Consider the following 288,358-nt stretch of genomic DNA (forward strand, 5'->3'; position numbering starts at 1 on the left):
TTTTTCACTTCTCATCTCAGAAATGCAGGAATTAGAAAAGGGAAAATTATTAATCTAAGTTTTAAAAGATTAAAAACTTTAATAAAAACATCACTTTATAAAGTTTTAGCCTGATCCCAGGCCACATTGATGGCAGGGATATTTCTGAGCAGTTAGTCATTCTGCATGTCAGTCAGTGGCAGATTAAGGCTCACTGGTGCCCTAAGCACTGAGAAATCTTGGTGCCGCCACTCCTTTGTACATACTGTACAAACGAAGCCATATTCTCAACTTTGTGGTACCCCCTTTGGGCCTGGTGCCCTAAGCATGTGTTTAGTCTGCTTAATGGTTAATACACCACTGATGTCAGTCCTAGGGGGAACTGGAAAACAGTGGTCCCCAACTTTTTGGGAACCAAGCTCCAGTTTTGTGGAATATAATTTTTTCACCTTGGGGAGAGGGGGGTGGAAGAAGAGCACACACAACCTAGATATCTTGCATGCACATGCTCACTTGCCTGCTGCTTATCTCCAGTGGGCGGCCTGGTCCCAGTACCGGTCCATGGCCCAGAAGTTGGGGGCCCTTGCAGTAAAATATAGATAGTTGTTTGAACAGTGCCACAATCACAGTAAATATCATTATTCACAGTAAATAGTTCTTCTCATATTAATTCTTTATTAACCTTAACAATGGCAGTGGTAGGGTGTTCACTGTTTTTTGCCCTGGTTTTTCACTCGTAGCATCTTGAGATGAACTTCAGATCTTTGCTCCTTCATCTTTCCCCAGGCTTGAAGTTAAGTCAGAGTGAAAGTTGGCCTTGGGAGTTTTGTATTCCAGTCAGCCCTGATGGGGTCAGAGAGTTAAGTGCCTGTGGATAGTTTTAAAAGGATGGATAATTTTATGGCTGAGACAATAATTTTATGAGCTTTTGCTTCTTCAGATGAACTAATTAGAATTGGTATTTCGGAACGTCAGCAGAGCACTGGCAAAACTGGGCATAAAGTTTGGTAAATATATTTTATCTTTGGGAGTGACAGCACGATTTGCTTAGCATTCAGTCCTCTCCTACAGCATCTCATTGGCTTTCTGAAAGTTTGTGCATTCATCCATTTTAGTCATCATGATACTACCAAACTACTCAGGCTAAAGCTGTAGTTGGGATACTATTATTTTTAAAAACCCAGTAGAAATCATGATAACTCCATTTTCAGTACTCATCCACCACTATAAATAAAAAATGCCATCATTCCATAAAACAGAAAGCCTGTGTGTAAGATAAGCTACACAAGCATTACACATGTGCATATACACATTATTATCAGGGAGCAGATTGCTGAAGCATAGAAATTAGAATTCATTGCTTGTTTATTTCCAGTATTTCTGCACCGCCACAATTACGCATCTTTAGATGGTCCACAAATCAAATGGTAAAAATAATAAATGACATCAATCTCACAAAACATCAGTAAAATTTGCTTCTTGTCCACTGCCATTTGGATGGGAAGCAAAATGTTCAAGTCTGTCAGAAATGCCATGCTTTTATCCTTAAGAAGACTAAAGTAGCTAATGTGGATAGCAACAGAAAAACGGGCCTTATGGGTATTGGTTCCTTTCACTGCCTAACCTGAAGGAGCATCTCTTCCCAAGCAGAATGGATAAGTCAGGTGCAGTCAACCTGGAAGAAATGGTCTGATAAGTAATGTAGTAAAAGGTAAAAAATGTAAAGGTAAATCCCTGTGGATTTTATTTTTCTGGTCGTTGCTGACTCTATGGGGCAGTGCTCGTCTCTGTTTCAAGGCCATTGAGCTAGCACTGTCAGAAGATATTTCTGTGGTCATGTGGCCAGTACAATGTCATGGAGCACTGTTATCTTCTCACCAAAGTGGTACCTATTTACCTACTCGCATTTGCATGCTTTCTGTGATGACCCAGGGTGGGATACAAAACAAACACAGTCACAGAAAACAGGTGAAGCCCCTTTTATTCCTTCACTTTCAAGCTCCGAATATCTTTGATGGAAGACAAAAAAACTCCCACACAAACAGTTACACGAAGAAGGAAAAAAGCAACACAAACCAGGCAAGATAAGGGCTGGAGGATGTCCACAGATAACACACACTGGGAAGGATGCAGGCATGATATTCCCCTCTGAAAAAAAAATCGGGGCCGGCCAAAAGAGACCCCCCACCGCGCGCCAAGAAATCGCCTGCCGCGCGTGCCGCTGCCCGCCCGCCGCCGCCCCTCGCCCGCCCGCCGCTCGCCCGCCGCTCGCCCACCTGCTCCTCGCACCGCCCGCCCGCCCGCTCGCACCGCCCGCCGCGCGTGCCCGCTGCTCGCCTGCCCGCCGCGCGTGCCCGCCGCTCGCCTGCCCGCCCGCCCACCCCGCCCGCCGCGCCCGCCCGGGCTCCGCTCGCACCGCCCGGGCGATTCCCCAAAAAATCGGAATTCCGATTTTAATCGGAAAAATATCATGCCTGGAAGGATGCCAAACTCAGAGAGGAACTATAAACTAGAGATATTTACACGCTTTGTTTCCAGCGTTTGCCAGTACGCAGGTCTAAACTCTTATTCAGTTGTCACAGCTGCAGCCCATGAAGAGGATCAAGACCCTCTCCTCCCGAGGAGACTACGTCTCTCCCTTATCCTCTCCTCCCTGCGTGCCCTAGGATGGATAGGGGATGGGCCTGGGTTCTCCTCTGACTGCTCAGCTGCCCTCTGCCCTACCACAGCCTCCTCCACAACCTCTGGAGCCACACTTCGACTCCCTGTCAACTGTTCCTCCTCTCCCTCAGAGTCAGTCTCCACCAGGGGCATGACACTTTTAAACTGCTAGATTGGCGAGGATGGGAGCTTACTCTGTCACGTGGTGCTCAGGCCTTGAACCTGGGCTGCTGGTTTTCCAACTGACAAGCCCAGCACCTTAACCACTGAGCCACCACATCAGACAAATAACAAGGACTCTTACTGAAAAGGGCTTTATTTGCCACTGTGGTGCAGTGGATAGAATGCAGGCTACTTCTGCTGACTGCTAGCTGCCAGCAGTTTGGCAGTTCGATTCTCACTGGTTCGAGATTGACTCAGCCTTCCCTTCTTCCAAGGTCAGTAAAATGAGGACCCAGATTGTTGGGGTTAATATGCTGACTCTAAACTGCTTAGAGAGAGCTGTAAAGCACTGTGAAGTGGTATATAAATCTAACTGCTATTGCTATTGCTTGTAATATATTCCATAGGCTCAAATCCCTGCACAATGTCTAATAAAAATAATAATAAATGTGGTCACAAATTGGAAAAAAAATAGCAAACAGGTCATATTGGAAGATCTGCAAGAAATACCATTTGCCTGCAAGCAAGAACTGATGGGATCACAAAAATAGATAAATAGAAAATGAAGAAGCTAAAATGCTTCCAGATAACACCCCAGACTTAACAATTGTTGATAAGATAAAAGTCTAGATAGTAGATATGTTAGTGCCTGGAGACAGCAGAATAGAAGATGCTGGGGTCAGGGACATAGGTACACAGGAGGAATTTCATGTTTTAAAAAATGGTGCTGGTTGCCGTTTTTAAAAATTGACCATATTGGGTGCACCGAGAAGAAAATTCCTGATGCCGGGATCTGGGATGTGAGTGGCAGAAGTTTTTCACATGAATGCAAGGACAAGATTCAGGGTGGAATTTATGGTCCTGGTTTCTATTTATAAAAATTGTCCCTATGGAGTGCTTGTGGAAGAAAATTTTTGATGCTGGGGTCAGGGACACAGGAAGCTGGGAGGCCAAAATTTTTTTCAACCAGAATGCACAAACCAATGATGGGACACAATTCAGAGTGGAATTTCTTGCTTAAATATGGTGCTGGTTGCTGTTTTTTAAAAATAATGCTATTGGGTTCCTGGGGAAGAACATTCCTGATGCTGGTGTCAGGGATGCAGGAGACCAGGAGGCCAAATTTTAAAAAAAAACCAAATGCAGAAAACGGATGCCGTGTCGAGATTCAAAGACCAGCAAATAAAAGTAGAATGAGTGTGGCAAAAGAAATCAAAGATAATACCAATAGGGACAGGTGCTTTGGGTGCAATTTGAAAATATCTGGAGCCATTGACCCTGACCCCCATAAACACTGACCGTCTAGTGCAGGGGTGTCAAACTTGCATTGTCATGGTGGCATCACATGAGGTATCGGGACTTTTCCCCCCTTTGCTAAACCGGGCAGGGGCGGGGCCAGTGCATGATGCTTTCGGCCCATGGTCCGCAAGTTTATCAGCCCTGGTCAAGTGCAAAAGGTGGCTTTACTTGGAATAGCTTACATCCTGACACAATACCTTTAATACCATCACAGAACATTTTTCAAAAATGTCAAATCTATTCTAAATATCTAATTATATGATTATATGAATAAAGAGTAAAGATTTAGTTTTCTGTAGGTTTGCCTACCAAGTTTTCAGAATTACCAGAATTATATATCTCTCTCTTATCTTGCTGATGGCCACAAACTGGAGAATCAAAGATAAACTATAGAGACCTCTAACTAACTGGAATAAGGGAGAGAACCACCACTGAATGGAAGAGAACTACTGTAGAAACATGCAGCTTCCTGTGTTGTGTGCCTGGTTTTTGTATCCTTAATTACCTAACTGTGCAAAGCATGGTTAAAATTTAACCACCATTATATCAGCCTAGCCAATTACAGGGTACAACAAACCTCAGGTAAATAAGCTAATACTTAGGTAGTACTCAAATGCAGTCTATAGTTTGTTCAAGATACCATATTCAATCAAAAGTTAAGAGGAATCTGGTGGAACCTTTCCAGATTAACAAACTGCATTGGAAGGGACAGATTTGAAAAGATGCTCCCAGATTCCTTCTGATTTTGGGCTATTATAAACTTTCCTACATCAAGCAGGTTAAGATAAAGCATGAATCAACCAATCTGTAATGATATGTAGGAACAATCTTCAGAGATGGGGAAGAGCCATAGCCAGGGGAATGGTTGGATAAGAGGTTGCTTAGCCCTACAGCAGAAAGGTGGGTGTGGCAAACATCTCAGAAGAGAGCTTCCCTAGTTTCTTGGAGGGTAAAGGAAAAGTGGGGGAAAGTGTACTTGCAAACTTGCTCTAGAGTAGAATTGGATGGTGTGATGGCTCAGCAGGTAAGACACTGGGCTTGTCAGCTGGAAGGCTGGCAGCCCAGGTTCAAGACCTGAACATTGTACGATGGGTGAACATTCGTCTTCACCTAGCTCCTGCCCACCCAGCAGTTCAAAGCATGTAAATGTGGGTAGATAAATAGGTACCACTTCTGCAGTGAGGAAACAGCACTTTGCAAAATCATCCTGTTCACATGACTATGGAAATATCTTTGGATAGTGCTGGCTCACAGTCTTGAAACAGAGATGAGCGCCATCCCCTAGAATTGGCAAAGACTAGCAGAGTAAAATCTAGCAAGACTAGCAAGAATTTCCTTTCCTTTCTTCTCCTCCCCTTCCCTCCTTTCCACTCCTTCTTCCCTCCCTTCCTTTCTTTTAAAATCAGTTTATCTGGATGCGCTTCTTGCCTTGATTACCTTATAGGGCTAACATCATCCCTTCCTACCACTTCAGTAAATTTGGATCAAGATGTGGCCAACCGTTTTCTAGAAACAGGAAATGAAAGCTTTTGGAAAGAGAGTCAATGCAAGTATCTATACCAGTTGGATTTGCCCTCCTGGGCTTTATTCCACTTTTCCAAATCCCTCCTACCTTTGCTTATAGGAGGAAACGCACTTTGGGCAAACACTGGAAGAGGAGCTCTTAACAGCGGCTTCCTGGTATAGTTGAGATTCAAAGTCATATAAGGCAAAGCTCTACGTGGCCTTTCACCAGGCATCCTACATGGCTCGGCTACATTTGTGGCCCCTTCTGGTTTAATCAGGGAACTCCAGGGGGGGTTTCCTGTCAAAGAGGGGTTAAGTAAACATAGACAGCTGCTAAGCAGGGAGCCTGGAAACCCAAACCTTTTGTGTTTGTTAAGTGTGGCTGAGGCCCCATTTCCTTCAACATATTACATAAACATCCCTTCCATCTCGGAACCGAAGCCTCATATGGTCTGCAGTGATGAGTTTAGCATCTGCAGGCAGGAAGATCTATGAGCTCAGGAGATTTGACTGCAACTTTGGGAACAGCTGCCGTAAAAGTAGATGAAGTCACTGACTTCTTTTGTTGAATCAGCTCAGTGGAGTCAGAAGCTGGTTGGGCTGGAGACTTGGCCCAGCCCAGGTTGGCAGGACAATTGGATATTGTGTCTCTGGCTGGTACCCGGCATGATTTATACGAATGGCTGATTGCAGTGAAGTGACAAGGGACTCCCATGAGTCCCATTGTATTTATGTATATTCTGAACGCATATATTTGGAAGAATGGGGATTGAGCAGCCAATGAGAAGGAGAAGCTGATGGTCAGAGTATTTTTACTTGCATGGATAAATGGATAAACACTTTCTATTAGGAATGAGCACAATCCCTATGTCTATCCTGTTCGTGAACATTCCTAGTGTGGCACATTGTGTTCTGGATGGTTAAAGACACTGAGCTTGTCAGCTGGAAAACTGACAATCTGGGTTTGAGTTCTGAGTGCTGTGTGATGGTTGCTCGCCCCAGCTCCTGCCCAGGTAGCAATTTTAAATCATGCAAATGCAAGTAGACAAATAGGTACCACTTCAGTGGGAAGATAACTGTTCTTTGTGCCTTTGGCATACAGCTGTGCTGGCCACATGGCCATGGAAAATGTCTTCATACAATGCTGGTTCCTCAGCTAAGAAACAGAGATGAGAACTGCGCAACAAAACTAGACAGGGGAAATATTTATTTTTATTCTGGAATTCTGGAAATAAGAGTAAGTACTGTTTGTGACCCTCCATTTGGTTTTGTTTTTTTTGTTTTTTTGAGGTTTGGACGTTCACCTTCAAGGTCCCTTCCAACTCTGTTAATCTCATCTCATCTCATCTCATCCCATCTCATACCTAATTCCCACAGGACTGTCTTACGTCTAAGTATATTACCCACGTGGTATGGCTGTATTATTTTCCTTCTCATCTTCTCTACTACCTTCTTTTATTTGCATTATATTATTATTGTTATTGTTACTATTGTTGTTGTTGTTATCTCTTTTATTCATTAAACATGAAACTCGGTCAACTGAACATTTAAAAATGTATCACAAATGTCAGTGCTTGGCACTGATGATTGATACTGGTTGCTACCAGAATTCTAGGTGGCATCACCATCACCATTATATTTTGCATGCACATCGAAAGCTTCTGCACCAGAAACAAATTCCTTGTGCACTTGGAAAAATAAAAATATTATTCTATTCTGTCCTGTCCTGTCCTTGTTCCTATTCCAAATCCAAACTACATTGCTTTAATTGAATTGCAGGTTTATTTTGTTTCCAAATGGTGCCTGTTCTTCATCTGGGCTGCCCTTCCCCTGTGATGTTGTTATACTGAGGCTCTTCCTGTCTCCCGAAGCTCATTAGAGGGAGCCTTGATGCAAAGGAAACAAACTCATAAATCCTACTGAATGAGCTTGTCTTCCACTCCTGCTTTACGGCCCAGTTGCAATAGACTCCTTTGAAGGCATGCCAGAATAACTTGAAGAGGAGTGGATTGCAGGGAAGAAGTTCAAGGCTCAATTTGATTCCCCACCACCCAAAATGAAAGAGGCGATCATTGTTTATTTACCCCTAGGTAGATATGTATTCTGAAAGAGTGTGCTGGAAATTGTTTTGTGGTGCTGTTGGCAAATGAACCCCACCTTTTCAGACCATAAACCACATCTTCCTGGGAAAGTAGTCAGACAGTTTCTTGAACAACATTTCTCCTTGATTTACAGACTATAAGCTCATTCATCACTAAGAGCAGAAGGATGAGGTGGGTGGGTGTGGTCATGTATTCCCACCAGGATGATAAATTGAAAATATTACTTCCCTGAACAAATAATTCCCAACTTTTTTTTTTTAGCCCAGCTCTCTGGCATCTTGCACACCAATTTGCATGTGCTGACTCTGATATACGCCTGGGAAAGATAGAGTGGAATAATGGGTATTGCAATTTACACTAATATCTCACTATAGTGGGCAATAAAAAGACCATGACCAAGATACCTGCTCAGTTTGCCACCCAAGGATGTTAATTGACAATTTCAAATCTTTTTAATTGATCACATCCTTTCAAAGGAAACAGAAATGGAACACAGGCTTAGGGTGCCTATGGGGATCCAAAGTTATGAGGATGCCAATCAATTGGAATAAAGCTGGAAGGGACCTTGGAGGTCTTCTAGTCCAGCCCCCTGCTCAAGCAGGAGACCCTATACCATTTCAGATAGGAGGCTGTCCAGTCTCTTCTTAAAAGCCTCCAGTGATGAAGCATCCACAACTTCTGGTGGCAAGCTGTCATTTTTCTCACGGTTAGGAACTTTCTCCTTAATTCCAAGTTGCTTCTCTCCTTGATTAGTTTCCATCCATTGTTTCTTATCTTGCTTTCTGGTGCTTTGGAAATTAAGTTGGACACCCCTGCCTTCAGAGCAGGGATGTCCAACTTGGCAACTTTAAGACCTGTGGATTTCAACACTAAGAATTCCCCAGCCAGCATGTTAAAGTTAACGTTGCCAAGGTGGGAGACCTTTACTTTAGGGTAAAATAAAGAACCCCGTTTGTAAACAGTCTTGCACAGCTTTATTTCCCTAACTCTAGAACCCTCTTGGGGTCTCTCAGATTTTGCTGCTTGGTTGACTCTGGGCACTGATTTTATTTACTAATGTGCTATCTTCAATTTGGTTCAACTAGGAAGCACTTTTGGCCAGCTAAACTACAGAAATGGTCTCGTGTCGAGGCAGCTGTTTATGACCACAAGGAGCTGATGTGTTTTGTTCAGCCATCAGGCAATAGGCTTGGTTTGGGCTTAGTGCATTGTTTGACCTCAGCCTGTTGTGAGGTTCATAAACCACAGCTTACAGCTTCATGATGTAGCCTAGCCAAGCCAAGCTTGACCTCATCCTTCTGTTTCACATTTCTGGCCCTCAGAAAGTTGCCGCAGCTTTGTGCAATTCAATAAAGTAAAAACAATGCAGTTTCTGGCAATTTCCTTTTCGAAAGGGAGGTGAAACAGGCAAACTACCTGCGATACAGTATCCATGAGGATGCATCACCAGGAAAAAGAAAAGCACAGATTATTCAGCAAGAACTCAGGTTAACAAATAGCTTTATTGGCCATTTTACAAAAGGATTCATTAGCTACCAAAGAAATCCCCACTGAACCCTGCTTTATGGCAGGCAGGGCGAAGCACCTGGGCAGCATCTGATTATGTGCTTGATGTGATGGGCTCTTTCAGGGCCCAACATGAACTGAATGTCTGCAGATCCACTTCATTTCCTGCCTCATCTCCCACTTCTTACCCACCACTGCTAGTGGCGCCAATTTCCCCATCTCGAAAAATGCCCAGCCTCTTCCCAAACAGGCCCACCGAGGCTTAAGGCTTGAACGTCTCTTTGTCTCCATTTATAAATACAGTTTCCTTGCCTCTCAGGGACCGTCAACCTCCAGGAAAACAAACCTATTTACATGGAGCCAGGCCATACTGCTCCTTTGGAAGGATCATAAATTAGATGCACAGAAAACCACCAGGCCCCAAGTCTGCAGGTTTCAAATTCGTAACCTTGCTTTGCTCATGCCAATGGCGTTTGGTTTCATCTTTTCTCCTGAAAACGCAAGAAGAGAACACATCAGTATGCTTGTTCCTGTCGCTTGCTTGCCTTTCTGCATTGCATCATCCAGGTTATGCTGCTTAGAACCCAGACGGGCCACCTGTAGATCACACATCTGGACCCCTGCCCACTTTTCTCACTGCCTGGTTGAGCCATTATCTTGGCTAGCTGCCAGTAACTGACCTTGTCTGGTATTTCCTAGAAGTTTATGGGGAGGCACTTTGATTATTGGCATCTCAAAGCTACGAGCAACAGAAACCTAGTAGCCATCAGTGATTTCTGAGGAAGGAAGAAGTAACTGAGGGAGAGGGAAGAGGCTCTGGTCTATTTTGATGTGCATGAATGCACATTATTACCAACCTGTAAATGTTTTGGCTCACACATATCACAAGATTTTAATTGTTACTTCATATTTTTTTCAATTGATTTGCCAATTCCCTGCTTAACTTACCTAATTTTTCTCTAAACTGGCTTTGATTATTGTCTCTAAAAGTCTCCTTGGACTCCCTCGTGCAACTACTAAAAATTTTAGGGCAGATCTGGATTGGGGTTAAAATTGTGCCTGGACAAAGCTCCCCTAAATGCAACGACCTAGAAATCTTATGAGGAACATTATTTAGGTAGTTTAAGACCTGACAAGCTTGCTCACTAATGCAAAGTCGAAGTGATGAGTCATGGTTTACAAACCCTGCTAATTTGTTTAATACAACACTCTAAAATATAATACTTTGTTTTATCTTAAACATGGCATACAGTTTAGCAGGTTGTATAATGCAGGCACTGTGAGCTAATCTAATACTTGGTTTGTCTGCTCCATATTAAATGAGCAATCCAGAAGAGTCAGGGTAGAACAAAGAGTTACTACTCTTCCCACATTCTGTGGTTCTAATACACGTCAGGATACACACCCTTTTCAGTTGTTCTTGAGACCTTAATGGCTCTATCAGCTCTGTATGACAGCCAGTCAACCCTTCTCAGCCCAAGCGAGGGTCTTGAACCCCTCATTCAATCATGCAAAAGAAAAGGGGAAATGTGGCGGTAGGGAGCCCTGTGCAGTCACCTCATTGCGATCCCCTGTTGTCCGGCTGCGTCCTGATCCGTGGCCTCTGGATGCTGTGGAACCCCTGGAGGAAGAGCTTCCTGTTGTAGAGCAATTGCTTGACATCTGACTCCGGGAGAGAAAGGTGGGCTTGTTGTAGGGAACAATTTCTTCTTCTGCCAAGAGACACCCAACAAGGGAGTTTAAAACAAACCAGAAAAAGCAACAGTTTCTCTCGCAATGCACACCACAGCCATTTTGCAGCATGTGCAGTTGTGGAAGCAAGGGTGGGATAAAAATAAGAATAATCACCAACTCTTGCATCGGATATCCTTTTCTAAGTAAGTAGGTATTGTGAGCACACTCAAAATCATGAAATAACAGTTGTTGATTCATTTCAAGTCCTTGAATGAACATCATCCATACCTGTGATCATTTCAAATTGCCTCTAATTCCTGCTCTTAAGAAAACCAACTTAAGAAGCAACTTCCAAGCATCTTATCTTGGCAAAAATTCAGTCCAGAGGACAAGAAAATTCTGGCCTCAATACAAGGAACAAGGCTAGCGATCCTACACCATGCAATGGTCCTTGTCAACTGCATAGTTCAACAAAGTTGCATTACAAATAAAAGTTGTGGGTCTTGAAAGAGATCCCCTAATCTCCCTAATTAGGTCTTGTGGAAGTGCCAAAAAGTAAAAGGGGGTTAGAGATGAGAAGAGTGAGTCACTGTAGAAACGTCTGCTTGTAATTGTCACCTACATGATCTAGAACAGGGGTGTAAAACACAAGACCCTGTGGGCCAAATCTGGCCCACAATGTGGTTGGATCCGGCCCATGATGTGGTCAGATCCAGCCTGTGGGGCCATCCTGGAAAATGGAAGGGGCCAGCCTGCGTGGCTTCGGCCTGGTCTACTCAATGCAACATTGGGCCAGCATGGCTTCAGCCAGGTCTACCCAGTGCGAAGAGGACACATGCCAGCAGTTTGGGGAGTGGCGTCACACCCACCCAGTTGGCCTCACCCACCTAGTTGGCCCACACCTACCCAGTCAAGGTCAACCACAGCCCTGATGTGGTCCACAATGAAATTGAGTTTGACACCCTTGATCTAGAATTCCCCCAGGAATTCTTCACTAGCTTGGATCATAAGCTGAACCAACACACCTCCTTCTCTCCAAGGACCTCAGAAACAGCAATTGAGGCAGTAGGAACTCTGGGAACTGTGGCTTCATTTGGGGACCTGAATTCTTAATGTCTGTACAAACTAGGTATCTTAGAAATTATTTCTCAGGGTTCCTGCATTCTGATTAATATTTTTTTTTAGAAAGGGGGAAGATTTCATTATAGGCATTCACATTTTGTCATACTGCCAAAGCAAAACAAAAACAGTCAGGCTGCCCATTGCCCAAAGGACCAAGAGCAGTCTGGTTTACTGTATATGTCTTTATGATAAGAAGTCCTCAACTTACAACGACAGCTGGAACCAGATTTTCCATTATTAAGCAAGGTGGTTATTTCAGTGAGTCACACCCAATTTCATGACCTTTTTTGCCACATTGTTAAGCGAATTGCTGCAGTTACTAAGTGAATCACATGGTCATTACACGAATCCAACTTCTCCCATTTGACTTTTTAGAAGACAGTTCGGAAGATCACAAATGACATTCGATCCTGGGAGGCTGCAACCATCATAAATACATCTTGGTTGCCAAGCACCTGAATTTCTACCATGGGACTGTGGGGATGCTGCTACGATTGGTTGTAACTCACTTTTTCAGTGTTATGGTAACTTCAAATGGTCACTAAATGAATTCTTGTAAGGAGAGGACTACCTATATTGAAATCTACTGCAAACTGCTTTTGAGACTCGATCTGTTGGATGGTGAAACATACATCAAATGAGCAGAAGCACTCAAGTTTTCCAAGTGGAAAAAGCAAGTGGATTTCAATTATTTTATATAACAATTCAGTTTGCCAAGCCCCATGTCAGGGTTCCAGTTAACACACCTAACGGAATTACTCAAAGTGTAGATTTATTAGGCATGTCATACTGGCACATCTGGGGAAAACCCAACTCTGAAGGACCGGAGGTTTTCTCCATCCAAAGTTCTTTCCCTCAGGCCACACGTCCATCACATGGTCCAACCAGGTTGCAGCCACCATCCTGGCTGGCTTTGGTCCACGCCTCTCCAACACCTGGTGGAGTGTGCTTGGTTCCCATGGGAAAGAATGTTGTTATGGCTACACATCCCCAGCTATCTCTATCTCTCCCCACTTAGGTTCTCAGAGCTCCAAACCAGCCTGGCTGTGGCAGCCCTGAAGATGCTTCCAAAATGGCTCCAGCTTAAAAAATGGCTTCAGGGCTGACACCCCATGCTTGACCTTTCTATGGTAACTGTGGCAGAAAAGAACATTTCCAAAATGAATCAACAGGCCATCCTCCTTGAATTTTCAAGGAGTTCCAAAGCTCCAAATCTTTCTTGGAAAGAAGAAAGCCCTAGAGAGGGATGAGAATTCATACTGCTGGCCCGTGACTCCACATCAATATGCAATCTCACAATCAATCCATAGTATGAGAAATGCTTCCTATGACTAACATTACCATCTCGGTGCTGTTGGTAGAGCTGGCCAGCCACTGTGCGGTGGGCAACTTTCCTCTCCATGGCTGAGAAACCATTGAGGTCTTTCTCTAAAGAAGGGTCACTGTCTAGACGTGGGGTGCCATCTGGAGCACAGCTGCTGAGATCTTCTGCAGGTGGTGGCAAAGGTGGTGGTGGCAAATCTGCAAGCAGAACTGATGATAAAGCATCCACTCTTGCTTTCTAGGAAGCCCCTGAAATTTCTTCAGACGGTCCTCCAATGCATATTCATCTTAGAGCAAGGGCTCTCCAAACTTAACAACTTTAAGACTTGTGGACTTCAACTCCTAGAATTCCTCAGCCAGGCACACTGGATGAGGAATTCTGGGAGTTGAAGTCCACAAGTCTTCTAGTTGAAGTAGAGAGTTGAAGTCCACAAATCTTAAAATTGCCAAGTTTGGAGATCCCTGTCTTAGAGCATTCATACTGGCAGCCTTAGGAATCGGAAAATCTCAGAATGGTATGTGCTGTACTCTGAATGGTGGAGCTTGGAGAATCGGGTGGATCGTGATAGTACTTCATTTGTAGTTACTAAAAGAGAAAAACTGCTTGCCGTTATTTGCAAGAACCAGAAGGAAGTGGGAGAATCAGGACCCATATCAGCAAAAGCAGAGTTTGTCATTGGCGAGTTGTCATTGCTGACCCAGGACCTGGAGTGTCTAGAGCAGGGGTGTCAAACTTGCATCGTCACGGCATTGTCCCATGATGTATCAGGACTTTTTCCCCCTTTGCTAAATTGGGCAGGGGCAGGGCCATCACGTGACACATCTGGACTGCCGGCCGTGAGTTTGACACCCCTGGTCTAGACAACCAGAAAGTAGCACAGACTTGGAGCAAACCAAAATGACTCCTTCCCCCACAGATAGCCCTGGATGCTTGCATATGAAAAATTTAATATCTATAAAGGAGAATATTTGTAGCTCAGGGTTGATATGAGGGGTTCTTGGCGCTGTCTGAGCTTGGTTGTTTCATTATTCAAACTAGGTAGAATCATCAGTGCTAAGACTAACACTACCAGTGATGTAATCTAGTTTGGGCAAAGAAACATCTACAAGAAAACAACCAAGCTCAGAGATTACCAAGGACCTCCTCACTTTAATAATAAGTAGGATTTGACATTATTTTGGGGCCATGGGAATCATGATGTGGCCAAATGCAATGGCCTGAATGCCCAATAAACACATCAAACCAAAACGGAAATCCCATGCGAGCACTGTGAGAACATCTTGCAATTGTGACAAGGACATTACATGCATGGATACACATTTTAAACATCACAAAACAAAACCAGGATTGTTCTTGAGGATTTCGCAGGCACGCTACCATCCTGGGGTTCTATGTTCCTCTCTCCAGGTCTAAATGGTGGCTTATTAGCCTTTTAAATAAGTAGCTATTTTGCTTAGTAAATTGCTTCATTGGTCCCCAATGGCTAAGTCCCAATTTGATACTTGCAATGTGTGGCTTGCTTAAGATATGAGAAAGGAAAAGTTAAATGTGTTCCTGAAAACAATTGTGTGAGCAAGTTTCTATAAAAGGAGGCAGAAAGCAGATGCTTTCCAGATGTGAGTGGCTGCTTCTTGGTACACTTAAAACACACACACACACAACACACACACACACACGGAGGAACTAACCCGATTAGGTAATGGAATTAAGAGGATGCTATAATTAAATGCATCAAGCCAGTTTGGTATAGTGGTTAAAGATCTGAGGCTAAACAAACAGGAGACTGAATTTGAATCCTTCCTTAGGCATGGAGCCAACTGGGTGACTTTGGGCCAGCCATTCTCTCTCAGCCCTAGGAAGGAGGAGACAAAGGCAAACCACTTCTGAACGCATTGCCAAGAAGACTACTGCATATAGGCTTGTTCATGCACTCATCAGGAATCAAGAGAACAGAAGAGGATTTAACGCTGTATAGCACAAACTTGGGATTTACCTCCTTGTTTCTTCTCTCGACGATAGTGGCTGGACTTGGATTTCTTTTTGCCTTTTCCTTTCTGACCCAGGGGAAGCAAAACATCACCAAGGCTGGAATGTGTCTTGCCTGCCAGTAAAAGCCCAACATCAGTAATAATGTAGCCTTCCCCACCAACATATTGGCAAAGTTCAGAATTGCTCACCTGTGCTAAATGGATTAAAAACATGGGCAAAATATGTACATTATGCTAAGCTGTTCTGCAGTATGTTGGATTTTGGTTTAGGGTGTTGGGTGAACTCCATCATAATGGCTCCTCCCAAAAATACTTAGGACCAGGTTTCAAAGTTTTGACAGCCAGGCCCCCATCTCAGTCATGCGACCACATTTCCAGCTCTTGGCAACTGGCCTGCATTTATGGCTATTTCCCATGGTCACATGACCACAATTGATTGTTCGTAAGCCTCACAGAGTCACTGAGAGTGAGTGGGCAGCCATATAAATCCTCTAAATAGATAGATGATAGATAGATAGATAAATGATTCTGCTGAAAACTAGTATTTCCTTCTGTTTTTAGGAGAAAAGTCCCATAGCAAACAATGGGTTTACTCAACAAACATGACATTTGCTTAACAATTATGGTATTCACTTAACAGTCAATCAAAAAGAGTAATAAATCAGGTCCACATGTGGATGATCCACTTTACACTTGTCAGAACTGTAAAAGGCACTATTACAGTCATAAATCAGAACTACCTGTCACTACAAATGTTTTGCCTTTCCTGTAACAGGAAGCTAGTTATAAGGAGAATTTCCTGACATTCTCTTCAAAGAGGATGCCACAGCCATCCCTATTCCTGTGATGCTATGGGACACCTGGGAAGAGGGATTTAGAAAACAAACTCACCTTGACCTGGAGAGTCCACATTCTCTGCACTATGCGCTGGTGTTTGGCTCAGGTTACGCCGGTGACTTTGCCTGGGAAGCATGGCTTCTGACCTCTCTTCGGGCAGGTTTAGATTGGGATTAGACTGAGTCAAGGGAGGACTTGAGGGCCTTGGCAAGGGACCTGACCCATTGGGTAGCCGCCTGGGAAGAGAATTAGAGAATTAGAGAAGAACTTTATTGTCATTTTACAAGCACAACGAAACTGTGGATGCACCCCAGCAACTGTTCGCAATACAATAAAACCAAAGCACTTAAAAATGAAGATAAGAAAAATAGAGTACCCACGTCTCCATTTGCAATTTGAGAGTACAATATCTACGAATATACACAAAATATACATCCAACACTGACTGTAACGCTTAGCTGAGTATAATACACATGTGTTATTATACATCTGAATGGGGTATTGAGATTTCACATCTTTTCACATCTTAATAAGGTAGTGACTTCGTGTTTATGTTCGGATGGCCCAGGGAAAGAAAATATTTGTTAGTCGAGTGGTGTGGGATTTTATTGACCTAAAACGCCATCCAGACGGCAGCAGGTCAAAAAGATAATTGCCAGGGTATTGAGGGGTCTTCTATAATGGCCTTGATTCTGCTTTGGCAGCGGGACCTGGCTAAGTCTTCCAGGGAGGGCAGAGGGCAACCAATGATCTTTTGAGCTGTGTTTATCACCCTCTGTACAGTTTTCCAGTCATCAGCTGTGGAGCCTGCATACCACACACCCAGACAATATGTCAGAGTGCTCTCCACAAAGGCTTTATAGAAAGCCAGCAACAGCAAAGGAGTATCAGATTAAAAGGACGGGTTTTTGGGGATGTTTTAATTTTCTTATCACTTAAATGTAGAACATTATCAGAGGTTTTCAGAGAATAGGCATCGCTTTAGCCTTCAAATAGTATGCTTGAACACCATCAAGATGACAGGCCCTGTCTGCTTTCACTTTCCATTGTACCAAACACTGGGCGGGGAGGGGGGGGGGAGAGAGAAGGGTGTCTTGGGGGGTTATTTCCTTACTTAATAGATCTTCCTCCTTTTTTCCAATACATCAAAAGAGCTAATGGCCCACATTGATAAGAGAAAGATGTATTTATTGAATATGATCCAATATGGTCAAGTCTATACTAGCACTCAAACTGCAGCGGATTAACATCTGCCTGAAATGACCCTTCTTTTGCCCAGTCTCAGGCCACTTCCCATAGCAAAGAGAGACAACAGAGACTGAACGTAAAGGTTCTGCAGATCATTAGGAGGACTGGAATCTGTGAGGGCCACACTAAAGGTGACATTATAAGCCGAGACTGCAGACTTGGGGAGCTCATACCTGGGCAGATGTGGAATCTCAAACTGGTGCAGCCTGGGAATGTCCTCTGAAGCTCTCTTCTCTTCCCGTGGCGAGGGAGTCAGAGTGGCCGTGGACTGCTGTCCATAGGAATTTGCAGGAGAAGAGGCATCGTTGCGAGGTGGGGGAAGAGGACATTCTTCTTCCTGGATGTTCTCCATTAAGTAGGTCCTCTCTGGCAGAGGTGGACACCATTCCTCCACCCCTGACCTATTAATACATTGTCCTATTGATACACTGTCCTAAGTCATGACTTATTTTAACAATGATTTATTAAATACATGCTCTTTCATATGTAATATACAGCCATTACAACTCTGACCTACACTTATTCATACATCATGCAACATACCAAACAAGGCACGCTGTGGATTCATTGATGCCTAAAGTAAGCCATCTAGCAATCTATATGGCTGTCAGTGGACTAAAACATGCTTAATGCAGTTACTAAATTAATTCATTTGGGCTCACACTGACATTAAGCCATCCACTGCTACAAACTACAAGTAAAGCAAGACAACGTGAAACCAAGCTTAGTACATTTCCTAGGTTTTCAATGAATGAACTCAGGCAATGAACTGGCCAGGAAGACTAGGCTCCCAACATTTAACTAGTATCCTAATTGAACACATGTATGCTCCTTGTAGCGTCAATAGGGAGAAGATAAGGGAGAAAAAAGTCATAAATGCCCTGTGGAGGGGCATTTAAGGGTTCTGAAGGTTGAAACTTGATTTTTGGGTCAGTTGAGGATATCCAGCATGGAACTATTGACTTCAAAACTGGCAATACTGATTATAATTATTTTGCCTCTCATACGCATTGCTCTGTTCATAAGCAGGACATTAGGGAAGTTTGTACTACAGGAAAATGCATTACTCCTGGAAAAAGCTGGTCAAAATTCAAGTGCAAACTCAGCCTTAATACGAACATGAAACCCATACTTCAGTGCCAGCTCTTTCAGCGAAGAAAACACAGTAAAATACTGCAATTTCCCAGTCCTCCAGTAGCCCTTACGTGAGTTCTAGTTCTTCTTCCTCTTCTTCTTCTTCTTCTTCCTCCTCCTCCACATATTGGCTCAGCTCATTGGCAGATGGTGGTGGGGGCAGCACTTCTGTCCAATTGAGGGATGGTGTTTTTACTGGCTTCCCCATCGATTTCTGTTTCCCAGGTTTAGCAACTATGGAAACAGAGAAGTTAGACCTTCCATTACGGTAAAAGACTTCGGTTATAAGCCTAGTCCTATCTGCAAAGAACAACTCTTATTAAAATTAATGAACCTGTATGTTCTCTTAAAGCGGCCACCTAATTCTCTGTATGCTAAGCTTTATAGTTCTCCTAATCTTCCTGCAGCAATTTGTGCTCCCCTGGAACAAGATGTTATGCATTTTTATGGTACACATATTGTATTGCATTGTCATCAAGTGATGAATTATCCTTTTCTGGGAAATGCCAGGCCCATTCTTCTGAAGACAAGATGACCACATTGCAAGTTGAGACTAGGTACATGATATACTTGGTGGGGATGGGAAGGGCAGAGGAAGATGTCTAGTGTAGGCTACAATTTCCATCGTCTCTAACTTGGCTACACTAGACACATCTTAATTAGACTTGCACTATCAAACATTTGAGTACGTCCACGGTCTAGCTTCTTGTAGGCTTATGGTCCCTACCACTCTCCACCCTGCCCCGGTCGGGCTGGGCATACTGGATGGTAGAGATGCCAGGCTCGTTGTTCCATTGGCCTTCCTCTTCATCAGGTGAGTGTAGATGGGTCGCACCATATGGTACCACAGGGGTTGTGGCATATGGGGTGGTGTGCTGGGAAAATGCCCCATTGAAAGTCCTCATGTCATCACTGGCTGGGTCAATGGTGCTGTATATGGGGCCATCGGACACCCCCGTCCCAAACTTCTCTGTCTGAGCAATGTAATTAGAAATCCCAGCATCTGTAAACAAGGAGAGAGGTTGTGTGAGCCTTACCAGGTTTTCGGGTTGAGCTGAAGCAGATTCTGGCTGCCTCAATTCCACTCTCTAACACCTGTAGGTTTTTCAGACTATCTTTTATTTGCACTTACCAAGAGAGAGCGAAAAGGGGGTCCTTATGGTACTTTCAAAACCCTGTTTCGGTTTTTCTCTTGGGTGGGAATGTCTCTCAGCTACTTCCTCTAAAAGATCAAGCTTCTTACTGGAGCCTACCCACCCTGTTCTCCCACAGATGCAGATGTGTTATTCAGCAGGTTCTGACTAGTTCTGGTGTACTGGTATCAAAAATTTTGACTGGTTCAGAGAACCGGCAAATACCTCTGGCTGGTTCCGCCCACCTGCACCCACCATTATCTCTCCTACCTGTCAAATATTCTGTGGTTTATTAGCTCAGCTGATTCGCATGGCAGAGCGGATTGCCGCGCCTCAGCTGAGCTAAAAAACAGCACAGCTCACCATTGTCGATAAAGAGGGTGGTCTCTGAGCCCTTTTCACGCATGCGCAAAAGGTGCGTTTGGCATGCATGTGCATTAGGCACAGCTCACCAACGTTGATACAGAGGGCTGTGTTTGAGCCCTGCGTATGCGCAAAGTAAGCTTTCCGAACCGGTAGGAAATTTTTTTGAAACCCACCACTGCACTGATCAGCTAGCTGGCTACAGATTTTTATTTATTTATTTATTTATAAAATTAGACCCCGCCCATCTCACTTACAGAGGGAGTCTAGGCAATGCATGTTGCCTTTTGCTAGCCAGTGCTAGACCTTCTGTGCTCCTGAGAGACCCAACTGAAGCTATGGAGCTCTTACCATTGTAGTATCTTTCGGTGACGTTATGGTTTCCTGTACAACAGGCCATTCCAGGATCTTTTGTCTTCCCATTCCGCAGCAGATTTGGGGCTGGCCAGGAGTCTGCCAGCCATGGGTAGCTGGAAGCACTGGTAGCCATGGCCAGCATGCCAGGGCGGCTAAAAGAGAGACAGAAAATTATTTATTTGGTGACTAATATGGCAGGCATTTAAAAATAAATTGTGCATGCTTCAATTAATTAATTGATTAAAATCGTTTCAATTTAATACATGTTTTTTTAATTAAATTCAATTATGAGGTGAAGAAAACACTTTCAATTATCAGGGGTATCCAACTTAGGAAAACTTTAAGACTAGTGGACTTCAACTCCCAGAATGGGAGGCTAGGGGAATTCTGGGAGTTGATGGCCACAAGTCTTAAAGGTTCCTAAGGTTGGAAATCCATCTTTTGGATATGCACAAGGTTGCAACAAAGAAGGCATTAAAGGAAGTATTGGTTCAGAAATGCATAACTTTAAATTTTGCCTTATACCACATTTTTAACTTTGCTGCTAATGTTCAAATACCCAAATTGGTGTCCTGGGGAGCTGAGAATTATAGTCTAACATAACAGGAAAACACTTGACTGAAAACAGCTGGAGTTATTTATTTGTTTGCTTGATTTCTTAATTAATAAATAATTGCATTATTGTAATGTTCAACATCAACCCTTCATATATTTCTTGGTATTTGAGGGATTAATGTATTCCAACATGCTGTTCTGTTTTGTGATTCATTTTTTAATCTTCTCTTTGGATGAAGTGTTTAGAATGATCCTGAAACAGACACAGGAAATTTGGCATATAATGAAACAAGCTACTCTGGAGAGATCTCCTGAAATTTTAACTATTTCACTGAAAAATATTGAAAGGGTTGAAATAAAGATTAACTGACAGCTGGCCAAAAAAGAGGTAAAAGTCTATGATGGATTATCAACATGCTTTCATCACTTCCTTCAATATCAAGATAAAAAGGGACGGAGGAACTTTGTCTTTTCAGAACGTGCTTGCCTATTGCAATGTTTATTGCTCCTTAGAAATGCCTTGATTAGAAGGATTTAATTGACCAAAGGCATTTAATTGATCCAAATCCAAATCAATTAACTGATTAAATGTTGCAGTAGCTACAACTTCTAAGATTTTGCCCCGATCAAGCAGAAACATGGGTTGTGCTACAGAGACCCAATAAAGCTTATGAGAGAGAATCCTTCCTATTACCTGAAGCCCCTGCACTCACCTGCTGCTGCCAACACGAGCTGGTCCATCCGTATGGGGGAAAGAAACTACAAAGGAGAACAGAGCAGATTCTCAGGGATGCTCCTTTCAACAACAAAAGAAGGGGAAAATTGGTGGTATGGAGGACAAAGCAATACGATGGGAAGGGGGCATGAAGCCTTACCTGCTGGCGTGTATGCAAAGGAAGCTGAAAAGAGAAGCAAGCAAAGAGTGAGGCAGCTCAAAGAAATCACTGCTGGGGTCAGCATGGATGGGCAGGGAGTCTAAGTTAAAATGATGGGGCACAGCAGATGCATTGCATGCAGAATGGCATATAGTCCAAATCCCAATTAAAGGGAACTCACCAAAAGGAGAAGGAACCCCAAAATGGGTGTGGTGTCCCATTCACAAAAACTACATTTTCCTCCAGTACTCAAATATGTATTTGGCCCATTAACACAGTACAGAATAGCAGGGGAAGCTGGAGGCAACTAACACGAAGCCTGCCTTCCCCTTCTCCAAGAACGGAAGATGTTTAGGAGGGGTGGTCCAGCCTCCAGGGTAGGGTTCAACTTCATCTTTGGAGCAAGTGATTCAGTTGGAGCTCTCCATGGTGCTGAGACGCTCCATTTGGCTTAGTAGGCTTCTAATCTAAGACAGGCCAAAGGACCTAGTATAAGACAGCCCACCTACACCCTCCCTTAAGATTGCTAGAGTGGAGAGCTGGTAGTAAATAAGAGCTTATCTTGCCTGTATAATGGCTCATCTCCTTTCTCTTCTTTCGGCGACAATAGATCCACACACTGAAGCACATGAGAATGACCCAGCAGGCTCCTCCGATGCCAGCAATAAAAGCTGGTTGCTTCACTACACCCGTGATCTGTTCAGCAAGGCTCACACTATCCCCATTATCCACAGGTGCAGTATCCTGGTCTGGCAGGGGTTCTGCAGCAAACATGGAAGGCAAAGGCATTTGCAGTCAGAAGAGGTACAAGGCTTGAGCAAGGTTAATTATGCGGTGAGGACAGTAACCAGGTTGAAGATTGCAGTTTTTCTACAAATAGAATTAGCATATCAAGGAAAGAGCCTGGTTTCTTACTAATTTTCTTTCTGGTAGGAACAGGGCTTGCATGGAAGAACACTCAATAATGTGAGTCTCTACTTTCACTGTTCTAAAATAGCAAACTGCTGTTTATTGTCTTGACAATGTGGCAAGTGTGTCTCACACTTTCTTATTCCTATTGCATTTTATCACTTTTCTTACCTCTGGTATCAGCTGTCTCCTGTTTCAGAACTAAAGTTATGGAACATTTGCCAGAGGGACATTGCAAGAGGGTTTATTTTTGAATAAACATATTTAAGAAAGAAGACCTTGAATACAATTCAACCACCTAAAAGCATAATAGTAATAGCAATGGATGTAATTTTAATCATTGTCCTCTTCATTATCAATCAATTTCTCACAGGCCATCTCTGAAAAGACCATCTCTTGTTCATATGATAGCTGTACCTTTGAAGATGCTAGGGATGTGCTATAGAGCTTCTGCAGGTGATTCACCTGGTTGGGCAGGACTGTATGGAAATAGATCCTCTTTTTTCCAACTGTGGACATATGAAGGAGTACTGAATACTCACTGATCTGTATGATGACCGGGGCGCTCCTTACTCCGATGCCAGCACTAGTAGCAGCAGCAACCTCTGTGCGGTAGATCATTCCAGGGATTAGCCCCATCAAAACTGTGGAACGTATTGTGCCATCTACTGTCTTATTAATATGATAGCGAGACTCATTTCCCAGACACCAAACCTGTCCAGAAGAAGGAGAAAACCATAGTAACTAATGGCTGAAGAAGACATTACCCTGCAAAAAAAAAAAAAACACGAGCTGCACATCACTGGATTGCAGTATCTACTAGAGTAAAGAATTTATGCATTGGCCAGGGAGTTGGACAAGACAGTCTACAATGCACATCCCAACTCTATGACAATATACTCTAGCTTCTGTGACCACTGGAAGTCCAAAGGACTTCAGATCCATCCTTTTTGGCATGTCTCTCATTGCAAAAGTTGTCATCTTACCCGGTAATCTTGGATGATTCCATTTTGTTCTGCAAGTGGAGGTGGCTCCCAGGATATGCTTATACTAGTACTGTTGCTGGTTCCCACAGTCACTACAGAAACTCCTTGTGGAGGAGCGCTAGGAGCTGAGGAAGAGGAAAGAAGAGGGATTTCTTGCTCAGATTAGTCTGATAAAGATCATAACCATTGCAGCTTCTACTCCAAGTTGTGAACGCACAGCAAGATATTGTCAGGACAGGCTGGCAGGGTTTTTATACAACATTAAATTTAGATACAGATTTTGATACTGGTTTTTGCTAAACAGAAAACTGAAGAGCATCTGGTCTTTATTGCAAACAAGAAATTCACAACAGAAATGGAGAAGCTATTGTTATGAATAAAAGGGGGTCGAAGTCACTGCTTGGCTACAACATCAAAATGCTAAGTTTAAGGCAAGTCACTTAACGTTTCAGTGATCCAAGTCTTATTTTCCAACCCCAGATACAGCTCTATAGCATATTGCAACACTTAAAAAAAAACATTGTGGGAGACTGGAATCCTAAAATTGGAACTAAATAATATCTGCAATAATGGGACAATTTGACTTCAGTATACAAACTAAAGCAGGAGACAGACAAATAGAGATTTGCTAAGAAAATTCAATGTTTACAGAAAATACCTTCTTCCAACAGCCTGAAAGATTACTTTACACATGGACATTAGTCAATGGACAAGTCCAAAATCAAATTTACTCTATACTCTGCAAGCCGAGATGGAGAAGATGTATTCAATCAGCAAAAACAAGATTTGGTATTGCCTGTGGCTAGCATATGAACTTCTCCTTGCAACTTAATTCATCAGGCAGACAAGATATTATCTCAGCAATATTCAATATGATTATACAGCGAAGGTAAAGCATATATTTAGTGGATTAGAATTGATAAATAGAGTGCTTGAAGAACTCTGGATGAAACCTTGTGACATCACCAAAGATAAAGCCAGAGAAATATATTGAAATGCAGAAAGCAAAAGAGGGTGAAATTGCTGCCTGCTAATATATTGAAAATAGCCAAAGAAACAAAAGGCAACAGAGGCAGAAAGAAATTGGTGTAACTAAATGCTACATTCTAGATAATGGTACAAAGAGACAATGAGTTATATCTACACTGGCATGCAAAGAAGTTGAGAATAACAATAAATGAAAAGGACAAGAAATTTGAGAAAATTATAGAAATTGAGTGGTCATAATAAAAGACAAAGCTCTAAAGAAGTTAAAAAGAAGAGATGGCACAAATATATCAAAAAACTACATGGAAAAAGAGTTGCACATGTACAAGATGGGTTTGGAAGAGTCAAAGGCACCTGAGATCACACAGGTAACATCCTGTGGAAAATGAAAAAAGAGTAGAGAGTCTTTTTTCCATTTATTTATGTATTTATTTATTTGTCACATTTAAAATAAAAAGTGACTCTGGGCAATGTATTAGCTGCAATAAATTGTGAATAACTCCTTAAAGACATTGGTGCACTCTAAGCTTCCTCTTATTCTGCCTTCGATTGAATTTTTATCATGACTGGGAATCAAGAATGAGAATTGAGTGTGAGGCAACTGAAGCGTTTAAAATTGGGAAAAGCGCCAGGGCTGTATACTGTCACTGTACTCAATATTTATTTATTGATTGATTGATTGATTGATTCACATTTAGAGGTGGCCCATCTCACTCACAGAGTGATTCTGAATTGTGTACAATTAAAACATAAAAAACATATAAAATATTATATTTCAATAAAAGGAGGCAGTTAAAACAAGGCTGGCAATTAAAGTTTGCAAGGCAGGCGAGACCCCTCATGGATGTTGACTGTACCGAGAAAAATGTCAGATTAGGAGAGACAGAAACTGGAATTACAATTGCTGTGACAAATGTCAACAACCTGAGATGTTCTGATGATACCACTTGATGCTTGGAAGCGGAGAAGACTTAAGTGAAGTCTTTTTGAAGGTGAAGGAAGAACGTGCTGGTATGCTGCTCAATATTAAAAACAACAAACAAACAAAAAATTATGTCAACAGGCAGTGCCAACCCAATGCAAAGAAACAGGGAAACTGAAGTGGCCAACAGATTTTATCTTCCTAGGCTCAAAAATGGTGTACATACTGTGGAGGTGTCATGCCTGCAACTAAATTATATATTGTCAAAATCATTATTTTCCCAGTTATAACATATCGTGTAAAAAGGTAGACGATCAGAAAAGCTGAATGAAAAATGCATGCTTCTGAATTGTGGCGCTGAAGAACATTGTTGGGGAAATAAATAATTTATTTTTCTTGGATTGCAAAAAGAAGAAATCATTCAAGGAGAGGTGAAACAAAACCAGAGTGCACATGGAAATACTAACAACGAAACCAATGCTTATATATTTCAGACAAGCAAGCAAACCACAGACAAGATTTATTTTAAAAAAGGCTGGGATGCCTGGAAAAATCAAACTCAATTGAAAAAAAGCCAATAAAAGAGCAAGTGGCATAAGAACTATGAGGCATAAGAACTAAAAAAAATGCAGTTCTTCAGTGATAATTCTGGTAGAATGATATCCTTTGGGAACCTGAAGTGACTGAATGACTGAACAATTTCAACATACTCTGTGAAGCCAGCCCTTGTGGTTTATCAGTTGTGATTTATTTAGTGTATTGTGTTAACCTGACCAGTTTCAATCTGTTAAAACAACTCTCATTCTTATGCAGGGTTCTCCTCTCTCCTGTTGATGGGCTTTCTGTAGAAATCACCAGGGGATCGACCAAGCAGAAGACCCTATTAGGCAGAAGACACAGCCGCTTCATCAATGCATGTTAAGTTTATAAATCAAGACCATGTACTTTGGTTCTATAAATCAAGACCATATTACTTTGGTTGCCTATAAAGAAAATTTGTTGGGATTAAAGCCGGAAGTAATTAAATAACAACATTTTATTTATGTTTTTAAAAGGAAGACAATTTGGGTGGGAGATGAAAAGGAGCATATGGAAAGGGATCATTTTAATGTCTTATAAACCACCCGGAAGATAATTAAACAAAGGGCAATGGCAACATTTGATCAATCATTTTTTCAATCGGGTAGGAAGCAAATGTTTGGTTATTAATAATAGATGAAGTGGCCATGAGAATCCTAATTCTGTAAGATATACTGCATTTTACAAAAGAAAGCTCAGAGATCTCCTAATCCATTCCACCAAGGTTAACAATTAGCAGTCATGAATAGTTCACTGGGAAATTATTTCTTCCCTTATTTCTATCTAACAATCAATATAGCATTCAGAATTCATGTCTCTATAGGAAAGAAGCCTATAATTCTGGGTGCCAAACCTGATTTTATTGCAATAGGGTTGTCTTTGACCTCAGAGTGGGGCAGTGGGCAGTGGTGGCATTCAGCAGGTTCGCATTGGTTCGGGTGAGCCAGAGGGTTGCAGGAGGCTATCGCAGCCAAAAACAGAGCTCAGGAGCCCATTTTCACTGGCAGAGGCACCGTGAGCCCGTCCTTCCAGCTCCCCACGGGCTGAATCTGGCCTCAGGGCCTTGAATTTGACACCCCTGCGATAATGTGCTGAGTTAGACACAAAAAAATGACGATGACAGCAAGATGTAGTACACTAAAAGAGAATAACTATATTAAACTTAAGCAGCAGATAGAGCTAGATTTGGCGAAATGGGAAAATTTACAACTGTCACTAATAGGGAGAATATCAACAATCAAGATGAATATATTACCCAGAATTTTATATTTGTTCCAAACAATTCCAATTAGGCTTGGAAAAGACTATTTTACAGATTTAAATAAAATTGTATGGCAAGGTAAGAAAGCGAGAATAAAATTAAAACTTTTGCAAGATGCTAGAATAAGAGGAGGATTTGGTTTGCCTAATTGGGAGTTGAACTACCAAACTACAAATCTGATGTGGGTCAAGGAATGGATAACATTAAGAAATGCTAAATTGTTGACACTAGAAAGACATGATCTATTGTTGGGGTGGCATACTTTTTTATGGTATAAAGGAACTAAACCACAGGGATATTTTAGAAGACATTATATACGGGAGTCTCTGTGGTTAAACTGGGAGAAGACTAAAAGGCAATGTTATTTGAAAATTACGGTCTGGCTATTGAAGCGTTTTTGTATCCTATAATATACAAAAAGGAACAAAGAGTTAGATATGGTGAAATATTGAATGAAAAGGGTGAATTTAAATCTATGCAAAAATTAGAGGAACAAGGTATAAAGATGAATTGGTTTTCATATGCGCAAATACATTGAAGGTATGATAAAGATTCTAAAACAGAAGGCTTCTATGATAAATTGACTGATTTAGGTAAGATTTTGACAGGTACTGATGAAAAGATGATTAAAAAACTGTATGAATATTTATTAGAAACCAAACTAGAAAAAGAACAAGTTAAAGAAATAATGATTGCTTGGGGGAAGAATTTTGGATATGGGATTGATTTAGAGAAATGGCAAAAATTGTGGTCTCAAAATTATAAAATGACAATGTCAACAGCATATAAAGAAAATTTGTATAAGATGTTTTACAGGTGGCATTTTCCCCCGACAAGAATAGCAAGAATGTTCAAGAACAAGTCTGAAAAATGTTGGAAATGTCATCAGATACCTGGCTCATATTACCATATGTGGTGGACGTGCGCGGATGCCAAAAAATATTGGACTAAAATCCACACATGGTTGGAAAAAATGACAAAAAGGCATATAGACTTGAAACCAGAGATATTTTTATTGGGAATTTTACCTGAAATATATGGTAAAGAATTGAAATATTTGATTGTAAATGTATTAACAGCGGCCAGGATGTATTTGCTAAAAACTGGAAAAATGAGAAAATACCAACACAGGAGGAAGTTATTAAGAAAATAATGGAATGTGCTGAAATGAGTAGATTGACATTTGAAATCAGAGAACAAGAAGATAAACAATTTTATAAAATTTGGGATCTATTCTATCAATAAAATGGTAATGAAATATGTAAATTTTTAGAACATAATGAATATATAAAGATGTATTTTTTATTATGTCTACAAAATGATTATAGGATAGATTTGAGATTGAAATATGAATTGTCATAAAATAAATTAAGTGAAATATGATTATTTCATAAAACATGAATGAATAATAGTATAGTCAAATGACTGATTAATAATGATATTAATGTATTCAGGAATAGTTAATTGACAATATGAGAACATATACAATGTAATTCTAATTGAAGACTACGAAATGGAAGCACAAAACAATTTGTAAACCAACCGACACACTGTATGTACTGTTGTGACTCGGAGGTTTGAGCCTGCTCTGTTAGAAGACACAGACTTGAGCCATGAGGAAGAGGAGGATTTGGCTCTGAGGTTTGAGCCTGCTTTGCTGGAGGATTTGGAATTGCCTTCCTCCCCAGGACCTTCCTCCCTGGTTGTGCCTCAGGTGTCGGCAGATAATCAGGAGAGCATAGCGGAGCCTCTGGCTGAGGATCAAACTGAGGAATGTTGGTTTGATGCGAGGCAAAGACGCAGGCATAGGCGTGAGATGCAAGGCAGAGGGAAAGGACAAATCAGGGACTGAGATGAGACTGACACGCCCCTCAGGGAATAAAAGGGGCGTGTTAGCTCTGGATTCTCGTTCGGGACAACTTGTTAATTTGGGATAGAAGCTTCGACAATTTCTGTGTGTGGCGTTTGCCTGTGATTTATGTTCTTGTTTTATTATCGGACTTGGCAGTCAGCTCATGGGAGACTGCCAAGGACTTCTCCAGCCAAAGGAATTTAACCCTGTCGTTACTGGTCTTGTCTGCTTGTTTATATTCTTTTGGAAACTTGGACTTTCACCTCGTGGGCACAGGTGAGACATAACAATGTACATATAAGGAAGATGGTTTGATGTTTTTATGTTGTGTTTGTTTATGTATGTCTTAAAAAAGCAATAAAACTTTTTTTTAAAAAAAAAATGATGATGATACAGGACACAGCCAGAAATAGCAAAATATCAAAATGTTGATGTAAAGAGGAAACCTCAATATGCATGTGACCATTGAAACCAAGAAATTTGGTTATGGGAAGGCTTAAAAATAGCAGCTTCCATTTCCTACAAACCTTCTTCTGGGGTGCGCACCAGGAGCACCTCACTATCCATGCCTTGGAACTCATCAAAATATGGCCGGATCTTGACTTCATATTCTTGGCCTTTGCGCAGATCTACTAAGACAGTGTTCCGTTCAGCAGGTGACTTCACATCCTGCACCAGCCAAGCGCTGTTCTTCAGCCGATACATTACCCGATAACCTTGGATGAATTGAGCCTGGCGATCCACCTGAATGAAATGAAGAGATAGCATTGACTGTATGGGTATGGAACCTATTGCCTGGATCAATGCATTTCCTATCTAGGATCCCATTTCTTCCTCTTACTATTGGTTCTGATGATGTTGCTTCAAGAAAAAAAAAAGAGTTTATTAGCACTCACAGTCCAGGTCACTTGGATGGTGGTGGAAGTGAGGACAATGGGTTCCTGGAGCTGAACTACCACATCCCCAAGTTCCCGTTGCACCTGCCGATGGTCAACTCCTTGTCTGGTGGGACTCACATCTATCAAAAAAGCCACAAATCCCATACCAGATGATACTCTTTGCAACAAGACCAACATAAAATATCCAAAACAGAAAACAGAACAAATTTTCACCAAGCTGTAGAGATGCATATGCCCATGAAGTTTGTTTCTAGGTTTTACTGAATACTTAGTACCTTCAAGAGTTAGAAATATGTTTTTGTTAGAAGAGTTCAATCTGTACTAGGCCAACTGAATTTTCTATGGAAGGATTGTAGAGCTACAGATGTACAACTGGAGATTATAAACTATGAACTCTTCTTAACTATGGTTCCTAGAGGTTTTCTCAAAAAGTATTCTGAAAGGCATAAGAGGGCTGATAACTAAAGTAGAAGGGACCATATATCATTTGAGTAGATTTGTTGACTTCTCTACAATTACTTGGAGGACTGCAGAATGAAGAAAGGGGTTCTACATATGCGATCATCCACTGCATTTGCACAGCTTCTAATTCCTTATAACCACCATGAAATAAATCTTTTATTTCTCTGTTTTACATGTGGAGTAAAACCTATCACAACAGCAGTAGAATTCAAAATGGGGCCTTGATCCATCTTTTAATCCCTTTCAAAAACTCCCATCAGTGTTACTATCTAGGTCCCTTCACACATACATCAAGCCAGGGTTAGCTTTAGCCCTAATTTTCTAAATCCCCTCATAGTTACATGGATTCACACAACATGCATGCTAACACAAAACCTCACGGTTGGATCTCCTTCCCATGCTAAACCCAAATCAAATAAATGACATTATGGCTTTAATACACTGCATCAACCAAGCTCGTGTCAGATCAAACCCTCATTCAACGTAGTACCTCATAGGAAACTCACCTTGTGTACGAACTGGCTCTGAGACCGGGCTAGGATCACTGAGACCATAGGAGTTGACAGCTCGTACAAGGAAGAGGTAAATGGTGTTTGGATTCAAGCCACTGACTGTGTGCTTTTCAAGCCTGACATCATCTGCCACGGTTTGCCAAGTACTGCCTGAAGACTGACTGCAATAGGACAGAGTTCAAAAAGGAAGAAAGAGACAGCACAGTCTTCATCTGTGCCCTTGGCCTCTGATTTAGCTGCTTTAGCAACAGTCTGATTTAACAGCAGCCTGATTTAGCAAAATTCAGAGGCAGAGGTCCACTAGTAGAGCTTGATGTATGTACTTACAATGTCCCACGGTTTACTTTAGGATCAACTACCCAGTTTCCCTGAAAACAACACTTATCCCAAAAATAAGCCCTAACATGTTTTACATGTGCCTAATATAAACCCTACCCCCCAAAATAAGACCTACTTAAGAGCCTGTACAGCTGCCTCCACCCCCCAAAATTTGGCTTGGTTGCTCGCAGTGCCGCAGCCACGAGGTGAGATGGGGTAGTGGTGGAGTTTCCCCATGCATCAGCTTACCTCGGGGCCCCCACAAACAGGCCATCTGCACCCGGATAGCTGCCTCACGGTGGCAGCACTAGTACCCATGTGCAGCAGGAGCCCATGTGACCACCGGCCCACTTCTTGCTTGCGGCTGCTATGGAGGCTGAGTTGTGTCTGGTGCCACAGCCATGAAGGAAGGCAGGTGTAGGGAAGTGGACTGCCTGGCTGCAGGGCCCTGAGGTAAGCCAGTACAGGGTGTGTGGGGGGCAGCTCCACCCACCCTACCTCACCTCATGGCTGCAGCACTGGCATGTTGCTCAGTCTCCTCTGTGGTGGCTGCGAGCAAGCAGAAGAAGTGGGCTGGTGGCCACTCGGGGCCCTCTGAATGGGGCTGTTGGAGCCACCACTGTGAAGTGAGGCAGGTGTCAGGGCCTGGCTGCAGGGCCCTCAGGTAAACTGATATAGGGCACATGGGGCAGCTCCACACACCCCACGTTGTGGCAGTGGCACTAGTGTACTGCATGGCCTCCTGCCCCACCACAAGCAAGTGGCCCTCCCATCCATGAAAAAAAGACACTTCCCTGAAAATAAGCCCTGGTGCTTATTTTGGGGTTCAAAAGAAAATAAGACCCAGTCTTATTTTCAGGGAAATACGGGTAGCTATAGAAATTTAGTTTAATTTAATTTCACTAATTTTTATTCACTCTATTTAGGTATCACTGACTCCAAACAACTCTAGGTAGCTCACTGTATAACAACAAAGTTAGCACAAGTCAAAAACATAACCAACCGAACCAAAATAAGTAAAAACAGATTACAAATGTAACAATAATGGGTAGAACTTTGGATGTCCACCAACAATTAGTCCACATTTTTCTTATCATGAAATGCAGAAAATTAGTGGTTTCATTAAGACAAGACTATTGACAGCTTCTGACATTCTTGGACAACTATTTGGGCTCATGCAACCTCCAAACCTAATGAAGATCATTTTTTCTCTGGCTGTTGGGTTGCCCCATTAGGTCCCCAAGGACCTGGGTTACCCCCTGGCATTTTAGATTCCCCAAACTCTACCAAAAAAGCATGGTTGTACTGTCCAGCCAGTTATAGTTAATGGGAATTGGTATAGTTACTTAGTAATTGGGAGCTATCCCGTTAAGGGAATGCATCATGGTAAATGTAGTTAAGGTTTCCTGGGAAATGTAGTCCATGTCATGTGGTCACATCTGTAATCCTGATTGGTCACTGAATTGACCCTTGATGGGTTGGGGGAGGTTTCTTCACTCTTGCCTTAACACAGCCTCAGGGTAGCACTTCTACTCCCTGCTTCTACTACTATGGGATGAAATATGGGATAGAAAGATTACCATCATTTTACACTACAATTTCAACTATGCAAAGAATTGGACATTAGATGCACCTCGACATAACTGTGAGTTACCTTGAGGATACCTAATATAATCCCATAAAAGGAACTTTGTATGGAAGAATTTGTAGAGTTATCTATCTGTCTTCGTATTCAGCAAGTGAACCAAAAGACCGAATGATGGTACAAAGCATTCTGGGAAATTTGAAAGGGCAGGTGGATTTCAGCTACTTGCTACGAACATGACACTCTTCCCCAATGAGGGACCATGATGGATGGCATTAGAAAGAGACCAGTTTTTCCAAACAGTCTCCCTGACAGCCTTAAAAGATCTCAGCAGCTGCAGAATGACTTTGCAGTTATAAGCATAGACGTTGCAGTTATAACAGGCATGATATTCCCCTCTGGAAAAAAAATCGGGGCCGGCAAAAGAGACCCCGCGCCGCGCACCAAGAAATCACACACACAACACTAATGCTACACACCCTTCCTTTCCAGCCGGTCAGGTGTGGATCAGCTCTGGAACTGGGCAGCCGTTTCCCTGGTGGCGGGGCTGAGGCCGCCGCCCGGGGAGCGCCCGCTGCTTTCCCTCGCCAGGGCCGGGCGGTGGCGTGTTGCCCTGCGCCGCCTGGCAGCGCGCTTCCTGGCACGAGGCAGCTGGGTTGCCCAAGGAGCCCAGCCGGCCAGGCGAGGGGAAGGTAGCGAGGGCCCTGCCGGGTTGAGGCGGAAAACCCGCTTGGCAAGGGGCTGGGGAAGCCTGCGGGTGGAGGACCAAGCACCCTGGGAGGCAGAGATTTGGCCAAGGCCGTCAGACGGAGAGACGGCTGGTCTGTGGCTGCCCAGCTCCCTTTTCCTGCCGCTCAGCGGCCTCCGCTCACACTGCCCGGGCTCCGCTCAGAAACCCGGGAGCCGCTGCGCCTGAGCCTCCGGTCCTGCTGCTGCCGTTGCAAAGCGCCGCCACGGCTCTTCCTTTTTGCCTTTCCCTTCCCGAGGCAACGTGGGACTGGAGCCGCGCCGGCGGTAGCAACTCCTGACTCAGGGGGCCTCTGAGGGGAGGGGAAGGAGGAGAAGAAGGTGGGGGGAAAGGGTGGGGGGGGCGATTCCCCCAAAAATTGGAATTCCAATTTTAATCGGAAGAATATCATGTCTGTTATAAGCACATCCTTCTGTAGACACAAAGGAGCTGTAGACAAGATTCCCAGTGCCTTAACCACTGAATTTTAAGGTTCACAAAATTGTTGTAGAATTACTGCCCACCTTGAGTTTTCAAGGTTCAGAATTCAATGGACCTCTGATTGACAGGCTTTTGGCTCAGGTAAAGAGCCAAAGGTAAACAGAGACTTGGCCCTTAGCCCAACCTATTCTCCCTGCAATCAGAAAATCTATTTTTGAGCCTTTTGACTCTGCTTCAAAGAGATGCAATTTTTTGTAGCCTTTTTAAATGGGATGCGGAAACAATGGAGTAATACGTTCCATGCTGGAAGCTAGAAAGAGCTGAAACTGAATGCAGCTCCAGGACATTTTCACGGCTTAGACTAGGATAGCTCAGAATTCAGACCAGCTCTGAATTCTAAGCTAAACACACAAGCCCATGTTAAAGAGGATTTGTAGCAGATGCCAGGCTGCCCCTAGTCTTGTGTTTCCATGTCCCTTCGTGCATGTTCCCATACAAGTCTGGATTAGTTTGCTCAATGATTTATGAAGTAGCAGGGCTACCTCCCTGTTTGCCAAACCACTCAGTATAAGTGACTTGCTCAGCCACCTGCTCTTCCCCCCCCAAAAAAACTCCCTGTCCAGAACAGATGGCTCTGTTAGGTAAGGTGTGCAAACCACAGGAAAAAGAAGAGCTTTCCTTGATGCACGCATCCCTTGATAGCTCAGCTGCAGGGAGGCTGAATCCAAACAGGGCATGTGGTGGTGGTGGTGATGTGTGTGTCATGGGCAGGAATCACAAACAGAAGCTTAATATGGATTTAGCAGAGGAGGGAACGGATGGTCTTGGAATGTACCAACAGCAAAAAATTTACACAGCTGCCTGGATCTGCTCTCTTGCCCTCTGAAAAACCAGCTCCAGACACAGCTGATAGATTGGGGGAGGGGGGAGAGAAGAAATAAAACAGCTCAGATCTTTAGAAAGCTAAGTCTTCCTTATCAGGTGAAAGGTGGAAGTTGCCATTCTCGGATAATAGAACAGGGACCCCACCAGCCTGACTTGTGTTGTGCTTCTTCTAAACTTGTGAGTAACATTCAGGGCTGAATATTGCATTTGGAATACTTTGCCAGTATGCTGGATGGAGTGAGCAGAGCTAAGAGAAGCCTAAATTAAATTTACAGTTCAGCAAGGTTCAACTTTTTGCAATGAGAATTCTAATTCTGGCCCGTAGCCATACATGATAATAAAAAAAAACCTAAGGAAAGCACTAGTTTCTTCCCATTGTCCCATCTGTGCAGCACAATCTCATCGTTCTTTTGCTGACTGGAACAAAACAAAATCCTGACTCTGTTTCACCACCTCTGTCAAGGGGCAGCCAGCCCAACAGGAGGCATAAGATTGCTTGACCCATGGGCTAAAGGGAGGCTGAGAACTATTTTATTGCCCAAGATCCCATTACATGGCTGAAAGCAGCAGAGCAAAGCTAAAAATGGGTGTGTGTGTGTGTGTGTGTGGTTTCCTCCCATCTTCCTTCTCTCTTCTCATCCAGCAAGCTGCTAGGAATAGATTGTTCTTAGAGGAGATCATTAGTAGATAATTGGTGAAATCGCAGATGACATGCCATTAGGCCAAGGGCTGTAGATTGCCTAGCCTTGAACAGATGGATTAACTCTTTTATTTATTAGATTTTTATCCCACCTTTATTATGATCCTTTCTCCAACAACCACCCGGTGAGGTGGGTTGGGCTGAAAGAGAGTGACTGGCCCAAAGCCACCCAGCCAACTTTCATGCCTAAGGTGGGACTAGAATTCACAGTCTCCTGGTGATTAGTGCAAAGTCTCCAAGCCCACTTTTATGCCTTTCAATGCCTAAAATGGGACTAGAACTCCTGGTTTCTAGACCAGCACCTTAACCACTATACCAAATTAATTCTCCAGTTGTTTTTTTTTTTTTCATTCTGAAGTTGCCCAACTGTCTGCTTCATGCCCAACAGCATTTGGAGAAACAACTCCCAAGAAACCTGTGAGTTACCTGAATGCTTCAATAATATATGAGCTGATAGGAGGACCCCCATTCCCAGGGTTTGGCTTCCAGATCAGAGCAACACTGTTCTTGGTGACATCAGTGACCAGGGGAGCTGAAGGTGGACCTGGAAGCAGGTTTGGCTCTGGAAGCTGCATCTGGAGATCTACCCCATTCTCTGGAAAACCAAATGTAGAGGATGAAGAGAACATTAGCCAGGAGGCCTTCAGGGAACACTGATCAAATCAGCTACAGAGGGTCTTTGTAGATGGTGGGCTGACTTTAGTCTTGTGCACCTTGTGGTTTCCCAATGCATTTTACATTTGCAAAGCAAAACATACACAACCTGGAACCTCGATCTTCCTTTGATGAAGGTATAACGGTCTGTGCAAGGAAGTATGGACTTTCTTCATCCTGGAAATGAGGGCCCCCTACTAGCCAGGATGATATCTTAATAGAATTTACTGTCATGAGATGTGACAACAGCCATAAACTTTTATGATCTTTTTCCCACTCCAAGAAATTAGGCAAGTGGTGGTTTAAGGAGACAAGAAGCCAAACATTCAAGTCTGGCAGGTTTCACATTCTTTCCAAAGATGTAGAAAGGCTGGGCATTGTTAGATTTGCTGGTTGCAAAAAAGCCATTCAGAACTGGTCCCTGGGGCTACCTTTGTTTATCTAATTGTGGGCAGGATCTTTCTCTGGGACACACTAGGAGAAATGGTGTTCTGCAAACTAGGTCTGCTTGAAAGATTAAAACAGGTGTGACCAACTGTGGCAACTTTAAGACTTGTGGACTTCAACTCCCAGAATTTAGCAGCCAGCATGTCCACAAGTCTTAAATTTGCCACTGTTGGACAACTCTGGATTAACGTCAAACTAGACCTGCATTTAATACAGAATTTTTTAAAAATTGAAAAGGCTCTTCATTATTGGGAGCAACCATTAGGACAACCTCATTCTATCTCAACTATGGACTGAATAACCAAATTCTGTCTTTGTTTTTATGGCACACCTGGCACCTGCATTCCCCTCCTTGGCCCTATGTGCTTATTTTTAGAAGAAATCCAATAATCTCAATTGGGTTTAAGCCTATTTCTCAATGCTTCTGAAGTTACCCGCCCTTCCATACTCCGGCATCTCAGAACAAGCATAGCAAATATGAAGTCCCAAGTAAACCACATTCTCCCACCCATCTCCACTCAAGGGGTCCTGCAAATGACTCACCTTGCACTGCCAGAAAGCCACTCCACCTGGTTTCACCGGTTGAGCTTGTAGCAATGCAAACATACAGCCCAGAGTCGGAGGTCTGAAACATGCCAAGGAGAGAAGCTGTTACTCCTTTCTGCTCACTGCAGTTGTAGTATGGACTTTGGAGGTTTTTTTTTTTTCCTTCAGGGAGTATGTATACTATAGCCCCTTAGATGTATACTAATAAGTGCTCATCCACAGGAGATATTTCATATTTCCTCCTATGGCTTTGAGGAAAGAATAGGCTTGATGGAAGCTGGATGGCATGAGACCAGCCCAGATGTCCTGGTACAGGGACTCGTTGACTTACAACTATTTATTTAGTCACCGTTCAAACCGAAAAGTGACTTACAACCAGTCTTTGCACTTACCACTGTTGCAGCATCTCCATGGTCATGTGATCAAAATCCAGGCAGTTGGCAATGGGTATGTATTTATGGCCCTTGCAGTGGCCCAGGATCATGGGATTGACATTTGTGACTGTCCCAGGGGACTTCCAAGGATCAAAGTCAAAGGATTCGCCTTACGACCCTGGGAATCCCTTAAACTGTTTGCTTAACAGCTGTAGTTTAAAAAGAGTCATAAAATCGGAAGTAATTCACTTAACAACTATGTTATTAGCCAAAGAAATTCTGGTCCCAATTGTGGTCGTAAGTTGAGGAATACCTCTGCATCTCCCCGACCCCTTCTGCAGGTTGTGTTAGCTCTCTGAAATGCAGTTGCGGAGCACAGGAATAAATATAATAGTTTGGGTGTCATAAAAATATGCCGGCAAAGGATTCTAGCGCTATATTTTTACAGACAAAGGGGAGCTGGACTCACTGTTCCCCAGGCACATTTATCCACATTGGAATTTTAACATTCGAATGCTCAGATAATCTGAAAAGCAGCAGAGAACCTGTGGCTATGTGCTAAAATCTGCAAGATGGAAATGTGTGTTGCCATGGCTGGCATCCCACCCCTTTTGAAGGGGCAGGTTTTTCAGTTGTGACACCACAACTGCCACCTTGCAGATTTTGACCACTCTCTAGAACTGCCAACAATAGGAACAACTATTATTTTGGCCTCGTTCTATCGATAGGCAACACAGAGGTACTTCTATTAATTACCTGCCTGTTATCTTTCATATTTTCCCCTCCGTCTCCCTTCTGCAGTATGGTAATTCTTAGCTCACTTGCCAGACTATTTATTTATATTTAAAACATCAGATCCTTCAGGTATGAATACAGCTGGAGGAGCTAACATACAATAATGACAACAACAATAACAATGGTTTGGTACTAAATTAAAAATGTAAGTCAAAATAAAATTAAAGTGGAACAGTTGACGAAGCCCATAAATGAAAAATAAAGTGACAGATGGAAAGAAAAGAAAGAAGCCTAACTTTGACAAAAGCTCAGGAAAAAGAAAAAGTGTCTGCCTAGCACATAAAAGCAGAAGAAAGGCACTTCTACAAGAATAGAACAGAACAGAATAGAATAACAGAGTTGGAAGGGACCTTAGAGGTCTTCTAGTCCAACCCCCTGCTTAGGTAGGAAGACCCTATACTATTTCAGACAAATGGTTGTCCAATCTCTTCTTTAAAACCTCCAGTGTTGGAGCATTTACAACCTCTGGACACAAGTCGTTCCACTGATTAATTGTTCTAACTGTCATGAAATTTCTCCTTAGTTCTAGGTTGCTTCTCTCCTTTATTAGTTTCCATCTATTGCTTCTTGTCCTGCCCTCAGATGCTTTGGAGAATAGCTTGACTCCCTCTTCTTTGTGGCAGCCCCTGAGATATCGGAACACTGCTATCATACACTTCTTTTCATTAAACTAGACATACCCAATTCCAGCAACTGTTCTTTGTACATTTTAACCTCCAGTCCCCTAATCATGTCTGTTGCTCTTGTCTGCACTCTTTCTAGAGTCTCAACATCCACTTTTACATCATGGCAACCAAAACTGGATGTTGGATCTCTCACCTGAACCCTTGCTGATATTGAGATGCCTTCATCGGGGTCTATGACAATTCACCACAGTCAACTCACCACAACCAACTTGTCATGGCCAACTTGCTGCAGGACAAGAATTACACTAGTATCAAAGAAATAGTGGAATAGAATAATTAAAGGACGGATGCAAAAGGAGGGAGAAAATGAAATGTGAATGAGAAAAATTAAAAATATGTTTTATATATTTAAGATAATTAGACTGAATTGTTAAATTGTCCCGTGGTAAGTTGGCTGTGGCGAATTGTCCCACAGCGAGTTGGCCATGGTGAGTTAGCCACATTGAGTTGGCTGTGTTGTGTTGTCCCATTCTCCTTCATCAACCTGATACTTTTTGACAACATTAAGATTGCTGTTGCCCAAACTGATGAACACAAACACAACAGAGGAGCCCGCCTGACACTAAATGAAACTCCTGCTCCTGCTTCCCTCACTCTAATTGGCAGCATTCTCCAGGATCTTTCTCTCTCTCTCTCTCTTGTACTTCACCTTCATACTTGGAGCTTCAGAGTCAGAAGCCGGACTCTTCTGTGTACAGGTAGTCCTCGACTTACAACAATTCATTTAGTTTGAAATTGTAATAGCACCGAAAAAAGTGACTAAGGACTGTTTTTCACATTTACAAACTGTTTGTAGCATCCCCCGTGGTCACATGATCAGAATTCAGATGATTGGCAACTGACTCATATTTATGACTGTTGCCATGCTCCGTGTCATGTGATCTACTTTTATGACCTTCTGACAAGCAAAGTCAGTAGGGAAGCCAGATTCACTTAACAACCGTGTTGCTAACTTAACAATTGCAGGGATTCACTTAACAAATGTGGCAAGAAAGGTTGTAAAATGGAACAAAACTCACATAACAACTATCTCACTTAGCCACAGAAATTTGGGGCTCAATGTGGTCGTATGTCAAGGACTACCTGTATAAAGCATATATTTTACCACTAAGCTATGGTTCCTCCCAACCTTACAATGAGCAAAAGCCAAGAACTAGAGTTTGTGAGCAAGTGGTTGCTAGTTGTGTTGATGATCATAGAGACAAAAGGAAGGGGTTCTTTTCATGGGCTCTGTGATTTGAAGGCCACTGACTTGCTTTCCCCTATGTATCAGAAGGGCCTGATGAAGACAACTCATCCTGGGGGGACCATTAATTCATGTTAGTCTTCTGAACCACCTGACAGTTCTAATTTTTTCCTGGGCAAAGCGCCACAACTGCTATCAAACAATGCTATTAGGTGCTCTGGGATCCAGTTGATGCATTAACCTCCTGACTCTGACACAATGAAAGCACAAAACTAACGTGAAATATTTCACTCCCTGCTGCCTGCTGGCATTAATTTTTAAACAAATGTTTAGCATTTGGTCTGTGTTTTGATAAGTAATTCATGAATAACTTTCACATTACCCTGTCAAATGTATTTGACTCTAGTGCATGAAAAAGCAGATTGGACTCGCCCAGTTTGGAATTGTTATAAGGAAATGCAATGCGTAATGCTATGAGCTCTAAAATGTTTAGCTAGGATCTTGTAATGTGGGAGGGATTGTCCCCTTGTCTCTGGGCTTTTACACTACATCTGCCTCAATTCAAGATTCAAATTATGCAACAGGAAAATCAGATGCTCAGAGCCACAGCTCGATGGCAGAATCCTTGCTCTAAAAGCAGAAGGTTGCAGGTTCCATTTCTAGAATCATTGACTAAAGAAGAATCAAAATCTTTGTTGCTGCCCTTGTTGAGAGTTGTATCAGTGCAACTCTTCCTAGCAGCATTTGCATGATGGGTGGAGCCATTCCCATTGTGAATTGGACTTTTTAAAACTGGAAGCATCTGCAATTGATGGAAAATTGCCTTGACCTTTAGCTTTGCAAAGCTACTTCGACTTATAGAATATATAACAAATGGCTTAAGCCAAATCTAACTGATATGTGTTTATGAGCAGGCTGGAGTCAGGGATATTAGGTGGGTGAAAATGACACGTCCTCATGCCATAATAAGTGTGTTCCTTTTCAAAAAGCAACAAAAGTCTTTGTTGGTTTTCCTACCTGAATGAATGTCCTGGATGTATCTTCTTCATATGTGGGATCTGGCTCTAGAGGGCCATCAGAACAGCATGAAAGCAAACGCTTTGTGATCCTCATGCCTGCCTTTACGCAGAGAATGATTTTTTGCCCAACTATCAATCTGTTCAAAGCTATCAAATTATGTTGATGCATTATATCCACTGCAATGCATTTATAACAGCAGGGTGGTTTACAGCCCCCATCTCCCAATGGAATGAGCATCTCTTGGCATCTTCGCATCTACAAAACACACATGCACACACCTCCTTCTTCTGCAGTATTGTAAATATTCATAAATTAACTTATACTGAGGGTGATTATGCGAAAGTGCTGAGAGACTTTAGACTCACTGAATCAGTGGGAAATTGAAACCGTTAACCAAGTGTGATTGTAATGTATCAAAATATATACAATGCTTCACTGGGGAAATAGTTAATTTCTGAAAAGAGGTAAACAAGCAAGACACAAACATTTGTCTTGTCAACTGTTAAGATGCTTTTCAACTGGAAGGCCCTCCTATAGAAATATTGTGAGACCCCTGGCTTTATCGCAGCTTTCCACATGTGTTAGAACTGTATCTACAAGATTTAGCAACTAACACTTCCAACACCACATCAGGCAGCATGTTGGTGAAGGTATATATAGATGACAGGGTGTTGACACTGGTTAATGAACATTCTCTTTTGCACAGGACAGGAAAAAATATATAATGAAGACTAATTAGAAGACAGGTCCACCACAATGGTTACTATTAATAAGAGGTTTTGCTTCTATCTTTTTGAAGGTCTAGGTCTCATTGTTTAATTTCCAGAATGGCTCTCCAAGGTCCTGACATCATCAGCATTTGGGTTAATTGGCCCCAATAATTCAGTTCCAAGATTATGCTTTCCTTCCAAGAACTGCATTTATCAGTTGGGACTAGTGGGTGAAAGTACTATCAAAGGAAGTTTACTTTAGCCAATACTTGATTCAACAAGGTAACCAAAGTTGAGTCCCTACCAAAACGCATTAAACCCACAATCAAAACTATCTAAGGAGACTTCATGGACAAAAGTAGACAAGAACCAGATTGAATTCCTCTTTGAAAAACTATTAAATCTAGAATCCAGAATGTCAGCCCTGTTATACCAAGTAGAGCCATGTTCAGATATTGATTATTACACTGTGGCTCTTCTGATGTTCTGCTGATTGGGCCTAAAATGTCACAGAAGCTGGATTCATGTGTTGCATAAAAACATAGCTGGAGAAAAACAGAATAGCTTGCTTCACTCAGCACAGGAAGCCATAAAACATGGGTTTATAAACTGCATTATATACTAAAAAAACCAGTTAATATCTAGGATTGGGTGATCATGCCCATGGATATAGGAGGTTTTGTTAAAGATTCCAGAGCTTCTTAAGTATTTATTACTGGAATTCAGTAACCAAAGTATAGTTTTTTCCAATGGGATCTTTAACACTTAAAATAAGCAAATTAAATCTCTAGAAATATCTTAAAGAATATATTTAGTTGTTTTTTTTAAAAAAGCCACATCCCCAAATATCATTCCAGGAAGCAAAATAATGTCCCTCTCTGAACTAAGATATTCCTGGTTTAGAAATTCAGCTTTGAACATGAGCCACAAACAGTAGTATAATTGACTTGATTCTATCATTGCACTGAGACAATTATGGTTTTCTGAAAAGATTAAAGTGACTGGACGGTAAATAACTTTGGCTAGAGAACCCTGGTTAAAAAGACTTAATTACAATTGAGTTCTTGGCAGAAAGTTATGTTATAACTTTGCTCATAATGGCATTTGCCACAAAATGGTTTTCAGATTCAGCTGCATTGCAAAGGGATTGATTTGGCAGGCGTTGTTCTTTGTTAACTGATATTTACTTTGTTAAGGATAAGAAAATTGCATTCAGCTGTTTTTAGCCAGTAAAACAAAGGAATTGCTTATTGCCTGTTAACAACATTAATTTCTTAATAAGTACACAGTAGCTTATGGGCCCATTCTCTATGTTAGCTTTCAGGAGTATTTAAGAATTCTTTTTCAACTTCTGAACCATGCAATTACAGTCTCTCTTTTATTGAGTAATTTCATTACTGAGCTATTTAGCACAGTTATGAAAGCAAGCAATTTAATCCCTAGCTAGGTTGTGGCATTCAATTACTAGCTGGCTAGTTCACCAGAGAGATTGAATTTTCCCAGATACAAGGAGTCATGAGCTGGGAGGAAGATCAGAGGGTTCACAAAATTCAAAAATACTACAACTGGGAGAAGGAAGGGAAGGAGCATAATCTCATATTGACTTGATTGCATAAAAATAGTCATGTCAAATGGTTCACTGGGAAGGTAATGGGTTGAATCCAGTGGAAATTCTACCAAGAATATCTGTAAGGCAATTGGTCTACATGATTCCTAAGATGTACCTTATTTGGTTTGAATTTGGCTTAGCACGTTGGGTGAACTAGAATGGGCATTTGGAGACCTGGTGGTGCAGTATTGCAGGCAAATGCAGTATTGCAGGCAAACTTTGCCCACAGCATGGAGTTTGATCTTGATGGGGCTCAAGGTTGACTCGCCTTTCATCCTTCTGAGGTTGCTAAAATGAGGAACCAGATTGTTGGGGGCAATACGCAAATAATGCTTTTATATTGTAAACAGCCCAGAGTGTCCATTAAAGCACTATGGGGTCGTATATAATTCTAAGTGCTATTGCTACTAATGAGTTTTCCAGTCAATTCTGCTTTATCCTGCAAATCATGGTAAAGCAAATTATGACAGCATAATGAATGAATCTTAACAGGTAGTCCACCACTGGTGAGGTAAAAGTGGAGAAAGTACAGGAGAAGTGAAGGCAAAGCAAGAGACAAAGGAAAGCCAGAAGAAGGGGGAGTTAATGGGAGCAAAAACAACCAGGTTGGGCATTGGCCAGTAGCTTTTGACCCATGATTCTGGTGCCTTGGAAATCATGACAGAGGTCCTTCTACTTACAATGTCTATTGGGATATACAGTATAGAAGCAACTTATAAGACTCTCAGAAAAAAATGTATTTAAAGTTACCCAATACCTTATAGATATGAGTTCATACATAACAGTTGCAAAGTATTTTTTATATTGCTATTGTGTTGTGGTTGTAACTCTACAGATTGCATCAGGCTAATCTTATTATCTGATTTTGCTGAGAGTTTTGTTGCATTGGAGGATTGGCCAATGGCCTTAATAAAATATATTGCTGCTGTTGCAGGTACCGTGGGAAAGGAGAGTAGAAGTGGAGAGAAAATGCTCTGAAGAAAGCATTTGGCTGAAGAATTGGGAAAGGATTGGTCTGAAGGCAGATTTGAAATGAGGGCTGGAAGGAGCTGGTGGACCCCAAGGGGAATGAAGAAGTTCAAGTCAGAGACATTAAATCTTAGTTTTTGAAGAAATGTTGCAGCATCTAAGACCCTTCCTTACACAATTTCCTTTTGCTCTCGTAACCATGTAAAAAATGGTGTTACCGTTTGCTCTACTTTTACACATGCAAACTATCAGAAGAAGAAGAAAAAATATGATTGTAGCTATGGTTTTCAAAAGAAAAAGCAAGCAGCTATACAATATTTGTGAATGTCCTTGTACATTACTTAAAGAGACAGATTTCACCCTGACAATTTCATCTCACTGCAAAGAAATAAATACCGTATTTGCCGGCGTATAAGACGACTTTTTTGCCCTGAAAACATGCCTCCAAGTGGGGGGATTCGTCTTATACGCCGGTATATTCTTCGCCTTGTTGGTGAGGAGGCTCGCTTCTCCCTCTCCTTGAGGTCATAGCAGGCGCTGGCGAATTGCAAAGGGTTCCTCGTAAATTAGCTGCAGATCTCAGAGCGGGGACTTTGCATTCAGTTGTAGCCTTGAGCGTCGGGTTACCCGTAGCTCTGCCAGGGGAGGGATTACGCCCGCAATCCGGCCGGCTCCCTCTCGCTGAGGTGGGGCGGAGGTGGGATGTGGGTCCCTACTACCGCTAAGGCTCAGCTAGAGGTAGCGCAGCTCTTGACCCGGCTTGCTCGGTTTCTTCCTTCCGTTTGTTTTGCTTCGCTGGCGATTTCACCTTTGTGGAGCTGGGCGAAGGGACTGATCGGACCCCGCCTCTGGGGCTTAGACGTTACCCAGAATCAACCTGGTTTTCAGGCGCGTCCTTGGATGGACTCGGGAAAGGCAGGTGGAGAGGCTAGAAAGAAAAAGGATCTGGAACTCCTTCTTTCCTGCCAGATCCCTGGCAAGCAGCGTTGGGTAAGACCAGGCGGGGCCTGGCGTTTTCCGAAAGGACTTGCCTGTTGAGTGACATCAGCTTCTGAACTAAAGCCCACTATGTCAGATACAATAAAGCAGAATGGGTGTCTTTTTCTCTTTAAAGACGAAACAGAGGTTGGGGGTGGGAAGAGAAGAAGGGGAGCGATCATGTTAAAATGACAACTTTCTAGATCCAGTCCTGAAGGGGGAAAGGAAAAAAAACCACAAACGCCTAATTTCCTTAATTTCACTGCAATTTCTCCTCTTCTCACATCCCACATTGTCTTCTCTTGCTGCGGGAGCAATGTCACCTTTTTACTCTGGTATCGATGGAAAAGCAGGTTTGGCAGCGGTATCAAGTAAAAGACAAGTGAAAGGCTGAGGAGGATTGACATCAAGATCAACTTATCTTCATTATGGGCAGCTTTGCAGGGTAGTTCATATTTCAGTTCATATTTTAGCAAGCATAATTTAATGATAGTGGCTGGCAAGTCAAATCTTAGATGCATTGCTAAAATGGGATCTGCGAATGTGGGGTTTTCAGAAAGCTAAAGGAAGGGAGTGTGGGTGTGAAAATTTGGATATAATTAATCATGGCTAGTTTAAATGCAACATTGCCACAATTAATATCAGAGTGAAAATTATGCTTCTGCAGGCCCTATTTGTGTCTTTCCGGCTTAGCTGAAATAGAATTCTTTTAATAAAGTTGCCTGTCCATGACAAGTCATGGTAAATGGGTAATTTGAAATTTAGGCACACACACACATTTTATAAAACTATGAACTATACCTGCTCTGAATCGGAAAATTACTTATGTTCTATTATTTGGCATACTTTCACAGCCTTGTGAGTTTTCCTGCATGTCATAAGCATTTGAATATAAATTAACATGTTGAAATCAAATCTGATGTTCTTTTACCTTTTATTTGGTATGTGGAAGTGTGCGGAAGAGGGGGTAGTCTTATACGGCAGTATATAACAAACTCTATATTTTGAGTGGAAATGTTGGGGGTCGTCTTATACGCCCAGTCGTCTTATACGCCGGCAAATACGGTAGGCTATTATCCTATACCTTCATCAGAACATCTCTACCTATCCAAAGCCCAATTAAAAGTGCCTGGAAAAGGTAACCTGGACATTCTCCCTTTCCTGATTTGTTGCCACTGTGCAAAGGCGAATCTTCTCAACTCAAACACCCCTGAGATAAGAAAGCAAATGCAACAGGCACAGCAAGGTCCTTCCATCGGTCATGTTACATGCATGGCTGGGAAACTGTGGGAAAACCCCAAAAACATTCTGGTGGGTCTACTCCAAGGGAGAAGGAAGAACGTTGCTTATTTTAGAAACGATAGAAACCATTTGTAGCTTGGGTGGTAGATGGTGGTGGTGGTTATCTTCTACAAGGTTACTGTTTAGCTTCCAAACATTTCCTCACCAGGCTGGTGTCATCCTCAGCGGGATCTCACACATAGCATGACCAGCCAGTCAAATGACCCACCAACCATATGACCACATGAGATCAATGTAAGCGGTGAAGAACTGCAACAAGATGCTCCAACCGAAGGCCCACTGAGGATGTTACGTACCTAGCTTGGTGACGAAATGTTCAGAAGAGAACAAACCATCACCAACATTACTTATTTTGAGGGTTATTTTGAGGGTTATCGTACCTGCAGATTTGTAATCTGTAGTGTTCCATTGTCCAACAGGCTCATTCTTGGATCACTGCCCACAATCCGCTGTCCATCTTTTAGCCACTGGATGCTGGGGAGGGGGTTCCCAGTCACGTGACACTGTAGCAGCGCTGTAGATTCTATGGCAAGGGTTTGATTCACGGGGCCCCGGCGAATAATTGGTGGAATGCGATCAGTTGTTACTTCATGCAAGACAAAACCAAGACAGCGCATCATTAGGTACAGAGACTCTTACCAATACACTTGTTTCTGGGTTTTTTTATGCACTTCTTATGTGATATTTTTAAGTGGAGTGAACGGGGGACTGATCTTTCCTGCATTTCGAAAGCCTTCTTGACAGATCCTTACCAGCATCTGAGCTACATTCAAATCTACCAGCTTGTTTAGTAACATGTAATTAAGCAGTCAATTAAGGGCAAGGCACTAATTGATTACCTGGAGTTGTACTGCTGGAAAGTGACAAAAAGCAATGAAGGTGTCGATGTACACCTTTGATGTAACCCATCACCTGTCTGATCTGAGAGAGGCAAGAAGAGTTTCTAATGAAAAGCAGAAGCTTTTCTCTTGTAGCTTGTTACGGGTAGTCCTCAACTTACAATAGTTCATTTAGTGACCGTTCAAAGTTACAACGGCACTGAAAAAGGTGGTTTTCATGTTTCCCTTGCAGCGCCCCACTGGTCATGTGATCCAAATTCAAATGCTTGGCCATTGGCTCATGTTTATGAAGGTTGCCGTGTCCCTGGGGTCACATGATCACCTTTTTCGACCTTCTGACAAGCCAAGTCAACGGGGAAGCCAGAATCACTTCACAACCGGCTTAGTGACTTAACAACTGCAATGATTCATTTAACAGCTGTGGCAAGAAAGGTTGCAAAATGGGGCAAAACTCAGAAATTTGGGGCTCAATTGTGGTTGTAAGTTGAGGAATACCTGTACTGTATTTTATTTTAGTACCAACCTCTTCCCAAATTGAGCGAAGACACAGACATTTCTTTGAACAGCAGGTTAGAAGATAACTGGAAGAATCACAGGACCGCTGTGCATGACTGGCAGACTGGGACCAATTAAAGCAGGCACCAAGAATCCCAAAACGCTGAAATAATATTTATTGTAGAAAAGGGACAAACCCATTATGAAAGAATTCCACAATTGCTGTGCACTGAATATGAGGTGCATTTATATTGCAACCGCAGTTCAAATTCTTAATTCTCACGCCCTTTTCTCCTGCCTGCTGTACATAAAGGACTAGATGTGGCTCTGTAGATTCAATTTTCATCTGTGCCTTGCTGGACAGTTTCTACTTAATCTGATTTGCCTCTCCACATTCACCTTATTTTGATCAGGTGGACAAAAGGACTTCAGATCTAAGTTGTTAGCAATGCAGCTTCTGTTGGGTGCTCTCCAAGTTAGTGGGTCCTCACTCTTGGCAGTACATCATTGAAATGTTTCCTGGGATGTTCAGTTCTTCCCTTTTCAAAATGTCTCTGATGGTCACCAGGAGCATTATGGGTAATTTAAATCAGTGGGGGTCCAGGGGAGGAGTGAACAACAGCAAGACCATCCCGATCTATACTGACTGTTTCCTAGTATGATTTGATTGCTTATTGTACCCTATGACTATTATTAAGTGTTGTACCTTATGATTCTCGACTCCTGATGAATGTATCTTTTCTTTTATGTACACTGAGAACATTTGCACCAAGACAAATTCCTTGTGTGTCCAATCACACTTGGCCAATAAAGAATTCTAGTCTAGTCTAGTCTATCATCTGGTAGAGTTAAGCAGCAGTGAGAGTTACCGGCGCCTTTTCCTTTGATGTTTTCTAGGCACACATTTCCTTCTCTTAGAAGACAGAACTGTGTGTGAACTACATAAAATATTTTGAATCTCCTCAACAAGCTGTGGCTATCAGATGGGATGATGGCTCCTCTCCCATGCCAACAAGGAAACAAGATCTAACTGCCTTCTTGACTTCTACTCAGATGGTGAAGTGTTCTTTGCAAGCACAAACTTGGCCACGGCCCTTGTTCAAGAGTGCCACAGTGATGCAAGATTCACGATGTCTCCTTCACACATGCTGTTAGCACAAAATGTTAAATCTGCATGTGTGAATCATGTCTGTGGGATGCAAAGTTGCAGAGAAGGGGAGACAATAGTTAGAGATGATTTAGCACTGTAAGCGGAGTGAACACAATGGAAGTGCCTTGCTTTCCTTTCCTTGCTGTCCCCTCAGTCATCAAAACGGAGCCATTATTTCTTTTTACACATAAATTGTTTGCTATAGAAGAAGAAAACGCATTAAACCATTTCTTGTGCAGAGACTAGGACCAAGGTAGAATTAACATTGCAGAAATACATACTTCTTTTCTTCACCCCAGCCTTGCAAGCCCTCTAGAATTTGCCTCCTATTGGAACATGGTTAAAGAAATATGCAATCAGCCAATGACACAAAACATTCAGCCGAGATCTAATAGGGAGAAATCAGTTTGACTGCTGTTAAATAATTTTTCTCAATACGTTGCTTATGTTAGAAGTATTTGCCTAACATCTGCACAGACATTGAAAAAGATGAGAGATATGTAGAACCATATACAGTACTCTAATTTCCAAGACCTGTGTAAAATATATAAATATATATGTAAATGTATATATGAAAGAAAACTCGTGTTCTTTGATTTTACATGCCAATGTGTGCAACACTCCTAGCTGTTTAATCATGTGCTGTGATGTGCTGAAAAAGGATCGAACGGAAGAATCAAACTTGCCTTCTGATTGAATGATCATTCAATCTAGTCACTGCCAAATTAAAGCATTTCTAAAGTCCCCTTCATAGTTCATTCTGCAAGGATTCCAGACTTCATGATAACCTGCACTATATAGTCCTCAATTTATGAACACAATTGAGCCCAAAATTTCTGTTGTTAAGTGAGCCATTTGTTAAATGAGTTTTGCCCCCATTTTAAGACCTTTCTTGCCATAGCCGTTAAGTGAATCACTGCAGTTGATCAGTCAGTAAGCCGGTTGTTAAGTGAATCTGGCTTCTCCGTTGACTTTGCTTGTCAGAAGGTCACAAGAAGTGATCACATGACTTTATGAACCAATTTCTAAGCACCTGAACTTTGATCACATGGTCACGGGGAAGTTACAAACTGTGAAAAACATTCATAAGTCACATTTTTCAGTGCCGTTGTAGCTTTGAATGGTCACTAAATGAATGGTTGTAAATGGAGGTCTATATGTAGAAAATCTCTTTTCTTTCAATGAAGGGCGACCATTTGGGAACCGTGCTGGAAAGGACTAGAACAAGCTATGAGTCCTGCTAGAGGCAACACGGGTAGTGATGGTGGGGAACCAACTTCTCGTTAATGCTGCCTCTATCAGTTGTTCTCTTTCCCAAGATGCACAAGAGCAATAAAAATTAAAAATATCATAATTCAGATTATATCATCTTCTGCATTATGACACTTGCATTTCACCTTCCCTGATAATCAAAATGAGATGATGATTTCTGGAGACATCTCCCCAAAATAACCCAGGGAGATGATTCATACTGAGAAATAGCAACGGGCCCAAAGTCACCTGGCACACTTCATGATGGAGTGGGGATCTACTTGGTCCCAATCAAAAACCTTAACCACTGTGATGACCCGGGGCATGACGCAAAAATAGCAAAGTCACAAAAGTAGAATAAATTCCCTTTAACACCTCCAACTTGGACCCAATGTCCAATTATCCTTGGCTGGATAACAAATTCTTCAAAAAACAGTCTACGAAGGGCAGAAATGCAGTCCGAATCCAAAGTAAAGATAATTAGAAATAAAAAAAACAACACAAACCACACTGAAGTAATTAACATGGTGGGCCAAGATGATAACTTGCAGACTTTCAAAGGATAACTCAGCACCCACAGTTGGGAGGATGCTAAAACCCAGATAAGCCTTGACCAAGATAATGCACACTTTGCTTCCAGCAAGGAGCCCCACATATCCTGTTCTCCCAGCTGCAACTAATGAAAGGGATCAGGGCCTTCTTCTCTCTCATAAACCACGTTGCTCCCTTATCCATTCGTCCCTGTATGTCTCAGGGGTGGGCAAACATTTTGGCTCGGGGCCGCATTGACTTTTAAAATTTGACAGACGGGCCGGGTCAGCACAAGATTTTTGGAATCGCCCCCACTCTTCCCCCTTTTCCTCCTTCCACTCCCCTCGGAGGCCCCTGAGTCAGGAGTTGCTACCGCCGGTGTGGCTCAGCGCGGCTCCAGTCCCGTTGCCTCGGGAAGGGAAAGGCAAAAAGGAAGAGCCGCGGCGGTGCTTTGCAACGGGAGCAGCGGCACCGGAGGCTCAGGCTCAGCGGCTCCTGGTTTTGCCTTTTCCTTCCCAAGGCAACGCGGACTGGAGCCGCATGGAGCTGCGCCGGCGGTAGCAACTCCTCACAGCCCCAGCCAGACACCTGAGCGGAGCCGGGCGAAACTGCCTGTTGCTGCTGCCGGAGCACCGCCGGGTCGCCTCCTCCAAGCAGCCCGCCCGCCCGCCGGGCTTCCTCTGCCCGCCGGCTCGGGGCCAGGCGCGAGCGCCCGCGAGTTAAAGGAAGCCGAAAGTTGCTGGGAAGTTGCTCGGGTGCTGGGAGCAGGCTTTTAAAGTGCTGCCCGAGCAAAGTTTAAGCCTGGAAGCCCGGAATCGAGCAACTTCCCAGCAACTTTCGGCTTCGTTTTAACTCGCGGCGCTCGCGCCGCCCTGAGCCGCACGGCGTAGGGAAGCCCGGAGCGCCGCTGGGTCGCCTCCTCCAAGCAGCCCGCCTGCCTGCCTGCCCGCCGGGCTTCCCTCCGCCGCACGGCTCGGGGCCAGGCCTGAGCGCCCAGGCATGATATTCTTCCGATTAAAATCGAATTCCGATTTTTGGGAATCGCCCCTCCTTTCCCCCACCCCTTCTTCTCCTCCTTCCTCCCCTCGGAGGCCCCAAGTCAGGAGTTGCTGGCGCGCGCTCGGCGCTCCAGTCCGCGTTGCCTCAGGAAGGAAAGGCAAAAGGAAGAGCCGCGGCGGTGCTTTGCAACGGCAGCAGCGGCTCCTGGTTTTGCCTTTCCTTCCCGAGGCAACGCGGGACTGGAGCCGCGTGGAGCTGCGCTGGCGGTAGCAACTCCTGACAGCCCCAGCTGGAAACCTGAGTGGAGCCCGGGCGGTGCGAGCGGAGGCCGCTGAGCGGCAGGAAAGGGAGCTGGGCCAGCCACAGACCAGCCTCCGTGCAACACGCCGCCGCCCGGCCCCAGCGAGGAAAGCAGCGGGCATTCCCGGCGCGCAGCGGGGGTCTCTTTTGGCCGCCCCAATTTTTTTTTTCAGAGCGGAATATCATGCCTGGCGCCCGCGAGTTAAAACGAAGCTGAAAGTTGCTGGGAAGTTGCTCGGGTGCTGGGAGCAGGCTTTTAAAGTGCCGCGCGAGCAGGACCACCGAGCCGGGAACGGGCACCAAGGCAGGGCAAGGCTCCACCAGCAGCGGCCTAGCTTTAGGTGGCTCCAAGCAGCCCGCCCCGCCCGCCAGGTGGAACCTTTCCCGCTCCTCGGCGGGAAGACGCTCCAGCCTGCAAGCTTTGCCTTTGCAAAGTTTAAGCCTGGAAGCCCCGGAAAAAAAGGGGATCGGCGGGGACTCACCTTCGGAGAGGTCGCACTCGAAGGTGATTTCGAACTCCCAGCCAAGGCCTTTGCAAAGTTCTTTTCTTTCCTACTCCCGAGAGCGCTCCGCACTGTTTTGCAGCTTTGGGGGCCATGCGGCACAGGGCAATACGCCACACCCAGCGATTTTTTTTCAGGGGCAGGCCGGATTGGACAGACCAATGGCAGTGATTTTTTTCAGGGGCGGGCCGCATTGGACAGACCAATGGGCCGGATGTGGCCCCCGGGCCGTAGTTTGCCCACCCCTGCCCTAGGATGAAGAGGGGATGGGCCTGGGTCTTCCTCTGAATGCCCAGCAGGACTGTTCCCTTCCCCCGTTTCTTCCACAGCCACCGGAGCCACACTCCCACTCCCTGTCAGCTCCTCAATCTCTCCCTCAGAATCAGACTTCAACAAGGGCATAACAACCACTACATTATGCTATTATCTTCAATGGATGATACACAATCTGCTATCATCCACAACTCAGCTCTTCTAGTGCTATAAGTAAATTAATACCCCTCGTTAGTCATCTTCAGATCTGTGTTTGGGGGGTGGGAATAGCTTGGTGGAAGAGCACGTTTTGCACGCAAACAAAATTGTACTTTCAATGTATTGCATCTCCAGGTAAGACTGAGAAAGGTTCTGCTTGAGGTCTAGGAGTTAAGTTGTGTCTAATGGTGCTGGTCTCTATGTCTAAAGTCAGGATAATCCTGTGATTACCCATATCTGTTAGGTTTGCTCTTTCCTTTAACCACGGTCCTTTCTTGGTGTCAGGGAAGCTTGTCCTCACAAGCTCTCAGATAAAGTATTCTAGACCACAGCTATGTGCTGCTCATTGTTTAAATGGGAAGAAGCTATTAGTCATGATCATGCTTTTTCTTCTCTGCCCACTCTCTCCACGGAATTTCTTCATTTATTAACTAGGTTCACACCAGTGGTGGGATTCCAAATTTCTTACTACCGGTTCTGTGGGCGTGGCTTGGTGGGCATGGCATGGCTTGGTGGGAAGGATACTGTAAAATCTCCATTCCCTCCCCACCCCACTAACCTGCTTTCCAGCTCCGTTCTCCTGTGCAGGGCAACAAAAGAAGACCCAGCCAATCAGCTGGGACTTGGGAGGCAGAGAATAGATGGGCATGGAGCCAGTCAGATGTGGTATTGGCTAGTTCTCCGAACTACTCAAAATGTCTGCTACCGGTGGTCCTCCAGAACTGGTCAGAACCTGCTGAATACCACTTCTGGTTCACACCTTATGTCAAGTCATAGCTTTGGCTTAGTATGTTCTCAGCCACTGTGGATCATAAACCATGGTTTATAGCTCAGGATGATGTGTGAACCTCCCACTACAGTTTGTTCAATATGGCATGATTAAAACAGGTCATGACTTCGCTTGAGGTATTAACCCAACCACTGACAGAGGTCATCACCAATTGAATTGGTGTCAATGGCAGAACTGATCCAGCACGGTTTCATTATTCTAGCCATTGTCTATCCACTGCAAGACGAAGGCCTTTCTCGCATATATCCAACCAATACAGTTCCAACCAATTTCGTCAAATACATATTTAGAAACAAAAGAATTTTTTTATAAGGTGTAAAATAAGCCAGCAACTGGGCTATCCAAATCAGCAACCCATGCCTTAGTTGAGAAGTCTTTCGTTCTTCTCCAAGCACTCGGTGTCAGTGCCAATTTTATGGTGGATCAATCTGATTGATCAGTTGCGCTGGAGGGCGCTTGCTCTGACAGTATGAGCAATGACACTAAATAACTACCTTATTGAACTCAAAACTGAAGCGTATGAGCAGAGGGAGAAGAGGGGAAAGAGAACTGTGGGTGGGCAGGAAGGGGTTACTTGAAGGATTATAAGAGCACCTCTGTCCTCAGAGAAACAGCCATTAATCGAAGCTGAAATATTATCCCACTTCTTTCGGTCAGCATACTGACACAAACATTTGCTGGAAGTAAAAGGAAGCGATGGGGTTTTCTAAAGAGAGCTGGACTGCAGGAGTGGAGAAGCAAAAGGCAATGGGATCAAGAAATAAAAGGCAGCCATGTGGAAAGAACACATTTAGACTTTCATCCACCCATCCACAATACAATGTTCCGTATCAACCCTTCCTGACTTCCCATTCCCGCCCCCTCAAGCGTGTTTTCTATGGCTGCTAAGCACATTCAGCTCCTACTGAGATACCCTAGGATTCCTTTCCCAGCTCCATCTCAGATTTTTTCTCCATCCCCCGTTAAACTGCCAGGTTTGGGGCTTCTCCCAGCCTGCTGATAATGCTCTTTTAGTGCGCTGGTGGTGTCCTGCTTGCTTTATCCTAATGCTAATGGGAAATTTTGGAGAAGCAGAGGACAATCTGTTCTCTCCTCCATCTTCTAGAAATCTGACTAGTCCAGGATTTCGTGTGCCTTTGGGTTAATGCTCTTGGAATTCCTTATGTTGTTTTAAGTTTCCCTTTATAAAAGCACCATGTCTACCTAAAAAGTAGCAGAAAAATAAATGCTATTACATTTGGTGCCCTAAAGTTTTAGAAGCAGTGTTTCAGAAGCGTTTCTAAGGGAATGGCTCTTTTTAATTTTACTCATATTTTTCAGGGTGATTTGAAAAATGTGTATTGGTCTGTATAGGAAGCTTTTTTTTAAAAAAAAAATGATCAACTAGTCAAGGAACGCCTAGAGTTTTCAGATCAGCAGACAGCCTGCAAACCCAGATCATATCATAATTAGTTATTCTCTGTACTTAAAAATCATCTATTGCTCCCTAAAGGATCGCTAAGGTGGCTTACAAAATGCATGAAACTGGATATCATTCGCCTTTGGATCTGAGCCAAATATTTCCTGGACAGATAAAGTGATTCTCATTCAGGCCCACTTTCATTCCACTGTGGGCTGGAAAGTAATTTTGTGAAGGGGAAAGTTCAAAAGCAAATGCCCCCTTTTGATGTGGCTGTCCTCATACTTGGCTGTCACTGTGATTAATGCCCACAATTAAGAGGTAGGCTTAGCTTTGATTTCCTGCCACTAAAGAAAACATAAAAAGACTAGATTAAGCAGGTTTTGCCCCCACATATCTGGTGATTTCTTAAATTGCAAAGATGAGTAAATATTTATACGTCTGAAGTCTTAATTTTGACTGAAGTAGGACAACATCCTTCTACTTGGTGTTAGGTTGCACACTGTATTCTAAAATTCCCCACAGCATTTCCCTCAAAAATAATTGAAAAGCTGAAATCTTCTGAGATTGTTGAGTCTTAGGTGATTATGACTTTCTTACATGAGATCTGGAGGACAATGATTTTAATCATGCAAATTCTGGCAAGCATATTATTATTTATTTGTATCTTACCTTTCTTATTTTTACAAATAACTCAAGGTGGCAACAACCACTCTGTGAGGTGAGTACAGCTGAGAGAGAATGATTGGCTACAAGTCACCTATCTAGCTTTCATGCTTAAGGCAGGGCTAGAACTCGCTGTCTCCTGGTGATTGGCCCCAAATCACCCAGCTGTCTTTCATACCTAAGGTAGAACTAGAACTCACAGACCCACGCTTCCTGGTGTCTTAACCACTAACCACACTGACTCTTGTGAGATTTCAGCTAAGTTGGGGGAGAAACCAACTGCATGATGGTACCTGGAGCTTGAAAATATCACCAACCTCTGCTCCTATACATAAACAGCTTGCTTGATCTACTGCCCTTCTTAGCAGCAAATTGTCAGAGGCAAAAAAAAAAAAAAAAGCATCAGTGTTAGGTTATCGTGCCAGTTTCCTGAAAGAGGCATCTTTCTATTCCCCAGATGCTCAACCAAAGAAGTGGCCAAACTCCATCAGCCCAGCGAGCTACCTGCTCTGCCCATTATTTACAGCCCTAATTACTCTCCATCGACTGGGAAATAGCAAACAGACAAAGGGCAATGAAAAGTTCACACACAATTGAATTTCCCAGTAACAGTCAGCAGTGAAAGTGTGCACAAGGCGAAGAAGGAAGGGGGCCGAAAAATCAATCATGGCAAAGGAGCTGGCTTCAGACGGACACATCTGTTGCACCTGCCAAGCTTTGAGCATGAGGGACATGCACCCGTTGTGCATGAAGGGGGTTGATCGTTGGTTCTTCCTCCCTCTCCACCCCAGCTGCCCTGCCAAATCTCCCACGCAGGAGAGAAACTGTGTGATGTCTTTAGTGACATGCATGGGTGCAATCAGCAAGACGTTGCAGGAGCCCAGATTCTGAAGCCTTGAGCTCCACACGCTAGAGGTAGAGGAAGGTACGGGAGCCAATTGGCTCTTAGGCTCAGCTGACTCGCTAATGCCTCCCTAGTAGACTCTGGGCACTCAACTCTTCTTCTTCTTCTTCTTTTTTAAAAAAAGAAAGTATTGCTTTGTGTAATTTTTTTTTTAAACAAGTGACACAAAAGAGCCCCATCTCCTGCCCAGTGTGCTAGAGCAGTTTAGGAAGAATATGCCTCTTTCTGTTGCCTTAGAAACCCAGCTGGTGATTCTGCAACTAAATGAGGATTTCAGGTTACAAACTCCTTTGTCTTCTTAATCTCTTCCAATTGTCCACCACCAATGGGTCAGGTGTTGCCATTTAAAAAAAAAAGGGGGCGGGGGCAGAGGAGGCCTCTAATCAGGGTAAAGAATGGGTATAGAGAGGAAAGCCCTAGAGAAGAGTGCAAAACCTTTGATTTCCAGATCATTAGTTCTACAAGGTAATAACTCAGCCAAGCTTGTTTGCAGCTGGAATGGATAAAGTGGGTATTAGCTGGAGCAACAGAGTCTTGGGGCCATGATACAATGCCTAACATCCTCCTGCAAGAGCCAGAGCCAGATGTTCTAGAAACAGCATTGTGAGCTTCTGGAATTCTCAAGATTGACAATGGCTGGGATGGAATCTAATGATACCTTGAAGCTTTGTTGCCTAGCCTTCATATGATTTAGACCAGTGTTTCTGAACTTTACTGTAGGAATAGAGCAAGCTAAGTTGGAAGGTAGGGTTAAATGTGTCATCAGTTTGGAATCATTACATTGCCACAAGAGTCCAAAGTCCAGCCTCACACACACCCCCACCCCCGAATTCTGTTGACCCTTATCTAGCACCAATTTAGCTTTGACCATTAGTTGACTAGATTCTTGTGTATAGGTATCAATAATAAATTCTTCTGTGCTTTGAACTCTATAAATATTCCTGGTTATTTGCAGCTGACACTTATTAACTTTAAGCTAACAGAATAACAGAGTTGGAAGAAGACCTTGGAGGTTTTCAAGTCCAATCCACTGCTCAAGCAGGAAACCTTACACATTTCAGACAAATAGCTGTCCAAGGTCTTCTTAAAAAACCTTCAGTGATGGAGAATCCACAACTTCTGGAAGCAAGCTGTTCCACTGGTTAATTGTTCTCACTGTCAGGAAAGTTCTCCTTAATTCTAGGTGGTCCTTGATTAGTTTCTATCCTTCTATTGTCCTTGTCCTGCCTTCTAGTGCTTTGGAGAATAGGCTGACTCCTCTTCTGGGTCTCAGCACCTCAAATATTGGAGCACTACTAGTCCTTCTCTTCATTAAACTAGCCATGCCCAGTTCCTGCAACCACCATATGTTTTAGCCTCCAGTCTCCTAATCAGCTTTGTTGCTCTTCTCTACACTCTTTCTAGAGTCTCAATGTTTTTTTAAATATCCTGCTGACTGGGGAATTCTGGGAGTTGAATTCTCTTTAAATCACTAAAGTTGAGAAACACTGATTTAGACTGTTGTTTCTGAACACTTGGTGCTACTTGCAAACATAACTATGGAGGTGCCTCTCTTCCTCCTCTATGAAGAAGGCTTGTAATTTGATATTTTACTAGTGACTCCTTTGGCTTAGACAATGTGCAACCTGCTATAAGGTGGGCAGCCAAAATAGGGTTATGAGAGCAGCTCTGGAAAAAAAAACCCAGCAATTTTCAGAGGCAGCAATGAGAGAAAGAAACCTGCCTATTCAGCTCTTATCTCTCTCTTCCCCCTCCCCTTCTTTCTTTCCGGTAGTTTTATTTCTAGCAATAAAAGTGAGAGGTTCTCTGATCCAGACCAGCTTGTTTTTTCTGGCATCCGAACATTGCCAAGGAAACCCTCCCCATATAAAATTAACTGCAGAAAGCCGAAGGAGGGAGGCGGAAGAAAAATCCTTCTGGGGTTTGGGGAGAAAACATTAACAATTCCCTGCTGCCCATGAAAATGAAATGCCACCAGGAAGAAGCTGCAAGACCAGAGAAAGATCTGCTAGCTTTCCCCCCCCTCCCCATTGGACAGAAAATGCCCACCGTCTAGTTTCTTCCTGACCTGGAGTTCTTCAGACATGGTTGAAATTACATGCTCTTGGCCATGGTGGGAAATAAATTGAAAACATCTGGAGGGCATCAGTTTCTCATTTGTCATTTGAGGGGATCATTTACAAAGTATCTGTGATATTTATGGTTTATCCATCAGCCCCTCTCCTGATCTCACAGACACATGCACAAAACTCTTTAGGATGGTGGGTGGGTGGGAGGAACTCTTTTCCTGCCTGCTGAAAGTTAAAAGAAATGGGATCAAAGCATTGCTAAATTACTTGGGTTTTTGGTAGATGTGGTTGACTAAATCTCCTGCTCCTCTGGGTTAAGGGACGTATCCCCCTACACCAATAGTGCCTGATTGCAAACCACTTAGTTTGGAAAGCAGCTGTTCTCTGACTACTGCCAGCTGTTGCAAAGGGCAATCAAGGAAAAAATGTCCCTTCCTCTCTACCCACCCACTCCTATGAAGGGGGCATATAAAGGAGACAGGGGCAGAATACCCAAAGAATTCCCATTTTCACAGCTTCATCGTTCCTGTCAGGTGCGAAAGACCAGATCCACACATGAAGGTCTAATTAAACTGATGTATTGCTAAATAGCCTATAGACAGAAATCCTCTCAACTGCTTGAAGTTAGATTAGGGTCCACAGAATTCAAGAGAGGGGTGGGGTGGTTAGTCTGCTTGTGGTTGTATTCCAGGCTGATCCCTTTTTAACCCCCAAGTTCTGTCACTTTCTCCTATGGTTCTTATTTTACAAGCAGGTGGGGAACATCGAACAGCTTCTTCTTCTTCTTCTTCTTCTTCTTCTTCTTCTTCTTCTTCTTCTTCTTCTTCTTCTTCTTCTTCTTCTTCTTCTTCTTCTTCTTCTTCCTTCTTCTTCTCCTTCTTCTTCTTCTTCTTCTTCTTCTTCTTCTTCTTCTCCTCTTCTTCTTCTTCTTCTCTTCTTCTTCTTCTTCTTCTTCTTCTTCTTCTTCTTCTTCTTCTCCTCCTCCTCCTCCTCCTCCTCCTCCTCCTCCTCCTCCTCCTCCTCCTCCTTTATTGGGTTTTCCTTCTCTTAATAAACAGTACTGTGACATTTTTTATACCTTTATGTATCCTATCCAATACTTTCTATACATACTACTTCCATACCATCTGTATCTATTATATACATTATTTACATTTTATTTTCTTATTTCTATTGTCAATCCAGATATACCATGTTTCCCATATTGCATAGTATTCTGTATCTATTTTCCTTTTTAATTCCATGGTTAATTTATCAATTTCTGCACATTCGAATATTTTTTTAATTATTAAACCTTCAGGTGATGTGGAGTTTTTCCTTCCAATACTGCACATAGGAAATTCTTGCTGCTGTTAATACATGTAACATAAGATATTTTATCTTTCTATTATATATATATATTTATTATTCCTAAAAGGAATAATTCCGGGACAAAATCAATGTTGCTTCCAATTAACTCCCCTAACCACATTTGTATCACTTTCCAGTATTTTTTCGCTTAGGGGCATGACCACCAAGAATGAAAGAACGTACCTTGTTGTTGTCCACATTTCCAGCAATATGGTTTTAAGTTTGGATAAATCTTAGCCAATCTTGAAGGTGCCATATACCAATGGTAGAACATTTTATGTTGATTTGCCCCCAGCTTCAGTAAACAGTTTATGAAATATGGTTGACCAGAGAAAGTAACTTTAGCCTGAAACTCCTCTGGATGTGCCAAAACTATTCCCTTCATGATTAGTTGCTAGAATTGAGTTGGGGTGTTCACACAATACATTGATCTCCTGCAGAGCTTATTGTGTGAACTGGGCCACCAAACTTTAACAAGAGACTTTTGGAAATAATCTAACCCCAGTTCCTCGAGATTGCTCCTTCTATCCTTAATATGGAGTATAGAGAAATTTCTAAGAATTGCTGCCCTCTCCACTTCTGTTATGAGGACCTTTTCTGTGGCTTCTCTGGGACTGGAACAATATGTACATTGTCCCTCCTTTTTGGCAGAAAAGAAAGCAATACAACTTTACACTTACCATCTTCCACTTCCAGAAGAGCTTTGGCAAGGATGCTTCCTGCCACGCTAATGGCCTGGCACATGTAGTAGCCTGAATCCGAGGTTTGCACATCCATAATTGTCATCTCGCCACTTGGAGCTACAGAAAAGCGGCCAGTAGCTTGAGGGGGCTGGCTGGGAAAAAGAAGAACCTGTACAAAGAAGCAGAAAGAGGAAGACATCATATGAGGGAATGGAGCGATCACAGAATTCCAATATAACTTTCTTTTAACATCCTTCATATGCTAATCCACCCTCTACTGAAACCATTATGGGACCCACAAGAAATGAGAAGACCATCTCTAGAAGTACTGAAGAAATTGCATTTTAACTGGTTTTTGACAATGGACACCCCTGTCTGAGACCTGTTCTTATTTGGGAATTATAGGAGGCTGCTGCAAATTGAATTCCTACAGCAACGTTTTCCTCTCTCCGCAATAGACCATAATTATCACTTTTAAATAAACCATAGACACACAGCAAACTGTACTGTGTTCCAAAAGTAGTTTTAGAACAAATCTAAAACTATTGGACGATCTTCACTTGCTCTCATTGCTTCTCAGTTTCTTGAGAATGGAAGCTACAGGGAGGTATAGATTGTTTCAAACTGGAACGGGAATGTTTTACAACTTCTTTGCAGACATAAAGACTGAGACAAGAGTTCTTGAGGTTAAGACTCACTGTGCCTCATTCCTGAGGTAGGGAATCATGGCTCCCTAATATGTCTCAAGTGCTCTACAACAGGGATCCCCAACCTTTTCGACGCCACGGCCCGGTTCCGACATCAGCTGGGCGCGCCCGGTAGTGCAGCGTCAACTGGGCGCCGCCATCTTTTATGACGAAAAGGCGCTTCGGTGGCGTCACGGAGCTGTTCAGTCATAAAAGATGGCGCGCATAGCGCTTCTGGTGAGCTTTTTCGGTAGAAATGGCTTTCTACCCGGAAAAGCTCACCGAGCGCTGGCGCCGCCATCTTTTATGACGAAACAGCGCCCGTGAGCTTTCTACCCGGAAAAGCTCACCAGAAGCGCTTTTTAACCAAAAAAGATGGCGGCGCCAGCAACCAGCGGCCCGGTAAGGCTTGTTCCGCGGCCCGGTACCGGTCCGCGGACCGGCGGTTGGGGACCCCTGCTCTACAATGCTTAGGCATGCGACACAGTCTTTATTATTCTCCTCCACTCACTGTTGCCTACCCAGAGCAAACAGTCCTAAACATGCCAAGTTAGACAATATTCCAGACAAATGACCTGCCTTCAGAGGCTTTCCATTAATGACCCCACTACCAAACCACCTGATTTTGACCTGCCTCGCTCTGCCTGGATGAAATTTAAGATAATTAGGTGTGATGCTGGAAAAAGTGCCTCTGTCCTGTATCAATGGGGATGGAAAGATTCCCCTTGTTGTGATTGTGGTGCCATATGCAAACTAGTAAACATTGTGCAAGATTGCCCATGATGTGCATTCTCTAGTTCCCTAGAATGGTCTCCACAAAACAACGCCAGAGGCGATCACCTGGATAGCTGAATTGGACATCCGGTTATGAGCTGTACCCCCATTAGAAGTTTTTGTACACAATTACACAGATTGTGTGTGTGTGTTTGCTTCTCTCCTGTCATGTTCTGATCGTATGCTGAAGAGTAAATAATGAGGCTTCCCAACTGTGTTTGCTCCCATTACTTAGAGAAGATCTAAGCCCCACCCATTCTTCATATGGGGCAGACAAAGCGTCCATGGGATCAGTTTTCTGTCAGGATTCTAACTCTGAACTCACCGAATGATCCCCACATGCTAAAATGCTATGATTCTGTGAATTTGACACCTACTTCACTGAATGAAGTTCAGCCCTTGCTTTAGAGCAAATGATTCCCCTCGGGCGCTTCGCCTTCCCCCTTCCTTTCTATCACTGATCCTCTTAGGATGCAAGTAATTGACACGGTAATAGCTCAGTGCTATTTAAAGGCATCTTAAAAACTCCAATTGTTCATTCCAAGAGACTGCGTCTCCCAAGAGGTGTCTCATCCCATACATCTGGATGACACAAGCAGCTTTGGCTTGTAAGGCAAAATCTTAGCTCCTGTTGGCAGCTCAACAGAAGAAACAATGCCATTCTAGGAATTATTAAGGATTTCTTCTCAAATCCTCTCCTTTGGTTATTTTACCTAAAATCTGGGAGGTATCAATCCACACAAAAGTCTCTGAATTAAGAACACCGTGACCCCACCTTTTTACCAAAATAAAAAGGCTGCAGTAACAATTATGATGTCATTTAAGCTCCTATAGCTAAACAATATATATTTTGAAAAGCTGAATTATCATTTTGCCCTGTTTTCTAATGCAGTACATAGCTTGATGACCTGCGAATCAGTAAACAAATTCATGAGGAAAACACCTGCATAAGACAGTGCTGTTTACATCTCTGAATTATTATTGTCAACAATCTGGATGCCAAAAGAAAGACATTCAAATCCGTTTAAAAAAAGAATAAGTACAAGATCGTAGACTAGAAGACAGCTGGTTGCGACATGGTCTATTGACATGAGTTTGCGATTCCCAATGTTTAATACAGCAAGTACAATTAAAAGCATCCACTGCAGATGTAATTTCTGTTAGTGAACTATACATGTTAAGTACAACTGTGATGTAATGTATTGCCTAATCTGGTCCTGGGGTAAAGGCTGGTTTCTGTAACTTATTTTATAGGATGTCCCGAAATATGGTTCAAGATATACTGGAGGTAAATAGTTTTGGCCCAAACCATCCCACCTTCCCCTATTTTACACTAGTGACAGTTGAGATTCTAGACCACAAAGATCCTATAACGTAGAGTAGGTACTTTTGCTGTGAGAATTCCTTTTTTTTTCAGCCTACAAAACACTTCTATAATCCATAGGTCAAGGGTCCCACCCCCAGGCTGCAGCCTGTTCAAAACCATTGGAGCAGAGGTGGGATTCAATTTTTTTACTATCAGTTCTGTGGGCGTGGAGTGGCTTGGTGAGCGTGGCAGGGGAAGGTTACTGCAAAATCTCCATTACCTCCCCACCCCACTAACCTGCTTTCCAGCTCCATTCTCCTGTGCAGGGCAACCAAAGAAGACCCAGCCAATCAGCTGGGACTCGGGAGGCAGAGAATAGATGGGGGTAGGGCCAGTCAGAGGTGGTATTTGCCAGTTCTACAAACTACTCAAAACGTCCGCTACCGGTTCTCCAGAACTGGTCAGAACCTGCTGAATACCACCTCTGCATGGAAGAGATGGGCAAGCACGTATGCGTGAAGCTCCATTCGCACAAGTGGAGGGCACTTGCATGTGAAGCTCCATTCGTGCAAGTGGAGCTTCGAGCATGGATACAAGCACCCGCAGGTCACACAAGTGGAGCTTCACACGCAAGCACAGGCACCCTGTGCTCGGACACGAAGCTCCATTTTTGCGAGTGGAGGGTGCGCCTGCACCCGCTGCTCACACAACTCGAACTAGAGCATGTGTGTCTGCCACTCACATGCCCCCCCCCCACATTAGGCCGCCAAGCTGGAAAGGTTGGGGACAGCTGTCATAGGTCATGTAAAAACCATCTTCAATGTCTGCACTTCCATAAAGATGCAAACCCCAGCTAATGCTACTACCCAAGCTCTTCCCGTAATGGAAAATTACTGCTGACTTTAGAGTCAAGACAAGAAATCGTTTTTTGCTTAAGGACTGTCTTCCTCAGGAACATCCTCTCACACATTGATGCTGGCCAAGAGTAGAGTGAGAGACGAAATCTGATCAGTTTGCTACCCTGCAGGAATTCATAACACTTTCACATCCTCTCTTTCTCTCTCAGACACTCCATCTCTGTTGGTAGCATGAGATTGGGGCAAATATGAAATTAAGCCAAGAACTGACTCTAGTACTTTTCCCCCTGTACTGTGTCTTAATTCTGTACAAAAGTCTATCCTTGGCCATGGAAGTTCATTGGATAACTTTAGGCTAGTCGTTATTTATCAGTCCAGTTTTCCCAATAGAGGAATTGTGAACTGAGATAATTGATTGCTAACTTGAGCCACAGGGAGAAATGTGAGGAATACATCTAATAAGCCCTACAACCGGGAGGTTCTGGGTGGCTAAGTGGTGGCCACAGTTTTAGTCATCCCAGCTGCCATAAGAGCAACTGCAAGAATGTCATTTCCCACTCTATTTTCTGCCTTTTTCTTCTTCTTCCTCCAGTTGTACTTCAGGATCAGCACTCCCACAGATAAGGTTAGAAGATTATATGAACCTTTATTGCACCCCATGTAATCACAGGGGGATTAAAGCTGAAAAACAACAGGAATCCATTGTCTACAGAGACCCATTTTCATAAACCCTTCCTAGAATTTCAACTTGATCACAGGCATTAGAAGGGGCATTTAACCTTCAGATAGTTTGCACTACCCTGGAAGCAGAGTTAGTTAACTGGGAGATTTAATTCATTCCCCCCACCCCAAATATCCAGTTGGGTCAATTAAACTGCATTTTGAAGCTTGCACAACTCCGTGTGTCCCCCCCCCCCCCATGATCCTGTGGAATATGATGTGAGGATGGGGTCAAAATACAAGCTGCATGCACACTCCCTCACGCCCGTCTACCCGTGAACTTACCTGGCTCCCTTCCTTCTGCCAGAACACGGCTGGTGGTGGGTTTCCTTTGGTCTCACACTGGAAGGTCACAGTGCGGCCTTGGGTCACAATCTGGTCCCGTGGACGGGTCACTAACTGAGGTGGGACTATGGGCAAAAGAGAGGTGGGAAAAAAAGACTGTAAAATGGGCCAGTTAGACCAGCAGCATTTTAGCAACGTTTGCATTTAAAGGCCAATCAGGTTTAAAAACAAAAAACAAAAAACTGAGGGATGGGTTGGGGGGATAAAGGAGAGAGGGAGCCTTATTTTGTTTAAAAACATTGAAAGCTCCTTTATGTCAAATCCAACCACTGGATCATCGCTGACCTACATGGATTTCCTCGATGTAGTCAACATTCACCAAAAGTCCTCCAGATGTGCTGGAAGGACAACTCCAGGATTCTTCCAGGGCTCTAGTCCCAATACAGCCCAAACCAGGCTATGGTCTTATCCAGTTCTATCAAGAAAGGCTGAGAATTGAGCCTGGACTTCATTTTTGCGACCCCCTTGGCTTTACCTCCTTTCCCATGGGAACTCAGTAATCTGAGAATGTGTCCTGGCTAATCCCTCTCTCCATTCTGCCCATTCCTGGCAATCCTAAAGGAGAAGGATCAATGCCTTGGCAGTTCCCAAAGTATCGGTAGCAGCTTCACAGTTTGGACATCTCAGAAGAGCAGCTCAAGGCATTTACAAGGAAAGAAAAGGGGGGTGATTCAAAGCATTGGGAGGTGCCAAAGACAGTTTAAAGGGTGGGGGGGAGACACCAAACAAAGGCGGAACAGTTTTTCAGAGAGCCCTGAGATTTTCTTTTTACAAAAAGCACCCGATACATGCATGCAAAGAATATCAATTTGCAATGGAAGAAGGCATTTAAGGAGTCTGAGGGAGGCCGCGAAAGGAACAAGTCAGCTAAATCAACCACCCAACCATGAATAATGTCTCGGATGTAAATTCCTCTCTTTCTGAGCACTCCTGGCTCTTTGAAAACCTTCCCCCATCTCAGCTCTCAATGCAAGACAAATGACAGTCAGGTTTTACAAATGCTAATCGCTTGCCTTATCACCTCTCCTCCCTCCCCTCTATTATTCTATCAAGAAAAAGAAGAAGGCGGAATGTTCCTAGCCCCTCTTGCAGTACTGCGAAGCGTTCATAGAGCACTAGGCACCGTTAAAAACAACAGCCCCAACACATCCAGGTGTGCCACTGTAAGGAGCCTTGTCAGCCTCTCCTTAATGAAAGACTGCTAGGTTACCCACATGCTAATCAGGAGAGGTGTGTGAGCCTAAGAGCAACGGTGCGCTTGCTTGCTCCCCTCCTTGTCCACAGCCATCTTCCCTTGGATAACTTCCATAGAAAGAAAAGAGGGGTGGGTTGGGGGAAACCCTACTGATTGTTAATAGTTATTGATTGACAGGAGACACGTTTGGTTGGGAGGCACAATGGAATGCATACAGATAGAATTGAAATGGGAAGTTGGTCCTGAAGGGCTAGATTCAGGGGTGGGATTCTACCAGTTCACACCTATTCTCTAGAACTGGTTGTTAACATTCTAAGCAGTTCGGAGAACCGGTTGTTAGAAGAAATTACTGGCCTAATCCTGTAAGGAAGGCAGGAAGGAAACATTCTGGTGTTGCTTACAGAAACTGCCTCTCCGTTGACCTTTATTACAGTCTTGGCAGGACTGGACTTCCTGTCTCAGGAACATCTCTGGGGTTTTTTTCCCCTCCTTTGCTGGTACTTTGCTCGTGTGGAGTGACCATTCAAAGTTACAATGGCACTGAAAAAAGTGACTTATGACCATTTTTCACACTTGCGACTGTTGCAGCATCCCCAGTCATGAGAGGCCAGACGAGGAGATGTGTGCCTCGATGTGAATGATATTGAGTTGGTCACGCCCAGCCAATAACATGACCACCAAGCCACACCCACCAACTAAGCCACATCCACAGAACCGGTTGTTAAAAAACTTGAATCCCACCCCTGGATAGATTGCTTTCATTTCTTACACTGGGGTCCCTTAAACTTTGTGTTGGGGTTGATACTAGGCAAGAGAAGAGAAGGGAAATTACTACATGGCAGAAGGAAAGATGTAAGTGGCGGTAGGGATCAAAAGGCTGCCCAATCAAAGAAATGAGTATCTGAAGAGGTCAACTCATCCTACACTGAAATAATGTAGTGCCGTGATGGCGAACCTAGGCCATGCGTGCCAGAAGTGGCACGCAGAGCCATTTCCCCCGGCATGGGAGAGCTCGCCTGGAAGAGCCCCATTGTCTTCTGGGTGCTGGCACGTGAGTGTGAGTGCACACGCAATTATCGGCAAGGGAGCCAAAAAAGGTTGCCACCACTGATCTAGTGCAATTCTCTTTTAGAACATGTGTTGCCAATGTAGCCAGGTGGTTAGCAGAGATTTGGCCCTTGGGGTGACGGCGTCCTGCTTTAAGCATCCTCTCCAAGAAAGCTGCCCTAATTACTTATTTTGTTATTGTTACAGCCAAAGTAGGACTAGTTTTATGTTCTCATTCCCTGATAGCCCCCATCAACATGGCCAATGGAAAGAATTCTAATTTAGCATCGACAGAGGAGAACACTTTGCTTACTGTGTATTAGAGAACTGGATAGCCATGCTTCGCTACGAAACTATGTGGTTGGGCTTAGTTTTTTGGGGGGGAAATAAGGGGGGGGGAAATTCTGCCACTGCCTACCAGCATCCATCGGCATTCATCTGGTTAGCGTCCTGTCAGTGTGTGAGAGTTGAGGGCTGTTTGGAAAATGAAAGAATATTTGCTGTGTGAGCAAGGAGACAGCAAGGAGCCTGGGCGTGGTTTAGCTCAACTGTTCTGTATTAAAGCTGGTTGCTGCTGTGAAACTGAAATTCCTCTGCTTATGTTTTGCATGAGAGAGAGAGAGAGAGAGAGAGAGAGAGACCCCCTTAATATTGACCCTGATGGGATGGCTGCAGATAGTTCCCCTACTGTGTTTTCTGGAAATTAAAAAAACAACAATAGGGGAAGTCACAACTTCTCAGTTTGCTTTGTGGTGACCAGGACATCATCAAAAAGGCTTCAAAGTGGTGGGATTCAAAAAAATTTATGACCATAGTCGATAGTGTAAAATCCCCATGACCTCCTGACCCCACTAACCTGCTTTCCAGCTCCGTTCTCCTGTGCAGGGCAACCAGAGAAGACCCAGCCGATCAGCTGGGACTTGGGAGGCCGAGAATAGATGGGGGTAGGGCCAGTCAGAGGTGGTATTTGCCAATTCTCCAAACTACTCAAAATTTCCACTACCGCTTCTCCAGAACTAGTCAGAACCAGTGGTGGGATTCAATTTTTTTTACTACCAGTTCTGTGGGCATGGCTTGGTGGGCGTATACTGTAAGATCTCCAGTCAGAAGTGGTATATGCCGGTTCTCCAAACTACTCAAAATTTCTGCTACCGGTTCTCCAGAACTGATCAGAACCTGTTGAATGCCACCTCTTCTGCTTCCCATTGGACAAAAGGGATGGCAATTCACTGGATCAGCCATGTTGTCTAAACACAGCCATAAAAATGTCCTTCTTCCCAATATATTTAATAATAGTCTCTGTCAGACTTAGAGTGAAGATTTAAGAGCAACTTTCTTGTGCTAGCATCATGTTCATGCATTGGAGGTGTCCATTTGACTCTGGGGCACCTGTAAACCCATGCTGTTTGAGGATCAGGGGTCCTCAAACTTGGCAACTTTAAGACTTGTGGACTTCAACTCCCAGAATTCCTCAGCCAGCATAGCTGGGAGTTGAAGCCCACAAGTCTTAAAGCTGTCAAGTTTGAAGACTCCTGCCCTAGATGTAGCAAAACAGGAAGAAATATGGTAGGGAATATTACAAAAGCTCTTCGGGTTCAGTGGTAATGAAGCTCACAACACACCAATCACATTTGTCTTTTACTATCACCTGCTCTTTTAAAAAAAAACATTAAAAATGCAATATTCCTCACTAATTGCCTTTTGTTTTGACATCTTACTTCACAAAAGTGAGGTAGGAAAAATTATAGTTCCTTAAGATTTTATGTGCGCCTGGGGGAACTTGGGTGTTTGGGATATTTCCTGTCTTGATTTTATCATCCTGATATCTGAATGCATGGAGGGATCATGGCAGGTAACCCAATCATCCTTCAACCATCAAAAGGCTGGGGCCAAATCCCACTGATGCAACAGTCTACAGTTTTATAACTTGAGCCTCTGGGTTATATTTTGCTCCTCGGAGCATGGAGAAGCAGCCTCTTGTCTTGAGGATCGTAAATCTTGGCGGACAGGCTGGGTGGTAACACAAAGAACACTCCAGCATTTCGTTGAAGGTCAGCCTTTGTCCCCACAATCAATGTTGAAGCAATCAGTGGGTAAGGATGTATTTGTGGAACGAGACGGACCCTTTCTATGGGTAGCTCAAGTCCTTCTGTTGGCACAGCAGAAATCAGCAGTTTCAGGATGTTGCACCCAGGGGTGGGTGACTGGTCAAGGGCCATTTGCTCCAACATGTGCCTGGATGAAAGTTAAGGGACCTTTGACCTTTCAGAGCAAGAACTGGCTGGAGCCACCTGCTCTATAATCAAATAAAAATGCAAATGGGAGGGAAGCAGGGGCAGCTTTTGTTAATTTGTCTCTTTGGTTAATAATTGCTGGGAAAGCCCCTTCCCAAATTATAAATGCAGCCAGACGCAGCCGCCGCCCCAGTTACTTCAAAGACCAGTCAAAGCTGGATGATGGAAAGGATCTGGTGATCTCAGGAAATTCATCGCTGCCCCCCAGCAATGCTCTGCCTTTTCTTTTCTTTTCTTTTTTGATACTTCCTTGCTTCAAAGGGGAAAGATAAAACAAGGGCAAGATTGACCTGGTATGCCTGAGGAAACGTTCCTGTTGCCCACAAATCCAGCATGGAGATAAGAGATGGTGGCAAAACAAGACACACAACCCCTCCCACCTCTTCCTGCTCTCTCCATCCCCAAGGCAGGAAATTGACCTGCCTTGCTGGATACAGAGCCAAGGATGAAGAAGGGGAGGGGTAGTGCGCTCTTCTAGCATTTCTTGTTCACCTTTGGGCTCCTTATCTGCACAGCTACAAGGACTCCTGCTCTTTGTTGCAGGCTGATTTATTAGCACCAAACAATAGGTACCTGATGAGGAAGCTTGCCAACTGGCCTCCAAAGCCATCAGAAGCAACAGAGGAGCCTGTTTTTAACTTAGCCTGTTAGGGATCTGCAAGCCCAAGATACAACGGAGGCTGCCTGGTAGGCCGGTCTTAAGCCCAAGTGCAACCATTTCATTTGCAAGCAAACACATCTTTCCTTGTGCAAATTCACACACAATTTTTTTTTTTCACAGGCTCATAGGAACCTTTTTTGGCTAAGTGTACGGATTCTGAGGAAAATCGAATTGTGCAATAAAAGCAACTGTTTTTACAAGGCTGTCTGTAAGCAAGTTCCTGTCTTGAGGGATTTACAATCTAATATTCAACCCAGAAGAAACAGGGAGGAGAAAAGAGGGAAGGGAGGAATGTGTTACTCGGTCTGTATTTTAGGAACAACCTTGTTCTCTTGACCTCCTCATTGATATTTTCTGCCTTCTCCAAAGCCTCAAATCATGAAATGAAAGGCTGATCCATAATTCAGGATGGAATATCCATCTGTGGAAACTCACCCATGCTATATTGAAAAGTCACTGAAATGGATAAGTTAACTTCTTTTTCTTTTAGCTACGTACTGGGAGAACCTTTTGTTGAAATCCAATCTATAAACTTTCTAAATAAATACGCTTCATGAAAATACCTTGGAGGAAAGAACTGAGCAAGAGAGACAGTGTGTTGTTCAGTTCCAGACATAAGTGGGTAGCTGCAATATGTAACTGGAAGATTTCATGAGAAGACAGCTAAATTTGCATACTGTATTGAATTCCCTGTATGCATATTAATCTTTTAAGCTGCTTGCAGAACACGCTAAACCATAGGCTGTTGAATGAATGGATGCATATTACCTTATAAGCCCTGTCAATGATGTGTTGATCTTTAGTCAAAGTCATTGGCTTATGCTGAAACTTAGAGCAGTCACTATTCCCAAAACTATTACTTGTTGCTCATAATAAACGCTACCTTCTGTTCATCCCAAATGCTGGTTGATCTTGGCTTGCTGACATGTTAGGTCTACTTAAAGGGCATATCATGAGAGAATATATGTTTGCTTCTTTACATGAATCTCCTTGTCTAACTTATTTAAAAGAGCTTGCAATGCAAAAACAACAGCAACAACACAGGCTAGATTAGTGCTTTTTAGATTTTGCAACTTTATATTGTGTGCACCGGGAGTTGAAGTCCACACATCTCAAAGCATGCTAGCTGGGAAATTCTGAGTGCTGAAGTCTATGCATATTAAATCAAGCTGAGTTGGGAATTGTGGGAATTGAAGTTCACACATCTTAAGAGTTACCAAATTTGAAAAACATCAGAAGAGAAAGTTTGGTTTATATGTTAAGACTTCTCCTCCAAAGGAATGGTTGAAACGTGGATGTTAGCATTGCAGGAAATTGAGAGAAGGACATGTAGTAGGAAAAGTATAATAAAGGAGAACCTTGTCATGAATCTTGTTACACTGAAGAACAAACATATAAACTGGAAATTTCCCTTGGCTCTTACTCTCTTAAATCCATTGCCCTGACATATTCTTATCAACTGCACCTTGTTGTCCTAACTGCTTTCTAGTTTTCATTTAACAACCACAATAACCCAAACAAACTTAGAATGGTTTGTCCAGTTTTTTTCAAAGTTTTCTAAGTCTTTATCTGAGTTTACCTGACCATTCAGATAAAAGTGAGATGGTGGGAGATAGCAGTCACCATCCTTCAATCTTTGCCTATTCAAACCCAACCCAACACATCCCTGTTAATACCAACAGGACTTAGCAAATGATGTGGTCGACATCATATACAGCCTTGGTGATTACCTATTTCAAATCAGTCCCAACCTGCTGGATATGGAAATATTTAAGAAGATTTTCAGGGAAGATTGAGTGTTATTAATGTTTGTGTTTGATCAGCATATGATTATTTAGCAATGCAGTTTTTGCTTGCTTTGGAAGCAAATTTGTTTTGTGAATTCTATTTCTCTGCTTTTTCTCTGAAGAGAAACATCTGACTCCACTCTTTTGCTTCTTTGTAAGCTAGGATTTTAACTATCATAAATACTTGTATCGTTGCTAGATACTGACAGTACCTAGCATCTCTTTGTTCCATCATCCATAAGAAGAAACCATTCCATGTTCTTTATTTTTAAACCCCCAAACCACAAACTTTAAGAATAGAATGATGAAAATAAGATCCAGTTAAGATTAGAAATCTTGCATTCCAAGGAAATTAAGAAACTGCAATTGCAATAGGATACTCGCTTACTTGAATGAAATCGTGAGACTACTCAGTGAGTAGACATATAATTGATTGCATGATCAGGGTATGATTTTGTGTGTCATTACCTGTATGACACATAAAATGAGACTATGCCTCCTGTATGTTTAGAACACAGACTTTTGAAAAAATATGTCCTAGATTGTACCCACAATATTATACTTTCTAATTTGCTTCAAAGATTATGACTCATTTAGTTCATTGTCACAGTAGGAAAAATGATTTAGCGTCTACCCCGCCCTTTATAAAAATCAATCCATTCCCACTGTGGCTTGAAAGAAAGAAAAAAAAAGCATGCAAAAACCTGATTCATGTACCCTAACCCACACCAGCATGCAGCAATGATATGTGATGAAATGAATACTTACAGAATGGGCCAACTGGACCAAAGAGAACATATGAGAAAAACAAAAATAAAAAAGTATGAGATGCGTTTGATTAAATAAGGCTGACGTGAATGCTTAGAGAATTGGAGAATAAAGGTATTAAGAGGCCAAAACGTGCAGTCATCCAGTTGCCAGATCAATATAAAATCCCTGATTCAGTTCACCTACAAAGCCCTTTAGAACTTGGGTCTTCTCTACCTTCAGGACAACTTGCTCCAGGGAGGAATCTGTTCGTCCAATACCATCTAACTGAGAAAGGTAGGGTGGGAATCCCACCCATGAGATATTAAGGGACAGGTGGGCCTTTCCCTTCTTTGTGGAATACTTTGGCCACCAAAATCAAGATGGAACCCATTTGGTTATTTAAGAATGGGGCAAAAACAATCCCTTTCTGCATGGCCTCTGGACCTCAGTAGTTATGGTGGAATCTGGTGTGGAGATAGAGGAGGGAGAGGCTCTTTCCCAAGGAGCTAAGAAGCAGATCAGCCTTAATTCCTTGGTTGCAGAAAGCATTGATCTGATCATTTTGCAAAGAGTACTTTAGTCTGGCAAGATTCCTGTCTATGGGCGAACAGCAATAAAGAACCCCCCCCCCCCCAAGTAATGCATCCTGTTGTTTTTGGTCCCTTGTGCTGCACGTTAATCACACCAGACCAAAACACACTCTGCATAACTATCAGATCAATGTGTGATTTAAGGAGGATCTCTTCTGGGCCTCTTTCTGCAAAACAGTGGACTTGAGGGTCGTCTGCCTCGTAGCTCCTTGGGAAAAAGCTCGCCCCGCCTCCATCTCAGCATCAGATTCTACCACAGTAGTTGTCCCTAGCAGAGCAAGCTGCATATGCATTTTTTAAATTATGCACTACATGTTTTGATATTGCAAACTAAGCATACAAATTGTTGCAATGAATAAGAAAGTACAGATGAGCTCAGAGCATTTTAAGGTCAAGGTATCCCTTCTTCTATGCAGACTCAGAGACTAATATTACAATCTCTATTTGTTTAGGGTGAGTTTTAGAGGTTGGACGTCTTTCTAAGAAAAAGAGCTGACTTTTTAGATTCAATTTCAACCTTTAGCAACTGGCCAGGAATTTTATTCAAAGGTTGCATTTGGTTTTTTTTAAATAAAATGTTGGCTTGTTTCTATTAAATAGAAACCATGGTGGCACAGTGGTTAGAATGTGGTACTGCAGGCTACTTCTGCTGACTGCCAGCTGCCAGTAGTTTGAAAGTTCAATTCTCACCAGCTCAAGGTTGACTCAGCCTTCCCTTCCTTCTTTCCATGGTGGTAAAATGAGGACCCAGATTGTTGGGGGCAATATGCTGACTCTCTAAACTGCTTAGAGAGGGCTGCAAAGCACTCTGTAAGCGTGTATCTAAGTGTAAGCACTATTGCTAAATAAGTACTGCAAACAGTGTGACTGAAAGCAATTTTCTAAGTAGCTGCAATTTTATTTAAACAAGATATAGAAGCTCTTTTTATAACTGGGCAGCTCTATGGATGTGTTTTCCCAGCTGCTCTGCTCCAGGTGATGTTTTTGGAGGAGAAAAGCCCAGGATATTCAATTCCTTTCCCCAATTTTTTTTATAAAGCAAAATTTATTTTGTGTTCATCAGAAGCTAAACGCAACTGTTTCATTTTTTTAAAAAAAATCTGGAAACTTCTAACCTTGTTATTTTGCAGTTTGTTATCAATTTATAGGAGCATAATCATAAAGTAGCTCCAAGGTTTGCAAAAAAAAAACCAACGAGAGAGAGAGAGAGAGAGAGAGAGAGAGAGAGAGAGAGAGAGAGAGAGAGAGAGAGAGAGAGCACTGAGAGCAAAAGCAATACAGAATCCTCAACTTACAATCATAATTGAGCCTGCAATTTTGGTCGTAATTTGTGATAGTTGTAAAATGGATCACTGTGTGACTGTGACTGATTTTACAACCTTTTTTGTGATAGTCATTAAGTGAACACCACAGTTATTAAGTGAACCCATTGTTTGCTATGGGGCATTTTTAATGGCCAGCTGGAAGCAAACACTGGCTTCTGTCAAAGACATAAATCATGGTCATATGATTATTGGACACTGTAAATGTACATGAATTTGGGCTGGTTGCTGAGCATCCAAAACTTGAGCACATCAGAGCTTCCAATCTGGGTCACAACAAGTAGCTTTTTCAGTCGTAACTTTGAATGGTTGCTAAGCGACCAGCCATAAATTAAGGACTATCTGCATATAATTTATATCAAAAGAAGGGGGAGAAGGCTGTACAAGAAACATATACAACATGTTCCTTGATCTCCTTCTGGAACTGTCACAAATTGGGTGCTTTCTGGATGTTTGGATTACAAACATCCATTTGTCCTGATCCTAGTTTGGAAGCTCTAGTCCCAGAAAGCTGGGGTGCATATGAATACTTATCCCTGGCTTTACTAACTTTCTGTTCCAATCAACCCTTAAGATCTGCCTTGATTGATCAGAACTGCTGGCTCTCAAGCAAACAAAGCTGTTTTAGCTACAGTTACACCAAGGGCAACATGACCCACATCCGAGTTGGACTTCTTTGATTGTAGCTCTTCAGCAGCCCAACTCATACATACTTACCATGTACACTGAGGGATCCCGAAGCCTCAGATTTTCCCACACTGTTCTCTGCCACACAAGTATAGGTCCCCTCATCCTCTGCATTCACTCGGCTGATGCGCAAGGAATTGTCATTCTGGATCTCTGATCTTGGTTTTGAAGGGAAAAAACGGATGTCAATGACAGTGTTAAGCTGTGGTTAATTTCTGGAAGAAGCCACCGTGAGCTGGATTCACACAACGCCCTGAACCCTGAACCTGTATTTAGAAATCTTAACACCTTGGTTCGTGTGACGTTCTTTCAAAGAAAAATTGAATAAATAAATAAGTAATCAAGCAAAATTCACCAATCTGCATTGTAATTCAGTATGAAGCCTGAATTTATCTCCATAGTATCAAATTGCTGCATTCTAGACCATATGTACAATGGAATATCCACAATGGAGGAATGGTAGGTGAAGATGATAGAATTTGCAAAATTGCTGTGCTTAATAAGATAATTGTCAAGCACAAGGAAATCAGGAGATTCAGGCAGTTCAAACGAGTATAATGATTTATTGCAAGCTTAAGCTCTCTACAAGAATGTGTGCTACTATCAGTCGAGGGAAATGAACGGGAGTTAAGAAAGGAATTCAAGGTGGGCTGGACTTAGATCTTTTGTAGATGAACAGGGACTCATGACTTATGACATGTTTGACCCCCCCCTTCCCGATTACTGGTCTAGTCATCTCCTACAATAACTAGACAGTAGCTATATGTGCAAATGACTGGAAACCCTGTAAAGAATTTTTGCTGAAAATGGGGAAAATGTATTTGTGATTTATGGATTTGATGATTAGAAAGTGTAGATTATGCTATGATATAATTCGAGAGAGGATAACATTAAAATGCATTTATAACTGCTGTAAATCAATCTGAAGCTATTTCTTTATATTTTGCCTTTCTTTTTTCTATTTCTCTTTCCTTCATTCTTTTCTTAATACTTTTCTTTGACTTTGCTTTATTTTTTTTTCCTTTACATGTTTTTGTTCTGTAATTTTTTCAATAAAAATATTTTTTTTTAAAAAAATGGATAGCAGGCTGGACTAGGAGCAAGTTATCCCTCAAACCACTCTTAAATGTTGGGCTTCAGCATGTAGTAGTAGTAGACTAGTAGTAGGGCTTGTAGCACAGGCAATGCTATATATTTTTATACATATATGGATGGTCCCAGAGCAGCTCCCATTACAATAGTATCAAATTCATTTCTCAGCATAATGTAACAAACATTTCATTTCCATTACACTCACATTTTAAACTCATTACAAAAGTGACTGCATCAGTCAATATAACACAGTATCATTTAGGAGGTTGACTCTCTGCATGTCTTCCCCACCAATACCACAGAAAAACCACAAAGGTCTCCTGAGCATCTGAGACGAGGCCTCAAGAGCTCTAGATTTAAAAATCAAAGCACTGGTTCTCTCTGCCAAGTAGTTCTTTTTTTTCCATGAGCAAAATATTCTCTCAGCAGTAGAACAAACCTTTATTATTGGAATTGTTCTGGAACTGATCTTCCCCTGAGGAAACTGCTTGCAGAAAAGACAAGTAAATCTTCCCAGATTGACAGAAGTAGAGCACTGAACCTATTTGATGTTTGGAGAAGAAGATGTTTGTATTTTGGATAATGAACTTCTCTCATCTTTTTGTACATGAGAAATCTTTCTCTGGGACCATCTATAGCAGAGGTCTCCAAACTTGGCAACTTTAAGACTTGTGGACTTCAACTCCCAGAATTGGGAGTTGAAGTCCACAAGTCTTAAAGTTGCCAAGTTTGGGGACCCCTGATCTATAGCTTTTAAAAACCATGGTTTGCATTTAGAGTCACCACAGTTATCAACTTTTCTTATGGTTCTTAGAAAGATTGTCACTGACTGGACTGATTCCTCAAGTTCTCAGCCCAGTTCATTCCTAAAACTCAAGTTATCGAAGATCATTTGAAGTAAATATCAGACATTGAATCGTGGACTTTATTAATGTAAAACCCAACTCTACACCGTTTCTTCCAAGCTATAGCTCTGCAGGTCAGTTCTGGTAGACTAGCTCCATGCCAGGTCTGGTACGTACAAAGGATGGCCTCTTCTACTGAGCAATTGGATTTGCTTCTACTGGAAGAAGCACGTTCTACCAGAAGTGCTTCTTCTTATACATGTGAGCTACATGCTCCACTGCTGCCAGGAGTAATGAAAAAAAAATAAAAAATAAAACTAGAGACCAAATTTTGCACAATTATTCTTATTAACTATATGTCCTTCTGGATCATCATTCCCCCAGAGATTAGACTGGCCCCAACTCTGATTCTCTTCCAGAAGGTGCTGAAGACCTGGTTCTGCCAGCGGGACTGGGGAACCCAGAGCGGGATGGAGCCCATTAAATGTCTCGTGTAATCTGCTGTCGCTGGTGGGGAGGGAGTGGGGGGTGATTTTACTATATTAATTTATTTGATTTTATTAGTTTTATTGTTTTTAAATTGTGGTTTTATATGTCGTAAGCTGCCTTAAAGTTGCCATGGTGAATAGGTGGCAATACAAATCCAATAAATAAATAAAATAAATAAACTATCATCTTCCTTTGAATTCTTGGCTGCATGAAAAATCATATTGTGTTATCTGGTTTAATCATGTTCAGTGACTTTCTGTGTCCCCATATACGGAACCTATTCTCCCTTCTCATCGTTAAACTTATTCTCCATCCCCAGTCTTCAAAAATGTGTTCCGTCTTCTCATTAGTGCATTCAGAAGGGGAGAAAAATAGAAGCCTTTAACCATACAGCAACTAGTGCAACTGCCTGTAATGATATTTACTGTCAGCTCTGTTGTGCCTCATGCATGATTATCCAGGGGATTAAGCTCTTTGTCACCCTGGAATCAAGACAAGGATATCTGAACAATGGTCCCATTTCAACACTCACACTTTGACAGTAATCGACTGACCTTTAGAGCCTCTACAGCATGGCAAAAGAAGCCTTCTTTCGAATCAGCAAAGGGTTGTCAGCCATTATTGCTACTGCTTGTCGTTTCTTGCACTTGTCATTTTTAACATGCAAAGGAGCTGATGGCTCTCCTTTTACAACTGGGGAAACGAAGGATGCCAAAGCTATTTGATAAGGGCTAAGGGGGAAAAGCCAGCTACTGCAATCCTTACAAGTTCTCCGGCATTTTTTTCCTATCACTTCCTATTCAGTTTGATGAATTGTTTGCTTCTGATTTTTTAAAGAAGAAAGAACTGAATAATTTTAGTTGAGTTTGATTCTGACCAGCTTAAAGTTGACTCAGCCTTCCATCCTTCTGATGTTGGTAAAATGAGGATCCAAATTGTTGGGGGCAACATGCTGATTCTGTAAACTGCTTAGAGAGGGCTGTAAAAGCACTGTGAAGCCAGTGGGGGATGCAAATATTTTTACTACCAGTTCTGTGGGCGTGGCTAGGTGGGCGTGGCCATGTGACTGGGTGGGTGTGGCTTCTTCTTTATTTGCACTCCCCCGGCACTCTGTTTTTGGCCTCCTGAGCCTCAGGGAAGCTTCCTGGGAGTCATTTTTGCTCCCAGGAGGCTTCCTGAGGCCCAGGAAGGCAAAAAACAGAGCGCTGGGGGCACAGCTCCCCACCACCCACGAGCCCCCTTTTTATTCCTGGGCCTCAGGGAAGCATCCTGGGCAAAGCAGTAAGACAGCGAGGGGATCCCGGCACAGCTGATCGTTGGAAGGGGGGGAAGAAATACCTTAAGGAGTGACTGAGAATGCAGTCAGCAATGTCGGGCATGTGCGCAATTGGGTGGAGAGGGGTGGGGGGCCAGCCGATTTGCCAGTTCTCTGAACTACGCAGAATTGTAACAACCGGTTCTATCGAACCAGTCTGAACCAGTAGAATCCCACCCCTGTGTGAAGCAGTATATAAGTCTACATGCTATTGCTATTGAAGGTGTTCCTCAAGCACTATAGGGAAGTATAGGTAAGTGCTATTGCTACTACTATTTGTAAATGCTATCTTGACTGTCATGTTACTATAACAGAATCTTGCAAATCTGAGTGCAATTCTCTCTTATTTTAATTTTACTTTTTGGGAAATAGGATGGGTTCCTTTTCAAGATGCTTCTCACAGCCCCTTTATCTATCTGGGCTGAGATACCTTTACATGGCAGTCATCTAGTTTGCAGTTCTTTCTTCTGTTTCCCATAATCATTCCCACATAACATTACATCCATCCAAGGAAGCTTTGAGTGACAGAAATTTTTGAGTGATAACAAAGCAAAATAAACAGCACAAGACCCACCCCCTACTCCCAATGATCAGCTCTGCTCAAAAAGCCATCAGTAGAAAACAGAAATCAGAAAAGTTTAAAACAGTGGTACAATACGGTAGAAAAACAGTAAGCTCTTTTGTAGGGGAGGAAAATTACAAGACAGATTTTAGCACAGGAAGAGAAAAACAACATTTACACACCATTCAAGAGACAATTGAAAAGCTGAAAAGGAAACAAAAAGATCCAAACACATTCTCACCAATAATCAACACCCACATAAGAAGAGATTGACATCAGGATTAATACCAGACCAACAATCCAGCAGTAAACAACACCCCAATCAAGGAATTACCAAGAAGAAAACAACACTCCTACCAATACTAACAGGAGAAGTCATTGTATACAAACAGAGAGCAAACCCCACTCCCTTCTAGCACTGAAGATATTACCCGCTTGAGTAATGAAATGTCTGCAAGGAAACCACAAGCTCATAGAGACTAAGGACTCCACAGTTTAATATAGAGGAAGAACCTTAAAGATGAACTTGCAGCTGCCACTTACCTCCCCCGAGGAAGTTCTCCTTCCTCTTTTCGCCACCGGGATGTTGGCACTGGATCTCCTTGCACCTCACAGTGGAAATTCACAGTGTCTTCGGCCAGGACCACCTGGTTGATGGGCCTCTTGATGAAAGTGGGCCGTTCTGTCAGGATCATAAAGTGTTTCAAAAGCAAAGAACAAGGACAGGATATAGAGACACATATTATTTTGGATCTAGTGTTGAGATCTCAGTTTGGCCTTCTCTGTCATAATGAAAGGAGATGCGATTGAGACTAGGGGAAAGAAACAGGGATGACTAAAGCATGTTTTCAGTCCTGGGAAAAAGAATTTGAGTAGGAGAGAGTGAATGACTAATGGGCCTGGGGCTACTTTAATTTCCGAATCCTCATGCAAGCAATCCATAGGGGTATGTGAATCACCCAAGACTGGTTTTCAAATCGTTAATGCAATGGGATGAGTTGAGTCAATTCAATTCAAACCATCCCTTCAAGGCACTGAATCAAATTGATTTCAGTCATTAATTCAATTTGAGGGGAAGAAAAGATGGACTTGGACTTGCACAAATGTGTATCCAAACGATCTCAAAGAACCCGATTCAACTGATCAACCAGATTTGCCGATTTGATCAAGAAGGCGATTTGAGTGAATCTCTGCATAATCCCAGTAATCTTGTAAATCTGACTCCACTCCTGTGGCCCAATAGATAAAAAAAAGGGAATCCAGGAAAAAAAGAAATTTGAAAAAAGATTGAAAAAAATGGCCCAACCCAATTTTAGTGATAGCCCCATCAATTAATCTTACACATGTAAAAAGAATTATCCTCCTTCATTTCCCTCATTTCAATTCCTACAACTTCTAAACTTCTTTTTAAATATAATTTTCCATGGTCTCATCTAGTTGAACCCAAGGAAATTCACTTTCTTCCACTTCTCCAGTAGAGTCCACCAGAACCCTGCTTCTACGTACCAAACACCACCAGTTCTGCAGGTTCGCTATCCCGTTCGCCTACCATATTGGTGGCCACACAGATGTACATTCCAGCATCACTCTTTCTGGTGTTGGACATCATCAGCTTCCCACCTCGGATCTAAGAAGAAGGTCAAGAAAAGGCTCTAAGATCTCCAACCACAGACTGTTTCTAGGCCTGTAGGTTGATGGAAAATGGCACTCTGGCCTTGCTTCCATGTCATGAGTGACCTAGTCAATCCTTCTGCTAGTGATCAGACTTATCTTTTGATGCCATAGTCACATAACCTTGGGCAATTTATTTATATATTCTGGGTGACCTACAGAGATGAAAACAAAACCCACAACATGAAACACCCAAGGTTAAAACAGTTAATTCCCCTCAAAAAGAAAACATTACTGATTCAAATGCTAGGGATACAGCCAGGTCTTTGAAGTGCTTCGAAAGCCCAACAGTATTGGGGTCACCGGGATTTCCTCTTCTAGAGGGCAGGCACTGCCACCAAGAAGCCACAACTCTGGTATCCAATAAGATGGCACTGCTTGATGGAAAGGACCAGAGCATGCTAACTGGGAAAGAGGTAGTCATTTTGTGGGCTCCCAGTTGCCACAAAGCAGACTGGAAAGTAGTGACTTCCTTTCCATGTTTATTATTTTTCCACCTAAAGGGCAGAAGAACTTGGCACAACTAGGATGGCACAACTTGGATTAATACATCCAGAGACAAGTTGAGGCTTCATCTTCCCCATACCTGTCCCTTTATTCCTCATTTACCCTTCCCTGTGAGGAAAAGAGGACGAAAGATAACATAGCAAGAGCCTAGAAAAACATTGTCTTCATGGGACCCGTTTCTTCATCCCATATGAAGGGGGGAAAACTATTAATCCTCCAGTGAGCAGTTTACATACCACTGTGGTGGGAATTTAATTGATTAGGAAGAATGATAGCTCAGGTATGGTGTCCTGGACCAGAAGATGAACATGTCAACTTGGCCTATTGACTAGAAGCTGTTTATCCTTGCCTAGAAGTTCCAGCCCAAGGCATTTTCTAAGTTATTCAATCCTGACATGCAATGTATGCACAAAAAGTAGAGATGCTCAATCTCACCGTGATGCGCTCCTCCTTATCACTGATGCGGATGCTGTTCTTCTTCCAGGATATGGTGGGCTCTGGGTGGCCTCTTGGTGGGATGCACTCCATCACTGCTGGCTCACCAGCTGCTACTACCACATCACTGGGGGCCTGCCGGAAGTCATCTCTTAAGACTGTAAGAAAAAGGAAGGCTGTGAATGCCCTTCAGAAGTATCTATGGAGATTCTCAGTCATCCAGGTCATGATTGTCCCAAAGGTGCTTTTTCAAAAGGCAACTGGCAACTGGACTTTTCTTTGTTTGTTTTTTCTCTTGGAGACGTTTCACTTCTCATCCAAGAGGCATTCCCCACCATTCAATCAGAACTTAAGGTGCTTCTTGGATAAGAAGCAAAACGTCTTCAAGAGAAAAAACATGGAAAGTCTAGTTGCCTTTTGAAAAAGCACCTTTGGATCCCTTATCAGAAGGGATAAGACTAGCAGCAGAGAGACTGGGAGCCAAGGAAACACGTGAAGATAATCCTCCTTTGCGTCCTTCAAAAAAGTTCTTTTTTTCCAATAACACAGAATGAAGCATCCTTTAAAAAGTACTGCATGGTGGTGGTGGGGATCTATAGGCATCTCCAATAATCCCCAAAGCCAGAAAATTATAAATTTTGAGAAAGCAAGATGTGGATCTCCTTGAAAGACCTATTTTCCAAACCTCCTCACCAAAACAGGCCTTCCTGTCTTATTGCAAAGAGCTGGTGATCCCAATGCTTTCCATCGCTATGGTGTTTCATACCACCCTCCACCTCATTTCCTCACTGCCTTCCGGACTCAGCTTTAAGGGCATCAGGAACTAACAACTCCCACGCCGGAAACAACACTCGACTTAACAGCTGCTCCCTCTGCTATCTGCTGTATGCCCCAATAGGGCCAGCTTTGCCATATGGCCTAAAGGGATGCAAAAAGAGTTTGCAAGCAAAATACATCTCACCTTTGCCAAGTGCAATATGGCAATTTTCCTAAGCAAGCGTAATCTCTTTGGACCTTTTTTCCAAAGCAAAAGCGGTTTGCAAAAAAACTGAAGAGAGCCCGACAATTGCCTTCCCCAGGGCAAACATGCCTGAGGCAAGGAGCTGTACTTGGGAGCTTTTTGGCATGTGAAGCATCAAAGAAGCAGTAGAGTTCCAAACTTTAATTGCTGCCCAGTAGGTACATGGGAAAGAGAGAAGGAAATATCTGCATTGGTTATAACTCAATGAACTCAAGGCACACATTTCATTATGGAAAGAAAAGTAAGGAGGGATATGGGATTAAATGGTCCTCATGGACTACAATGATCATTTAGAGGTGGGAGTAATGTAATCTACTGGATTCCTTGCATGGGTTGCCCCCCTGTGACTATGGAGGAGAGATGGGGAGGTTAACTACCAGATTATAAGAACATGAGCAAATGGTTAGGCATGGAGACCTGAACTCATTGTAAGCTTCACATGCAATGAACAAGGATGTGCATTCAATTTCACAGCTACCAAGATTGTTGGATGAGCAGAGACAAAAATAGCCAGATAAATGACTAAAGTCTGGGAAACAGGTCCCTTGTCAGTCAACAGGAGGGCTGATTTACCACCAGCTTACCAAGTACTTAGGAGCCAAGGGCGCAGCAGCACAAGGAAACAACAACTAATGACTTAATAGCTGGACATCAACACCCTAATTAACAACTAAAAGCCACACAAAATCAGGCACCATATAAATACCATGTGTAGAACAGCCCAGTGCTGGAGAGAGAATATTCCTGATGATGGGCTCCCACATGAGCCAAAAAGCTTGGAAGAATAAATCTTTGGTCCCAGTGACCGACTCAAATTAGATCCTACAATCCAATGGTCTATTTGAGAATATGCTTAGGCTCCAAACATGATCCTTTCAACCCTGCCTTCTAATGATGTCAAACAATTCAAGAAGAGAAAGCAATTCTTTCCTGATTGCCAAACTCTTTGGAAGCAGAGATAAGGACATCTACACCCCTTCTCAATCTCTAGTCTAGTTTCATCAGACTGATTTCATCAGAAGCCCATCTTAATCTCTTTTAGTCTGTTTCAATCTTATCAGTGGCCATTCTCCTTCTTATTTAAGGAGCGTGCATCTTACCCTAGCAACATTTCACACTTGAAGTTGCAAATACCATCACTTTGGAACACACTATGTTTGGCAGTCCACAGAGGAAGGGGTTGAAAAATCACATATTACAAAAGGGATAATAGTACCAGTGGGCCCAATCAGAATGTATATTTCAAGAATGGGACAGTGAATACATGGTTGGAATATAGTCCCCATGCAGATTAATTTTATTATTAATGCAATGTTTATAAAATAGTGGTGTCTAAATTAAGGGCAAGAATACTAGATTGGTGGTTCTTAGACCAAAGGAATGGGAGTCCCAAAGGTGCTTTTTCAAGAGACAACTGGACTTTCTGGTTTTTCTTTGGAGATGTTTTGCTTCTCATGCAAGAAGCTTCTTCAGCTAAAAGGATATGGGAGATGCTGTGTTATTTTCTCCCAAATATTAAAAAACAATCTCCATTCTTATTTTTTGTTCCTTAGCTGGTGTGTGCGTGCGTGCGTGTGTGTGTGTGTAGATGGGAGAGATCTGCAAAGCAAGAGAAGTTTCCTCACTGTTTTGCAGAAAGGCTTCATTTGAAGGTTTCTCATGCATGCGTGTGTGTGTGCACAGTCATGCATGCGTGAGCACATACACAATTGTTGGTTGGATAAAAAGCACGTATGGTTGTAAGAGTCTTAGCTCCCTAGCAGTGGTGAGAGATGAAAAAATGTGTGTGTGGGGGAGGGGGGGTTTCCTTTTGACATGGTCACCAAGCTTCTTCATAAATTGAGGATGTGGGGCCAGCATCTTTGCTCTAAATCAGAGGTGGGCATTCAGCAGGTTCTGACCAGTTCTGGAGAACCGGTAGCCGAAATTTTGAGTAGTTCCGAGAAACGGGAAATCCCACCTCTGACTGGAGATTTTGCAGAATCCTTCCCCTGCCAGAACCAGTAGTAAACAAAAAATTGAATCCCACCACTGCTCTAAATCTTTTCCCAAAACAGAATCTCAAAACTGTATTGTGAATGGGTTAATTTGGAAGGCAATGAAATAAATATGGAAGACATTAAAAAGGGACGCACCATCATCAAGATTTAGAAGGACCAACATCTCATGACAACCTCCGGATGAAACAAAAGGCAGGCTTTTCACAGATGAAGTCTGGGCCTTTTTCCTCAGTCTCTTTCTGCTTCGTCTGAATTATTAAGCACCCCACAAATTCACTGCCCCTTAGGCTGCCTCATGTATTTACCACTGCACAACTAATTATTCCTTCTCTGAGTTGTTTCTTAATCAGCCGCTGCTTGCCAAAATAATTCAGCATTTTATAACCATTACAGGGAAATGTCAAGGCTTTATTGCACAACTGCCTGTCAGAGGCTATTTATGGCGTTGCAGAGATTTCCTGGACTTGTAAAACACACCAGAGGAGCTGCAGCCAGCAAAAGAGCAATGGCAAAAACAACATTTCATTTCGCCTGACTTTATGATTCTGGAGGGCTTGCCTTGTGCTTTGGACACGCACATGACTATTCATCCTTGTACTGATCCCAAGCCACCGGGGAAATGATCCCCTGAAAATAGGAACCGAGAGGAGGCCAAGCCACTTGGCTGGAATTAGCAGCAAGTGTCTAAAGCAATCTTTTTCAACCTCAGCACCTTTACGCTGTGTGGACTCCCAGAATTTCCCAGCCAGCTTGCTCAAGTTGAGAAAAAGAATGGACTCAATAACAACAGAGGTGAGTCCACCATTGGAAGATATGAAGAATCAGGGTAAGGGACAGGATCCTCTTTGGGAAACTCTTGCCATATGGTTGCTAAGAGTTGACACCAAACTTGATGTTACACAATCAAACAAATTGCCTAAAGCAGGGGTGTCCAACCTTGGTAACGTTAAGCCTGGAGGACTTCAACTCCCAGCTGGCTGGGGAATTCTAGGAGTTGAAGTCCTCCAGGCTTAACATTAGCAAGGTTGGACACCCCTGGCCTAAAGAGTCAATAACCAATTAGAAAACTGAAATGTGAAAGATTCCATTGTACCAGGCAGTTGAAGCATACTCTCGCCTTAACTATCAGATGCAAAGAAGAGGACTACTTATTTTTAAAGACCCTCCTGAGCTTTGTTATTATTTACCCCTCTCTGAAACTGTTATTGGGTGCTATTTACAACTCCTTTTTCCCATACTGACATTTGACCTGAGATATTATTACATTGCAACATTTCCTTGGCTAAATAATGTGGTAGGAACACCAAGCTGATAAGCTGAGCATTGCAGAGCTAGGCTAACACAAAAGGCAGGGATGCAGCTAATAATATTTTTCCCTGGTTCACAAAAAAAAAAAAAAGATGAGGCAAGAAAGGTTTCAGGAAAAGGCAGAAGAAATTTTCCTCTTGGAGTTTGGGAAGTTTGTCTGTAATCTCAACAAACAAAACCTCAATTGATCTGAAGACAACTTCTAATATTTGGGTTTGTAGATCACCCAAGGAATGGTAGGCTGAAGATTTAGAATCAATGAAAGAAAGCATATTTTAAGCCTTTCTCTGCAACAAGATGTGTGGTGGGATTCATACTTTAGACAAAGAGAGCTAAATAAATTTATTGAGGATTTATTGTTGTTCAGTCATTAAGTCTTGTCCAACTCTTCACAATCCCATGGATCAGCCCCCCAACCTCATTTTAGATTAGATTAGAGTCAACTTTATTGTCATTGCCACAGGCAACAAAATACAGTTAGCATCTAACCAGAAGTGCAAAACAGCAATAAAGTATAGATAGATAGATAGATAGATAGATAGATAGATAGATAGATAGATAGATAGCTATACAATAAAACTGTAACTATATATGGATATACAGAACATCTATGAATATGCAGAATATATATATATATATATATATATATATATATATATATATATATATATATATATATATATATATATATATATATATATATATATATATATATATATATATATATATATATATATATATATATGACCGTACAGAGTGTTTATGAACATATTAAATGTAAGTATAATGCTCAAAAGTTTATACAAGCTATGTTATATATTATCAGGGAAAGTATCAGTGTGTGTATGGGAATAGACGAGTTGAGGAGTTCAATAAGAAACCCGCTGTATGGTAGAAGATGATCCTTAGCCTGCTGGTCTTAGACTACAGGCACCTGAACATCTTCCCTGATGGAAGAAGGGTAAACAATTTATGGGCTGGATGGGAGAAGTCCTTAACGATGACCTGTAGGCTCAGATTCTCAGCCAGCAAGCTGGCTGAGGAATTCTGGGAGTTGAAGTCCACAACAAGGTTGGACACCCTGCTGTAGGCTTTTCACAGACATTTCCTCTGAATGTCCACAATGGCAGGAAGTGGGATCCCTATAATGCGTTGGGCAGTTTTCACCACCCTCAGTAATGCTTTCCTTTCTTTAATGGTACAATTTCCATACCAGATTGAAATACAGCTGGTTAGGATGTTCTCAACTGCACAATGGTAGAATTTGATCAGAATAGTCGGGGAAAGGTGGTTCTTCCTCAGTAATCTCAGAAAGAAGAGGTGCTGGTGAGCTTTCTTGATCAGGCTGGTGGTGTTGATCTGCCAAGACAGATCCTCAGAGAGGTGGATCCCCAGGAACTTGAAGCTGGTGACACGTTCTCCCATTCTCCCATTGATGTATATAGGAGAATGTGTGTAAGCATTTTTCTTCCTGAAATCCACAATGAGCTCTTTGGTCTTGTTAGTGTTGAGTAATAAGTTATTGTCAGCACACCATGTAACTAGGCTCTGCACCTCCTTCCTTTACTCTGAGTCATCATTATCATTGATGAGTCCAATCACCATGGTGTCGTCTGCAAACTTGATAATGATGTTAGAGCCATGCACAGGCCTGCAGTCATAGGTGAAAAGAGAGAACAGGAAGGGACTCAGCACACAGCCTTGGGGAACGCCAGTACTTAGTGTGATGGTGGATGAAGTAGAGTTATTCAACTTGACCTGTTGTGGTCTGTTTGTCAAGAAGTCCAGTATCCAATTGCAGAGAGTAGTATTGATGCCAAGGTCGCCAAGTTTGGTGATCAACCTGGAGGGAACGACTGTATTGAATGCTGAACTGAAGTCAACAAACAGCATTTTTGCATAGGTGTTCTTATTGTCCAGGTGTGTTAGAGTGCTATGTAATGCTATGGAAACAGCATCCTCAGTGCTCCTGATCTTGCTGTAGGGAAATTGATAGGGGTCCAGTGTGACTGGGAGACAAGTTTTGAGCCGTGCCAGGACTAACCGCTCAAAGCACTTCATGATTGTAGATGTAAGTGCTATAGGGCGGTAGTCATTCAAACACTCTGGCTTGGAGTGTTTAGGCACCGGCACGATGGAAGTGGTCTTGAAACAAGTTGGTACAGCTGCTTGGGAAAGATACAGATTAAAGATGTCAGTCAAAACCACAGACAGTCTGGTCTTGGTGGCTGTTTCCTGGTTGTATCGTTCAAAACAAGCATAAAAAACATTCAGCTCATCGAGAAATGAGACATTAACGGATGAGGGAGTAAGGTGGGCAGGCTTGTAGTCGGTGATATTCTGAATGCCCTGCCACATACGCCGGGGATTGGAATTAGCAAAGTGATCCTCAATACTTAATTTGTAGCTACACATCGCTTTCTTGACGCCCTTTCTCAAATCAGCCCTGGATGCACTGTAGGCCTGTCTGTCACCAGATGTAAAGGCAGCATCTCGGGCCCTGAGCAGGAGACAGACCTCCCGATTCATCCCTGGCTTCTGATTGGGGTATATGGTAATCTGTTTTTCAATCGTGACACTGTTAATCGTGAAGTTAATATGATCCAAAATGGAGGAGGTATATTTATCAATGTCTGTGTGAGAGTCAGAGGTAGCTTGAGAGGCAAATATACTCCAGTCCGTGTGCTGAAATCGGTCCTGCAGTATATTATCTGATTCTTCCGGTCAAACTTTGATTGTAGTCACAGAGGGTTTCACATGTTGGATGAGCGGTGTGTATTTAGGGAGTAGGAACAATGGGAGGTGATCAGACTGTCCCAAGTGGGGGAGAGAGAAAACTCTGTATGCATCTTCAACATTAGTGTAGACCTGATCCAATGTTTTATTCCCTCTTGTATGACATAAAATATTCTGATGAAATTTAGGGAGTACTGTTCTCAAGTTAGAGTGGTTAAAGTCACCCCCAACAATGAAAGCTGCCTCAGGATGCAATGCTAATTGTTTGCTAATGGCTGCATATACACTGCTCAAAAAAATAAAGGGAACACAAAAATAAGACATCCTAGATCTGAATGAATGAAATATTCTTATTAAATACTTTGTTCATTACATAGTTGAATGTGCTGACAACAAAATCACACAAAAATTATCAATGGAAATCAAATTTAGCAACCCATGGAGGTCTGGATTTGGAGGTACACTCAAAATTAAAGTGGAAAAAAACACTACAGGCTGATCCAACTTTGATGTAATGTCCTTAAAACAAGTCAAAATGAGGCTCAGTAGTGTGTGTGGCCTCCACGTGCCTCTATGACCTCCCTACAACACCTGGGCATGCTCCTGATGAGGTGGCGGATGGTCTCCTGAGGGATCTCCTCCCACACCTGGACTAAAGCATCCCCCAACTCCTGGACAGTCTGTGGTGCAATGTGGCATCGGTGGATGGAACAAGACATGATGTCCCAGATGTGCTCAATTGGATTCAGGTCAGGGGAATGGGAGGGCCAGTCCATAGCATCAATGCCTTCGTCTTGCAGGAACTGCTGACACACTCCAGCCACATGAGGTCTAGCATTGTCTTGCATTAGGAGGAACCCAGGGCCAACCGCACCAGCATATGGTCTCACAAGGGGTCTGAGGGTCTCATCTCTGTACCTAATGGCAGTCAGGTTACCTCTGGCAAGCACATGGAGGGCTGTGCGGCCCCCTAAAGAAATGCCACCCCACACCATTACTGACCCACTGCCAAACTGGTCATGCTGGAGGATGTTGCAGGCAGCAGAACGTTCTCCATGGCATCTCCAGACTCTGTCACGTCTGTCACATGTGCTCATCTGTGAAGAGCACAGGATGCAAGTGGCAAATTTGCCAATCTTGGTGTTCTCTGGCAAATGCCAAACTTCCTGCATGGTGTTGGGCTGTAAGCACAACCCCCACCTGTGGACGTCGGGCCTCATGCTACCCTCATGGAGTCTGTTTCTGACCATTTGAGCAGCCATATGCACATTTGTGGCCTGCTGGAGGTCATTTTGCAGGGCTCTGGCAGTGCTCCTCTTGTCCCTCCTTGCACAAAGGTGGAGGTAGCGGTCCTGATACTGGGTTGTTGCCCTCCTATGGCCTCCTCCACGTCTCCTGATGTACTGGCCTGTCTCCTGGTAGTGCCTCCATGCTCTGGACACTACGCTGACAGACACAGCAAAACTTCTTGCCACAGCTCGCATTGATGTGCCATCCTGCTGCACTACCTGAGCCACTTGTGTGGGTTGTAGACTCCGTCTCATGCTACCACTAGAGTGAAAGCACCGCCAGCATTCAAAAGTGACCAAACCATCAGCCAGAAAGCATAGGAACTGAGAAGTGGTCTGTGGTCACCACCTGCAGAACCACTCCTTTATTGGGGATGTCTTGCTAACTGCCTATGCTTTCCACCTGTTGTCTATTCCATTTGCACAACAGCATGTGGAATTGATTGTCAATCAGTGTACCTACCTAAGTGGACAGTTTGATTTCACAGAAGCGTGATTGACTTGGAGTTATACTGTGTTGTTTAAGTGTTCCCTTTATTTTTTTGAGCAGTGTAGTTCTTTCATTGCTAGCTTAGCATTAGCGTCCGGTGGAATGTATGCAGCGGTTATTATCAAAGAATTTAACTCCTTCGATAGATAAAAAGGTCTACACTTGATCATGAGGAATTCTCCACTGTTTCACAGGTCTGTGTGGAGAGACCTAGCAACAACTGTTAGCCAAATAAATAGATGAAACTTCCATATTCAATGCCACTGTGCCAACAAATACCGGTTTGTTTCCATGAAGTCCTTGGTTTTCAGGCTACAATGATAGATTTTCTGGAAGCCTTGGATTTAGTTAGTTTGAGAAGCAAATTTTTGGCCTCTCTTTGTAACTTTTGGAATATCAACTTGCCTTCTATTCAACACCATTGTGGCTGAAAAAGATACACAAAAAGACACAGTCATGTCTGCTCACAGTAACCTGGGCTGTTTAACCTGAACATTTGAGAAAAATCTCTTTCAGCTAAATCAGGGGTCCCCAACCGCGGTCCACGGACGTACCGGTCCGTGGAACAAGTCTTACCGGGCCGCTTTTCCGGTAGAAAGCTCACTGGAAGCACTTTTTCATCAAAAAGATGGCGACGCCAGCACTTCGGTGAGCTTTTCCGGAGAAAGCCATTTCTACCGAAAAAGCTCACCGGAGCGCTGGCGCCGCCATCTTTGGCGAAAAAATGCTTCCGTGAGGTCACCGGAAGCACTTTTTCGTCAAAAAGATGGCGGCGCCCAGTTGATGCCGGTACCGGGCCGCGGCGCCCAGCTGATGCCGGTACCGGGCAGCGGCGTCAAAAGGTTGGGGATCACTGAGCTAAATGCCCTGTATTGACCTTTGCTTCATTCCTACTCTTCAACCAGAGAGGGAGAAAGAGAGAAAAGTATTAGGATTTTGTCTACTTTTTGAAATATTTGTTTCGTCCTTCAACACTTTAGAAGAAGGGAGAAGGAAGGGAGGAAGGAGGAGGAGGAAAAAGAGTATGCTTACTAGGCATTAATAGAGTGTCAATAAGCCATTTAACTTTGCGCCGAGTAATACACCATAAATATTCATACCTAAGTGTAATATACTGAAATAATCTTGCTGGTAATGAGCAATAAAATACAGATATATTGCTTGTTAAATATTTATGCCTACAACCCAAGAGCTTTGTCAAAATGGACGCCTTTGGAGGGAACTGGACGCAGCACCGTAGTAAAATGCTTACAATATTAGTTAAGCAACACGTCCCTTGAGATCACGGTTCCCAGATCTTGCACAGCAGCACAAGCACCATGTGCCAGCCATCAGTTATTACTTACATTGCCAACATGACCACTAAGTGGTCTTTAGAATAGGAATGGTCCAATCATCGGTCAACTCTCTTTCCTAGCAGAAAATGGTGCTGGAAAACTGTTCAGAAGGGGAAAAGTGCAGATTCTCCGTGAAGTCAAAACTGACACGAAGTACTAGAGATGAACTTAAGAATTCAGCCAAGATGCTGAACTGACCAACTATACTACACTCAATCAGATTTACACCTTTTTTTCTCCAGGATACGGAACTCAGTGCTTTCCTAAAAATTTCAGAACTGAAGTTCACAAAGCCCTGGCCATGCTGACCAGGACTGATGTCTATTAACCTCCTGTAATATGTCAGGTGCTTGCTAATGATTTACTTTAACTGGCAAAAAACTCCTTCAAGGTCTTTCCTGCCACTTTTGATCCTTTTAATCAGAGAGATAACTGACGGGATCAATCACGCTCTGAATGCAATACACACGTGCTGTAGCGTTCTGTTAGGGATAACATTGTTTTACCCTAACTGTTTTGGGTAAAGATAATAAAATGATGAATCATGGTTTGTCAGATAAAGTGTATGTGACTTTAAGCTAAAGGAATGTAATTAAGGGTGCAGCTGTAAAAGTACTATATAAGCAGCAAGGCACTCTCTGGCTCTTACTGGCTGGCTTATTGAAGACTGCGTTCTTGCTGGATCGGGGAGGAGAAGAAGTGTTGGATTACTTTGAAGATATTTCTCAACGGAGAGAAGATAAGTTTTGGACAGATTTATTATATGTGTACTGACACTGGCTATTCGACACGGACTTTGCAATTAGAGTATCCTTGACAAGACTTGACTGAATTTGGTATATGACTAATGGACTGTTTATAATGACTATGCTATAATTCTTAAATGGAATAAATTATAATTTTGATAGCACAAGCGTATCTGTATTTTTACTGCGTGTTAACGAGAAGGCTTATCTCACACATTTACCTGTCTTCCTATCTGACTTCGCTGCACATTCTGTTTAGTTTGTTTTCCTTAACACCCGTTGGGGAATCCAGGCTTAACACGTTCCACTCCCTTTCATATGACAGACCAGAAAACTAATTTCCATTCTGGTTGACAAAACTGAGTTAGAAGGAGACGCACTGCAGTCTGTCCGATGAACTGCAGGTATTATCGTGATTTTCAGAAGGAAGGGATGCTGCCAAAGGAATGATCAGATAAGATCAGTGTAGCCTGCAGGATGGGTGGGGGAGCAAGAGAATCAGAAAGGATCCTCCTAGTTTCTTGGGCTGCAAAGGAGATGCAAAGAGAATTGTGCAAAAGGTGCTTTTTCAAAAGGCAACTGGACTTTCTGTGTTTTTCCTTGAAGACGTTTCGCTTCTCATCCGAGAAGCTTCTTCAGTTCAACAAGTTGTTCCTTTGGAACAACCATGATCTGGATGCCTGAGAATCTCCACAGACAAGGAGAATTGTACTTACAATTTTCAGATTTGAAGGATTGTGTTAATTTTGCTTTACAATAAAGCAGAATTAGATAATCTGCTTATTTTTCTTGTCTGGTCTACCTGGTAAGGCTGACACCAGTTTAGATGACCTCTGTCTCTCCTCCCATATCGGAGTGAGATTAAAGAAAGAAGAGGAGGAGATGTGGCTTTCGTGAACCTTATCACAGATTGTTGTAGTTAGCCGGCAGCAGGTGCGGACGGTGGAGGAGAGCAAGGACTCAGATGAGGGGCCAGAACCATTAGGGAGTGGACTGCTGCCTTCAGAGATTGTGGAGGCTGGCAGCAGTGATGAGGAGGTTTCTGAGGAGCCTATGCCAAGTGTGCATGCACGCAGGATTGCTCGTAGGAGAGAGCAGTTACAGCAGCACGGGCGACTCAGGAGTAAGGCTACAAGGTAATGGCCTCTCCCTCAAGAGGATAAAAGCCAGATTTGAAGAAGTGTTCTTTGCAGAAGGCAAAGACGCTCGGAAACTTAGCCTCGTGGACATTATACTTAGTCTTTGAAAACTCTTGTAAACTATTTCTTATTGTGGGTTTTTGACAGCCTTGAAAAACAACTTGGCAAGGCTCTTTCTTGTCGGAGCTAATTAGTTGGAAGCAGCCTTTTATCTGTGAAGAAACAGAATTCGTAGATGAAACCTTAAAAGGTGGGGGCTGCTGCCTTTGTCTTGTGTTTGCTCTCTTGGAACCAGGTTGGGTCAGAACACAGACAGAGGAATTATCGTCAGAAGTGGAAGCCACGACTGTTCTAGGTGTGTCCAGCCTATGGTCACAAGTTCTCCCAATTAGAATGACCATTCCAATTATTTCTCTGAGGGGCATACATTGGGCAGGGAAATTTAATAAGAAGGGTGGCATAAAACACACATCTAATATAATATACAGGTAATCCTCAACTTACAGCAGTTTGTTTAGCGTCTATTCAAAGTTGCAATGGCACTGAAAAAAGTGACTAATGACTGTTTTTCACACTTACGACTGTTGCAGGACCCCAGTGATCATGTGATCAAAATTTGGATGCTTGGCAACTGACTCATATTTATGATGGTTACAGTGCCCTGGGGTCATGGGATTACCTTATGCAAACTTCTGACAAGCAAAATTAATGGGGAAGCCAGATTCACTTCACAACCGTGTTGCTAACTTAACAACTACAGTGATTCACTTAACAACTGAGGCAAGCAAGGTCATTAAAAGGGGCAAAATTCCCTTAACCAATGTTTCACTTAGAGACAGAAATAGCAATAGCACATAGACTTATATACCACATTCACAGTGCTTCACAGCCCCCTCTAAGCAGTTTACAGAGTCAGCTTCTTGCCCCCAACAATCTGGGTCCTCATTTTACCAACCTTAGAAGGATGGAAGGATGGGTCAACCTTGAGCCTGGTGAGATTTGAGCTGCCGGCAGTTGGCCGTCAGCAGAAGTAGCCTGGTGTACTGCATTCTAACCACTGCATTACTATGGCTCCAATGTTGGACTCAACTGTGGTTATAAGTTGAGGACTACCTGTAATATAATAGCCATAAAGTACACATCTCATCAAATCACAGCACCTGGATGACCTTTTCTAAATTTGAAGCTAAGCGAGGTTGGACCTGATCAGGATTTGGATAGAATTCAACCAGCAATTTCCAGGGCTGCGGGCTAGATGGGACAATTAAAATGTATTCTGGAAGAAAGAATGGCAAATTATTTACATATTGAAGCTATAAAAAATTACATTGATGTATTCATGGGGTGAGAATGAGTTGAGTCTGACTTGGAGGCATTATCTATTTACGGCAGCTAACATTCCCTCCCTCCTTCCCTATTTGGCTTTACTTAAGCACAGAGAAATAAAACATGTTTATTTGATACTAGAAATTAACTTCTTTTTCAAAAATGTCAGATTCTGAATAATAAGTTCATGAAAGTTATACAACTGGAAGCTCACCAATTTCTTGCTTCTTGTCCTTCCGTTTCTCTCACAGCCTGCTTTCTCTTTTATGAGATGGACAGCTTTAAGCCTTAGTTTCAGAGAAGAATTCTAATTTTAAAGAGAGATGATTTAACTTCCTTGGTTTTCACATCTTTTTATTCTGGTCATACCACCTTTTCTTTAGAAGCCTTTTACAGGAAACCTGTAAGATTTAGGGGACCTCAACACAGAAGCAAAAGGTTGCCTGGATTTTCCTAGAGCTCATAGATAAGCAAATGAAATGGCTTTGATTCTTCTCCGAAAATCTTCCAGCAGATTCTCTTCTTTTCATTGCTCAGCCCCTGATTTAGACCTTCATCCACATTCTGAAGAGCAGGGTGTCCAACCTTGCAACTTTAAGACTTGTGGACTTCAACTCCCAGAATTCCTCAGCCAGCTTAGCTGGCTGAGGAATTCTGGGAGTTGAAGTCCACAAGTCTTAAAGTTGCCAAGGTTGGACACCCCTGCTGTAGAGCTTCTGTTGGAGGGGGGAGGGGCTGGATCACATCAATTTTAGATTGGTTCCTGTGATACCTAAATGTTAAACCTTGAGACAGTAGTAAATGGTGGAACAACCGCTTAGTCCTAACTGATTCAAACATTTCAAGAGATTGAGAATCGGGATGTAGTAAATTGCTTATAGGTTTTTCCCCCCCCCCAATGTCTGAATAGGAAACTTCATAATGGAACAGTTGCAATGCACAAGGCTACTTCTGAAAAGTTTTCAAAAACTCCCAGGTGACTGAAAATACAACAGTCAAACTATGGATTAGGGCAGATTTTAGGAGACTAGTCAGTCTACTTGTTAGAGAAAAGAAGGACTAGGGGTGACATGATAGCAGTATCCCAGTATTTGAGAGGTGGCCACAAAGCGCAGTTGGGGGGGAGGTTGCCAACTTGTTTACCAAAGCACCAGAAGGCATGACAAGAAACAATGGGTGGAAACTAAATAAGGAAAGAAGCAACCTGGAACTAAGGAGAAACTTCCTAACAGTGAGGACAATTAACCAGTGGAACAGCTTGCCTCCAGAAGTTGTAGGTGCTTCATCACTGGAGGTTTTTAAGAAGAGACTGGACAGTCACTTGTCTGAAATGGTATAGAGTCTTTCTGGTTGAGCAGAGGGTTGGACTAGAAGATCTCCAAGGTTCCTTCCAGCTCTATTCTGACCGATTGATTGACATAATTCAAAGTGCTAGTTAGGACTGTCAATGCAGGATGACCTTTGATGACAAAGGCTTTCCTTCCTTCCTTCCTTCCTTCCTTCCTTCCTTCCTTCCTTCCTTCCTTCCTTCCTCAATGCAGGAAGATCACTGTGGTACAATGATACCTTCAGAATAAGCATGGAAAATGTTTCAGAATTGGGATTGCATTTCTTTTGTATTTTAAGGTTTGATATGTGGGGGAGGCATTTAATATATTGAGATTTCCTGCCAATTTTTCTGTTGTTTTGTTTTCTATTAAACAACAGCAAAAAAAATAATGCAACTATTTGTCAGTAGCTTATTGCTATGCTTTCTTGAACAGCAAATGAGAGCCACTTTAGAGTAGTGGTTAAGGTACCAGGATAGAAAGTGGGAGACTGTGAATTCTAGTCCTGTCTAGTTACAAAGCTAGTTGGGTGACTTTGGGCCAATCGCTCCCTCTCAGATCTAGGAAGAGGAAGAGGAGGGGAAAAAATCACTTCCAAAATCTTGTCAAAACCAACTGCAGTGACTTGTCCAGGAAATTGCCACCTGTCTACACTGACTAAATGGCACAAGCACCAACACAAAAGTGGAGTTTTCTTAATGGTTAACTCTTGTTTAAAAGAAAAAAAAATCTCTAGTGGTTAATCCAACACCAATAACTACTTTGTTCCATAATTAGATCCCCATGGGAGATTTTTCTAAATATAGCAGCCAGTCACGGAGCACCTCTCTCTGGCTCTCCAAATATAATTAATAAGTATAGGAAGATGCAATTAACTGGCAGTAACCCTGATAATCTAGATCAATGGCTGGCAAATTCTTAATGAAGTGTTAAATTGGGTCTGTCTCCCTGTAGCACCCGTCTCCTGAAGGCTCTTTGGTGATAGATTTAGTCCCAGACTGGGATAAGATTATTCAGGGAGATGAGCCTGGCGTAGAAGCAGCCAGAAGGAAGACGGATGAATGGACCATCTGGGCTAGAGGAAGACCCCTATTCAAAATGGGATCCCCTTTCGCGCATCAGCCCAGGAGCAAACAAAGTCACCCGGGATTTCCCCCCCCTCCATCCATTTCTATTTATATATTCAATTTCTAAGGCCATCGGCTTGCTAAATGATCCTGGGCAGCTTACAGAGAGTTCAAAACAAGAGATAGTGACAAATAGAAATATCACAACAGTAAAAATAAGTCACCCCGGGGAAAGAGACAGAGTCCAAATACACAACACAGAGCAGGTTCACACATCATCTCAGCCTAGTGCCTAAGGCAGCATTTCTCAACCTCGACAACTTTAAAATGCGGGAATATGGGTGGCTGGGGAATTCTGGGAGTTGAAGTCCATGCATCTTCAAGCTGTCAGGGTTGAGAAGCATTAGCCTAAGGGACGAACAAGACTCTCCTAAAGACAGCAGGACCGGAGCCCTAGGGATCTTGCTGTACCAAAAGGCATACACATTCACTGGGAAGACAGGCTGCATATTCCCTCCGCTCAGGAATACACAATGCAAAATATTTTCTGTGTTCAATGCAAGGACGCAGCATCAATTACTTCTCTGTAAACAGGAGCACAAAGAACTTTTAACTATTCTGATATGGTCTCTTTTGCATTTCAAGCCCGGTGCCAGCCTTCGGGACAAGCCTCAGGATTATTGTTTTCCATTGTTATCAATGTTTCACAAAAGTGGAGATTATAAAATTCCTCAAGGAAGGGATAGAGATGAAGAAACACCACCCTGAAATATAAATTCAAAAGAGTTTTAAAAGATTGCTCAATGCATCCCTGTTATGTTCAGTTATACTCTACTTGATTAAACAAGGAGATTGTGATTTCATCATTGCTAATGAAATAAGTTGCATCTGTTCCTGGAGTGTAAGTTGATTCAGAACAGACCAAAGAGATTAGTTTTAAGCAAAAATGCACACAGTTCTGGTGTAGGACTGTTGGGAACCAGAGATTTAGCAAGCCAAGTTCGGTTTTTGATGATGGGTCTTCCAATATAATGTATACATACATAGACTCTAGTATTTGTAGTGCCACAAACAAGCCTAGATATGTTTGTGAAATAGAAAAGCAAATTTTGTTCAATAAAGTTGCTACTAAGGTGTTGTTCTCCCATGAAGCCAACATCTTGGGACTACTTCACTGAACAAAAGTAGGAATGTTTGCTTATGAAATATTTATTCAGGCTTTGATGTTAAGAACCAAATAATTTGATTTTGGTGAGCCCCGTCAGAATTAATGGACAAATAAATCCCATACAGGATACTAGATTATTCTAGTATAAAATATGTTTGATTTCTTGCCGTGACCATGAAGAAGAATGCAACAACTCTTCTCCATGCTAATGTACAGATTGGTAAGGAAATACCCATAGATTTGAGGGTGCCAGAGACCATCTAGAAGGCATTTCAATATCTTCCAAATGAAATTCTAAAAAGTTACAAGGTGGAAATCTCAAAATCCTGCAAATCTGATGCAATTTCAGGCAAGACAACCTGAGATCTCAAGGCCAAAATGTGATAGAAATTGGGGATTTTTTGGATGTTCATTCATACTTTCATTCTTGAAGCTTGAAAATGTTTACAATCTCTTCTTTGCTTTTTTCCATAAGTGAATGATTCAAAGTACACACAACTTCCAAGATATTCCTTTAAAACAAACTGTGTTTGGCTTCAACTTGTTTGAAGTCTTGACTTTGACAGAAAACCATGTAGCAACTTCCAAACAACAAAGGGAAAGAAGAAATTGTCCTTGGTTAGATGAATCTCTATGTCCAGCACCCATCTCTTGTATAAAATGAGCTAACCCAGCTCTTATAAACTGCTCTAATGTCACCAGCCTGCATAGGGGAGAAAATTCAGAACTACATTTTTTCTTGAATACATCCCTGGGTGCTTTAGCAAGTGGATAGCATTAGAGAAGTGACCCCTGTGAATCTTACAAACTACAATAGGACCAGAGGTGGTATTCAGCAGGTACTGACCAGCTCTGGAGAACCGCTAGCAGAAATTTTGAGTAGCTCAAAATTTTTTGAGAACCAGCAAATTCCACCTCTGACTGGAGATTGTACAGTATCCTTTCCCCTGCCGTGCCCACCAAGCCACATCCACAGAACCAGTAGTAAAAAAAATTGAATCCCACCACTGAATAGGACGCAAAGGAGGAACAGATCTATTAACGAGGTGTGGGAAGGAAATCCAAGTCCTTCTACCATGCAGTCTTTCCGTAAGCAGGAAAAAAGCTTCAAAATCATATATTAGAATAGGTTCTAGAGGAAAGGTGTCAAACCTTGGCAACTTTATTTTTATTTATTTTATATTGCTGCCTACTTGCACATGGCGACTCAAGGTGGCTTACACCAGGGGTGGGATTCTACCAGTTCGCACCTATTCTCTAGAACCGGTTGTTAACATTCTAAGCAGTTTGGAGAACCAGTTGTTAGAAGAAATTACTGGCCTAATCATGTAAGGAAGGCAGGAAGGAAACATTCTGGTGTTGCTTACAGAAACTGCCTCTCCGTTAACCCTTATTACATTCTTTGCAGGACTGTCTCAGGAACGTCTCTGGAGTTTTTTTCCCCTCCTTTGCTGGTATTTTGCTTGTGTGGAGGGACCATTCAAAGTTACAATGGCACTGAAAAAAGTGACTTATGACCATTTATTCACACTTACGAGTGTTGCAGCATCCCCACAGTCATGAAAGGCCAGGCGAGGAGATGCATGCCTCGATGTGAATCATATTGAGTTGGCCACACCCAGCCAGTCACATGACCACCAAGCTGTGCCCACCCAGTAACATGACCACCAAGCCACACCCACTACCTAAGTCATGCCCGCAGAACCAGTTGTTAAAAATTTTGAATCCCACCCCTGGCTTACACGGATATAAAACCATATACAAGAAATGAAAAGAATAAAAAGGAGAATAAAATAATAAATTAGTAAAATAATAACTGCAACCACACACATTCATACAAACCATTTAATGGGCTCCACCCCGCTCCGGGTTCCCCAGGCCCACTGGCAGAACCAGGTCTTCAGCACCTTCCGAAAGAGAGTTAGAGTGGGGCCAATCTAATCTCTGGGGGGATGATGTTCCAGAGAGAGGGAGCCACCACGGAGAAGTCCCACCAGATGTCAGTGATGGCTAACCTTTTTGGCACCGAGTGCCCACAGCATGCACATGTGAATGCGTGTGCACAACCCCGCCAAAGTGCAATGCGTGTGTGTCCCCTGTTCATGTGCCCCATCCCTGCGCATGCAAGCACACACATCCCCCTGCATGCATGCCACTCCCACACATGCATGTGCATCCCCCGCATGCACCTCACCCCTCCCATGCATGCACGGCAGAGACCCGAAGACCAGCTGGCCGATAGGAGGCGTGCGCACATGTGTGGCGGAGCTGAGCTGGGGCGACGGCTCGCAGGCCCGCAGAGAAGGCTCTGCATGCCACCTCTGGCACACGTGCCATAGGTTCACCATCACGGCTCTAGGGGATGTCTGGGGGATTCTGGGAGTTGAAATCCAAAATTCTACATTGTTTTCCTTGAAAGTCAACACTTCAAACAAGTCAAAGCCAAACACAATTTCCTTTAAGGGAGCATCATGGAGTTTGTGTGAAGTTTGAATCATTCAGTTATGGAAAATAGCTGGGGAATTCTGGGAGTTGAAACCCACAAATCTTTAGGTTGCCAAAGTTGGACAACCTTTCTCTAAACATGGATGGGAATGCAACAGGCAACTCCACCATAATTGGGGATCTATTCCTCCCAGTTTGAGCTTAATCTAAGATCCCTTTCAGCAAATAAGAAAAAAGGTCCTTTCTACCATTTCAATCGATCAATTCTAAAAACTAAAAAGTGAAAAAGTGCAACTCAGCAGGTTGCCTGTCTGCAGAGGGCTGCCTTTTGCAACATCAGCTAAGTGGAATGCCCAAGTCACTTGCTTCCATGCGCTTGGGAGGAACAAAAGAACGGTTTCCCTACATAAAAGACTTTGGGAGCAGGGCTGAGTGTGGCCACCTCTGACAGTTGACTCTGTATGAGCTCTCGGAAATAAATCTCACCTTTGGTTCCAGCAACTCCCTGCATATTTTATTCCCGGCTCGGAACAAACTAGGTAAAATTTCTTTCTAACAGAAGGCAAGCCCATAACACCACCTCACCGCACTAGCAATGGTTTTAATTTAGTGCATGAAACCTATGTTAGATTTAGAACATCCTTTGCATTAAGGAGAGGGAGGGAGAGGGAGAAAGAGAGGGAGGGAAGAAGAGAGAGAGCCAAAAAATTGGCATTTTTTCCCCCTGATCAAACAGCCTTGTCTTTTTTTCATTGCATCTTAACTATCCCATCCTTAAAAACTATTTTTCTCTGCATAAATTGTGTTAGTTTATTTTCTTGAGGCATTCTTTCAAACAACAACTAATTCATACAAAAACCTCACCTCACCACTGGGATATCAAAACTGAAATCCTAAACTGCATTCAGCAATCTGAAGATAAGTCGGTATATCTCTAAACTAAATCCTAAACTGAAGACCACCCCTGACAGATCTAGAGACATTAAGGACCACAGTGAGAGAATAATGTGGGAGAGGAATTTGTGTGGTTTCCCTAAGTTTTGTGGAGAAGTGTGAGTTGCCTTTGTTTCTTTCAACTATGGCAAGCCTCTCTGAGGACTTACATTAATGTTGTGTCTCTTTTAACCCCACCATTGATAGGAAACCTGCCCCTGATCTTCATCAATGTCAAGAAGTTGCTGTGATTGTGTAGTTGAAGCCCATCCCTTCTTGTGTGACACACGTAAGAAGGGGATGGGGCTCTACAAGGCTACCAGGGTGACTTTTTTCTTAAACTTCCCCTGTGGACACCCATGGAAGTAGAGGCCCTAAAAAGGCCACTGGGACTTGGGGCCCTCAAGTTATTGACCTCTGTGGCAAACCCTTCTGCCATTGCTGCTTCTGTGTCGCTTTATTAGCAGTGCAACTGATTAGCCAATGAATTAGATTTTGCATATCCAAGCCTGAAGCAAACTGGCTTCTTATGCACACTTCCCCAGTTTACCTCCCTCCCTCCTTCTGAATATATTAGATTAGGACTTCCGTAATCCCCAGGTACCACAGGTTTTCAATTCAAACCCACTGAAGGATGCCAGGCAGGGGAAGACCGATCTAACACCTTAATAGCAGTGATGGCAAAAGCTTCTTTTACTTTGCTTGCATCTGCCCCGCTGAATTTCTTTGAAAGCTCCGTTTTCAAAAGAGAAAATGAGGGGCTCCCTTGGGGAACAGAACAGTCTTTCAAAACCGGCCAATTTGGCTACTAACAAACTTAATGTGACCACCAGGTTATATATTCGTCATTAAGCAAAGGAAGACGATATGCTACCCACGAAGCCACCAGGTAATCCTTCTTAACACGCATCACACATTTGCATCCATTTATCTCTTTTTTTGTTTCAGTTTGAAAGCGCATTTTTTTCCCCTTGGATAATTAAAACTTTTAAACTATGGTTCCTAAGCAGCTAGACTTCGGAAGGTTTCTCAACCGCCCATCAGCATGCACAAAAACTGCATTTTGAAATTATTTTAATATTAGTGAAATAAAATTGCCTTTAACACGTCTGATTATATGTTAAGGCGAAGAGCTAAATCCAGAGGTAGTAATTAAGGAAAAAGCTTTTGTGCCAGCAGCAATTCTAAAAGCTTTTGACAGTTGGGAAGAAAGAAGTGAATGCTAACATTCAAATTCATGGTGAAAAAGGGAGGAAATTAAAGCAGAAATTGCACAGCTGAATCTTTCACTCACTGTCATCAATAACCCCTTGCCAATTTCCCTGAAGAGCTGTAGAGTCACTGATACTTGGAGAGGCAATCAAATGCAGAGTGACCCAGGCATTTATTTTATTTTACCACCAGATTTACATCTCACCTTGTAAAGTACAATCCTCTCTTCAAGACTGTAAATTTTTTTAGAAAATGCCACTGCACTAATGAAATGAACAATGCGCAATGAAAACCATCTTAAAAGCATACCTTTTATATGTAAAAGGTATAAAGGAGTCCCTGTGGATTTTACTCTGCTAGTCATTGCCGACTCTAGGGGGCAGCACTCATCTCCATTTCAAGGCCATAGAGCCAGCGCTGTCCAGAGACGTTTCCTCAGTCATGGGGCCAGCATGACGTCACGGAGCGCTGTTCCCCTCCCACCAAAGTGGTACCTATTTATCCATTCGCATTTGCATGCTTTCGAACTGCTAGGTTGGCAGAAACCGGGACAACAATGGGAGCTCACCCCATCACGTGTATACACAGACACACACACAGTGTTAAGAAATTGGACTTGTTGGTTGGAAAGCCAGCAGCCCAGGTTCAAGACTGAGATATGAGCATCATGCAATGGGGCTCCCATTTTCGTTCCAGCACCTGCCAAACGGTTCAAAAGTTTGTGTGTGTATGTGTGTGTGTGTGTGTGTGTATGTTTATGTATACACACACACACATTGTCACTTTAAAAAAGTGTAACATTTTCACAGAGGAGAATGTCACTAGTTTATTTTACATAATTATTAACAGAAGACTGCAGGATGATGATCTAGATAATAGATTATGATGTTTTGGGAAAAACAGGGGGAGCAGCTAGTCTAGTAGACTCCAAAGAGGTGTGAGAAAGCCATGGGCTACAATACAGATGTTTTATTGCCTCTGGCTTCCTCCCAATGATGTTGCTCTGTAGCACAGGAAGGAAGGATCACCCGGCAGATGGGAGTGATGTGAACTGCACCTGGACTTCTGTGTGAGAGCAATATCCACATGGATAGGAATGTGTGTGGAAATGCATAGGCAGACTCTTTGCTGGCTCTCACAGTGGAAAAGATTGCCCCCATTACCACCAGGAGAACATGATGAACCTTTTCTGTCCTCTCTACCTTTTCTATTGCTGAATTAAATTCAATTCCATCTTCTGGGCTGGCATTTCCCAACCTTGGCCACTTTAAGATGTGTGTATGTCAATTCCCAGAATTCCTCAACCACAAGGCTGCTAGCTGGGGTATTCTGAGAATTGAAATCCAGACATCTTAAAGTAGCAAAGATTGAGAAACACTGTTCCATGAAAACAACGTAGATGGTCCATGAACAATCAATGTAGTTCATACCAGCACATTTCCTCTGCATTAACACATTACAAATGCACCACTACTCAAGTGAGATTCTCCAACTAGATACCACCAAGAGCAAGTTCCCTTCCAAGTTTCCCTTATCTACATTTTGCACAACCTTCTTTCTGCAGCAGTAAGCAAATTTCCCCAAAGCAACAGGGTGTGATTAAGCCATTGGATGCCTTTTGCCATAGATCAGCCATCATCTCCTGTCGCAGTCCCAGACTTCTGCCTACCTTTTAGCCTGTCAAAATTGATTGCTGGCATTTAGAAGGCAAAACCCTGTAGGGCAAACGTGCTATTATATCAGTCAGTAAAGCAATGTGAAGCTACATAAATAACGTGCCCGTTATTTAAGGCCTGCGTGCTTAGAGGAAAGTGTGAAAAAATATCAAGGCGAATTATCCAAATAACCTCCATATTTATGAGACAATCCATTCAACTGTTGCACTTATGCTGCCCAAGTCTTCAGCTTCTGCTTCAGGTGGGGATTCTGCAAACTTAAGATCCTGGAATTTATTGCATAGGTATAAATCTGAGCATTTGTTGTAGACATTTATATAAATCTCAGCAAGAGTTCAATAACCATCTGTTGCTGTGTTCTCTAGTACTTTGCCATGGGCACCATGCTTTGGGGAAAATCTGAAAGCATCCCCTGTCCAGTTTGCCTCTTTGCCCTATTTCTACCCATGGGTACAATATTGACAGAGGCAGGCAGACAGACAGGAAGACAACAGTAAGGAAAGACAAATTCCTCCCTTTTTTTTAAAGCAACAGAAGCTTGTGCTACTGGTTTAGGGCTCCTCCAAGCTATTAGACCTGCTGCATAGGGAATGGGCTTTGAGGTCAGCTTGAAGGCTGTCTAGATGAGGGCAGAATGGGAAATGGAACACAACCTGTCCATTCCTCTTTTATTGTGGCTGTCGTATGTATCAAGAAAACGAGGCGCTCCTCCAAAAGGGAAGGTTTCTTTGCAATTCAGTTGATCCAACTTTCTTTTTTGCAAAGCTCAAATAGTCTTTGCTCCAAACTTTATAACTTAACCGGGAAGGTCAAGCAATCAAAGCTTGAGCAGGGCTCTGAATTCAGAACACAGTCTCCATTTTTCTTGAGATACGGGTACGTTCCAAGATACGGCTTTTCATTCCGCAGAGCTACTATAATCAGTTTTCTCAAAACCCTCTGAAAAGGCTCATCCCCCCCCACCCCACTCTTTTTGTAGTAATGTCCTCCTCCAGTGCAAGCCAGCCATGCATATTCCTCCCTTCCTTCCTTTCTCTGTTCTTTGGCTGCCCCTCGCCCTCACCTCTTCCTCACCCCTTACCGCCTGTTCACCCTTCATCTTACATTGAAAGAAATCAGGCATGTTTTGTCAGGCATACAGCTTTTTGAATTCTACCGCACATGGAAAATTCACAGTTTAGAAGTGCTGACAAGTTAATGATGAGATCCAGAGTGTTGCAGTGGAGAAGGAGTGGGTGACACTTGGGAGCAATTAATTGCCTGCATTTCAACTCGTATTTTGACTTTGCATTTTTTTTTTTTTTAAAAAAAAGCAGATTGAGCTCTTTGGAAAGCATGGCGGCTGAATGGCTTGGATCTCCGCCTCCATCTCCATGGGCTATTTTACAGCTTCTCCTTCTCCGCAGAGGTTAGGGGCCTCATGTGGACCTTGCGACATCTGCCATAGGCTACTAGAGGTGAGTCTTTGTTCTACACTGGGGACTGACCTCAGTAAATAGGCGCCATTAGCCTTTTTTTCCCAAACAACTGCTTTGCATGGAGTACAAAAGGATCCACTTGCCACCCAGGGAGGGATTCTGGGTGAAGGGGTAATTACCGCAATTGATTGTACTGAAGACCCCTGGATGAAAGGGATGATGAGGGAAACCAACCATTGGTATTCCTACTATAATGGTAACAGACGAGGCACTAAAGGGCTTGATTGTACAGATTCAGGCTGCAGGTGGGCATCCCCTCCTCCCCACTCCATGACACGATAAGATTAATTGCACATGGAAAAAAATGGAATTGGGCTGAAGCCTGGCCTAGTATCCATGTCCCTCTGTACACGTGGGACAGGTGTACTGCGTATGGTCGGAAAAACTTCGGTCCCACTGAATCATATCTGCAATCCAGGAAAGATGGGGGCTGAACCAGGTATAGTACTGGCCAGCTATTTGGGAGAAAGTGGTGATGAAACCTTTCCTTAAAACAAAAAAGCAGGCTAAGCAGTGGGTACACAATCCTTTTAGGCTAAAGGTTACATTCCAACAAATAGGTGGTGGCAGAACAAAATATAAAAATGAGAGCCGGCTTGATCTGGTGGTTAAGGAACCAGGCTTGGAACCAAGAGGCTACGTGTTCAAGGCCCGCCTTAGCCATGGAAGTCAGCTGGGTGACTTTGGACCAAATTCTCTCTCCCTTAGCCTGACTCACTTCGCAGAGTTGTTATTGTGGGGAAAATAGGAGGAGGTTTAGATACTTAAGTTATTTGTAAAAATAATAAAGGCAGAGATGATTGATAAATAGATATAGATGGATACCGTAGATCAATGGTCCCCAACCACCGGGCCCCGGACTGGTACCGGTCCGTGGATCATTTTGTACCGGGCCTCCGGTTTGCTTGGGTGCCACCATCTTGTTTTTCGACAGCCGCTTGAGAAAGTGCTTCCGGGTGAGCTTGTCGGTCGTCAAACTTGTTGGAAGCGCGTTTGGGTGCTGAAGGAAGTCCTCGCGCCTTAGTTTCCGTCGAAAGGGTAGTGGGTGGCTTCGAGACGAAGAAGCCGTCCTGATAGGCAGTGGAGTCTCGCATTACTCAGGAGGAGATTAAGAAAAGAGCGAAAAGCACAAAAGGCCAAAAGGAGGAGTTGAAGGTGGGCGGGGAGAAGCGGGGACGGCTGGCTGGCCGGTCGCTCGGCTTTGCCTTGGTCATGCGTGCTGATGCGGTACCGGTTCGTGGATCATTTTGTGATGCCGGTGCCGGGCGTGGTACAAAAAAAAAAGGTTGGGGCCACTGCCGTGAATGAGTTAAAGATAGATAGGTTGATAGATAGATGGATGGATAGATGGATGGATGGATGGATATACAGACAGACCAAATGTGACATTCATGGACAATATCTATGTGGTTGCTAAGAATAAAAAATGACTTAATGACACATAAACCATCACCAATCAATCAAGTGTGATCTAATTAATAAAATAGATTTGGAGAACTATAATACTCTTTGTTTTTTTGTTTTTTTAAATGTTCTGTCACATTGATTTGTGTCAATTTGGTGGTGACTTTTGGAGGGCCTTGGGGAGCATAGTCAAGGATTTGAGTATGGCTTATGGTCATGAGGTCATGAGCTAAGCATCCATGATATAAACTTTTTATCTTTCTGCCTCATAGCCTTTGAATTATCCTACCTGTGGTATATGTGGTTCTGTTGTAGCAGGCCTTCTATATTTCAGTTCTCTAAGAGATCCTATTTGGAATTGGACAATTATTTTGTATGACACATTAAAATCCGCAAAAGTTTTTTCTTTGAAGAAGCAGGCTATGAAGTGTATTGATACTTTGAAGTTTGTTATTGGAAACTTGAAAATATTGTGGACAGCCATGAAAACAAACCAATGGATCATTGACCAAACCAACCCAGAGCTCTCATCCGAGGCACAAATGAAAGCTCAAATGAGGCCTAGCTCTCTAAAGGAGCCTCTAATGCTGGGATAAAAGAGGAGGATAACCATCAGAAAGCTGAATGGATTAAGTTACAGTGGACTATATGAGTGAACTGTTGTAAGACCAGGTTAGAGATAGGTTGTCATGGAGAAAATCTACCTATGTGATCTCTAAGAGTTGAAAATGACTTGATGGCACCTATCAACCAACCAACCAAACTAGGTAGATACCAGTTGGAGTCAGAAGATGTCTATGGAAATTCTCAGTCATCCAGGTCATGGCTGTTCCAAAGGTACTTTTTCAAAAAGCAACTGGACTTTCTTTGTTTTGTTTGAAGATGTTTCACTTCTCATTCAAGAAGTTTCTTCAGAAGTATTGAAGAAGTTTCTTGGATGAGATGCAAAACATCTTTAAGCAAAACAAAGAATGTCCAAAGAATGTCCAAAGGTACTTTTTCAAAAAGCAACTGGACTTTCTTTGTTTTGTTTGAAGATGTTTCACTTCTCATCCAAGAAGTTTCTTTAGAAGTATTGAAGAAGTTTCTTGGAAGAGATGCAAAACATATTTAAGCAAAACAAAAAATGTCCAGTTGCCGTTTAAGCACCTTTGGTACTAGAACTGGAAAAGGCAATTTAGGCCTTGAGTTAAAGTCAATGCAGATACTTTCAGGTAGCCTAAATCCAGGTGACAAAACCTTTCGACACTATTGTCTCTACTGTACTGTGTTCTAGTAGATGACATGACTTTTCACACTTTCTACAAAAGGATTTTTTTTTTCTTCTTTTCAATATCTTACATTCAGGAAAAATGATTTGGAATGGAAATTACACCAATGGCTTTTCTGGAAACTACATCTTAGTTTAAATTTAGGCAAATGACAGCTGATCCTATTATTCTGAAATAACCCTTCTGGATTATGCACAGAAGCACTGACATTGCTTGAAAGTCTCCAGTGGTCATAATCAGCAGCTCGGATTTCATCAAGAGAGTTCTTCTCCAGTTAATCAAGAATCAGCACAGCAGCATAGGTGTCAACATAGATTTACAAATTAGCAAACACATATATGATGGTGTGAGTGCATGGGCTGCAGGCTTTGTTAATGATGAGAGTCTTCTTGGGTGAAGACTCGATATTTGGGGGGGGGGGGTTTGCCCATTCAGAATTATGAGGGATGCATCTAACTCCATCTGCTCATGATCAGCATTTGCCAATTACATTCAAGGCAGGAAGAATGAAGATTGATGGTGCTGCAGTGTCCTCCACAAAGGGCAGTCATCCATAGAAGGTTTGATTCATGAATCCACTCCCCCCCCCTCCAGAATGGCCCCACTGGTGGCAGGGGAAGTCATCTACATACTACTAAAACACTTGTGCCTGTAGCCTTTAGTTAGGCGAAACGGTACTTCATAAAGAACAACTTTTTGAACCAAGGTACCTCTACCTTGTAGAATGCATCCAAAATCTGGAACGCATGACACCCACAGAATTAAAATTTGGCAAATTTTATAAAACATTTTATGGCATAAAAATTAGCATTACACGTTTTATGACATAATATAAAATGTCATAAAACATTTCCTCCGGCCAGCTGCTAGTGTTTGATTGTGCTATGAAGTTCAACATGGACTGCTTTCAAGGCAGATACAATTCTGAATATCTCTCTAAATGTTTAATAACTTTTGCAGTACATTAGAAACTCTGCCATGATTAAAAGCATTGAGGAAGCTAGTAAGGAGGCATCTCTAAAAGAAGGACAGATTTTTCTACTCAGTACAAAAAATCTCATTTTAACTTGGATCTGCTCAGAGCAAATATCATTCCCAATTCTACAGATTTGATCCCATATAACAGGCTAGGCTGATGGACCATATGCAACACTCAGGTCCTTTTATTGTCCCTCCAAATAACACAACTAATGTTTAGTAACTGATGAAGAGGATGAAGAAAAGATGTGTCCTTGAGTCCACTAAACATATCCACATGTTTTCAGCTGCAGTTCCATAATGCCTTGACTGGAGCTGATAAGATTAGCAATCTAAAACATCTGGTAGATTCCACATGGACAGAAAGATAATGTAGTGCAGGGGTGTCAAACTCACATTGTCACAGCAGCATCATGTAACGTATCAGGACTTTCCCCCATTCGCTAAACCGGGCATGAGCATGGCCAACACGTGACACATCCAGCCCTTGGGCTGTGAGTTTGACAGCCCTGATGTACTGCATCATCCTACAGTGTGTAAGGGCCACAAAGAGGCTTCCAAAAAGAACATGAAGAGTGCAAGAAAGTCATAGCTATCCTGTGCTGTCACTATTCTGTCACATGTTCTATTGCATTTCATAGGATAGAATTCCTAACTGATCTCCATGAAATTGCTCTACAGATCAGTGGTTTAAAAATTGAAAGTCACTGTAAGTGCACCATAAAATAGGGTTTCTATGTAACCATCCTGGATAATATCCACTTAACAGATTTCAAATTTATATAATTCTTGGTGGATTAATGATGCAAGACAAATCTATTTTTCATGCTACTAGAATGTGTAAATTTTTCTATTACCAAAGACCAGGCTAGTGATTGATTGATTGATTGATTGATTGTAGTGGTTGCAATACTCAGAGACACCTTCTAGTTACTATTTCTCTGACTGAGGCCTTTTTAGGCAACCTTGGCCCATCAGAAATCTTGAGTTTGGGACAAACATCTCAATTTGCTTGCATTTAGGATTGTATTGCCAAGTATTTTGTTCTGAAATGTTTTTCCGAAATTCCAAAGTCCACAAACGCTCTTGGCAACTCGCCATGGCCGATACACATTTTTTAAACCACTGATCTGTGGAGCAATTTCATGAAGATCAGTTAGGAATTCTATCCTGTGAAATGCAATAGAACATAATTTTAGGTAAGGTGTATACAAATGCAGGCTTCCACTATTTTCCTTGTGAGTGGCATAATACAAAGTTCTTCTTTATTTATGGATTTACACCCTCAGCTTTTTGTAGAATGGCAATTACCTTAGCATTATAATATCAACTTTTGCAAATGACAGAATCTGCCTAGGATACATGCAAGAGAATAAAACATGATCTCCATCATCCAACAAGGATTATGAAGTTCTGAAAAGCAGAGATTCACACCTTTACACTTTGAATATTAAAGGTCAACATTTCTGGCCTATTAAAAATTAATGCCCATGCTACTTTGAAATAATGATAAAAAATGAATCTGTGAGTGACCTCTCTAACAATAGTACATTGTTCTAGCTTCGGTCTAATTAAATTACATTTTGCTGGTAGATCCCCAAACTGCTGCCTGCACATTTTGTTCCTATCTTTGAAACAAGATAAGCTGAAGTAGGAAATATACAGTATGCTCCTTGATCTTCTGATATAGGCACTGGTTCAGACTGCTACAAATGAATAAGCAGTAAAGTAACTCCAGAATCTTCCCATTAACCTGTGATTACTAACAGGAGAATGAGAATTTTGAAAAAGATCCATCCCTTTGTCATGTGCATGGACCCTTGTTTGACTTCCTTGAACATCCCACTAAATTGCCATTCCATCTAGCTTTGTGGCGAACTAGAATGACAGTAGTATTATTCAAAATGTGAGCAATCCATACAGTTACCCTATGACAGTTAAATCTTCCCTGTCAAATTATAATGGTTCATTATCTCAAATTATCAATGATCTCAAGGGCTAGCATCACTTCAATGTCACTGCAAAAAGCAAGACCTTTCCACCGTGATTAATGCTCATTTAGTTTCTGCTGAATGAATCAAAAGACTCCTGAGAACACTGTAGAATAGGATGTGGAGCGATATATATCGAGAGATGGTGTGTGTTACATTTATTTTCCTGCCCGTTGGTCTACCATGATTTGACTGTGAGGCTTGATTGAAAGCTGAATTAAGATTCAAAGGAAAAATCAGCAACCTGAATCCAAAGATAAACTCTTCCAAAACAAGGTGTCATATGACTGTAAGGGATCGGTCTTCTACTCCAACGCCTGGATCAGACAAAAAATATCCCTGCTTCATAAGGATTCCTGGATTAGGGACAATTTGGATGTGAAGTGACTTGATCCATACCCCCAACTCCAACCCCACCATGGACCAGAAGATTAGAAGACTGTGGGGTTATTGCCCTTTCAAAAATTTCATAAAGCAGTTGTGTCACCAACATTTCATGAATGTGGGCATGTGTGATATACATATATACATATACATAGGACACACACACATATCTACACACAAATACACATTTAGGTAAAATACATTTATGAATGCTTATGAACAAGCTAACTACCACATTTACGCAACTGCTAAAAATTATATGCTGATGAAGAAACAGGGCAGGCAAAATAGATGTGGGAAGGAACACAGCTGACCTGGCTAGAGAGAGATAAGCCCATTAGATACCTACACTAAATGCCGAATCATGTCATAGAACTAGTAATATTTCCTTCCCTAAAATTCTGCTTTATAATCTGGAAGTCCTATTTTACAATCGTGCCAGATAAATCATTATAGAGTATGCTGCCAGATTTTAGCCCACTTCGGGTATTTTGGCGAATACTTGATGGTTCTAAATAAGGGACAGACCCCCACTTACACATTAGCTAGGGTGTGTGAGGGAAAAGGCTAGGGAAAGTTTACAGAAGAGCCTCTTGTCTTTTAAGGGATTCAAGATCACTGCATTGCACCATTGCAGTTTCTCATATTCCTTTCCCTTCTGTTTTTAAATTACTCAAGCTTGTCACCACTACTAAGCCTTGAGAACAAGATTTTAATTATAACTTTAATGAGAAATAATCTCATAAGCAACAGAGGAAAACTAGGAAGGAAGGAAGGAAGGAAGGAAGGAAGGAAGGAAGGAAGGAAGGAAGGAAGGAAGGAAGGAAAGAAGGAAGGAAGGGTTCCTAAGGTTGACTGTCCAGTACAATTTTAAAAAGTGTTATTTGGTCTATGTCAGAAGGTGCTTCTAAAGAATTTGGGGGGAATAATTCTTCTTTGAAACTAGTGAAGCCCAATACTATAGAAAAGCAGTTAAGCAGTTAGAGATACCCACATTCTTTTGAGACAATCACCTGGAGGTTTATTTCTCCTTGTAATTTTCCCCAGACAGTTCAACTATTATGGGACATACTCTAGTCTGAAAGGAGAGGATACAGAGTAGGACAAAAGAAATTAAATAGTCAATTTAGCATGTATTTATTGTTGTCAAACTTTCTGATGCTTTATACCAGGGGTCTTCAAACTTGACAGCTTTAATACCTGTGGACTTCAACTCCCAGAATTCTTCCTCCAGTCATGTTAGCTCAGAAATTCTGGGAGTTGAAGTCTACAAGTCTTAAAGCTGTCAAGTTTGAAGACCTTTGCTTTATATGTTTCCTTTTCTTGCAAGCTGCCCAATAATCTTCTAAGTTTTATGATGATCACCCCAATTCAGAAGTGCAGTGTGAGATTGGGAAGTGAGGTTGAGAGATTAGAAAAACAGATCAAAGTTACCTAATGAATTCACGGCAATCAAGAGATTAAACCTGAGAAACAAGATGTGTTGCTCCATTGGCTAAATTAATCTAGGGCCTTGGCTTGGCTTTGGCCTTAGAAGGATGTGGAAATCCTATCACTACAGCTCATAAACCATGATTTATGGTTCAGCATTATTGGACCTATAGCTTATTCAACATATATTATTTTAGCACACTACTCAAAACACAGCCACTGTCTCTCAGACTAGCTGACCCGACAGGGTGGATATCAGAGCAAAATCACAGCAGAGAAGGTTTTAAATGTTTAAACTTCTCAGAGAAAGAGTCAGGAAAGCGTACAATATCATGATCTATGTTTGCAATATGCTAGGCTCAAGCTTTCTCCAGAGGTATTTTGTTATGAAATTACTTACTTTTCCAGATATAGACTTTAAGACATGAAGATTCAACATATCTGTTTCCCACCTCCCCCTCTCAATCTGATGAATCAGGATGCTATTGTTCAGAGATCTGACTGGCAGTGATAAGCAGAAAAAAAATCTTACACAAAGCTGCTATCCCCTTAATGAGAGGGTATATGAAAGGAAGTACTTTTCTTCATTTGTAATAGGGTCAATTATGTGAAGTACTAATCAAATTTCCTAACAAGGCACCCCAAGTGATTAGCACAAGCTTGCTAATTGGCTGTTGAAATAGACGCTGCTCTAAATCAATGGGATGATCTAATGGGGGTGGGTGGGAGTTGATGATTGGGGGTCTCATGGCATTTGCAATATGCCCAAGCTTTGCTATGAGCCCAACTTGCAACTAGGAAGTGAATTGTGCAGAGAAAGCAACATTTAGCTAACTGATTGTTGTGGTCTTCAGAACTCTACCTGCACACTTGGTTGCTGAAAGGACAAGAGAACCTCAAAAGGCAAAACAGGTGTCCACATGTGTGTATGCACCCTACTAACTGAAAAGGTTAAACTAATAAAACTTGTCTCCTTTACATGTCATATTCAATATATGATTAAAGGAATTTACTGAACTTCATTACTGATCTAGCACTCAAGGTCACATGGTTTTCCCTGGGCCATCTTTAAGTGTTATCATTCTCCCCCTACAGACATCAATAACTAAGATTTATTTTTGAGGTCCAACTTTCTAAGAGATTGGAAGCCAAGCTGACATTGCTCCCTAGTTTCTTTAATGAACTTTCTATTGCCTATTAATCGTCTGCTATGTTGATCTCTGGTCACAAATTTGCAGCATTAGCAAGTCACCCATAAGTCATAAATGCAGCTGCCCTAATAAAACACTTTGCTGAAATTTAAGTGTGTCTGTGACTGGATATCCAATCTATACTGCTCTGAATTCTCATCATGAAAAAACAGCAAGATAAAAATGCATGAAATGAATGGGTCAATGAAGGGTACAAAAGAGATGGTGGTTTTTAAATGACAAGTGTCTAGGTGCTCTTCCCTAGTCGTCAAGAAGATTCCAATCTTAAAGAAACAAAATGTTCAGAGTATTGCAGCGTAAATTCAGCACCAGAAAAGTAAACATAGATGGCTGAGGAACTTCTTTATAAACACAAGTAAACTTTACAATACCAGTTGTAGATTTCTTCAACATGGAGCAAACTCAAACAGAAGCAGACATGTTACAGGTTCAGAGCTTAGCAGCAACTCAGGAGCCCAGAAACAGACATCAGTTTCAGTTTAGTTCAGCAGGCAGGCAAGCAAGTTAGTTTCTCTTTCACTTTAGAGCTGAGTACACAACAGAGATAAGCCATGCTCAGATTCTCTCTTTAAGTTTCAGCTCTCAATTGAGCTCTCATTGGCTGACCTTGTTACTAAGCTCTATTCCAGTTCATGAATATACTCTGACACAAAACAGTTCTTCTAGGAGTCCATGTACAGGGGCTGCTCAGGAACACACTGATTATAGGAGAGAACAAGTGTTAGAAAGATGGAGGAGAACATGTTACGCAAGAGCAACCCAATAGGCCTACACAGACTCACTCGGTGTCTATATTGGGGCAAAGGGGGAATTGAATTGGCATGGCATTGTTGGCATGCTTAGTCCATGTTACCAAGCTCTTCAAGCATGCACAAAAGCTCTTCAAAGCGAAGATGTCAGAGATACAGGAGAGTCACAGCATGGATCCCTGTGCTGTAGTAAAATGCATGTAAAATATCGATTAGCCTTGTTGGGCTTTGTGGTAATGACATCCTTCGTTTCATTTCATTTTGTTTTGCTTGTTTTAGAGAAGGGGAAAATGCTTCTTGGCTCTTGTAATCAAGCTCATTCAGAGTCTCTTTTCAGAAAGTGATTGGCCAGCTGGCCTTTCAGGGAAGGGGTGATTTTTGTTGCTCATGTTTTTTTTGATGACAGAATGCTCAGGAGAGGGGAATGGGAGTAGAAGGAGGAGGGGAGGAGTACATTGGCACCTTCTAGGAACCAAAACAAACTCTAATTTTTTTGAAAAAAGAACAAGAAGAGGATGCTCTCAATCACAGTGGATATGAATCCAGGCTGGACAATCCATGGTGTCAGGATTGAGGTTGCCCAACTCCCTTTTTGTTGCCCTTGGAGTCTCCTCCAATCATGAGTACTGAAGACAATATAAAATCAAAGCATCACAGAGTTGGAAGGGAATGTTGAGATTACAGAGTCCAGCTCCTTACCTACCTAATTTAAAGCATCCCTAATTGATGAATCTGAAGTTCTACTTGAATAATCCGATCTAGAAAAACTCATAATTTCTTTCAATTTTGAATTTCTGTATCAACTTGCTCCCATAACTAGGGAGTTTTTGGTAACTTTTAACCAGAATCTATCTGTAATCATGATTAGAATAGGACCAATGTAGGGCAAAAAAGACCACTATTCCTTGTCCTACACTGTGGGACACGAGAGATAGATCCCCCGTTAAAAGTACTTTCTTAAACATTGACTGATATGTTTTCCTCAAGACGTAGTTCCTTCAATGTCTCCTTATAGGATACAGTTTTTAGTTTCTGGAAAAATTCTGGGATGATAAGATGGCTGCCTTCTTGCAGCTACTAGGTATTGAGTGCAGTGGGAGAGCATCTTTACCTATTAAATTTCCTTCTCTTAATTTTGCTCACCCATCAAGTTCATTCTGAATTTTGTACAATTTTCTGCAGTGGTAGGTGCCAACTTTGTCTCATCTCCAAATCTGATAAGCATTTCCTCCACCCCCTCCATCTAAGACATTCATGAAAATGTTGGAAAATGCTGGACCCAGGATCAAATTCTGAGATGCCCCACTTGATATTTTATTCTATTTTTGAGAACCAATGGATAAACACTCTGAGTATAGCTCTTAATACCATTCTGAGATGGAGAAACTGATGGAACTATACACTAAGTCCTAACATATATTAAATAGAAGAGAACTCCCCAATTCTCCCCCCAAACCAGCCAACTCACTCACATTGCCATTCTCAGTCGCCACCATCTCAAGTGCAACTCTTAATGCAGAAAGTTTCCCTGTCTATGCTGGCTGGGGAACTCTGGGAGTTGAAGTCCACATGTTTTAAAGTTGCCAGGGGTGGACACCCCTACTCAGCCATAAAAACATGTCTGCAAAGATTTGGTTCATATATGTTGTATAAATCAAAACCAATCCACATTAGGGTTTATTTCCAGCATCTAAAAGTAATTCCTGCATGGAACTTTAGAAATGGATTCAAATGGCAATTTCAAAGGATAATAAATAATAATAAAGCTTATTATCACAGTAAACATGCTGAAGACTGTCTTATAAACCAGTGGCTGCTGGGAGAAAAGTTGTCCCTCCAACCATCTCCAGTGTATTCTACATAATTCACAATACATAGTATGTGCTGTCCCAGCCAGTCTATGGGAATTGGATAGTTACTTAGGAATTATGAGCTGTCCCCTTAAGGGAATGCATCATGGTAAATGTAGTTAAAGGTATCTTGGGAAATGTAGTTCATGTCATGTGGCCACATCTGTAATCCTGATTGGTCACTAAACTGACCCTCGAGGGGTTGGAAGAGGTTTCCCTCCATTCTTGCCTAGACTCATGAACTGATAGTAGCTTTTTCTACCGCTACGAGATGGGTTAGGAGATAACCATCTTTTACCTGCAAAGCTGATATACAAAGGATTGGTCATTATAGAAGAACTTCATCACAAATGTGAGTTATGAAGATACCTGATGTACCAATAAATGTACTTTGTTATGGATGTTTTGTGGAATTTATCTATCTGCATCTGCACAGCTACAAATCCACCTCTGTGCAAGAGACAGAAAATAGCACTTTGAATGTTGGGTTTTGCCTAGTCTGCAGGAAATGCATCAGGCAGGAGAGATCACTTCCTTCAGTATCACCTTTGCTCTTCCCATTAAAAATGCATTTACCCTTGTTCCTAATTGAGCTCAGCTAATTATCCACAAGGCCTTGCTACTCTGGGTGCATTCAGGTGATTCTAACCACTCATGACACGGATCCTGCTAAATACAAAAATAGAAAAAGGGGAGGTAGTTAAACACATGGGGTCCCTTGGTAAACAGGTCAGAGGAGCCAGAGGAGGAAGGGTTACACGGAGAATGTATTTCTTTGCATCGCTAAAGTTTTATGGAGATTCTCAGTCATCCATGGTTGTCTCGAAGGTGCTTTTTCGAAAGGCAGCCAGATTTTGTTTTTCCTTGAAGATGTTTCGCTTCTCATCAGAACTGAAGGAGCTTTTTGGATGAGAGCCTTTCAAAAAAGCACCTTTGGGATACTTCTGTGCGTTGTTTCTCTAGCCCTTTACCAGATCCATGCCAGCATTATGGCCAGTGGCAGAGCTGGCATTTTGCTAAGACTTCCACTAGGTTTTTGGGGCTGGGGGATGGACCTGGAGGGTTTGTTTACTTTGGGGAAAATGCACTACTGATTTTCGACAATAACACAGCTTAATTTTTGACTACAGGTAAGTCCTCAACTTGCAACCACAATTGGGACATGAACTTATTATTTGTGATGACCCAAAGGGGCGTGGCACAAAGGCAACACAGTCAGATAATCAATAAGAGTCTCTTTATTATCTCCAACTTACCCCCCAATGTCCAGGTTACCTTCTGGCTGGAGAAAAACTCTCTCAGGAACAGCCTTTGACTGCAGAAAATTACATCCAAAACATGGTCAACACAAACTGTAACTTAAAATCCAAACAAGCCAAACTGAAGTAATTCGTTTGGCAGGGCAAGAGCAAGAATGTCAGACTTGAAGGCACGGCAAAACTCACACAGTTGGGAAGGTGCCAGGAACACAGATAAGACAAGACAACACAGGATAAAGTCATGTTTGCTCCCAGCAGCCTGGCGCATGCAGCCTGCCTTTCTTATCAACTGTCTTCCCAGCTGTGGCCCTTTCCTCCCCCATAAGCCATGCCACCCATGTTGCTCTCTTCTCCGTTCTTCCCTGTGTGCCTTAGGATGAAGAGGGGGGTGGGCCTGGGTCTTCCTCTGATTTCCCTCTCCCTTGTTCTACCTCTCCCCTGCTCTGCCCAGCCGGACTTTGCCCTTCCCCAGTTTCTTCCACAGCCAACGGAGCCACACTCCCACTCCCTGTCAGCTGTCCGGCTTCCTCCTCGGATTCAGACTCCGACAGGGGCATGACATTATTGCTGAATCATGTGGTTGGTAAGTGAGTCATCCCCAATTTTATGAGTTGTTTTTTTTTTTTTTTTGCCATGGTCATTAAGCAAATCACCCTAAATGCAAATATGGCTTCCCACATTGACTTTGCTAGTCAAAGCCCCTCCGAACGGTTATAAATGACCATCATGTGGCCCTGAGAGACTGCAATAAATACATGAATTTTCCTTATGTTACTATATGAATATTTCACGAGGACTGGTCATGAGCCACTTTTTTTCAGCACCACTGTAATTTCAAACAGTAATTAAACAAATGGTTGTAAGTCAAGGACGACCTGTACGTTTTAGAGTTTAGGAGCTCCAAATTACCCACCATTAATACAGCCAATGACTGACAGCAGCATTCCAGGATCCCTGACCTTCCACACCCAGCATGGTTAGACAGATCCTGAGACCAACTGGGGTTGAACCCAGGACTGAACTTCTACATACAATTTAAGGACCAAGACCTCTGAGAAGAAGCTCTTACATAGAGTGGCTACAGCTACCATCACGACTCCCCTTCCTAAATATATTGTCCCAAGGTAGCAACCGAGAACACAGAGACAGAAGATAGCATCTGCGATCAACCCTTTTTCCCTTTTGCAGTGACCATTATTTTTTCACCGAAGACATCTGGTGTCCTTTGGTTGTTGTTTAGAAGATCTGATTCAGCTGGGCTACACCAAGAATAGGTGTACATGTAAACCCCCACTCCTCAGAAAAACTCAGTACAAATTCTTTTGGGAACAAAGTAAGGGAATGGTTGACAACTTCTTCATATATTGAATAAGAATTTAGACCAGTATATCAACAGATTCCTGGCACAGCTCATAAACTGAATGGATTTCCCTTCTATCTTTCTTGAAAGTCTGACTGCATTCTTGCAAGTCTCTCTCTCTCTCTCTTTTCCTCCCTCCCTCCAACAATTATTTTCTCTTAAATGAGTCTCTATGACCTTCCTTGCTTCCCTCCCCCACTGTGGAGGATATGACCCCAGTGCTAATGATTTCCAGTTTCACCTTTGATGTTTCACAAAGTGATCCCTGTGGACAGACATGTCGACAAATGTCTATCTCTAGCTATCGTGGCAGGCCGGCTTCACTCAGCAGGTTTCCTCTGCCTCGTAGTTCCATTTAATCGCTTCAAACCTGACTGAGTGCCAGGTGTCTTCCTCAATGGACACTAGCTTTCAATTATGGGATGCACCACTGAACTGATTGCAGAAAAAGGAAAGCCACTGGCACACTCTAGGGGAGTGGAATGGAGCAGAGGAAGGAGATGGCTAACCCTACTCTTCCTGATGTTTTTCTAAAGATTTACAACAAATGGGGGTCACCAGAAGTATAAGCTAAATGAGGTAGAGCAATTTCCATGAGTATCTAACAAGCACAGCTGGAGAACTAATGAAAAATAATGAACATTTCTTTATTTGTATTCAACATCCTGCCCAAGACTTAGCAGACTGCAGCCAAGACTTGGTCCCTATACTGTATCTATAAAGCTGCTGATGAATCAGGAGAATAAATAAGGCAGAGATGGCTTCTCTTGAAGGTCCATCATTTGGGGAGAGAAGAGGGTAAGTGGAGCAACTCTGGAACTTTCTTGTACCATCAATATGCTGGAGAATTGAGGGCAAAATTGTGCCTCATTTAGCCCCCGATTCAGCAACAGTTTCAATATCAGAGAAGGATTTTCTGTCTTCTCTAATATTGTAGAAATCTGTCAACTCCACGCCAACAATTATTGGTTCTGATCCAGATGCAGATTATTCTTGACTTGGATTCAGAATTATATCTGAGAAACACAAGTAAACTAGGATCATTGGTTATCTCAGCACTAAACTGGATAAATAACTGCCAGTTTCAAGATTTGCTGGGCACTCCATATTTCATAAAACTGCCACTTCCCCCCACACCCCCAAATCATGAGTCCTTTGGAAATATGTGGAGAGTTTCTCAGAGGTGCTTTTCCAAAAGGCAACTGGACTTGGGGTTTTTTCCCCCCTTGAATATGTTTCACTTCTAATCCTAAAAGCTTCTTCAGTTTTGAAGAACTGAAGAAGCTTCTTGCACGAGAAGCGAAATGTTTTCAAGGAAAAAACCTCAATAAAGTCCAGTTGTTTTTGGAAAAGCACCTTTGGGATAGTCTTCTGGAAGTTAAACATTGGAGGATTTGAATAGCTGGTCAGAGAAGAATGCTCATTTGGTGTTTGCCTTTTCTCTGCAGAAGCCCAAAGTCCACTTCTCAGAGTCAAAGGCAACGGGATTTATGTGACAGCCCAAGTGCAGAGCTTAAATTGAGAGACTATTTATCAGACCAACTCGGAAGAGCTATTTCTGAGTTCATGATCTGGGACGAGCATATTCTCCTGGCTCTGCAAATGTCATATGAATTACAGAACACCAATGCTTGTGCATATGTCAAGAGAGATCATGTTTTCAACTAGATATTTTTTGCTATAGATCATGGAATTTTCATGATAGTAAATAATAATGAATATTTCCGTTTTGAGATGTTACTTGTTTTATGTCCATATACATATACTGTTGCTTGACTTATTGAGTAGCCAATGCTAAGGGAGACAAACAGTAATCTAATGAGATACATCCATTTCTGTACGCCCTTGTTTCAATAAGAGGAGCTTAGATCTGGTTATAAGTTTAAGTATGGTGGCAGATAGAAGAACCTCTGGCTTTCCAGCTATAATTCCCTGCAGACCTAACCAGTGACAAATAGGTTGCTCCTCGGCATTTAGAAGGACTCACATTTTGTTACTGCAACAAGTTCTTCATGGAAAAGGTAGACTTGGAAGGAGGCAACAGAACTAGCTCTCCAGAGATGTTCTGGGGGCATAATAAGCAACAGAAAGAGGAAAGTCATATCTTATTCTGCTCCTGCAACCTGTTTCATTCCCAACTGTTCTCGATCAAAAGTGGTGCCACAAAGAAGAAGGGATCAACCTATTCTCCAGAGCACCCGAAAGCAGGACAAGATGGAAACTAATCAAGGAGAAAAGCAACCTAGAAATAAGGGGAAATTTCCTGACAGTGAGAACAATTAATCAGTGGAAAGATTTGCTTTCAGAAGTTGTGGGTTCTCCATCACTGGAGGTTTTCAAGACATTGGGCAACCATTTGTCTGAAATGGTGTAGGGTTTCTTGCCTGAGCAAGGGCTTGGACTAGAACAGAGGTCTCCAAACTTGTCAAATTCAAGATTTCTGAACTTCAACTCAGGGGTGGGATTCTACCAGTTTGCACCTATTCACTAGAACCAGTTGTTAACATTCTAAGCAGTTCGGAGAAACGGTTGTTAGAAGAAATTACTGGCCTAATCCGGTAAGGAAGGCAGGAAGGAAACATTCTGGTGTTGCTTACAGAAACTGCCTCTCCGTTAACCCTTATTACATTCTTGGCAGGACTAGACTTCCTGTCTCAGGAACCTCTCTGGAGTTTTTTCCCCCTCCTTTGCTGGTACTTTGCTTGTGTGGAGGGACCATTCAAAGTTACAATGGCACTGAAAAAAGTGACTTATGACCATTTTTCACACTTACGACTGTTGCAGCATCCCCACAGTCATAAGAGGCCAGGCGAGGAGATGCGTGCCTTGATGTGAGTGATATTGAGTTGGCCACGCCTAGCCAATAACATGACCACCAAGCCACGCCCACCAACTAAGCCACGCCTACAGAACCGGTTGTTAAAAAATTTGAATCCCACCCCTACTTCAACTCCCAGGCTGGAGAATTCTGGGAGCTGAGGTCCACAAGTCTAAAAGTTGCCAGGTTTGGGGACCTCTGGACTAGAAGACCTCCAAGGTCTCCTTCCAATTCTGTTACTGTGTTATTTTGTGCTTTTCTGCACATACTCAGGAGATTCTAGTCACAGTTCAACTTTGAAGCAACACACAGCTAACTAGTTCTTCAACACAATGGCTTTTCATGATGATATCTCTTTGGTCATCAAACTCCAGCTGCAAAGAGATAGCTTCGGTGTTTGCACAGCAGAGTGCCTTGAAGGGATATCTGGAAGCGTGATGTCCCAATACTGTCCTTGCCCAGTCAATGGCATTTCCCTCCTGCCTAGGGGCCAACACTCATGCTTATGTCTGAAATGTGTTTTGCCTGCCTAGAAAGAACCCTTTGTAAGTAGGTTGCGCTGGGGCAGGCAGAAGGTAAGCTGTCAAACAAAGGTCACCTTTGCGCCGATATTGCATACAGATCAATACGTAATATTGTTACAGAAATAGGGCTTCATTAGTGTGGAGTTTCAGCAGATGGAACCTCTGGCCCGAGGGAACTCCGCATGCCTTTGCTAAAAAAAGACAGAAACTCCACTCACTTCCTTGAGGGAAGCAACCCTTTAATTAGCAGCCGTGGCCATCAATACACTGCACACAAATGGTGGCATTCCTTTAGAGCTAACAAATTGGAGAACAAGCTTCTGGATTCAGTAGAGGGTGCTCAGAACACAAAGGATGCTTGAAATCTACTGAAATCTGTCACCAGCAACACAGTGGAGAGGATGTGTGCAACCAAAGGCTTCTGCCACGTAGGGCAAGTACCCCTTAGTCTCTTCAGCACAGAAAAGAGCTTTAATGTGGAGAGCCAGTTTGGTGCAGTGGTTAAGGTGCTGGCCTAGAAACCTGGAGACTGTGAGTTCTAGACATAGCCTTAGGCATAAAAGCCAGTGGGGTGACCTTGGGCCAATCACCAGGAGACTGTGAATTCTAGCCTCTCCTTAGGGGTGTAGAGGGCAGCATGGTGGCTCAGTGGTTAAGATGCTGGGCTTCTCAGCTGGAAAAGCCCATAGTCCAGGTTTGAAACCCGAGTGCCATGCGACGGGGTGAGCTCCCTAGCTCCTGCCAACCAAGCAGTTCGAAAGCAGGGAAATGGAAGTAGTTAAATAGGCACCACTTCAGTGGGAAGGTAACAGCATATTGTGGCATCATGCTGGCCACATGATTGCAGAAATGTTTTCAGACTGCATTGGCTCAATGGCTTTGAAATGGAGATGAGCACCATGCCCTATAGCCCAGTGGTGGGATTAAAATTTTTTTCTGTGGGCGTGGCTTGGTGGGCATGGCAGGGGAAGGTTACTGTTAAAGCTCCAGTCAGAGGTGGCAATTGCCGGTTCTCCGAACTACTCAAAATTTCCACTACCGGTTCTCCAGAACTGGTCAGAACCTGCTGAAGACCATTTCTGCTATAGTCGGTATTGACTAGCAGAGTAAAAACCTTAAGCATGAAATCCAGCTGGGTGGCTTTCACTGTCTCCCAGCTCAACCCACCTTACAAAACTGTAACTGTGGAGAACATATGGGTAAGAAGAAGCATTTCATGTGTTTGATACCTTGAGTTACTTGTAGTAATAAAGGCAGGATAAATATCTAATCATGTTTGAGAGATGAAAATACCGACTTTGATTAACGAGCCATTAGACCAGAGATGAGGCCCTGCAGATTGCCATTTACTCAAATTCAAGTTTTCCGTTGAGCCTGCGAAGATTGGGGTAGATTTTTTTAAAAAAATCTCCCCATCAGAAAAAAACTGGAGATATGCTATCCACCCCTTTCCATTCCTTAATCAAGGTTACCCATTTTTCTTGCCTTTCCACGGTGACAACTCCTGATTGCACAGCCACAAATCTGTGGCAAACTTCTCCTCTTTTCAGCTGCTCACTCCCCAGAAAAATCCCTTTCTAAAAAAGAATGGAGCAAAACTTTCAGTCCCTTCTGTCCTTGAAGCCATAATCATTTCATCGCCACCAACAAAATCTCTGCAGATTTGCTCTGAAGTCTGCATTTCTGCTCAGGGGGAAAAAAAACAACCTATTGCTTAGTCAAAACTGAGGAAATGTTTTTTTTATTTCTTTATGCATTTATTTATATAACTAGCTAGTAACTTCTGTGGGCTTCCTGACTAGGCTGGATTCTACCAGTTCCTCCAGGCAAATGCCCCGTGATATTATTAGCTTCAAAATGGCCACAATTACTTTGCCAGAAGTGTGGGAGGCAACCCAAGCTTTTGAAAGAGGAAGGACTGCTGATGTTGCAGAAGCAAAGGCTTTCTTTCTGTACAGATTTCAAGACAAAGGCTGTGCTGTGTCTCCCATGTGCTCCCGTCAGGCTTTTGGATCTGAGCACTCCCCTGTCTTCAAGCCCTGAATGTGATTAAATTCTCAGGATTAGCAAGAGTTATTTTTCAGAGTGGAAGGAAGAAAAATCAATATCCCAATTAACCAGAGACAGGAACAGACCTGAATGGTTTTGAGGAGCAAATATTAGAAATACTCGGGAAAATCCAGCCCACCTGATGCCTGGAAGGACAATGCTTCAATTAGCTGTATTTTCCCCCCTTCCAAAGTAAAGTAAGGGGAGGAATCCACCTGCTGTTTTAACGCAAGCCAACCTCCGGCTCTGCTAAAATGTTCGAATTACAGTGCCAGGATTACAATCCAGTGAGTCTTAATGGAGCCCGAGTGAAAACCATGGATGAGCCATTCATCTCATCTGCTGAATGAGGGACTTCTACACCATGAATGTGCAACTTGCAGATGATCAGGCTTTTCGGAGGTCCTGGAACTTCCACTGATTGCGATTGATAAATACTAGAGGCACAACAGGTGACACAAAATGATGGGATTGTCATTCTGAGGCAAGGGATATGGTGTACAAGTCCATTAAAAAAAATCCTAATGGATTTGGGGGGGAAAGATCTCTCTCCAAAAAGGTCTATGACAACTCACCATGGCCAACTTGGCATGGCCAACTTGCAGCAGGACAACTTGCCCCGGGACAAGAGTTACACTAATACCGAAGAAATAGTGGAACAGAATAACTAAAGGATGCCAAAAGAGGGACAAAATGAAATGTGAATGACAAAAATTAAAATAATGTTTAAATTATTTTATATAATTAAACTGAATTGTTGTGTTGGAAGAAATATCCATCTGGTTCAGTTCCAAGCTGGGAGAAAGACACTGGAAACATGGAGGGTGATTGGAAAGATGGTTTAATGATGAACAGAACCTCCAGCGTTTATGGTTCTGGTGCAGCTGACAAAATGGAGTGGAGAGTGGGGGAGTTTTATACCTTCTTTGGGCTTTGTATTTGAGCTTCCTGTCCCTGTGCAAGAACATGTATTCTGTTGGCTGTTGTCAGATTCCTATGGGGTCATGTTGAGGTTATGTAGGGGTCATAGCTGGCTCTATAGGCAAAAGAGGAAATGCAAAACCTAGGTGTTTGTCTGAACTCCCAGGTTTGAAGTTTGGACTGCTCTGGGATGGTGCAGTGAAGGGGCTTTGGACTGCTCTCAGCTGCTTCTAATCCTACCATTCTGCATTTCTTTCGAAATATCCTGTTTGGAATGGATTACCAAATCTGCGTTTCTAAAAGGTAGCCTCCTCAGTTTCTGCTTGGAGGCAGGGAGACTGGGGCTGTTTTAAGAGCATGTTTCTCCCTATCTCCTTTAGGGAAATATAATATTCTACCTTTTCTAGTATTTCCCAAAATTTTTCCTTCTTCTGGGGGGCAGGTGCTGACTTGCTACAGTTGAATTGTCCTGCAGCAAGTTGTACTAAGGTGACTTGATCGTAGCAAGTCTATACCCACTTGACATTCTTATATTGCCCATGCAGACTTGTAAGAATTCAAGCACTCTCCTGAAGTGGAGCTTTAGAATTAAGGCAAGCCCCACGAAATTACACCAAACTATACTTCTTAATTTTGTTATTAACATTTTTTTTAAAAAAATGAGAACGGATTTAGAAGATGCATGTAAGGAAAATGTCGGTTACCAATATGTATCTTCTCCAATATCTAGCTCAATAGAGTGTACACAAGACATAGCAAATCTTCCTTAGCTGCAGAACACAAGCTATATAAAGCATACAAATGCTCAGGGGGAAACAATAGTTTTGTTTCACCCAAAAAACACACTGATTCCATCTAACCACCCATAAACACACACATGCATGTTCATATAGATGCAATCCTGCTGTCTCAACATCTGGAGACAACTAGCTTACTGGGCTGAATGTCCTTTAATTCACACATTAGGACATACTGGATCCAGCCTGGCTTGTTTGTTTTTGTTTAATTGGTTTTTGTTAGTTGCAACATTTAGCTAAAACAATAATACATCAATGCACACTTTAAATGTGTTCAGCAGCAAGTTAAGTATTAACTTCAGTTATTAACTGCAGATACAGATGTTTAGATGGATCCAGAAGGATTGACTACATTTATTTGATATTTCATTGCAAATATCAGCATACTCTGGATCAGGGGTGTCCAATTTTGGCAACTTTAAGACTTGTGGACTTCAACTGCTGATTGAAGAATTCTGGGAAGCATTAGACAATCCATGTGCCACCAGATTATTTCTAAAGCTACTTCTGCATCCCCAACACAGTTATTGGGAATAATTCAACCAAGGAATTCAGCTCAAGGGGTACGACCTCTCCACAACCTGTCACAGAATAAGCACCAGCAGAAGCAAAGGTATTTGTTCTTCATACAAAGAACAGTTACAGGAATTGGATATGTCTAGTCTAATGAAAACAAGGACTAGGGGAGACATGACAGTAGTGTTCCAATATTTCAGGGGCTCCTACAAAGACAAGGGGGTGAAAGTATTTTTCAAAGCACCAAAAGGCAAGACAAGAAACAATGGATGGAAACTAACTAAGGAAAGAAGCCACCTAGAACTAAGGAGAAATTTCCTCACAGTGAGAGCAACCAACCAATGGAACAACTTGCCTCCAGAGGTTGTGAGTGCTCCATCACTGCAGGCTTTCTCCTGCTTGAGCAGGGAGTTGGTCTACAAGACCTTCAAGATCCCTTCCAGCTCTATTATTCTATGTTCTATGTTTTTGCGACAACCTCCTCGTTGCCTATGGTGTGCTTGGGCTATTGCAGTGAAAGAATCTTCCTTCCTCAGCATACAAATAAAATATATAAAAAATGTTTTACAGATGGTATTTAGCTCCAACGAGATTGGCAAAAATTTACCCCAATACAAGCCCCAAGTGTTGGAAGTGTAAAAAAGTTGACGGTACATTTTACCACATGTGGTGGTTATGCCCCGAGACCAGGACATACTGGATCCAAATTAAAAACTGGTTACAAGAGATTACTGGGTATCAGATTGAGCTCAGGCTGGAAACCTTCCTCCTAGGAATTATTAAAGACAGATTGCCAAAAGAAGTAATATATATATTGTTACAGATTACAACAGCCGCCAAAATAGCCTTTGCGCAGGTATGGAAAAGCCCAAATATCCCTAACGAAGAATTAATAATACATAAAGTAACAGAAAGCGCTGAGATGAATATGCTAACAATGAAACTGAAAGAAAGAGATGACTCTGAATTCTTTTTAATTTGGAACAATTGGTATAAATGGTTAACAAACAGAACTAAGAGATAGGACAAGAAATTTAACTGGAATAATCCTTATGAGAGTAAAATGTAAATTTGTAAATAATACAAAGATATAAGAATAGTAATTATAGTTAAAGTTATTATTTAATATTAGACAAATGTAATAATATAATGTATTATGATATTTAAACTAAGAACTTGTATAGATGCCAAGAACACTGTTGGAACTATGATGTTTTATGATGTAATAAAAGAAACTCAATAAAAATATTTTTTTTTTAAAAAAAAGAATCTTCCTTCTAAAAAGAGTTGTGCTCCACCTCCACTGGGTCTGCACAGCACGTTTCAGAAAAGGATTACCACATCCTGCTAAAAAGGTGGCATCCTTCTGCAGGTGACCTGATAATTTCTGAGCCAGAGGAGAACTGGCAAATGCTACTCTACATCAACCCCCTTTTTAAATTATGGGAGAGATGCTGAAAGAGAAACAGGTCCTCCTGTATATTATGTGCAAATGCTCCTGACAGCTTGCTTCCTAATGACTTTGAGCAGGAGCCTGTGATCTACTATTAAGCTGAGATTTGTGCCTCCCTCTGACCTACTTGGGTATGGATTTGGAAAGCAAGTCTGCAAAAAGGCCATAGACAAGAGCGGCTCTGCCACGTTATCATTCTGACCAGGTGTTTCTGAGATGCAAAACACTGCAATTGGCCAGTGGCCTTCGTAAGAGGCCAGGAAGACTTCAAGACTTAGGATGGAATGGGAAGAATAAGGGATAGGTGGATACATGCACAGCGCATCAAGGACAGATATGTTTGCTGGATGAACAAGAGCAGCCGCCAGCTGCAAAAGGCATTAGCTCTGCATCTGGAAATTTGCCAGACCAAGCTGGCAACAGCTTGCTTGCCATCTCTCAGGCATAGGTTCTTGGCACCGGATGTGCAAATGCTCCCAAGGGAAGGGAGGGGCCAGGGATTTTCTGGGATTACTCAGCCCGGAAAATCCCTCCGTCCCAGGACATCCCTTCCCTTGGGCATCATGACATACACTGCTTTCCTCTATATGGGGATGGGGTGGGGAAGACAACCTTCGTTTAGAAAGGAGAGAGGGCGCTCCTTCCTGGCATCCCGGAAAGGACCAAATGCATCCATCACAGCTCCTGGGAACACCACAGTCAATATTGAATTTATGAGTCAACATTTGATCTGGGGAGCAATGGACTGCAGTGCTTCTCAGACCCAAGTTGAACTTTGAGTAGGAAACGACATTGCGAATTACAAACCAGATCACGGCAAAAGGTGAGTTTCATTAAGTTGGTGGCAAGTCTGAAGGTACTCTAATAAAGGACATAGGCATCGCTTCTGGAGTTCACAAGTATTTCTGAGGCCTTAGGCAATGCTTTTCTGGGATATTAGAACACCTCTTTTGTTCCTTAATGTTACAGAACAATTTCCCCTTCATTAGGTATTTAAATTACAAAAAGGACACAGTCTGCGAACTGCAGTGCTGTACCAATAGCAGAGAATATTTATATCTCAGGGTTGAACTCTATGTCGTTAGTGTTGTCTGAGCTTGGTTGTTTTCTTGCCGATATTTTATTACCCAATTAGGTAACATCATCAGTGGTAGAAGGAAGTGTTGATATACTAGTGGTTGGTTATCAACTCAGACAAACAAGCTAACAATAAACAACAGCAACCAGCAAGGGCACTCCCACCAACACTGACGGGACAAGCCACTGTTATATAAACAGAGAATAAACCCCACTCCCTTCTAGAACAGTTGGGCAATGAAATGCCTGCAAGAAAACAACCAAGCTGAGACAGCACCGAGGACCACACTACCATGCTGATTTCTTTTCATCTTTCCCCAGCTAACTAATGCTTAGATCAGGGCACACAAATGCAGTATGTCCCCAAACTCAGAAGTTTTCTCGATGAAGATTTTTTTCCCCCATTTCTCAGAAGGTTTATTAACATAATCAACACTTCCAAAATAAATAAGTTTCTTATCTATTCTATGGGCACTGGGCTTCCTTAATTTTGTGCAATTATCTCCATGTGCATTTAAAAATGGTTGTATATTTTTCTTCCAAAATCATACCAAAAGGTTCAGAAAAAAATCTGGAAACCTCAAAGCTATTGTTCTCTCTTTACACAAAAAGGTGGAAGAGTTCTAAGGCTGTGTGTTTTTCAGCGATGTCAACATCTGGGTAATACAATATTTTCTCTGTACATATTATCCATAATTAATTTACCAGGCATTTTGGACTATGCTGCTGAGTTCATCTAATTTACACTTCCTGAAGCAAAGCCTAATTACACCATGCTTTCTGTGATGTGAATCTCCATTTTTTTAAAAAACAAACAAACAAACTAGAAAATGCAGAAATTGAGAAAAAGACGATCTCCAAAGGTATAAATGAACATAATGACAAGAACGGATCTTATCTAAAGAAATTATTTTGGCCAAAAATATTTCAGAGAAGTACATGTATATTAGGAATGTACAGAGAAATGTTGATGTGTTTCTTTTTTAAAAAAGCACAAAAAAGTTGCAAAAGTCACAAAAGGAAGAATAAGTTTCAGCTTGGCAAAATAAGAAACCGAATGAAACTGAAACTGACAAATTTATTCATTTGTAATGAATGGTTGGAAATTCTGAGAACTGAAGTCAACATATCTGCCAACTAACCAGGGAAGACTGTTTTAAAGGATTGTATTAATAGGTCACATTGAGCCAGAGTTTATTGTGACTCTAGTTTGTTGTACAATTCACAATTGGCTGGGTCCATACAATATACTAAATCATAATCTAGACCAATAACCGGTTGGTTCACACAAAACAATAAGCAAAAGCAAGTCATATCACAGTATGGCTTAGTGTAAAGCATATATTGAACTTAAGACTGTAGATATCTAAGATCAAATCTCCCTTTCGCCTGAAATTCCCTTAGGCCAGTTTAGTTCAGTTTAGTAGTTCGAAATCATGCAAGTGCAAATAGATAAATAGGTACCACTTTGTGGGAACGTAACAGCGTTCCGTGTACCTCCTCGGCATATAGTCATGGCGGCCACATGAGCATGGAAGTGTCTTCAGACAACACTGACTCCCTTCGCTAAGAAACAGAGGTGAGCACCACCCCCTTAGAGTCAGACAGCGGCAGGGGAAATCTTGACCTTTTAAAACTGTTGCACAGACTTGTTGGGGAAATTTAAAAAAGGATAATAGGGGCACATCACTCATACTAAGCTGCCTTGCCCTAAGCAGCCTTGAAGCAAGATTGCACGAGAAATCAAGCACTTGTGTAAGTGAATAGATAGTTTCACTCACCATCATTTTTTGGCACCAGCAAGGGCTGCTGCTGGGACCACTCGTTATTGTTTGCTATATCACCGCCTCCTTTAACTGCAATTACATGCAGAGTTGGCAACAAAGTCAAAAAGTTGATGCTGCCTTTTGATGTCAGTTACTGAAGTCTTCTTGCCAAACACTGTTTCTAAGCTGGACAAAGGCTTCGTAGTTGGGAGTCCCAGCTGCAGCAAACCGGATTCGTACCGTTCTGTTTCATTTGCCGGGGAATTAGATGGGAATGTGGAATCTCTCTAGATAATCTCATTGGAAGAATAAGCCAGCGGCAAAGCAGATGCTGGTTTTGCTCCACTAGGCTCAAAAACAAAAAAGACCACATTTCAGCTTAAGTGCTATTGCAGCCGCTTCGGATGAAGTCATAAAAATTATGTTCACACTGTTACGGGTAGACCTCAACGTACCGAAATTTTCATTGTTAAGCAAAATGGTTTAGTGAGTCTCGCCTGATTTTTACAACCTGTTTTGCCATGGTTGTTAAGTGAATCACGTGGTCGTTAAGCAAAACCAGCTTCTCCCACTGACTTTGCTTGTTGGAAGCCATCTGGAAAGGTTGCAAATAGGGATTGCTTGTGACTTAGGATGCTGTGACTCTGTAAATACATGCCGGTTGCCAAGCGCCCGAATTTTGACCATGGGACCATATGGATGCTACGATTATAAGTCTCTTTTTTCAGTGCCATTGCAAGTTCAAATAGTTGCTAAACAAATCCTTGTAAGTTGAGGACTACCTGTAGTGCCATAGTAGTTGTGGATGGGCAACAGGCAGAATGCTTGTTTAAGGAGTTAAAAGAAGTGTTGCCTTTTCCTCTGTGAGGTTTGCTGCCTCCTCAATTGTGAGAACTGCAGTACAAATGTTTGCAGCTTATTCAGATTCGTCTCCAACATCTGGATTCAGAGACTGACATGCTTCATAAAATTCTTCTGAAGCAGAATATCGCCGCTGAAAGTTTGTTTCTACGGCCAGCTTCCTTGGAATCAGCAACAGCAACCACACAGCATTTTGGACTCAGAGACACATTTGGTTTTGCAGTGGGAACCGCATTCCAAAAAGGAGTGAGTAAGCCAAGTCTGAAGATGGAATTAATTTCAGCTATATTCAAATTTAATTCAACTTGAACATAATTGATGTATTTAAATATTTCCCCTTTCTGACCGGCTAAAGATTATAATTCGATAATTGCTTCTGGAACCTATGGGAACATAGCAGTAGGGCTTTCAGCAACCATTTGTGACTCAGAGCCTTCAGGCTGTGGCCTTCTGATCTAAGGAGTCTTCGGGGGAAGCCTGAATGGTTACAGGACAAGAGTTTCTGAGGGCTCTGGTGGTAATCTTGGTTGAAATTTTCATATCTCTCTCTTTCTTTCCCTCCCCCCTCCCCTCCCTTCCTTCTCCCCTTCCCTCTCACCCTCCCTCTTTTCCTTCACTTCCTTCCCTTCCCTTCCCCTTCCTTCCTTCCTTCCTTCCTTCCTTCCTTCCTTCCTTCCTTCCTTCTAAAACAATCATTCTAGTAAAATAATATTTTAGAAGACTCTGGAACTCTTTGCTATTGGCAATGCTGATCCAGCTGTTCTGGGGTGGTCTGACAGGTTCCCAGAAGTTAATCTTCTGAATCAAAAGCAGTTTGTGTTCTGGACACATCCATCTTAAATTGCTTCCAGTTCAGAAATCTAACTTCTGGAAAATTGCCAGACCACCCTAGGAGCAACCAGATCAGCATGGTTCTGGAGAAGACTGGAATGTTCCAGAAACCACTATTATGACCTCTGGCCACAAATCCTTGCTATGGGCAAGAAAGTGAAATGCCACACGAAATGAGTTGACATCAATAAGATCCCAAGTCCTCTTCCAGGTCCATCATTCTATTACTCTCTTTTCAAGAATGCTCTTCACTTTAAAAAATGACCTCGGTGGGATGCCCTCTCCCCCCCCAAAAAAGGACTCAAGTGGCTCAGAAACAAATATATGTTCAAGCAAAGATGTTGTTTGACTTCCCTAACTCCCTAACATTGTAGCCTCACACTACAATGAACAATGACATACATTCAATTTTGCAGCTACTAAGATTGTTGGACCAGCAGGCACAAAAACAACCAGGGAAGTGATTGAAATGGGCCCCTTGTCAGCCAACAGGAGTCACCACCAGCTTATCAAGAACCGCACTTAGACGGCGAAGGCTGGGCAGCACAAGCTAATGACAGCCAATAACATAATACACAGCCATCAATACCCCAATTAATATCTAAAAAAGTCACATACAACAAGCACCTTATAAATACCACACAGAAAACAGCTCACATTCTGCCAGACAGAAATTCCCACGAGTCCGAAAGCTCAGAAGACTAAACCTCTGGTCCAGTGGTGGGATTGAAATTTTTTTTATTACCGGTTCTGTGGGCGTGGCTTGGTGGGCATGGCAGGGGAAGGTTACTGCAAAATCCCCATTCCTGTTGTGGCTATCCGGCAGCAGGTGCGAATGGCTGAGGAGAGGAAGGACTCAGATAAGGGGCCAGGACCATTAGAGAGTGGACTGCTGCCTTCAGAGATTGTGGGGGCTGGCAGCAGCGATGAGGAGGTTCCTGAGGAGCCTGTATCAAGTGCGTGTGCGCAGCAGGGCTGCTCGCAGGAAAGAGCAGCTGCAGCAGCACGGGAGACTCAGGAGTAAGGCTGCAAGGTAATGGCCCCTCCTTCAAGAAGATAAAAGCCAGCTGTGAATCTGACGTGCTTTGCAGGAAGCAAAGACGTTTTGAAACTCAAGCCTTGTGGACATTGCAGTATCTTAGTTGATATTTGAGGACTCTTGCATTGTAAAATATTTCTAAGTAACCTTATCTGTTATTCTTGGCAGCCTCGCACAGTTTTGGTGAGGCTCGTGCTTATCAAAGTTAATTAGTTTGCAGTAGCCTTTTAACTTGGTTTCTTAAGAATCATTAAAAGGTTTCTGTTCCCTTTGGTTCGTGTTTGTTTTATTGGAAAAGGGTTTGGGTCAGAACAATTCCCTCCCCATCCCACTAACCTGCTTTCCAGCTCCGTTCTCCTGTGCGGGGCAACAAAAGAAGATCCAGCCCATCAACTGGGACTTGGGAAGCAGAGAATAGATGGGGGTGAGGCCAGTCAGAGGTGGTATTTGCCGGTTCTCCGAACTACTTAAAATTTCCGCTACCGGTTCTCCAGAACTGGTCAGAACCGGCTGCATTATATCACTACTGCTCTGCTCCCGGTGACCAACCCAGATTGGATCCTGCAACACATATATTGGGACACATATATTTGCCTTCATTCTTGATTTCCCTAGTCCCAGGCCTAGAAATCAATTTCAGCTGCCAATCACGTAGCTTCCTCCCCTTTTCTTGTCCCTTTTGGCACAGAACCTAGGGTTTCCTGAGATGCTACTGCCAAACTTTAACAGCAAGCTGTTAAGTATCCAGTGTAATTTCTGCCTTTTTAAAAAGAAGTCATAAGGAAACAAATGAAACATTTCCCCTGTGGCTCTCAGTAGCCAAAACGAATCGCGAAGGTTAAAAAAAATCAGCCATGCATCAGCAACCCAAAAGTTGCCCAATCTCAAATAATCTATGGCAGTCTTAGCAAATCCACTTACCGAGAAAAGCACCATTAGGGAAGGATGTTGCTTTTAATCAGAAAAGCTTATCCTTGCAAGGAGCAGATACACTTTTATACAAGCATACGCGCAAGCTTATGGGCCGCCCTGAATAGCACCATGCACAGCGTTCCTTCTGTTACTTATTACAACTCATTTCTTTAAGCCTCGCAGCTCCAAGTGGTCTTAAGGGAATATTTGGCAGTCCAAATTTTAACAATGCACCAGATGAGCCTCTTTCTTTCTTTCTTTCTTTCTTTCTTTCTTTCTTTCTTTCTTTCTTTCTTTCTTTCTTTCTTTCTTTCTTCCTTCCTTCCTTCCTTCCTTCCTTCCTTCCTTTCTTTCTTCTGCCAGTGCAAAGGAAAGTATCAGGCTTGGCACAAGAGCTTAAAGTGCTCTTAGGATAAAAAGGAGGGTGATTTCCTTGACAAACAGACTCCTTTTTGCCTGAAACCACAACCTTGTTAATTTGATGGAGGCCAAATTTGGAAAGTTTTAGCTGCATTAATCAGATACGGGTTGCTACGTGAACTCAGTCGAGGAAGGCAAATGCATCTTAATTGGTTTGTATAGACCAATACTCGAATACAGCTATCAGTCTGGAACCCACATTATGTATCTGATATTAACACAGTTGAGAAAGTCCAGAAATATTTCACAAGAAGAGTTCTCGACTCCTCTACTCATTGCAGAATACCTTATGCCACCAGACTTGAAATTCTAGACTTAGAAAACCTAGAACTACGCCGCCTTCGGTCCTATCTAAGTGTAGTATATAAAATCATACATTGCAATGTCCTACCTGTCAATGAATACTTCACCTTCAACCATAACAATACAAGAGCACACAATAGATACAAACTCATGGTTAACCGCACCAAACTTGATTGCAGGAAATACGACTTCAGCAACAGAGTGGTCAATGTCTGGAATACTCTACCTGATTCTGTGGTTTTTTCCCCAAACCCCAAAAACTTGAACTTTAGACTGTCTACTATTGACCTCACCCCTTTCCTAAGAGGCCTGTAGGGGGCGTGCATAAGCGCACCAACATGCCTACCGTCCCTGTCCTATTGTTTCTTTTATATATATTTTTATTTTTCTTATATGTATCCATGTATTCATAACTATGTTTTTACTTATACCTATTATCTTGTAAGCAATTGACAAATAAAATAAATAAATAAATAAATAAAATAATTTGGGAGCCCAGCAACCAGGATTCCTTAACTAAATGGAAGCAAAAGCAAGAAATCTCAGTTGGGTCAGCTCTTAAAGGGACTGCAGTGTCACATCGATGCTTTTTTTCTCCCACTTAGCAAGCAAATAACAAGGCTCTCTTGACAGTTACTCCTCAATTTATGACCGGTAGCTTAAGAACCATTCAAAGTTATGATGGATCTCTCCAAAACTACTTGCAACCCAGTTTTGAAGTCCCGATAGCCTCCCCTCCTCCCATTCACGTGAACGTATTTTGCGTGCTTGGCAACTGCCCCAAATTTAAAGCTGCTTGGAGCCTCCTGTGAACATGTGACTACGATTTACTTTTTTTTTTTTTTTTTGCTAGAATCTGGCATTTGGTTCTGGTTTTCTTGCTAAAAAAAAAAACATTGGATACCATGGGTTTGCGTAACAACCACATCTGTTTAATGAAATAACATCTAGACAAAAGATACATATTAAAACCGAAAGTATGTATAAAAAAACAAGAATCAAAAAGGCAGCATAGACACATTAGATGGGTGTAGGAGAGCATAAAGGCTAGAATGTGGAAGACAAATTTGAGAGCAATCTCGTGTGGCAAATTAGATGCTCATTAAGTCTAGTTTATGGCACAGGTCAATATCTGACAAATTTTAGGCATGCTGCGCAGAACCTGGAGACAGGGTTAGTATCTGCAATCAGCAGGGAAGTGTACAATTGTCCTATGAGAACTGGATAGTTACTCAGTAATGATGAGATAAGGCTAGTACAAATATCACTGTATTAGAGACATTGCAGTTTCTGTGTGTCCAGAATCACTGTCACTTTGAGTAAGGAATCTTCCTGCAATGGCCTTGGAGGACAGCTGAGGGCATGGCATCCAAAGGCTCTCTGGGGTTTTATCATGCCCCTGGTGGAGACTGACTCTAAGGGAGAGGAGGAACAGCCAACAGAGAGTGAAAGTGTGGCTCCGGAGGTTGTAGAGGAGGCTGGGGAAGGGCAGAGGCTAGGGCATGCAGGGAGGAGAGGATAAGGGAGATGTGGTCTAAGGGGGAGGAGAGGGTCTTGATCCTCTTCATGAGCTGCAGCTGTGACAACTGAATAAGAGTTTAGACCTGCGTACTGGCAAACGCTGGAAACGAACCATGTAAATATCTCTAGTTTATTGTTCCTCTCTGAGTTTGGCGTCCTTCCCAGTGTGTGTTATCTGTGGACATCCTCCAGCCCTTATCTTGCCTGGTTTGTGTTGCTTTTTTCCTTCTTCGTGCAACTGTGTGGGAGTTGTTTTGTCTTCCATGAAGGATATTCGGAACTTGGAAGCGAACTGAAGGAATAAAAGGGGCTTCTACTGTTTTCTGTGACTGTGTTTGTTTTGTATCCCACCCTGGGTCATCACAGGTTTAGGGGCTTTGAGTTAAAGTATGCTAAAGGAGAGGCAGTGGACCTGTTGGATTCATCGGCAATAAAAATCGAGGTTCTCGTTAGATCTGATTGGCACGCAATATTTACCCCACGCCTTTATCCCAATGCTTTGTGCTGCATGTAGCCAAAATCTTTTCCTACAACCTGCCCACGAGGATGACTTTAGAACCAGCAGACATCAAGACTGTGGAGAGATATCATTCATGTGCAGAGATATCAATCATGTGAACTGTACAGTTCACATCATTCAGCACAGTAGCTACTCCCCACAAAATCCTAAACTGCATTGCAGGGCTAGTTTCAGATAACAAGCCTGAGTTGCTCAGGCATCAATCAATTTTCTGGTTCCCCTTGGTGCACCCCGCCCTAAAGAAACTAGATAGTCTGGGTTTGTACATAAGGTCTAAACCACACCAAATCAACATTCAACTAACCAAATGTATAGAAGCCACTGAGTCTTTAACTGATGTGCTGTGAGAAACATACATATAGATAGACACAAAGTCGGTTTATAAAGATCAAAGCTTATGTTTTTCTCCTAAGAAAAGATCCAAAGATCTTGTAGCTTAGGAAGGGGAAAGGCTAAATTCCATAACCATCACCTGTTTGAAATTTTTCTCCCAGATTCTTTTTAAGCCTGATTGTTAAACCATGTTGCTTTTGGAAAATCCACCTATCCCCAGTCAAAAGTAAGCTGCCATACAACACATCATAGCACTTCCTCCCCGGTGAATACATTCTTCATGGAGAGAATGCTAGAGGAAATCAGTGGGATTTACTTTAGGATTATGCTGTGTATCCACAATTTCCAGATATCCAAAGAAAATTTAATGTTTCTTCTTCCCTTTCCTTGCTAACCTAACCTAATTTACCAAGTCTGTTATACTGCACTTTACTATTAAGATGTTCAGTGTTATACTGCACTTCACTATTAAAATGCTGCCTGTTAACATGATGGTAACTGCCATCTATGCAATTGTTTTGATCCTCCAGAAGCTTACAGACCTGGAGTTCATAGAAGGAAGAGCAGAACAGACAGAAATGTTTACAGGCAGAATCTGGCTTATTTCTTGTTATGCCTCTAAGGGCTTTTGCCAAATGAATCTTTGGTCTTCGGTGAATGTTCTGGAAACTGCATCAGTGAGCTCATTAAACTGATGCTCTAATTGTTTACATGATGGTTGCTCCAGAGCTTGAAGGTCTGTTGGAGAAATAAAGCACTCAGAAGACTCATAGATTAGGGATTCACGAGGCTGAGGATTTAAGCGATGACATGTTGGATCAAAGCCAAAGCCTATCCAGTCTGGGCATTCCACTCCTATTGTGGGCAACCAAATACTGATAGGAATCTGGAGCAGAACACGATTGCAACTGGACCACTCCACTGCTTCTGAATCAGAACTTCATATACAGCCATCATAGCCAGCGGAAGTCTTAGCCTTCATAAGTTCTTAACAGTTTCCAGGCATCAATTTTATCTGATAGTGATGGTGTGTGAATGAATTTTTTTTTTCATCTTCCACCTGCAAGGATTATGCTATCACTACACAACAGCTTTTTCTTTAGGGCAGAGTCAAGTAATTTGGAGGTGCATCCAAGCCCAGAATGGAGAAGACATGACACGATGAGGTCACAGAGATGGATGCAACCGTAATTATTAGGAAAGGGATTTTTTTTTATGTTTTTATGTACGTTTGTTAAATCTTTCCAAAACTGCACCCACTTAATTATGCTCTGACCCAGATAGCTTGCACCCCTGTTTTGCAGAATTTCAATCAAATCTCAGAGCACAATTTTAGAAGGTTTAGAAGGTTCTGGGGACCACCAAAGGAGAAGGAAAGTGGCTTCAAGTGGTCCATGGATTGCCCATCTCTGTTCCAGCAGTTCCCTTTGTAGAAAGTGGAAAGGGGGGAAATCTTTCTTGTTTATATACTGGTAGTCCTCAACTTACAACCATTTATTTATTATTATTACCTTTATTGTCAGAGTACAACATGTGTACAATGAGATTGGCTGAGCCTCCCTTCGTACACTCCCCCCCCAACATAACTCACAGTAAGGACAGAAGTCCCTAACCTAGATCCAATCTTATTACCCTATGTGACCTTGTTGCACAATGTACCAGCCCTGCAAGTCTGTCATACTATGTTGACATAAAGTTATTTTCCATTCAGAAGCCTGACAGCCCACGGGTAGAAACTGTTCTTCAGCCTGTTGGTGTGGCTGGCTATGCTTCTATATCTCCTACCCAATGGTAGGAGATTGAAGAAGTGCTGACCGGGGTGTGAGTCGTCCCTGATAATTTTCCTCACTCTTCTAAGACAGCGAGCCATAACAGTGTGTGATGACCAAGGGTGGGATACAAAATAAACACAGTCACAAAAAACAGGTGAAGCCTCTTTTATTCCCTTACTTTGCTTCCAAGCTCCAAACATCCTTGATTAGAGACAAAAAAAAACTCCCATACAAGCAGTTACAAGAAGGAGGAAATGCCGCTTAAATTATAAAGAGTAAAAAACAACACAAACCAGGCAAGATAAGGGCTGGAAGAAGTCCACAGATATCAGAACACATACTGGAAAGGATGCCAAACTCAGAAAGGAACAATAAACTAGAGGTATTTCCAAGCTTTGTTTCCAGCACTGGCCCGTACACATGTCCATCCTCTTATCCAGTTGTCACAGCTGCAGCCCATGAAGAGGATCAAGGCCCTCTCCTCCCCTGTAGATCATGTCTCTCCCTTATCCTCTCCTCCCTGCGTGACCTAGGATGGAGAGAGGATCGGCCTGGATCCTCCTCTGACTGCCCAACCTCTGGAGCCACACTTCCACTCCCTGTCGGCTGTTCCTTCTCTCCCTCAGAGTCAGTCTCCACCAGGGGCATGACACAGTGTCATCTACTGGTATCAGGGAACAGCCCACAATGTTTTGTGCTGTGCTCACCACTCTGTAATGATTTAGGGATATGACCATTGCAGCATTCCCATTGGTCATGTGATCAAAGTTCCAACACTTGGCAACTGACATGTACTTATAACAGTTACAGTGTCCCAAGATCATGTGATCACCATTTACGATCTTCTGACAAGCAAAGTCAATGGAAGAAGCCAAATTCATTTAACAACCTGGCTACTAATTTAACAACTACAATGATTTACTAACAACTGTGGCAAGAAAGGTTGTAGAATGGGGCAAAACTTGCTTAACAACTGCCTTGCTTAGCAACAGAAATGTTGGGCTCACTTATGATCATAAGTTAAGGAATTACCTGTAGAACAGGACTTACTTTTTTTCAAAAAATACCAGATATGTAGACTGTGGTTACTTAAGTAGAGCAGTTGACACAACACTAGCTGTATCTACAACTAAACCCAGAGTAATATGTTTTAATTATGCTGTCACTGACCATATGGTTACTATGTGCTGGTGATGTTTTCTAGCAAGGCAGTTTTTGCTAAATAGTGTGCAACTAGCCCTATGGATAGGAGATATTGATACTACACATAGCGCTATGGAGACAACCATGGAAAGGAGAAGAGATTACCACCATAATATTTCCAGTAATGTACACAGAATACAGAATAACAAAGTTGGAAGGTCTTGTAGTTCAACCCCATGGCTAACCTTTTCAGTATCGAGTGCCAAAATGGGAACGTGTGTGCGTGCACTGGAAACTGGAAGAGCAGCTCCCTGAAGTGCATGCAGGAGTGCCAGAAACCGGAAGCTGAGCTTCCCGGTGTGCACATGTGCACCAGCCACCTGGTCTTCCAGTTTCTAATGTGCATGTACGTGCAAAGACCAGCTTGCAGCATGCGCATGTGCTCCGGGGAGCTGCTCTTCCAGTTTCTGATGCTCCCGTGTGCATGCGCTGGGGAGCTGCTCTTCTGGTTTCTAGCACTCCCGCAATGGAAGAGCAACGGGTGATGGCTGCCATGCCCAGAGAGATGGCTCAGCATGCCACTTCTGGCATGCATGGCATAGGTTCACCATCACGGCCCTATACCATTCTGAAAAAATCGCTGTCCAATCTCTTCTTAAAAACCTCCAGTGTTGGAGCACCCACAACTTCTGAAGGCTGGTTCAACTGGTTAATTGTCCTCACTGTTAGGAAGTTTCTCTTAATTCTAGGTTGCTTCTCTCTAACCCCCCCAATCCTTCTATTCATATAAATAAGCATCCATTTGATGAAGGGTATGGAAGAAGCTGGATGCCTCAGAGGTCTGATAGGAACAGAGAAGCAGTGTTTTCATCTGATATAAGGTTGCCTGGATATTACTAAGAACATCAGAGTGTTCTTAGAAAAAATTGGCTGTGAGGGAAGTATTAACCGCAGAGGAAAGAATGTCTCAGACGGCAAAAATAGTATGGGGTTGCAGGAGGCCGATTCCCAAAGAGGGAAGAAAAGAAATAATAAAAAGATGAACTTGCCAGCACAGTGCCTAGAAGGTAAGATGATCCACTCCCATTTGGAAGGTTGAGAGTTCAATCCTAGGCAGCGGCAGATGTTTCTCTATCAGGGAGCAAAGAGAAAATATCTGCTGCAAACTCCACATAGGCGTCAGGGAGGGCATCTGGCCAATAAACACTCAGCTCCCATTAATCGTCCTGACTCCATCACAAAACAAAGGGATTAAAGGATCATAAAAAAAATACTAAGAATAAAAGGGATCTATTTTACAATGTGAATTCCAAAGAAGACAAGTTGCAGACAGAACCATATAACTTCTCTTCTTTGGAATTTGCATTCTAAAATGGATCTCTTGAAACTCTTGCTATCTTATAAGATCCCTTGTGATCTAGAAAAAGTAGATTTTTAAAAAATTCTCTTCTCCCGTTTCACATTCTTTGGCATATCACAAATTGCTAGTTTTCTTTTAAATGATCCTTTTCCTCAGCCTCCCATTCAGGAGGCAACGTAATATGTTGACATAACTATTTCAAAACATATCCACCAGTATTAGGGGAAAAAATTGGCTGTGAGGGAAGTATTAATTGCAGAGGAAAGAATGTCTCAGACGGCAAAAATAGTATGGGGTTGCAGGAGGCCGATTCCCAAAGAGGGAAGAAAAGAAATAATAAAAAGATGAACTTGCCAGCGCAGTCAGACAGATTCCGAGGCATGTGAAATGGAAAGTAGAGACAGTGACATAAAGCATCACCTAGGAAATGGGAAAATTATGCTGAATGTGAGTGAAAAATTCTTGACAGCAAAGTGCATTAGACTGTGGAATTGTCTCCCAAGGTGAGATCGGGCTTTAACAATGGAAGCCCCAGAGCAAGATGGCTAACACAAAGACGCAGCAGAAGACAAATCATATAACACCAGCCACCTTCCATCTCGTGGGACAAAGCTGGACCATCCAGACCTCTTTCATCATTGTCTTGATGATGAAACAGCAATTGGAAGATGTGTCAAGAGCAGCACCAGGCCCTGCAAGCTCATATGTCTCGATACAGCTCTCCATTTGGAACCCGCAGCTTTCATCTGCTGGGTCACAGCTCACTGATTTGGCTGGAATAATGACTATGTAAAAGGAAAATCCTGCCACTCGGATGCAACAAAGAGAAAGCATCTTCGTGCTTACCTTAGAAAACCCTGCCAGCTTTGGAAAGGAGAAGTTAAATGCCCCACCAGAAGTGTCGTCCAGTTGGCATGGGCTGGTGCTCTGTGCTTGGGCCAATAAACACGGTCCCACTGTGTGATCTGTCTCCCCACCTGCCCCACACGGGCCCCAGCTGGGACAAATGATTGAAAATATTACTTCAATGAGGCAGATGTTACCCAACAGTGGTGCAGCTTGATCAGGACTAAATTAAATGTCTGGCTTTTCATTCAGAGGCAGAGGAGGCCATCAGTCCAAGCAGCAGAATGTTGACGTTGCTGCATACTTAAGAAGCCACCTCGATGCTTGAGGAGGGAACCTTCCAAGGCCCTGTGCCTGTGCCACAGGCTCTCAACCACCAAAGGAAAACAAAAAGACGACCAACCAGGCCTTGTGCTTGAGTCTAATTAGTAGCACATGTAGGAAGGAGCTGCCTCCATCCCAACCCCAAAAAAGGTCAGATGGATTTTATTAGTGGCTTTTGTGCCATGCGAGAAGAGAGAAGGGTGTGCTGCGGCCAGAAATTGGAGAAGGTCTCCCCCCAACACATCACAAAGTCATCTCAAGCCTAGGAGCGTTTCTACCTTGTTAAGAACCGCGGGAGAGCCAAGGGCAAGAAGCATCTGGAATCAGAGCAAATGGTAAGAGGCATGCAATTTGACACAGCACATGGGTGCCCGAGGCAATCTTCTCACTTGGAGAACATGGCATCCGCCAAGCAGGTGGGGGGAATGGAGAACAGCCCACGGCAATGATATCTGCAGGGTTGGATGAAAACTGATACGTTTGTTTTATATGTATAGCTCCCTCACTAGGGTAGAGTGGGAGCCAAAAGCCAACATGCCTATTTGAAGTAGTTTAAAAAGTTTAATGCCTCAACCCATCTGTCTTGCAGGCACATCGTTTTAAGTTTTAGATACTCTAGGGCATTTTTTTTTTGTTTTTGTTTTAAAAATGTAGCTACAAAGTGGGGCTTTTCTGTGATGTGTACATCCCAGCATACGTTTGCAACTTTGCAAAAACAACAGCAACGGATATTTCCAATGTATTTCCCAATTAGAAGAATCAAAATTAAATACCATCATTTGTATTCTATTGTAATTGGGTACAGATGTCTAATCAAATTATTTGGGACACTAAATAGGATGGTGTGGATAACTGTTTACTAGCCATATGTCTGCCTGACATGCCGAGGTTTTGTTTGGTCATATTAGCACCAAGCATGATATGCACAACATACAAATCCAATTCCTACTGAAAAGTGGGAAGCCTGTGTGCAGGACCATGGAGGTAGGTGCTGGGTTCATCAAAATATGGAAGATTCCCTGTCATTGTACAAGTAGTCCTCACTTTACTGACCATTCAAAATTACAATGGACCCCAAATAGTTACTTATAACCCAGATTTAAAGTTCTAACTCCCTGCGATCACATAATCACAATTTGGGTGCTTGGCAACTAAGCTGCATTCATAGCCTTTTGCAGTGCCAACTGATGTTTACTTCTGATTTCCAGCAATAACATGCCCCATAGAGAACAAAGGGTTCACTTAATGACCTCAGGTTAACTGAAGGACCATGGCATTTGCTTAATGACCACCACATTTGCTTGACAACTGCTGCGGAAAAGGTTGTAATATTGTGTGCAGCCGTAGAGTGATCCACTTATCAACTGTCATGACTTACAATTGAAATTGTAGGCTCAATTACAGTCATAAGTTGAGGACTACCTTTGCTATACAATATATTACACCTAATCTGGATTCCCAGGAATACATCTAAAAAAGAGACTTAGAAGCATGGAGAGTCCTACTACAATGGAGAACAATGCAGAAATCTACTGCGATTCCCCGTTTTAATGTATTTGGGGTTCTTTCTATCAATGATAACCATATTTTGAACTACTATTTCAGTTTACTTTAGGATTTCAAAAGCAAATAGCTCAGTAGATCTAACTAGCAGCCCCCAGTTTCTGAAGAATATTGTATTTTTAGAGTTGATAGGTAACTTTACTTTTAGGAGACTATTCAGGAAGAGAAGGACCAGCTACAAACAATCTTTTAGCAAATAAGTAGGAAGGCAAAAAGTTGGTAGTCAGGAAATACAATTAAATCCCTCCTGGATCTTTTTGATGTACCAGATCCTTATCCATGCAAGTTTTCCATTAACATGAGGTTTCAGACTAGAATCATCTGGATGCCAGTCACCAAGTTTGTTTATTCTCCTTTTTAATGGTACCATTAAGCAGATTGTTTCATCCTCCTGCACTCTCTCCCAAGCCGCTGTCCTCCAGATGGAAGAAGGTCCAAAGACCAGCAGTGGTACTAACACTTGCTGGAGAGCTGGTATTTGTGATTCTACCATTTCTTGGGCACAACAGATTTGAAAAGGCAGAACTGGAAGAAAACGTAAAGAAAACCTAGAAGAATGTCCAAGAAAATATATAAATATGTCTCGTGGAAATCAATGAGACTCAAAAATGTTTATTCCAGGAGAGTGCCCCAAAACCAGCAGGGTAGCAGTTCCCAAAATAAGATGGCCTAGATATATTCAGAGAAATTAACTTAGTTGGTTTGCTCAATACCAAATTTACTGCCAATTGCCAGGGCTAAGCTGAAGTTTTTGACTTCTTAAAAAAGAAATATGCAAGACAGAGAAAAATGTCCTGTTTTAGTTGTCTCTTCAAAAACAAGGTCATCAGTCTGCCAATCAAAACATCTTCACCTCAACCAAAACACACTCAACAGAATAACAAAATTAGTATCTCCTTATGTATTTATAAATGGACATGTACCGTACAAAGAGGCACACATTGGCACATATTGAAGCACACCCACTTAATAAAAGTTAAGACTTTTAGATGACACTTTTCAAAGTATTTTAGGGACAGAGCAATTCCTTTTGAAGCACTTGTGGTTAAAAAAAATGTTCACAGGCTTCTGTGTTTATTTGAAGAATGATTTTCCAGCACATACTTCCTTTAAATAGAAGAAGTTATTTTTGTGCTATAAGCACAAAAAAAAAAAAAAAAGAACCACCAATAGGGACATCAAAAGTCAGATGAAGCTCTGTGAAAAGTGCTTCAATCTTAGGCTATTGAAAATCACCTCATAAAAACCATCAAGGTTTTCTTTTTTGCTAAGCAGGCTTTGCCCATTGCTTTATCTTTATTGCTGCTTGGGTTTTTATCCACAGAGCAGGTGCCCTGCCTATGTCTGGAAAGACAAAAGTTCTACCCCCACTGTAATCTGAAGGGATTGGAAGAAGGAAGGGAAACTAAGATGAGGCAAACCGTCGGACTTTCTTTGAAGGCATCAAATGTCCACTTAACTTCCATAGCCAATTTTAAAATGGTCTCTCGCTTCTGAGAATCTGAGGTGGCGATGCTACCTCAGAATGTTCACAGCAGCAGGAACACCTGGTATAATTATTTGAAAGCACAAAGAGCCCCAAAATAACTTGCCTCCAAAAAATTATTTAGGTTGCTTACAAAGAATCTGTCCTCCATCAGGGGTCTCCAACCTTGGCAACTTTAAGACTTGTGGACTTCAACTCCCAGAATTCCTCAGCCAGCAAAGCTGGCTGAGGAATTCTGGGAGTTGAAGTCCACAAGTCTTAAAGTTGCCAAGGTTGGAGACCCCTGCTCTATGACAAAGGATAACAATGACTTTATTACAAAGTACGTTCCCTCTATAACTTCTCACTAAACCATGTTGTGCCTTAGTTTTGAGTTAGTGTGAATCCACCAAAGCAACCCAGCATTCTGAACAAATAAGGAACAAATCTCTCTTTTAAAAAAATAAAAATCCATGTTCCTCTTCCACAGAGGAAAATTGGGGAGGGTTGTATGTCTCTCGGAGAGTTAATTGCTATTCCTCTCTGCAATTTGGAAGAGAAGACAAGAGGAATATAACTTCCAGCTTGTGACCAAACTCTTGTGTGTTCTTCCCCAACTCGCTTCCCCTACACAAAATCTTCCTTCTTCCTGAATCAAAGCCACAAAGTGAGACCTAGTTGGGGGGATTAACTACAGATAGTCTTCGACTTATAACCATTTGTTTAGTAATTATTCGAAGTTACAATGGCACTGGGAAAAGTGACTTATGACCATTTTTCTCACTTACGATTGTTGTAGGTCATGTGATCAAAATCCGGGCGCTCGGCAGCTGGTTCGTGTTTTTTGGCAACTGCAGTGTCGCGGGGTCATGTGATCAGCTTTTGAGACAAGCAAAATCAACGGGGAAGCCAGATTCACTTAACAGCCATGTGGCTAACTTAACAACTGCAATGATTCACTTATCAACTGTGGCAAGAAAGGTCGTACAATGGGACAATGCAATTCAACTAGTTTTTATTACGGTCACAGACCAGCATTCCAAAAGCATTAGAAACAATGATAGTAGTGGGAAGAACCTACGCTTTATTTCTATGAGTTTTGTTTTAAACAAACAAACGAATCCTGAGACATATAGATGTTGACCACAAATCTCCAGCACATAAAAAACACTCAGAAATCAAAATTTACACACAAGGTCATTTTTCCCCTTTTCCTTCTTTTCTGGGCCAGCAAGAAAATGGTGTTGTTGTTTTTTTCCTTTTTGGCAACTTGATCTCTCCCTTCAAACTGAAGCCAATCTTTCCTCATTGCCAAAATTAAAAGAAATGTCATTCTATTAAACTTCCCACCACCACCACCAGGAAAAAAAACTGAAAGGGTAACGCCAAATGACTCCCATTACTTAGAAAATGACTTAATTTCCCCTCTTAGATATCACCGGCTTCCTAGGTTTGAATAGCTCCAACTTGGACAAAACCTTTATCTTCCTATTCTCTCTATGGTTCACGGAGACAGATTCCCTCTAATGACAATCACGTGACTTCCTTCCCTGAAGAGGGTGTACTTTATTTGGGGAGGGGGAGGTCACCATAACTGGAAGGTACAAAGAAGAAACAAAGAAGAAGAAACAAAGCCATCACTCTTCACCAAAGGGGAGACAATCCCTCCTAAAGCAAGGAAGCCAGCCTGATTCCAAGGCTTAGATAAAAGTCTTTCCTAAACAGGACTTTCTTGCCAAAAATATTTGCTTGCAAATGGAGGGGAAAGAGAGGCGGCATGTTTACTTGAGGGACGGGTTGTTATTTCTCAGGCAGCTTTTCACCACCAACATTCCAGACCCATAAGCTTGACAGACATGAAGCCCGCTGGATGCTAAAATTATCCTATAAATACAGGGTTCTCCGTTTCTTCAAAGGACATCCAAACTACCCCTTCAAGGAAAGCCGTGCAGGGTGCCTATCAGGAATCTGCAGCCTCACCCAGCTGGAGATAAGAAATTCATTTTTGGCCTACAGGGTGGCCAAGAAAAGGAGACTTCTCAAGAGATCCCGCAGATCATTCGAGTGTGGTTAAGGCACCAGGCTAGAATGCAACAGACCATGAGTTCACCTTATCCATGGAAGCCATCTGGGACGCTTGGACTAGTCACCGGGAGACTGTGAGTTTTAGTTCCGCCTCAGGCATGGAAAATGCCTAAGGGGTTCCAGGGGTTTGGGAGATTCTGTGCAGTTCAGAGAACCCCCAAATCCCACTCCTGGCTGGCCCCGCCCACCCTGCCCCTCCCTTCCCAGGAATCCCCACACGACCCGTTTTGGATGCAGGGAAGTGCAGGGCGTGCATGGAGATTTGGGGAGGGCGAAAAAACAGGCCTCCCGGAAGTTCAGGAAGGCTGGAAATGGGCCATTTCCGGCTTCCTTGGGGCCCGGGGAGGCTGTTTTCACCCTCCCAGAGACTCGAGGAAAGCCTCCGGAGCCCAGGGAGGGCAAAAATGCCCCCCCCCCCGACATGGTGGAGGCTGACTAGGCCACACCCACCATGGCTACGCCCACCCAGCAACCGGGCAGAAAACCCATTGCTAAAATTTTTGAAGCTTCGGGACTGGGTGACTTTGAGCCAATTACCAGGAGCCTGTGAGTCCTAAGGTAGCATGAAAGCCGGCTGGGTGACCTTGGGCAACTTACCAGGAGATTGTGAATTCTAGTCTCCCCTTAGGTGTGAAAGCTGGCTGGGGGTCTTTGGGCGACTGGAGCCAGTTACTCTCTCTCAGCCCAACTTATCCCTCTGGGTTGTTGTTGTGGGGAAAATAGGAGGAAGATGTATGCTGGATATGTTTCCCCACCTTGACTTACTTTTAAAAATTATAAAGGCAGGATACAAATAAATAAATAATATTAGATGAAAGCCCCCTCCCATCAATTCAACTTCTGGTATAACTTTGTATTGAGAACTAGGAAACTATAGCTTGGCAGGAAATATGTTGCTGGTTTCTTTATCCAGCAGTCGCCCCTTTTCCAAATTACATAAATGCATCCTGTCTGGGTAATGGACTGAATAGTGACACAAAAATCAATAAATAATTCCAGCTTAGAGGTGGCTGACTGATATTCCAAGATGCTGCCCATGCTGTGGCTTGACTCTCAACGGAGCTGTCAGTCAGTTTTCAGAGCCGTGGACATATTTCTGTCTCCAAAACACTTTAAAGAGTGACACTCTCAACCCCAGGCCCATCTGTGGAAGTATTTGTTGCTCAAAGATTTGGGGATAGTAGAGACTGAAGCAATAATTAGAAGCAGAATGCTGTTCTTGTGCTTAAGGAAGTCTTTCTTGACTTTCCTCCTGGAAAGAATGGGATCGTGCAGATAACAGTTCTGGGCATCCATTTAAGAAGGATGCAGGGGGAAAAAAGGGAATTCTCTAGAGGACAGCGGAATGATCAAGGCACTAGCAATGAAATCCTATGAGGAGAAATTGAAGGAAGTGAATATGCTCAGTCTTAACAAAAAAACACTGGTGGGGATCTAAGATCATTCTTCAAATATCTGATGGGAAATCTCTCTCTCTCTCTCATACACACACACACACACACACACACACACACACACACAGATGGAAAACCCTTTTGTGTTATCCTAAAGTGCAGGATGAGAGCCACTTTGATGTGGTGATTAATGTACCAGCTAGAAACTGGGAGACTGGGAGTTCTAGTCCTGCTTTAGGCACAAAGCCCGCTGGGTCATTTGGACTCAACCGAGTGTCAGATCAGACATGACTCATTTAACAACTGCCCTGCTTAACAATGGAAATTCTGGTTCCGATTATGGTCATAAGTCGAGGACAAGGTATGAGATCAGTTTGACACTCGAACCAATTATTGAAAGAGACGTTGGACTCTGCTTCAGTGGATGAGTTCACGTAGAGGTTGGAGATGGTCGTTTGGGTTTTAATTGAAATTCTGGCACTGAACTGTGTGGGTTAAACTCCAGTGGTCCCTTCCAATTCTGCAATTCTTTGCTTCTATGAAGGAGACAAGCTTCTGGAAACAAGGCGTAAGACAGGAGACACCAAAGTGATTCTGACAAATGCTATTTCCTTCTAGACGCTTCCACCTGATGGAGGCATAGTGAGGTGAGAGCCAACATGGCTGGAAAGTTGCCAAGGAACCATGGGTTCAGAAGAGACTCTCGCCATCAATGCCAATCCCATGAAGGAGAGCACTTTTGAACATCAGTTCTTTTTATTTGCATTGATAGAAAAGTGCACAGGGTAAGGCAGTAGAAATAGAGGGCTGGAGCCAGGTAACGGCAGCATCTAAGGGACTCCATCAGCAGCCCCATATCTAAGGGCCTCTTGAAATGTCCCACCAGACAGGGGTGCCACCACCCTTGCTTTCTTTTTCCACTCAAGGAATCTATTAAAATAGAATTGATTCGTGGATCTATAAATGTCATTCCAGCAATGGCTTTTCTGAAATACTCCTCTTTATTTTCACATTCAAAACCTAGGTAAAGGTTTCCTCTGCCCAGTCATGTCCAACTCTAGGACATGGTGTTCATCTCTATGTTTTGGCTGAGGGAGCCAGCGTTGTCTGTAGAGAATTTCTGTGGTCATGTGTCCAGCATGGCTATATGCCAAAGGTGCATGGAACACCGTTGCCTTCCCACCAAAGTAGTACCTATTTAAGGTAAAGGTTCCCCTTGCACATACGTGCTAGTCATTTCTGGCTCTAGGGGGCAGTGCTCATCTCCATTTCAAAGCCGAAGAGCCAGTGCTGTCCAAAGACATCTCCGTGGTCATGTGGCCGGCATGACTAAATGCCAAAGGTGCACAGAACTCTGTTACCTTCCCACCAAAGTGGTCCCCATTTTTCTACTTGCATTTTTACATGCTTTTGAACTGCTAGGTTGGCAGAAACTGGGACAAGTAATGGGAGCTCACACTGTTACGCAGCGCTAGGGATTCGAACTGCCGAACTGCTGACCTTTCTGATCAACAAGCTCAGCGTCTTAGCCATTGAGCCACCATCCTCCCAGGTGTCTGTTTAGCTACTCATATTTGCATGCTTTCAAACTGCTAGGTGCGCAAGAACTGGAGCAGGTAAACAGGAGCTCACCCTGTTGTGCAGAGTTTGAGTCTCGAATCCAGGCTGTCAGGACTCCATCTGACAATTTCAGCATATTTAACCACTGAGCCATTGCACCCATATTCAAAACTTTGGGAGTTGGGGGGGATGAAATAAACCTTGATGATGGTAAGAATGATTCTAGTCCTAAACTGCACCCCACATGGAAAGCAGAGTTGCAGCAGTACAGTTTTTGAACAGATTGCTACAAATCTGGTCACCCTGCCCACTTCCCCTTGGACCTAAAAATATGCATGGCCTTTTCTAACTGCCACTTAACGGCATTTCAGCTAAGCATTAGTCTCCAGTCTGTGCCAGCAAAACCATTTGGCAAATTCTAAAAATGGTTCCGTTCCATTCGTTGCCACCCTCATAAGATGCTACCTATAACTGCTGCCTTCTTTCTAATAGAAGATGCCTGGGCCATTTACCTGGGGCTGACTCCATCCTTTAATGGAAAAGTAGCAGAAAATCCATTTGTGCCAGAAGGAGGAGGGGGAGGAGGCAGAAGTCAGGCTGCTTACTAATTGCTAACAGCCAAAGTCTTCTCTTTCCCTATTCTAAAGGGCACAATAAAGAAGGAATGGGACCGGCAAGGCAGAAGGAGACTAACCCTTTAACCATGCCCAATAATCCGTTTCTACCGCCAACAAAAGGCCATTCTGTTCCCGTCCCTCAACTCCACCTTTGAGACGCTGCTCGCTCAAGCCCTCCTTCCTCTCTTGATTTAAAGGCCTGCTCCCCCCACTGGGAGCTCCTCTTTGACCTCGCCTCCTTTAAATCCCTCATGCGGACACAACGTGATGCCTCTGAGTCTTTTATTAAAAGCAATGCTAAGATGCAGCTAAAAGATAGGGAGGCTCCAGAGCATGGGAGCAGCTTTGGATTAGCAGCACGCTCGGCTTTTGGGCATTTAAGCCAAGAAAAGGAATGGAAGATTTTTCAGCCTCTTCCCGTTTTTAAAGGAAGGCAGCTCAGCTACTCTTTTAGCATCTCCATGAAAACGCTGGGATTCAGTACGATGTACAGGCAGTCCTTGACTTATAACCATTTGCGTAGATACAACAGCACTGAAAAATGAGTTGCAACCAGTTTTCACACTTACAAACTTCACAGCATCTTCAGGGCCACACCATTAAAATTTGGGCCCTTGGCAATCGGTAGGTATTTCTGACAGCTGCAGCATCTTCTGCCTTTACCTTACCACCGCACACTATTCTTAAGGTATCTTTTTTCCATTGGATAACAAGAAAGAGGGAGAGGAATTAAATACATCATTAAAAGAAATCCAAAGAGGCATCCTAGTTTCCTGCCACTTTGAAACGAGGATAGAGGAAAAGTATAGTCTGAACCCTAAAAAAGGAGACTGATTAGTTAAATCACTCTCCTTTTTAAAATTAGTTAAAAAGCTAATTAAATAAAATTCCACCATTAAGCACCTTACTCACTGCACATCCCTGAAACTGCTGGACCAGTCCCTCTCTTCTGAATACTTGACCTCTTCTCAGTCCACTTCATTCCTCCCCTCTCTTAGCTAATGTACCCCAACAACTGCTGAAGATAGCCATCAACAACGATCTGTATTGCGTGTGATCTTTTCATCATTTCTCTTTAGCTCAAAAGCCCTCTTGCCATTTCTTGAAGAAGAAATGGAAGCAAAGTCCTGTCAGATGAACCAGAAAAACTTCCAGATGCAAGGAAGGTGGAAAACAAGCCTTTGTAATTTTTGCCGCCTGCCTGCAGAGATGCCATCTGAGAGTTGAATCAGCTCAGTAGTCAAGAAATTTTCTGCCAGAATTCTATAGAATTCTATAGACCAAGGGTCTCCAACCTTGGCAACTTTAAGGCTTGTGGACTTCAACTCCTCAGCCAGCTTTGCCAGGTGAAATCCACAAGTGTTAAAGTTGCCAAGGTTGAAGACCCCTGCTACAGACCATGCTGGCTGGGGAATTCTGAGAGTTGAAGTCCACAAGTCTTAAGATTGCCAAAGTTGGAAGCCCCTGCTATAGACATTCATGCAAATATAGCAGATTAGCAAGCAGGCTGGCTGTGCCCCTCAAGGTGCAAAATGAGCTGCTGCATTGCTCATCGCTCCCTTGAAATATGCTAAAGAGAGAGGCCATTTTTCTGTGCAGCTACCACCCTGCTGCTAAGATGTAGTAGTCTAAGCTGGGATGGTGGAGCATTTGCAAAGTTAATGCACAGCTAAGGAAACTTTATGCAAATAGTTATGTATCAAGAGGGATAAGCAACCCAATTTCCATAGATTTCCAATGTGGCTTTCAGGGCAGAGTAAGTGGGTCCTAAAGCTTTGCATTCTACACCATAACAGATCAGATTAGGGTTTTCAATCAATGGACACTGCCAAGCATAGCAAGGAAAGGGCTATTTTGAATTATGCAGCATTTTGCTCAAAGCCATTTTCCTACCCTGGAAAGTCTATTAGAGAAAGCATCGAAAATGCTGTTTGGATATGATCACTGACCTCTTAGGTGTACAAATAGGGATGTGCCCTATTTCTACCCTTAAGGCCAGGAAGAAGAACATTGTCCCAAAATTTCAAAGTTCTGGATCAGAACTTCCATGCTGATCTAATCATTCAGGTAGAGGTGAAAGTGGGAAATCTTCCAGAATTTACTCTCAGGCTGACCACTTTCATCATGGTCCAGAGGAACGATGAAATGTTTTTGGAGTATGCTAAGAACCAATGGAGGGGTGCCGTGTCCTATTGGTTAAGAAAAACACTGGGCTTGTTGACTGAAAGTTTGGCAGTTTGAGACTCAAACACCACTTGATGGGATGAGCTCCGTTCCTGCCCAGTTCCTGCCAATCTAGCAGTTCGAAAGCATGCAAATGTGAGTGAATAAATACTGTAGGCACCACTTCAATGGGATGGGAGCCGCATTCTGTGAATCTCGGTGTCATGGCAGCCACGTGACCACAGAAGCATCTCTGGACAACGCTGGCTCCCTTGGCTAGCAAACAGAGATGACCACTGCCCCCTAGAGTCGGACATGACTGGACAGTGGAAACCATTACATTTTTAAAAGAATGAACCGTGCTGTTGAAGGGAGGCTGAGGTGACATTTATTATGTTTTGTGATTTGTTCTACCTATTGTGACAGCCATTTTATGACTAGGCAACTTGTCCAGATTGTGGGAAAATCTGTGGGACAGGGACAATTCCATAAAGAGAAAACAGACATTTCCAAATGTGGAAAAAAGGCAACCCGCAGCTAGTATTTTAAGAAGCAGGGTTGTCACTGAGAATTACAGCCACTCAGTTTCACCATATGACTTTCTGTAAGTAACTTACTTCCTTAGTTATATAGAATTAGCAAGGTACCCATGCTTCACTACGAAACTATGTGATCGGGAAAGTTTTTGGGGAGGAAAATAAGGGGGAAAAATTCTGCCTCTGCCTACCAGCATCCATCGGTATTCACCTGGCTAGTGTCCTGTCAGTGTGAGAGAGAGTTGAGGGCTGTTTGGAAAGTTAAACAGTATTTTCTGTGTGAGCAAGAAGGAGACAGCAAGGAGCCTGGGTGTGGCTTAGCTCAACTGCAGTTGGAACAGATTTCTTTTAGGTGGAGAGGGGAAGAAGAACTCCTTAGCATCAGAGCGTGTTAATAACAATATAGGAAATACTAATGTTCTGATGGTCATTTCGAGAAATCCTTTGTTAGCGAGCACCTAGAAGCCAAGAGGAACATACGTGCCAAATTTCAAGTTTGTAGGCTCTACAGTTCTGGAAATTTTGTGATGATGTGTGAGTGCTTTTTTGCTTTTAGATAGATAGATAGATAGATAGATAGATAGATAGATAGATAGATAGATAGATAGATAGATAGATAGATAGATAGATAGATAGATAGAATAAGAAAGAAAGACAACTTAAGGTATAAAATAGCTGTACAGGTAACTTTCAGTGTACAACCACAGTTAGTACCAGAAACATGTTAAACCATGGCTTGATTAAACAGGTTTATGGAATAAACCATAACTAGATTTGCAAAACAGAGGCTTTGCAAAATTCATGAACATTTGGCCTAAGTCCAACATACAAATCTAGCCAAGGACTTTTTTTTTTTTTTTTTTTTTTTTTTTTTTTTTTTTAATCCATTTTTTTTTTTTTTTTTTTTTTTGTTTTTTTTTTTTTTTTTTTTTTAAATATAAATTTTTAGGTAGACATTTCACCCCCCCCCCCCACCCGGGGATGGGCTTTTTTCCCCCCCTTTTTTTGGGTTTTTTTGGGGTATGGCACATTTATAAAAAAGAAAAAATAACAGAGTTGGAAGGGACCTCCAAAGATCCTCTAGTCCAACTGCCTGCCCAAGCAGGAAACTCTATACCATTTCTGACAAATGGATGTCCACTGTGAATAACAACATTCAGAGATTCTCAGATGACTTTTTGCAGTTGCAATGTTAGAAAATTCTACAAAGGAGGCCCCGCCTTTGGAAAACCTGCCCATCTATTTTAAGTTTACATTACCCATCAGAATTTTTTTTAGTTTTGATAGCTTTATTTTGGCCATAACCTCTTGCCAACCCCAATAATAGCCATAAAGCAGCTTAAGATTCTTCTGGCACAGAAGCACACCCACAAACACAAACACTCACACATTTGATAGCATTATATGAAGTTCAGCCCAGGAGATGCCTGTAAATATTAGTGACTCCAGGGCCTTATCAGAGCTAGCATCCCATTTCCCTTGCTTGTGGCATTTGGCCTTGTCTTAAAGGAAGGCCATCATTTTTCTCGTGTCACTTTCCGCAGACCTGAAGGATTTTCACAAGGTTTGTTTCTTGATCTTTGTCTCTATAAAACCATTAGCAAGACAATGGGCTGAGAGCACCTTGGGCAGCCTTGCAGGAGATGGGCTCTGAGGTCAGGGCAGATAAATAACCAACCTGGATTTTACCCCCATCCGTAAGGCACCCACACAGGTTGAAAGAACTGGCCAGGAATGCAGTTGGACAGGTTGCCAGAAAGAGTTTATAAGAAGAACTGAATGGACCTATGAATTGAGGATTTGTTCTTGGCTTACATTTGTTAGAAAACGTCCAGAATAAAAAGAAGAACCTTGACTTGCTGGTATAGAACTAGGCATGTCATAAAAGATGTCTACTGGACCACTTTTGGTAGGCAGAACCAATGCTACAGGATGAACCACACAACTGATTAAAGCACACAATAGTAATAGCGCTTCGCAGCCCTCTCTAAGCAGTTTACAGAGTCAGCATATTGCCTCCTGTAATCTGGGTCCTCATTTTACCAACCTCAGAACAATGGAAGGCTGAGTCAACCCGTTGTGTCCCGCCAACTGCCAGCAGAGCTGGCGTCAGACATGGACGATGAGGAGGTTGGGTAAGAACTTGGGCCATACTGGAGCCTGGGGAAGAACCAGGGCCATCACACAGAGATAGAGCCAGGGCCACCCAGCATTTCCCAGCCAGAGAGGCAGCTGCCTTTGAAATCAGAGATAAGTGAGGAGGAGGAACAGCTGGGGCCTGTTCCAGATTTGCGTATGCACAGAGCAGATAGGAGAGGTGAACAATGGAGGACCATGAGCTGACTCGGAAAGCAAAACAAATGTGGATGCTGAATGGGCCCTCCCTGGCTGGGGAATAAATAGGAAGAAAGGGGGGGTGGCTTGGTTGTTGCAGACAACCGTTCACATTTCTGGAAAGGTTGCTCCTTGTGTGTTTTATGCAACAAAGACTGCCTTGCCAGAACTGAGGTTTGTCTATTTCTGTGTTTGAACTGACTTAATTTGCAGGCTAGAAGCTCACAGCCTTGTATTTATCATAATGAGCTGATAAGGACTATTGTTTCAGTTAACTCCTTGCAGGACTTTTGCCTGGACTTTCTGTTGGTGAATGCAGTTAATTCCCAAGATGTAAATAAAGAGGGGGGGGATTCCTTTGCGGGGAGTCTGTTTCTTGCTTCTGTGAAGTCTAGGTCAGAACACAACCTTGAACTGGTCTGGATCGAACTCCTGGCAGTGAGCAGTCAGTTAGCCTGCAAAACTGAATTCCAACCACTGCACCACCCCACAGATCTTTTACTACCACCACCCCATTGCTGACAGTGCTGGTTCTCATTGCATTTTTGTCCCAAAACATTTCCAGGCTTAAATTACATATTGCCCAGCTTTTACATAAAATTAGAATCTGGGGAGAGGGGTGCCATCCAGGAAAAATAAAAGGGACAGACAAGAGGAAGGGTTTCTCTATACAATGAATTGCCAGGTGTAGAATTGGCTGGCAACTTAACGGGGTTCAAAACAGAATTAGACAAACTAATGGAAGCTATTAGCCATGACAGCTGTATGCCAGGGTTGGCAGCATAGAAACTATGGGCAGCAAGGTTCCTATGGTTCTTTTACATAGTACTTCGAGAGTCTGCCTGTTTTTCAATATCACCAGTAGGCGAGTCTATGGTTTTGCATGCTTTTTTTCTAGAGGCATCTGGTTGAATGCTATAAGTTGTTCATATCTAGCAACCTTTTTTAGCACTAAAGGTAAGTTTTGCGGTGATGCTTTATGATATATATATGACATAGGTCTCTTCAGGGAGATGCCAGGGATTGAATCCAGGTCCGATCCCATGCAACACAAGAATGCTAATATTACTTCCTTCAGCAAGAAGCTCCTTTAGCCAAATTATATAGGCTGCCTCCTTATAAAGGCTACATCTAAGATATGTTTCCAGAGAAGAATGGCAGATTGAAAATGGCTCCACTAAAAGCATAGCCAACAAATATGTCAAAGAACAAAGAGCTGGCAAAACCTCTATGGACAAAGGAGAGGAACAGAAATCACCCACAAGTATCTCGTGAAAAGACTGCAAGACGTTGGTTAGAGTTGCAATCCTATGATTGTGGGGTTGCTGCAATGGTTGTAAGTGTGATGATTGATCATAAGTCACTTTTTTTCAGCACCATCATAACTTTTGTCATTAAGCAAATGGTCATAAGTTGATAGTTAACTGTGCATCTTTTTTCCTATTGTTTATGCCTTTCCTGTTTTTTCCCTTTGCACCTTTTCATTTTTCCTTTAGTTTGTAAACTATAATCTTTAATGAATTCACTTGGGGCAAAAAGGCTTACATCTAAGATATATATATATGTATGTATATGTATATGTATATGTATATGTATATGTATATGTATATATACATATACATATATGGTGTTCGGCTTGGTTCGGGTATTTTCCCACGTCATTGTAGTTCTTTTAAAGTTGTAGCAACGTTTCAGCAGAATCTCATCTGCCATCATCAGGCTTCTGTATTGTGTATCTTGATTGGCTGGCAGCATTGTGTTACTTTAATGGAGGCCTTTAGTGCAGCTTGGCTTCGGGTAAATGGACGGCTATCATTAGTTAAGCTGGGTTTCATCTGGGTGCCTGGTTGGGGTGTGTTTGAGCTGGAGGTATCAGGGGGATCTGTTTGTGCCCAGGTGTTTGCCTGGCTTGTGGTGTGGAGATTTTTGTTTGTGAGTGCAGGCTTCCAAATGATTGACAGCCTGGTGGAATCATCTCTTCTGTTCATGCTTTCTGGTCTTTTTCAATCTCTATGGCTTCTCTGATGACTCTGTGGCTAGGGTTTTCCATAGTGGCCAGGGTTTTGGTGCCATTGAAGTTGATGCTATGACCTGTAGCTTCCATGTGTTGGACTAGTGAGGAAGTGTGTTCCAGCTTTTTGACTGCATTTTTGTGTTCATCCAGGCGGGTACTTATTCTTCTATTGGTCTGTCCAATGTATGTGGCCGGGCATGATGCACAGGGGACTTCGTACGCCTTGGTTTTCCAGGTCAATTTTATCTTTGGGGTTGCTAAGGATGGCTGCTATTTTTCTGTCTGTTTTGAAGGCAGTCCTGATGTGATGTCTGTGTAGTACCTTACTAATTTTGTCTGTAGTACCTCTTATGTAGGGCAGGACAGCTGTTCCATAGGTCTGTTCATCTTCTGGGTCTCTATTATGTTTCAGTGTGTTTTTGTGGATCAAGCTGGTGATTTTGCTTTTGTGGAAGCCGTTGGCTGCCAGTACTTTAGTCAGGGTGCATAGTTCAGCCTTAATGTGTGTCTTGTCTGCCAGGCGTTTGGTTCTGGTAATTAGTGTTTTAGCCACGGAGTTTATCTGTGCTGGGTGGTGGTGGGATTGGGCGTTGAGGTAGCGGTTGGTGTGGGTTTTCTTCTGGTATATGGTGTGTCCTAGTGTGCCATCTGTTTTTTTGTAGATTAGTACATCTAGGAATGGTAGTTGTTTGTTTGTTTCTGTTTCCATGGTGAACTTGATTTTTGGGGTGTGCGCTGTTTAGGTGTGTTAGGAAATTGTTTAGGTTTTCTTGTCCATGGGGCCAAATCACGAATGTGTCATCGATGTATCTTAACCATAGTTTGGGTTTGAGGATGGCATTGGCCAGGGCTCTGGATTCGAATTCTTCCATGAACAGGTTAGCAATGACAGGTGACAGTGGTGATCCCATGGGGGCTCCTTCTATTTGTTTGTATCTTTGTCCTTTGTATATGAAATATGTGTTGGTTAAGCAGTGTTCTGTTAGTTCCATGAGGTGTTTAGCTGGTTGGTATTTATTTTTGATGATTTCAAGGGTCTCTTTTATCGGGACTTGAGTGAATAGGAAACCACTATGGGTCTGAGAGGTATGCCTTCTTTGTGTATACACAAAATACACAAAGAAGGCATACCTCTCAGACCATAGTCAGCTCCAGAGGAGCACCACTACAAAACCTAGCCAAATACCTAGCAAAGCAGCTACAGCCCCATGCTGAAACAGCAGCTTCACATGTACAAAACTCATACCACTTCTTGGAAATGATCAAAGATCTACACGTGGAGCAAGAAGATCTGCTTGTAAGTTTTGACGTGGTTTCCTATTCACTCAAGTCCCGATAAAAGAGACCCTTGAAATCATCAAAAATAAATACCAACCAGCCAAACACCTCATGGAACTAACAGAACACTGCTTAACCAACACATATTTCATATACAAAGGACAAAGATACAAACAAATAGAAGGAGCCCCATGGGATCACCACTGTCACCTGTCATTGCTAACCTGTTCATGGAAGAATTCGAATCCAGAGCCCTGGCCAATGCCATCCTCAAACCCAAACTATGGTTAAGATACATCGATGACACATTCGTGATTTGGCCCCATGGACAAGAAAACCTAAACAATTTCCTAACACACCTAAACAGCGCACACCCCAAAATCAAGTTCACCATGGAAACAGAAACAAACAAACAACTACCATTCCTAGATGTACTAATCTACAAAAAAACAGATGGCACACTAGGACACACCATATACCAGAAGAAAACCCACACCAACCGCTACCTCAACGCCCAATCCCACCACCACCCAGCACAGATAAACTCCGTGGCTAAAACACTAATTACCAGAACCAAACGCCTGGCAGACAAGACACACATTAAGGCTGAACTATGCACCCTGACTAAAGTACTGGCAGCCAACGGCTTCCACAAAAGCAAAATCACCAGCTTGATCCACAAAAACACACTGAAACATAATAGAGACCCAGAAGATGAACAGACCTATGGAACAGCTGTCCTGCCCTACATAAGAGGTACTACAGACAAAATTAGTAAGGTACTACACAGACATCACATCAGGACTGCCTTCAAAACAGACAGAAAAATAGCAGCCATCCTTAGCAACCCCAAAGATAAAATTGACCTGGAAAACCAAGGCGTATACGAAGTCCCTGTGCATCATGCCCGCCACATACATTGGACAGACCAATAGAAGAATAAGTACCCGCCTGGATGAACACAAAAATGCAGTCAAAAAGCTGGAACACACTTCCTCACTAGTCCAACACATGGAAGCTACAGGTCATAGCATCAACTTCAATGGCACCAAAACCCTGGCCACTATGGAAAACCTAGCCACAGAGTCATCAGAGAAGCCATAGAGATTGAAAAAAGACCAGAAAGCATGAACAGAAGAGATGATTCCACCAGGCTGTCAATCATTTGGAAGCCTGCACTCACAAACAAAAAATCTCCACACCACAAGCCAGGCAAACACCTGGGCACAAACAGATCCCCCTGATACCTCCAGCTCAAACACACCCCAACCAGGCACCCAGATGAAACCCAGCTTCCTAACTAATGATAGCCGTCCATTTACCGAAGAAGCTGCACTAAAGGCCTCCATTAAAGTAACACAATGCTGCCAGCCAATCAAGATACACAATACAGAAGCCTGATGATGGCAGATGAGATTCTGCTGAAACGTTGCTACAACTTAAAAGAACTACAATGACGTGGGAAAATACCGAACCAAACCGAACACCATACATGTAAGTACCCGCTGAAAACTTAAGAAAACACATATACATATATATACATATATACATATATACATACATACATACATACATACATACATACATACATACATACATATATATATATATATATATATGGATCTTTGGTTATTCGGGTTTTCTCCGCGTAAGGTTGGAAGTATCTAGGCAGCTTCTTCAGCTCTGTGCTTCTCACTCTGAGAAGCACAGAGCTGAAGACAGAAGCCTGAAGATGATGAATGAGACTTCATCGAAACGTTGCCTAGATACTTCCAACCTTACGCGGGAGAAAACCCGAATAACCAAAGATCCACATACAAATACCCGCGAGAACCTCAGAAAACATATATATATATGATATATATATATGGATCTTTGGTTATTCGGGTTTTCTCCCGCGTAAGATTGGAAGTATCTAGGCAACGTTTCGATGAAGTCTCATTCATCATCTTCAGGCTTCTGTCTTCAGCTCTGTGCTTCTCAGAGTGATGTGAGCTTGCAGCTGCTTCTTCCTTTTAACTGCTAGTGGGGTGTGACTTGATTGGTTGGGGGCTTGGCTGTGTTCTGATTGGGTGGGGTGTGTTCTCATTGGTTGGGGGTTTGGCTGTGTTCTGATTGGATGGGGTTGGCCATGTTCTGATTGGATGGAGGTGTGTTCTGTTCAGGTGGGGGCTTGGTTGTGCTCAGGTTGGTCTTAGTTACTGGAGGATTTGAGCTGGTGAGCTGTGATCTTGCTGTTTGGCTTGAGTTCGTGGTCGTGCTGCATCTTCATGGTGGGGGTCAGTTCGCTTCATGTATGGCTCAGTGGGGTTGAAGTGGGTAGTGATGCAGCTGCAGTGCGGCTTCTGGTCTGTGGTCGTGTCTCATCTTCTGTGTGGGTGTGAGTCTGCTTTTTACGTGGAAGTGTGGTGGTGGCATCTTGTGTGGCCCTCGTGGGTGTGGGTCTGGTGTCATTCATCATGTTAGGTACTGCGTCTGTTCATGAGGGCGGGTTTCCAAATGGCTGGTAAGTGGGAGGTGTCATCTCTTTTATTCATGCTGTGTGGGCGTTTTTCTATCTCTATGGCTTCTCTGATTATTCTGTTGTTGAAGTGTTCGGTTTTGGCGATAGTTCTGGTATTTTTAAAATCAATCTCATGTCCTGTGGCTTTGAGGTGTTGGACCAGGGAAGAGGTCGGTTCTTCTTTTTGATTGAGTTCTTATGTTCTTCAACGCGTGCACTTATTCTCCTGTTAGTTTGTCCAATGTATGTGGTGGGGCAGGCGGTGCAAGGGATTCGTATACTCCTTGGTTTTCTAACTCGATTTTGTCTTTAGGGTTTCTTAGGATGGTGGATATTTTTCTGTTTGTGCAGAATGCTGTTTTAATGTTGTGTTTTGGAGGATCTTGCTGATTTTGTCTGTAGTGCCTTTTATATATGGGAGGAGGGCTTTGCCGTTCTCTTGTTCTCTGTCTTGGATTTTGGTTGGGGTTTCTTTTTGGATTAGGTGGGTAATCTTCTTTCTTTGGAATCCATTGGCTGTTAGTACGTTGGTGAGAGTGTTTAGTTCGGTTTTAGGTGTTGTTCATCAGCTAAGCATTTTGTTCTGGAGATGAGTGTCTCAGCTACGGAATTGATCTGTGCTGGGTGGTGGTGTGAGAGTGCATGTAGATAGCGGTTTGTATGTGTTTTCTTCTGGTAGATGGTGTGTCCTAGGGAGCCATTGGGTTTTTGTATACCAAGACATCTAGGAAGGGAAGTTGATTGTTAGCTTCTGTTTCCATGGTGAATTGTATTTTGGGGTGTAGGCTGTTGAGGTGTGTGAGGAAGTTGTTCAGTTTTTCTTTCCCGTGTGGCCAGATTATGAAGGTGTCATCTACGTATCTGAGCCAGAGTTTGGGTTTGTGATCATATTTTTCTAGAGCTTGTGTTTCAAAGTGTTCCATGTAGAAGTTTGCGATGACAGGTGAGAGGGGTGATCCCATGGGTGCTCCTTCTATTTGTTTGTATTTTTGTCCGTTGTAGGTGAAGTATGTATTGGATAGACAGTGGTTGGTCAGATCTAGGATGTGCTTGGGGGTTGTATTTGTTTTGGATGGCTGTCAAGGCTTCTTTTATTGGCACTTGGGTGAAGAGGGATATGACATCGAAGCTCAACCTGGGGACCATTCTTAGATTATAATGTAAAACATGGGCTGATACCATATTTGAAATTTGGCTTTTTTAATGCACAGAATCTATACTTTAATTTAATGAGCTGTTTAAATCAGAATAGATTTTAATAATATGATCTGAACTTATTACAGTGCACAATTTCATTTGATTTATATTGTGTTGCCATTGATTCTGGCTACAGTATTCATTTTTAGCTTAAGTTCAATAGTGATATATACTGTATAATGCATAAGCACACCAACTTGCCTACGGTCCCTATCTTGATGTTCCCTTTTATTTGTATCTATTTCATGTATTAATAATCATGTTTATACTTATATATATTATCAAATGCATACTTGACAAAACAAATAAATAAATAAAATAAAATAAAATATAAATAAATAAATAAATAAATATAAAATTGGATGCTCCTTCCGGGTGTTTGACACTCTCAGACCATGCAAATTGCAAGCGCAAAGAAATTCTGGGAGCTGTAGTTCAAAACAGGTGAAGAGGTGCAAGCAAAATTATAAAGCCTCCACTGGATATGGAAACTGGAAGAGAAACATCTTAGTAGATCCAACTTCAAGCCAACCAAGTATGGGCATCATGACAGGAAAAGGAAAGCAGTCAAGCTGCTTTCCGGTCATCCCAAATCCACCCAGGTCAGAATGGTCAGTGAAGAAGGAAAGAAGCAGTGTAAGGTGGACTAAATTCATATCTAGTTTCCTTTTTCTCTCTCATTGACCTCTTGCTTATCTCATATTGCTAAGCAAATAGCTCCCAATCCTCACAAAGATGAGATTAGTTCAGTTTTCTTCCTAGTTTGGGCCTTCTTACTTTCAATCAGTGCAGAATGGTGCAGCCGGTAGGGGAGGCGACATTTGAAGGAAACTGGAGCAAGAGAAGAGAACAAAGGAGCAGCAGAACAGAAAACCTGTCACTCACACATCTCCAGCCAGATGTTTTACAGCACATAAGTAAAAAGAAAACTATTTGGAAAAGGACAGGGAGCTAGTCCTCCCGGGTATATTCTTCCTTCCATATACACACAGCAGTAGGAAGGACTGCAAAATGAAGTTTTGTAGCCAGGGGCTATACTGATCCCCGCCCCAAAGAATCAATTTTTGGAGTGGCTGAGAGCTAGCATAATCATGATAACATCGTGGTATTATCTCCAGAGGGGGCTGGTGAAATTTTCAGCCCTTTATCCTCATCTTTTTTTTTTAGAGTTAATGCATTTTATCTCTTTTTGCTAAAAATGACAGAAAATCATGCTGGTAGGATGTGGCTCTTTGCCACTCAATTTCAGAGACATTATCTTGAGGAGGGGGGGGGCACAAGCCATGGAAAAGGAGGATGTATCTGAGCCACAAGTTGCTCCTTCTTGGGGTAAGCTCCTTTTCTTTAGAAGAGAAAACCCGTGCTTCTTTACAACACACGGCAACCTCCAAGGAGTTGTCTTGAGCTACATATAATGAATAGTTGCAGGAACTGGGTATGCCTAGTTTAATGAGAAGAAGGACTAGGGGTGACATGACAGCAGTGTTCCAATATTTGAGGGGCTGTGACAAAGAAGAGGGGGGTCAGCCTATTCTCCAAAGCACCTGAACAAGAAGCAACAGATGGAAACTAAGCATGGGGAGAGGCAGCCTAGAATTAAGGAGAAATTTCCCGACAGAACAATTAATCAGTGGAATAACTTGTCTCCAGAAGTTGTGAATTTCCCAACACTGTCTGAAATGGTAAGGGGCCTCCTGCCTGAGCAGGGGGTTAGACTAGAAGACCTCCAAGGTCCCTTCCAATTCTATTATTCTGTTCTATTATTCTGAGCTTTTGATTCCTTATTTTCAGATCAGTTTCTACAAGGAAGGAAAGACACTGCGACAGAGTCTCAGGAACTCATCAAAGTAGAGGTCAAAGTAAAATATGACATAGAAGATGCTCAAGCAACATTAATTAATGAATTCAATTGACTTATGTGATGATTCCTCTCATAGATGCATCCCTGGACAGCTAAGAACACGTTAAAAACAAGGCAAAACACAATATCAATGATACATAGGAAGAAATTCTAAACCTGTCACTAAGAACAAAGCCAGTAAGCACCCATCAATACTAGAATATCTGACTTCACAAGCCATCAAACCTTCATCTAACCTGCTAACATAAAAGAAATAAAACTGGAAGGTATGTAAAAATTGCTTCACGGCAGACAGAAAACTGTGGTCTCGGCTAAACTAAGCTAATGAGCTTTTGGACTCTTGCTGGAGTCTGAAAGTTTGAAAGACTAAACCTCTGATCCCAGTGACTAACCCAAGTAAGATCCTACAACATTATCCAGGGACGCATACAGGGACGCCTTCCTTCGTGAGACTAAGCTAACCTTTTTTCATTCATTCCCTGTACCAATCTCACACAACTAAGATGGTCAGAAGTTCAAACTTCTACTGAAAAGCAACAGCATACCATGATCTCCAGGAACTGAAAACAGTATTACCTTCGAACCTTCCAGCTAAGTTGCTATTACAAGCAGCATGGGAATATCAAGATCTGTAATCCCAAATGTATCTAGAGGATACATATCTAGGAGACCAAATGGTTCACAGTCAGCCATAAAGGATAGTACAAAAATACATGTGCTAAGCAGACAGAAAGAGTCAAGTAATTTTGAAGTGAATATTACAAAGAAAAGAAAAGTGGGCACCAATGTTAGTCTTGATACCAAGATTGAAGTTTTCAATACTGTCGATCATTCTTCCCAGCCTTGGTACTTTCTGGATTCATAATTTCCACTTCCAAATTTTCAGCAATGACTGTAAATTCTGAAAGCTAAAGTCCAGGCATCTAAAGGATGTCCATGATAGAGAAGGATGATGTACTGCAAGCAAAGCAGTAACTCATACAATGCTATAGTTAGATTAGCATGGTTTAATCTTGGGTCTACTGTTGGGCTGTACTATAGTTTAAAAAGTCTAGACTAGTCGGTGAATTCCTAAAGCTATATTATTGCTGAAACTACAGCAAAAATAAACCCGATCAAACCCTCTACAACCAATTCCATGTCAAACCAGAAATAAATATTTAACATCCACAAGATGGGTTCATGCAGCATTGAAACACAACAAGATACTGCCAAGTTCAGCTTCAAGGTTTGCAGAGCTAGAAAGATACTTTCATTTTTTTATATTTATATCTATATCTAAAAACTCCCCAAGAGAGCTGAATGAAATAAAGATTAAGCAGCTATGGAATGTTGAGTGACACTTCTGGGAGAGAACAGAAAAGAAAAGGAAAGAAGAGAATGAAGTTTTCTAGAGAAGAATATTGAGCAACTGCCAAAAAATTTGAAGAGCAATTCTCCTGCTGGTTGAGGCTACGTGCAACATTTTATAGATTCTTATGCATTTGGGCACACGAGTAAATTTTGACAAATATATTTTTCAAAGCCTAAAACTCTTCAGCTTAACATTAAAAAAACCCCATCCAGTTCCCAAAATGCTTTATTGTAACATCCAGATATATAACATGGCTTCCTTCCAATGAAATGGGAAATTGCAAAGCTACAATTCAGCAGCCTGCTAAATACATCTGAAGACTGCCACAAGATTATTCATCTCAAAATCCAGATCTGGTGCACACAATGTGTAACCCAAGTTCAAGGTAACTCCTTACCAACCCATAACTCCTCACTACTCATGTCAAACTAACAAAGCAGGACATCCAATATATCCAGGTCATCATGTTCAGACAAAAAAAAAATCTACTTACTGGCTACCTCCAGGGAGGCATTCCTGCTGACAGCCTCACCCAGATAGTTTCTTGCGACACAAACATATACGCCTTCATCTGGTTTACTCCTCCGTCCATGCACGATGCGCAGGAAGAAGAGGGAGCCACTGGGCAGCAGCATGCGATGAGACCGGGGATCTTCCTTGTCCGTCTCCACTCGCTCACCATCTTTGTACCACTCAATGATGGGCGTGGGTCGTCCTTCGGCTTTGCAGTTGAGTGTCGCTGGTTCCCCCTTAGATACAATGAGGTCGGACGGATGCTCTATTATCCGTGGAGATGAATCCTCAAGGCGAGGACGAGAAGCTGAGGTTCAGGAAGTAGAAAAAAGAAAGTATTAACTCAGGGGAAGATCAGGAAGCCCCAAAACAAGGAAGGGCAAGTTATCAAGGAACCAACTGAGGGATTTATGGAGATTCTCAGTCATCCAGGTCATGGTTGTCCCAAAGTTGCTTTTTGAAAAGGCAACTGGACTTTTTGTGTTTTCTTGTCTTGAAGATGTTGTGCTTCTCATCCAATAATCATCTTGGATGAGTCAGAACTGAAGATGCTTCTTGGATGAGAAGTGAAACATATTCAAGAGAAAAACATAGGAAGTCCAGTTGCCTTTTGAAAAAACATCTTTGGGACAATTGAGGGATTATTGTCTGCTTTAGATTCTATGTCAAACCATGATTTAATTGCCAGAGATGTGAATTTTCTCACACACACCCATCAAGGCAAATTCCATCTTTCACTTCTTTCAGGTTAGATAATTCCTTTATCAACTATTATGGCTTTAAGCACAAGTAGGGAAATTAATACTCTATAATATCCCAAACCTTCTTGAGAACATGGAAAACCAGCCCCAAACAATGGAATGAAATGTGGGAAGGGTAAACATGATGGCCTTCAAACATGCATATATTTGCACACCTAGGAACGAGATAGGATATGACTGTATAAAAAGCAATGACAATGGTCAACTTGTAGAATGTGTGGGGGGAAAGTCCTGTAAAGAATGTTGCAGTTGGAATATTTTCAGTCTGGAGAACATTGAGGGTAAACATGACATCCTTCTTCAAATATCTAAAGACCCAGAGCAAGAAGCAATCAGAGAGATAAAAATCAGAAAGGCCTTTCACAAAGATTATGGTTTTATTAAAGACATCTTGCCAACTCTGCTTTAGTTAATCAATGGGAATTGAGACCTCTCTTTCAGAAGAAAACAAAAGCATATTTCTAGATGAAAACTGATGCTTCACAGCAGGCACAAAGTCAGAAGAGGCTTTAACACAAACAACAACAGCCCAAGATTTGCACGTGTCAGCCCTCCAGGGTAAACCAGACAGTAAACATGACTAGATGAGCTAATTCTACTTTATTATAAGGCTACTATCAGGCACAAATAATTGTGACCATTGGATAAGCTACAGCATAAAATATTTAAGCCTACACACAAGAATGTGGTCAACTAAAGTTCAATACTAAATTGGTACCACATAAGGGTTAATGGAATTCAGGAGGGGTTGGACCTGGAGCACTTATGGGAATGCAACAACTCTAAGCTGATGACATATTTAATTCCACCTCCTCCAGTTCTGCCTGCTCTTCAGCTCCATTAACAGATTTTTTGCAAGTCTGAAGGTACAAATCTCCCATCGCCACTTTTAGCTGCTTCATCCATTAGGACAAGTCCTTCCTAAGTTTCTGTTTTTGACCACTAAGCCACTCAGGGCTCCTGCCTCTCTTCTCTGATTATTTCCTAGGCAGCATCTCTTCCCCACATTGTTCCTTACATCATTTCCCCATGCTAATAGAGTATCTTTTAAAAGAAATTAATTCAAAAATTAATTATCCAATCTATCGATTGGTAGATGAAATGTTAATGTCTTAGCAAAAGGAGAGAGAACGTTGGGCTCAGCTTACTTAGGTTATGATTGGGAAAAAGCACTGATGTTTTGCTTCTCTTTATTAATCAAACTGGATTCCTACCACACTCAACCTGGAAATTCAATTTTTACCTAGATATCCCATTTTCAAATTTACTCATGGCTTTACATTTGGCCTTAGGACCATTATCATCTTACTTTTTTTACTTACTTACCAATTTTTATAAGAATCACTATTGGCTATATCTGGGGGGATCACCACTTTTCCCTCATTCCTGACTAAAGGGGGACAAACAATATGGACTAATTTACATCAAATCAATTTATTTATCTAACTTCACAAAATAATACCCACCTCCTCATCACACCATTTCTTTAATATGCTAGGACAATCCCACTCTATGTCATACAAAGAAGGCAAAGAGAAGCCACCTCAAAAATCTGTTTTAAAGCTAGGATTTTATGGTTGGTATGCCTTAATTTATTGATCATATTTGTTTTTTATTTTATTTTGTACGTCCGCCAGAGAAACCATATGAATCACTCCATCAACAAAATAAAATTGTGCCAGAGTTTCCAAACATGCCACCAGTAAAGGCAATGAGCCAAACTCTGAGAATTTTTATTCCCATAAATGATCTGGGAAGGAACATATGTTTCCATTGCCATGAATCCAAAATTCAATGCCTAATTTGTGCCAAAGGAAAAGAAACCCCTTGACCCCAGGCAAAGCTTAAAAGCCAGACCCCCAGCTGAGGCTGGAACATATACAGACACACACAAAAAAGAGGCCATCATTTGAGACACCAGGGAGAAGTGTTATCTGTAGGCTGCAGTGATCAATAACCTTGAAATCCTAAACTCTGATAAGCGCTAGGATTATTGATTAATTCACCTATCACAGCAGCGATCTCACACATTTCAAGATTCTCCAGCTAGGACAGAACCTTTTAATTGTTGCTTGCTTACCCAGAAAAAAATTCTGGATATTTGTTCTGGTCACCGGGTATAGCTGTATGCGTGGGTGTGCATTGTGTGTGCACACATAAGGTATGATCAGGGACATGTTCATATTGAGGAAGGGGATAATACTTCTAGACCTCCTTCCTGGTTCAAAGATGATTTAAGATGGGGGTCTCCAACCTTGGCAACTCTAAGACTTGTGGACTTCAACTCCCAGGAATTCTGGGAGTTGAAGTCCACAAGTCTTAAAGTTGCCAAGGTTGGAGACCCCTGATTTAAGAGACAAAACCATTGCTATAAGGTTTAAACACTACCCTGTGTTCAAAAATGGGGAAAAATTGGTTCTAATTGCTTAATTATATAAGCCTTAAAATGTATAACATCAATGGATGAATGTCTAAGTAAGCTTTGGGAATATGCTTCAGTATCTAGAATAATTTCCTATCTGAGAAACAAACCTGACACAGATTTCAGCTCAACCTGGGGACCATTCTTAGATTATAATGTAAAACATGGGCTGATACCATATTTGAAATTTGGCTTTTTTAATGCACAGAATCTATACTTTAATTTAATGAGCTGTTTAAATCAGAATAGATTTTAATAATATGATCTGAACTTATTACAGTGCACAATTTCATTTGATTTATATTGTGTTGCCATTGATTCTGGCTACAGTATTCATTTTTAGCTTAAGTTCAGTAGTGATTTTTAATCTGTTACAGGACACAGAAGAGATGTAATTATTCATAACTAATTATTGATATTTTAGAAAGTTATAACTATATGACATTTTCAATTCTCTGGTTTACTTGTTTGCATTATATTCATATGTATATATATATACTGTAGGTATATACGTATCTGTTCAATCGTGTCATCGAGAGAGATAATATTGAAGATAGATGATAGGAGAGAGAGATGATAGATAGATAGATAGATAGATAGATAGATAGATAGATAGATAGATAGATAGATAGATAGACAGACAGACAGACAGACAGGAGACAGAGATAGAGAATTGAGATTAATATGTAGCCAGTCTTGTCCCTGCTTCTCCACAACTTCAAAAGTAGCCGAATGCCTCAACTCTCAGTCAACTTATGTAAAGACAACCATGGAGAAAGCCAACTTTGCTAGACAAGCAGAAAATCTCTTGGGCTTCCCATGAAAATAACTGCAGTTACATCTGGAGAATTTTGCTCCGTTTGCATTTTGATCCTGTGATCAAGGTCTCACTTCCTCAATCAACACACAATGTCCAGTTATCCTTCTGAAGTACCTCTAGCAATCTAAAAAAAGGGGGAATGTATATAAATTGGAAGGGGAAAATGCAAAAAAATATGTTGATGGTGTAAAACAGCCTAAAACCCCATTAGATGAAGGAAAGGTGCTTGGAAAAATATTTATGTAACACAAACTTTGGTATGAACATGCATATGTTAGGATATACAGGCTATAGTGATCTAGCCAAGGATTAAAATAAACTGAATATGGGGGGGAAATGAGACCCCGATGTTAATGGATTCAACTGTGCCCCATGTTAAGAAACCAAGCCAGCTCCTTTAGCCTGGAGGCCAGATTACATGGCCAGGCATCTCATTCTGAAGAACCATCAGAGAGAAGAATCCCAGCTGGCAGGAACAGAAGTTGCCTGCTGCTGCTCCTTCTCAAGGGCAGATGTTAGCCACGAGCCTCCAGCTGCAAAGCTTGGCGGTTGGGCTGCAACCTCTCCTAAGTGCAGCCTTTGCTTTTGTGATATTAGCTTTGGGGACAAAACTAAATATTTACTCAAGGCTTTTTTTCTTTCTTTCACTGTGAAGCTGCTGAAATAGCAGACTTCGTCCTCCTCTGAGAGGCCCAGGGAGAAATGGGAACGAAGCCTCTGGGTTCCTAGTTAGTGGTCAGATAAGTTTCTTCTATATTTACAAAATGGTTCCCCTTCAATTTGATGGAAATTGGCTCAATTTTTCCCCCTTAAAGGAGAATATCTTCGTAACTTTTTTCAGTTCTTTATTTGTGTCAGAAACACCTTCAAATGATAGACACAGAATGTTCAACGCTGAGCAGGTAAAATAAGTATTAAATAGGTCATAGAGATACAGTACATGTGAAAAGTATATAAAATAAATGAGTTTAAAACTAGATGATGTCATCCCAGGATCGGGCCACTTGGATGGCATTTTCTCTCACTAGCATGAGGTCTTTCTCCATGCATGTTGAAGGAGATCATGAGATGGATTACTCTTCTCCACATTCACATAGAGTATCTTTTATAGCAGGGGTCTCCAACCTTGGCAACTTTAAGCCTGGCGGACTTCAACTCCCAGAATTCCTCAGCTAGGTGGCTGGGGAATTCTGGGTGTTGAAGTCCGCCAGGCTTAAAATTGCCAAGGTTGGAGATCCCTGTTTTATAGGGAAGCCCCATTTTCTTAGATTGGCCTTTGCCCTTCCTATCCCAAGGCACAGTCTATTTAGTGATTTCCATACAAGCCAAGATTGCTCCGGAGCAGGGGAAGACAGTTGTGTGGTTGTGTCTAGTTGCCTGGTAGCTCCTGATTCGTCTTCCATAGTTCCAGGGTGGTCTTTGATGGCTGCTTGTTAGGAGGGGTGAAAATTTTGAGGACGCTATCCTTACAAAGGTTTATTTAGTGCCCGCTCTAAGTTATAGCCACACTGAAAAAAGTAACTAATGACCGCTTTTCACACTTATGACCATTGCAACATCCCCATGGTCAAGCAATCAAAATTCAGGCGCTTGACTCATATTTACTACGGCTGCTCTGTCACAGGTCATGTTGCAACTTTCTGACAAGCAAACTCAATGGGGAAATCAGATTTGCTTAACCATCGGGTTATTAACTTAATCACTGCAAGTGATTCACTTAACAATGGTGGCAAGGTAGGTTGTAAAATGGGATAAAATTCACTTAACAACTGTCTCGCTTAGCCACAAAATGTTGGGGGTCAGTTGGGGTCATAATTCACTACCTGTATTGAATTTTTTGCATGTAGCCAAATTACAAGATCACTGAAGGAAATGTGTGAATGCTCTCGACTCAGCTCTTTTTCCCAAATGCGGATGGTGTACATAACCGCGATCTCCAAGCCTAATGCTTGAATTTCATTGTTTTCTCAACCACTCCCAGGCATCCTTTCTTCACTCCTCCAGATGCTTTCTAAATACATTTTGGCTGGCTGGCTCTCTCCCCCTCTCAAGATGCCAACCAGCTTGCCTCTTCATTGAAGACTGAGCAAAGTTATTTCACGCCTGAACTCCCAAGAGACATCCTTCGAGCACATGCTGAAAGAAGGTTTTCAGGTGGGACCTGGTGGCTTCCCTACCACACTATCTTCAGCCTTAAACCACCTGTGGCACCTTCTCCAAGAACACCAAAGTCAAAAGCAGACGTGCCACCGTTTATTAGAAATATCTGCCCCAGGACATTCAGAGATGTAACACATAGCAGCCCTTAATTTGAACGACATTCCCTAAATCTCAGGATAACAAGAAAAACGTGGAGAACTAGAGAGGGAGGGAAGGGGTGAATGGAGGGCTGAACTCTCTAAGTATAACTACAAACAGCAGCTTTATGTCAGAACAAAGCGGGATTAAGATGTGTAAAAAGGAGGTAAATGCCACGGTGGAGACAGAAACAATGGAAATAAACCGTGTCTTCCCGAACAGCAAAAGAAATGAAAAATATATCTCTCGTCAAAAAGAAATGCCCTGCGAGACCACAAGAACATCGCCCTGCTCCTTGTAAGCCTTTGGCAGGATGGCTACCCCTCCCTTGCCAGAATTTGCCCCGTCCTCATTTTGCTACTGCCAACTTCAAAGATGACTCTATTCTGCACTGTAAAGTGGCCACCTCTGGCAGCAGATTCTTCAAAGCGAAAACAAGGCATTGGAAGACACAACTGAGTGTCAATAGTCAAATTGCATTTGGGGTTTGCTGGGCACGTTTCAGTTGCTGCTTCAGCACCCACCACACCCAACGTTATGTTTCTGAAAAGCCTGCAGTTACATTGATCTGCAGAGGCTTTTCTCTTGGGTTGGCTACAAAGAAGAACTTAAGACTCCTTCCTTTCTCCTCCCCACTTTCTTTCCTTCCTTTCCTTCCTTCTTTCCTTCCTTCTCGCCTTCCTTTGCCCTTTCTCCCTCCCTCCCTCCTACCCCTTCCTTCCTTCCTCCTCCCTCCCCCTTCCTTCCTACCTTCCTCCCACCCCCTTCCTTCCTTCTCTCTTCCACCCCTTTCCTTCCTTCCCTCCCCCCTCTCCTTCCTTCCTTCTCCCTTCCTCCTTCTCCCTCCCTCCCTCCTTCCTTCCTTCCTTCCTCCTCAAAGGGAGCTTGTGTCACTAATTTTATCAAAATAATTGACCCAGAAATTAGATGTGGGACAGGTCCTGATGTAGCTGTTTCTATGCTCCCAGAAAACACCTTTCCCAACAGTGACTGCTTCTGATATGGGGCTCCCTGGTTTGTTTTTAAGTGAATCTCAGCGTTCTCTCTCAGGCGATATGCATCTGGCAGGCTTGTCATGTCTGCCCCTGCAAATCAGCCAGAGTTATCACAGCAGAAGAGAGCAATTTCCCCGCAGAGCATCACTTTGTTTTCCAAGACTCTGTGCTGCCGCAGCTGAGAAAATGCACATTCATCGGTGAAGTCGTTCTGGATTGCAGGAAATTGCTTCCACTGTGCAGCCTGTTGTAGAAACCTGGTGCATCATTCTGCAGCATGTTATAACCAGGGGATACGTATGAATAGAGGGAGAAAAATCTTGGACAGCAAGAGAAAAATATAACATGCAAATCACTAAATAGAGTAACTTCCCTGTTCAGCAGGAGGTGCACATGCTTTACTGCCTATATGGATTGTTCTTTTTAAAAAAGGAACCCTCTGCTTTAATTGAGAAAAGCCACATGCAGTTAGTTGGCACAATGCTATTTACTGCTTCCCATCGTTCTCTTTTCATCCTTAGAGATATTCTCCTTATTCCTTTGCTTTTTCAATCCCACCCACCCCCCATTTTATGGAGAGCGTGCTTTGGCGTTACAACAGTTAAACCTGGATAAGGTATTTTGAAATGTACACCAGCTTATTTCCCAAGGAACAGTTTTTGGTACTTAAATTGTCTCTCTCACGCTTCGAACCAAGGCATCCAGATTGTGAAAGCTATAAATATGATGAGGCTATTTGGGAAAAAGAAAAAATCTGGCGGCTTTCTAATTTTCAAGACTTCAATTTCACTCCTTTAGCTCAAGGCCGAGGAAAACACAGCTCTTCCAGTGTCTTGACTTACAATCCTTAGCATTTCTGATGACGGCCTTTCGGGGTGGGGGAAATCACGGAGTGGTAGGCCCCCAGTTTGCTGGCTTGGTTTAACTCTTTCTCAGCAACGTCTAGTTGGGTGGCAATTATTCTCCCTTCCTTCCTCCCGCTAACCCCAAAAGAATATACAACGCTAGGTCTATGCAGGTAGTCCTCGAGCCAAAAATTTCTGTTACTAAGTGAGACATTTGTTAAGTGGGGTTTTGCCCCATTTTACAACCTTTCTTGCCACCTTTGCTAAGTGAATCACTGCAGTTGTTAAATTAGCCATATGGTTGTTAAATGAATCTGGCTTTTCCATTGACTTTGATTGTCAGAAGGTCGCAAAAGGGGATCTCGTGACCTTGGAATGCTGCAATTGTCATAAATATGAGTCAGTTGCCAAGCAACTGAATTTTGATCATGTGACCATGGGGGAAATGCTGCAACGGTCTTGTGTGCAAAACGGTCATACGTCACTTTTTTCAGTACCGTTGTAACTTCGGTCACTAAAAGAACTGTTGTAAGTTGAGGACTACCTGTACTTCATATTGTAACAGCAACCTTCCTGCTGAAATGCAAAACTGAATTTTTATACGAGAGGCCTAAAGACCTGTGGGATTCCTTGTTGGCTGCAAAGAACTATCTTCAGGCAAATTCATAAAACTGATGTGCAAAACTAGCAGTTTCTACTCATCACAAGATGCCCTGGGCTGAAATAACACAGCAGTCACCACAAAAAGGAAAGTTGAAAGGAGAGCTTCAAGCTAAAATGGGCAACTTAGTGATGCCTGTTTGTTTAAACGCTGCAGCTCATTGGTTCTTCTTTGCAGACAAGCGTCCCGACATTTATTTTCCAACACCACAACGGTGAGAGATGACAGGGGTGAGGTTTAAATTAGCCACACATGAGAGCAAATGAGCAGGATCCTTGTTTGGTTGACACAAGCACCTGCAGAGGCTTGGAAGATTTTTTTTAAAAAGAAGATTAATGGAAGCCCTACCACAGTAAACAAGAAAAGCTGTGCTGAAACACAGCTCTTGAAAGGTACTCAACTGGCTTTCAATAAAAGAGACACCTGGGGTAGATGTCATCCATTGAACTTCATCAGGAACCCTTACCAACGGAATGGGACAACTCACCTCAGTCAGCTCGCCAACAAATCAATTTAATTATTTAAAATTATTTTAATTTTTGTCATTCACATTTTATTTTGTCCCTCCTTTGGCATCCTTTCTTTAATGATTCTATTTGACTATTTTGTTGAGATTAGTGTAACTCTTGTCCTGCGGCAAGTTGTCCTTGCAGTGAGGTGGCCATGACGAGTTGTCAAAGACCTACTTGCCAAGGCCCAGGTCTCAACAGGGCATCCACTCTTCAATTCCTGAAAGCCTTTGGCAACACTGCTTCTCCCACAGTTGAGTGTAAGACGTAGGTAGCAAAAGGGAGAACAAGAAAAGTTGACCGCTGGAAGTACTTTATACAGATATTCAGTTAAGATTGAGGTGGTCAGTCTTAGCACACAACTTCATCACTGGTGCCCTTTTCGAGGTGACTGGGGTGCTAAGCTATTTATGCATGGAGAGCATTAAAATAACTAAATACATCTGATCTAGCCCAACCTCATCTATTTCTGTGTTCAAGGAAGATGGTCTTTTTTACTGCCTAAGATCCATCCCCCAGATTACACCCTGGATCTCCTACATTTGATCTATTACCTTGTAGTAGGATTTTCATTAGTTAGCAAAGTGCTGGGATAACAGCTGTAAAACCTGCTTCTCAGTTCAGATCTGTCCTGTGTATTTTCTAATTTAGCATCCTGCCCAAGATTCTTGGTTGAGGATTGTGACAATTGGTGTGTTAGGTATACTTTAAATACTATCATCTTCACTGATGATCGAAACTACATTCAGCTAATTCCACTTCCACCCAACTCAGTCGATTTCATTGCTCTATGCAGAATTGCAGCTCAGGTTCTAGATGTGTTCTGGCATTGTGCCTGTCAATTGTTCACAATGTTGGTTGGGTGATGCATCTCCTCACTTACGAGCTTAAGAAAACCAGAAAGATCACCAGGGAATATTGACAAGGAAGTTTGGGTAGGTTAATACAACAGAGACCCACCCATCATATGTGGAAGCGAAATAAAAAAAAAAATACATCTCCATAATTCTTCAATTACCTTCTAGGGACGAAACATTACAGAACCCCAATCTGAGTATCCATATTTTCCAAATATTGGTATGAGAAATACAATATTCTCCCTTTTCTTTAGCTACGTGTAACACGTATGTAAGAATGACCTTGGGAGATGAGGAAGAGATGCTGCCTAGGGAACGGTTAGATAAGAGGCAGCATAACCCACAGCTGCATAGTGGGAAAAGAAAAGGCTCAGCAGGGACCTCCCCTAAATTATCAGGCTGAAAAGGTGATGGTGGGAGTATTGTACTTTCAGACTTACAAGATTCTGCTGAAACAGCCCTACAATAAAGCAGAATTAGTTCTTCTAGTTGTGTTTCCTGTTGGTTTACCAGAGAAGGCTGAAAGAAGAAGAGAAGATTCTTCTTTTTAGCAAACCTTCAGACATCTGGCTGTTGTGCCTCTAGCTCTTTGTTTTATACATCTCATTCACTGTGTGGTCAACGGATTGTGCTTTAAGAAATGCAGTGCCCAGGAACAATGGTAACCAAAGCAAGAGTCACTCAACCAGACCTGGGCTAGTTAAGTACCTGGATAAGGGATGCTTTATAGAGCTTGAAAAAAAGTGATTTGGAAGAAGTACTTTGGAACTGATACAATCTCAACCACGGCATTCATTAAAGTGGCCTTTAACAACACAAACTCTGTATTACCGAGACAGGAAATAATGAAAAGCTTCTGGTTTTGAATGCTGCCCTGGAGAGCTACAATTCGGCAGAAGAAGGCAACACCGAGGACCCCAAAAAATAAGATTTACGCATAACCCTAAATACAGGTAATCCTCAACTTACAACCACAATTGAGCCCAACATTTTCAGTTGTTAAGCGAGACATTTATTAAGTGAGTTTTGCCCCATTTTGCGACCTTTCTTGCCACGGTTGCTAAATGAATCACTGGTGTTGATACATTAATAACCTACTTGCTAAGTGAATCTGGGTTCTGCATTCATTTTGCTTGTGAGAAGATCACAAAAGGGGATTCCCAGGACCTTGGGAGACAGCAACAGTCATATGCATAAACCAGTTGCCAAGCAACTGAATTTTGATCACATGCTACAAAGGTTCTAACTGTGAAAAATCGCCATAAGTCACTTTTTTCAGTGCTGTGGTAACTTTGAATGGTCATTAAATGAACTGTTGTAAGTTGAGGACTACATGTAGTTGTATTTGTTTATTTTAGTTATTTGAGCCTTGTTTACACCATTGTGTAAAGTTAGTGTGGATATATTAATCAGATCATTCCCTGCCAGCTAACCACATTCACTACAGATCCCTTCTTTATCGACTTCCTTTCCCATCATGACATTATAGTGCTCCAGGAAACATGGAATGTTGACAAGCTATCATTAAATGGATTTCATTCCTTTTTGGCTATTAATCAGGTCACTGGAGCACGTTTGGTGAAGCATGCTTAAAACAAGTCATGACTTTGGTGTGTAAACAAAGCCTAAATCTACAAAGGAACATTTTGGCTGTACTTGGTCATCCCATCTTTTCTTTGGAGAAAGAACTGCTGATCCCAAATAGTAGTACTTTTATTTTTGCTGAAGATTGCCTGCTGAAGCAAGATGTGTATAATATGAAAACAAATAGAGCAGCCTTTTTATTTGAACAATTCTTGTTTTTAATCACGCCCAATGTAAATAAGTGCACTAAGGGAATCAATTAATTGATCGATTAGCTCTATTATTAATGCATTATTTATGTACAGGGAGGTTCAGAGGATGTGCCGTGCTTGATTTCTTTGCTTCAGGCACCAAAACATCTTTGGTTGTCATTGTCTGCAAGTTGCATAAATTATGGAAATTGAATTCATTTGCACCTTCTGCATAATTTATTCCACATTATCTAATTAGGGGCTGGGGAAGAGGGAGAGTTAGAATAACTAGACACCAAAGTTACATCCTCTGAGAATCTAATTCAGATTACAATCCCATGCTTACTTACAAGGAAAAACCCCCTTGGACTCAAGGGTTTCTCTTTCTGAGTACACATAGATAGAAGTCATTCACACATGCAGACACACCCCAATGGCCTTAGGAATGTGCATCTGCTACAATGAGAATTTACTTCTGGTGCAAGTGGCGATATCACATGACTGCAATTTGCAACCTTCCCTGCTGGTTTCCCCCTTGATTTGGCCTGTTGGAAGCCAGCCGAGAAGGCTGCAACTGGCAATCACGTGAGACCCAGAACACGGCAGGAGTCAGAAATGCAAGATTGCTCGTAAGTCACGTTCTTCGGTGCTGTTGTAACTTCGAACACTCACTAAACAAATGGTCGCAAGTTGAGTACTACCTTCACTTTTCTTAGGAAATTAGAAGTCTGAGATTCTCATAACGCCAAATTCTCCACTACAGGATGGCTTTATATATTGGGATAAGTCGTAGCTTCCTTATCTGCAGTCTACAGAATAACCCAAGTCACAAGAGCTAAATCAAAGCGGCCTCTGAGTGGATTTGAATTCTATATATAATGTGTGTGTGTGCGTTTGTGTCTTTGTGTATATGCGTGTGTGTTTCTATGTGTGTGTGTGTATTTGACTCTGATAACAACAATACTATAGTTATAGAGCTATATAGTATTGTTGTTATCAGGGTCATTAATTTGAGATGGGCTGCCATATGTATTGAAGTAACAAATAAACCCAAGTCTAAACCAAACAAACCCCATTATGGTTATGGGGTTTACCATACCAATACAATTGTGTGTGTGTGCGTGTGTGTGTGTGTGCACCTTTGAGCCAGTTTCAAAGTTTTTAATAAGAGATTTGTCCTTGCCGCCTCCCTAGGGCTGAGAAAATGTAACTAACCCAAGATCGCCCAGCTGGCTTTGTACCTAACACAGGAGTAGAACTTATACTCTGTTTCTAGCCAGATGCCTTAACTATTACACCAAGCTGTCTTCCTCAATCAATGAAATATAATCCAAAAATACATTAAAATCAATGCCTCTTTTACTTCACAAGTAAGAACCTGGTGATTTGTCTGCTCTTCCAGAAAAAGACTCTAGGGGACTAACAGAACTCTCAAGAGAAGATATTCCACAGCCTAGGAGCGGTACAAGTATTTCTCCGTCACCGTTTGATGTTTATATGCCAGCCATCAATATATCAGGCATTGCAAAGAAGCCGGTCTGAAGACTCTGAGAACGCTAGACTCAAGTAGCAAGGAAACTAGAAAAGGAAGAATTGAGAGAACCCAAGAAGTGAAGGCTGCAGTTAAGGTTCTCACAAGGATAGCACAATATTCAGAGTCCCAAGACTATCACCTCATTTTGTTTCAATTAGTCAACATCCAGACTGTGCTGACTTCTATCTCAATTATCTTTCAGCTGATCAGAGTGAAGCACTTACTTATAATATTGCCAAGGTTTGTTTAATACCCTGCAAGATTCAACAGGACCTCCCTAAGAACAGACTTGACTTGATTGAACTTGTTCCAAGTGTTGAAATAACAATAACTGTTAACCCTCCTGTTTATCTGTCTCTAGTTATACTTATGATAGTACTTCACTGAAGTCTTAATGCATGTAGTCTGTGTTCAAATTGGTTTATTTTATCAAAGACCATTTCACCTGTAGTGGGTGGGTGGGGGAGATATGATAGACAGGCAGACGGACATAAATAAATAAATAAATAAATAAATAGAAAATTAAATAGAGACATAATGATAGAGAATAGACAGACATAGATAAATAGATGATAGAGACATGATAGAGATAGATAGATAGATAGATAGATAGATAGATAGACAGACAGACAGACAGACAGACAGACAGACATAGATGATAGAGACATGATAGATAGACAGATAGACAGACAGACAGACAGACAGAATGATAGATAGAAAGATAGAAAGATGATAGATTAGGTAGGTAGGTAAGTAGGTAGATATGTGATAGAGATATGAGAGAGATAAGATGAGAGAGCTGAGAGAGAGAAGATATAGATAGATAAATAGACAGACAGACAGACAGAATTTCATTTTTTCCTTAGTTTTAGTTGATTTCAACTCGTGTATTTGTTTTTAAAAGGTAACTTTCTAGACAGCATGGCAATTGGTTTGAGCATGGGGATTGAAAGACTGAAGAAGCCAGAAGAGAGGAGAGGTATGACTCGGCCCGTCAAGATATTGCCAGTGTATGCTTATATGAGCAAGAGAAATGGCTCAAGATGTGTTAAGCCCTGGTTCCACATTACAATGCTGCCCTTTTAGGCTTCCCAACATTTCTCACTGATTATTGCAAGGCCCTCATTCTTGGTGGCATCCTTTCCATGACCACATGTTAAACTGGGGAGAGAAGCTTTAATTTCTCCAATAGAGGTTTTGGTTGGAACCCGTCTCTGATCCTTTGGAGAATTGGTTAGCTTCCTGGCTACTGTCACAGACACACTATCTGTGAGATATCATGCCAAAGTTACAGCATGATGGTTAACAGCTAAATTTAGTTTGTGATCTGGTGAGATGAGTTTTTTCTCTTCCCCTGCTATTATCCCAGCAGATTTCAAAACAACCTTTCTTCCCAAGTTCCATCAACTCTCCAGGAGAAATAATTCCAAGGGCCTTGCAGGTGTCAGCTTTTTCTGCACAGATTTAGGATTGCAGGAACCTCAATTTAAGAGCATCTGGATCCCCAAATGCTCACTAACCCTGAGAGATGCCTGCATCTCTTCTTGGAAAGGCCCGTTATTCTTTGTTGAATTGTTCCAAATGAAATAACCATTTTCAGTTAAGAACATGCTTATGCCTCATGAAAAGACTGGAATCCAAAATGTTATTTTTAGAAGATGTTTATGAAAACATTATCAGAAGCATTTGAACATTTACTCCTTGGCTAATCAGGGCTCCAAACAAACACTGCAGCTGGAAATGGCCACTTCTTCACATTGAAGGCTGAGGCAGTTTGCAAGTAAAAAGTTTACATTATACCATTCCAATTATTGCAAGGTCATTTTTATTCTCCTCTTCCAGCTCCTGGCCAAGCCAGTGTTTCCATTTTCTGCTTACGCTGCTTTTACATTTTGCTGTGCAATTCAGTTAAGTATTTTAAGAAAGAGTGTATCTTACTGAAAGTGGTGCTGGTAGCTGAGCTTTTGAAAGTGAGAAAGAGAGAGGGAGGGAGAGAAAAAGAGAAAGAGAAAAAAAGAGAAAAGACGAAGGGAGGGAGGGAGGGACGGACGGAGAAAGAAAGAGAAGAAGAAAAGGAAGAAGAGAGAGGGAGGGAGAAAGAGAGAAAAAGAAAAAAGAGTTGGAGGGAGAAAGAAAGAAAGAAAGAAAGAAAGAAAGAAAGAAAGAAAGAAAGAAAGAAAGAAAGAAAGAAAGAAAGAAAGAAAGAAAGAAAGAAAGAAAGAAAGAAAGAGGGAAACTCCAGGAATGGCATCTTAGCAGCTTATTTCCTCACAAAGGAAGCACCCAATTATTCATTGTCATCTTCCTTTCCTCTTCCTCACGTAAAATTGCCATTTATTTGGAGCCTCAGCAATCAGGATCCCCCTTCTCTGACATTTGACATTCTGATCCAACTTCCCATGGTTGCTCTGGATGGCGATCTCAAAAGAACCCCCATTTAAAACAAAAGACAAAACCCACAGCTAATCTCTCTTGAGCCTCACAAGGCAAAGGAGGAGTAGCATTCTCCTTTGGGGGTTTTGGGGAGGGGGGATGCGAAACAAAAATAGAGACAATAAACCACTTTTTGGGGTCTCCTAACAGGGTTGGGGGATTCAGTTGCAAATTTATCCTTCTCAGATTTACCCACGGGAGAGAAGAAAGAAGGTTGACAATAGTAGCCATTTCCCACTAGGTGGAACAAAGAAGTAAAATGCCACCTCCCCCAAAGAAGTCCCAACGGAGTGGTTTTCCTTAGTAAGCTTCCTGCTATTGCTTGTATCTTATGGCTTCAAGCCTTTCACTCTATCGACCAGCTCTGCAGGTCAGAGAGGTGACTGAGATTAGCCCACCGCAATTATTTATTTATTTGTCTAATTTGTATCAATTGGTGAACTTCTCCCTTGGCCAGACAGAGCAAAAGATGCTGATCAGCCATAACAGCAAAAATGAAATTGAATCAAGACCTCATCAGTTTGCTTGCCTGGCCTTCTTTAGCTAGTCCATCAGTTGTCCAAGCCATGGTTTCATTGAAATACTTATTCGTATATATTATTCATATCCCATTCATTTTGTTTCTTTTAAAATCCTTCCCCAAGTACCACCCGTCTCATGTAAGGCAAGGTTCTCCAACTAAGAAACGACATATGGAAGAAAAGCAGTAAGAGTAGTCCTTGACTTACAACCATTCATTGACTTACAACCATTCAAAGTTATAATGGCAGTGGGAAAAAGGGACTTGTGGCAGGTCTCAGACTGGCTTAATGTAGCCTGCTAAGCCATAGTTTGCTTAAATATGATTTATTCACCCAACAAGCTAAGTCGTAGTTTATGAACTTCAATGATCGAATTTATCCAACAACCGAATCCAATCCAGACAATATAACATTGTGGTTTAGTGCAGTGTATACATCTGGGTACATATCCCTTGCTCAGCAAAGAATTGGAAAAAAAGGATAAATCGAAGAAGAAAGGGGGGCAGGAGGAACAGAGACAAAGAGGCAACTATTCTATTCATAATTATTATTGAAGACATCTTTTGTTCCTTCATTTATTTGGGAACATCTCAATGCTTTTGGAAATCTTTTTTCATTACTGGTGTGATATTTGGTTTTTTTAAATTATTCTTCAGCTGCTTTGCACCCATTTCTCTAGTCTATTTGCTGCAATATGGCTAATGATCTTCTAATGATTTTGTTTCCTAAAATTGCGTTGCCTGTAGAATGCTTTCAGAACATTCTGGGGAAATTAAAGGAAGAAGCTCCTGCAGCAAATACTACATACATACATACATACATCTCTCTCTCTCTCTCTCTCTCTCTCTCTCATCTATCTGTCTGTCTGTCTGTCTGTCTATATTATTGCCCTCATTGGATCCCCAAAGAACAAATAAAACAAAGGTTCCTCGGATAGAAATCCATATGCACAGTGGTTCACTAGAAGCAGAGAGATCCAGGTTTAAATCTACACTCATTGGGTTATTAAGAACCACTTAGAATTATTTACCTTTATTTGACTACTTCTTATGTTTTACAGACTGTCCTTCCAAACCAGGTTCCATAAGGCAACTTACAAACATTGTCTTTAAAATTGCCACCTTACAGATAGCAGCTAAGGAGACGAACATGCAAACAGTAATCATTTGTGCACTAAACCACAATGTTTTCTCTTTTCATGCAGCTCAGCCTTTCCCACCAGGATTTGGGGGAAATTATATTGGTGGATGAGTTAAGGATAGTGGCTGCCTTGGAGCCACTGGAGTGAAAGTGAAATAAAGCACAAATAATGCTATCAGTGGACAAGAGAGTGTAAGGCTGGGCTTTTAAGCAACTCATTAAGAAAAGCCAACATTCTGGCATAGCTTTCTCAACTGGTTATCTAAAGGACCTTCCTTTTACAGTTTCTCCTGGACATCGGAGGCATGCCTACCCATCAGTCATATTTATTTATTAATCCAAATTTATATGGCCACCCATCTCATGGACTCAGGGCCGCATACAACAATCCAGTAAAAGAGGAAAAATATAAAACAGTCATTAGCTAAAACCATCATGTACTGTAATGGTTTAAAAACATATCAACTATGCAAGTAAAACTTAAACAAGACAGAATGTAATAGGAGGAGGAATATTAATAAAAAGGGGGCCATTTCACTCATCACCTGTCACCTGGGGTTTCCAGGACTGCTATCGTAACTACATCTTGAGGGGCCTTCAAAAGCTCAGGACCTCATCTCAGGAGGGAGTGGGTGAAGAATCCATAATGTGAGGGCCATGGCAGAGAAGACCTGTTGCCTTGGGCCCACCAGATGACGCTCCCTAGATCGGTAGTCACCAACCAATGGGCCGGGGACCACTGGTGGTCCGCAAGAAAATTTTGATGTGGTCCGCAGAGAAATATCACTCCCATAAGCAATTAATCCAGGCTGCATGGGAACACAAGGCTGCGCCGCCCACATGGCCTGCGGGAACACGCTTGCGTCACTTGCATTGAGAACAACATGAGGTAGTGAGGGGAGGGGGAAAAGGGCGGAGGGGGGGGACTTGACTTGCCCCACTTGCATGGCCGGGCCACCGGGCTGCTCCTTTTCACTTCTTTCTTCTTCTAGTTTTGGCTGCACACAAGGAAAGCAGCAAAAGTCTTTCTTTCTCTTCCCCAAACTCCACCAGAAAGTCTTTGGGACCCTGCAAGGCATCCTGCTCCAAGAGGCTGCGCCGGCATGACAAATCTCACAAAGACTCATTTCTGGCGGAGTTTGGGAGAGAGAAAGACAGACTTCTGCTGCTTCTGCTGCTTTCCTTGCATGAAGCCAAAAGTCTCTCTCCCTCTCTCCCCCCCTCTCTTTCTCTCCCTCTCCCCCTGAGAATGGAGCTGAAGACGATAACCTGTGATTCCAAATAAAGAATGATCAATTGGTAGGAAAACGGGGTGGGGAATTTTCCTGCTTTTTTACTGCAGCCACCGTCAGTCAAAATTCATATTAGTGGTCCGCGGGATTTAAAATTATGAGTTTGGTGGTCCCTAAGGACCAAAAAGTTGGCGACCCCTGCCCTAGAACAGCGATCACCAACCGGTGGGCTGCGGCCCACTGGTGGGCCGTGAGAAAATTTTGGTGGGCTGCAGAGAAATCTCACCCCCAGAGCACCCCCACACAGCAATTAATCCAGGCTGCGCAGAAACACAAGTCTGCGCCGCCCACATGGCCGCAGGAACCCTCCCCGCCCACTCACTCCTTACCTGGTAAACTTGCCTGCTAAACTGCTATTTTTCCTTTTTCTGACCATCATCTGTTCTGCTGTGTCGGGAGATTTAGATTAGCTAGGAAGCAGGAAATGGTTGGATTTCTTGTTTTCTAACTAGTCTTTAGATCTTCGGCTCAGCACAGCCGAATCTCCCTTAGGACTGAAGGTTTACTTGCAAGCAAATTCAGTGCAGACTCACGGCAAGCAAATTTGTGAGACTGAGCTAGCCAATGGCAGATAGATAGAACTCTGAATGAATCTGTGATTCTGTGAGCAACTCAATCTGCCTGCCTGCTTTGCCTGATTTTGGGTAAAAGTTGCTCTTTTTTTAAATAAAAAATTCAATATTTACATGCATGGTGTATTGTGAGTTAATTTTGTGAGTTTGCTTGCTAGCAAATTTTATGAGTTTGCTTGCAAGCAAATTTAATGTGACAGACTGAGCTAGCTGATGGCAGATAGATAGATCACTGAATGATTCTGTGAGCAACTCAATCTGCCTGCTTTGCCTGCTTTGGGTAAAAGTGGCTCTTTTTTTTAGTAAAAAAGTCAATATTTATATAAATATTTATAATATTTACATACAAGCCATGCCCAGCCAGTCACATGACCACCAAGCCACACCTACAAATTAGGCCATGCCCACAGAACCAGTTAGTGGTCCCTGGGATCTAAAATTATGAGTTTGGTGGTCCCTGAGGTTCAAAAGGTTGGCGACCCCTGCCCTAGATGACTGAACCCGTAACATACCCATTGTGTTGGATCTGGTGGGATGGACAGACAAAATCTGGAAGAGGTACTCCCTCAAGTAACCCAGTCCTGTGCCATGTAGGGCTTTAAATATCAACCTCAGCACCTTGAATTGGACCCAGAAACAAACTGGTAACCAATTCAGCTCGGGCAGCAGATGTGTAACATATGCGTTACCAGAGACTCACAAAACTGCTGATGCCACTGCATTTCGCACCAGCAGAAGTTTCCAGGTGCTCCTCATGGGCAGTCCCATGTAGAGTGCATTGCAACAATCCAACCAGGAGGTGACCAGAGCATAGGTGACCATGAGTAGGAATTGATACAACTGGTGTAAAATATGAAATGATGCAAAGCCGGCCACCCATCTCCGCAAACCATGACTGCTACCTGCTCCTTAGGCAAGAGTTGTGAGTCCAGGAACACGCCCAGATTGCACTCAGGGTCTGTTTGGAGCAGTGCAACCCTATCCAGCACCAGAGATGATATAGTCCTAGAACCAGAAGGCTCCAGGACCCAGAAGCCACTCCAGTCTTGCCAGGGTTCAGCTGTTTCAGTTCATACCACCTCGTGGGACCTAGGAAGGGGCGCTTTTTCTGTCATAGTCATAGCATCATCTCCACTTCTTCAAGTTACATCTGGCCCCAACTTGGCCATGTTCAAAAGTGTTCTGAAAATCTGGAATTTTCCCAGGCCTTGGGTTAAATTGGCTGGCAGATCCTACATTTCTGATTGTCTTTTCATGGCTATTTTTCATCTGAATATTTGGGTTTTTCATTGTATTTTAGGATGGCTTTTATTATTGAAGAGCGGTGTGGCCTTATAAATAAATAAACTATTAGAAAAGATAACCCTCTCCATATCCCCAAGACACATCTAAAATGTGCATGGATAGGCAAGGAATTTCTAAGTAGGATGATCTTCAGCAGTGATGGGATTCAATTTTTTTTATTACCGGTTCTGTGGGCATGGCTAGGTGGGTGTGGCCAGGTGGTCATGTGACTGGATGGGTGTGGCTATAGGTTCCCCCACACACACACACCTCCTGCCCCGTTTTTTTGCCTACTGGGCCTCAGGGAAGCCTCCCTGGGTGCTGAAAAAAGAAGCATTTTGAAGATAAGTACAACAGTGAGGGGGGAGGATCAGCTGTGCCGCACAATTTAGATTAGCTACAAAGCAAGAAATCCGACAATTTCCTGCTTTCTAGCTAATCTAAATTGCACGGCACAGCTGATCATCAGAAATACTGGTTCGGCTGAACCAGTAGCATTTTTTTTACTACCAGTTCTCCCGAATCGGTAGCATTTTTTTACTACCGGTTCGCCTGAACCAGGCCGAACCGGTAAAATACCACTTCTGATCTTCAGCTTTTTTGGAGCAATGTCCAAATCCTTATTTCTGCCATGCTTCTCGACCGTGCATCTCAACTTTCCCATTTTCTACTGAATCTGGAACACTGACAACTAGCTCAGTACCCAAGAGGCAGGATTTTTTTTTAATATGACAGCAGAGAGAAAAGGATGATTGTGTCGCTGCTCCAGATTTCAAACTCTGTTAAGGACCCTGAAATCAATCAGTCAATTCAGGAACTTGATTTGGAGGGACAAAGATAAAGTGCTACATGTCTCTTTGCCTTAGAGGAAACAAAACACATTTGTTTTCAATGACATAACCCCGTGAGCATTCCAGAACTGCTATTTTTACAACTCTCTGGAGAACAAACTTCGTTTCAGTTCTTATCTCACCAAGCTAAAAACTTACAAGATTGAAGAAGACTGTTACATCCAAGGCCACCCTTTGCACGGCTGAACTGGGATTGGATTCTTTCAACACATTCACATGAATAACTTCCTCAGTTTAACACTTGACAGACTCCGTACAAGACCTGTTTCCACACCGAGCAAGGGGTGTAGGAAGGGAGGAACATGGGTTTTGTTTGGGTTTGGGTTACCATGATGTGTGAACTCATAAGTGATAATGTTGCAAGATGTGAGAACCAATAAATGCTTTAACAAATCCTGGCTTAGCAGAAGGTGTGAGAGCACCTTCTGTTTTAACATCAGTCAAATGAACAACTCTTGGTGCAATCTACAAAGAACACAAGCCAAGGTTCTGATTTTTTTTAAACAGAATGGTACTGGTAGTCCTTGACTTGCAACATTTCATTTAGTGACCGTTTGAAGTTACAACAGCACTGAAAAAGGTGACTAAGACCACTTTTCACACTTGTAACCATTGCAGCATCCCTGGAGTCATATGTGATTTACATTTCAATGCTTGACAATTGACTCATACTTATGACAATTGCAGCGTCCTGGGGGGGGGATGTCATGTGATCCCCTTTTGCAACCTTTCTGACAAGCAAAGTCCATGGAGAAGTCAGATTCACTTAACAATGGTGCTGCTGACTTAAAAAGTGCAGTGATTTGCTTAACAACCGTGAGAAGAAAAGTCATACAATGGAACAAAACTCACTTAACAACATAAACTCACTTGGCAACATAAATTCTGGGCTCAATTGTGGTGATAAGTCGAGGACTACCTGTACTTTCATTAAAAAAAAAAAAAAACGTCATGTGGTCCCAATCCTAGACCACAATTGGGACCAGAATTTCCACTGCTAAGCAAGATAGTTATTAAGTGAGTCACAGCCTATTTTGTGACCAATCCAGCTTCCCCCAATGACTTGGGAAGATTTGAAATGGTGATCACATCATCCTGAAATGTTGCAAACATGGTAAATATATGGCAGTTTCCAAGCACCCAAATTTAATCCTGTGACCATGGGGATGTTGCCACCGTCATAAGTGCAAGATCCAGTCGGTCGTAAAGTTTCTTTTTTTTTTTGTGCCGTTGTAACTTGGAATGATCACTAAACAAATGGTTATAAGTTGAGGGTTTCCCGTAACATTTGTAATTAAAGATACGTATAATAATAAGAGTGAATCAAGGATCTCTTTAATACAGGCCGCGTAAGAGAACATGTCTCAACCTTGCCCATTCAACAGCCACAATACACACACAGCTAATGGGATATCGTGACGTCATCTTCCCACAAGTAAGGCTGATGGCAAAGCACAGAAGAAGGGCGGGGATTAAGCTCTATCAGACCCTCCCCTGCGACTCTGCTGAGTCAAGCACTTCCTGGCAGAAGACGGGGTCCAGAAGGTCTAAGGAAGAATCCCTTGCCTTGTCTTTTTACAGCAGTGGGACACGGCTTGTTTAGGGTGGCATTTTCCTGACTTTTCAATGGCATGTCATCAGTGGTGCAACTGGTTTAACAACCGGCTCTGTGTGTGGGCACTTTGTGCGCACGCACAGCATTCAAAAAACACCAATTTGAACCTCTACAGAGCAGCCCCAGTAAATAAAACAGCTGAGGTGCATGAAATCCACTGTGCTGTGTGAATCACCTGAGCTGAAAAAGACAGGAATAGAGGACAAGGTAGGGCGGGGATGGGTGGGCGAGGCCAGCTGATCATCAGAACGACCAGTTCTCTAGAACCGGTCCGAACTAGCAGCAGCCCACACTGCATGTCGTTCTTTGGGCTGCAATGAAGGAGTGGGCACAGCCAGAAAAGGATCTGCATTTGATTCTTATTCCTAAAGGAAGATGGTGAATATGATCCTTCTCCGTGGATTTCATCCTCTTGCCCTTGGCTCTTATTAAAAACGACCATTTGCTAGCAATTTTTGGCGGGCCCTGAGGGGCACTTAGAATGCTTTAGGGACTTTTACCTAACTTATCAAACCCATTTGTGTGAATGTTGTTAGTGCATGCTTGAAAGGTTTGCTTATTGCCTACATGGGTGGAAGATTTTCTACATAACAGCGTTTCTCAAGCTTAAAGTACAGCTGTTTCCCAGCTACCAATATGAGTGAGTGTTTGGATATTCCCAGCCTGTCGTGGCATGTGGGATTGGCCTTGGGAGGCAGGAGGAAGAGATGTTGCCTAGAGAATGGCTAGATAAGGGAAGGCAGACCCCACCGCTGCATAATGGATGGAGAAAGGGGTTCAGAAGGGACCTTTCACGTGTTCTCAGAATGTAAAGGAGACAGGGGGAGATTTGTACTTTCAGACTTGCAAGGACTGATGTCAGCCTTCCCAAGTAAACCAGACAGAAAACATGGCCAGATGGGCTAATCCTGTTTTATTGTAAGGCTACAATAATAGAATCTTGAAAGTCTGAAAATACAAGTCTCCCACCATCTCTTTTATATTCTGAGAAGTTAGGGGCGTTTCTCTCTTTCTCTGCCCCTTATGCAGTTATGGGCGAGGCCTTCTCTTCTCTCCCTTGTCTGACCATTCCCATTCCTTCCCCTTTCTTTTAAGGTCATTCCCACATACCATTGCACCTCCCTTCTTTGGCTGGCGGAATCTGACCTAGAATTTGTCCTTACAAAGATGACAACATTCTCCAAGGATGCGATGCCAACAGGAGCAGCCAGCAGCTCTCAAGGTTTCCGCTGGTGCCATTTCTTTCCTTCCCCTCACCTCCCACCAGCATCATCTGTTGCCATGTGAATCTGAAAAGCAAAGTCTCTGCCAAACACTGGGAGCCAAACGTGGTGTTATTTTTAAAGGAGGGGGGACATACCCTCTTAGTGGTAACAAGTCAAGCCCTGTCTGGCCTTAATTATCTCAGCAGTTTCCCAGAGAAAGGAGATGGAGAGGCAGAAGTATTTGGGAAGGATGAAAGGGGATTTGTTCAAGTGACTTGGAGATTTGGCATTCAGGTAACAAGCAAACCAAACCGGGAGTGATGCCCTCCCTGAACAAAGAGTGATGAAAACACGCCATTTCAGGCTTTTTCTGCAGACTCCGCAGACACATAAGCAAGCTCACTAATGTTTAACTTATCAATGGTTTATGTAAATGAGTCCCATTATTTTCCCCCTGAGTTTGCATCACACACCGTGCCACAAAACATATGGGCTCAGTTTGCACAACCTGCTAGGCCAAAAGATGTGTCACTCAGTGTGTTGTACACACATTCAACATCCGTTTCAGGAGAAGCCCAAAATCCTTACATGCAAAATTGAGGAGGGGGAGGAGGAACGACAAAGGCCATGGGGGATGTCAGCTGGAAATGATCTCCCACTTCATAGCCTTCCTTCAACACCTTCTTTTCTATTCTTCTCCTCTCTGGGCAAGCTTCTAAAAAAAAAAAAGCAATCATTCCATTTCACAAGTAGAAAATTAAGGAGAGGAGTGGATTTGTCAGAGGCTGCTGAAATGGCCACTTCTGGTACAAATAAAAAAGGGTTCAGATGCAGTCAAAAATCTCGAGAGATTTGGATCAGCCTAACTTGGATACAGAGGGATCAGCTTGTTTGAATATGTTTTGAGTGTGCATATGTGTCCACACGCTTGGAAAAAAAACGAGCTGGGAAACCAGACTATCTGTCACCAGCAGGGCACAATGCTTGAATGCAATTTTTTTTTTTTTGTTCAGCCACCACCCAACCCCAAGGCCTGGGAGAAGAACCAAGTTTTTAGGGGTTTGGGGAATATTATCAAGGTAGGAACCTTACAAATCTCGGGGGAGGGATAGTTGTTCTTAACATGCAGTAGATGCCATTTCATCTAAACTCCCCCTTCCCAACTCTCTCCCATCAAAAAAGGGATAACCATAATTAACTATTTCAAATGCTAGGCACGCTTCTCAAACAGGGTACCACAGCCTGATCAAAACACCAATCACCGGCTTGTGGATCAGACTGGCGGGGGCTGATGGGAGCTGGAGTCCCACTAATCTGCAAGTGCCAAGATTGGGGAATATTGTTTCTTCTCCTCTCTGCAACAATTCATTGATCAAGGCCTCCATGAAGTCTAGAACATGGTTTTTTTTTTTTTTCCAATCTTGGCAACTTTAAGGTGTGTGTGGGCTCCCAGAATTCCCCACGTGTTATTTTAGTAAGAGGGACAGTAAAGAGGAATGTTTGTAGTTCAGGATGGGAAGGAGGGGTACTACATACAGGTATTATACATACAGATACTCCTCAACTTACAACTATTTGCTTAGCAAACATTCAACGGTACAGTGGCACTGAAAAAGACTTAGGGCTGGTCCTCGCAGTTACAACCATTGCATCATCCCCATGGTCATGTGATCACTTAAGGACTGCATGATTCCCATAACTGCTTCAGCAGGTCCCCTTAACAACCATGGCTAAAAAAGGTTGTAAAATTGGATGTGACTCACTTAACAATTCAGCTTAGCAATGGAAATTCTGATCCAAATTGTGGTTGTAATTTGGGGACTTACATGCAGCCACATACCCCTAGCACATTTTTCACTCTATTTAGCAACTAGCTCGATACCCGTACTTCGCTACGAAATTATGTGGTTGGGCTTAGTTTTTGGGGAGGAAAATAAGAGGGGGTGGGATTCTGCCTCTGCCTAACCAGCATTCATCGGTATTCATCTGTATTCCTGTCAGTGTGAGAGAGTTGAGGGCTGTTTGGAAACTGAAACAGTATTTGCTGTGTGAGCAAGGAGACAGCAAGGAGCCTGGGCGTGGCTTAGCTCAACTGTTCTGTAATAAAGCTGGTTGCTGCTGTGAAAGTAAAACTGAAACACCTCTCCTCTGCGTGTGTTTTGCAATTGGAACAGATTTCTTTTCAGGTGGGGAGGGAGAATAGAACTCCTTAGCATCAGAGCATGTTAATAATAATAATAATATAGGAAATACTAATGCTCTGATGGTCATTTTGAAAAATCCTTTCTTAGTGAAATACATATTTCCTTCTCACAGAGCTTGGACGTCAATCAGGAACTAGGATTGACTGTGAAAATTTGGGTTACAATTTTATGTGCCAGTTCTTCATGAACAGGCTGGCCCGTGTCTGTGTGAATCAATCTGCCTGCTGATATCTTGGTGGGGACTGTTATCCTTTGGGGGGTCTCTCTCTTTCCCTTTTCTCTCTCCCTCCCTCCCTCCCTCTTTCTCTCTCCTTTTGATTAAAAATACATAACTGGGGAGCCAGTGAGCTGCCAAATAAACTTGTGCCCAGACGCACTACTGAAGTAATCAACTTGAGCTCCTGGCGGAAAGGTGGGCTGCACAGCTCATGAATAAATAAGGTTGCAGCACGAGTTTCTCATGTCCTCCAAGTTAATATCTTCCATGTTCCCTCAAGCCAGAATGTTGCCTGCAAATCCTATCTCCAAAGATACCTTCTTACAGAAATAAGGTCTTCTTACCGATTCTGCAGAAGTAAGTTGAACTTTGCATTGGTCTTTGCATTAAACTTTGCATATATTTTTAGAAAAGAAAAATGTTTTTTTCTTAAATAGACCTGAATTTAGCAAAAGAACAGTGGAAATATTCTACAGAGGAATGATTGAGTCTGTCATCTGCACCTCTATAACTGTCTGGTTTGGTTCTGCAACCCAACAGGACAGACGTAGACTTCAGAGAGTAATTAGGATTGCAGAAAAAAACAATTGCTACCAATCTGCCTTCCATCGAGGACCTGTATAGTGCACGAGTCAAAAAGAGGGCTGTGAAAATACCTACAGACCCCTCACATCCTGGACATAAACTTCTACCCTCAAAATGATGCTATATAGAGCACTTCACACCAGAACAACTAGACACAAGGACATAATTCCTCAACACTGTCAAACTATTTACTAAGTCTGCATTACTATTACTATTAATCTTCCCATTTTATGACTGTACGACGGTATAACTTAGTCGCTTTTATCCTAACAATTTTATTGACTGTTTCCTAATATGATTTGATTGCTTATTGTACCCTATGACTATTATTAAGTGTTGTACCTTATGATTCTTGGCTCTTGACGAATGTGTCTTTTCTTTTATGTACACTGAGAGCTTATTCACCAAAGACAAATTCCTTGTGTGTCCAATCACACTTGGCCAATAAAGAATTCTATTCTATTCTATTCTATTCTATTCTATTCTATTCTATTCTATTCTATTCTATTCTATTCTATTCTATTCTATTCTACTTGAAAATGCTCTTATCAGTCTGTAAACCCCATTCAATGATTTATGCATGATGTTTAGTGACTGATGCACACTCCTGGCTACTCAGCAATGTTGTTTCTGACTTCTGGATGCCCCTGAAGCCAGATTAATGGCATCGGCTCTGCATATGAAACATCAGCCCCACTGTTCCTCAAACACTTCCAAAATTAACCCATCCTGCTTTCCTGTAACAGGTAGTCCTCAAGTTACAACAGCATTGGAAAAAGTGGCTTCTGACTGTTTTTCACGCTTATGACTGTTGCAGCATTCCCACGGTCACGTGATCAAAATTCGGATGCTTGGCAGCTGATTCATATTTATGACGTTGCAGGATCCTGGGATCACGCGACCCCCTTTTGCGACGCTCTTACAAGCGAAGTCAATGGGGGAAAGCCAGATTCCCTTAACAACCTTGTTACTAGCTTCATAACTGCAGCGATTCACTTAACAACGGTGGCAAGGAAGGTCGTAAAATGGAGTAAAATTCACTTAATCACTATTCCACTTAGCAAGGGAAATTTTGGGAAATTTAGTTGTGGATGTAAGTAGTGTAATTCTCCAACAGGCATATTTTGCAGGTTAAATTCAGATTTCTTCCAAGTTTGATTCACACACACGGGGGTGGGGCGGGCAATGGCAGGGGAAACAAGCAAGAGGTGTGCAGTGCAACTCCTGTTGATTTACCACACTACTCTAGTGCAATAAAACATCCCTTGAACAGGACCTCTGTCTGTAATGGCCCTGTAGGCTAGATCTGTTCTGCCAAGATAGCTTCTGCTGCTGCATTTTACACTCCTATTAAGATAGGCCTATTTGAGCTGAAATGGAAAAACGGGGTTGGGGAAACATCCTATGAATAAAAAATTCTAAAGTCTCATGCATTTTTTTCCCCACCCAACCAAATGGCCTGCGAGTTGCGGCAACAGCCAAAAAGCAAAACAAATGACAACCTCACTCAAACCAAATTCTTGGTAATAAAAATGTAGATTGATCAGAACGAATTGGAAACCTGGAATTCCGTGTCATCCTTCCCCAAAAGCTGGAAGGAAGGAAGGAAGGAATCCTCCCAAAACATGTGTCCAAATTCAAAACAGCAAGAGCCTTTTCTCCCTTTACTCAAAAAAAAAAAAAAAAACCCAATGCCCCAACCACTGACGATCCTCACCATTCAAAGCTTTGCGGTTTACTTTAGCTCACCCCTCCTGTTTGGAGAAATCACTTCTATTTTCACCTAACCCAGAATGGCTGTTTCTAATCTTTTTGCTGGGAAACAACACACCCACAATTGTTTTCTCTTCCTAGCCCCGGAGAGCAGATTCCCAACTGGCTTCTGCTGCATCCTTTTTCTGAAGAGCATCCTGAAGCCTCCTCTAGCGGCCAGATTCGTGTCTGTCTGTACCTTGTGTGTGTGTGTGTGTGGAGGGAGGGGGCTCTTAGTGCGGATTGTGACTTCCTGCTGAAAAGGCTGCTGAGCTCATTCAGGAGGAGAGGAGCAAATTAAGAACATCCCCCGACAGTTACACGGCAGGCCCCAGCCTAGGAACAAGGAGCAGCTTCTCAGCTCACCATCGGGCATGAGCTGGAGGAGCCCACAAGTCGGGGGAGGCCGGAAAGGTCAGCCTCCCTCCTGCTGACTGCCTCGCCTCTGCAACTAGCTTCTCCCAGGCAACACCCCCCCCCCCCACGTGTCCTTTTTTCATCCCTCTCCGACCCATCTGTTCCCTTCAGGAAACCGAGAAGGCAGAGGAGCCCCTGGCTGAGCCTGGGCGGACTCCGCAGACACAGGCCAGGTGCTTGGCTGAGGGTGAAAGGCCACGGAGGGGCGGGGAGGGACTCAGCAGCTGTCCCAGGAACCTTCTCCCCCACCCCACCCACTCAGGATCGGGACCGATCTTTCCCGCCGCCCGCTTCGGCCACCGACCGTTTGCCCAGACCCGCGGCGCGCACCGCCGCCTTCGCGCTGGAGACGAACCGTCGAAGGCGCCGCCTGCCCACTCGCAGGACATTTTAGACACGCGTTAGTTGTCCAGCTGCAGCCCAGCGAGCCCTCGAGGGTCCGAGGTGGTGCAGTGGGGAATGGGGAGAGGGTATCTGGGGACAACTCGCCAAGCAAGCTTCCCTCGTGCGTGGATCGGGGTTGAACGCGGTCCCCGGCTGCGCCCCAGCCGGGCGAGGCGAAGGTAGAACGGAGAGGGCGACCCGGCGGGGGAGGTTGGGGGTCTGCATAGCCAACGAGATAGGATCGCCTTTTGTTGGCTGCGCCGCTCCTGCGAAAGCGCGACGACCTTTGCCGCGCGGGGTGGAAGCTGCGAGGCAGCCGACTTGCCCAGCCCCGACCGGACCCCAAGACTTCGCTCCGTTCCCACGCGATCCCCGAGAGCCTCCAAACTCCGCAACTCTCCTCCCGGGGCTCCGTTTCTCCCCGGAGAAGACGCCTGGCCAGGCTTCCCCCTTCCGCGTCCCGGGCGCTGCGCTTCCCCGCCTGGTTCGGTCCCCGAAAGGCCACCTGCGCCCCGCGGCTCCCTTGGACGGGTGGGGTGGGAAAGTGGAGGGAAGGGGGGAGCGGGGCTCGAGGGCGCCTCTTACCTGCCGCGGGTCCCAGCAGGACCGGCCAGAGGCACAGCAAGCTCCGGAGCCAGAGCGGGAGCCTCCGCCGCATGGCTCAGCTCCGCCAGGGACGCATCCGGCAGAGGGAAAGGGGCTCCCTCTCGCGCGGCGGGTGGAGGGCGCGGGGGGCGGCGGCTGGGCTGGGCTGCCTGCGGGTCCTGCCTCCCAGAGCCCAGGGGCGGCCGGCGGAGCCAGAGGGCGGCGGGGCTGGCTCGGCTTCCAGCAGGGGAGGAGAGGGAAGCTTCCCGGAGCCGCGCGCCCGGCAGGCTCGCCGCGGAACTCAGCGCCAGCGCGCCTTCATCTCCGCCGAGCGCAACGCTCCCGCTCGCCTCGGAGCTGCTGGGGCTGGGAAGCCTCCGCTGCCGCCTCCGCCGCGGAATTTGCTCCCACTCAGCCGGGCCGGCTCATTGTCAGCCGGCTGGTCCCTTCCTCCTTCCCTCCCCTCCCCTCCGCTCTCCAGCTTAAAGAGACACCGACTTGCCTCGGCTGGAGGCCGGGCACGGGGAGGAGTTGGCGCCAGCCCGGGGAGGGGGCGGCGAGCGGGCGGGGGACGGGAGGTAAAGGGCTGGATGGGTTTGGCTGCCAAAGCGCGGCGGCGGGCTTGGAGCTCTTGCCTCTCCCCCCTCCTCACTTCCCCCGACGGGTGGGCAGCGGCAGGAGTTCCCCCGAGGAACTTCGCCGGGCAACTCTCGGCTCGGACGCAAGGGGCGACTGGAACCCGGCATCCTCCGGCTCCGACTACAACACCCAACGCTGGGAGGGTGTCGAACTCTCTGGGCATCTTCCAGGCAAGCTGGGACACTGTCACGTTTGAGAGCCTTGCAGCGGCTCGCCTGTGTGGAAGTCAGCAGAGTTTCTCTCTCTCTCTCTCTCTCTCTCTCTCACACACAAAAACTCTGGCCCATTGGGAGGTCCAGCAGCCACCGTGATGGAAGGGGATTAACAGAGAAGAAGGAATGGTTGGGGTAGACTGCCCAGCAAGACAGAGGAAAGCCGGACACTACGTTTGAAGAATGCCACATAGAGCAGGGGTCTCCAACCTTGGGAACTTTAAGACTTGTGGACTTCGACTCCCAGAATTCCTCAGCCAGCAAAGCTGAGTTGAAGTCCACAAGTCTTAAAGTTCCCATGGTTGGAGACTCCTGACATAGAGGATCTCGGGATCTCTGACAACAGAGACCCGGAATTCAACAGGCATGGGAGGAATCCACTTTCTTTTTCATGCAGTTGATAACAGACCTCAGACCTTGAAGAGGAGGAGGAGGAGGAGGAGGTATTCCCCTCCTGAAGAAGGATCACCAACCAGATGCCCACCATTTCCAGAGACCAGATACGCTGAGTCACCCGCAGTTAGGAGTGCAGGTTATTCCCATCCCATCGTGCTTTGTGAAGGCAAGCAGAGAGGGGCTGATCAGATTTTGGAGAAGGGAGGAACCTTCCACTTCTAAAGTAAGAAGTCAACAAGATCTTGAGTTGTTGGAGTCCAGTTTTGCTCAGAGTCAGGACAGATTTAAAGAAATGCTACCTGGGTGTCCATGCTTCACGGGGGGAGATATCTTTCCAACCACGACATCTCCTCTTCCCAACCAAGGACACTCCCACTAACACTGACAGGGCAAGTCACTTGTATGTAAACAGAGAACAAATCTCACTCCCTTCCAGCATTGATGATATTACCTAGTTGGGTATTGAAATGTTTGCAAGAAAGCAACCAAGCTCAGAGGCCACATTAAATCTCCCTTTGATATCCTGCAGAAAAATATCTCTGATGCAGAACTGGGAAGTGTCTCTGGCTGACTCCCTGTAGGGAACTGCTCTTGTAAGGCAGACAGAATTGAACTAGAAGACACAAGTCACGCAGCTTCAGGCATTCATACAAAACAGTATAGCTTGCTTTTTCACTTGGCTGTAGCTTTAGCAAACAAATATCACACACACACACACACTGTCTTCACTTCTCTTAGGGAATACTCACTTTATTGCTTTCTGTAGAAATAATGCTTTCTATATAAAAAATATAAAAATATAAAAAAATAAGATAGAAATATAGAAATGTCTATAGAAATTGCTTTCTATGGAAATAATCAGGAAAATCTTAGTGCAACAGTGACCTTGCACCAGAGATGCATAACTTGTGGGTTTAGTCTAATTCCAAAAATCTTCCATTAGGGATCCTCACAGTGTGTGTGTATGTGTGTGCACACGTGTGTGTGTGTGTGTTTTAAAGGTGATAGCCACTGCAGTGCGTGCAATTTAAGCCCTGCCTCTTATTTTTTACATATCTCCCACATGCATTTTTTTAACACCAATGAGCCCAGAAAACGAACCAAGAACAATCTATTCTTCCCCCCATGTGGGTGTGTCCTCCTCGCCCAGGTTTCAGGGCTCCCCTTGTGGCTGCTTTTGGGCCTTCCCACTCACCCTACTGGCACCCTTCCAGCATAAGCATTGGTTTCCTAAGCCTTTTTTTTTTTAAAAAAAAACCCTTTTGTTTTTAAATGAAACCAGAGCAAAGCTGCTCATTTGCTGGTTGAGGAAAAGCTAGTGAGATGGCTGGTGCATCATCATGTGCAAACTTCTGTCACAGCTCATTAATGGCAAGTGTTGGACCCCACGCCCTTCACCACCTAGGTGATTAAAAAGACACAGCAGCTGCCTTCTCCCTCATCACACTTGGCATTTGCATATCAATAAACAAGACCCCCTTTTAACATAATAAATGTGCCAGTGCCATGCCACGGACAAACACAAATTAAACATGTGCACACGTGCTCATCCACCCCACCCCCAAAGCTAGACTGCCAGACCACAACATTAGGAAAAATGGAAAGAGAGAGAAATCGTGAGGGAGGGGGGAATCAAAACAAGACTAAAGTGTCTGCTTGATTTGAAAGAAGTCTTGCCTGTTAGTTTTTCCAATGCAGGCATCCCAGACACTCATCAGAAGCCAGGTAAACGTACCTTGGTAGCTAATTTTGCCCCATTGTCCTAAACTGAAAGCAGAGGAAGCTCCGAGGAATATAAAACAGTAAGTCTTTTTGTTACTTGTTCTCTGACACCTGCAATAATCTGAGAAACATCCATAAAATGAATGCAAAACCAAACTGAACCAAACCAAAAAAGTCTGTCTGTCAATCGAATTGACTTGATTGGGTGTGCAAACAGAAGGGAGTAACTGGTGCTTATTAGCAGTGCTATGCTAGAAATGTGCCAATATGCCTTTCACCAATGTAATCAGAGGGATGACCCATTACATATTTATACTCAAGTAGGTGTGTATGGTGCATGCACACCTGCCTGGGTGCCAGTTCCATTGTAGTGCTTTATTTGGAAAGAAAAAGTTAAAGGTAGTTTCCCCTTTTTGCCCAATTCTAGGGCACAGTGCTCATCTCTCGTTTCTTGGCTGAAGGAGCCAGTGTTGTCCGAAAACATTTTCCATGGTCATGTGGCCAGCATGGGCTATATGCCAACAATGTATGGAACACTGTTACCTTCCCACCAAAATGATACCTATTAATCTATTCACATTTGCATGTTTTTGAACTGTTAGGTGGGCAGGAGCTGAGGCAGGAATGGGAGCTCACCCCATTGTGCGGCGCTCGGGTTTCAAACCCAGACTGTCAGCTTTCCAACTGACAAGCAGCATCTTTAAACACTGAGCCCTCATGTCCCCATTTAAAAAGAACATGCATAAAAAGGCACCGGTGAGCTTTTAAAATAAGGAAATCCATCCTGAACTAAGTGGGACTTATCTGGGAGCAGATGCATAGAGAACCAGGTTGTGCATCCATCGAAGAGCAGTGTTGTCTTTCATACTTCTCTAAACGAAGAGTAAACCACTTATGCTTTCCCATTCATCAGTTGAAGGAAAAGTCAGATGATTAGTAGAATTGCCAACTTGCTGAGCTGGACCACAATTGCACTTTCGAATATAAACATCTCACTGTTTATTAAGGAATCACGAAAATGGCTCGTTTTACCAAGTCTCCTAGTTTTCTGGGTACATCCAAGAGGAGATATCTACAGCTAGATATCTGCATCTGTAGATGATTCAGAAAAGCAAGTTCCCTTCCTTGAGTTTCCCCAAAATGACACAATCTGCCACATGGCTCAGGTCAGTGGTGGGATTCAAATAATTTAACAACCGATTCTCTGCCCTAATGATTTCTTCCAACAACCAGTTCACCAAATTGCTCAGAAAGTTAATAACCAGTTCTCCCGAACTGGTGTGAACTGGTTGAATCCCACCACTGGCTCAGGTCCTTTTTGACGAGTTTGTTAGGGAGGCTTGAGGTCACATCAGGAGTGTCCAACCATGGCAACATTAAGACTTGTAACTTCAACTCCCAGCATGGCTTGCTGGGGAATTCTGGGAGTTGAAGTCCACAAGTCTTAAAGTTGCCAAGGATGGACAACCCTGTTATGGATATATTTATTTGATTCATATGGCTGTCCACCAGCCACATGACTCTGAACAACAAACAACAAATTAAAACAATAAAAACATTAACAAGTACCCGAAACTGACCACAACTGGAACTGTCTGTGTGTTCTCCCAAATGGGCTAACTTAACTTCACAGCCCAATGTCCAGATGAAAAGTTCATGGTCCAAGCCTTATGGAAGGCCACGAGGATTGTGGTCATCCAAATTTCAGGTACTCTTTTCCACACCCAAGTGCAAGGACCATCAGACAACACTGTTAAAATTGAGGACATCCAACTTAATTGGGATTGTCTGGAATAAATAAAGAAATTTTGGTAATATGTTCATTTTAATCATCCAGACATCCAGAGCATGCTAATCCTACCAGGTCTTGTGGGGCAGGTAAAAATAATGGCAGATATGAGTCCTGTAGATATGTTGAACATCAGTTCTCTCAGCATTAAGATGCAAAGGGAGCATTGGCTGAAAGTAATAGGATCTAGTCCAATTCAATGGAAAGAACTAGATCAGAGATCTCATTCTTGCGGCCCATGGGCCAATTGCGGCCCGCAGGACGATATCCTGTGGCCCCCACCATGATATGAAAGTATAATATTAGTGTGGCCCGCAGGGGGAATGGACCTCTGAAGGAAGTCCCGCCCGCCGTTCCTCGTCGTGGCTGACATTCGGTGCTAGGCTAAGCTACACCGACTTCATGCACACTATGCTTGTAACAACAGTGTGGCGGATGACGAACAGTCTGGTAGCAGTCGCCTTTTTTTACGGTCGCCATTCCGGTACTTTCTACCATCAACAAATGCCACGATCAAACGCAGAGAAAGGCGACTGCTACCGGGCTGTTCATCATCCGCCGCGCTGTTGTGACAAGTAGAAGCAGAAATGACGTCACGCGTCGAGACTTTCTCCATGCGTCGCTAGCTGGCTAAACACTTCTATGAAACTGAGGGTCTCAAGTGCCTCCTCTCTCAAGCCAAATGTGCCTCAGATATGTGAGAGGAAGCGTTGCCAAGTCTCTGGCAGCAAGGAGTAAGCTGGAGAAGCCATGTTCTGAGGAACTGTTCATGATCTTCATTCAATGTTCCATTCATGTGTTCAGGACAGTTCATGTATTGGAGAAATCATTAACTGTTGATGACATTTGAGGATATTTTTTTAACAACGTTTTTTGTGGAATCCCTTATGCGGCCCAGCCTCACCCAGCCTCTGCCTCCAGCGGCCCCCAGGTAAATTGTGTTTGAGACCCCTGAACTAGATTGTGGACAAGTAGTTTAAAAATTGCTCTTCTCCTTTCCATTTCAAATTCATTCTCTTCAAACTGTAACCTTACCGGAATCAGATCAGCATTGGCGCAGATAGCATCTTTCAAAGCAGAAAGAAGGGGTCAGGATACACTTGATTGATCCTTTTAAACCAATGCTATCACTTTTTAAACATGTCACCACCTCTTAGTGACCTTTCACCCCTTGGGAGAGGCTCAGCGGGCTTGGCCTTTTCTTCTGCAAACTGACCCATCCATCTTTCATGCATCTTTTTATAACAGGAGTCTAGAATGGACTTAGATTGCTCCCCCGCCCCGCTGATAAATACTAATCAGATGGCTTTCTAGTTTCTGCAAGGGTGAGAAGGAGAACTATTTCTGCCTAACTTCTTCCCCGCTTGCCATCCCAGTTCCAAATGAAAGAGAAGAGTGATAGCTGTGCATCAGGGAACAGAAGAACTGTGAATGAAAAGCAGTGAAGGCAAAATCTGTTGCAATGCCCACAGCCTGGAATACTTGTCAGATGAAGAAATCAGACAGATCCTTCACCCATTTGTCTAATTCTGCCACTGAGTCACAAGCCAAGAGGTCCTCCAGCAAGAAATTTTTCTTTTTCCTCTGGAAAGGACTAAAATAGATCAAGACAGAAATGGTCTTTTTCTCAGTGCAAGGTTCTCTCAGCAAAAAGCTTTTGGCCAAACCATTATAAAGTATCCAGACAATTGGAAGGGGGAAAATATCCTCCTACAGAATTAATGTTCAACAGCTAAACTGGGAAAGTGATAAAAATGCAAATTTGTTACTAAATTAACCCATAGCACCAGCCAGCCTCAATTTGGAAGGAGGAATGATTTCAGCATTAAAATCTAGGCGCCTCACTTCTTCAAGTCTCCTCCAAAGGAATGAAAATCAGATACTTCTTCTTCATAAGAAACACGACCAACAAGAAAATGGAAGTTATCCCATCATTATCTTGCAACTGACCTTGGGTGGGGAATCCACCAAGATTTTCTTGCAAATGGAGGAGAAAAAGTAAGCTCATTTCTATTGGTAGCACTGCTGCTTTGTCTAAAAGTTGAAAACCCTCTAAATTAGAGCTGAGCATTTTTCTACTTTCTGCAATTTTGTCTTTTTGTTACCTGACACACCTTTCCAAATAAAAGGAGTCTTCCAGAATGTGTTACATACAATGCATTCCTATCTCCAGGGACAATGCTAGATCTTGTTTGTTCGTAAAGGATGAACAAAAAAAAAAAAATACTTCCTGGATTTTTAGAATCATTGGGGTAACTGAGATTGAAATCTATGTTGAGCAATTCAAAGATTCTCCATGTAACAATCCAGGAGGCATCTCCCCCAAGGTCATCATGGATTGACAGGACTCTGCAGAGCTCACCTGATCGGTTTACCCTGTATCTATATACAGTATATAAAAGCAGAATACCACTCATCCATCATCACAAAATCTCCAGAACCGTAAAGCCTACAAACTTGAAATTTGGCACTTATTGGCTTCTAGGTGCTCACTAAGAAAGGATTTTTCAAAATGACCATCAGAGCATCAGTATTTCGTATATTATTATTATTAACACGCTCTGATGCTAAGGAGTTCTACCCCCCTCCCCACCTGAAAATAAATCTGTTCCAAAGGCAAAACACAAGCAGAGGAGAGGAGTTTCCGTTTCACAGCACCAAGCAGCTTTAGTACAGAACAGTTGAGCTAAGCCACACCCAGGCTCCTTCCTGTCTCCTTCTTGCTCACACAGCAAATATTGTTTCAGTTTCCAAACAGCCCTCAACTCTCTCACACACTGACAGGACGCTAGCCAGATGGGTGCTGGTAGGCAGAGGCACAATTTTCCCCCCTTTTTTCCTCCCCAAAAACTAAGCCCGACCGCATATTTTCATAGCAAAGCACGGGTATCGAGCTAATTCTACAATAACACTAACTTTTTTTAAAGTAATATGTTTTAATCAGAAGAGGGAGACTTAGGTGCATACATGATTACAGATATGTTTTACACAAAACACAGTATAAATATGTTGCCTTTACCTAATTAAAAAATGAGGGAGGGGGAGAATCTATTTCTAAATTCCATTCAGGAGAAACTTCTCAGCCCACAAATAAGATAGAATAACAGAATCACAGAGTTGGAAGGAACCCTGGAGATCTTCTAGTCCAACCCCCTGCTCAATCAGGAGATCCTATACCACTCCAGGCATGGAGAATGTTTAGAAGTCCTTCCTGACATCGTAAATGGCACCACCTCTTGAGGGAGCACATTTTCTATCCTTTCCCCAGTAGCGATACCAATAGCACTTAGACTTATATACAGCTTCATGGTGCTTTACCGCATTCTCTAAGTCAGGGGTGTCCAACCTTGGCAACTTGAAGCCTGGCGGACTTTAACTCCCAGAATTCCCCAGCCAGCTTTGCTGGCTGGGGAATTCTGGGAGTTGAAGTCCGCCAGGCTTCAAGTTGTCATGCTTGGACACCCCTGCTCTAAGTGGTTTACAGAGTCAACCTATACTGCTCTCAACAATGAGAGTCCTCATTTCCAAGACCTCGGAAGGATGGAAGGCTGAGTCAACCTTGAGCCAGTGAGGATCGAACTCCTAGCAGGGAGCTGAATTAGCCTGCAATACTGCATTCTAACCACGGCAGCATTAGAGCTCCTGGTGCCCTCTTGATAATCTGGAGAGGATGGGAGATGCAGCAGTTCAATAAAATCAGAAGACATTAATTAAGACTTACATGATGCCCAATTCCTCTTTTTACAAGTCAGAGTCATTGGGGGATGTTTCTATAGGTAATGAGAAATATTTTCCTCTTTCTCCCACACCTCTCATTCGTTATGTAAGAGGGGTATCTGGCAACAATTTCCTCATTTTCCTGGAATATCTAGGGAGCGGAGTCATGAAGCTTTTAGCTGGAGAAGAAATGGCAGACAAGCTGGAGTCCAGTGAAGATGCTTGCATCAACCCTAATATCCTGAGCATTGCAAATCCAGGATGGAACCTGGCCATTGAGCTACTGTTCAACAAAGGATAAATCTGTTTATGTTAATGCAGATAAAATGACCTAAACTGCCCCCTGCTGTTGAAGTTTATTTTCTCTCCTCTCTCCATAAAAGTGAAGCAAAACCCAGTATTCAAAAGAAATATAATGTGAGTTGCGTTCCAGGAAGAACGTTACTTAACCAGATGTCCTTCCTCAAGGGCTATATAGTTCTTCTTAATCTCTCTAGCTGTTATTGGAATCACGCTGTTTTATGGGAAGATTTGCCATTATCTTCCTGCTTCGGGATAGCAAGGCACCATAATTTTTTTGCTGCTGTTACATCTCTACAGAGATGGAATCTCAGCAAGACACCTTATGCCAGGTCAAATTAAGTACAGATATCCATTTCGCTTGGTAGAGTCTGCACTGACAAAATGGTTGCATCCCAGGATCTCAGGAGAATATTTTTCAGTCAGCTTGCTCAAAACTCTAGGTTGCTCCTGTTAATACAGTGTTTTCCAGCCTTAGCCATTTTAAGGCGGGTGGGTATCAACTCCCAGAATGGCTGGCTGGGGAATTCTGGGAGTTGACGTCCGCCAGGCTTAAAGTTGCCATGGTTGGAGACCCCTGCTCTAGAGGGTGGGTGTTTTCCTCCAACAGCACATCCGAGAAATCACTCTCCCAACCCTCAGCGTGTGCCCTTGCGAGCAGCAAATGAAATTCACCAATTTCATCCCTCCCACCAGCAGAATGATTTCTCCTCCAGGTGGGTTTTCTACATTCTGAACATACACGCTGCCTTTTTATCCCAGCTCCTTCAAACTCTTTTGATTCTGCATATTTTGGTGCATTTCGAGCCAATTAAAGACACTTGTGAGAACAAGCAATGAGTGATTTCTGAATTCCTCACTTAGCTGTCTTGGGAAATTTCCGCTTCATCACTCATCATCAGTCAGCGGAGTCTGGAGCTGGTCCCATCTATAATTTCCTCCTTAGATCCTAGTTCTATGTGCCCAATGGTTTTGCATCATCTTCATAATGAAACTATATCGCTGCCTTAGCTCATTTCATTGAAACAGCACTGAGTTCTGTGATTTCTCTGCTGCCTCAGTCAGTATAAATCCCAGCCTTCCACTTTCGACATTCTAATTAGGGGACTCTAAATAGCTATGCTTTGTAGATCCTCACCCCACCTCTGAGCTTCACTTTTTCAGTTCTTTTTGCCATTTTGGACAGAAGTGGAGGTACATTAATATCTCTTTTCATGTAAACTCTTCCCCTCCTTTTTTTTTCCTTTTGAAAAAAGAAATTGCTGCAGCATGATGTCACTACTCGGCTTCTTGGAGAGGAAAGGAAACTATACCGGACTTCTCAATTCAGCTCCACCTGAATTTAATTTAAAGCTTTCTTGGCGTGAGCCAAATAACACGGGTCCAATTCAGGCAACACCTCCAAAAGACTGTACTCAAGCTACAATCACTGGAAGGTTTTGCTGCTTCCAATGGTTCCCTGGCTACTCATAAAGGACCACACTTCAGTTTTCCCACACACCTGCAAATGCTGTGGAGGTGGGTGTGTTTTATTTGGGAGCAAATCCATAAAGGCCGATGCACTGCTGTGAGAAGTTTTTGAATAAGAAGGAGCTGCATGGATTTCTTTATAAAGAATTGAATACGGCATTTTTCTCGAAATGTACGGAGAGCAGTGATATGGTGAGATGTGAAGAATAAACAGTGAGCTCCTTAGAATCACATAGGTATAAAAGAAATGTTGCTACAGTTCTAGGTCAAGAAGTTTTTCCATGGTAAGACTGGCAGTGCTTGATGGAATTAACCTACTTAACTGATCTCATTGGCAGGGTCCATATAATCTAATAAACCCAAACTAAAGAAAGCATGTTGTCATTTAAACCTCAGTGGTGCAGTGGTTAGAGTGCAATACTTCCGGCTACTTCTGCTGAATGCCAGCTGCCTGCAATTTGGCAGTTCAAATCCCACCAGGTTCAAGGTTGACTCATCCTTCGGAGGTGGGTAAAATGAGGACCCAAAATTGTTTGGGGTCAATAGGCTGACTTTGTAAACCGCTTAGAGAGGGCTGTAAAGCACTATGAAGTGGTATATAAGTCTAATATGCTATTGTTAATTGCTATTGCTAATGTTGTGTGAATCCAGAGCCTATGTGAACCAGTCAATGCCATTTGGACTTAGCACTAGCAATTAGACTTATATACTACTCCACAGTGCTTTACAGCAGGGGTGCCCAACTCCTGGACCAGAATCGGTCCATGGCCCATTGTAAACTGGGCTGCATAAGTGGCAGGGAAGCATGCAACATTTTATGTGTGCATGTACGGGATTAGATTGCACAACCATCCCCTCCCCCCCCCCCTCTGCTGCCTGTCCACAGACTCAAAAAGGTTGGGGACCCCTGCTTTACAGAACTCTCTAAGCGGTTTACAGAGTCAGCATATTCCTCGCCCCCAACAATCTGGGTCCTCATTTTACCGACCTCAGAAGGATGGAAGGTTAGGTCAACTTTGAACCAGTCAGGATCGAACCCCTGGCAGTGGGAAGAGTTAGACTGCAATACTGCACATTCTAACCACTGCACCACCATGAACTTAATACATAAGTAACCCCTGTAATTTAAGGAATCATTAAAAGAAGCAGTAGTGTAGCATTAGGCGCAGAGGGAGCTGTGGCAGGCTGGATTTCAGGTGCTGATAATGCCGACAATAAATATACAACTTTAAAGGTTCTGGAACTGAGGAGCTATTTCCAAATCTCAGACAAAAAAGGCTAAGCCTGCTCTACCTTCATTGCTTCTAGCCTGTTGGGCAAAACCAGTCAATAGCCACAGAGTCTCAGAAACATAAACAAACCATGGCTTAGCACCACTTGTGATTCCAGCTGAACAAGCCTGCAAATGAAAAACAACCCAAACTAATGAAGTGACTCTTCCTGCTGTGTTTTCTCTACCTTGCTTTCTTACTCTGCACCCCTTGGACTGCCTCCATTGCAGCTGGCCCTTCAGAACTCAAGATGACAAGCCTGATGATCTAGGAAAGAGGGGGAGGTAATACATCTCTAATTATAGGAGAGGCATCCAGAGATCTTTCCAGATTCTTCCTTAATTGAGCCTTTTAGAGGGAAACTGTCAAATGCAACACATTTTCCTTTGATTGCCATTGTCTCCCGATAGACTGGCAATGTGCTGTCTTCTCTTTCTCTCTCGGCTGTTTCCATTACCCACATTTGACAAGAGGCTTCCATCTCCCTGCTCTTACTTCAGAAACCCAAGTCAACCCTTCTTGGTCTTCCTCACTCTTTCACTGGGCGAGGATAACAAAGTGCGCATGCCTGCTCCTGCTCCACAGTGCTTTACAGCAGGTGCCCAACTCCTGGACCAGAATCGGTCCATGGCCCATTGTAAACTGGGCTGCATAAGTGGCAGGGAAGCATGCAACATTTTATGTGTGCATGTACGGGATTAGATTGCACAACCATCCCCTCCCCCCTCTGCTGCCTGTCCACAGACTCAAAAAGGTTGGGGACCCCTGCTTTACAGAACTCTCTAAGCGGTTTACAGAGTCAGCATATTCCCTGCCCCCAACAATCTGGGTCCTCATTTACTCGACCTCAGAAGGATGGAAGGTTAGGTAACTTTGAACCAGTCAGGATCGAACCCTGGCAGTGGGAAGAGTTAGACTGCAATACTGCACATTCTAACCACTGCACCACCATGAACTTAATACATAAGTAACCCTGTAATTTAAGGAATCATTAAAAGAAGCAGTAGTGTAGCATTAGGCGCAGAGGGAGCTGTGGCAGGCTGGATTTCAGGTGCTGATAATGCCGACACAATAAATATACAACTTTAAAGGTTCTGGAACTGAGGAGCTATTTCCAAATCTCAGACAAAAAGGCTAAGCCTGCTCTACCTTCATTGCTTCTAGCCTGTTGGGCAAAACCAGTCAATAGCCACAGAGTCTCAGAAACATAAACAAACCATGGCTTAGCACCACTTGTGATTCCAGCTGAACAAGCCTGCAAATGAAAAACAACCCAAACTAATGAAGTGACTCTTCCTGCTGTGTTTTCTCTACCTTGCTTTCTTACTCTGCACCCCTTGGACTGCCTCCATTGCAGCTGGCCCTTCAGAACTCAAGATGACAAGCCTGATGATCTAGGAAAGAGGGGAGGTAATACATCTCTAATTATAGGAGAGGCATCCAGAGATCTTTCCAGATTCTTCCTTAATTGAGCCTTTTAGAGGGAAACTGTCAAATGCAACACATTTTCCTTTGATTGCCATTGTCTCCCGATAGACTGGCAATGTGCTGTCTTCTCTTTCTCTCTCGGCTGTTTCCATTACCCACATTTGACAAGAGGCTTCCATCTCCCTGCTCTTACTTCAGAAACCCAAGTCAACCCTTCTTGGTCTTCCTCACTCTTTCACCGGGCGAGGATAACAAAGTCAGATCCAAGGAAAGGTACTTTTGGGAACCAAGCCTGGTGTTTCAGGGAAGAAAACAAGGATACCTACTTAATAAGGCTGGGCTTTTTTTGCCCGTAGCGTCTTTTCGGGGGTGTCCCCTGCTCCTGCCAACAGCCGCTCCTAACGGGCACTGGCGCGCAGAGCTCCCCTCCCCCTGCTGCAGACCCTTTGGCCCCGCCCTGGCTTCCTTCGCCCTTCCCCGTTGGGCTGGCCTCCTGTTGGTGCCCTTTGGGCTCCAAATGTGGGCGGGCCAACATGACGCAGGCGTCTTGGCCGGGTTCGGCGAGCAAGAGGGCTGCCCCCCGTGGCCCCCTGTGGATCCTAGTGGCTGGAGCCCGCGGGGATCGATGGCGGGAGGAAGGGAGGGTTGGAGGTTGCAGGGGAGGGTGTGGGGGGGGGGGGGGGGGGGGGGGGGGAGGCGGGGGGGGGGGGGTGGCAGCCCGGAGGCGTCCCGTAGCTCTGGGCAGCGGCCGGAAGTGGCGGCGATGGGCGAAGGGAAAGCAACAGCGGGGGCCAAGGGTCTGCAGCAAGGTGTGGAGTGGGGCTCTCTGGCCCCTGTCGCCCGTAGGGCGGCTGGTGGCCTGCCCGCCCCTAACAGTCTCCCGCCTTCCCCTTTCTTTAGATAGGCCTAAATTTGGGGGGGCTTTGTTTAGCCCCAAAACTGCTGGGCCTTCCTTTGTGGAGGCCGTTGTTGGAGCAGTACCATTTCTATGTGATTCATAAAGCCATGGTCTGGTATGGTTTTATAAAGGGGTTAGATCCAACCCGCTGCTAGCAGTGAGTAAGCACCAAGGATTTGTGTAGATTTAGACAAGAGTTGATGGTTTACTGGATTTCCCTTTCAAGCTTCTTTAGATAACAAACTTTGACTCTGTATTGAATTTATATTTACTGGGGGAAAAAATAAAGGGAGACTAGTATCGATCTATTTCAAGCAGTTTAGCCATACCTAAATATGGTATGGCTAAAGAGAGCTAAATACAGTAGCCTGAAATAGATCGATACCAGTCTTCCTTTATTTCTTTCCCAGTAAATATAAATTCAACACAAAAATAGTTTGACGTGAAAGCAACTGCCTGTGAAGGTTCCTGGATTGTGGCTGAAAGGCAAAAGCGGAAGCAGTCTGCTCCATCCTATATTTGGTAGATCAGGTTGCCCTGATAGACCAGTCTCACCAGAAAAAAAAAAACACTTAACATTTGACTCTATCTACATTAGCTCGATATCCATGCTTCGCTACGAAACTATGTGTTTGGGCTTAGTTTTTGGGGAGGAAAATAAGGGGGAATTCTGCCTCTGCCTACCAGCATCCATCGGTATTCACCTAGCGTCCTGTCCGTGTGTGAGAGAGTTGAGGGCTGTTTGGAAAGTGAAGCAGTATTTGCTGTGTGAGCAAGAAGGAGACAGCAAGGAGCCTGGGTGTGGCTTAGCTCAACTGTTCTGTACTAAAGCTGCTTGGTGCTGTGAAGCTGAAATTGAAACTGAAACTCCTCTGCTTGTGTTTTGCCTTTGGAACAGATTTATTTTCAGGTGGGGAGGAAGAGTAGAACTCCTTACCATCGGAGCGTGTTAATAATAATATACAAAATACTAATGCTCTGATGGTCATTTAGAAAAATCCTTTCTTAGTGAGCACCTAGAAGGCAAGAGGAACATACGTGCCAAATTTCAAGTTTGTAGGCTTTACGGCTCTGGAGATTTTGTGGTGATGCGTGAGGGGTATATAGATAATAACAATATTCAGGAGAGGGAAAATGTGAAAAGTGATAATCTTCTACAGTGACAACCAGCACAGCAGAATCAGAGGTCCTGGAAAAAGACTGAGATAGGAAATATGCAAAAAATATCTATCTAATGTCACACAGTGATTCCTTTCTCTATTTCAGCATACTGCTAAAAAGACACCCCCCTTTTATCCTGAAACAGCTTGCAGGCCAGGGATCTGCCCCACCATCCATCCTGGCTTCAGCCCAAAGTGGTTTAAGGATCATGCCAAAGAAAATAAGGAACTATAGATTGCCGTGATTTTTTTCTTTTCTACTGAAGAATTTTTTACTTTCAGGTAGTCCTTGACTTACAACCACAATTGAGCCCAAAATTTCTGTTGCTAAGGGAGACATTTGTAAACAGAGTTTTTCCCCTTTTTGCGACCTTTCTTGCCACAGTCGTTAAATGAATCACTTCAGTTAGTAACACGGTTATTAAGGGAATCTGACTCTGCTTGTCATAAGATTTCAAAAGTTGATCACGTAACCCCGGGACTCTTGGGAATACAAGTCAGTTGCCAAGCATCCAAATGTTGATCTTGGGGATGCAACAGTCATAAGTGTGAAAAATGGTCATAAGTCACTTTTTTTCAGTGCCATTGTAACTTTGAACAGTCACTAAATGAACTGATGTAAATCGAGGACTTACCTGTATTTATTCCTGGCAATGCCAATTGACTCCTTTGTTCTAAACATCTCTTTTAGGTAGGCTTTAAATCCAACGTGATTTATAACTGCAAAGTCAAATTAGATTCTAATAGTCAAATAAGTACCATTAAAAACATCCATCTTCCAAGCTTACATCTATCTTGCTTATGTCTACAATCAATATCACTCTCTAAGATGCTTAAGAAGCCACAATGAAAATGTCAATCTGCTCAATTAAATGCAAAATAGTAAGTTCCAATAAGAGAATCTATGTGGCTCTGGGTTAAACTCTTGGGGGTTTCACATTCTCTGAGCAGGTGTTACATTACAAAACTAGGTGTCATAATGCCCCTGGTGGAGACTGACTGACAGGGAGTGGCAGTGTGGCTCTGGAGGTTATGGAGGAGGCTGGGGGAGAGCAGAGGTCGGCTGGGCGGTCAGAGGAAGAACCAGGCCCATCCCCTCTTCATCCTAGGATATGCAGGAATGGAGAAGGCTTGGCTTACGAGAGAGGAAGCGGCCATGATCCCTCTCATTGGTTGCAGCTGGGGAGAATAGTATATAAGAGATACGGTTACAACACAGAGTTGCCAGAAGCAAAGCATGTTTTATTTTGGGCTGAAGTTATCTTGGCTGGCGTCCTTCCAACAGACTGTGCCTTGTTATATACTTGAAGTTGGCAATTACTTATCCTGGTCAATTATGGAATTTCCTTCATTGGAGTTTGTTTTAGTTTTTTATTACACCTCTATCTGCTCATTAAGTTCGGACTGTATTGCTTTCTTTTGAAGACTATTTTTGAGTACGTTTTATCTCCAAATGAGAATTATTGAACAATGTGGCCAAGCTGGAGACATTAAAGGACATTTATTTATGTTTTGGAGTTTGTTACGTTGGTGTTACATTCCAGGTCATCACACTAGGTATCAGCAGCGCACAGGGAAATGGAATTGGCCAGGCAGTAAATTTGCCTGGGCAATCTTGGTTGAGGTGTGGTTTCTTCATTGATGGTCCCTGAATTAGGGTTGTTTCTTCTCTAGTACACTCCTTGACTTAAAACAGTTCATTTAGTGACCATTCAAACTTACAACAGCACTGGAAAAAGTGACATGATCATTTTTCACAGTTACGACATTTCCAGCATCCCCATGATCATGTGATCAAAATTCAGATGCTTGGCAACTGGTTCATATTTATGACCATTCTTGTGTCCCAAGGTCATGGGGTCCCCTTTTGTGACCTTCTGACAAGCAAAGTCAATGAGGAAGCGAGTTCCATTTAACAACCGGGTTGCCAGTTTATCAACTGCAGTGATTCACTTAGCAATTGTGGCAAGAAAGGACGTAAAATGGGCCAAAACTCACTTAACAAATGTCTCACTTAAGAACAGAAAGTTTGAGCTCAGATTTGGTCATAAGTCAAGGACTATCTGTAATTTACCCAGTACAGTTTGTTGCTCATTTGGAAGTTGTGTAGCAGGAAGAATATGATCTGGCCTCTTGGTTTCCTTCTTTGAAAGTTTGAGTTTATCTTTTAAATGATATATAGATGGGATTTATTTTGATGAATCTGAAAGCTAATCTTCTGAGAATTGCCTAACATTTTTGTATTTGGCTTAGTGTAGAATATCAACAGTTTCCCAGTTGAAATTTGGCCATGTGATGAGAGATTAAGAAACAGACACATCTAGCAACCAACACCCAACTAAAAAGCAAACCGCACAAGAAAACAATCAGGGGGCCAACAAGACCCAATCAAGGAACGATCAATGAAGAAACCATACTCCAACCAAGACTGCCAAGGCAAGCTACTTATATGCATACACAACAGTAACTGCAACCTCTAATGCAGAGGTGTCCAAACTTGGCAACATTAGGACCTGTGGACTTCAACGCTCAGAATTCCCCAGCCAGCCAGGGGTAATATGGGTTCAATTCCTCTGAGAGTTGAAGTCCACAAGTTTTAAAGTTGTCAGGGTTGGACATTCTTGTCCTAATTCATACATAGATGGTGTTACTTAGCTTGGCATGGTAACGAAGTTTTTATTTTTTATTTATTTATTTTGATTTGTCAATCACTTACAAGATAATAGGTATAAGTATATACATAGTTATGAATACATGAAATGGGTACATATAAGAAAAATAAAAGAAACAATAGGACAGGGATGGTAGGCACGTTGGTGCGCTTATGCACGCCCCCTACAGACCTCTTAGGAAAGGAGTGAGGTCAATAGTAGACAGTCTTAAGGTTAAAGTTTTTGGGGTTTGGGGAAGAACCCACAGAGTCAGGTAGAGTATTCCAGACATTGACCACTCTGTTGCTGAAATCGTATTTCCTGCAATCAAGTTTGGTGCGATTAACCTTGAGTTTGTATCTATTGTTTGCTCTTGTGTTGTTATGGTTGAAGCTGAAGTATTCATTGACAGGTAAGTCATTGCAATGTATGATTTTATATACTATACTTAGATCAGACCGAAGACGGCGTAATTCAAGGTTTTCTAGGTCTAGAATTTCAAGTCTGGTGACATAAGGTATTCAACAATGAGTAGAGGAGCGGAGAACTCTTCTGGTGAAATATTTCTGGACTTTCTCAACTGTGCTAATATCAGATACGTAATGTGGGTTCCAGACTGATGAGCAGTATTTGAGTATTGGTCTAGCAAATGTTTTGTATGCTCTAGTTAGTAGTGTGATTTTACCAGAGAAAAAGCTACGTAGGATTAGGTTAACAACTCTCAATGCCTTTTTGGCTATGTAGTTACAGTGGGCTCTAGCACTTAGATCATTAGAGATGAATATTCCAAGGTCCTTTACAGAGCTTGGATCATCAACAAAGTCTTGACTATTCAGCTTGTATTTCATTTTCTGATTTTTTTTTTGCCAATATGTAAGACAGAGCATTGATTTGTTGAGATTTGAAGTTGCCATTTGTTTGACCATTCTGATACATAGTCAAGATCTTTTTGAAGGGTAGCAGTATTGTCTGTGGTATTGAACAGCTTTACATCATCAGTGAAGAGAACGCAGTTGCTCTTGATATGATCACAGAGGTCATTTATGTAGAGTATGAAAAGAGTTGGTCCTAGAACACTGCCTTGGGGGACACCACTATTGACAGGTACAGAATTTGATAGGACACTGCCAATTTTGACCATTTGTTGTCTGTTTGACAGGAATGCTTCTATCCAGTGATGCAGTTGTCCAGAGATACCATAAGATTTTAGTTTTAGGAGTAGTTTGTCGTGTACCACTGAATCAAAGGCTTTACAGAAGTCTATGTAGATTGTGTCTATTGTTTTGCCCTGATCGAGTTGTGTAGTCCAAATGTTTTTGCAGTGTAAGAGTTGCAGATTGCAGGATAGTTTTTTTCTGAAACCAAATTGTTTATTAGAGAGTAGGTTGTTTGTCTCTAAGTGGAGGATAATGGATTGGTTAATAATTGATTCCATGACTTTACAGGTGATGCAGCATAAAGAGATTGGTCTATAATTTTTAACTAGGCTGGAGTCTCCCTTTTTGAAGATGGGGATGACTGTGGCTTGTGACCTTTGGTTAGGCAAGGAGCTAGTCCTGAAAGATTTTTCAAAGATTATGCTTAGAGGTTCGGCTATGGCAGTGGATAGCTTTTTTAAGAAGTAGGCACATGTTCCGTCCGGTCCAATAGATAGAGATTGTTTTAGATTGTGTAGTGCTTTTTCAATATTGTCTTCTGTAAGATCGATATATATTAGATCATTGTAGTTTTCTGTGGTTCAGCTAGGAAATACTGGGCATGATCCATTGCTGTTTACAAATACTGAGCCAAAGAATGTGTTAAAGAGGTTGGCTTTAATAGTGTCGTTGTTGCAGTCTTTACCATTAGGTCTTTTCAGGGTGGGATGAACCTTGAGTCTTTTAGTTTGTTGTTTACAAAATTGTAGAAAGCTTGGGTGGAATTGGTGCGTAGAAGGTTTTCTTGTTTAATGTGATAATTGGTCCATTCAGTCTTTATCTGGTGGCATAAATTTTTGTATCAGCTTTTGAAGTTGGCAACATGACCAGATTTGTTTTTCCACCAGAGTGATCTCTTTTTGGATTGAAGTTTCCTTATTGTTATGGGTAATTTGTTTTTGTTTTTGAGGGGGGGGGAGTTGTTGTTGGTACATATAGTTTGATGGCTCTTTTGACTTCAAGTAAAAATATGTTGTAATGGTCTTCAACAGTATTGCATCCAGTAAATAGAGATTGCCAATCAAGGGATGAGAGATCGTTGTTTATAAGATCATAGTTGCCTTTTTTGAAGTTATAATTGGGGATTCCGTCATTGTGATGATTTTTGTGTGGGCATATGTTGAGACAAAAGCCAATCATATTGTGGTCACTGTTGGAAAAGGGTTCTTTAGTTTGTATTCTGTAAATTAAATTCAAACTATTTCAGAAGATGAGATCGAGGCAGTTGTTAAGTCTAGTATTATTGGTTACTAGTTGTTCCAGTCCCAGATTTGTAACAGCATTGTAGAAGGTTGCATGTATGGGTTCAGTTGTACATTCGTTTAGGGTCCAGTTAATATGAGGTAGATTGAAGTCACCAAGAAAGATAAAAGTGTGTGGGCAGGATGTTGCTCATGTTAATAGTGAATTTAGCTTGTTTACATGTTCAATGTCATAATCAGTTGCTCTGCAACATAGTAAGAATCAAAATGTGATATTTAAGGATAGTTCACAGATGATGGTCTCAGGAAGAGCAAGCTCCTGGGTAACTTGGATGTTTTTTAGATGTAAGGACTTTTTTTATAGAAGATAGCAACACCACCTCCTCTACGAATTTCACGATCTGATCAGTAAACATGATAGTCTCTTACTTTGGTAATGGGGTCAGGGAGAGATGCATTGAGCCAAGTTTCACAGACAAATATGATGTCGAATTTAGCCATATTTAGTAAGAGGAGAAATTCAGGTATTTTATTCACAAGGTTTCTTGCATTGAGTAGCTTGCATTTAAGGCCAGCAATAGTTGAAATTGAGGTAGTTAGGGGCGTGCGTGCCTAGTCTTGGGTGATGGTGGATTGGTTGAGGTAGGGTTGTGGTTGGTAGGGAAACAACTATGCTCAGAAAACATCAAGAACTCCCAAATAGAAAAAAAAAGCAACGCTGTTTCTTTTATTAGTGTTGTTTTACTGGTTCTTTGCCTACCTAGCAAAGTATCTTTTATAAAAAAAGAGGGGAATACTAAATTTCACAACAGCTTATGCACTGCTTAACTGAACAGCCATGTCATGCTCTATCCAGAGCAAAGAGCAGTCCGGAGCCACAACTTTCTTTTAAAATCCCAGTCATTTCATGCAAAAGTTTCATCCGTTGCCAAGCACAATTGTCTCCCCTGCTAGTAAATCCCACCAATTTATTAATATGAACTGCATCCACCTTCCTTCCCATTTAATAGATCCCCAGAACTGAAAGAACTGGAGTGTTTGTGTTTTTAGCTTCCAAGTTCCTGGTAATTTGACTGCTGTTTGCAGACTGACAATCAGATAAAAATTTCAAAATCTTTGCCGAGGCTGCTAGGCAATCCAACACATACACACACACACACACACACACACACACACACACACACACAAGATTTCAGATGCAGCTCCTGAGAGTTTAATTTAATGTCCAATTATTCTGGAAGAGGGATTTGTATTTGCTGAGTTGTAACCTGTTTCCCTTAGATGCTGGGACCCTTGGTTGACTGACTTCTCTAGTTAAACAATTAAAATGGCTTGCATCTCCCAGTCTACGCAACTTTCCATGGAGTAAGGACCATTTTACTGAAAATGTACATAAACACTGGCAAAATTTTAGTCACACTGTTGTAGCTACTGTTTTATTATATGCTGTGGACACTGAAAATTCTTATCAAATTATTCTGGAATAATTGGGGTGTGGTTCCCTATGTTCCTGGAGAACAAGGAGGATATAAATTTAACAGATAAAATAAATTCCTCACCACAATGGATAGAATAATACTAACAGCCCATGAAATATGCTTAGATATCTGTTGTGTGATTTAATTGTTGATTTGCTTTTCTAAAAGAAAAGGATGAAAGAAAAGGTTGTAAGGAAAAATCCCCTGCATAAATATCTCTAGAGAATTGACCTTGCTAAGAACTTAGCATTGCAAATAGTGAGTGAATGCCAGAGATGTTCATTGAATTGGCTTATATTGTGGTTTTCTCTATATGTGTGTTCACATACATGAACACATTTCTGAAACAAATATTCTGTTTAGCCTTGGGTTTTTCTCAGATTGTATTTTTTTTTTTTTGTTCCTGTTGAAAGATTTATTTCTTACGTAGCTAGAAGGCTTAAACATTACTTTGGAAAATATGAAATCTGAGATGATGTGAAATAACATGACCCAGTGAATATTAAGAAAAAGAAAAAAATGGAAAAAGAAGAGAAATGAATTATTTGAGACTTGCAAATACAATGTGCAGGAATTGGCAGCAGTGGCTGCTTGAAACAGATCCAAGAGCTGAAAGATTTGGCAAATATTCTTTGTAGAGCTTTCCAAAATTACTTCTAAAAGATTAAAACAAAACCAAAAACAGTAAGGCCTTTTTTTACTATGATAGACAAGCACCAATATGAAGAATGAAGGCTGAACCCTGCCCACTGAGGGCTCTGGATCCTCTGAAATTTCTGAAATTCTTATGAAGAATGACCCGAGGCATGGCACAAAGGCAATACAGTCAGATAATCAATAAGAGTCCCTTTATTATCTCCAACTTTGCCCCCAATGTCCAGATTACCTTCGGGCTGGAGAAAAACTCTCCCAGGAACAGCCTTTGACTGTAGAAAATTCAATCCAAAACAAGGTACACACAAACTGTAACTTAAAATCCAAACAAACCAAACTGAAGTAACTAGTTTGGCAGGGCAGGGGCAGGAATTTCAAACTGGAATGCATCGCAAAACTCACACAGTTGGGAAGACACCAGGAACACAGATAAGCCATGACGATACAAGATAAAGTCACGTTTGCTCCCAACAGCTTGCCTTTTTTATACACTGTGTTCCCAGCTGCAGCTAATGAAGGGAATCAGGGCCCTTTCCTCCCCCATAAGCCACATAACCCACATTGCTCTCTTCTCCATTCCTCCCTGTGTGCCCCAGGATGAAGAGAGGGTGGGCCTGGGTCTTCCTCTGAATTCCCTCTCCCTTGTTCTACCTCTCCCCTGCTCTGCCCAGCCGGACTTTGCCCTTCCCCAGTTTCTTCCACAGCCAACTGAGCCACACTCCCACTCCCTGTCAGCTGTTCAGCTTCCTCCTCCAAGTCAGATTCCGACAGGGGCATGACAGACGCTTTTATTCTTAAGGAAAAGTAAAATTCAGTAAAGATAGTTCCTTGACTTAGGGGCATGATGGCTCAGTGGTTAAAGATGCTGAGCTTATCAGCTGGAGAACTGACACCTTGGGTTTGGGTTTGAGACCCAAGCACCATACAATGGGGTGAGCTCCCGTTTCCTGCCCCAACTCCTGCCAACCTAGCAGCTCGAAAGCATGTGAGTAGATAAATAGGTACCACTTTGGTAGGAAGGTAAGAGTGTTCTGTGCAGCCATGCTAACCACATGACTACAAAAATTGTTTTTGGACAAAGCTGGCTCCCTTGGCCAAGAAACGGACATGAGCACCATGCCCTAGAGTAGGACACAACTGACAGGGAAACTTTTACCTTTATTCCTTGAGTTATGACTAGTCATTTAGTGACTGTTCCAAGTTATGACCAGCCACCCAAAAGGTAACTATGACCCAGATTCAGCATTCCAATACAACACACACAGAGACAGACCATGCTCATGTGGACACATTTTTGGTGCTCGGCAATTGACCCACAATGTATGTTTTTTGCTGAAATCAGCATTTACTTCCAGTTTCTAGCAAAAAATGCACATTGCAGACAATGGGCTTGTTTAACAGCCACAGATTAGTTTAACTGCTGCAAAAATGTCATAAAATCAGATTGGTCCTTGATGACCTGCTTAATGACCGATATGATTTACCACCATAATTCCAGGCTCCATTATGGTTCTAAGCCAAGGACTTCCTGGTATTTCATATTAGTTATGTTTTATGTGTGTTAAGCGAGTACAGGCTCTTGCTATATAAATATTAAACCTACTGCCTGTGCCCATGGGATCTAGTTTAAATAGAGACAGAGAACGCAAGAATGAAATCAACACAAGTTTGATTTGGAAGCTCATGAAATTAACTCCCACCTGACAAATAATTCTAGTCTCTTTGAAATATGGCAATGAGAATGACATAGAAATCCAAACAGAAATACATTTTCACTCTAAATTATGTGAAATTTCTATAGTGCAGGAATCAATGGGGCCTGCGTCCAAGAAAATACACATTCAAGAAACCCAGCATTTTTACAGTCTGCAAAAATATTTGGCTCAATACAGAATGACTTCTGTTCTTATTTAATATATTTATTAAAATTCAAACAAAAAAAAAAATAAGAATCCTTTATTGGAACATTTCACCAAAAGACTTTTTCTAAATTACCTCTATAATTTTTGGACTCCTGGTTTCTTCTTTGATTTTAACTTTTCTATTTGAGATGTAGCCAGCTGGCCTTGGAGCCAAATTCTTTGCTAAAACATTTGCTTTCCATATTTTTTTTAATGTGTCTCCAGTTCATCGTAGACTTGGAGTCCAAGGTTTGTGTATCCTCCATAGAGATGGTTGTGAAAGGAGAAAGGGAATTCACATAACCCCAATTTCCAGTTCGATTCCTAAGGCAAGCTGGGCTGCCTGGCTCTGATCAATAATCACCAGCTCCTGGTTCCCGTGGAAAATTATTAACTACATTTTTTTTTCCAGATGCAAAAGAGGTAGTGGGAAAGGAAGAGAGATGTGAGTGGAATTAAGGGTCAACTGAAGACCTTTAAGTGGAGACTTCTCTGTGGCCAAACCAAGGAGCTGCAGGCACCCAAAGCTTTCATCCTAAACGTCTAAAGTTCAGTAAAAATTCAAGCAAGACACACATTAGAGAAGGAGGTTTCAGGAATAAATAATATCTTACAAATCAAGATTAACCTCCTGCAAGAGAGGGCAACTTGAAGCCCCAAAGTCTTGGATGAAGATCTCTCATCTGCGAACAAAAAAAAAAAAAAAAAACCCCAGGAATCTGTGAGCTCTAGTCCTATTTAGGCATGAAAACCATCTGAGTGACTTTGGACCAATCATCAGGAGACTGAATTTTTCTAGTCCCAACTTAGGCATAGAAGTGGCCTGAGTGATTTTTAGGCCAATCATTTTCTCTCAGCCCACAATGTCAGATTCTAGCAATAAATCAGCCAGTCAATTCCTATCACAGCCAATGGACTAGTGCTTGGGTTGATCTGCACTTGTGGGAAAAGGCTGGTGGGGGGGGGGATGGAAGAGGACAATTATGACTATACTGTAAATATCTGGAGAGTAATCGCATCTGAGCAATACCATCTGGTTGCATTCACCCATGACCCCACATCACAATAGAGTTCACTTGATTTGTACAGGGGGCATGTATGAACCCTGCAGTGTTGTAAACCATAGTTTATGGCTGTTCAAACCCAGTCATGGTGGCTTAGTCAACAAAATATGGAAAATCATTGGCTTAATGTGAGGTGCGAACTCAGCAGAGCCATGTAAATAGGTGGAGGCTTTGTCTTACTAACAAGAGAATCCTATTTGAATCTAAGCCTGACTGAATGCTGTGGGGATTCGTTTCCTTTATCGGTTTGCAGCCGGAGTGTCATTATCCCTCACCTGACATAAAGTGGGAGAAATACAGCAAGTCTGCTTTTACCAGCAGAGCCGTAGCTGGCCTTATCTCAAAACAAGTTAATTAACTGCAGTAGCAGCAAGGTCAGGCAAAGCAGATTTTTTGAGTGTCAAATCATTTCACTACATCACCTGGAGACCCCTGAATGCATGCTCAATCTAAGTAATGACTGAGCAGCCGCCTAATCCTCAGAACAACATTGAAGGGGTACAGAACTGCTTGCTTGTTTCACACACACACACAGAAACACGGTCAGACACACGGCTGCTGATCTAGTCCTTGGAATTATCCTATTTTCTCTCCACATTTTTCCCACCCTACAAGGTTATATTTTCCAGAAGCAGCAAGAGATAAACAGCTTTGGATGACTGAGTGTCAATAATCTCTATCAGATTGCTTTTATTTAATATTTTGGAGTTGGAGTAACCTAGGGTCATTTAGCCTGACCCCTGGACTAATGCGGCTGTGATATTCTTGAAAGTAGCTGGAGAAGGACAGTCTGCAAAGCAATTTATTCCACTGTTGACCATCACTGAGGCATCACGAAGTTACACCTTGTGTTACACTTAATTCCTCCATGGGCTTTTCACGCTTAGGTTCAAGTTCTCTTTTTCATCCAAAAAGTTGTCACATTCACTTATTTATTTGTATCCTACCTTTATTTTTTAGAAAAAAAAGGCAGACAGGGAACATATCCAACACACCTTCCTCCTTTTATTTTCCCTACAGCAGCAACCCTTTGAGGTGGGCTGCAAGAGAGAGTAATTGGCCCAAAGTTATCCAGCCAGCTTTATGGATAAGACAGGACTTGAACTCACAGCCTCTGGCTTTCTGGTCTGGTGTCTTAACCCACCAGGCCAAGTTAGCTCTCTAAATGCAACATATGTTGCATTCACTTATGCAGCCAAAGTTTAATGCCATATTGTCAGGGGTGGGATTCAACAGGTTCACCCCTATTCGCTAGAACCTGTTGTTAACATTCTAAGCAGTTTGGAGAACTGGTTGTTAGAAGAAATTACTGGCCTAATCCTGTAAGGAAGGCAGGAAGGAAACATTCTGGTGTTGCTTACAGAAACTGCCTCTCCGTTAACCCTTATTACATTCTTGGCAGGACTAGACTTCCTATCTCAGGAACTTCTCTGAAGTTTTTTTCCCCTCCTTTGCTGGTACTTTGCTTGTGTGGTGTGACCATTCAAAGTTACAATGGCACTGAAAAAAGGGACTTATGACCATTTTTCACACTTACGACTGTTGTAGCATCCCCAGTCATGAGAGGACAGGCGAGGAGATGCGTGCCTCGATGTGAGTGATGTTGAGTTGGCCACACCCAGCCAGTCACATGACCACCAAGCCACACCCACCAACTAAGCCATGCCCACAGAACCAGTTTTTAAAAAATTTGAATCCCGCCCCTGCATATTGTACGCTGGTGAAACAAATGGTTGAAAGAGAGAATAAGTTAAGAATACTTCACAGTTTTGTTACAGTCATTTTAAAATTTTCAATTTTTGAAAAGTTTTATTTATTTATTTTTTAAAAAAGTTTAAAAATCACTTAGGACTTATCTCCTTCCAGGAAAGGTTTCCAGAAATCAGATCTCAAACCTGTAATTTAGAGGAGCTACGGCTGTCCTAAATAATAGCCTGTGGACCAGAATAATGGTGTTTTTTTTACACCATTTAGTTCTCTTCAGACTTTACTGTGGCTCTCTCTTCTTTGTTGGAGGCAACATGCTGGCTCTGCAAACTGCTTAGAGAGGGCTGTAAAGCAGTATATATGTCTTAAGTGCTATTGCTATTAAGTCTTACCATTTACTCTGCAAGCCCTCCCAACAAGATTTATTTATTTATTTATTTGATTTGCCAATTGTTTACAAGATAATAAGTATAAGTGTATACATAGTTGTGAATACATGAAATGGGTACATATAAGAAAAATAAAAGAAGAATAAGAGAAACAATAGGACAGGGACGGTAGGCACGTTGGTGCGCTTATGCACGCCCCCTACAGACCTCTTAGGAAAGGGGTGAGGTCAATAGTAGACAGTCTAAGGTTAAAGTTTTTGGGGTTTGGGGAAGAAACTACAGAGTCGGGTAGAGTATTCCAGACATTGACCACTCTATTGCTGAAGTCGTATTTCCTGCAATCAAGTTTGGTGCGGTTAACTTTGAGTTTGTATCTATTGTGTGCTCTTGTGTTGTTATGGTTGAAGCTGAAGTATTCATTGACAGGTAGGACATTGCAATGTATGATTTTATATACTATGCTTAAATCAGACCGAAGACGGCGTAATTCAAGGTTTTCTAGTTCTAGAATTTCAAGTCTGGTGGCATAAGGTATTCTACAACGAGTAGAGGAGTGGAGAACTCTTCTTGTGAAATATTTCTGGACTTTCTCAATTGTGCTAATATCAGATATGTAATGTGGGTTCCAGACTGATGAACTGTATTCGAGTATTGGTCTAGCAAATGTTTTGTATGCTCTGGTTAGTAGTGTGATATTACCAGAGAAAAAGCTACATAGGATTAGGTTAACAACTCTTAATGCCTTTTTGGCTATGTAGTTGCAGTGGGCTCTAGCACTTAGATCATTAGAGGTGAGTATTCCAAGGTCCTTTACAGAGCTTGGGTCATCAACAAGATCTTGACTATTCAGCTTGTATTTTATTTTCTGATTTTTTTTGCCAATATGTAAGACAGAGCATTTATTTGTTGAGATTTGAAGTTGCCATTTGTTTGACCATTCTGATACATAGTCAAGATCTTTTTGTAGGGTAGCAGTATTGTCTGTGGTATTGAACCAAGCCTTATCCAAATTAGTAAAGTCCTTCTTCCTTCTCAGTGTAAGAACCAATATCATATCTATAACTCCATCTGACTGCTGTCTCTGGCTTTTTCTAGTCTAGGCTATGACTCCACCATGGTGGACTCTTGTCAGAACTCCATCAAAATAATGTGGTTTTCAACAGCAGAACCTGATCCTAACCTTAAAGCAGGATTCTTAAAGCGAAGTAATTCTATGATTATGCTATTTCTGAACCACGGTGCACCCTTGGGACAAGTGAATTATTGGGAATTGGGTCACCTTGTCTGGACTGAGCTTCAGTTTATTGTCTGTCTCTGAGCACTGATTTATCTTCCTCACCTGTAGGAAATGAAAAGGAGAAAGGAAGCTTCGACAGCTGCCAAAAGAAAGTTACTGCCTCTATTCACGATGAGCTGCTTGTATGGAGACCAAACCTGTCCAAAGGGTCACGTATGTTTGAATACTAAAGCACCACCTAACCGCATCTGTAGAAGCACATGAGGAATGGATTCCTGCCTAGAAACATTACAAAGAAGTACACCACATTACAAAAAAGATGTTCAGAGAAGAGCAACGAAGATGATTAAAGGCCTGGAGACTAAAACGTATGAAGAACAATTTGGGAATTGGGTTTCGCTAGTCTAGAGCAGTAATCACCAACCACTGGTGGTCCATGAGAAAATTTTGGTGGTCTACAGAGAAATGTCCCCCCTAAAGAAGCCCCCCCAAAGCAATTAATCCAGGCTGCGCTGCCCACATGGCCTACCCACCCGCTGGCCCCCACCCTTCGGCTGAGCACAAACCTTACCTTGAGTAGAGCCACGCGAGCTGGAACTGGAAGGTAAGACCACCAGTGGGGGAGGGAAATCTGCCCCGGGGTGGCTTGCTGACATTGGTGGGAAAGTCGGTCCCATATTCCAGAGCTGCAGTAATCACAGGACTGGCCCTTTGGTCATCTCAGAGCAGGTCCTCCAGTCCATGGCAGGCCGGTACACCCAGGTAGAGGAGCAGCTGTTCTGGGATGACCAAAGGGCCAGTCCTCTGACTCCTGCAGCTCTGGAATATGGCACTGATTTTCCCACCAACGTCAGCAAACCACCGTCACTCAAAATTCATCTTAGTGGTCTGTGGGATTTAAAATTATGAGTTTGGTGGTCCCTGAGGTCCAAAAGGTTGGGGACCCTTGGTCTAGAGAAAAGAAGAACTAGAGGTGACATGATAGCAGTATTCCAGTATTTGAGGAGCTGCCACAAAGAAGAGGGGGTCAACTTAACTTCCAAAGCACCTGATGCCAAGACAAGAAACAACGGATGGAAACTAATCAAGGAGAGAAGCAACCTAGAATTAAGGAGAAACTTCCTAACAATGAGAACAATTAACCAGAGGGACAGCTGGCCTTCAGAAGTTGTGGTTGCTTCATCACTGGAGATTTTTAAGAAAAGACTGGATGGTCACTTGTCTGAAATGATATAGGGGCTGCTGCTTGATCAGGGAGTTGGACTAGAAGACCTCCAAGGTCCCTTCCAGCTTTAGTCTGATTGATTGAAACAATGATGTGCTCACCTGCATGTGAGAACCATGATTATTTATTGTCTTCTTTGCTGATTTCAATGTAGATAGACATTTATCTCATTGTTGTGACTCAACACAGATAGTAACAATGAAAAAAAATCATAACTCAAACAACATAATACACGGAATTCAAGTTAAAACTAAAAACAAACATCAAAATCCAATATTAACAGAATGTGTACCCTTCTCAGTCCTTGAGTGGTGATGAAATAGGTGTTAGAAAGGAATGTAGTGGCCCCACCCACTATTCTTTCAGATATCATACAGATCTCTCATCCAGCACTCACACATTCTAATGGTATGTGGGGATGGCCTTGAGAGATGGAGGGAAGAGCTTCGACTAGTGCAATAGTGGGATAAGCAGCAGCTTAGCCTGCAGAAGGAATGTGGACATGGCAAACATTTCAGAAAGGACCCTCCCTAGTCTCTCGAGCTGTAAAGGTGATGGGGGAGAAATGTACTTTCAGACCTGCAAGCCTTTGTTACTGCAATTTTACAATAAAGTAGAATTACCTCATTTGGGCATGCTTCCTGTCTTGACTGCCTTGCAAGGCTTACATATAGAATAATAGAGTTGGAAGGGACCTTGGAGGTCTTCTAGTCCAACCCTCTGCTTAGACAGGAAAACCTACACTTCAGACAAATGGTTATCCAATCTCTTCTTAAAAACTTCCAGTGTTGGAGCATTCACAACCTCTCGAGCAGTGGTGGGATTCAATTTTTTTTACTACTGGTTCTGTGGGCATGGCTTGGTGGGTGTGGTGTAGCTTGGTGGCCATGGCAGGGGAAGGATATTGCAAAATCCCCATTCCCTCCACACCGCACTAACCTGGTTTCCAGCTCCGTTCTCCTGGGCAGGGCAACCAAAGAAGACCCAGCAGATCAGTTGGGAGTCAGGAGGCAGATCTCATACAGATCTCTCATCCACGGGGGCTGGGCCAGTCAGAGGTGGGGTTTGCCGGTTCTCCGAACTACTCAAAATTTCTGCTACCGGTTCTCCAGAACTGGTCAGAACCAGCTGAATACTATCTCTGCTCTGGAGGCAAGATGTTCCACCAATTAATTGTTCTAACTGTCAGGAAATTTCTCCTTAGTTTTAACTTGGACAAACATTCTTCCCAACAGATTATTCTCAAGGGAAGATGGACAGAAAAAGGATTTAGGTTGCATTACAGTCTTGCTGTGACCCTAGTTTGTCTTTGGATCCTGTCTCAAACAATTGGGCTATCCTCCTCCAGCTCCCCTTTTAAATTCCCAAATAACAGCACAGCTGAAGTCACTCGTTCCCATAATAGTGACCTTCTCCCTCCTTGCTCACCTTTGTTTTTGCACCAAAGATTTATTAGATACTTGAGAAGCCTGCCAGCTTATCAGATAGCCTTAATGGTGTCATTTATTATTATGCTACTATTTTTTGGGTGAGAGGGCAAGGCCGCCTACTCTCTATTCAGGCAGCAACAACCAAACTAAGCCATGTCAGAAAATGATGGGTGCCTTGAGTTTGGCTCTCAAGTGGCTGAGAACAAGCAAAGAAAACATGGCCAAAATGATGAGTGACACAAATGCTGAGAATGTGCAGATTTAAGCATGTATTGGACATGTACACCCACCACAAACCCTTGGTCTCTGTGCACACGTGCACAGACAATCTGTTCACTAATCCTAACATTTCCTGCAGAGGAACCTGCAAATCATGATTGCAGCAAGTTTAGTCCTTGGAATCTTTATCATTTTTTTAAGAGTAATAAAACATGGCCTCTGGAAAGCAATAACCATTCACTATATATCAGGGCTGGATGGCTCACAACCAAAGGTCAACACGTAACCAAAAAGCAATGGAGGGCAACTAATCACAAAGAGAAGCAACCTAGAACTAAGGAGAAATTACCTGCCAATTGGAACAATTAATCAGTGGAATGACTTGCCTCCAGAAGTTGTGAATGCTCCAACACTGGAAGTTTTTAAGAAAAGATTGGACACCATTTGTCTGGAAGGGTATAGGTCAGGGGCAGGGGTGGGATTCTACCAGTTCGCACCTATTCTCTAGAACCGGTTGTTAACATTCTAAGCAGTTTGGAGAACTGGTTGTTAGAAGAAATTACTGGCCTAATCCTGTAAGGAAGGCAGGAAGGAAACATTCTGGTGTTGCTTACAGAAACTGCCTCTCCGTTAACCCTTATTACATTCTTGGCAGGACTAGACTTCCTGTCTCAGGAACCTCTCTGGAGTTTTCTTTCTTCCTTGGCACTGAAAAAGGTGACTTATGACTGTTTTTCACACTTATGACTGTTGCAGCATCCCCACAGTCACAAGAGACCAGGCGAGGAGATGCGTGCCTCGATGTGAGTGATGTTGAGTTAGCCACACCCCGCCAGTCACATGACCACCAAGCCACACCCACCAACTAAGCCATGCCCACAGAACCGGTTGTTAAAAAATTTAAATCCCACCCCTGGTCAGGGGTATCAAATTCAAAGCCTGCAGGGTGCTTAGATCTGGCCTGCAAGGCCACCAGTGGTGGGATTCAATTATTTTTACTACCGGTTCTGTGGGCGTGGCTTGGTGGCCGTGGGAGGGGAAAGATACTATAAAATCTCCAGTCAGATGTGGTATTTTCCGGTTCTCTGAACTACTCGAAATTTCTGCTACTGGTTCTCCAGAACTGGTCCGAACCTGCTGAATCCCACCTCTGAAGGCCACCCTGGCCTGTGATGCCTCTGACAGTGAAAAATGGAGCTCGGGAGAGCCTCATGCGGCCCTCCTGAGCTCCGTTTTCGCTGACAGAGTGCTTTGGCCACCACAGGTGCCCCCAACACGAGTGACGTCAAGCTGGCCACGCCCACCCTGGCCACGCCCACTCAGCCCCTGAGGTCAAACACAATCTTGATGCAGCCCTCAATGAAATCAAGTTTGACACCCCTGGTATAGGATTTCCTGCCTGACCAGGGGGTTGCACCAGAAAACCTTCAAGATCCCTTCCAACTTTGTTATTCTACATATATTCTAACCCTTCTGCCCCCTTTTCTCTCTAATCCCTCAGCCTCTCCTAAAATAGCAGTAACAAACAACTGAATTATGATGTTATGGTTTCCGACCACTCTGCAGTTGAAAATAAAAAGAAGTAGGGGTGTTGAACTTCCTACAGGCTTCAACATCACCCAGCTCAGTCCCAGTGGGGTGTGCATGACAGCCAATCAATAAAAGTGGGTTAGTCATTGCAGATCCATACCACCTCACAATGATGCTAAGGCACCACACCACTGTGTTCCCTGCAGCTGGCAGTTGTTGAAAAATTCATTTGTTAAAACGAGTAACTTCCACTTTCAAAAGGCTGCCTATCCTGGCATTGATGGATGGATAGATGATCTGCCATCCAGTTGGGGTTGACTTTCAGTGATGACATAGATTTTCTTATGACAATCAATCTACCCTCAGGTCTTCCAATGGTGCCTCCATTATCACTGTAACTGAGTCCACCCACCTTATTTATTTATTTATTTATTTGATTTGCCAATTGTTTACAAGATAATAAGTATAAGTGTATACATAGTTGTGAATACATGAAATGGGTACATATAAGAAAAATAAAAGAAGAATAAGAGAAACAATAGGACAGGGACGGTAGGCACGTTGGTGCGCTTATGCACGCCCCTACAGACCTCTTAGGAAAGGGGTGAGGTCAATAGTAGACAGTCTAAGGTTAAAGTTTTTGGGGTTTGGGGAAGAAACTACAGAGTCAGGTAGAGTATTCCAGACATTGACCACTCTATTGCTGAAGTCGTATTTCCTGCAATCAAGTTTGGTGCGGTTAACTTTGAGTTTGTATCTATTGTGTGCTCTTGTGTTGTTATGGTTGAAGCTTGTTGCTAGTCATCCCTTTTTTTCCTTTCCTTCCACCTTTCCCAGGATTAAAGCCTTTTTCCAGAGATCTGGGTCTTGCTAAATGAAATGGTCAATTAAAAAGCCACATTTGTTTGACTTGAGCTGTTGCAAGGCAGTTTCTTGTATTTAACCTGGTTCAGACAGGCCAGCTCCCCTCTTCCTGCCTCTTTCATGCTGCACCTAATGTTTTACTGATACTGTTTTAGAGAGTTGCTTGAGGGTAGCAGCTGATGGAAAACCACCTGCGCACCAGCTCCAAGGATGGCTACTCAGCTTATCCCTCGTGCAACTGTGTGCTGCCAGAAGCAGCATTTATATTCTACTCCCCACACGTAAGAATGTGAAGTACTGCATAATCTGCAGCAAAGTAATTTTCTCCCTGGTGAGTTATGAGGTAATAAAGCAGTGGGACGATCAATAGGGACTGATGTAATCTGGTGAAAAGCAGCCTCTGTCTTCCCAAGTGTGACCCAGAAGGAGAAACGGCCTTTGGACTGGAGGGATTGTTGGTGCGGGGACGACAATTTTAAAAGCTGCAACTCAGTATTCCAAAGCAGTAGGAAGTAATGCGATCCCTGGACCAATTCCCTGCCTGTTTGCCTCTTTCCACAGGGGAAAACAACCACAACAGAGCGGCAGTTCCAGTGTTTCGCCCCGTAACTTCTCATTCATGCTGCAAAGTCTGCCTGTTGCAGGCAATCAAGTAGATGGAAAACTACGTGGTAGTTACGAAGACCTTGCAACATAGAGCATCAATGGCTTCTCTTTGGACACAAAGCTCTGCAGGATCAAAGGCGCATCTTCTTCCAAAGCAAATGGCTGATAGACGAGGAGGAGGAAAAAGTGTCTAAGAGAAGACACACGGGATTTTTTTTCTTGAACACCTTGGAATTTTGGCAATATATTTAATGTAACAGATATAATTTGCATGGCTGGATTTGTGATCTGACAATTTGCTCTTAAACAGTATACTTTTCTTCCAATGTTGTTCCAATCCTGTTCCAACTTCAAAAACATAGGCATTGTAGGCATTTTGGGGGGGGACAGGACAGGTTTAAATGCCTTTATTAGAGTAGAAAATGAAACTTCACCTGCTTTCATCTATCATACCATCCTTCCTTTCTTTTATTCTTTTTTTTTTGTGCGTGTATGTGTGTGTGTGATTCATGGGCTTTTACGAGGTCAAGATTTTCTTTCAACCGTATGGCTACACACGGAGACTGCCTGCTTCTCCTTCCTTCTATAATGATATGCATTAGTTTGTCAAAGCTCTCAGCTTCCCTGCTACATTTGGGAGCTCTCCTTCTTAGGCTGCTGGAGAGGATTACAGATTTCTGCCCTCTGCTCTATCCTACCAGCCCTCTGGCTTTCAGTTGGCAGCAAGGAGCACAAGTCATTTTTCACACAACTTTGCTTCTTGCCGAGCAATTAATGGGGCTTCTCGGCTGCAGGTTGTCTCGTCTTCCTGCAGCCTACGGGAATCCAGGCTCTCTCTTGGCCAGGTCCCCTTATGAATGAAACTCAACCTGGCCTCACAAAGTTTGCCAACACATCATACTCAGTGCCAGATTCTTCTCTGAGGACTGAGCATTGGAAATCCAAGTGGATCTCTTTGGGATCTTGGCCATCAGGAGGCGGCATTGCTCATCCTTCCTGGCCTTAACCCGAAGAAAGGAAAAATAGATGGTAGTTGAACTTCTAACCATTCTAAGAGCTAAACAGCCCTTATGAATTTCCTAAACTAAATGAACATGGCACCTTCAAACTGTACAATGATTTAATGTGGCAGCCTGGTTCAACCAAACTTTTCAGGCACAACATTGTTTTACTGATTTCTGGTTTAGCCGCCTGGCTTATTTAGAGCTTAGTAAATGGAAATCCACCATAGCATAGAATAGTTTTTAAAACATGCAAAGAGCATTAGCAGGAAGGAGGACAAATAATTATGGATAGAGCAGCAAACATGGGAAGGATTTGATTTCTTCTGTTGTAAACAAAAGAAAATGCTTCTATAGACTTCCAATTTGACCAAGTGGCAAGGCACATCTTAGGCGACTTTGTTTTTTGTGGCATGTGGATATCATGGTTTTAAATCCATCTCACTCCTCTGATAAAAAAAGATTTTATCATTTTGGGCAGCCAGATTTGCCTAATGTAGAGGTGAAAATGTAACAAAAGTACACCGTGAGCAGCATTTTCACTCTCAAACCACTTTAAAGGCTTTGGGAGATATAAAAAAAATTCCACCCAGGGATTCTAATGAATGATTATCTTGTCAGAACAATATAATTGAGATTTTGGAAGGAGGCAGGAGGTTAAGTGGCATGCCCCTGCATTATACTTTGCCCTTATTAAATCATCTGATACTGGTGCCTCATTAAAATTGTAACTAAAAATGTAATTGGCTTGGAGAGCAGCAAAATGGATTGAAAATCACCTAAAAGGCAATGGCAAAAATAGAAACCTAGAGTGGACCGAAGGAAGTGGAGGCAGGAATGGGCTGCGTAGTTGTAAAACAAGAGCCATGGTGGCGCAATGGTTAGAATGCAGTACTGCAGGCTACTTCTGCCAACTACCGGCTGCCAGCAGTTTGGCAGTCCAATTTTCACCAGGCTCAAGGTTGATTCATCCTTCCAAGGTCAGTAAAATGAGGACCCAGATTGTTGGTAGCAATAGGCTGACTATCTTCTAAACCAGTGGTCGCCAACCGGTGGACCGCGAGAAAATTTTGGTGGGCCACAGAGAAATCCCACCCCCAGAGCACCATCCCCCAAACAATTAATCCAGGCTGCGCAGAAACACAAGGCTGTGCCGCCCTCATGGCCCATGGGAACCCTCCCTGCCCACTAACTCTTTACCCTGCAAACTTGCCTGCTAAATTGCTATTTTTCCTTTTTCCTACCATCATCTGTTCTGCTGTGCCGGGAGATTTAGATTAGCTAGAATGCAGGAAATGGTTGGATTTCTTGCTTTCTAGCTAGTCTTTAGATCTTCGGCTCTGCATTTAAGCACAGCCCAACCTCCTTTTAAACTGAAGGTTCTATTATTCAGTGCAGACTCACGGCAAGCAAATTTAATGTGACAGACTGAGTTAGCCGATGGCAGATAGATAGATCACTGAATGATTGTGTGAGCAACTCAATCTGCCTGCTTTGCCTGATTTTGGGTAAAAGTTGCTCTTTTTTTAATAAAAAATCAATATTGATATAAATATTTATAATATTTACATACAAGCCATGCCCAGCCAGTCACAGGACGACCAAGCCACACCCACAAATTAGGCCATACCCACAGAACAAGTTAGTGGTCCCTGGGATTTAAAATTATGAGTTTGATGGTCCCTGAGGTCCAAAAGGTTGGTGACCCCTATTCTAAACTGCTTAGAGAGGACCATAAAGCACTGTGAAGTTGTATTTAGTGGTAGTTCTAAGTGCTGTTGCTATTTTATGTGACAGAATGCTGGAATTAGCATTCTGACTGACCTGATTTTATTTCTGCAGTAAAGTTCTTGTGGAAGAAGGAAGGGGAATATTGATGAAAGTCAGATATTTATAGGATGACATCTTGCATATGAAGATCAGCCAAGAAAATAACAATAATACAAAGTCAGAAGGTAAGTGGGGCCTGAAAATAGCTCGGTGAGGCTGTTCGAAGGAGAGCTGAGAAAAGATTTTGGATAGAGCAACTGGAGAAAAAAAACTGGTCAGGATAGGCAATGCAGGATTTGAGTCCTGAAGTCCAAAGATATCACTAGTTTCAAGCTGAGAATCGGGCAGTTTGGGTGATTACGTTGGACTAGTCCAATGTAATCATTCCTAGTTTGACTATGGAGAAATGTCCTAGCAGTGAGATTCAGTGGAACAACTTGCCTTCAAAAGTTGTGGGTCAGTGATGGGTATTCAGCAGGTTCTGACCAATTCTGGAGAACCGGTAGCAGAAATTTTGAGTAGTTCGGAGAACCAGCAAATACCACCTCTGACTGGAGACTTTATGGTATCCTTCCCCTGCCACGCCCACCAAGCCTCACCCACAGAACCGGTAGTAAAAAAATTTGAATCCCACCACTGTTGTGCTGTCCAGACAGTTTAGAGTTAATGGGATTTGGGATAGTTAGTTAGGAATTGTGTGCTGTTTCCTAAAGGGAATGCATCATGGTAAATGTAGTTAAGGTATTACTGGGAAATGTAGTACATGTCATGTGGCCACATCTGTTACCCTGATTGGCCACTGGTTTCTTCACTCTTGCCTGAATACACAGCCTCGTGGTAGCAGCTACACCCTGCCTCTACCATATGGGATGAAAGAGATAACCATCTTTTTACCCATAAAGACAGATATGCAAAGGATTGGACATTAAGAAGAACCTCGTCATAACTGTGAGTTGATGGAGATGCCTGATGAACCAATAAAAAAGAGACTTTGTATGGATGCTTTGTGGAGTTATCTATCTGCCTTTGTACAGTATTTGTACAGCATTTGTACAGGACACGCAAAATAGTTGTGAGTACTCCATCACTGGAGGCCATAAAGAAAACAGCCATTGGACAGCCATTTGTCTGCAATGTTATAGGGCAGTCACAGTGACGGTGAACATTTTCAGCACCGAATGCCCAAAGCGTGTTTGCACGCATAACCAAAATGCAATGTGCTCCCCCTGCCCATGCACGCACAGCCCACATTCACACGTGCACGCCCCGTGCATGCACACACGCCATGCCTGCGCCCCCTGCCCCCTGAGCTTGTGTGGCAGAGACCTGAAGACCTGCTGGGCAGCAGGAGGCATGCACACATGTGCAGCGGAGCCAAGCTGGGGCGGCAGTGCACATGCTCACAGAGAGGGCTCTGCGTGCCACCTGCGGCAGGCGTGCTATAGGTTCGCCATCACAGCTATAGGGTCTCCTGCTTGAGCAGGGCATTGGACTAGGAAACTCCCAATGTCCCTTCCAACTCTGATTTTCTGACTGTCAAGAATCCAAAACCATGGCCAGCTCACCGTGAAACCGGAAGGAATTAGATGACCTTGTAAGCAGGGGTGGGATTCAAAAATTTTAACAACTGGTTCTGTGGGCGTGGCTTAGGTGGTAGGTGTGGCTTGGTGGTCATGTTATTGGCTGGGCGTGGCCAACTCAATATCACTCACATCAAGACACGCACCTCCTCGCCTGGCCTCTCATGACTGTGGAGATGCCGCAACAGTCGTAAGTGTGAAAAATGGTCATAAGTCACTTTTTTCTTCTCCTCTGAAAGGAACTTTCGAGTTTTCTCCCCTCTATTTTTTCAGGATGACCCCCATAGAAGACGAAGCAGCGCTATCTTTCTGCCCCTTGCTTCTTTGGAGGACCCAGGAAGGACAGTTCTGCCTCCTAGGTTGTGCAGGTAAAGCATTGTTGGGGTCTGGTTGTCTCTCCTGACAGTTTTCTGATCCCAGGACGGTAGATGGATACAGATCGAATCCCTCCAAGTATGTTGTAGGTAAAATCATTAAGAGGGCAATCCGTGGCTCCAATTAATTATAAAGAATGCATGCTCCAAGAAAGATAACGTAGAAGGATCAATTTCAGAAATCTGAAAGCTTTTTTTCCCTTAGGCTATAAGGTCTTTTATGTCAGAAATGCTGTTCTTCTTTTCAAAGAATTGAAGTACAAGAATTTCTTTCTGAATCCTTCTGGAAAGAGCAACTTTCTCTCTTTTGCTCAGTCAGCGGGTTTAGCTCTTAATAGGGAATAGAGAACAATCTTGCAAAACACCCAGGGTCTATGGTACCATATCAACAAGTGAACTGCATAGCCCCAAACCAAATTCAATTATCGCACCACCAAGAAAGCTAGTCAGTTTTTAGCAGCCACGAGATAAAGCAGTCCAATTATTTTAGTTGTTAGTGGTCTCAGACCAGTTTCAAAATTATTTTCTTTAAATGGTTTTGGGAGGGAAAGAGAAAGGGAGGGAGGGAGGGAGTAGGAAAACAAATCCATCCCAGTGTGCCTGAAATGGAAATCAGGATTCCTTAATAATTGGGGAATAGAAATGCTGACAACTTCCAGGTCATACAAAATGAATGGGATTATTGATTCTCAGTTCTGGGGCTGCAGGCAAAGACACAAGGAGAGAAGAAGAGATATTTAAGAATCCAGTCCTATGTTTCTGCCTAATGGCTACCCCATCCTATTATCTAACAGACCAACTTATGGATGATCTGTGATTTGGTTATATTTTTATGTTTCTTGTATGCAGTCTTCAAGCAACCCACTTAGCTTTGCTCCTGAACAATTCAGTAACTCTGCGAATAAATAATAAAACAAGTGACATTGCTAACACTTCAACTTCTGAACACAATGAGGAGGAGGAGGATCAGGGTCCATCTTTCATAAAAGAGGGAGCTAATGTCTGTGTATGTGTGTGTGTGTTGACTTTAATTTCATTCTTCTATAATGTAGGGTTAAACAAAAGGATTTTAGCCTTGGAAGTAAAATGTAATATCAGCTGTTGACAATAGAGCAAAGCTTTTGTGATAATTGGGTGAAGATTAATGGAGTCCGAGTATGAAATGGAAAAGCAAAAAAAAAAAAAAAAAATATGCAGAGGGGCTGAACCAAAAAGTACACAGATAAGACTTCCTAGAGAGGCAATACAATGGATACCTCTCAAAGGTAGCCTTAATGTTTGTTTGTTTTTTCTAAAGGGCTCTGCCAAAAGCCACCAAACAGAATTTACAAAACCTAATCGATTTTTCTCCCAGCAATCATCTTCTAAAGACCTCCTATCATTTGATCTGCACAAACTGGAGGTCAACACAGCTTTCACACAAACCCAAACAGATAACCCAGCTTAAGCCACTGTTAATGATTATTGATAACCAGTTTGGCCTACAGAGATGCCTAACGAGAAGAAAATGTGGACTCTTCAATGAAAATAAATCAAGCACAGGGTACCCCTCACTTCATTTGCCCAGCATCTAATCTCAAGAAGGACTTACTAAGTACAGTTGGCATCATGCCCTCATCTATCAAAGCTCTTTGCTTTTGGTATTTTGTCAGGTTTTGCCAAATCCTGCCAGTTTTTGCGCTGTTCCCAGTAGGGCATTTGATTTAGTTCTGGCCAATGCTTCCTGCAAACACTATCCCTTAATTTAGTACATCCACAGCCATGTTTCCTGGACTGTGGAGATAAAACATTCTCAGCTTGCCACTTCAGAAAGGAATATATATTTCATTCATTTGGATGCCTCCAAGCTATTCCATAAGTGAAATGGCTTCTTATTATGAGATAAGCTCCAGGGAGGATAGGAGGAGTTGCGGAGAGAATATGTAGACCAGTTTTTTTCCACCTGATGCCATCCAATATTCCTAAAGGCACCAGGTAGAAGAGAGACTTGTATTAAGTACACAGCCCAGACAATTGAAGCTCATGGAGGAATTTTTTTCCAGAGTTGAAGATAATTTGACAAAAGCAGCTGCTGCTACTCGGCCTTCTGTGACTCCTAGTAAAACAACAATAGAGAGCAAAATCCATCTATTTTCAATCCTTGCTCACATTTACATATATCCACCTTATTCCATTGTGCTGAATTTCTGCATTAAACATTTGTTTTTTTAAAAAAAAAATGCAAAGAAAAAATTAAATGCGTTTAAATTGTTGTTATTTTTTAACTGATTTCTAGAGGTTTTTGTGCATTTTCTGAAGCTGTAGAAAAAAATCTGCTGTTATTTACCGAGTCTGTTATACCAAGTCCGAATCTCCCAGGCTTCCTGGAGAAAAGGTATGGCAAGGTTTGTATTATTTGTTTAATGGTAAATCTGTATGCCAGCAACAACTATGTGAGAAACAGAAGAAAGAAGGAACGTACATATACAGAAGAAACAAAACAACTTCGAGTAGCTCAGAATAACGACAGGATTTGTACATCCAAGTGAGCTGGAGATTATTAATTATATTTTTCCCTAGTTATTGACCCCAGTTCCATGGTCCGAAACTGGGGAGTTAAGTTTCTCCTTCATTCATGGAAATTGGGGGCTAATTGGACAATGGGCATTATGCCTTAGAAGCAGAACCTGAAGTAAAGGAGTTCAAAGTATCATCTGCATTCATGCAACCTCTCTGCAGACATTAATATTCTTTGGCATAGGTCTAAAGAGGCACCAGCTGCAAAGATTTGGGGGGCTGAGTTTTGCATGCGAGTGCTCACCCCACACATTTTAATCCTTGGGTTTGTAAGCCAGATGCCTGCAGGCAACCAGTATCTCTGTGAAATGATGCAAATTACTTTTGTGGATGAATCAGCATGAGTACCCCACAAAGTGAATGGAAACCAAGGGGTTATGGGCACATAACAAATGAGATTTTGATAGCCTCATCCAGGATTCATGATCTAGCCTTGAGATAAATATCTGAATTATTATCAGTAAGCAAGAACTTGGCAGTGATTCTAACCTCACCACAAACCTTTCCCAGAAGAGTTGTTAACACTGGTAGAAAATATTTACACATTGAAATAAATCCCCTTAATACTGAAGATAATTGCTTTATGTCAATTTCTTTTCCCTTTTAGGCTTTTTATATGTGGAATAATAAAGCCTCAAGGTATGCTTTTTATTTATAGGGATGTTTGCTGGCAAAATAAAACACACGCACACACACATATATATATACACACACAATCTCCTTAGAATTCTGGACAAACTCGCTCTGCACCAACCTCATTAGAAGAGGAAACACAGCGGTTTATTTTTCCTCTCCAAAAATCTACGCTATACCAATGTGGCACTATCATTTTGGGGCAAATTGTGCTTATCAAATGGAAAGTGACCCAAGTTGTCTCTCTGCTCACATAATTGAGCTACATGCTGAGTTAATCTCTTATCATATGCATTGGAAATGTAGGGTGTACGGATGACACTTTCTGCATGCGGAGGAAGATGGCCAGTGGCTCAGTGGAATGCAAGGCAAGCCAAGGTTTTTGTGAGATGGGAAGATATAATATTGCTCCCTAACTACAATTAATCCCTCTTGCTCTCCAAATGAAAAGGACACTGTCACCCCATATCTCGAGGTTGGTACCCCCAAGTTCCCCCCATATCTCATGCCCTGCAGATGGCTTAGTTTGATGTCCAGGATCCTGGTCCTTCCCCATGATCTTCTGTCCTCTCTCCAGGAAACCCTGCCATAGACTCCCTTCCTCACTGTCTGTGCTGCCTTGGCAGGATAATAAATATGCAGTTGTTCAAATAACAGCAGTTTGGTATTCAGCAAGGGCTGTGAGTCAAATCAGAGCAGCGTTTAACCTTGCAGGATAATAACAAATGGGCAAAGGAGAACACAGCCAATGAAACCCTTTCCGGAGGGAATGAGGAGAATCCTGACGTTCAGGAAAGCAAATCAAATGTTCGGGAATGAAATGAAGTAGAGAGTTTGGCTATTGCTATTGCAGAAAAATAGTCATGCTGGGTGCAGAGTTTCAATGACCGGCAGACAGGAAACCAAGGCAAATTTCAGACAAATGAACTAGCAGGGAAATCAGTAGTATCTTTGGGTTATTTTAGAAGCTTCTCATATCATATCAGGAATGAGCAATATGTAGCTTGTGAGGCACATGTGACCTGCAAAACCACATCAAAAGCCTGGGGTTTTTTTTTTTCAGCCTGTAAAATATCAGGACCAGAAGTGGTATTCAGCAAGTTCTGACCAGTTCTGGAGAACCTGTAGCAGAAACTTTGAGTAGTTCAGAGAACTGGCAAATCCCAACTCCGACTGGCCCCGCCCCCATCTATTCTCTGCCTCCCAAGTCGCAGCTGATTGGCTGGGTCTTCTTTTGTTACCCTGCACAGGAGAACGAAGCTGGAAAGCAGGTTAGTGGGGTGGGGAGGGAACAGAGATTTTGCAGTATCCTTCCCCTGCCATGCCCACCAAGCCACGCCCACAGAACCAGTAGTAAAAAAATTTGAATCCCACCACTGATCAGGACAATTGGACATTAATCCCTAAACTGTCACCCCTGCCAATTTCAGTGGTGGCTTGCTCACTGAGCTACCCAAAACGTAATTTGAAATTATTTTTGCCTCTGTGCTATGCAGTCCATCTGGAATCTTCTCCAAGTGAAGTTTTAAAAGATTGTAGCACAGTTGTAAGACAAGCCAGGTTTCAAAGGTTTCTGCAAGGGGCAAACTTTCATTTCTCGGTTGATTGCTGACATCCTGGTTTTCTTGCTTCTCCAGCCAATTGGGAAATGCAGTCTTAATCAGTGCCAAGGCCAGTTGTTTATGCAGTTGTTGCATAAACATAGAATAATGAATAATGTTGGAAGGGGCTTTGGAGGTCTTCTAATCCAACCCCCTGCTCAGGCAGGTGACCCTATCTCATTTCAGATAAATGACTGTCCAGCCTCTTTTGGAAAGCCTCCAGTGACGGAGCACCCACAACCTCTGAAGGCAAGCTGTTCCGTTGGTTGATTGCTCTCACCATTAGGAAATTCCTCCTTAATTCTAGATTGCTTCTCTCCTTGGTTAGTTTCCATCCATTGTTTCTCATCTTGCCTTCTGGTGCTTTGGAAAATAGTTTGACCCCCTCATCTTTGTAGGAGCCTCTCAAATCTTATTAATCTTATTGGTGTCTTAACTGCTTCACTTCAGAACTCACGGTATACACCACTGTTATCTACCTGCTGTTCCTGTCACTATTTTCCTTCAAAATTCATTTGTTTAAAGACGTGTTTTTCAAACGTGATAACTTTAAGCAGGTTGGCTAAAGTTATCAAGTTTGAAAAACACTGCTTTAAACAAATGAATTTTGAAGGAAAATAGTGACAGGAGCAGGAATCCTAGAAATTGAAGTCTATGCATCTTAAAGTTTTCCAAGTGGGAAAAACACATTGGTTTAAGAATGCTTTGTAGGGACAGATACAGTGGTGGTATTCAGCCGGTTCGCACCAGTTCGAGCGAACCAGTAGCAAGGATTTGTCATGGATTGCCGAACCGATAGTAACTTCTGGCTGGTCACGCCCCCGACCTGGTCGCCCCTCCCCTCCCCGTCCAGTCAGTCCTTATCATGCATGTGCAACATGGCACACATGCCTGACATCGCTGACTGTGTTCTTCCCTGTCCAGTCGCTCCTTAAGGTATTTCTTTTTTTTCCCTTCCCAACAATCAGCTGTTCCAATGATCAGCTGTGCCGGGATTCCCCTCGTTGTCTTACTGTTTCAACCAGGAGCCTTTTGAGGCCCACGAAGGCAAAAAAATGGAAGGAGGGAGGTGCAGCCCCCCACATTCCATTTTTTGGCTTCCTGGGAGCAAAAACACTTCCCAGGAGGCTTCGCTGAGGCTCAGAAGGCCCCAAAATGGAGCATGTGGGGGTTCTGTGCACCCCTTCCATGCTCCATTTTTTTTACTTTCTGGGTCCCAGGGAAACCTTCTGGGAGCAAAAAGGTTCCCCCAGGAGGCTTCCCTGAGGCCCAGAAGCCCCCAAAACTGGGGTGGTGGTACTGCAAAAAAAGCCACACCCACCCAGTCACATGGCCACACCCACCTAGCCACGCCCACCTAGCCACGCCCACAGAACTGGTAGGAAAAAAATTGGAATCCCACCACTGGGCAGTTACTACAATATTGGAATTTTGCAGAAATTGGAAACTTCAGTCAATGCCACCAGAAGTATGTTAAAGTAACATCCACAAATGAACTTTAGTAGAACACCAGAAGCAATGGGTCATCAACATAATTAATCATTTCCAATAACTTTTTTCTCTCTCTGAATTGGTTATTATCCCATTTACAGCTACTCCTCATATCACAACTGTAATGGAGCCTGCCCATCACAGTCATAACTCATGATGGTTGTAAAATAGGTCTGTCCTATGGCCGACCCAATTTTACAATCCTTTTTTGTGGCAGTCATTAAGCAGTTGTAAAACAAACCAATGGTTCACTCCAGGCATGGTTTTGCCAAAAACTGGAAGTAAGTGCCTGTTTTGGTGCTTTTGGAGCTTGGTTGTTTTTCTTGCAGAGGTTTCATTACACCAACTAAGTGTATCAGTGTAGATGATGTTACTTAATTGGATAATGAGACATCTGCAAGAAAAAGAGATAGGACAGCACTCCAGAGGGTTAATGTCATTGCCCCGAAGATCATTGGTTGCCTTCTCCCCTCTTTGGGAGAGCTTTATAGCTCCCGCTGCCTTAAGAAAGTTCAAAACATTCTCAAAGATCCATCTCATCCTGGGAACCCTTTTTTTGAACTATTACCATCTGGCAGACGGTACAGGATAATAAAAACAAGGACAAATAGGCTGAAAAACAGCTTCTATCCCAGGGCAGTAGCTCTTTTGAATTCTGCTATATAGTGCAGTGTTGGTGCGGTGTTGAGGGTTTCCAGTTCAATGTGTGGAATGTGAAGGATGTGTGTTTGTGTTTATTTTTATGGTCACGATGTGCACTGAAGATGGTGTTTGATTTCATTGTACGTGGTGCAATGACAATAAAGTAAACTAAACTAAACTAAACTAAACTAAGGTTGACTCAACCTTCCATCCTTCCAACGTGGGCAAAATGAGAACCCAGAGTGTTGGGGGCAATATTGCTGACTCTATAAACCACTTAGAGAGGGCTGTAAAGCCCTGTGAAGTGGTATATAAGTCTAAGTGCTATTGCTAAGTGCTACTGAAGCGCCCCCGAGGTCACACAGTCAAAATTCAGATCCTTGACAACTGACTCATATTTGTGACGGTTGCAGTTTCCTGGGGTCACATGACCTCATTTTGCAACCTCCTGATAAGCAACGTCAATGGGGAAGCCAGATTCAGTTCACAACTCTGTTACAAACTTAACAACTGCAGTGATTCACTTTAACAACAGTGGCCACAAAGGTCGTACAATGAGCTGAAATTCATTTAACAACTGTCTTGCTTAGCAACTGACATTTTGGGCTCAATTGTGGTCATAAGTCAAGGACTACCTGTACTCTATGAAGGAAATTGCTTTTCTGTGCTGAGTCTGTGCCATTCAACTTCATTACACAACTCCAGGTTCAGAGGTGGTATATTCAGCAGGTTCTGACCAGTTCTGGAGAACCGGTAGCGGAAATTTTGAGTAGTTCGGAGAACCAGAAAATACCGCCTCTTGACTGGCCCCGCCCCATCTATTCTCCGCCTCCCGAGTCCCAGCTGATTGGCTGGGTCTTCTTTGGTTGCCCTGCACAGGAGAACGGAGCTGGAAAGCAGGTTAGTGGGGTGGGGAGGGAATGGGGATTTTGCAGTATCCTTCCCCTGCCATGCCCACCAACCCACACCCATCAACCCAGGTTGTAGTATAATGAAGGAGGAAACACTTTGTGTTGACAAGTAATGGTTTACATTGTTCCTCTGTGTCCGTTGCTTCTGCTAGCTACCTCTAAGCCCTTTGGGGAAAAGACAGAATGCAGCTGTTTTTAAGAACAAGTGCGCCATCCTTGCTTATACAGGTGGAGCTGACACAGCCGTAGCTGAAGGTAATATTTTAAAATATGATAATGAGGTCCAACTGCACTATCAAGCTAAGAGCATCTTTTTAATTTAATAACAGATGGATATCTTCTCCATTACATTCAATACTGTTTGCCTGAGTCGAGTGAATAAATGCATAGTGCCATTAAGATTGCATTTTTCCCAGTTCTGAGATTGCCCAAGGACAGATGGCAAAAGCTTTAAGCACGTAGTTGAGTATTCCAAACACTTTTTGCAACTTTATTCCTGCAAAGCCTTCTAGGTTCTTTGAGAATGCAGACATTGTCCTATCATCCCTCCTGGTATACTAACAGCTTTGCCTTTTGAGCAAAAATCTTCCTTTCTCTCTCTCCCTAACAACTCTGCAAAGTAGGTTAGGCTGAGCAATCATGATTGGCTTAAATCTGCCCAATAAGATGCCATGGCTAAGCAAAGATTTTAAATTGGCCTCTACCAGGTCAAAACCTGCCATTCTAACTACTACACCTTCTTACCATGGGAAATTGGAATTTGATGGTTTATTACCTCTGACTATTTTAGCTAACAACCAGGATGGATTTGCCTAAGTTCCACTTATACCCAAACAAGAAGTTTTTAGAGAGCCAGGTTAGTGTAGTGGTTAGGCGCTGAACTAGAAAATGGGAGATTGGGAGTTTATTGGGTTGGAAATGCATGTAATACATTGCCACAGCAGTCAAACAAAATCCTTTCACAGATTTCACACACCTGACATGATTAAGGAATCTAATTTCTGGTTCCTGCAGGAAATCTACTGAAAGTAAGCTGGATTCTCTAAGGGTATCTTTTAAATGACAGCACAACCAAGAGTCTTGCAGGTGGATTATATGCCTGGAGAGGAAATCCCAGGCCACCTGTCGCCCCAGTGAGGTCAGATTGTACTTTTAGGATGCTCTCATTGTAATACAGAAACAGCCTGCCCCAAAGGAAGAAATATCTTCAAGTGGAAGATAATTCAATGCATGGCGGGCACACTGGGAAACTAATAATACGCCCACTGTTTTTGCTCCTGCCTGTTCCAGTCCTTTGCTGTAATGATGATTGATTTAATCACTCAGAAAAGTTGATTGATTGGGTAGCTAGAAGGAATATTAAGATGGGAGATTACCAGACTTCACAATTTCCAGGAACTCAACTCTACATTCAGCAACTATCTAATAGCAGAAGCTTCATTGACTTGACTCAATTTTCTTTATGGCAGACAAGAAACAATTCATATACACACATGCAGATCTTCCTGTTGCAGAGTGCAAGAATAAAATACATATACAGGTAGTCTTTGACTTCCACATTCATTTAGTGACCATTACAAGTGAAGTTACAACAGCACTGAAAAAAGTGACGAATAGAATAGAATAGAATAGAATAGAATAGAATAGAATAGAATAGAATAGAATAGAATAGAATTCTTTATTGGCCAAGTGTGATTGGACACACAAGGAATTTGTCTTGGTGCAAATTCTCTCCATGTACATAAAAGAAAAGATGCCAAGAGTCAAGAATCATCAGGTACAACACTTAATGGTAGTCATAGAGTACAATAAGCAATCAAATCATCCTAGGAAACAGTCAATATAAATCATAAGAATGCAAGCAACAAGGTTCAGTCAGTTATAAGTGGGAGGGGATGGGTGATAAGGAGTGATGAGAAGGTTAATAGTAATAGTAGTACAGACTTAGTAAATAGTTGGACAGTAGTTATGACCATTTTCTACACTTATGACCATTGCAGCATTCCGCCTGGTCATGTGATCAAAATTCAGCCACTTGGCAATTGGCTCCCATTTATGATGGTTGCAATGTCCAGTGGTCACAAGATCCCCTTTAGCAACCTTTCGACAAGTCAATAGGGCAGACAGATTCACTTAACAACCGGGGTTAGTAACTTAACCACTGCAGTGATTCACTTCACAAAGAAAAGTCATAACATGGGGCAAAACTCACTTAACAAATTTCTCACTTTAGCAGCATGAATTTGGGGCTCAATTGTGGTCATAAGTCAAGGACTACTTGTACATATGTACATACACACGTGTGACTACATTAGTCCATCTGCCCGTTTCTCACTCACAAATCCGCTTGTGCAGCCCCATTGATCACAACTTATCCAGACGCAACATGACGGGGGAACACACTGACCCAAAACTCATTGCAAATGTGGCCCCAAGCAGTAATTGTTAAGTATCATATATGGGAAATTATTGGATATCCATGAAATAATCCAATGAGGGATATTGAATTACCTTGAAATGTATTGAAATGCATTAAAACCTATTTATTTTGGACAGGATGCATTGCATTCCATTAATGATATAGAAGAAAAATGGGAGGGGAGCAACGTCATGAATGACTTAATTGCCTCACTGTGGATCACAATGCCCTGGATAGCATTTTGTTCTCCGGGTGGCTTCGAGTAGACTTCTCTAACTTGCTGCTCAAAAGCCACGTGTGGCTAATGAGCAGACAAATATCAGGCCCTTTTGGCATTAGGCAACTATTGTCCATGTCCTCAGATATATATTGTTAAATAGTTACATCATTATATAAGACCATTTATTGCAAAAGCAATGAAGAAGTTGTGTTTTTCTTTGAATGGTTCCTATCAGGGGTGGACATGATTGAATTATATCAGAGGTCCCCAAACTTGGCAACTTTAAGACTTTTTTTTTTTAAGAGAATTTTTATTTTAAACAAACATAGACAAACAAAACATATAACCACCTTCCAGTTACATACAGTGTGTCAGTTGGTTACAAGCCTTTTGTGCTTCATCTCCATAGTCCTCACTTATAGTTTGTATAAATTCTCGTATTATCCATCTAGTATATATATATGTATATGTATATATGCAACTTTAAGACTTATGGACTTCAACACCCAGAATTCCTCCGCCAGCTATGCCAGCTATGAAGTCCATAAGTCTTAATGTTGCCAAGTTTGGAGACCTCTGAATTATATGGTTCCTCAATTAAATTTGACTTCTTTGGATTGGATTGGGCCGGGGTTTCCCACCACCCCGTCTTTGGGTCCTTTCAGAATACAATTGAGGAAAAACAATGAACCGATGCTGGAATGATTTCTGTTCCTTAATACAATGCCTCCCCCAAGCTTTGGGGCACCCGGGACAGGATCTTTGGAGAGAGGTTTTTCCACGGATCAGAGGTGTGGTTTCATGTGCTGCCTGCATCCCATGGATGGGGTCTTGCTTGTTTGGGCAGCCTTATTTCTGGCATGCCGCGGCCCGGTGATGGTCCATGGAGCCAGGGGTTAGGGACTCCGGCCTTAATGAACTGAAATCGATCTAATTCAGGGGCGTCAAACTCGATTTCATTGAGGGCTGCATCAGGGTTGTGTTTGACCTCATGGGGGTGGGGGTGGGGGGTGGCCAGGGGCCGTGGCCAGCTTGACATCACTCACGTTGGGGGCACCTGTGGTGACTCAAGCACTCTGCCAGCAAAAACGAAGCTCAGGAGGGCCATGCGCTCCATTTTCGCAGTTTCCAGGGCATTGCGGACTGGTTTAATACCTCCAACTTGGCCCCCAATGTCCAGTTATCCTCGACTGGAGAAAAAACTCTTCCAAGAACAGTTTTTAAAGGGAAGAAATTCCATCCAAACCCAAAGTACATATAAATTATAAATAAAAGCCAACACAAACCACAGCTGCAGCAATTAACGAGACGGCAAGATTAAGACTTCAAAAGATAATGAAACACACACAGTTGGGAGGATGCCAGAACCCAGATAAGACTTGACAAACAAAGATAATGCACACTTTCCTTCTAGCAAGGTGCTGTGTGCAAATGTCCTTTTTAAATCCTGTTCTCCCAGCTGCATCTAATGAAGGGAATCAGGCCCTTTTTCTCCCCTGTAACCCACATAACTCACGTTGCTCTCTTCTCTGTTCCTCCCTGTGTGCCCTAGGATGAAGAGGGTGTGGGCCTGGGTCTTCCTCTGAGTGCCCAGCCAAACTGTGCCCTTCCCCAGTTTCTTCCATAGCCACCGGAGCCACACTCCCACTCCCTGTCAGCTGCTCAACCTCCCCCTCGTAACCAGATTCCAACAGGGGCATGACACCTTGGGCTAAATCTAAGCACCACACAGGCCGGATCCAGCCTATGGGCCTTGAGTTTGACATCCTTGATCTAATTGTATGGCTCAGAGCTCATGTAACAAACAATTTGGCTACCATCTTAGCCGTGGTGGTGCAATGGTTAGAATGCAGTAGTGCAGGCTAATTCTGCCAACTGCCGACTGCCAGCAATTCAGCAGTTCGAGTCTCACCGGCTCAAGGTTGACTCAGCCTTCCATCCTTCTGAGGTTGGTAAAAGGAGGACCAAGATTGTATGATGACTCTGAAAACTGCTTAGAGAGGGCTGGAAAGCAATGTGAGCGGCATATAAGTCTTAAGTTCTGTTGCCATCTTAACAGAACCAAAAGAGGAAAAAGGTATGAACTTCTTCTGCACTTCTGACTTGATCCCCAGTTAACCTCACTTTGATCTCAACTTGATTACAGCTAGTCCTCAACTTACGACCACAGCTGGATCCAGAATTTCACTCACTAAACAAGGTAGCTGTTAAGCGAAGCACACCCAATTTTATAACCTTTTTTTGACAACGTTCTTAAGCAAATCACTGCCGTTCTTAAATGAATCATGCAACTGTTAAGCGAATCCAGCTTTTCCCATTGACTTCCTTTGTCAGAAGTCAGCTGGGAAGATGGCTAATAACATTGGTTTTTTGTTTGTTGTCTTTTGTTGTCGTTGTTTTCTTTTTCCTATTGTAACATTAAACATGTACTTGATATTTTGTGACCAAAGAGGCCACATATTTTTTAAAAAAGTACAATGCAGTACATTAGAGGCCAAGTATTTGGAAAAGCTAGGAAGATAATCAAGCTGACTGTTGTTAAAACAATTATTTGACTATTTCTCCTGGGGGAAGTCTATATAATATTTGTGCTTCTTTAAGCAGAAGTTCATTTCTATTTCACTTTGCAATTATATTTAAAATCTGCACAAAAATGAGCATACATTCTTATATGCATGAAAATTTAGAACACATCTTTGAATTCATTTCTCCATAATACATTTTTTTCCTAATACTTTCACCTAGTATATGCCTGTTGGTATGCAATTTTTGATCACAAAATTAATGAAACTAGAAAAAAAAAGTAATTGCATTCCAATTTGCATATTAGCTCAGAAAATCAAAATTAGGTTGTTTTTGTATTCAAGTGTGAGCCCCAGAAATCTCTCCCACAATTCCTATCTTTCAGGCCAACAGAATTACAGATAAGCAAAAAGCTCAATGCCAAAACTCCACAAACAGGACAGAGATGAAGGGTTTAAATAGTAATTATTACTTTAAATAGTAATTCTTATCAACTAAGAGAGAAGTGTATTGTGCAAAAAGACAAATGTGTTTAACATTTAGGTTTTCCATCTGAGTTGACCATTTTCAAAATGCAGCAATGTTGCACATTAAAAGATTTAATATTTTGTAACCAAACTAAAGGCTCCCAACAATACTGACTTCTAGAGAGATATGCTAATATTCATCAATACCTTTGATTTCAAATTACATTTTTTAGAAGGGCATCAGTGCATGTGGCAAAGTAATGTCCTCCGCAGTAACTGTCCGCATTTCATGCATGCAGTTTCATTAATTGAATCCATGTTTGCACAAATTAAATCCATAGCTCGGGGTAAAGCACATATCTATATAGAGAGAATTCTTGCATTTGTCTACTAAAAAGACAGAGAGTAGAGTTTACACAAGAAGAGAATTATTGAATAGGGATATAGTTGCTTATTCAATTTCCCAGTAGTATTTAATAACTAGTTTTCCCTGCTGTTATATTGATGCTTTAACCATGTGATTACCATGTCTTTATCCACATGTAGAGATCATTCAAATACTATAATCCTTCAATCACTATGAAAATAATTATCTCATTTATTTAAGGGGAAAACAACTACAAAAATGCTTATGTTCGTATAGGAATGTAGAAATATGCATTTAGCAAAACATTTTGCAAAAATGCACACTTTTGGCAGGCTTGCAAAAAAAGGGGGGGCATGTCTCTAGAGATGTGCACAAAAATCACATTGTATTTTAGGATAAAGGTAGTCCTCAACTTATGACAATTGAGCCCAACATTTCTGTTGCTAAGCAAGATATCAGTTAAGTGAATTTTGGCTCATTTTATGACCTTTCATGTCATTGTTGTTAGGAGAATCCCTGCAGTTATTAAGGTAGTAACAAGGTTGTTACAGTATTTACATCCACAGCTAAACCCAAATTTTCTGTGCTAAGTGAAACATTGACTAAGTGAATCTTACCCCATTTTGCAACCTTCCTTGCCACTGTTGTTGTCAAGCAGCTGGACTTTGATCACGTGACCATGGGGATGCTGCAAAGGTCGTAAGTGTGAAAAATGGTCATAAGCAGGGGTGGGATTCAAACTTAAACAACCGGTTCTGTGGGTGTGATCTAATTTGTGGGTGTGGCTTGATGGCCATGTGACTGGCTGGGTGTGGCTTGCATGTAAATATTATAAATATTTATATAAATATTAAATTTTTTATTTAAAAAAACATCAACTTTTATCCAAAATCAGGCAAAGCAGGCAGGCAGATTGAGTTGCTCACAGAATCACAGATTCACTCAGAGATCTATCTTTCTGAAATCTGCTGCCTGAGTCTGCACTGAAAAATAGAAGCTTCAGTCCTAAGGAAGGTTCAGCTCTGCGTTTAGATTAGCTAGAAAGCAAGAAATCCAATGATTTTCCTGCTGCACAGCAGAACAGCTGATAGTTGGGCGGGGTGGGGGGGAGGAATAATAGCAACTTACCAAACCCAGGCAAGTTTGATGGTGTGCATGCCAGATAGGAGTGAGTGGGCGGGCCAGCCAATGGCACGATTTGCCAGTTCTCCGAACTGGGCAGAATCATAACAACCAGTTCTATACAACAGGACCGACCAGGTAGAATCCCACCCCTGGTCATAAGTCACTTTTTTCAATGCCATCGTAATTTGGAACCGTCATTAAACAAACTGTTGTTAAGTCAAGGATTACCTGCACCTTTTCGCCTAACATCCTCAGAATAATATGAGGACTGAAGGAAGCAACTTTAGGAAGGCAAGTTAGAAATAGGGTGTAAGTCAAAGAAATCAGAAATCCATAGATCTCCTAATCTTATCCACTCTGCACCATAAAAGGCAGAAGATGGTTTGGCCAGAACCTGATTCAACCAACAAACAAAAGATTGAAACAAGAACAAAAAATCCCAGCCTCCTGAAGCCTGACTGGAGCTTGTAATACCTGTCAATTGTAGGTTGATGTTTTCCTCCCAAAATGACAAGAGTTTTAGAAATTATGCCAACATCGCAGAGGTGGAGAGATGAATGGGCCTGGAGTGCTGACAGCTAAATTAATCACAGGGTTCTCATTTGTGCACCAATATAGTTGTTATCAATCCTTTTGAATATTGCAGTAGGTGCCAACCCAGCCTGGGCATGGCTATAACTTCTAAAGACGCCTAAGGAAGGAATCAAGGTCAGTGTGAATTGAAGGCCAACTTCAACTTTGTCTGATTAGATTTCAAAATTTCTATGTAATTAGATTCTCTTGAGTTGGGTTTGACTCCTGGGAAAAAGCTTGTTCACTGGTCTGCTAATTTATTTTAGACAGACAAATCAGAGATCATTATAGTTTGGATGCAACTCAACTTCCAAATGATCTTGAGCAGACACCTTTGCTAAGTAGATAAGTAAGGCTGACCCAGATCCACTTAGCTCAGACTTTTTTCTTCCCCTCCCCCCAAGAATTCCAGCAATCCATCCATCTAAGGTAGAATTTCCCAACCTTGGCCAGCTTTAAGAAGCATGGAGTTCAACTCCCAGAATTCCCCAGGCAGCATGCTTTGCCAAGGTTGAGAAACCTTGACTTAGAGCAGGGGTGTCAAACTCGATTTCATTGAGCGCCCCATCAGGGTTGTGTTTGACCTTGGGGGCCAGGTGGGCATGGCCAGCTCAACATCACTCATGTTGGGGGCACCTGTGGTGGCCCGAGCGCTCTCCCAGTGAAAATGGAGCTCAGGAGGCGGCAACGGCCTCCTGCAACCCTCTGCCATTGAAAACGGAGTGCGCATGGCCTCTCCCGAGCTCAGAGGGTTGCAGGAGGCCATCGCCAGAGGTGGTATTCAGTCGATTCTGACCAGTTCTGGAGAACTGGTAGTGGAAATTTTGAGTAGTTTGGAGAACCAGCAAATACAATCTCTGACTAGCCTTGCCAATCCCATCTCTTCTCTGCCTCCCGAGTCCTAGCTGATTGGCTGGGTCTTTTTTGGTTGCCCTGCAGAGGAGAATGGAGCTGAAAAGCAGGTTAGTGGGGTGGGGAGGGAATGAGGATTTTGCAGTGTCCTTCCCCTGCCACGCCCATCAAACAACACCCACCAAGCCAAACCACACCACACCCACCAAGCCATGCCCACAAAGCCACACCATGCCCACAAAGCCACACACACACACCAAGCCACGTCACGCCCGCCAAGCCACGCCCACCAAGCCACATCCACCAAACCACACCCACCAAGCCACGCCACACCCACAAAGCCATACCCACAAAGCCATGCCCACCAAGCCACACACGCCCACCAAGCCACGTCATGCCCATCAAACCACGCCCACCAAGCCACATCCACCAAGCCACACCCACCAAGCCACACTATGCCCATAAAGCCACACCCACCCACCAAGCCACGTCACGCCCACCAAACCACGCCCACCAAGCCACATCCACCAAGCCACATCCACCAAGCCACGCCACACCCACAAAGCCATGCCCACAAAGCCATGCCCACAAAGCCACACACGCCCACCAAGCCATGTCATGCCTACCAAGCCACGCACACAGAACTGGTAGTAAAAAAATTTGAATCCCACCACTGGCCGTCGCAGCCTCCTGAACTCCATTTTCACTGGTTGAGGCACCACGGGTCGGTCCTTCACTGTTTCCAGGGCAGCCCTACACACTGGAGCTAAGCATCCCTCAGGGCGTATCTGGCCCTCGGGCCTTGAGTTTGACACTCCTGACTTAGAGGCTTTGTAGCCTGTATACATCCTTAGGAATGGAGGAAGAATGCAAGAGAAATGAAAAACTTGGGAATTATGGAGTCCAAGGTAAATTAAGAATGAAACAAACCAAAGCCGGCTGGGAAGGTTACAAATTGTGATCGCAGGACACTGCAAACTGTCGTATATTGTGTGCCATTGCCAAGCACCCACATTTTGATCATGTGTCCATAAGGATGGTACAACAGTCAGAAGTGTGAAAAACAGTAATCAGTCACTTTTTTTTCAGTGCGGTTGTAACTTTGGTCATTAAACGAATGGTTGTACATTGAAAACTACCTGTATGCACTTTATATCACATTCTGGGTAGAATACAATAGAAAGTGGAGTGGAATGGAATAGAAGAGGATAGAATGGAATGGAATGGGATGGGATGGGATGGGATGGGATGGGATGGGATGGGATAGAATAGGATAGAATAGAATAGAATAGAATAGAATAGAATAGAATAGAATAACAGAGTTGGAAGGGATCTTGGAGGTCTTCTAGTCCAACCTCTTGCTTAGGCAGGAAACCCTACACCACTTCAGGCAAATAGTTATCCAACCTCTTCTTAAAAACTTCCACTGTTGGAGCATTCACAACTTCTGGAGGCAAGTTGTTCCACTGATTAATCGTTCTCACTGTCAGGAAATCTCTCCTTAGTTCTAAATTGCTTCTCTCCTTAATTAGTTTCCATTCATTGCTTCTTGTCCTGCCTTCGGGGGCTTTGGCGAATAGCTTGACTCCCTCTTCTTTGGGACAACCCCTGAGAATGACCTAGTTCTTGACCAGTCATAGCTAGGAGACATGGTGTAACCTCTACAGGTTGTCCTCAACTTATGACCACAATTGAGCCCAAAATTTCTGTTGCTAAGTGAAACATTTGTTAACTGAGTTTTGCTCCATTGCATGACTTTTTTTGCCATGGTTGTTAAGTGAATCGCTGCAGTTGGTAAGTTAGGGACATGTTTGTTAAGTGAGTCTAGTTTCCCCATTGACTTTGCTTGTAAGAAGGTTGCAAAAGGGGATCATATGACCCTGAGACACCGTAACTGTCATAAATATGAATTATAAATGAGTCAGTTGCCAAGCGTCTGAATGCTGATCATGTGACCATGGAGATGCTGCAATGGTCATAAGTTCAGTAATGTTGTAACTTGAATTGAATTGAATTCTTTATTGTCACAGTGTATACATACAACAAAATTCACATAACACCCAGAGATCAGACCCAACATGCACACGCACATGACAATCCCCAAACACCTCCCCACCTGCCAAAATTCCCCGCCTCCTAAAAACACACAAGCATCCACACAACAGACCAAGTAATACTGTTCAACAGCTCACTGATGGTGGTCCTTAAGTTCATTGTTAAGTGCAATTACAGCTCTGGGATAAAAGCTGTTCGGAAAACATGTGGTCCGAGTTTTAATTGCTCTGTATCTTCTGCCAGAAGGCAACAGTTCATAAAGATTGTGAGCAGGATGGGTAGAGTCTCTGAGAACATTGTGTGACTTTCTCAAACAGCGAGAGCGAAGATGTCATCAACTTTAAACAGTCACTAAATGAACTATTGTAAATCGAGGAGTACCTATAAGTGATGCATGCACACACCTAGCTCATCTATTCATTTTAAGACTTTAAGACCTATGGACTTTAACTGCCAGAGCATGGCTGACTGGGGAATTCTGGGAGTTGAAATGCCCATGCCTTAAAGTTGCCATGCTAGAGCTCTAGAGCACAACATGTGCCACTTAGGAGCCATAGCAAACAGTAAGGAAGCAACCTTAGCAAGGCCCAAAGTCACCCCCAGAGTTGCAGGTAGAACCTTGTTAAACCCTGGATAGGTGCAAAAAATGTACACTGATTCATCTCAGCTGCCCGACAGGTTATCCCCTTAATGAGCTGTGAAGGTGGGAGGAAGGAAGAGAAAAATCTCTTCATTTGTCATTTTGACCTTTACATATTTCCCCAGCGAAAATAATAGATATGTCACAAATTTAATCCATGACTCGGAGTCAGAGGTTGGAGTCAGCTAGCAAAACTGCTGCTGTCACGTATTCTCAAAGGTCGCCCAAGCAGGCTTGCAAATGTACTGCACATTTCACTCATCTGCTCTTGCAAAAAGGGAAGGAAGCTCACAGCCGATGGGAAGAGAAGACCAATTTAGCAGAGAGGCTCTGTGTTGGCTTTAGATGCTTGTCAAACTTTCTTCTCCACCTGGCTCCTCTTTCTCATACACACACACACACACACACACACATACATACACACAGAGAGAGAGAGAGAGAGAAATGCACACACAGACAGCACTGAGTTATCCCTCCCTCTGTCACATTTTCCACTGAAATTCTTCTAGAGTAGATATAAGTCTTCAATTGAGACACAAAAGGACTCAAGAGCAGGCAAAGCATTAATGCCACATTACAGTTTAATGCCTTGGTAAGAACACATTTAAAATACTGCATCCAGTTTTGGTCATCACAATATAAAAAAGATGTTGAGACTCTAGAAAAAGTCTAGAAAGAGTCCAGAGAAGATGATTAGGAGAGGCTAAAACATATAGGAATTGGGTATGTCTAGTTTAGTGAAAAGAAGGACTAGGGGCGACATGATAGCAGTGTTCCAATATCTCAGGGGCTGCCCCAAAGAAGAGGGAGTCAAGCTATTCTCCAAAGCACCCGAGGGCAGGACAAGAAGCAATGGGTAGAAACTAATCAAGGCTAATCACTAGGAGACGGAGGGTTCTAGTCTCACCTTAGGCATGAAAGTTGGCTGAGTGAATTTGGTCCAGTCATTCATTCTTAGCCCAACTCATCTCACACATTTGTTGTTATGGGGGGAAACAGGAGAACTAAGGAGTGTTATGTATGTTTGTCATCTTGAGTTACTTATAAAGGTAGAATAAATACCAGAAGGAATGAATGAATGAATGAATGAAGGAAGGAAGGAAGGAAGGAAGGAAAGAAAGAAAGAAAGAAAGAAAGAAAGAAAGAAAGAAAGAAAGAGGGAGGGAGAGAGGGAGGAAGGAAGGAAGGAAGGAAGGAAGGAAGGAAGGAAGGAAGGAAGGAAGGAAGGAAGGAAGGAAGGAAGGTGTGTTCAGTTCCTTCTGTCTACATATAAAGTGAAAACCAGAAATTTCCATCTTGCAAACAACTGCTTTGTTCCAGAATTCAGCAAGAGGAGGATGAAATCGCAGGACACTTGATGAGTGTCCCTCCATTCTGCCAAGCCAGGCTCCCTTCCCAAATCAAAGAGGATGGAAATGATGTCTACCAGTGTGATCCTAAAGAGGAAAAGTAGCAGTCTCGTGAGTTGGTCCATGTATGTGTAGGTTTAATTACTTCTACAGTATTGGCGCTTCCCGCAATGGGATTGTCTGCCTCTCTCCCTGGCCCCCATCGGCCTATTTTATAAGTGCCCTAAAAGCCTTTGCAATTATTTCACAGCCCACCAGAGTGCTGCTCTTCAGAGCATGTAGCCACATAATAAAGTGAAGGAAAAGGCAATCCTCAAGAGAGGAATTAGTGCAGAACTTAACTCAAAGGCTCCCTTTATCAGTAACTGAAGGATATATATTTTATCCTTAACTCTTTCTATCCTACTCTTCCTCCCTCCCCCGCCCCCCAAAAGTCACCTTAATATGTAGCCCTTGATTCAGTGGTGGGATTCAATTATTTTTTACTACCAGTTCTGTGGGTGTGGCTTGGTGGGCGTGGCAGGGAAAGGATACTGCAAAATCTCCATTCACACCCCACTCCTGGGGGAAGGTTATCACCGGTTCTCCAAACCACTCAAAATTTCCATTACTGGTTCTCCAGAACTGGTCAGAACCTGCTGAATATACCACCTCTGCCTCGATTACCTTAGATTAGCACCAAGAACAGGAGGGTTCAAATGCTTATTTAGGTATGCAGCTATCAAATTAATCTTATTCCAGTGTCCATTTCTCAAGAATCATTTTTGGAGACTTTGGTACTTACAACTTGGCAAATAATTTGTGCTTTGGGGCTTCTGAGAAAAATGTCGAAAAATGTCTCGTATACACCTCATAGCAACACTTAAGACGTATACAGGTAGTCTTCGACCACAATTGAGCCCAATATTTCTATTGCTAAGCGAGATATTCGTTAAGTGAGTTTTACCCCCATTTTATGACCTTTCTTGCCATTGTGGTTCCTGACTGACTCGTCAGAAGGTTGCAAAAGGAGATCACAAGGCCTCGGGATGCTGCCACGGTCATAAGTATGAACCAGTTGCCAACCATTTGAATTTTGATCATGTGATCATGCAGACGCTGTAAAGGTCATAAATGTGAAAAATGATCATAAGTCACTTTTTCATAAGCAGTTGTAACTTTGAACGATCACTAAACGAACTGTTGTAAGTCAATGACCACCTATATACCACTTCGTAGCACTTTACAGCCCTCTCTAAGCAGTTTACAGAGTCATCCTATTGCCCCTCCCCCCAACAATCTGGCTCCTCATTTTACCATCCTGGGAAGGATAAGTCAGCCTTGAGACGCTGAGGATCGAACTCCCGGCACTGAGCTGAATTAGCCTGCAATACCCATTTTAACCACTACATTACCACAGTGTCAGAATTCTGGCGCTTAACCCCATTTAAATCATGAGTCTCCAGCCAAACTTCCAAAACTTCAAAAGGATTTATTGGGAATTAACATGTCGGCACTACCTGGGTATAGACGACGCTGAGACACCTCATTCATTGTCACCCTTGACCCTGGTTTTCCCCCATCCCCTGTGTGTACCATAATTCATATTCTCCAATGGGACACATCCATAGCTAAGAGTCATCAATCATGCTCTCCAGTTAGATATTTGCACAGCAGAAACTTTGGTCACCTAGTTACTATCTTTGAAAACATTTATGTTATACTCTTTCCCGTTCCCTTCTCCTAACCTATTTGCTTCCTTTATCTACTGGCAATATCACTTCTGCCTGAGGGAATTTAACACATTTTCCCTCTTTTTTTCCTGCTGTTTCTCTGCCCACAAATAAAGACGGATGCTTTGGAGCAACCTTTATTTCTCACCTGAGTCCCTCAAGTTTCAGTCAAGAGGTTTTTTTTGTTTCTCATCTACAGAAGATGGGAAATGAGCTTGGAAACTTCCTTCTTCAGGGAGTCAAGAAACAGAGAAAAGATACCTTAAGTCTTCTTAGTGTTATACACACACACACACACACACACACACACACACAGAGCGAGCCCCGGACAATTGTAACAACTCTCCTTCAATACAAATACTGACATGGGACCAAGTAACACAGGCAGGACAATTCCAATTGTCAGATTTAAGTAATACATTGGGGCAGAAGTTTTAATTGGGAAGAGTGGCATTTAGGCTGGTAATTGTGGGGGAAATCCCCTTTCCCCTGGAAAAGGCCTTTAATAACCAGCTTAGGAGTTCCAGACCTGGGCTAAAACAGATAAAACGGTGGCAGCTCTCCCAGTTTCCAATTACTCACCAACATAATACTTAAGAGCTTTGTCATGAGCCAGGAACAGCACACAACAGGGAAAGATGAATGGGTCGACTCTGGATTTCTGTAGACAAAATGGACCTTATTTTTTTAATTAAGGGAAAGATGGCAGTTGCTGCATTCTCCAGGGTTCGGCATCATTCTGCCGAGGGACAGGCCTGTGGAGAGCACATACCCAATGAACAGGATTCTCAATGCAGAGCCAAATGTTAAAATAATCCCATATAGGTAGTCCTTGACTTACGACTACAATTGAGCCCAGAATTTATGTTGCTAAGTGAGAAAATTGTTAAGTGAGTCTTGCCCTGTTTTATGACTGTTCTTGCCTTATTTGTTAAGTGAATCGCTGCAGTTGTTAAAATTAGTAACATGGCTGTCAAGTGAATCTGGTTTCCCCCTTGGCTTTGCTTATCAGAAGTGTGATGACCCAGGGCGTGGCACAAAAGCAACAAAGTCACAAAAATAGGTAAAGTCCCTTTAATTCCTCCAACTTGGCCCCCAATACCCAGTTATTATCGGCTGGAGAAAAAACTCTCCCAAGAACAGTTTTTAAAGGGAAGAAATTCAGTCCGAACCCAAAGTACATCTAAATTATAAATAAAAACCAACACAAACCACGCTGCAGCAATTAATGAGACAGGGCAGGATAAAGAATTGCAGACCCAGATAAGACTTGACAGAGATAATGCACGCTTTGCTTCTAGCAACTTTGCTGTGCGTGGTCTGCCTTTTTAAAGTTTTCCCAGCTGCAGCCAATAAAGGGGATCAGGGCCTTTTCCTCCCCCGTAAATCACAGAACCCACGTTGCTCCCTTATCTGTTCCTTCCTGCGTGCCCTAGGATGAAGAGGGGGTGGGCCTGGGTCTTCCTCTGAATGCCCAAGCCGGACTGTGCCCTTCCCCAGTTTCCTCCACAGCCACCAGAGCCACACTCCCACTCCCTGTCAGCTGTTCCTCCTCTCCCTCGGAATCAGATTCCAACAGGGGCATGACAAGAAGGTTGCAAAAAGTGATCACCTAATCCCAGGACCCTGCAACCATCATAAATGTGAGTCAATTGTTAAACACCTGAATGTAAGTCGTGTGACCATGGGGGTGCTGCAACAGTTGTAAATGTGAAAAACAATCATAAGTCACATTTTCCAGTGCTGTTGTAACTTTGAATGGTCACTAAGGACTACCTGCACAGGGAGTCTTCAACATACAATCATTTGTTTAGTGATCGTTTAAAGTTACAATGGCATTGAAAAAAAGTGGCTTATAATCAGTCCTCAGACTTACGGCCATTGCAGCATCCCCATGGTCACATGATCCAAATTCAGGCATTTGGCAAGTGGCATGGATTTGTGACTGTTGCAGCGTCCCAGGGATATGTGATCACAATTTGTGACTTTCCCAATCAGTTTCCAACAAGGAAAGTCAACTAGATTCTCTTAATGACACAATTCACTTAACAACCACAGTGACTCACTTAACAACGGTGGCAAAAAAAGGTCAAATAAATCAAGTGCTGTTTAACAACTCCCTTGCTTAGCAATGGAAATTCTTGTCTCAACTGTGTTTGTAGTCCAACTTTATATTTCCCATTCTGGCAACTATAGATGTGTTTGGTTTGCAAAGTTTCACAATGTCCAGCCTTTGGTTGTACCGTAACTCTCATAAAATAAGGCCAGGTCTTATTTTTTTTTGAGCCTCAAAAAAATGGCTAGGACGTCTTTTCGGGGGTGACTTAATTTCTTCTCCCACACACACCCCAACCTAGAGTGCCCCATATGCACTCACCTCTCCACTGAGGCCACTTCTATCAGCTGGTAGAAGCGGCCATGTGGAGAGTTGAGTGCTCATGGGCTGCTCTAGGTGGGGGTGCGCGTGGGGGAGGAAATCTATCGCCCGGTAGAAGCAGCCTCGGGGCGAGCACCCACACACACTCCCCTCACCACGAAGCCATTTCTATCGGCCAATGGAAACTCCCCAAAGACAGAGTCACGGGCTGCTTCTATCAGCTGGTAGAAGCGGGTTTGTGGCGAAGGGAGTGTGCGTGCGGCACTTGCCCCGAGGCCGCTTCTACCGGCCCATAGAAGCGGCTGGTGACTCTGCCTTTGGGGAGCTTCCATCGGCCAATAGAAATGGCTTTGTGGCGAGGGAGTGTGCGTGGGGCGCTTCTGTCAGGAGTGCTCTGCGGGCAGCCACGCCTCGCCCCGAAGCAGCTGGCATCTCTTCCTTCGGGGAGCTTCCATCAACCAATAGAAACAGCTTTGTGGCGAGGGGAGTGCGCATGGGTGTTCGCCCCGAGGCCGCTTCTACCAGCCGATAGAAGCGGCTGGTGACTCTGCCTTTGGGGAGCTTCTATCGGCCGATGTTCTATCGGTAGTTGATTGGGGTATTCTACGTGCAGGGTGCTCCTAAAGGCAAGTTTTCTTCCCCCCTTCCCCCATTTCTCTTCACCTCGTGTAGTTTTAACGAACGATGTGAGAAATGGCGGGAAAATGCATGGATTAAATAGGCCTAAATTTTGGGGGCAGGGCTTAATTCACCTCATGCCTAGAAATCATGCTGGGCCTTCCTATTGGTGGAGGTCGTATTGTTGGAGAAACAGGGTAGTAACTTAAGAGAGTTATCATCCCAACACATCAGGAAAGCTTTAGTTTGGAGTAGAAAGAGCTAAACTTTGCCCACTGCCAGGAGTTCGATCCTGACCAGTTCAAGATTGACTCAGCCTCCCATCCTTCCGATGTCAGTAAAACGAGAACCCAGAGTGTTGGGGGCAACAGGCTGACTCTGTAAACTGCTTAGAGAGGTCTGGAAAGCACTGTGAAGCAGTATATAAGTCTAAGTGATATTGAGAGGGAAGGAAGGAATGAAGAAAGGAGGGAGGGAGGAAAGAAGGAAGAAGGAAGGGAGGGAGGGAGGAAGGAAGGAAGGAGCTGTGGTGGCGCAGTGGTTAGAATGCAGCATTGCAGGCTAATTCTGCCCACAGCCAGCAGTTTGATCCTGACCAGCTCAAGGTTGACTCAGCCTTCCATTCTTCCGATGTCAGTAAAACGAGAACCCAGATTGTTGGGGGCAACAGGCTGACTCTCTAAACCGCTTAGAGAGGGCTGGAAAGCACTGTGAAGTGGTATATAAGTCTAAGTGATATTGGGAGGGAAGGAAGGAGGGAGGGAGGGAAGATGGAAAGAAGGAAGGGAGGAGGGAGAAAGGGAGGAAAGAAGGAAGGAGGGAGGGAGAAAGGAAGGAAGGAAGCTGTGGTGGCACAGTGGTTAGAATGCAGCATTGCAGGCTAACTCTGCCCACAGCCAGCAGTTCAATCCTCACCAGCTCAAGGTTGACTCAGCCTGCCATTCTTCCAATGTTAGTAAAATGAGAACCCATAGTGTTGGGAGCAACAGGCTGACTCTGTAAACTGCTTAGAGAGGGCTGGAAAGCACTGTGAAGCGGTATATAAGTCTAAGTGCTATTGCTAGATGGTCTATCCCTCTTTCGTAAAGCAGGTTGCTTAGAGGAATACAGAAATGGACTCAGAGCACAGCTAGCAATTAAAATGGAAATGAACACGTCTATGAAGGATGGCATAAAAGCAGGAAAGAGGAAAGAAAAACTGGATGGCCTGTTCTTTCAATATTCTGCAAAAGCCAGATGTTTTACTTCCCAGATTTCAGCTGTGAACACCATTTATTGTTGGGTCTGACAGTCTCAATGAAGCTGGCCCTACATAGCAATACTCGCTTTGGAAATCAGGTTATACAAAAGAATTAATTACTTCGTGACAGCTGTAAAATTCTCCGGTTTGCTAATGTTTCATCTCAGCCTGGGCAAACAGTCAGATGTTTTCTCCAGGGTTGACAATGCTGCGAACTGCGAGCTTCTGCTTCCCTGCTAGTCTCCCACCTGTATGTTTATTGAAGGGAGATGTGAGCTTTTGGACACAAATGCCTGGCGCTCCTCTACAGAATAGAAATATATCAAAGAATTAATTCACAAAAGAAAGAGAAGAGCAATTCATGTCAGAGAATCTGGCAGTGGGAAATGTTGGTTGATGCCTGCGCTTGAATTACATTTCAATGTGTCATAATCATTCTCTCAGATCAGATGCAGTTTATCTGGGAGGCTAGAAAATTATTTGTAAGTGATAAAATAGGATTATTTGGGGAACTGTGTCCCTTGTTCTCAAAGGTGGAGGAAAGGTAAACACAAAATTTGGAGTGAGGTTCAGGGTTAGGATGTCAGCGGACTTCACTTTAGAATGGTGGAGCAAAGCAGAATGAGCATGAGATAAATCTCTCATGGGCAATTTGCAGCACCATGAAGAAAAGGAGACATGTTGTGGTTCACCGGCAGCAGGTGTGGACGGCTGAGGTCTCGGAGAGCGAGGATTCAGAAGAGGGGGCTGCGTGCACCCAGGGCTGCTCAAAGGAAAGAGTAGCTGCAGCAGCACGGGCGACTTGGGAATAAGGCTACAAGGTAATGGCCTCTCCCTTAAGAGATAAAAGCCAGCTCAGAAACTGGAGTTCTTTGCAGGAAGCAAAGAAGTTTTTGCACTCAAACCTTGTGGACGTTTGGAATATCTTGGTTTGTGTTTGGAGACTCTTTGGGTTTGAAATATTTCTTAGTAACTTTATCTAGGGTTCTTGGCAGTCTTGCACAACCTTGGCAAGGCTCGTTCTTATCAGAGGCAATTAGTTTGAAACAGCCTTTTAACCATGAAGGAATGGAATTCGTAAAGAATCATTAAAAGGTTTTGCTGTTACCTCTGTTTTGTGTTTGTTTCCTTGGAACAAGGTTTGGGTCAGAACAACACATCAGTGTGCATTTGCTAGCAATAACATTAAGAAGTTTCCTGGTCCAAAATGAACTGCACACCTTAAAAAGGACACTTGGCTGGGTATCAAAACTGTGGTGGCTTTTGGCATGAAAGACTTGATGATGAGCGGAGTCTCCTGAATAACAATTCTTAATTCTTAGAAACTGGAAAAGTCATTGTTTGCTCCTCATTCAATTTCACAATCTCCTAAGCATGTTTTCATACAAATTCAATGAAGATCTGCACCAGAGTTCTCCAATTAGTTAACTACTGAGAAACGATGGAGACCAAATTATAAAACAGTGCGTTTCAAACTGGGCAACTTTAAGATGTGTGAACTTCAATTCCCAGAAAGCTGGCTGGGGAATTCTGGGAGTTGAAGTCCATACATCTTAAAATGGCCAAGTTTGAAAAGCAGGGCTGTAAACAATGGACACGAGAGGCAGAAGCAATGATGGTCTACTGCTAGAAACGACGATTTAGAAACCAACATCTGTTGCCTAATTTAATTGACCCCAAGACTGTTTTAATCAATAAATCTTTTACAGGTAGTCCTTGACATGTCCACAAATGAGCCCAAATTTCTGTTGCTAATGGAGACATTTGTTAAAGTGAGTTTTGCCCCATTTTACGATTTTCATTGCCACTGTTGTTAAGTGGATCATTGCAGCTCTTAAATTAGTAACCTGGTTGTTAAGTGGATCTGGCTTCCCCATTGACTTTGCTTGTCAGAAGGTCACAAAAGGGGATCCCATGATTCTGGGACACAGCAGCCAGTGGTGGAATTCAACATTTTTTATTACCGGTTCTGTGGGCGTGGCTTATTTGATGGGTGTGGGTTGTGATCACGTGACTGGGTGGGTGTGGCTTAGTGGTCACATGACTGGGTGGGCATGCTTGGGGGTCATGTGACTGGGTAGGTGTGGCCAACTCAATGTCACTCACATCAAGGGGTGCCTCACCTGGCCCCTCCCCTCCATTCCTTGTCACCCAGCCTCAACTTATCTATAGTTGTGTAAAAATGTTGTTCACCTTTTTTGACTTTATTATCTGCATACTATAGATGTACTTTCATGGACCACTGAAAGGAGGAAATGGCTCACATGCTTTACTCAAGAGTGTGATAGGCAACAGGCTTTTAAGGGGCTGCCACAAAGAAAGGGAGACAATGTATTTTCCAAAGAAGCAGAATGCAAACAAGAAGCAATGGATGGAAACTGAACAGAGAGAAGCAACCTAAGACTAAGGAGAAACTTATTGACAGTGAGAACAATTAACCAGTGGAACTGCCTGTCTCCAGAAGTTCTGGGTGCTCAATCACTGGAAGTTTTTAAGAAAAGACTGGACAGCCATTTCTTTGAAATGGTATAGGATTCATCCTAAGGTCCCTTTTAAGTGTTATTCTGTTATTCTGACACCTTTCCCAGGATTTCTACTCAGAGTTTGGCATCCTCAGTTTTCTTGCCTGAGCTGGGGGTTGGACTAGAAGATCTCCAAGGTCCCTTTCAACTCTTGTTAAACACATGTGTATTTTATGCTCTGGACTATTGACATTGAATGCATGTAAACCCTGAAAAATATGTGGTAGCCCTGGGCAAAAGAAAGGCAGTAAAATCACTCTAGGTGTAGGGACAGTGTAAAATATTAACACATGATAAATAATGGAAGAATTAAAAATAATAGCACAGAGTCTTATTTCTCCCTCTCTTCCTATTTTTTTCTTTCTTTCTCTACCTTCTTCTTTCTTTCTTTCTTTCTTTCTTTCTTTCTTTCTTTCTTTCTTTCTTTCTTTCTTTCTTTCTTTCTTTCTTTCTTTCTTTCTTTCTTTCTTTCTTTCTTTCTTTCTTTCTTTCTTTCTTTCTCTCTCTTTCTCTCTCTTCTCTCTCTCTCTCTCTCTCTCTCTCTCTCTCACACACACACACACACACACAGAGCACTTAACAGACAAGCATTTGGGAAGCAGCTCCTTTAAATTTCTCCAAGGCTGGAGTGGATTCCCCCACCTCTGTCAGACCGCACTCCTTCTCACTCCAGCACTTTAACTCACAAGGGGAAAGCGATACTTGCAGCATCCCTGGGGAATCCTTGGAGAAGTTTTTAAAAGACCTGCTTCCAAAATGCATTTCTTTTACGTTGCAAAAGTGCTCCAAGGCTCGATTCACCCCCACCCCCTCTGTCAGACCGCACTCTTTCTCACTCCAGACACTTTAACTCACACGAGGAAAGCAATACTTGCAGCGTCCATGCCTTTCTTCCTTTTCCCCAGGGAGAAAGAGAACGTGGGGAACGGAAAGCTAGGAGAGCGATCGGGGCAAGTGAGTGACCGGGCGACCGGGTTGGGGGCGTGGCCAGCCAGGGATTGCCACCGGTTCAGCGACCCATGCCAAATAACCGCTACCGGTTCGCCCAAGTAGATGCAAACCGGTTGAATAGTACCTCTGACAGCAACCGTCATAAATATGAACCAGTTGCCTAGTGCCTGAATTTGGACCACATGACCATGGGGATGCTGCAACGGTCATAAGTGTGAAAACGGTCATAAATCACTTTTTCAGTGCTGTTGTAACTTTGAACAGTCACTTCACAAATGTTGTAAGTTGAGGACTACCTATATTAGGAATTTTTGAATAGCTCACCATATTCATTGCCAAGCTAAGACAAAACTAATTTACCTTGAATTATCTTTTGTAAGTTTAATGTTGTTTAATGAGGGGAGGGAGGTGGAGAGAGAGAAAGGGGAGGAAGAGGGAGAGGGAGAGAGAAAGAAAGAAAGGAAGGGAGGGGGAGGGAGGGAGGGAGAGGAAGAGAGAGAGAGAGGGAGATGGAGGGGGAGAGAGGGAGGAAGGGGGAGGGGAGGGTGGGGGAGAGGAAGGGAGAGGGAGAGGGAGGGAGAGGGAGAGAGAGGGAGAGAGGGAGATACCACAGTGTCCTGGTGGTGTAAAAGCAGTTAGAATATGATCAGCTAAGATGTAGACCAGCATCTTCATCTTCCATTCAATCATTTATTTCCAAGATTTTTTTTAGCTTTACATCTGGTGCAGAAAAAGGAGCCTCCTATAAAGCAACAGAGCCCAAGACAAAAGCTTATCAACCCTTCCAAGGCCACGACTGAGATGCCACGAATTGACGTGCTCTCGGATGAAACAAGCGACGCCACTTTCCACTTTTACAAATCAGCTATGGGTATGAACGAAGTGTGGTGTCCAAACCCATGGCCATCACCATCATCTCCCTCCACATTCCCAAGTCCATTCTTGCTCCAGAGACCTGCAGCCCTGATGGAAATCCTTCCTCCTCTGTTTGGATCTCCTCTGCTTTTACGGAGAAACCGCAGATCCCTTTCCGGCCTGCCTGAGGCCTCCCATTCCACCTTCTCCTTCACTGCAGAGAGTCAACCTCTAAGAATAAATGGGTTCTCCCTCCACCTTGGCTGTCAAGTAGCCATCTGCCCACACGCAGATACGGCCTAAAGGAACTTCATCTGCATGCCTTCCGATCCTGATTAATTTCTTCTCTGGGGCAGGGGATGGAAATGCCAACCATAAATAACAAATCCTGACCTCCAGGGTGACCTGCCAATAATGGCATCTTTGCTTCTCCCTGGCTGGAGGCTGAGAGGGCTGCCCAGCACCCAAGTCCTGAGATAACCAGATGTTCCATCAAGCGGGACCTTCATTTGGAGGGTCATCATCTGTCTTACCTAGGTACGAGGACTCTCCTTTTCTAATTAACAGATACTGCCCAGACCATCCTTTTTGGTGGCTGTAATAGAGGGTCCTTTTGGAGAAGTCAGAGGTATGCTCATTTATATTTCTGTCAGCTTTCAGACAAAGAAAGGGAAGCCGACTGTTCAAGAGGCCAATCCTCAGCAGGATGGTAAATTTCTACCTCGGCTGGGAAGAGGGACAACTGGCTACCAACAGGACTTATGCAACTTATGCAGAGCGGCTCCAACTGAGTCTCAACATCCCCCAAATAAAAGATTAGGTAGTGGTGGACAGGAAAGACAGGAAAAGATAATCGTGCAAGAAAGGGGTGGGAGAAGGAAAAGAAAAATAGGAAAGAAAAATGTATAGAGAAGGGGCTTGCTTGCAGCAATTCTAAGTACAATTATAAATATATCTCTTTCTCTAGAATTACATCACAACATCCCTCTTTTCAGTCTATCCAGTCTAATCATCAAAACTGTAAATCACAGGTTTGGGTTTTTTTTTCTTCTGTTTTACGCAAAAAGTCCATAAGAGGTTTCCAGGCAGCAATAAATGTAAACATTGGCTATACGGTATTATCTTTCTCATCGATATTGCCTCTGTCATCAAACAAGATATAATTTGGAAACTAGGGTTTTTCTATCCGATCCACGAACCAAAAAAAAAGAAAATATCACATTTAAAAAGAACACTAACTTAATCCTTCCCTCTTCAAATACAAATAGGCAAAATGGCCTCATTAGTGGAATCAGCTCTGCATAATGAAAGACATTTTACTGCAAAGCTAAGGAGATAAGAGAATCAATTGCTTCTCCTTTTTGCTATTAAGCTCTTCCTGCAAGATATGCCTAAAAGGGGAGCTACACAAAGATGGATTCAATAAGAGAACAGGCCAAACGTTTCTGGTTCATTCCCTTCCATGCTTAACTCAAAAGATTAAGAAGCTGAAAGGCTCCCAAGCTCAGGGTTTGTATGCGCAAATCCCACTCGGCCCATAGGTACATTCTTGCTAACCACACATCTGCGGCAACTTCTGTCCCAATGTTGTGACTCACTGTGGGTTATTTAAGGACAAGGGTGTGATATGATCATTTCTGTTAAACCTGTATTTTTTATGTGTGGTGGTGGTGGTGGTGGTGTGTGTGTGTGTGTGTGTGTGTGAGAGAGAGAGAGAGAGAGAGAGAGAGAGAGAGAGAGAGAGAGAGAGAGAGAGAGAGTCCCTGTAGTTTTCTTGGCAAGATTTCTGAAATGGTTTGCCACTGCTTCCTTCCTAGGAATGTCTGTCTCCCTTCAAGCTGAAATCAGGACTCGAACTCAGTCTCCCAGTTTCTAGTTGCCTTAACTACTACACCCAATTGGTTTTCTTGAGCCTCTGTTACTGTTGAGAAAATAAAGTCTAACCATTACAGTTAGTCAGTTAGATGGGCTGATCTGTTTGTTTTCCAGCTCTGGCTATATATACAATTTTATATTAAATGGTTGATAGTTAAGTCATCTGAACCTGTCCAATGTCTCTTTTTATACATTTTCTAAATATCATGCTGTCATTTTGTTCATCATAGTTAATCTGTTTAGCACTTTTTAAAAATATATTTATATTGTTTCCCAATTTCTTAAACTACTTCAGTTCCACCAGAAGTGTGTTTCCACCCCAGCAATTAAATCTATTAAATTTCATTATATTTGTTATTTTCATTTTCACTGATCTGCTGCTTCTTCTTTTTTCAGAGTCAGAAGTCGAAAACTTCAGCTGCAGCTTTCATTATTCACTCCAGTGAAGCTAAAACCCTTCAATTCACTTGGTGGCTGCAGGCCAAATTTGGTTAACTATTGGCAAGGTTCCGCTTCTTATATGTGCTAGAAACTTTGTCGTTTAATCCACCTTTTGAATCATCCATGTGTATATATATATATATATATATTGCGAGCAGATTCCTGCAGTGAGGTTGCGTGTTGAATAACTACATCACTCCAATCTTTCTGGTAGATAATTTGGGAGTTTGCTGCGCTCCAGTGCAAGTTAATTTGGGCATAGTGAGAGAAAAAGAAAGAAAGAAAGAGTAGTACAAGCTGTTCATCAGATTTGTGTTTGTTTGTGTATGTGGGGTCTTTGCCAGTGTTTTACTACATGGAGACATAAACATGGACTTGGAATCTACTGAAAAGCCATTAGAACCAAGACACAAATTCTATTTCACTGGAAGCTGCAATTGCATTACTGACAAGGTCTGAAGGCATCTACAAGGATCCAGGCAAGGCAAAATAATCCAGGATATTTCAATTCACTGATCACTATGTGATTAAAGCAATCCATCATACTTAAAACACATCAGACACCAGCAGAGAATCGTAGTATGTTATACACCTGGCTTCTTAAACAAACAAACAACAAAGGATTATTTAAAACTTTTCAGACATTATTAATTAAATAAATTACATTTATTACTTTATAGGTAACTCAAGGCAGTGATCATAGTGATCCTCTTTTCCTCACAACAACTCTATGATGTGGGTTGGGCTAAGAAAGTGTGACTGGCCCAGGGTCATCCAGTCAGCTTTCATGCCTTAGGTGGGACTAGAACTCACACTCTCCTGTTTTCTAGCCTAGTGATTCAACTGCTACATCAAGGCAGTTTTCATTGCCCCTTGTTCAATGGCCCTTTTATCCATATTCCATTTCCTGAAAAGCAGAGTGGGAATATGGAGCTATGGGTTTTGTATTTAGCAGAGATAATGTGATGACCTGAGGCGTGGCATAAAGGCAACACAGTCACATAAGTAAAAGTCCCTTTAATACCTCCAACTTTGCCCCAGTGTCCAGGTTACCTTCATCTGGAGAAAAAACTCTCCCAAGAACAGTCTTTAAGTGGAGGAAATTCAATCCAAAAACAAAGTACATATAAACTGTAAATAAAAATCCACACAAACCACGCTGCAGCAATTAACTGGGCAGGGAATTGCAGACTTCAACGGCCAACAAAACACACACAATAGGGAAGACGCCAGGAACCCAGATAAGCCTCGACAATAAAAGATAACTCACGATTTGCTTCCAACAAGTTGCTGTATGCAAACTCCCTTTTTAAACACTGTGTTCCCAGCTGCAGCTAATGAAGGGAATCAGGGCCCTTTCCTCCCCCATAAGCCACGCAACTCACATTGCTCCCTTCTCCGTTCCTCACTCTGTGCCCTAGGATGAAGAGGGAGTGGGCCTGGATCTTCCTCTGAATTCCCTCTGCCTTGCTCTACCTCTCCCCTGCTCTGCCCAGCCGGACTTTGCCCTTCCCCAGTTTCTTCCACAGCCATCGGAGCCACACTCCTACTCTCTGTCAGGTGCTCAGCCTTCCCCTCGGAATCAGATTCCGACAGGGGCATGACAGATAGCCTTACTATCTCTACTTACAAGAATGCCTTTCAAATCCTCTGGAGACAAACACTCCAAAGGTTTAATTGAACATCAATTGATCAGTGATGGATTCTTGAACTAGCCGGGTATGGACTGGTTAACACTGGAGGCTTTCATTCTGATATTAATAATAATACTTAGAAACTCAATGTATAATGCATCAATCCTCTTATTTCAAGATCACTGTTCCTTAACAAGTTTGGGCTGTGATACTAAGTATATCAAATGCTACAATACTCATTTGGAAGATAAAAAAAATCATGCTATATCCAATGCCTAACTAATCCAATATTTGCTCTCTACAGTGCCTAACAGGGTGTGAATCTAAAACAGGGGTCCCCAAACTTGGCAACTTTTAAGATTTGTGGACTGATCTAAAATATATAGAAAATAAAGAATGAAGCTGAAATGTAATTGATTTATGTAATGTAATGTAAATCTGATTACAAATTGGGTTCCGTAAGACTTCAGAGTTACAACAGCGTCACCGCAAATATTGTTGTAAGAGAATGTGGATTCAGAATATTAAAAGAATTGTCAGGTCTTCCCACAGAATTAAGCAAATGGCATGGATATTTGCTATAGTTATTAATCTTCTAAACTTCTCTGTCCATCGCTAACTACTAAGCTATGGAAGCTCCATCTTATTTCACAAGATTGTATATATTCCCTACGGGAATTCATCAAGCTTTTTACACTAATAGCAATGAGATTGGTTATTGCTGCATACCCACCGCCAAGGCTTCAGTCCTGTCTAAGGAGAGAAAACTGCCAATGAAGCCAAACCAGAAGTAGATGTTAAGTGGTACAACAGCACCCTCTAGTGACCTGAATTAAAAATACATGTGCCTACATTCATAGAAAGCATGCATTGCATATATACAGTACCTATGATTGATACCCTCAGAATACAGTATATAATAAATTAAAATTAATTAAACATTATTTCTAATTACACAAATATGAATTTTTAAAAAGTCTGCATCCCTACATTTTAAACAGAGATAAACCTCCTATAGCTGGAGTGTGGGAGGATCGATGTGCTAAAATTCTCTGCTCCAAACTAGCATCATAATTTTCAAGAATAATTTAAACTATGTTTCCCCTGTAAGTCATCCCTTATGCGACAAGAAACACTTCTGAAGAGGGAATTAAATTTTGAACACAATATACTGTGGGATGAGATAAATAATTTCCTCAGTGTCATATTCTTCATTCAGGTTGGCCCCTCTCTACCACCGAATTCACTTTTTTGTGGAATAAAAAGCTCAGGACAGCTGATTACAAATCTGCTTTTCACTTTAATTGTTAGTAAGAGTCATTGGGTGGCCTAATGCACTGCTAAAAAATTATGGCATTGTTCTCAAACTTTTAGAAAGAAAAGAAATTCAGATGAGGAGGAAAAATCAGTGAAATTCACAAGAGACTCCTGCTTTATCATGTGTTCATCATTTAAGTAAGTGATGGTTCAAGCAAGAAGAAACATAAGATGGATGGAAGCAAATCAAGGACAGGCCAGTTCAGGACCCTGGAGAGCTACCACAGGGACCAACAACAGGTCTGATTTCAGGTTCAGAACCATGGAAAACAATATTGCAGCTGAGACCTATGCAATTTGCCATGAGACCTTACAATATTTTATTCCAAGAAAAATATATTTTTCACCCACTATTTTTATTTTGATTACATGCAACATAAGCTATACCCAACTGTTCCCATATAAATCTAACAATTAAAACTCTTGTTGAAATGTAATATTAATTGTGTCTGTTTGGGATATGGTAGATGGATGGGGGTGAGCAACACTTTAAACAATTTAACCTTCCTTTATCAGTCAGTAGGAATGACTCAAAGCAGGCAAACTCCAGGCATTGACATTATTTGTAATGGCTCTGGATGGCCACAGGGTGTCAATATGATTTTGACTGTGTGCTGGGAGAAATAGGAGGCTATGTGACCATGCTGCATATCTCCAGATGAATTCTGAGTGTGTTTCTGTGCATGAACACAGCAGAAAGTAATGCTGCAGCTGACACATTTGAAAAACCAAAGAAAATAAACTGTAAGTAGGTAGTCTCCAAGAGCCAAAAAACTGACTGGATAAGAAATGCATAAATCCAGACAAAACAGACTACAAAAGAGAAAAATGAACCCAAATGCCAGAGGTCTATGCTACCAATGGCATTGATGCAAATACATGGCTATAGAGCAGTTATCAACCAGTGATGTAGAATGATATTAGATATTTAGACATGTTGTCTTTCTTATTTTTTTCTCCTAGAAGTCCTTTTCCCACCCACAATTATTAGTGTTGTGGGTCCACCAGCTTATTTAATTCTCAGTGACTTACTTGGTAAGTCACTTACTTCATAGATTCCTTCACTCCCAAGGCTTTACTGTGGTTCTTGGGCCTCATATTTTCCATGGAGAGCCCCTCCTTATGGACACTAGAAATAAGGGAAGACTTTCTACATCAGAAGATCATCAGCATCATGGAAAATCAAACTGAACAAGTACTTTTGACTCAAAGGCTGGCCAAATAATCTGTTCTCAATTGTTGGTAATCCATTGAAGAACTCTGGCATCATGATCCTAATATCCACCAAGTCCCCCACTCCAAAAATGATTTTATGAGCCATGAATGGCTATTCATGATTTAGGGAACTTTTTTTCCAATTGTAAATAGATGATTCACTGGCTTGAATGTGGCCAAAAAACAGATTTGCCTCATTAAATGCTTGCAGTGCAAAAATAAAGCCCAGGAGAGGAGGGATGTAGCTGCTTAGGAACCCTAGCCTCTCTTCTAGTTAAAGGAAAATGACCTGATCCTGGGAATGAATGAATGAATAAATGTATGTATGTATGTACGTACGTATGAATGATGTATGTCAGAGGTGGTATTCAGCAGGTTCTGACCAGTTCTGGAGAACCGGTAGCAGAAATTTTGAGTAGTTCACAGAACTGGCAAACCCCATCTATTCTCTGCCTCCTGTTGAGTCCCAGCTGATTGGCTGGGCCTTCTTTGGTTGCCCTGCACAGGAGAATGGAGCTGGAAAGCAGGTTAGTGGAGTGGGGAGGTAATGGAGATTCTCCAATATCCTTCCCCTGCCATGCCCACCAAACCATGTCCACCAAGCCATGCCCAGAGATTTTGAATTTTTGAATCCTACCACTGATGTATGTATATGTATATATACATACATATACACACTCACATATATATCAATATAAACGTATGAGAAATATATATGACAAAATATATATGATATGCCAACCTTTGCAATTCTGGTGCCCGTACACACCCACACCCTTAGAAACCAGAAGCCAGCTGATCTAACACCAATGACTTATAGAATGAAGCAGTGGCTCCTTCCTGCCCCTTCCTTGGACTCACAAGGAAATGGCCTTCCCAAGATTAGGGAACGGCCAGTGGGACAGAGTCCTATAGATCTTCCAATGGGTTATTGACTCATCCCACGTCTTGCTGCGTTCCCACCACAGCGGCCCCCCCTCCCTGCTGGTGAAGAGCGACATCTCAGCTCCACTCAGTCGCCTGGAGACGAAGCCACTAATTAATCAAGTACTTGGTGTGCGCAGCATGGAGCAGCACGTGGGGAGGTGGCAGCTTGGAGGGGTGCACAAGATTTCCACTATGGGGGAAAGCTTCTAAATGCAGCAGCTGTCGTTGAAGGATGGAGTGAACTTTACTTCCCACCCCCTCCCTCCATGATCTGCCACTGTAAAGAGCCTCCTGAAAGAGGGAAATCATGTCTCTCTTTCAGATCCAAATGACAGCCGTGGTTTCAGTCTTGATTATCTTTCTATCTACCTACCTACCTTCCTACCTAATTTATCTACAGTATCTACCCACTTACTTACCTACAGTATCTATCTATCTATCTATCTATCTATCTATCTATCTATCTATCTATCTATCTATCTATCTATCTATCTATCTATCTATCTATCTATCTATCTATCTATCTATCTATCTATCTATCACAGAAACCATCCATCTCTCTCCCAGAGGAACTCTGGGAAATATACAAATAAAATATTTAATTTTTTTTTTAAAAAAACCTGTACAGTATATGAAATTTAAAAAGAGGCCAAGATGGTTAAAGTTCAACATTAGAAGTTAATCAAGAGGCAGGGAGAGGACCTTCAAGGCACCAACAGGCCCCGGGGCTCTTTGAGCTCCAAGCAAGACCCTGGAGCCATGTTCTCAAACTTTTCTGAGAGGCTAGGAGAACGAGGACCATCTCAACCTCTGATTTCCGGAGGGCGGGGTCAATGTAGCTGCCTCTTAGCTTCCCAAACATTTCAACTACCAAAATAATATCTTAAACCTCCTCTGTTCTCCCCACTTCCCCTCCCTCTTTCACACGCACACATTATTCAAGAACATTCAAGAAAACTTCCTTATACTAAATCATATTATTGCTCACCTACCTCAATACTGTTAATTCTGACTGTTTAAGATCTCAGCTCACATTTAGCTAAAACTTTACTATTTTTGTTTTTAATCACTACATTTTCACTACTATTTGCTGGAAAAGAATATTTTTGGTGCAATTCTGATGACTTGGGTGTGCAGTTCTTCACTTACCTGGGTAACAAGGAATCCTGGGAATTGGGTTGCCCTATTTTTTTTTACCCTATAGTCCTCCTTCCAGCAGTCTGTGGACTCCCTGACTTTTTACTCATTGCTTAAATCCTGGAGGAAGACATCCAGGATAAATGTCTTCTGTATGTATCTTTCAGATCACGTTATGGGAGCAGGTACGGAAGCTGCAGCATGATGGAAAGATACGCAACAGAAAAGCAGAACCCTCTATCATCTAGCAACAATAAAGACGAGATTTTAAAAATCTGAAGCTTTCTTCCTCAGGTGAAGAAGAAAACCCTGAGCATTGTTGATGGGCAGCTTAGAAGAGGCTGCTGCTTTCTCTTCTTGGGGTCTTTTATCTTTTCAAAGGAGTTAGCCTTCAAATAGCCTAACAGAAGAACATCCAGTGGTCCGTCTTCTGTAGCACACGTGGCTCCTGTAGAGAGTAACACACGTGTCTTTGAATAGATAAGCCCACTGCAATGATGTAGGCCTTGACAGATGCTTCCCAAAGTTTGACCTGCTTTCAGCATTTCCCCATAGTCAGGGGTGTCTGGAAGTAGGCTAAAGTCCTCTGGCCTGCTTTTGATATCAGTAAAATAGCCCTCTAATAGCGTTGTCTGCATACTATTTGAAAATTAGCAGACTAAGCCCCTTCTGAACACTTGATCTTCTTTCCTTGACAGTTTTGGACTGGATCACTTCCCAAACACATTTGAGTTAGCTATGTTGGTTTTTTTTCCCCTTTTGTGCTGGAAGCTGATGTGGCCATCTCAGGCAACCGGAAGTCCTCAGCATGATTCTTATGGATTGGCCGGTTCCTGCTGATGGGTCCCCACTGAGAAAGAGGTTGTTGCCAAGGTGATGGAGAAAAAGGCCTCCCCATGTGACATGGAGGGTTGTGAGGGGTGGGGGTGATGGGAAAGATATCATCACCCAGTTAAAAGCTCTCAACTAAAGCACCTCATGTAAAATCCATCCATAATTAGACACACTTTGGAGCCATTTTGGCATTCCATCAGTGATTCTTTAAGAAGAAAGATTAAAACTTCACCATATAGGGGGTTCTTGAATGTTTTTTTCTACCCCACTCCCAAATGGGCTAATTTTCCACATGAATTGGAACTACAGAGACAGCAAATTTGGGAGCCGAGGTCTTCATATGGGGAAGGCATCAGACTGGAGAAACTAAAGATTAGAGCAGGGGTCCCCAAACTTGGCAACTTTAAAACTTGTGGACTTCTGGGAATTAAAGTCCACAAGTCTTAAAGTTGCCAAGTCTGGGGACCTCTGGATTAGAGCAATTCTCCCAAATCTGACCTCCAGATGTTCTGGACTACAAGTCTAAAATCAGCTCAGAGAGTGATAGGACTGTACATGCTGCCAATTTGGCTAAATCTACCCTTAAAGCAAGAGATAAGCAAATTCAGCTGAACATATTTCTTTAAAAACATGGAAGTTTGATTTTTGTATTGATAAGTGATGACAGTTCAAGATAAGGATAACACAAGTTGGGTTTTTGCTAGTTAGCATGCAATTTAGTGTGTTAATTCCTACTCTTTCCCTGCTGATTAAAGATGAATGAATTTTCCTTTGGCTTACGATAAAGGGGCTCAAAGCTGGGAGAACAGAGGGGAACCCCTGTTGGCTGTCAAGAGCTGGAGATTCTCCACGCATGTTTTTAAGAGTAACAACTCGAAAGGTCTTTGAGACATTCTGGCCATTAGCGTTTTGAGCTAGGCCTAGAGCCAAACTGTGTAAAACTTTGAGAACCAACTCACATTTTTTTACACACACCCTGCAAAAACCTTAACACGATTCATCTTCCCCAAGGACAGCCTTTGTCGCCAACCCCGCCACTCCCCACCAATGCTGATTTTGGCTGTCAAATCGCCCTGATAAATAGCTTATGTTAATGGGGTGAATTCAGAGCAGAGGGAAAGTGCCAGTGCTAATAAAGGCATCTCCCTCTGCGAGCAGCGGGCCTGCTGCTTATGCAGCACACGCTCCATGCATAAAGATTTCCCTGGTCTTTGGAGCCGGCTCTGATGCTCCATGCTAAGCATAGAAGCAGCTCATTATGAGGCAGGCAGTTTGAGCCAAGGCTGCTCCTTTCCCTTTTCCCTTTCCAAAAGCACCTGTTATTGACTGGCGTGACTTTTTTTTTTTATACTTCAGTTTCCATTGCACCTCATAGGCACCCTGGCCTTTCACAGCTGCCACAGATCACAAAGGAAGGGTTTTGGAAGGGCTGGCTTTGCAAAAGCTTTGGAGGCACCACTTGGATAGAACATGGGACTCGCCACCTTCACATTCAGCTCTCCATGTATCTTATAAAATATGGGTGATTTCTCTTTTTAAAAAAGCAAAAGTCCTGGGCAGTCGCCTTCCTCCACTTACCTTTCTAAAGGGTTCTAGACAGAACTGTTTCCTTCTAAACTACACTTCAGCTCTTTTGCGAGTTAAGGGAAAAGAAGAAGAGTCCACGGCTGCAAAGGTGTGTGGCAGGAACAAGTGAAGAGAAAGAGAAGGACAGAAGAGGAAAACCAATTAACAAAGAGACTTAAAAGCCTCCATGTTGCCTCTTACTTTGGATCCCACCATTCTTGAAACCATCTCTGGATGCTACTTTGTGGCCCTCAAAAGTGAATAAAAAGAGAGTCATGAGAAATGAAATAAAGGAAGGCACCGTGTGTTGAAGCCTGCCTCGACATTTCTAAATGTTCTTCTCTAAAAAAGACTTGCATTGTTCTGCCTTATTCTCAAGCTATCTTGAGAATTTCCCTTAGCCGACTTTGTCAGAAATGGCATATAGGGCTCTTACTGGTGAAATGATGCTGCTTCCTGGGACATGCCATCTCATCACTCTGAAGGCTTTTCTTTCCTTCTCTGGAAAAAAAATATATTCTCCTTCAGGATTTAACAGAAAAGTGAGGACGGGGTTGCCTTGTCAATAAGATTATTGTACAATGAAAGTCACAATTTTCCAGTACAAGTTCTGCCACCTAATAATTAAAGAAATGCAAGAACTATCCACCTATGATAATTTCATCATTATTCTCTTATTTTTTTAAAAAAAAGAAAATATGAAAGCAAATTAAATACAAAATACTAGGGAAACAATGCAGGGGTATTTTTCTGCAAGAACATAGTTAAAAGGGCAAATAAAAAAACTTGCATGGCTGTATGTAACAAAGCAGTTTCTTCAGAGGCTGCTAAAAGCATTTCCGAACTGACATTCTCCTTCAAGCAGCTGATTCACCCACTAAATCAGGGGTCCCCAACCACCGGTCCACGGACCGGTACCGGTCCGTGGAACAAGTCCTACCGGGCCGCTGGTTTGCTGGCGCCGCCATCTTGTTTTGATGAAAAGTGCTTCCGGTGAGCTTTCCGGAGAAAGCCGGGCCCATCAAAACAAGATAACGCCTGTTTTCGGAGAAGCCTTTCTACCCGAAAAGCTCACGAGCGCTGGCGCCGCCATCTTGTTTGATGAAAAGTGCGTTCCGGAGCACTTTTTCATCAAAACAAGATGGCGGCGCCCAGCTGATGCCGGTACCGGGCGCGCCATCAAAAAGGTTGGGGATACCGGGCCGCAGCATAAAAAAGGTTGGGGATCACTGCACTAAATGACTGGAAGAAAAATTCCATGAATTTTCCCTCTGCTATTAGTGATGAAGGCAGTTTTTTTGGGGGGGAGGATTAGTTCCCTGAGTTAGGAAGCCATTAGCCATTGACCAGGGTCTCCAACCTTGGCAACTTTAAGCCTGGAGGACTTCAACTCCCAGAATTCCCCAGCCAGCTTTGCTGGCTGGGGAATTCTGGGAGTTGAAGTCCTCCAGGCTTAAAGTTGCCAAGGTTGGAGACCCCTGCATTAGACAGTTCAGCCACAAGAGGGAGAAAGAGACTTAGATTTAGGGGATGAACTTTCCAAGAATATTTTGTTGCCTTCTTGTTTACTTGCAGCTCGCACAATTAGCTCTTCCAAGTATAAAAAGCCAGTTGCAAAGCAGAAACAGCAAATAGAGGGGCAGGGGTAGAGTGAGCAGCGGGTTTTGAAATGAGATCAAGTGGCTGAGTTTACAGAGCTACCACCTAACGCTTAAGGGTGTTTCATGGGCATAAATATATGGACTATTTAGCCCTCATTAATCTGAGGGACCAGGAAATGAATAAGGCCCAAATGGTGGCCAATTAGAAAAGGGGCTAATTGAAAACTTGAGACAAGCTACATTTCAGGTTGAAAGGGCCATTGTCCCAGATTTGCCAGCTGCCCAAGGGGAGCGTCCTTCACTGCTTTCTGGACAAAGCATGGCTAGATCCTCTGTAAGGGATACACTGGAGTCAAATACCATTTAATGAGCCTAATTAGCATAAAGGAGGGGAGGAACAAGGAGAGGATCAATCCAAAGGGCTCAGCGATGCTCTGAATTGTCCCAGCAGGCCTGCCTGGCTTAAAAGATGCGCTATTCTCTGCATTCGCCCTCATTTGCATTCATAACAAAAGTAATTAATAATGCTAATGAAAAAGGGTCTTCTGTTTATGACAAGGAGCCTGAGCAAGGCCAGAGGGCCGGGGTCTCTCCTGCAGTCCCACAGAGAGAAAACAATCTGATCCATCTCCGTAATTTATTTCATTCTTAATTTACCAGACTCCATAATTCCAAGGTGTTATTTTTCTTGCATTCTTTTTTCTTTTTTAAGGATGTACAGAGGCTACTAAACCAGGTATGCTGGATGGGGAATTCTGGGAGTTGAAATCCATACATCTTAACGTTGCCAAGGTTGTTAAACACTGCTCTAAGGGATAGTATTTGATGGGCAAATAAATTGCCCACGTTGCTATTTTTTTCAGACGCAGCCTGCTAATCTCTAAGAATAGGCAGTCATAGAAGAGAATAGGCAGGTGGATGAAACCTGCAAATATACATGGTGATGAAAATGCTACACCTGTTGAATTTATGTATGTCACATTTTAGCAGATGGCAGCATCTGGTAAGTGTCACTCCTGGTTAGTATTTGTCTGCAGCAGGCTAGTTTGGGAAATTGAAGAAATATTGACTAACTACATCTGTGCTACTGCTGGAGGGGAAAAAATATATATTGGTATTTCTACACTCACCAAGAGCTGATCTGAATTTAAGGCTTTGTTTTTTACACCTGTTTAGCTCTTTCCAAATCACCTTCACTGAAGCCCAAAGTATATTCCATAAATGCCAGCAAATAAAATGTTGAAATTGCTCACCTTCTTGTAACCATCAAAGAGTTTCCTCAAACTACAAGATGGGTCTCATATAAATTTAATAAATAAACACATCATACCAGAAGAGACTATGGCTCAGAATTGGATAAACCAATATGCTTCGATAGACCAAGGAAGAGTTAATAGATTAGAAGGAATGTTAGAGGTCATCTCAGTTGCTATCCTGGTGAGCTGCATGGATGTCACACTTCAGAGCAATACTTCTACCCTCAAAAAAACGTTATAGGGCACTGCATACCAGAACAACTAGACACACGGACATTTTTCCCCGCATACCATCACTCTGCTAAACAATTAATTCCCACAACACTGTCAAACTATTTACTAAGACTGTATTACTGTTATTCTTCTCATCCTATTACCTATCTCCTTTTCTACTTATAACTATAACTTTGTTGCTAGTATCCTTATGATTTATAGTTTTATTTAGTTTCCTAGTATGATTTTTGTTGATTGCTTATTTAGTGTCCTATGACTATCACTAAGTGTTGTATCTTATGATTCATGATGAATGTATTTATGATTACTATGATCATGATTTATCACTTATATATTTTATGTACACTGAGAGCTTATGCACTGAAGACAAATTCCTTGTGTGTCCAATCACACTTGGCCAATAAAAGAATTCTATTCTATTCTATATTCTACTTAGTTGTGAGTTCTTGGCCAGCACATCTAGGAGTAGCAGGTTGAGGAAGACTAATATAATCCAGCTTCTACTAATTCAGGTTATCCCCAAATTATTGCTACTATTAATAGGAAGAAGGAAAGAGTCCTTGGGTAATAGCTGGTATTAGGGTAACATTTACTCTACATAACTTCTCTGCTTATAGTAATATAAAAACCACCATATTATTATTGTTATTGTTTTTGTGCTTGCATTAGTTATATTTAGTGGAAGGTGAACAGATTGGCTTTGAGTCTCACTAGAAATTTTCTTTGGTGTTTGGCAACTTCTTACCATCTTACTTCAAAGTTGTGACCTGTGTCCTGTGTTTTGTCATCGCATTGCCAAGATGCTGTTCATCTGAGAATATAAATTTTATATAATATAAATTATATAAAAATTATGATGGAGTTGTTATCAAAACAAGCAAGATCCTAGCCATGAAGCTACAAGCAGTCAGCTGGAAAAGTATTGCAAACGATGTGTGATAAAAGGACAATAAGCTATGAAAATGCTGACCCCATCTTCCCATCATGTAAGAAAAGCCAATTAACCTGACAAGAAGGTGCTTACCCTTTAGCCTAACAAGTTTAACTTTCTTTGCATGCGAATTTTTATTAATTTTTTTTTCCAATGCATGAGTCCAATGGAGGAATTATCCGGTTCAGCTTCAGTTTGATGGCAAAATGTTAATTCCAGCTATATTAGCCTGGCATCATCTTGACCATCCCTTCAAATATGGGATCCTTTATGCTCTTTGTGCTTGGTGGTTTTCTTGCAGATGTTTTATTACCAAACTGGATAATTTCATCAGTGCTAGACTGCTCATCATCTAGCATGGAAGATGTTACCTAGTTGGGTAATGAAACATCTGCAACAAAACCACCAAGCTCAGAGAGCATCAAGGACCTCACAGTTCACCCCTGAGCTACAGATATTCTCTTCTGTCAGTATCCTTCCAATACAAAGCAGCTGTTAGTTACTAAGCCTATTCTTGCATCCAGAGATTCAGAAAGGCCCCTTTTAGAAAAAAAAAAAATCTCCAAACTCACAAACTCACAGTAATGCATTTCTGAGATTCACAGATCAATCCTGGGAAAGCAGAGGGGTGACAAATTACAGAGCATTTTGAGGCTGGTTTTTTTTTTTTTTTTTGCAAATCACTTACCTGAATGCAGAAAATGGATATTGCCCAAATAGTAACAATTTGCTTTGTTTGCAGGAACAATAGGATATTTGTGTATGGTTCACAAAATTGCCTGCGTTGCATATATCCATCAACTTAGCTACTTTTGATGATTAGGAGCCATTTCTTTTAGAACACAGAATCATAGGGTTGGACAGAACTTTAGAGGTCATCTAGCCCATTGGTCACCAACAAGTGGGCCAGGGACCACTGGTGGTCCATGAGAAAATTTTGGTGGTCTGCAGAGAAATGTCACCCGCAAAGCAATTAATCCAGGCTGTGCGGGAACACAAGGCTGCGCCGTCCACATGGCCTGTGGGAACACAAGGCTTGTGTCGCTTGCATTGCAAAAAACACGAGGTAGTGAGGGGAGGGGGGGAAAGGCGGAGGGGGGGAACTTGCCCCACTTGCCCCACGTGCATGGCCTGGCCACCGGGCTGCTTCTTTCCACTTCTTTCTTCTTCTGCTTTTGGCTGCACACAAGGAAAGCAGCAAAAGTCTTTCTTTCTCTCCCGCAAACTCCACCAGAAATGAGTCTTTGGGACTCTGCAAGGCATCCTGCTCCAAGAGGCTGTGCTGGCGCGACAAGTCCACGAAGACTCATATCTGGCTGAATTTGGGGGAGAAAAAGAAAGACTTCTGCTACTTCTGCTGCTTTCCTTTCATAAAGCCAAAAGTCTCTCTCCCCCCGCCCCCGAGAAAGGAGCTGGAGATGGCATCCTGCAATCCCAAATAAACAACAATCGGTAGGAAAACGGGGTGGGGAATTTTCCTGCAGACTTTTTTGCGGATTTTCCCAGGGTCTCTGGTCCGCGGGATTTAAAATTGTGAGTTTCATGGTCCCTGAGGTCCAAAAGGTTGGCGATCCCAGGTCAAGGCAAGATACCATTGCGGTCAAAGGGTTGGAGCACTCATAGAACAAGGAAAGCATCTTGGCAGCTTATGTAGGTTTGGTTTTAATATTACTGAATCCAAACAATGTGACCAATGACAAATAGAGTTGTTTAAAGTTTGGAAGTCATCTGGTTGCCTTCAACACAGTTTCTCACCTTTGACAGCTTGAAGATGCGTGGTCTTCCCAGAACTGGGAATTCTGGGAGTTGAAGTCCAGACAGCTTCAAGCTGTCAAAAGTGAGAATCACTGGCCTAAAATATCTCAGCATGGCTTCCATGCTATATTATCTCTTAGATGTGGGATACATCCTTCATCCCTCATCCTTTTATAGAAGCTACCAAGTGATGTGCCTTATCATACATCTGAGCCCCACAGACTTCTTTTTGATTTCCAGGCTATAAATCAAATGTGGATAAAGTCCATTACAAAGACACACATATATTGTTATTAAAACTGTCTTGCTTGTTGGCTGGCTCAAACTTACTTACTCCTGGTTCTGTTTAAAGGAAGGGGAGCATTTGTCATGGGTGCCACTCTATAAAGCCTTAGTAAGACCACACCTAGAGTACTGCATCCAGTTTTGGTCACCACACTATAAAAAAAGATGTTGAGACGCTAGAAAAAGTGCAGAGAAGAGCAACCAGGACGAGAGGGGACTGGAGGCTAAAACATACGATAGGCGGTTACAGGAACTGGGCCTGGCTAGTCTAGTGAAGAGAAGGACCAGGGGAGACAGGATAGCAGCCTTCCAATATTTGAGGGGCTGCCACAGAGAGGAGGGGGTCAAGCTATTTTCCAAAGTACTTGCAGGCCAGATAAGATATAATGGATGGAAACTGAACAAGGAGAGATTCAACCTGGAAATAAAGAGAAACTTTCTGAC

The 288,358-nt window shown here is 42.7% G+C and overlaps 1 protein-coding gene across 1 annotated transcript; it reads right to left on the minus strand.

Annotated features, from left to right (window-relative positions):
• Positions 1-9,197: 9,197 nt before the first annotated feature.
• On the minus strand, positions 9,198-201,577 carry ROBO3 (roundabout guidance receptor 3). The gene is made up of 29 exons (XM_026671417.2): positions 201,128-201,577; positions 170,574-170,900; positions 83,464-83,621; positions 82,357-82,477; positions 81,394-81,532; positions 76,578-76,705; positions 73,967-73,978; positions 66,155-66,279; positions 61,524-61,695; positions 47,507-47,712; positions 37,495-37,576; positions 36,277-36,445; positions 31,189-31,355; positions 30,218-30,339; positions 29,849-30,065; positions 23,721-23,845; positions 23,277-23,448; positions 22,392-22,586; positions 21,826-21,849; positions 21,664-21,709; positions 20,390-20,547; positions 19,270-19,545; positions 18,614-18,776; positions 17,582-17,809; positions 16,215-16,396; positions 15,329-15,436; positions 13,353-13,532; positions 10,773-10,927; positions 9,198-9,706 (listed from the first exon to the last, which is right to left on the minus strand). The coding sequence occupies exons 1-29, from the start codon at positions 201,198-201,200 to the stop codon at positions 9,695-9,697; spliced, it is 4,242 nt and encodes a 1,413-aa protein (XP_026527202.2). The 5' UTR covers positions 201,201-201,577; the 3' UTR covers positions 9,198-9,694.
• Between the last annotated feature and the right edge of the window lie 86,781 nt (positions 201,578-288,358).

This window comes from Notechis scutatus, chromosome 7 (genome assembly GCF_049901735.1).
Source record: "Notechis scutatus isolate UNSWTSFEM ecotype Mainland chromosome 7, rNotScu1.2, whole genome shotgun sequence".
Taxonomy (NCBI): domain Eukaryota; kingdom Metazoa; phylum Chordata; class Lepidosauria; order Squamata; family Elapidae; genus Notechis; species Notechis scutatus.

Excerpts from the sequence above, each read along its gene's own strand:
- ROBO3 (XM_026671417.2), bottom strand. The coding sequence starts at position 201,200 with ATGCGGCGGAGGCTCCCGCTCTGGCTCCGGAGCTTGCTGTGCCTCTGG. Across the intron at positions 36,446-37,494 it reads TGGCTTTCTGGCAGTGCAAG|AGAATGGGGTAGATCTCCAG; the intron begins GTGAGTCATTTG and ends TTGGTTTTCCAG. Across the intron at positions 21,710-21,825 it reads CTTTGCATACACGCCAGCAG|TTTCTTTCCCCCATACGGAT; the intron begins GTAAGGCTTCAT and ends TCTCCTTTGTAG.